The sequence below is a fragment of the Paramormyrops kingsleyae genome, chromosome 25 (assembly GCF_048594095.1).
Source record: "Paramormyrops kingsleyae isolate MSU_618 chromosome 25, PKINGS_0.4, whole genome shotgun sequence".
In the NCBI taxonomy this organism is placed as follows: Eukaryota; Metazoa; Chordata; class Actinopteri; order Osteoglossiformes; family Mormyridae; genus Paramormyrops; species Paramormyrops kingsleyae.
In genome coordinates, this window is record NC_132821.1 from 29538266 (window position 1) to 29796715 (window position 258450).

Consider the following 258450-nt stretch of genomic DNA (forward strand, 5'->3'; position numbering starts at 1 on the left):
ATATATAAAATCATGTATATATAATCATAGATATAGAGAATTATAGATATATGTATATATTGTATTCCAAAACTGATAAAACCATTGGATTTTATGAAATATCATACCACATTTTAAATAATAAAACTATTACAGGACTCAAATGAACCCGAAAGACCTGCTGGTGGGTTTTTGGAGCTGGGAGTAAATGCCAAGCGTGTGGATATAGGTGGATGCCCATCGGACTGAGAGGTGCATCCGAACCAGTCAAATACTAACGGAATGGCCAGTTTTACACCACTGTCCTGCAGGTTTCTTATCCAAGCAATGCAGGTGTTTTTTCTCCTTTTGACAGGTGTTGTCCTTTCACCAGCATTGTATATCAGTGGTGTCTTCCTACCTTTAGGAAGAGCGTGAGCTCCGACCTCGAGCATTAAACTCCTACACAGACTAGCGCTTTGGTTCTTCTGTCTGAATTTACTTCATAAAAACTCAAAAAGGCACCGTTTCAGCGGACAATTTTCAAATCAAGCCTGTTAAGCTTCACGTTTCACAGCTATGCCTCTCATGCGCACTGCCAAATGCACACAAAAAGCAGCCCGTTTAATTTGATTTTATCGGCCTGCGTGCTACTGTATAAGAGATACGTGAAACCATATCTCTCAGCGAGCGGGTAAACGATCAGGCAAGGCCCAACAAGTACAGAGCGACTTCACGATGCGCTTGCAAATCGAGGACAAGTGAAGGCAAGTCGCCAGTGCTCATGAATCACGTCGTTTTGGAAGCTGGTCACTGATAATGGCGGGGTTGCTTGAGACAGCAGCTGACGGGGCTTTTTCCAGAGGGGGCTCCCAGCTGTTAAATTCAGCGGGATCAGGTTGAGGGATGTCCCACAGGGTGTGGCCGTAAATCAGAAAATAATAATAACGATAATAATAAACAGACTTATGTTTGTGATATAGTATCTCACCGAGGTGAGGTGATTGCCTGGTCTAAGCTGCAGATACCATAATAATACTATTCTCTGACAAAGATGAAAGTCCACAGAGGTTAGATTATTAAGCAGTCTCTGGTTAGGACAGTGAGTGGGACCATGTGACTTGGATTTGTTTACATTGTAGAAACTGTGTCTGCTTTGGGGTAACGGGGCAGTGTTTCTCAACCCAGTCCAATGGACCCTCAGATCGACAGTCCACATTTTTGCTCCCTCTCAGCTGCCAACACAGGTACGCCAGATATTCTGTGTTCTTGATTGGCTGGGAGCTAGGTGGAAGCAAAAATGTGGACTGTCTGGTGATCCCTGGGTCAAGATACACTGTTATGTAGCTTGTGGAGGGGAAAAGAGCACTAGAGGAAACTGAACGTATCAGAAAGGGGCAACAACAGGAATGCAGAAGTGTGATATCTGCTTTTTTTAAGGGTTTGTAGTCAGAAAAACTAATTCATACTGATTACAGTGACCAGGGACAGGTGTAGCTAATTAAAATGCAAAACCCTGGTCTCTGCACTCTTAATCTCAAGAACGCCACATCCCACCCTCTCACAAAGACAATACGATTTAACATTCAATAAATTTTGTGGAATGCAATTAGTAAATATGTTGTGGTAGGTCCTTGGAATAATTTATTTACAGTTGGGATTTTCCTCATCTAAGAATTACATTTGAATTTATTGTGTCAGCAACCTGAACATCTGTAAGCCAAGTACACAATTAGTGTAGTTACTTATTCGTGTAAATAAATTTAAATCAGAATAGTTTTAAGGAAATTAATAAATCTAACTCTCACTGTGAAAAGATTTTAGAAAATTTGCACTGCACAGACATGCCACAAGATTAATTAAAAATCATGAGGGCAAAAGCACAACCATTATTTTCTGAAGGCCACTCTCTTTTATCCACCTAAAATAGTGAAACAAACATCAACGTGCTGTTTTCAGCTGAAACCTACTAGTAATATGAAGGAAAGAATGATACAAGTGCACATTTTTTTCAATAATATGTGAGATCTGTGCTCAAAATTTCCATCAACCGTCCACCATCTGTCAATCACTTTCCAAAACGGAAATATGTATAACTATCTTCTCTTATGGGAAACTCAATGTACACAGTAAATGGGAAATCAAATGAAAAAAATCTGCCCAACATTTTTACCACACTTAAAATATGATTATAAACATCATCCACCATTTATATCCAAAAATAATGTATAATATATACAAAGATGAATGTGTGTGTGTTTCTGTGTATATATATATATATGTGAAAGGATCAGAATCACTTAAAGGGGTTTGTATGTACAGTGGCTATAACATATAATAGGATGTTACTGTGAATGCTACGTGCAGGATGTTACTGTGAATGCTACGTGCAGGATGTTACTGTGAATGCTACGTGCAGGTTGTTACTGTGAATGCTACGTGCAGGGTGTTACTGTGAATGCTACGTGCAGGATGTTACTGTGAATGCTACGTGCAGGTTGTTACTGTGAATGCTACGTGCAGGATGTTACTGTGAATGCTCTTCAGGAGAGTACAGTTTAGGTGATGATTCCACTTGTCCTGTAGTGTTTCCCAATCCAGTCCCTGGGGACCCCCGGACCGTCCATGGACTGTCTGGCTGGGAGCTGGGAGAGAGTTAAACCGTGGACTGTCTGTAGGTGCCTGAGGACCAGTTTGGGATACACTACTCTGCAGTATCCACAGCAAGAGGCTCCCTTTGCACGAAGATTTACAGCCTGATCTCCACGCTTCAACCTTGTAGGTGACGCCCTGCACATGAAAATGGACACACATTATGGGATGGATGCCTTCCAAAGAAGTTCCCAAACAGCCTGGTCTCAGTGGAACACAAAGCACATTCAGAGACGAAGGAATCGCCACTGTATTCTAACTCGGCAAATTCATTTGCATTTATTTATTTATAAGATGCTTTTAATCCAAAGCGACACAGAACGGTGAAGTCAGGGGTCCCTGGAGCATCTGGAGTTAAGGGTCTCGCTCAAGGGCTCAAAACCAGTCTGCCAATCCTGAGATTTGAACCCAGGACCTTCCGATCACAGACATAGCGTGTTAGCCGTGAATTGAGAGGCATATCTACCCTTCCCTCTGGCGGCCTTTACCTCGCTGAACCCTGATTTCACGTTAACGGGGACACTGCTGAATATTCCGATGTCAGTCCAGCGTAGTCGTGGTCCTTCATCACAGTTTTGTGCTGGGGGGGGCTGTAACAGAGAGATTAAAGAGATCTTTGGGTGAGCATTTTCTGCGTCTGTTAGTAAACAAAGGCTTGTGCTATGTCTGATCCAGGACAAAAGGATCTGCTGGTGATCTGGGCTTGAAAGCATGGTCAGCTGGCTGGCGGATATGGGGTGTGTGTGAGAGCGCACCGGAGGTCATTCTGGAGAGCGCCCCCACTGTCTGGGAGGCCGGCCACTGCAGGCTCTGGTGGAGAACTCCCGGGGGCCACCTGCACAGGCCAAAAGGAAAAACACGATGCAGGAATACAGGAAGACAGGACACCGGCGAGCTCAGCAAGGCCTGAACACCGAATGTTGGTTATGCCTCTGAAAAACCAGCGTAACACGCCCTTAACGCACAGCCCCGAGTCTGTCATCCGTCACACCTCCCGTCATTTATTAGTGCCATAAATGCTACTCACATCACGCTTTAAGTGCCATTTATGTGCTGTGAGTGAGATTTACACGCACTGTAAGTGCTGTTTACGCGTGACGCGGGTGCAGTTTACGAACTTCCCTAAGTGCAGTTTAGCAAACGTGGCGGACTCTTCCGCTAAGTCAGCTGACCTCCAGCTCCACAACCCCCCCACCATGTGTCACTGTGAGGCTGACGGCCCCCCTGTGACTCGCACCCCCTCTACGTATCACGTCCCCGATCTGACATTCCGAACGCAGTGGATATCTGCCCAAAGTGAACTGCATCCTAGGCAACGTGTTTCTTCATTAGTATAATATGCATGATTGTTAAACGGCCTCAGAAGATGATCAAAATTGAAAATAATTACAATTGTAATAATGAATGCAAATAATCTGTTGAAAAATACCAAGAAACACGGAAAAATAATGTTAAATTTAAATACATTTCAGAAATGTAATCCATTTGCAGGGAATAATTCAAATTCAAATTACGCACAATGTCTTGAACTCATTCAGTGCTTAAGCTAGCTTGATCTTTTAAGACTGATGTAAAGTTCAGTTCGAAAGTTCACACCCAAGACTGCTGCTCTGTTTGAAAGATGCAAGGCAGTGAAATAATTTATTTATGGTCACAGATGGCTGCCTCTTTGTGGTCTCATTGTCCTCAACAGAACTCCCGTGGCAAGATGGGACAATGGTCATCTTGTGCTCCGTCAGGCCGCGAGTTGCGCTGGGTGGGTGGGGGTAGAATCAGGATCCAGCCGTTTGGCCCCCAGCAGTTTTCCGGAAGTCGATCACATGACAGCCTTCTGAGAGCTCTCTGTTTTCGATGCCCGGTGCTGTCAAACAGCTTGGTGTCAAGTTAGCGGACTCACTTTCAGTGCTGGTGACTCTGCCCCTGGGACAGCAGGACGCACCTCGGTGACAAAAGCGGGAATGTCCCCAAGAGGGCCCACTGCTACCCCTGCAGTTCCAACCCCCGGAGACTCTGTGCCTTCCTGGAAACAACCGGGGTGAAACACAGGAGAGATACACGGAATTCTGATCCAGGTGTTAAATTGCTGAACAAATTTCCAAAAGTCATTCAGTTAATTTCTTGCTTTTGAGATCTCAGTCCTCGTGGATTTACAAAGAACTTAAGTTTCCGAAACTCGAGTCCAGAGAAACAGTACTTACGAAACGATGCCGTCCACATATCCCGTGGCCTTGACTGAGTTTTGGAAATTTGCTCTCCAGTTATACTATTTGAAAAACATGTTTTTATTAGTTGGAGAAATTAGAACAAAAATGCCAACCTTGAAAACTGAAACGGTCTGGATCTCTAGATAGTCGTCTGATGCTGTGGGGAAAGTCAAATATAATAGTCAAAGATAATAGTCAAAGATAATACTCAAAGATAATACTCAAAGATAATAACAATATCTGCTTATGCAAGACCATACGCTATAGGGAGAGTTTAGCTATGGGGGGTAAATCGGGCTAAGGAGAGTTGCTCAGATTTTAGCCCCAGTTCCTTGGCTCAGCCTGGACCTGTTCGGTCTTTACAGCCCCTCAGAATTGGTTGGAAACAGGAGAGTCTCTTGCAATCATCACTTTCCCACCGGCTGTAGAGTTTTCCCTGGGAGTCAGATCGTCTGTGGATGGTATATCCAACAGTGTCTGACGCTCTGTTCTGTGAGGGATGAGGACATAGGGGAGGAGAAGTCAGCTGGTAAACGCTTTAGCAGGCAGAGCGAAAAGCAGATTATTTATATGCATATTAGATAGAATTGACCCAAATGGCAACGGAGTATCACTGGCCTTATGAAAAACTTCACAATTCAGGGTCGATTTCATGGGGGGGAGGGGGGAGTTGGAGGGCCATGCTGCCCCAAATAAGCCAGTGACTCCCCCCCCCCAAATGAACCACCCTGCCCCCCAAACACCAACGTCTTTCATTTGTTTATTTATTTTGAATTTATTTTCTAGTAAAAACAATTGAGCCCGGTCCCTCCCGGTGGCGCGCCTGTGGATCGTCTGAATATCCAAAATACACCCCCCAGGACTGACGACTGTTACCATCACCAATGCACACCCCCGTCTTATCTGTTCTGGCACCAGGACTACAGTATCTCAGCTAGAGCAGCTAAGGTATCAGCTTAAAATGCATGAACGCATATGCATTACACTACCTGGTTGCAGAGTGACTGTGACCCCACAGTGGGGATGTTCCTTACTTTAAAACGCGCCACTTGTAGACTTATCGGTCTTGAACAGCACTGCAAAAACAGGACAGCGTAAAAAAAATACCCCCCCCCCTGCTTGTATCCGGCATTGGTACAACCCATCAGAGGGCCCGCCCACAAACCCCACTGACCGTTAGCAGGGCAGTCACATACTGCTGCGATGCAGCCCGGACGTCTTCCCCATTCACAGACAGGATTCGGTCCCCCTCCGTCAGCCTGCCGTCGGCCTCAGTGGTGCCGCCCTGCAGGATTTCCGCGATAAATACACCTGGATCGTTCCTGTGGGCGTGGGGGAGCAAAATGAGTGACCGAGCACTGAAGGGGCGACTTTCCAGCAAGACACAAGGCCGCCACACCTTGAGAAAAATTAACAGGCACGCATTTTTGTCAATACGGAAAATGTGTCAAGTCTGAGAGACAACTAAGGAAGAGATAAATTAAAAAACATATTTTTATAGCTCACGGACCGACACCTCGGAAGGAAACGCTTTCAAGCAAAAGCTGGACATGCAGTGCTGTGTATTTCCTCGACAGGTCACATTGCCTCCTGAGGGCGGGTGACAAGTAGGCAGATTTCAGGACAGCCCCGGCGTACCTTTTCCCAAGAACTCTGAGGCCCAGTTCCTGGCCTGGCTCCCCCGCTAAGTCTAACATAAAGACGTCCCACGGGTCCTCCTCTCCACAGCTGGCCTTGTCACAGTGCGGGGTCCAACTCACGACGCTGACAACTTCGTCGCGAGTGACAGCTCTTGGGTCGATGCTATTCACCTGTTCGGGGGCAGAGGGCGCCATTGTGTCAATTTCATCCTTCTGGGGACGTGTGGACTCTCAATATGTCTGGAGCGGTGTAAGTTGCAGACATGCTGGGTATTTTTTGCTTTCACTGAGGTGTAATTGGTGAAAAGGGACTCATTATGCAGACATGATCATGTCACATCGCTGCCCTATGAGGAATGTGACTCCCTAAACGCTACTTACTCTAACATGCAAAGAGCAGCGAGAGTTCACCAATCTCCCACAAAAAGGGATGCGTGACGACAGGAAAACAAATCGCTAAACTCATTTCCACATATGAATGAATAATCGTCATGAGTGTGCCTTCATGCTCATTATTTCCAGCACTGCGGTAAAAATAACAAACAGTAAACAGGTTTTTGGGGAACCGTGAAATGCGAGGCACGTCTCCCGTTTCCCTGCCAGGAAGGACGACCGTTCGTGGCTGAGGGCCAGCCATGAATAGCGAGGGATAATTTACTTGGGTCATGGGGTACTATCCACTGGCAGGGCTAAGCTGCTCTAATTTCCCCTGCCTGGCTGCCCCCATTAGCCGCGAGCGGGTGAACGGTGGCCAGGGCACCTCCAGGATCTGGTCTCCGGGGCGGAGATGCCCGTCCTTGGTGGGGCGCCCCTCTTCAGAGAGCTCCTGAGAGACAATAACCCCCTGGAAAAGGAGACTGGAAGGCGAGGAATGATCTAACCATCTAATGATCTGGCCTATATTTCCCGCTACAGGATGGAGAACATTACGGAGGAGGTCAAGAAGTTTGCCTGGCAAATTGGATTACGGTTATCTGACATTGAAAACTTCAAGCGATTTGGTTAGTCATGTGGCATACAGCCTGCCGAACACTAACCGAAGGGGTGTCACACCCTCCCGAAATGCTGAGGTTGAGATCGGCGTGCCCCCTAGGGACGCCGATGGTGGCCTCACAGCCGGGGATGATGGGGCGGGGCCTTAGGTCAGAGGTCAGGGCCAGTGGCCTTCCGGAACCTGTGATAAATAGTAAATTATCACGCAGTTAGATTACTGAAAAACCTGAATGTTAGCCTAGCCTAATCGCTTACCAAAATGAAGCAGGGAGCAGAGAATGGTGCTGTTTATATAAAAAAGAAAACTAGGACAGATGTTTGGAAGATGGATGGATGGATGTTCCTATCTGGAGTGGTACCTGCATATATTATCATCCCATTTACATGTTTCTAAGAATATGCCGTGCTCCTGCACCACGGCGTGTGGCGCGACTCTACCTCCATTTACGCTTGAAGGTGTCGTTCTCACCTCGGTCTGGCGCCATGGAAACGAGGGCTTTCAGCCCATCGGAGACTCTCCTTCCTGGTTCAGCAGCTGAGGGCAGCAAGTCTGGGTCAGCCGCGGAGACACCCGGCTGTAGCAGACCGGCCACCATCCCCGGGAGATTTCCTGCCTGACAGCCGGCAAAAAAAAAACAAAAAAACACATAAAAACAGACATCGCCTCAAAGTCTCCCGTCTTCCCTCTAGACACCTATAGAATCTAATTCAGAGCTGGCCACAAGGACCATGACACTCTGAGGAAAGAACGCGATAAAAACCTTCGCAACAGGCAGTCTGACAAAACTTTCATCATGCAAAGCCTGGATCCAGTCCCTAAATTTATCCCGGCTGTCCTGCAAACAATGGCCAAGTAATTTATGCGTGTTTATTCAGAAAACTGGAAGAAACAGAAAAGAACATTGCTCCACTATTTGCAAAATGTAAGCAAGCAAAGACTCAATGTGGTCAATGTCTGGTCTCAGCTATGTCTGCACCAACTGTAGGTATGTGAGTAGAGACAACCAGAGACAAATTCCCTGTGCGTGTGATTATATCTGGCCAAATAACCAAAATTTCTACTCTGATTCTTCTTCCTAACCACTTCTGCATAGTGAAAAACATCACACCACCGCGGTCACCTTACATACTATTATTATTATTCTTATTAGTAGTAGTATTATTAGTATTATTGGTATTATTACTGCCTATACTGCTGGGTTTGTAAGGTGCCCATGACACAGTGAGCTCCACAGCCCTCTGCTTTGGTGACACCAGCGGTGGCAGTCAGACAGGAAGGACACAGGCCTTGTTTCCTGCCGTTACCGTGACTCGTTCCTCCCCGGGCAGACTTCCTTTAAGCACCCCGCTCGCATCATCCTCCTCACCAGCATCAGTCACTAGGCCACCAGGTTCCTGTGGCCAGAAACATAACAATAAAATTAAAGGGGGAATTCAGACGTGACAGACGCGGATCCTGCAGTTCTTCCTATAGACCAGGGTTATTCAAATCCCGGTCCTCGAGGTCCGAGCGCCGCTGGTTTTCCAGCCTTCCTTTACCTGTCAGTCAGGTGTGAAGCCTCTGACCAATCAGAATCAGGAATTATTAAACTAGCTACCCGGGAGAACTGAAAACACGGCCTGGATTTGGAATCGAGGTCCAGATTTGAAGAGCCCTGCTATAGACTGATTTCCAAATCTGACCAAAAACGAGAAACGGCGCTAAACTGGCTTCAGCAGGTGTCACGTTAGTAATTTATATTACAATGCATATTACATTCACTGTTACCTGACTCATGACCGCCACAACGGGAGGGAGAGTTGGGGTGATTCCAAGGACCCCTGAATGACAGGGACCCTCAAAAATTTGGAACATAATTGGATTGGTCTGGGTTTGAAGCCAGATACGCTTTCATGGGGGCTAGAATGTCTGTTAATAGGTTTGGAAAACAGAAACGAATCGTACTTACTGCCTACCCTGGACAGGCTCATGTGATGGACATTTTTACACATGTCAACATCTACTGCAGATGGAGACATTACAGGCTGGACAAATTCCAGCTACATACTTCAATACAACTAAAATAAGTCTCCTTCCTGTAAATAGTTCGCAAAGAGAGAATCACAGAAGAGTTTTGTTATATTTTAAGGTATGAATTAAGAACTGTGACCTAGGATGTAGTCTTACACAGAACTGGACAGAAGACTAGACATCACAGTTTGCTTTCTAGGTCATATACGTGAAGCAGTCCAAGAGCCGGTTGGCAGTAGTCACCTCTGGTTCATCGCCCAGCACGTCCCTGCATTTCTTCACAGCTTCCACGGCCATCTGGTCAAAGGCGTCCATGTTCCTGTTGAGGTGGCATCATCTACGTGAGTCGCGGCCAAACTTCTCTTAATTTGGGCTGCGTATAGGTTAGCAAACGAGAAAACACCGCTTTGTGGAACCCTACGTTGCCCAGGGTCGCGGCCGGGGTCAAGCTGAGCTTACGGACATTGCGGCAGGAGCACTGGGGCTGCGGTGTGGGTGTTAAAGACAGAGTGACACGCAGCACAAACTGATGGCAGCTTGATGGGAATGAAGCCCCACAGTGTGAAGGACACTACTGACCTCTGTTGGCAGGAAAGGGTAGTGCATTCTGTAATAATACAAACCAGTTTGTAGTGCACATACCTTATAAAAATGATGTTGACCCTTGACGGTGCACTTTCGATAGCGGTGGAGGCGTCCTTGTGACTGCAGCCATAAAGAATCTGGCCGTTTATCTAATCACGCCAAGAAAGAAGTGAGGCATGGCATTTAAGCAGAGAGAAACACACAAAGAGCAGCATTATTCGGCACTTGGAGTCCTGCCGGCTGAACTAGCCCCACCCACTTTTCAGCGAATGGCACGGATGGGACTGAGCACGCTCTGCTCTAACCATCTCCACTATCATTGGAATCCCACAAGTAAAGGACCCTAACCTCCAACAATTCGTCCCCTGCCAGGATGTGGCCGTCCTTGCCGGCAGCCCCATGAGGGTCAACACTTTCCACGAAGACTCCGGTAGTAGAGCAGCCCCTGCTGGGGGCCAGGGTGAGCCCCAGGCCCGCGGTGCCCAGCTCCAGCTCGACCATGTGCAGCGCCCCCAACAGGCCACCGTACCGCCGAGCGAGCGTCCCTAAAGCGGCACACAGAAGAGTCGGCTGCCTGTATATGACAAACTAACAGCAGACCCAACAGGGGCACCTGTGCAGGCCAAACGGGAGACTGACCAACTGCAAGAGTCCGGCTTCTGAAATCATTCACCCGACACATTCGGTTAACTGGTAGGAACACGACTACACAGAAAGCTAGCTGAGGAGAGGGAGATGATGAACTTTAATCTGCAGTTTAACAAACGCACAGCAGGTAGGTAATAATATGTTGTGTGTTTGCACCAGTTTGAGGCACACGGGGGTAGACATCTCAGGCAGGATGCCGCCTAGTGGAGCACTGAGTGACAGCTGGGAGAGAAAAGTGTAAACAGAGATGGGAGGGAAGTAATGATAGAGTCGTACCCCAGCTGTAGCCAAAGTCGTTCTCTTCCTCTTTCTCCAGAGAGCTGAACGGCAGCGGTGGTCTCTCTGGAACATCTTGCACCATGTCTGTGTCTGTCTCCCCAACGTGGGGCATCTGGGGCAGTTCCAGGAGTGGGTAAACAGGCAAGGGAGTCTTCACCACGTCCCTTTGTGCTGACAGCTGGTGCAGTAAGGAGAAACCAGCTATACTGGCAGACTAATTACGACTGATTGGCAAAATTGGACAAAATTTTGAACAATTCTACCTATCTGCTCCAGGGGGCGCTATCCTGGAACACATTTAGCCACCACATGGAGCTAGCAATACTGTATAATCACATAATTATATAATCATATAATGTTTGTTATTAATATATATTAAAGCTGTCATATCTTGTTCATTTAAAGTGCTATGAATGCAATGCTTTAAGACTTGTTAAGCCATACTTACATGCTGCTTATAAGTATTCTATGAATGCATTATGAATGCTCTACGAATGCATTATAAAGGCATTATAAAGGTGCAGTTAATGTAAAGCATTACCTAATGTTATATAATTCATAACAGGAAATACAAACATGCAGATCTGACACTGATGCCCCACGAACCTTAAATGGGGCAGGAGTGAAGGTCTTAGCTGGGGAGAGGCGAGAGAATGGCCTGCACTGAATGCTGGACTCCTACAGTAACAAAAAATAAAATCATCTAAGAGGATACTGTTTTTTAACAGTATTAATGCGGCACCACTAAACATCTGAGTAATGAACAGGAAGACATCCTGACACATGAGGAAGATGCATCTACGATCCTCACCGTGCGATTATAGCTTGGGTTTAATCCATCGGCTTCCTCCTCTTCACTGACATCTACAGCGGGTGGCTGTTTGAAGCATTTCAGCAAGTTACACAAGTATTTCATCTTATATGGAGCATATTTAAAGGGAATTAGCCGAATAAAAGACAACAGTAAAGATCAGATCATTTAGGTTTATGTATAATGACGTTATTTCTAAATATCAGTGTTTATCTTGGTATGACATGGCGCTGACATGATAATTGAGGACTTTACTTTCATTCACGCGCCACGTCTTCAGTGACAGACAAACAATCTTGAATTTCAGGATAGAGCGTGGATGTTTGTTGCCTTCATTTGACAATCGCGATTGGTGTCATTGTGAAGGGATCTGATTAACTAGAGGAGCCTTAAAGTGCCAGCGTCAATTTAACACTGCAAATGTTTGTACAGAGACCACAGCATGACTCTCAGTGCTAAACCAACACCCGCATTGTCGGGAGGAGGGGAAATGCACGGCGAGCGCCTGACCTCTGGAGGAGCAGGGGTACGGCCAGACGAGGGCGGGTCAGGGCCTGGACACGGGTTCGACTGCAAAAAGGGCAAAGGCGGCTTCTACGAGCAACACAGGGCATCCAATTTAGAGGATAACCAGTGCAATAGGATAGAAAGAGAATTCAATAAGGATCTGCTTGTGGAAACATCCATTACTCAATAAGCACAGTGCTGCATAGGTATGGAGCTGTTAACATCAGCTTAATGCTCAGGAGACAAACTGCTTCACGCAAACTCAAAGTTATATTATTTAATTCTTTATCTTTTCATTTGTACATGACAGTTTTTAGTTTTAAAAAAAGTTTAGAAAACTACAGTCATATTTATGCTTATTTTTTTAATTTTGGGTTAGATCATAAATGAATGTATTGATTCAGATTACATATTAAATTAACCTATTACTTCTGGCCGGGTCATTAAATTAAAGCATGTTAAAATATGCACAACTATACAAAATGTTTATACACGTGGATAAATGTGCAAAATACACCCATTTGTGCCTTTTTACACTGAATAAAAAGCGCTTGCAATTTCAAACATTTGACAGACTGCAGTGAAGATTTCGGTCTGACGGTGAAATTTAGCGCCCCAAACCATTATACATCCCAAAACATGAAAGAACACCTTTACAAAGGAGCCAGTGATCAGCGAATTAAGGCTAAGCATTAGATTATGCTGATGTTTACACATTTCAATGCCTAGTGGGTTTTGAAGGATCTTTATAATGTGGATCAGGGCTGGACAAATCATAATTGAATTTTACAGTTATTTATATACATAAAGAGCACGATTGTCCACTTGAATGTAAATGCCTGCTATCTGATTAACTCTAAACTGGGTGATAATAAGTCTGCTTAACACATACAGGATGTGTAAGGGATTAACACGCATGACTGATGAGCAGAGGATTTAACATTGTGGGGGTTTTGCACTCCGCTCCCTAACTGGGGGGAGGGGGGCTGAGGGACGAGACGATAGTGGACAGCATGAGCTATTATGCGAGCATAAAGAAAGGGGTCAGTAGAGAGTCATAATGTGTGTCATGTGACCCCGAGAGTGTCGATTATTACATCGTTAAACCTGAGAGCGGACCCACGCTCCCTTCACATCTGCCGCTTGCTTCATCTTTTTTACACTCCGGCAGAGTCCGAGGTGAGTTATTCCGCTCTTATCTTACGGCATTCATCAACATCCGACGGCAGTAAGGCGAAGGATCCGTGCTGCTAATTCCGATTAGCATCGCTAAGCTAAGGCAGCCGGCACCCGTCCAGGGCGGCCGACGGTAGGACCTACCGGAGCCCCCTGGGCCACGCTCTGTACCAGGAACACCACGGGGTCCCCGGCCTTGCGAATGGCCTCCACCGCCTCCTTGTGACTCGCGCCGCGCAGATCCCTCCCTCCCACCTGAAGCATAAACAGGAGAGCGCTCTTAAATACTTGAGTCTGTTGGCGCTATCAGGGACAGAACCAGCAGAGTGACAGAAACTCGCTATTGCACCCTGGGTAATATTTCAGCATTAGCTGGACGATAATTACATGGCAGGGCTAGAAAGCTTTACTCAAGCCCGTGACCCTCCCAGTAATTAGCTCAAGGTTGCTATAAGCGATGCTGGAAGGGTAATCAAAATAAACAAGGGGGAATTAGACTGCTGATTTAATTCGGCACCAGGGTTATTAAGTAAGGAATGGAGTGCAATAGGAATGAGTCGTCCCAGGCGGACAGCGGCCCCCCCCAGTGTTACCTCCAGGATCATATCCCCGGCCTTCAGGGTCCCACTTCTGCCCGCAGGACTGTCCCCCAGGACGTGCTTGATGAAGATTCCCCGCATGACCCCGCCATTACTGAGACGCCTGCCCATCCCACGGCCGCCCAAGATGCTGATGCCCAGGGACTCGCCCGCCTCCCTGCGCAGCTTCACCCTTGGGGAGGTTATCCGTCAGGTACCAGTGGTGTAAGCAAGGGGCGGGGTCTCTAACCCCAGCTGAAAGCTGATTGGCCCCCAGAGTGTTCCCTTCCCTGTCACTCATCGATTCATACCATTGGCTAATGATAAGGTTGGATCCTCTGTATGAATTATGGCCAGTCTTGAATATATGCCCCCTACCTTAAAAAAATGCTAGAATCACCCCTGCACTAGACTGAGTTGAAAAAAGACAGATCTTTAGTGATAGCAGCATATTTGGTGGATAATCGGTGAAGCATGGCTGGCTACGGCTGACTTAACGCGGCCCAGTTAGCCAGCGGATGTGCTTACGTCCTGGGTTGGTTCCAGTCGAGCTGGGCTGTGTCTGACTGATGGCTGTTCTCTCCCACGCCTTCTTCCTGCTCTGAAATCTCAAGGACATGCTCTCTGAGGAGGCAGAGCAGGAAGCAGACAGCTTTAGGTTGACCCAGCAGATACATCACAGTAAAACTACTTTCATCAGTACCTGTAAACCACTTATATATCACTACCACTCACTCTGGTGAACTGGTGAACTGAAACATTTGACATCATTACTTCCAGTTGTTCCCCACTTAAACCTAGTAAACGAAATTAGCATTTGATTTGTTGCTCGGTTAGTTATTAAGCAAATAACAAAGAGAGCTCTTTTACAGACTCATTTATCAATTTCTATCCACCGTATACACACCTTCAACTAAAAACAAATCATTACCTTGCAGATCTAAATGTGATACAAGCATACTTTTTTTTTCCATACACGTTAAAAAAAAATTGCTGACTTTACTGAAAGCAGTTTTCCACCCAAGCCAGCGGTTATACCAGGTCCAAGCCAAAAAAAAATGAATAATTAAATTTAAAAAGCAAGAAGAAAGTCACCCAAAACAGAGGAAGGAGAACAGCTAGATAGATATTTCTGATTGAGGGCCCAGTGGGGTGAGATGCGGTGCTGTAGATGCAGTGTGTACAAATTAAAATGCGAGTTGCATTTCACGGTAGCCATGTGGGGGGTTCTCATGGGGGGGGGGGGGGGGGGTCTCATGAATATATTTTGGCCCAAAAGATAATAATGGGCTATCATTTCGATGAGTGATTGTGGCAAGACATGGCAGGATTTTTAAGAAGCCTCTTTGTGTATGTGGAGCACCGATATTTACTATCAGAGGGATCAGGAACAGCTCATGTTTACAAGCCCACTGAGAAATGCTGAAACCCTGCAAATTATCAGATGAACACGGCAAAACAAGTGAAAGTCCTTCATGTTTTTTGGACTACAGCATTAAACCCTAACAGAAGCACTGCACTGAGTACATTCTGTTTTGATTGCAAGCAACACTGATTTGTAGCCTGTTAACCCTTTCCTTTCACTATCTCTGCGCCAATTCTATATGTAACCAGCTAAATCTGATATTTACGAATGAACTGCAAAGGAGTTTAACGTGAGGCTTCACTCTTTTGTGTAAGTTAGCATTTGAATTTTAAAATAATAATTAAATCAAAATTTTGTAAATAGAACAGAAAGTCATGGGAGGCTGGCTTAATACTGCAAATGCAAATAATGTTGCAAATGTATTAGGTTCACAACAAAAGTCAACTGACATGCGATGTTTAACATATCTGCGCATGTCTTCCATACAGACATTTCCAGTTTATTAATTGGTTTTTGACTCAATCAGTCCTGTTCTTGTTATGTTATTTTAAAGGTGTCTGGAAACACCCAATTAGACAGCTTGGCAATTGACTTTTTTCACTCAGAATAGGCTCTTTTGGGTTCGTATGTGTGTTTAAATTGTGTACCTGTGTTATCATATGTCCAGATGCGGAAAGACTCCACTGATCAAGGTCTGTGACGCCTTTCCTTCACCTCCCCTTTAACTGATCATGCACTGTTGTAGTGACTCACCGCGGCCAATCAGTCACCAGCCCTCCAGCAATCAGCCAGAGTTTTTAAAAGCACAACTATCTGCAGGTCCGGCTTTTTGAATAGAGGACAATCGCCACTGTGACCGTCGCTCACCGCGTGACAGGAGATGCGTCGTCCGTGGCGTCGCCCCCCCATCCCTGGGCGAGCCCGACTCTGTAAGCCTCCAGGAACTCCGCTGGTACGTAGGTTAAGCTGGGGACACAGGTGACACAGACCTCGCAGTGAGAGAACCAGCGGCCTGCCCGGGCTACACCGCCACGTGTCACCCTCTCCCTGAATCATGAGCAGAAGTTATGGAACTGGACTCTGGGGCATCCATAGCTACACAACACGGGCTGATTTCGGCAAGGAGCTTAATCAAACTTAACCATCTGGATTACCTGTTCCTCTTCTTAATAGGAGTAATTCTTTGGAGCTACGCAAACCCTTTTATATTCATAACAGGTCTGTGTCCCTATTTTACAGCCTAAGAATATTCAGAAAATGACCCTGCAGTTGGGTTGTTTCCTGCTTTGAACCCATAGCCCCTGGAATAGGACAAGCAGTTACAGAAAATGGATGGATGGATGTGGATGGATGGATAGGTGATGGATGGATGGATTTCTATTTAGATTGCAATGGGATGGCACCCCATCCTGGGGTATTGCTGGGATAGGCTCAGGACCCCCCCAACCCTGCTCAGGACAAGTGGGTATAGAAAATGAGTGAATGATAGAACTTAGGGATTAATCTTAAACCCAAATAGAAGAGAAATTGAAGTTTTTAATATTCCTATTGTTTTATTCCAGATGTTTCAGATGCAGTCTCTCCAGGATGACAGTCTCCAGGCCCCGTATGACCTTAACCAGAATAAGCCGTTAGAAGATGGATGGATGGACATTTTAGATGCAATTTATTTGAACAATACCATTGTCGGCCATGTAAAAAAATGACATTATTTATACTCAGTTCAGGCAGAAAATTTGAAAGTACATTTTGCTCAGTTTTTCCTTAATTTGTTGACAGTCGAACTAAACGGAATCTAGTGCTGCGAGCAGGAGTGGCGCATGACATATTGGACACGACGGTCGGAAAACGCGTATAGTATAAATCCTGAATTTCAACGTTCATATTCAATTTGGAAAATAGACTAGCAGTAACCGGCACACATATTCTTCTTTTTAAGGTCGAACATAGTTATGAAATATAGGCCTCTAGTCGCGATTTCCCTCCGTGTTTAAGACATTACAAGTTCTGCCAAACGGCAAAAGCACTTGATGTAGCCCTAATTTTCTACCATCTGGCCATCATTAGTTTTGAATGTTGCTGCTTATTTAAAATTTTTTTTTGTGGGGGGACGGGGGGGGGGCGGGTACAAAATTGTCTAGCAACCTCAATCGACCCCAATAGGCTTGAATCTCTCATGCGGGTGACAGCAGTTAAGTTTACATTGAAACGTTCTCAAAAATAAAATGCTAAGACGGCCTTTTTGTCAATACAAAACTGCCACCACTCATAATGCGAAACTAGAAAATTGCACAATTACCCAGAATATTACTGTTACCCGAAAAATGTCGGTAACAGTTCTGTTATTGCATTTCACTACGCACTTAAAAACAAAAGGAATATTTGAATGTACGGTCGATTTACATCGGTCACAGTCTTACAATGCGCTGTCAAAACCAATACATTTAACAACATTTTTTAAAGTGGGAATATTGAGATACGTCATTGTGTTGGCGAAGTTACAGAACCAGCTGGGTTTAAATCCTAAAATGGGGGCAATTTGAGGAATTCGCTGGAAGGTTTATGATGTCTGTGTTTTATTAGAATCTGATACCAATTCGGTATGAATCCGCATCCTGAACTCGGGTATATTGAATAGTGGTTTGCTGTTCATTCTCGCTGGACTCTGAGTCGGCCAAGGACAGCCACACATTGAAAAGAGAGTGACAGATACCGTATAAAGCAGACGCATAGGGTGCGAATGTCAAACTCAAACCCATATGTTGACCCTGAGCAGGAGCCTGATCTCACAGAACGGCGGAGCGGAATCAGACGGCCTGTAACGGGCACTGACTTCATCACCACTGGCCGACCAGAGACCCACCGTTCGATGAACAAAAGTCATAAAGACATGAGAAATGCTATTGAGTTTTTTCCTCCTCATTCCACATTTAAAGACACATTCATATATGTTAAGGCTATGGGCTTTAATCCATGCATCTTTTTAACCAATTCTGCAGCACAAGGTCCATCCATCCATCCATTTCCTGTACTTGCTTGTCTGATTCAGGATCCTGGAGCCTATCGTGGAGGCTATGGAACCAGGGCAGGGAACAATCCAGGATGGGGCACCAACCCAACACAGGGCACGCAAATACACAAATGGGCAATTTGATAGCTCCAGTTAGCATCAGTGTGTTTTCAGACTGGGGGGGGGGAGAACATGCAAACTCCACACACATGGAGCCATGGAGGAGACTCAAACCCTGGTCCCAGAGGTATGAGGCCACAATGCTAACCACTGCACCTCCAGTTCAGGGCTACAATACAAACCTCTAACAAGTTAAATATAAAAATAATTTTGAAAACTTGGTGTGACATTCTTTTTGTTTCACACGAGAGCAGTGATGAAGTTCTGTTGCATAAAAGATTGACTTGCATGTTAGAAAAAGCTTCAGCGGTTTCCCTTCGTAGGCAGTTCGCTGTACATGAGACTTGTGGGCCTTTAATCATTAGTCTGAAGCTAATCGCCACCTGCCTGGCTGTTCGATAAACAGCCGGCCAGATAGACACCCCATTCTGTTAGCACTTGGTCGTATGCGGAGGCCGATTTGCGGCCAGCCTGCGCGGCTGGAATCTAAAATAAAACCTCACACGGCTCCTGGGGCAGAATCAATCGCTTAACACCTGAGGGAAGTGCACAGAAACTGACGTCATTTGTGAGCGATTATTGTCAATTTTCGCCTTGAAGGCGATTGGTGAATCACGTACCATCTCGCTGTGAAGCCAGTTAAGTGGCGGGGATTATATTAAACCGATCTGATCCAATTAGTTTCATGTTTTGTGATAGGTGGGATATTTCTGATATGTTTACTCATTTATCTGATGCCTTGAAGCAGAGGGAAGTATTAAAATGTATGTGTGTTTCTTTGCATTTCAATCCACAAACTTCTTGCTCAGAGGCATAGGGACAGGAAAGGTAGGGCAGGCAATGTCCTGGGGCCCCAAGCTGGGGTGGGGGCGGAAGGCCCCGAGGGCAGCCGATTAAATAACACATTGCTACGACAAATCTGCTTTATTTGTATACTCTGCTTCTCAAGCAAAGTGAAAATGAAGGGTGTTTGTATTATTAATTCATGCTATTAGACTTCACGCTAAAATAATGGTCATAAATTTTACCATGACGTCTGGGGTGCATTTTTTTGCCTAGGGCCGCAGTGTCCCTAGAGTCACCCTGCTAGCACAACATGCTACTTATTTAGCCACAGAAGCGGCATGCAATCAGAGTGTGGTTGACACACAACATGCAGTAACATGCACACGTGTCTCCCCGATCCTTACCTGATATCCGGCCCGATGAGTGAGTGTTTCCTCAGCAATGCGCGGCCCTCCGCATTGCTCAGGCTACGCGTGCGCTCCTCGTTGATAGCTACAATGCAGTCGCCTACACCCAACCGTCCATCTTGGCTGACGGATCCTCCGTGAACGATGCTGCGAATTACCACCCCTGAGCCGTCCTTAAGCGCACTCACGGTCATCCCTGCCAAACACACACGTCTTGTCACCTGTGGCCTGTACTTCGAAGCGGGGTTATTGGTTTATCGGGGTAACTTGTCGGATTTAAGGTAGTCTGGGCAAAATGTAAGTGAACGAATATGAAGTCCATTTAAACTGTGGTACCTTAAATCCGACAAGTTATCCCGATAAGACAGTAACCCCGCTTCGTAGTACAGGCCACTGGCATTTGCGATACGCATGACTATCAACGTCATCACTGTCTTCTGCAATATGCATACGCTGATGTGCGTAAGATCTTACAGCTGGAGATGTTCAACTTGTGGTATGATAACAGTGTGAAAAAATAACCATAGATATACCATCTAAAGTACACAGAATCCCTCCTGAAGGTGTCAGGCTGCAGGCAGGGGTGCTACTAAAGATTTTGGCCCCCAACCCAGATCAATCGGATTATGTTCCAAATTTTTTAGCGCGGCAATCACTCAGGAGTCCCTTGAATCGTCCTAAAGTTCCCCCGGTTTACGGGGCCCCAGCTGCAGGAATTTCTCAAAACCGTATGTCTTTAAAGGAATAAGCCAATGACTGGAAGTAAACATCAAATTTAGACCAACTTTGCGTAAATTACATTTTTCGGCATATTGCTTTATACGCAACGTGTTAAAACTGCAGCGTCAGTGAATCTGGGAGGATTTCTGCGCTCAGCATTAGCGCAGCATAATATTCTGCATATTAATATACAGACTAATATCCTGAGATGCACCATGTGGAGTGTGGTCACGCTTAATTGACTGCACTTACCGCGGCGGATAGCATGTTTATAACCTCTGCCGTTTCGATCTGCCGCGCTCTCCGTCCTCATACCCTACCGACTCTGGGCTCGCCAAATAAATGTAAGCGTAAGCTAACAGCATATTAATCAGAAATGCGAGTAACGCAATTTAACACCTCAAGCCCTCACCCGATTATCCGAAGACATCTATATGCATGAGTTAGCCAGTTTTCAAAGACCCTTGTAAAATGACAAAATCCAGACCAGAAATACGCTGTTGCTTTTCGATCACTCAAAAATTGTGCGTGAGGAACAGGATGTAGTAATAATCTAAATGCAAAAAAGTTATTTTACATGCACATTTGTTCCAAAATGACTCTTTTTAGCTCTGTCTCCCTAGTATCTCTTTCCAAAGCATCAGCCTCTCTATAAGAGCACTTTTGAAGTTGATACATTGTTCACTGTTCCTTTCCAAAATCACGAACTAGCTTTAGGTTTAATTAAAAATAGGTCAAACTGATTACGGTCACATTTAAATATTAGCTTAATTCTGTTTGCGGGAAAATACAGCAAATGTGTTTGTACATAATTTATGTCAAACTCAATAGTATGTGTTCCTTAAATATTAATTGCCTGTATAAATTATAGGCAACTTAAATAATGCCTTTGCACGCATAATGACTCTTATTCAACGCAGATTTGTTTCGAGCATCTTAGTGACCCTCCTTGCGTCAGGCAAGAAATGTTCTCATTTTACTAAGCAAATGTTAATTAGTGATCACCTCCGATCATCCCAAGAAAGCCAGGCAATCTTATTTTCCCAGATTAAACATTACGGACACTTTTAAGAGCTTGAATGTTTTTAATGACACTGGGTCTGTATAATGAAATGAGATTTGTTGGTTGGTTAGATAGCTTAAATGGCCCTTATCTTCATTCACTTACATTTAGCCCAGTCTACCTTAAATCCGACAAGACATCCGTCTAGTTTAGCAAACCCTCATGATTTGTGGTCGTCATTGACTATTCAGTCACTATTCTGCTGTGTCTTGTAACTCAGAGATGTAGTTGCTTGTGTATTACACACATGGAACAAGAACACAAAGCTATAGCAAGCGAGAGAAGTTTGGTTTTAATAAACGCACAACATATTATGATACACTGAACTCTATGTAAATCATACAATGAGCAAATAGACGTTTGAATATTTCCTCATCATATACAGACCCACACATGTGGACACAGTTCATGTATATAATTTTAGAAAAATAAAAATGATCTAGCAATTTTATCTTTGCCAAACACCTTTCAAATAGTCATACTTTAAAAAAAATATGCTGTTTTTTATTTTAAATAGAACAGTAAACAAACAAGCAAAATGCATGAGCTATTACATTAACTGTACAGCATTTTATCAAAATTGTGAAAATATAATTTTCCACAAGTATCCACATGTTTGGTTGCAAATTTGTGATAACATGCTGTCGACACACATGTATAATCCATGAAAAACACATTACTGTTGTTAGTATATTTATTATTTGTAAATAGATATGCCTTGAGTTTACCGTAGCACGACATGGCTGAAGATATAGCTTTTTCCTTTATTAATTTAATTTCGATTCGCATCGTTGGCCGTGATGTAACGTCAGTACCAGATGCGCCACGGTAAACTCTCACACAGCGCTGAAGCAGAACCCCCATGCTTCCTGCACCCAGCCCGGGCCGTTAATGACAGCGTATAAATGGAGACGGATGCCATGCCGTTATTCAGAGATCGTGGAAAGATGCGGCCTTGCTAAGCATCGCCATGCCGACCAAATACACGCACAGTGAGAAAAGGATCATAAGGAAGAGCAATAACATACCAAGGCTAGAGTTGCCCCTGACAACTGTAATAGTCCTCTGAAAATCGCTTGTGGCGGAAACGTCTCGCTTCTCACTCGCCTCCATGTCGGCCGTTTCCGTGTGTCGCCCTTCTTCCTGTACGGGGACGACAATAAACGGAATGGACGTAATCTGTAAACCGCCGTTCATTTAATCCGGTATTGCGGGGTGAAACACAGGGGAAAGAGGCAGCGGTTTACACCGATGTTCCCTAATTCAGGTGAAGATTTCTCTCTGTGTGTGGGTTCTACGTGTTCTCCTGTGTGTTCACGGGGTTTCCTCCAGGTTCTCCAGTTTCCCTTCACAGTCCAAAAAGGTTCTAATTTGAACTGCATTTGGCAAATTGTCCGCAGCTGTAAAAGTATGTGTAAATGGTGGCCCGTCCTGGGTTATAACTTACTCTGTAGGCTGTGGATGATGGATAGATGGATGTAGCTTTCCCACCTCTGGGTGAGGTCTCGGTGCGTTGTACATACCAAACACCACACCTAGTAATCCATATCAGCTGTACTGCTGCTTATAAATGCTTCCAGCTAAAAGCACGATATGCTTCGGAACTATCGACCATGTGCTGATCTAAGACATCGCTGATCGGGACTATTTACATCAAACCGCCTGACTTTGATGACACGGCTCTCCATGCCACCCCACCTCTGTGACTGTGATGCCACCAGACACCGGCCTCCCCCAGCAAGGAGCCCGGGACGAGGCCTGTCCGGATCCACCAGGCCGTCTCCAACCCAGAAGAAGCTCTCCGAGTGAGCAAGGGCGCCCGCTGACTCAGGTCACTCCCCGCCCCTCCCCCATTTGCACCTAAACGCTGCTCAAGTGGCTAATTCAGAGCGACTTCTCAGAGTGCCGAGCCAAGACCCCAGGCCGACCTCCGAGGCACCGTAGTGAAGTAGGACTTCGCAAGCATGTTTACCAGAGCACTCTGCTAACGCGTACCGCCGCTGCTCTGTGGGGCTGTACTCCATTAGACCTGCTACCATCCCAGCTCGCCATTAATTCACAGCACTCGCGACTCTCTGCTCCTCAGAAGGACCGTTTTTCTAGGAATAACAGATGACCAGGGGGAAAGCAGGCAGTCATAATGGCAGCTCTGTTTCTGGGAACTGGTGGCAGCCGAGAGCTTGGTAATAATTTACTTTTTGGGAAATATATAAATTTTGGCTACGTTAGCTACTTCGGGGATTATTCTATAGCCATCAGAGTCACAATTAATCCTGATTTTTTAGCAAACAGAAAATAAAATGCTCTATATGAGGAGGACTGAGGGCTGATAAACTTTGACCTCCGGTTGATTAAAAAAAAAAACATTTGTTCTTTCTAAAATATATGTAAAAAGGATTATTGGAAGAGAGGTAAGGAGAGCGTGCTGATTACAGCACGTTGCCTCACCCACCACACGACAAATCACCTCAGGGATGAGACCCAAGGGCCGCCGTGCAGCAGGTGATACCTCAGCACCACAATAATCTGAATGGACCAGCGTGAAGTTTATCTGCCGGTGACTGGAATATCAATCCTGCCACCAGGCCCCAAATTATTCCCTGGAAGCTGACCTGCTTGCAGGGCCGGATGTAGATTAACATCACACCCAGGATGAAGCTATTGCAGGTTAAGGACCTTGCTCAAGGGCTCAATGGAGTAGGATCACTCCTGGCATTCACGGGACCTGAACCAGCAACCTTCCGATAGCTGGCAAAGAGCCCTAACCTCAGAGCCATCACTCGGCCCATTATTGGGATTGGACTATGAGAAGCCAGGGCTGATTATTACTAAAATGCCTATAAGGTTTGCTCTGTGCAGACAGTTACTCATCTATCCACCCATTACCTCTGTAAGCATGGATCCTATTCAGGGTCACACAGGGTCCAGAGCCTATGGGCACAACCCAGGATGAGGATGCCAAGCCATCTCAGAGCAGAATCACACACAGCTACGGGTGGCTTGGTAACTCCAATCAGCCTCATTTTGGACTGTGGGGGGGAAACTGGAGTACCCAGAGGAAACCCCACGACGACACGGGGAGAACATGCACATGGAACCCTGGCAGAGACTCAAACCCAGGTCCCAGAGGTGCAAGGTGACCGTGCCCCCCCCAGACACTTATCACTGCATTATATTTCTAATCAAACATATTTATCGTTTTCTTTTCATTTTAGGGACACAAAGACGCACGTTTGCAGAACCTAATTCACACATGCTTGCATTGCTGCATAGTTCAATTCATTTCCAGCATCTTAAATTTAATTTTTTTTACTATATTATCTCAATGTCAAGGTACCGGCAAGGTACCAAAGTGAAATTTATGGAAAGTCATTCACTGTCGCCACATTATTATGCATTAATCCTAATACCCTTGATAAAAGTACATTTTGGGTTCAGCCTGCGGTGTAATCAAAAATCTGGGCCTTCACAAATGATAAAAGACAGAGGAAACATCTCTGACTGTGCGCCTTCCCAAGATTAGACCAACATTTAAGTGTTTTGCTGTCCCTGTCCCTGCTTGGGGGCCTACCTCAGGCACAGACGTCCGCGTGGGCATCTGGCAGTCCAGACCGGCACGCCAGGTGCTGCCAGGCTCGGCCAGCGTGGCGGCTTGGAAGGAGCCCTCTTCCTTTGAGTAATGAGGATCAAATGTCTTCTCATTCATCAAATCTGCTTCATTTGAGTCCATCTGTAAAGTGTGGCAGGCTAAATCAGCAGAGGAAACATCAGCAATCTGCCCAAAGCGGGAAGAAAAGGCGCAGACTGAGGCCAAAATAAACACCTCTTAGAGAAAAAAAAAATCACTCGGACGCAATGTAATAAATTAAAAAAAATCAGAAGTATCATCCTTAATGTGACAGTCAAAGACTGAAGGAGGCTCTGTTGCTGCACAGATGGATTTAGAGGTGACGTACCACAGACGTACCTACGCAATGCAGTGAAAAATAAATCCCATGATACCACAACAGGCACGTTCTAGACACCTAGAGTAACCATATACACCGGCTCCGGGGGCCGGGGGGGTTTCCTGTTTTACCTCAGCTTCCTGACCATGGAGGCGATGACTTAAAATTGAACAAGGCGGCCTTACCTGATTCTCGGATGATGGAGAGTTTGTCGGAAGCAGACCCCCACCCTTCTCCTGGGGCTCCTCCTGTTCTGTCTCGCCGAATTACTCAGGTTAAACTCTGCAGTTTTACCTCACAGACTCCGCTAAATGCCCTCACAGCAGCGACTTTTCCATACCAGATAAAAAGCAGACAGCTCAAGCTCGCAGACCTTGCTATCTTGAGCGTTTCGCGTAAAGGACGATACGCGGCGGCGAGCGGCTCAGATGGCAGCTTTGAACGCGATACTCCACATTGTGTAAATTTCTCGCACATTAAATATTAACGGCGTGTAACTGGACGCTTCACTGCAGGCCCTTCAGCAGAATGAAAGCGCGGAATGAGTGTGCTGGCGAAAGCAGGCGACAGGGGGCGCTCTTACAAATCTCGGCTTAGTGATGCCAAGCCTCACGGCCCCGGCGGGCGCCCCCTTCAGCGCCCACACCGCCTCCTCCAGGCCAGCGTCTGCCAAGTCGGCGCCGTTCACCGAGACGAGCCGGTCCCCCGGGTAGAGGCGCCCGTCGAGGTCCGCCACCCCGTCGGGCACCAGTGAGCGGATGACTATCACTGTCTTTGCCAGGTCCGCGGGGTCCTGCGACAGATGCATGCTGTGATGACTAATTATCTCATGACACGGGACTGGAAACACGCAGCCTTAATGAAGCACTGCTTCACAGTCACATATGCTCTAAGAACAACGTTGAGCTTCATCTTCCCGGCCTGACTGCCGACTCTTACCCACAGATTTATCTCAGCCGGACTTTATGGGCTGAATTCCGTACAGAAAAGTAAACACGGCTTCTGAAAACACCGCCCATTACTAAGAGTTACGAGGTGAACTGGCTGAAATCGTTCCCAAGTCACACATCATATAGTGTGGCTCCTGCTTTATCTACTGTATGGCCCCACCACACTCCGAAGCACTTACCTGATAATCTAAAATGCTGAAACCAAGGCCGGAGTCCCCTCTCTCCAGGTCGATATACTGTATCTCAGTTTCCCACATGACCAGAGTAGAGTCCAGCGTCTCCACAGGAACTTCGGCCCCTGTGATGTCATCCATGTCGGGGCCCGTGTCCTTGTCTCTCTGGGATCCTTCCTGAAGCTTCAAAGGGTGGATTACGCACTTTGGCATATAGCTCACACCTTTGTCTTATAGTACTTTAAACCAGTGTTTCCCAATCCAGTCCTTGGGGACCCAGAGACAGTTTTTGCTCCTACTGGGAGATGGGAGGGAGCAAAAACCTGGACCGGCTGTGGGTCTCCGCGGACCGGATTGGGAAACACTGCTATAAACGCTCATCCAGATGCTGTCTGCCTCCATCTCGGTTTTGTTAATTTGCTCTTCTCAACAGAATAATGTTAATGTTGGGGGTGGTCATTGGGTCAAATCCCATAGTCAGCAGAGTGATGTCACCATTTGGCCCATGAGCAAGGCCCTTAACCCCCAACTGCACCAACAACCATCTGACCCTGCCTACACTACATTGGATGAAAAGTCTGTGCAAAATAAATGAAATGCAAATGTTTTTTGTTTTCATTTTTTCCCCTTACATTCCTTCTGCATTGTGTCGTGACAATGATTTTCGTATGCCTTCATATCAGAGTCGACTGTAAGGACATCACACACTGTCTGAAATGTGCACAGCATTAGTGGGAAATACAAATAGGAGCGCAATCTCTACTCTTCGCTGTGATGGATGGATGAACAAATGCTAAATGGCTATTTGTGGCACCTAAAAACATCTGTGAGACGATAAAAATATCCTATTATTCAATCAGAGTTCTGAGTATCGCAGTCATAATCTAGATATACACTGATTAAAAAAAATTATAATAAGCAAAATGCACAAACACAACTCAGACATGATCAGTTGACAAGGATGACTAAACCTTGTCAGGTTCTTCATCAGGGGACGGTTCCGCTGCAAGGCATTGGTCAGCACTGCTGTCACTCAGCCCAGATTTGGCGGGACTACTTGTCACCATGGACACACTTGCTGGCAGGCCCTTCAGGATGTCCCGCCCCTCTTCTGTGCTTTCACCAAAGAGGGGGACCCCGGTGACCTAACACAAGCGAAGCGGCACGAGAGCAGAGTGACCAGCACTTTCCACTGCAGCCTTCACGCTCATCTCTTTAAATCGCTTTCCCAGATGCATCCCATAACCGTATCCTAGAGCTAATCACTTGGATTGTCTCTCCCAGACTGCATCGCTGAATCCGCAGTTTCCTGTCATCCGACCCTCATGTGTCAAATAAAATGTAAACAGTAAAACCTTAAAACTAAAATACGACATGACACAAATATTTCTCATTTGATGTGAGTACATGGGTAAAACTGGCCTTTTCAATTTGCAAAACAAAGGCGGTAACTGAATACCCTTGATGGCGATCTGAACCTGTGCAGATGGTTCATGTGCGGTTCAGGAGCACTGACCTCCAGAGGCTTCTCCTCAGCACACGGCTCTCCAGTCAGCCCTACGGGGCCCTCTGACATGGCTGAGGCTCTGCAACGGCGCCGCCCTTCTGGCTGAAAACTGATGCTCTTCCTGCCACTCCCACAATGTGCCTCATCCTGACCCAGCTGGTGTCATAACACAAAAAAACTAGCTCTTTTTTCCGCTTTTTTAGCACATTATTTTATTCGTAAAATAAAATTATCCTAAAGCCGTTATAAAATATTACACTAGATTTCTGCTTGTAAACCCGCTTTACCAATCACACCCCTAGACCGGTAACAGCAGCATGACTGATTACGCAATAATGTAAGTGATGAGGGAGTGCTCTTCGACTTGACGTACGATAGCTTTCTGTTCAAGGACGCTTTCCAGATTTCCATCTTCTGCAGGCATGGTCAACGTCGCCCCTTGAAAGAAATGCATAAACATTCTGTCGTTATCTCCGTTCCGAGGCTTGCCTTTAATGAGGCAGAACGTGCGAACATGTGTGCGCATACATTTGCATGCATTTCGGCAAGACGTACATATGTAAACGCTCTTTGTCAGCAATCACATGGAATTAGTCATATGTAAATCCGGCAGTTTTCTGAAATCTTCCCGCTGGCTTCATTTGCATTCCTTGGGGAACTTATTATATAAAGTGTGTACGTATTCCATTTGCCTGTCTGTTTTCATTAACTGACCATTAGTCTAAGACGACGGTAACCGCATAACTTAATAAAAGGTGCACTACGACCTTGTGCATCTGGCTTTGCCTGGTCTTCAGCAAGGTTGGAGCTGGGAGCCGCAGTTTGGGATTGACGCAGTTTCTCGTCTGTGACAGGCAGAATCGCATACAATACAATGACATAAAACTCATATACATCAAAAATCGTTCAAATTCATAAGAACAAGAACATAAGAAATGTACAAACGAGAGGGGGCTATTCGGTTTTGTGTGACATGGGAAATTACATCCACCTGTCTCATTTTCACTCATCACACCTTTATCTAATGAAGACACTTTTGAAGTTAATTATACCTGATCAGCTGTTTTTTTGTTTTTTTTTTATGTTCATCTCACCTTCTCTAGGGGTTACTACTGGAGAGGCATAAACTCTCTCTGTGAAGTTTCAGGAAATACTTTCCACCGCAGCCATTTGCTGAAGCTGTACAATGTGAAGGGCTACCAAACACAAAACAAGGGCTATCTTTGGTAGCATCGACTTTAGCATTTAGTACCCAGTGCTCCGCCCAGGTCCACATCATGCACGCTGGGCTGGTTGCCGTTTGCCACCCTGGTCGATGGTCCGGGTTCTAGGGCTGGAGGGGCTGCTGGACCATCCTCTAGTCTGAGGGACTGCTTTAAGAGCTTCAAGACCACGGTCTGGCTCGTAGCCCTTAGGAGCTCGGTGACCTGCTGGTTACTGTAGCCCTGGATGTTTGTCCCATCCACCTGTGGGGGCAACCGCACATGAGCGCACAGCCTACAGAGTAAGTTATAAGAGTACCAGCCACAACCGGCCGCTCTACACAAAAACAAAAATGCACAGTGAACCGTCTTCAAAATGGCCGCCACGAACGACGGCTACCAGAACAGAACAGCTGGATAGCTGCCTCATGCTCTCACTTGTGGTTAGACTCTCAGCACTTGTTTTTTTGAACCCAGCTGTTTAATATTCAGAAACAGTAAGCAATTATACCACAGTCGACTGTGCAACATTTGAAAAAAAAAACAACAACACAAATGCTGATTATTGGAATACTTTGTATGTAATATGCATGGGGAAGCTGTAATTTTGACTGAAACGCAATCAACTTATTAATCAAGTCTGCAGTTACCTAATGATCTGCTGTCCATGCTCATTAAGCCTTTGTTTGGGTCACAAATTATTGATAGCGATTTGATCACTTAGAAGGCAAGAGGGGAATTAATTAAACCTCACATTGTCACACAAGCCAGTTAATGTATTCATATAAATCTAAAGTGGCTTTTAATTGAAAATCTGCATTTATTAAAAAGAAAAATAGATGATTAAGGGATTAAAATGATCCTGCAGAGACACTCACCGCTATGATTTGGTCGCCGACGTGGATCTGGCCATCTTGCTCGATCTTACTGTCTTTTGTTACACTCTTCACAAAGGTGCCAAGGGATCCTGTATCAAGGGATTTGCAAAAAAAGCATCTTTTTTTAATTTGTACATTAAAAAAACTAAGATTTACTATATTTTATCATTGCAGTATGAGCCATTCATTAAGACAAACAAACTATACTGATGGTCATAATTAAAAAGTCTTTGGACGTTACATAACAAATATAAAGCAAATAATTTATTTAAAATAAAATAATCAGTAGTATAAATATGGCTTATAAACTGTAGAAAAGATGAAGCATTATTACCAGTGCTCTCCTCTGTGACATAACCAGCGACTGTGATTCCTAATCCTTCAGCATTTTTAATGAGCTCCGCATCAAAGGTGTCCAGCTGCTCGCTGTCGTGAACCTGTTACGAGAATGAAGACACACGCCTGAAAGGCCCTGGAAGGGAACACACATCTGGAAGCAGCCGGAAACCCTCGCCTGCCGGGAGGGGCGATGCTGATCGCTGCGCCGAGTCCCTCACGCTGCTCGGATTCAAAATGACTCCTCTGACACTTCATGATTATGCGGTATGTCCCACTGCATTCTGAAAAGTCTCTGCATAAAAGCAGCAGAATATTCTAGAGGTCACATGACGTACCAGGACATCCCAGAGTCTCTGGTTGCTCAGCAATAAGAGGCAGTGCCATTGAAGGATGAGCAGTGCTACCGGTGGTCGCCTTTGTGGTCATATGGGTGCCACACTATGGTCACCTGTTTGGTGCTCATTCCTGCCCGGTGTCCCCAGACCCCCCCAAGCTTAAATACCAATCCTGATGAACAGTGGGTGTCATATCATTTAGTTCCCGCTAAAATGTACACGGAAGTTAGTCCAAACCTCTAGGTCAGTGTTTCCCAATCCGGCACTCAGAGACTCGCAGATGGTCTATGTTTTTGCGCTGGGAACTGGGAGGAAGCAAAAACCTGCACTGTCTGGCAGGGAGCAAAAACGTGGACCATCTGTGGCTCCCAGAAGACATGTTTTGGCAGCACTGCTCTAGGTAAACGGCTAAAGCATACAGCACTGTAAAAAGATGTCTTCCATTTTTCATGTTACCAAAACCCACTTACCAAAAGCTTTCAGATCTTTAACGGAAACTAAATAAATTAGCACAGAATTTTGATGTGTTTATGTAACACTCAGTGCCTTCGCATGTCCCCATACACTCTGAAGTTAGGTCTGGCTTAGGCACCATTAGCAGTGAGTTAACTGTAAGCGGACACCTCCTGCAGCGACCGATCAATCTCTCACAGCGCCAGGGAGGAAATCCGGCCCACCGCTCCACACTGCAGCGCTTCAGCTCAGCCCCATCTGTTAGTCTACAAGGCGTTAACATCTCAGTAGGCTTTCGCTCTGGGCTTTGACTAATTCATCCAATAAATCAATGAGTTTTTTTTGTATTGATCCAATCTGACATTGACCATCCACTTTGTTTCCAAGAAGTATCCCGTTGCATGACCCACCCATGCTGTAAGTTCAGCTCCCACCTGCACGGTCTAATGTTCTCACTTAGAGTTCTCTGGTACAGTTCAGACTGAGTGGTACCTTCAGCAAAGTTGAGCCATTCAGGTCCTGATTGAAGAGGTCAACATTAAACCATGACCCTACCATTATCATGCTAAGATTTGGTATGCGCTGCTTACTGAGGAATGCAACCATTGGGTTTTGCTGGATATGACTGGGTCCATTCCAGCCAAAAGGTCCATTTTTGACTAACTCTTCCACACAACATTCCTCCAGACGATTTCTGGCAAGTGGTGTTCACATTGTCTGCAGTGACCAGAGCCTACTGCCTTCCATGCCTGTCTTACATTTTATATAAAGTGTCCCAGGATATCTTCCTAGTATTATTTCTGACATCTTGGCTGCTTTTTATTTTGCTATTGGAGCAATTTTGTCAGGCCAGCTGTTCTTGAGGAAGATTCACTGCAGAGCTTTGCACAATGCTAAAACAAAACGTGTAGGTCCTTTTTTACTATTGACTTACACTTTTCAATAATTGATTTATTTAGCTGAATACTCTTTGGACAAATTCAGGGTTGGTGCCTTACCAAGGGGTACAAAACAAATCTGCTCCTGAAACCCGAACCATCCGTTTTCCTCCATGTGACCTGCCCAATTTATCAATTTAAGCTATCCTATTAAAATTTATGTTTTTAATGGTACAATTTCCGACACGGCTAAACAAGAACTCCAAGCCGAGAATTTATTATTCCGTTTCGTTTTGTGTTTTTGCACTGAATCATTCCAGACATAAATCACTAGTCCAGACCTCATCACATCTTCTGCGAATCGTCGCAGAAGTGCAGGAAAAACTTCACATGCAAACACAGCCGCTTGTGTTGGAGGCAGGCCTACTAAACCATTGCCTGCTTTTTACATGTTTATTCCGGCCCATCTGTGGTACCTGATCACCTGCTCCTCCGGGAAGGATGACTTTGACATTCATTGGCTCTGTCGTCTCTGCCTGTTCTGAGGCACTCTGTAGGGGGCACAAAAGGGCGGCAAGCAGCTCGTGGGACTTTAGCTTACACAAAAATGTCCTGAGAGCAGAATTCAAAAAACTTGGTTGAAAGGGATATCACTGTGGAGGAGGTAGGTACAAGCATCTAGGGCAGGTGGGACAACGTCAGATGTCTTGGTCCCGCCTCCTCTAGCTGCTTGGACGCACCTCCTCTACAATCTGATTGGTTGTTTCTCTGAACCAATCATTTTTCGTTCTGCCCTCGGAACATTTTTGCGCAAGTAAAATTCCCACAAGCCAGCAAGAAGTGCTACAGTAAAACACAGGAGGGCAGATCAGCCAAGAAAACACCTATTTTCAGAGTCTCATTTAACAGAAACCCACACTGCACTCCTGCCATATAAGAGTAACATTACTACAACCATTCAGTCCTTTACACTTATTGAAATGTGTTCTACATACACACACTCATTGGCCAGTCTATTAGGTATGCGGCTGAAAACACAGAGCACCCAGACAGGGAGAAGAAGTTAAGTTACAGTTTGGCTAAGCATTGAGATCGCTAAGGCGCAGGATCGAAGCGATTTCAGTGTGACTGTTGTTGTCTGACGAAGGCTGCCCCAGCATCTCGGAAACACTCATCCTCCTGGGATTTCCGCATCAGTGCTGGAGTCTAGCGTTTCGCAGATAAGGGGTGCGACGGAACAAATAATATCAGATCTGGGGCAGTTATGCGGCTGAGAACACCATGCTAATGAGGGAGTTCAGGGGAAGATGGCCAGACTCGTTAAAGCTAACAGGAAGGTCACTGGTGGGAAAATAACAGCTCAGTACAACAGTGGTGTGCAGGACGGCTCCTCTGAACGAACATCTCATCCACCCTTGAGGCAATCCTGGAGGCACAAGAGAGTCCTACCCAGTGATAGTTAGGTGTACGTAATAACGTATCTATCGGGTGTGTAATATTTGTCATCCAGTGTCAACACGAACAACTCCAAGGAATGTGTGTCAAATACACTCCTCACAAAACTCACTTTATCCTCTGTGTATATTTTCTTTGTACTGGTCCTCTGCTACTAGCAGCAAGTCTCCAGTTGTGGTTCTTGGTTCTAATGCTTTGAAATTACCACTAAGAGGAAAGCTGTCAAGTGCCTGCTGCCTCGGATGACTTTGTGTAAGTGCGTTCCCTGCTTGGCTGAACTCATTGCAACATTCAAATACAATAAATCTAATGGCAATCATCAAAGGTATAATTGACTTCAACACACACACATACACACACACATACACACATGGCGGGTAAACATATCTTTATGGGGACCGCTCATTGATTTCTATGGGAAAAATGCAAAGTACAAGAGTTTTTGCATTTTTAGTTTTTTCATTGCAGTCACAGATTTTTATAAAATAGAGGTTTCCCTTATGGAGACCAGTTTATTTATCACGTTGTGGGGACATTGTGTCCCCATTAGGTAAGGTATACCCGCTCACACACACACGTGCACACACATACACACACGTGTACCTATCTAAATGGGGACTGTCCATTAATTTCTTTGGGAAAAGCTCTAATCCAAACCATGACACGCTTATTCTCTACCCAGCCCTAACCTTAACCATATGTAACCAAAGAAAATGCAAGACTTCTGGTATTTTTAGTTTTTTGAGTGCAGTCACAGATTTTTATAAAATTGAGGTTATCCAAATGGAAACCTGAAAAAATGTCCCCAAAAGAAAAAAAGTTCAGGTTTTACTGCACTTTGGGGAAATTTTGGTCCCCATATGTGGTCTATGCACATCCCCCCCCCCCAACCCCCACCACACGCACACACACACACACACACACACACATGTGTGTGTGTTATTAAATCATATGTGTTAAACCATACTTATCTTACTATTAAAGATTTCTAAAGATCTTCCCAAAAATATAAGCCTACATATATTCCACCTTGTTAAATTATTAATCGTTTCAGTAAATAATTAATTGCTTTTAGTTCCTTAGTGATTACGGTAAATTACTCGCAATGTAAATTTATATGGATTTAATTCAGATTATAGTAAATTACCAATTTCTTTATTATTTTATTATTAATTTTAAATGTAAACATATTCCTCAAATTGCACAAGGTTTGTGTAACAAGGCCAAGGAATGCCATCCAGTCCTTAAATAACATGACTGATTTCGCTTAAAATATGCAAAGAACTTATCAAGCCTATTTAGTTAAGATACCAAATCCCAAGGAGCCTCTGGCTCGTGAGGTCCAGAAGTTTCTACCCTGTACTAATCCCTCCAGAAAAAGTGTGTGACACTCTGACTCAACAACTTCTTCCACGATATATTCCTTCACCAGTGAAGTAGACCAGTTTGATTAAAGGTACAACAAAGAATATATTCACATTTAATTCCGTTAGCAGCCTCATTAATCCTCGGTGACACGTGCGGTCACAGGGACGCGTGAGGTCACAACGCTCAAAAGCTAATGTTCACGGAGTGTCACGGAACAGCATGGAAGGCCGGCTCCGCCCACCCCCCACCTTCTCCAGGGCTCCCTCCACGCCACGGTGTCCTGACCCCTTGCGCAACACCGCTAGGCTGCCCAGGTATGGGACGGGACCTCGGGTGACCTTGAGAAGGACGTCGTCCGTGTGATCCTGCAGGAGCTCCACAGCCTTTTCCTGTGTTACTGGCTGGTCCATCAGATGCTCGTTGGTAGCTAGGATGTCCTCTTCCCTCAGCTTCCTGTAGGCATGGGAGGTGGACAATGGGCTCAAGAAATCGCAAAGCATCACGACAGCCTACAGTTTGCACTACGGAGTGAGAGATGCCACTCTGTGCCTGAAAAGTCATGGCGAACATGAACAATGTTTATATAACAGTGCAGATGAGGGGCCATAATTCATGCAGAGAGGCCAAACTTGTGTTTAGCCAATGATGTGTTTTTAATCAATGAGTGACAGGGGAGGGGCATTCTGGGGGCCAATCAGCTTACAGCTGGAGCCAGTGACCCTGTGGCCCCGCCCCATATATCAAAAGAGTGCTTATATACCTTAAAATAATTAAGAGTGCTTTCCCTATGAAAGAAAACAGATAGCTAACCCGTGATTTTGGCCCGAAACCTTTCTGCTTAAACGAGGGGTCTCAAACTCAAGTCCTGGGGGGCCGGAGCCTTGCACAGTTTTTTATTTACCTTCATTAAAAACACCTGATTCAACTACTTACCTAATTACCACACAGCCCTTGAGTTGAATCACTTCTGTTGGAACAGGGAAAAAAACTAAGCTAGACAGGGCTCCCTCTAGGACTGGAGTTTTAGAACCCTGGCTTAAACTGTGATGTTCCTCCACCGAACCGTGAGGGAATACCTGCTCTCAGCACTGCCCAGCTGAACATCCTGCAGAAGGACACCCGGATCCCCCGTGTCCTGGCTCCTCAGACTGACCACGGCAAAACCCGGCCCCTCAGACGGACTCCTCGCCAGCTCAACGCCCGTCACGTAGCGGCCCTGTCCGACAGATGTTTACGGCCCCTTAGCAACCATCATTCAATAACCATCCAGGGGGGGAACATTCAAGTGACACATGAATTACTTTAGGCAAAACCTTCTTTGGTACTGAATGCAATGCTGACACTTTCTGTTTGAAGTCAGCAAGAATGCGCAACGCAACAAAGAAAGTTTGAGAGCTCCATGAAAACCAGCTGTAACATAATGAACCAGGCCCGCTGTCTAGGGGGGACAACTGGGGAAATTTTCCAGGGCCCAGACCCAGGGGGGCCTAAGAGAGGGTCCTCACGGGAGGGGTTGCACATCAGGGGGGCTGGTTGAAGTAATTTTATCCTGGGCCCTGGAATTATACACGCCGACCCCACAACAGACCGTAAAGAGAACGTTGTGGGCCATGTACCTGAGTCATGCGGAGAAAGAGGGGCTTGGGAGGGGCCCCGCTCTGCGTGGGTGAGGGGGGTACTGACGCGTCCCCAGCAGCTGCGGGACAGCCGTCCTGGGGACCCGAATCGCTCCCGGCAGAGAACACCTGAGAGTCGCTGGTTTCGGGTTTCAACTCTGGACAGCCGCTTGATATGGCTAAAGCGACCTTCTGGATCCAGTGTGGCACAGACAATGATAAACAGGACATATAAATAACAAAGAAAACATATGAATACAACTTATATTTACATGATGGGGGTAATGTGTGGCTGGGTGGGTTAGTGCGCTGTGTCTGTGATCTGAAGGTCATTGGTTCGCATCCCACGGTCAACAGTGATGCAACCGATTGGCCCTTGAGCCGGGCCCTTAGCCCCTGATTGCGCCAGCGACTGGCTGATGGTGCACTCACCCCAATAAAATGCATGTCGCTTTGGATAAAAGTGACTACTAAATATGATAGCAGATGTGATATTTACGTCATATGTAATTAATTAATTCTTTCAGTGCCGCAAAGAACAAAACCGTGCATGTTGCCCTCGAAGCGTGGTTCTCGGTGCAGAACCTTTCGGAAATTGCATGCATTGCTGCCGCAGTCCCAGTCAGACCCTTAAGCAATTAAGGATTGATGAGCTGTCACAAAATATTTACGTAGTATTTCAATCTATCAGACGAATGGCAGATTGTTTAAGGAAATGTAAAAGGCGAAATGCGTTTCCGACATGAGAAATCTAAGAAAATTAGTCAACTAATCAGCAATGAAAAAAACACCGTTTTGGGATTTTCCTACCAAACTGACATCCAAAAATATTTCTCATGACCAAGAAATATCCAGCCCAGTGAAATAGGTCAAACTGCAGCGACAGCTGAATTATGTTTTCAGTAGCAATAATTTAGGCCGTCTATCTTCTGCTGAAATCTCTGTTCCTCATGTGACTTACTGACGCTTTCTGCTATTTTGACTCTCTTTTAATGTTTATGTTTATGCTGGAAGAAACAGAACAGACAGAACAGGAAAAAAAAAAACAAAATAATTCAGAGTCTGTCCGCCCAGCGGAGGCTAATGTGAAACGTAGCAGTGGATAGCTAACGCCACTACTGACCTTCGCTGCAATCCTGCTGCTGCACACTGCATATAATCTCCTGCTAAAGCGTGCAGCAAATAGATTCTGTTTATAGATTTTTCTGCAAATAGATTTTTTTAGTTCTGTTTTTCTCAGTCACCGTACACCGGCGACACGGGGGAGTCCAAAGCACGCCTTACAACCAGCTACCAGTCCCTCAGCGCACTGGGACACCGTTAGCCCTCGGGGCTGCGTTGGTCACCTTGGGTAAGTAGATTACAGTGCCAGTTTGGCTGCTGCACATTTAAAGAACCGGTTCTGCCCCGACAGGCTGTTGCCATGGCAACACCCTGCCTGAGTCTGAAGGCTCTTCCCTGTTCAGACTCCCGTCTTAAAGCTGGAAACCAGGCACAAATTGAATCTTTGCTTGCAGCATGTTTTTGCTTAAGATTCAGTCCGGGGTGTACTCCCCACCCGGTCTCCGGCCCTGCCTGGGACAGGCTCCCCCAGTTTCCCCCTCCTCCCCCTGCGTAACCCTGGCCAGGAAAATCGGACTAAAGATGGATGGGTGAATAGACGGATGTTTCGATTAAATTAACCAGCAAAGTAGTTTTGTGGAGTATAGCCTGTATCGTCATCGATGGCGGCGTGTCGCCATGCCCAAACGTGCAAGGGCAGAACTCATCTGCTAAAAAAGTCAGAATGTCACCACACTGAAAAAAAAACCCTATACTCATTCCGCTACCAAACATCTATAACCGAATCAAACTTAACAGTGTACAGCATAAATGCAAAAACCAATCTGACCTAAACACTAATTATTGTGGATGATTTTCATTTTAAATAAAATGGAAAAGACAGTAAAGAACAATGCAAATGACTAATTTTCAGACTGCAGATTATTCTTTTACCGTTAAATTACCGTTAAAACTCTCCTGAACCCACCTGGCTCTGGGCCTCTTCATGGGCAGATGTAGATTGTAGGGTGAGAATCTGGTGGAACAGAGGGCTCAGGAGAAGAGCCCTAAGTAGGCTGAGCTTCTCCTCCGTGGGACCATGCCCCCTGGCCTTCAACTTGGCCTGTAGGCGTTCCACGGCCTGCAAGGCACGCTGGGTATCTGTTGGGTCATGCGTTGCATTAATGTGATGCAAGTTTGAATAAAAAAAAAGAGCTCGTGGGAGTTTATTTGTTCTGAGGGCAGAAGGAAAAACCATTGGTTCAGAGAGATAACCAACCAATCAGACTGTAGAGGAGGTGGGTCCAAGCAACTTATTGATTAGTCCCACCTCCCCTGGTTGCTTGGACCCACCTCCTCTACAATCTGATTGGTTATCTCTCCAAACCAATCATTTTTCTTTCTGTCCTCAGAACATTTTTGTGTAAGTAAAACTCCCATGAGCTAAAAAAGATACCTTCCAGGTCAGGATGCTGTAAAGCTATTAGGGCTTTAGATCGAACAGGCCTCACCATTATTTACACCAAAGCAGCTGTCTGAGAGCCTGACGACTCTTCCCATAACAGCGGGATTTCCTCACGGCCTAATGAAATTGTCTGTGTGACGGTTCTGGGTCTTCCCTAGAATCTGCGAATATGTGAACTCAACCGGGCAGGACTGGGCCGCATTGTGGAAACCCTGATGGCTTATGAATGTCAAAATTACCGCAGCCAATAACGAATTGGGATTTAATGCTTAGAAAATGCTGGGACAGTCTCATAAGCTATTTCACAAGCGTCATAACAGCATGAACATAACCATGTATTTAGCTACAGTTGGCTAATATTGTGGATAGACCACCAAATGGCAGAGGACTATGGGTATGTAGACTGACAGGTTTTCCTCATCTGGTGACCATTATTATGTCCCCTGAATTTCATCATGGGAGTATTAAATCACTAATCTGCACGCAAACTAGACGTAAATTATGAGGATTTTTTTTTCTTAAAAAGCTACTATCATTCCAGCAGAAACCTTTTTTGGAAGCAATTGATAATGACATGTGATTATATTAATTTGAGAAATCAAAAAATAAATAAAAAAACTCTCCTTTCAACAGTACAATTTAAAAAAAAGGATTTTACTTCCTGACTTTCAGTATGCTGTTTGAAATTATTTATAACCCTAAAAATATTGTGCTAACATTAAAGTGAATTCTGGACTAATGCATTTGCATTCTGACACGACTGGAAAACTGGGAAATGAACACAAAACACAATTGTGAATGTTTACCACAGCATATAAATTACAAGAGTGCAACACAAGCTGAGCACAGAGAGATCGGTGGGGTGGCCAAATCTCAGCAGAGGGCAGAACATCACAATAATGTCGCTCTGTTCTCCTCTCCGGAAAATTCCATTCTTTCACTCCCAGAGGTTTGGTTACTTTTGTTCCGCAGAGACATTGGGGCGAGATATTCCACAATTTGCAAACACAACCCCATTTAACCTTCGCCGTTTAGTGTCTTGCCCTCTGAAGAATGCCTGGGCTAAACACGTACAGCTGCTATGTTGCTGTACTAAAGAATAAGCCGTATGACTAGCGTACCTGAAACTGATTAGATAAAGCAAGATGCCTCATCTTACAGAAACTTCCTTTTCAGTATGCATTTTATTTCGGCCATGAAGTTATTTAATTATCTGATAAGTTAATATTTTCAATTTACATAAACATTTCAATTATTTTACTTTATAAAAGAAGAGGAGGCTTATAATTATAATATGAAAAATTGGGAGATCGGGGTAACGTCATTGACATTTTTCTTTTCAGCATGATGCTGATAGCTGGCATCTGGCGTTCAGAAAAAAAAAATTAAATAAAAGAAGGAGCTTTAAGGAAGACTCACCAATTGCTTCAGTCATTCTATCTGAGCGTTACCAGAGCTAGTCAGAATAACGGCGGTTTTTCATCAAAACCTGCAAAGAGAGCAGATGGTGGGAGACGCGAACACGCGATCCGTGAATGAGCAGTGAACCAAAGGCACCTTCAACGAAAACAAATGCAAACATATGAAAATGTATATTATTTTATTTAAGGTGAATGCAGCATCGACTGCCACTCACTCTGGCTAAGTGTGAGGGGGAAAAGAAATGCCTAATATTTGTGAAGTTTACAAGCCTAACCAGAAATTGGCCGATTCATTCTATATCGGGAAGGACTTATCTATAGCTGACTGGTGTGTTTTGGTGTAATATTTCCATAACACGCAGAAATGCCTGCAAATTCCTATTAAGTCAAGATCTTAGAAAAGAATTCTGTTACCCACTGACCTGCAAGTCTTCAGATATACAACAAATCATATTTGATTTGATTTATTGCAGACACTGATTAATTAATTACTAGCAAGTGGTGCTGATCATTTATCTAAGTCTATTTAGAGTTGGTTATGTCGGTACACTTCAACAAGACTTACTGAACTATGACTGAGAAATACCTCTTACCTTTACATTTGACAGTTTGTAATCTAAATACGGTATACAACGTTGAGGCAGTATTACACGCAGGTACGGTCTACACACCAGAGTCTGCCTATACAGGCCTTGATTGTCATCTAATGCTCTTAACAAGGATTAACATCTGCAGATTGCCCTATAACCCACAGTTACATTAATTGACTTTGGCAGAAGGCTTCATCCGTTCGGTTCTCGTCTCTCCCAGACTGTATTCTGTAATAACATTTGTTCGGGCTTTTTGTTGATTTATCTAATCTAGTTTTTAATAAAACAGGAGAAAAGCACTTCTTTATTAAAGTCGTCTGTTTGTGATATATTTATGGCGCTTCAATGCATACAATTGAAAGTAACCTTACGCCAAAACATAAATTCTCCATTAATAATTCATGCTGATGCCTGTTTTATAGTCTAGGATACAGTTGTATACGAAATATATTGCACCTTGTATAGTATTTGTCCCCCTGTAAACAGAATGTCGGCATTTTATTCATTGTTCTTGGATTTGCATCCTTTTTCTGGGAGATGAAGAGGATTTAATACCGACACATCTCCTTTTATACGCACGTATTACTTTAATATGAAATAAGCAGATTTATATCGAAGGGCTGCAAGGCGACTATACAGGTACATTTAGAAAATGGCAACCCAATAAAGTTACGCTCATCATTTAAAGATGTTATTTTGAAATAAAAGGACGTATTAAAATGCCGCTGATCGTCTTTTAAAGGAGTAAGGGGGAGATGCCTTTGGAACTGGGGACAGTGGGGAGCTGCGCCCGTCCCAATGCAATCGGATCCACAGGCTGTCAGACTCAAACTTCAGCATTCATTGTAAAACTTGGAGACAATGCAGCAATACGCAAACTTAAAATAAATTAAGAGAAATAACGCAGCCTAAAGCATGAGTACCGTCCATAACGCCGTCACGAATTAACTTAACTAGTCTATTTCACTTGAACTGTTTTCACAAAGTATCCAGCTTATTTAAAGTAAAAGTAAAAGCAGCTAATTCTAAAGGGGGACTTACCTGTACACGAGCAGCTCCGCCTGGGATCTCCCGGGTTTCCCGCGGCTATCGGGGCCCGAAGCACGGTCTCGGGAGCGCAGCAGCGGCTCGGCAGCAGTCGCGTCGCGGCCGGAGCGCCGGTCACCGCGGGGCCGCAGAAGGTGTCAAGCGCCGCTCGGTGGCCGCTGCGACAACTGGGGCATTTCGCCCGCAGGCTATGGCCGATGCGTCTTCTGTTTACGGAATATTCATTTTTGCGCTTCAAATTAACAACACGCGTGTTTCCAGAGAACATGAGCGTTACAATTTACCTGCCACCAATATCGTTTAATAATATAGGGCTTATTATAATTAATAATTGAGGCCACCGTTTTACCCTAATTGCTTTAATAAGAAAACTGATTTGATTTTGTGCCTGAGTTCCAATAACATGCCAGGAATGTCATTTAATGAAGAAATATATTGCAGATTATCTTTTTCTCCGCATTAATAAATAGCATGCATGCTCTGTATGAGCATGGAAATTGATTGAGCGACTCAGAAACGCAAGCTGGCATTTTTGTTATTTTATAATTGGTTCCATTTGCCCTCAGACGCCAGTTCTTCTTTTCTCCACTTGATGGCATCGTGGCAGCCTGACCATAAAAACCCTTTTGGCATGAAGGGGAAATAAAGGCATTTAATGGGAAGAAGAAACCTCAGGCGGAGGCCCTTTACGGGAATAATTTTTATCGATCTCCTATTTCTTCCTCGTTTTGATTGAGCGGAGAACTTGTAGTACAAAATCATTTGTTAAAAGCATTTATTAAAACAGGGAGCAACTACGAATGTATGCTTTGAATATAGGTCATGGGAGTTTTACTTACACAAAAATATTCTGAGGGCAGAAGACAAAAAAAGATTGGTTCAGAAAGATAACCAATCAGATTGTAGAGGAGGTGGGTCCAAGCAATTATAGGAGGCGGGACCAACCAATTAGATTTCTTATCCCTGCCTCCTCTAGATGCTTGGACCCACCTTCTCTACAATCTGATTGGTCATCTCTCTGAACCAATCTTTTTTCCTTCTGCCCTCATAACATTTTTGCATAAGTGAAGCTCCCACAAGCTTGAAGCTACCATAGGAAGACAAATTAATTGAAGTGCAGTGAATAGGGACTGTGGGTAAACTTGAAAGCATACCTGGATGATGGTAACCTGGGCAAGTGGAGGTAGGAGGCACTTATGGTGAAAACCTTGCTAGCTTCTGTTGTATTGGATGGCTTAAGATGTGTGTAACTATCGCAGGTCTAGTGACACAAGTACTGGCGTTCCTTTATTTTTCTTAGCGAAACAGAAAAAGGCGGAGAAACGTTTCTTCTCTTTGTGAGCAGAAGATGAGATGCAGGTAACAAAAACACAGACAAGCCCATTGTCCCTTTGTCTGCGGCCTTCCTGTAGAGGCGTCGTGGGGTTCTTGGGAATCAAGAGGAGCTGCATTTTGCGCCACGGAAGGAAGGGTGCAGGAGTGAAATTTGTGGGAAAACCAAGACGACTAGGAGGGCCATCTAAGTGAAGGGCGGCATCTCCACCCTGATTGGCTAATTACCCTATTTGGTGCAGCTCTCATGGGTGGGAAGCTTTGTACCTGGGGAACAGAGATTGTGAGGCAATGAGCACATTAAGACCATAGATGGTTCTAGAACCCCTATTTTTTGTCTTGCCCCCCCAACCCCCCTGAAAAAATAGTATTTCTAAAACCATTTAGTGATCTGTCCTACTGTCCTGGACTTTCCCGTACATTTCATACCCGTCGCTTGGCAAACTTTGTTGTGGGGGACCCCCCTCCTCTCAGAAGATTTAACCACGTGTCAGACTCTAGAATTGCCTCTGATGAAGGCAGTATCTCAGGCTAAAATTCCCAACCTGAGCTTCCATGGGTGGCCTGGTGCCTTGCACTGAAGCATATGGGGGTGTTTGCTATCAGCTGGATGAGACTGGAAGGCCTTATGTAGTTTCTACAGTCAGAAGAGCGATTTTTGCTCTTATAACTGAAATCTTAGCACAGCTTTTGGGATGGAGCATTTCATTGTTTTATATGCCTTTTTATAACTGAAATCTTAGCACAGCTTTTGGGATGGAGCATTTCATTGTTTTATATGCCTTTTTATAACTGAAATCTTAGCACAGCTTTTGGGATGGAGCATTTCATTGTTTTATATGCCTTTTTATAACTGAAATCTTAGCACAGCTTTTGGGATGGAGCATTTCATTGTTTTATATGCCTTTTTATTATACAACCAGCATGTATGATCATGTTTCAGTACGAACTCGCCGATTAAACAAGAACAAAAAAAATAAAATAATTATTATTATCTGTCTTCCAGATAATAATAATCATGATAATAAAATTTAAAATGGGCCACAGACAGCAAAATCCTGGTTTTAATACATCCATTGCTGGCTGGTTAGAATTTCTATTATACATTCTGTCTGTATAGTCAACAAACCCTTAAGTTTCCTGTAAAAGATACTGTAACCTCAATAGAGCGTTTTTGGCTGTGCAGAATAATGGCCTGTGTTCCAATTGTTTCTAGATATGAATGTGCTGACAGATTAGGGCTGAAAATAAATGGCTAAATAGCAGAAACATCGGTGTGGCGTGTTGCCTGACAATGCACTGCACACAGCCAGTGATTACGCAGCTGTTTCATGCTATATTCTTCTGGAAGCGTTTATCACGCTAGAATCCATTTACCCATATGGCGCAAATGGCTTTTGTGGGGAAACACCCTCACGCTCACGCACAAACACACAAAAAAGCCATCCATTAGGACGATATCAGTTTAGCCGAGAGGGGAATCTTAACAAATAAGCTCTGGGACGTGTGGCACAGTGCTGGTACGCGACCAGCATCACCGCATCATGTGACCTGCGCCGGAGGCTGATTTATGAAGACGGCAGAAGCTATTCAACGTTAGAAAATAAGAACAATACGAAGCTGGCAATAAGTAAACATAGTGAAAAACGCACTGATGACAGCTGATGCGATATTCCACAAAAAAGAAGAATATTAAAGATACAATGCAGTTTTTTAAAATGGTTAAGACTCACTGTAGTGTTGGCTACAATTATCTAGAGCAAAATGGGCTTTGGGGGGGTAACGTTTAGCTTTGTTTCGTCGTCATGGTTTCACGAGACCCTCACACCGGGAACTTTTAGGAGGCTATAACAGTCATTTTACTCAAAAACAGTGGCAGACAAAGTTACACTCCTCAACAACACGGGCAGATGGTGCACAGTCCTGAAATAATACAATAAGAAAAAGCATCTTTCTGTAAGTGTAACGGAAGGGAAATGGGAAAGGACTGTAAGAATGGCCGGTTCATAAATCTTTGGAAGAAATGCAACCGAGAGTCATGGAAACAGCTACAGAGTAACTCTGTGCCTCTTTTTTTATACCAGGAAAAAAAATCATCTGCGGCCTCCTGTTCGGAGAACTCTAAGTAGGTCCTTCAAAATAGCCACAAAAATGTACGCTAATATGACGACGTGTCCTCCTAGCATCTGAAAGGAACTTCACCCCCTTTCCAAAACAGCACTTCACACTCCTGTTCAAAGTGCTGTAGAAAGTCACTGGACATTTCCGCATACTGAAACAATGTTCATCACCATTATTTTTATTCTTCCAAACAGTTATCTTGCAGAATGCACTACACTCACTTTACTGTGACCTCAGCTAGTCCAGAGGTTAAGCAATAGTTTTCACCAATTAAAAGGCATTGTGGTGTTTTCTGATTTACAAGCTCTTTATGTGTTCTGATAGAAATTTTGTCCATTGCTGAAGAACAAGTTACAAATGTCTGAAAAGATCGCAGAGGTCTTATTGCATTGTTACTGTAGTTCTTACTATGGTGCATATACACTACATTATGATCTCACCAACAAGCTACAGAAAGGTTTGATCTACATAAAACAAGTTTGACATTTAAGGCTGCACTGCCTTTATAACTCAATATAAACAGGTTCCATGTGTGTATGTCTGTGCATTTGCGTCAGTAGCTTCCTAAGACTCGGTGTAACTCCAGCATGAAATCCGTCTGAACACAACTAAGTACGCTGTAACTCTTGTGGCTGGGTTATCTGCTCTGGCCTCATAGGGGCAGATTTGCTATTTGGTATATTTTGGATCGGAGGATGCGTGGGAACAGCAATAAGCGTCAGGGGTGGGTGGGCTTCTCTTGAAGACGGAAACTTGAGCGGAAGATGGAGAGCCCGCGACTGTGAGCTTGACGCCGGGCGCCGGTGTCACTGGAATGCCGGTGGAAACATCTGACGGTTTGGGTGGTTTGCTCGTTCCAGCTCAGTCAACAGCCGGCGTCGTAAAATAGAGACAATATGGTCAAGGAAGAGGGGGCTGTAGGGATGCCAAGATGTGAGTCAGTCCACAACGTTCACATACTTACATGTTTACGTTTAAATAGTTACCCGTTGCTCAGCATGCAAGAGGCTGCTGGTTCTTACGTGGGGATGCACGTGAACGGCGCGCAAGTACGGAATGGCCGTGATATGCGCGGCAATTTCTTGTCGTCCTTATTTTACATGCATTTGTTCTGTTATGAAAGAAATTACAGTGTATTTTAACCCTTATACCGCCAAAGAAGTACGCATTAGTCGTATAAAAGGTTAAAATGCATGGTAATGTCTTGCCATAACAGCGCAAATTTATTAAAATGAGTACGCATCTGCGCTGTAACCACAAGAAATTACCGCGCGCATCGCATTATAGACGGCGAATGCGTATTTGCGCACCAGCTATGCGCGTACCTGTTCGCATGCTTAACAATGTCGCACAACCAACGTTTCACAATGGAGAAACATTAAAAACTATGTCAAAAAAGCTACCCCAATCAGCTATGCAAAATGCAGCCTATCATTTATGGGCATTGTCTCTCTGCTCCAAGAATTCCCTATATTTACCCTAAGTACTCTGATTTAGGCCTATGTTTTTCTTTCTGAACTGCTTTCCCAGTTGTTTCAAGATGTGGGTTGAGCGTCCAAATAGCTAAATAAATAAATAGACCCATGTCCACCGGAATGGGACCGAAACCACGGGCACACACACACAACAGCGCTCCCAAGAGCGGATGGTATAATTGGGTGAATGTCTTCTCACGGGGCTCCGACTGCTCCTAAGAGGATGGGAGAAAATAAGCAGGGAAGACAATATTGTAAAAACTCGCACAAAAATTCTGTCAGTATAAGCAGGCGTATGACACAAAACTGTAGAAACTACATAAGGCAACAAACGGTCAGTTTTTACCTTAAAAGATGTTATCAATTATCTTTGTTTGACTTTAAATAGAGGCAATTGCCGACATATTTCATCGCATTCTTGTAATTTTTTTATTGTACAACTTTATTGCAAATTGTAGCTCTAATTTAATCAACCTTTCAACAACTAAGGACATGTAACTTTGAGCCCCAGTCACCTACAAAGAGAATCCGTCACAATGGGTGTTGATGCGACATGTGTTCAGAATAAGGCTGAACGAGAGGGGATGTAGTTATACCTGGCAAAATGATTCCGACACATTTCCGAGGCTTAGGAATTTATGAATTTTACAGGCCTGAAAGCCTGTGAGACTCTGGATATCACTTAAAAAGCGATGCATCGCTTTAAAAACATCGCAATGCCTGACAGCCGATCGCTCCCAATGCAACTGAGTGCATTACCGCGTAGCCAAGGGGACGGGGAGCCCATTTAGGGTGGACAGTGGCTGCAGACTTACCGTCTGTTTTAACAGTTGTTTTCAGTTGCACAAGTGCCAGGGGCTGAAATAAATATGTTGCTGCAGCCTTCTTGATGACACCAAAGGGAATCTAAATATTTGGAAATGTATTGTTAGTAGTCTTGGTGTGAGATCCAAGTTAAAGGAGCGCTGCCAAACTCAGCGATGACAGGGATCATTACAATTTACAATCATTTCGGAAAAGTAGGGCACCTCGTGATGATCCGCCGCCTTCATTAGCGACGTGTAATTCGTGACGCGTGGCAAATGATTTTGAGCGTTTGTCTGTAAAAAAAGTTGATTTGTGAATTGTGTCAGTGAAGCTTATAGGTTTAAATCCCGGTCTTCGAATCGCATCAAAACGGACATGAACTCAGAAATCCTATGTGAAGACTCGGGCAGATCGCAGGCTGCCAAATATAGGTCCGCAGCTCAGCTTTTATTTATTCATGATAATGGGCTCCTTTTTTGTTTTGTGGCCCTCACAGACTTGGTGACAGTAAACAATAATATTCGCGTCTAGTCAGTGGATTTCAGCAAAAGCCTGGGACAGAATGTATCTATTTATTTCCCCCCTGAAACCAAGAGAGTGAGACTTATGTGCATTTAAAGACAGTCACTCAACTAAATATTCAAGTTTGGCTCTTTATGCTCTTTGAGCTGTATATATGGTTTTTCCTCCTTGCTAATGTGTTTCCCTTTCCCCTATAAAACTTTCAGGTCTTATTTAAATCGCTATCGTTTTTGCGATTAATTGAATTTAAAATCCGAAATTTCGCGTCCGAAATATGTAATTAAACATGAAATTTGTTGTAAGCTTTTTGAAGTCTGTGTCGTACAGGAGAGAAAAATATAGGCCTGTACTATATTAATGTGTGAATTATACGGTATTATATATGTAAACTTATAGGATACGTTGCTTATATTAAATTTGAGATAAAATTCTGCCACTTGTAGATGTCCTTAGCATTTATTAACGTGGCTGGGCTGCAGATGAAACCATTTTCCACAAACTGATTCTAACATTTCGTGTGTTATGTTAATGGTATGTAATAGTTTAATTATGTATACACTATAATTTGGCCGACATTTCGTTTGCTTGATGGCTGAATTGCTTTTTTGGCAACAAGCCACATATAAAAAGTATTTAGTTAATATAATGTAGAGGAAAAAGTATTTATTGTGCGGCGCGAGTCAATTTATCCTCCGATTGCGGCTAGATGGAGCCCGAGTCCGCCTGGTGACATGGGATCCTGCTCGGAAATTTTCCTCTCGCCATTCTCTGCCGTTCCCATCTCCAGTCTGCATCTCGAAATTAGTTTGTCATTTTCCTTCAGGGCTCTGTTCAGTAAGCAAGCCGTATCTGGAGTCCTTTACTGCGGGACTTTTCAACGAGGAGAAGGGGTCTGGATATTTATCTGGGTGCATCGTTTGTTTCCATTCCTCTCCTCAAACACGGGCAATATAGTGGAGAGAAGACGCGATTGCTTTTAAGGGTGGAGAGTGATCTGGATACAAAATAAGGAGCTTCTTTTCCCCGATATTTTCTCTCAAATGAGCGGATATTAGACTCTCTTTATCTGAGCATCTTTATGGAGAATACAAGTAGCTGTGATCCCAGCAATTACATGGAATCAAAGTCAATATTTCCTTGCAAGAGTATCTGCATGTAGAGTGTTTAGTAACCCAAGGACACAATATATATTTTTTCTTGTTAGGAAAAGACAGTTCTGTGACCAATAGCATATTTTATGTTTTCAATGGAAAGATCTGAAGCGGATCGCTGCCGCAAACTCGTCAAAAGCTGGACATGTGGTAAGGATGCTTTCTAAATTTGTTGCATCAGGGGTCCGTTTATGCGTATTTCCCAGCCCTGTACCTGCATACCATGAGAAAACGAGGATCTTAAATTCAAGCCGGTCGCTGTGTGCCAGCCGTGTTATTGTGTTCAAGAAATCAAACTGCACAGCAGGTTAAGTCGTGCAATGTTCGTGTAATGATTCGGATTTACCGATGCTGTCTGTTGTAGGTACCTGCGATCGATGTGCGTCGTTTAGAAAGATATAAGGATTACAATGTTGGGCTTTTTTTCTGTCGGAATGACGATTTACGCGAGAAACACTTGACTAAACGGTGACATTCGCATTGTCGCCGGTTTAAAAGACGCCCAGACGCGCCTTTGTACAGGCTCGTTGATTTCGAGATACTTGAGCTGCAGTTTTTATTTCATACTGTACTGGCTTTTAAAAATAGCGGATGCCCGAATGTTAACGCTCAACCCATTTAAGTCTAATTGCGGCGAGACTCACTGTAGCCTAATGACAGCTAAATGTACGGCCAATTGGTGGAATAAAATAGCGCTTGAGATAGTATCGGTACACACTTAAAAGAATTGTCAAAATGACCTTGAATCGTATCTCTGTCTATCTTTATATCTGTTTCATTCTTATAATGAGGAAAATGACTACAACAATAAATAACAATAACAGAATCATCATTATAATTAGTATTATTATTAGTCTAACGCACCGTTCGTAGTAGGTTGACCGTAGTTATATGTTTTTTTGGGGATATTCTTTAGCTAGTACGAAAATATGAACCACAGCATTCCGGTCATTTCGCCTGTCCTCTTATACCATCATTCATTAAAAGTGCTGTGGTGAACTTGTATTGCGAATTACGTCTAATTATAGAGCAGAATTACGTGTGACACAATTACTGTGCGCTAAATATATTCAGCGTGAGGTACGGTTTCCATGCATTTGCAGACAACCGTACACATTTATGAATGTGTATTTATATGCCTTTGTAATTTCGGTAAGATTCTGGCGACTGCTGCGCCATGGATGTGGAAGTTCATGATGGAGATGAATGAACTTGCGGTGATACACCCGGTTTTGCAGCCTCCAGGTACCTTCCCATACGCCGACTGACGCAGTCGCCGAAAGACTCCCGGCATAAATCGCCTTCTCGGTTCAGACATCTCCATGCGATGCATGCGATCATTTCTTAGCATCTCATTCCTTTTGGTTTTGAATGTTATGGCGTTTTTTTCCCCCATTTAACTTTCACACAAGAATACAATTTCATTTACCCATTTACATTTAAGTTTTGTAAAAATAGCTTTGACATCGTTATTTTGTAAAAAAAAAAAAAAAAAAATTGATTACAATTGTAATAATAATGCTTTAACTTTGCTTAGCAACTGACCACAGATGCCCGCGATGCTCCGAACAATTGTCCCCTTTTATCAGTTATTGCACCTGCAGTAGTAACGCGCATTTTGCCCTTAAAGGTGATATGCGGGCACTTCTCGGCTGCCAATAACTCATCCGCTATTCTTAGCGAGGCTTCACCTCAAAGTACACTTAGACTTCACTTCCAGGCCGCTGCTGATTGCACCGCCGCTCCGAGGGCACCCTCACCCCGCAACGTGTCGTTTGCTGCTCAGAGTGGGGCATTATTTTCTCTCTCTTGCTTTTACAACCCTATTTAAAATTACCTAGAGTGAGTCTGCGTCTTGAATACAAAGCATGCAAGGTGGCACTGAACCGTGTCGGTAAAATAAAAGGATAGCGTCAGGCTGATTCTTATAACTGTATCAACTGATCCGTGCTATAACTAGCAGTGTTTAATATGCTAGTCAATCGCAATGTTTTAGCGTTTATTAGAAGCAGTCAATATATACTGACAATTTTTATTATAATTTGAGTGCAATTCACATATTATGCACATCATGCATTTTAAACACACCCTGTTCCACTTTTAGGGTAACGTTCATAAAATAGATATTTATTATCACTAAACACGGAGCAGCGAAATGTCGTTCAGCAGTACTCCAGTTTGCAACAGGCCAAGAACATAGACTGTTTTATATGCATAAATGATAAATAGAGAAAAAATACAGATATATAAATACGCTATATAGAGTAGCTATACTCTCATCCGTTTTCCAATATCTTTTGGCTGTACTCGACAAATAGATTTTTGCACTGTTACATTGCGAGACTAACATGTTTACCCACAACTTTTCTTTGAAATAGGCTACCCGTGCAACTCTATTGCTGAAATCTGTCAAATTTAGAAATTCGTTTGGGTAGGCTTGAGAAGATTGTTCTGCTGGTATTGTGAACACTAAAGCTGATAAACAAAGATGTAGTGGGAATGAGTTTATATATAAGAAGCACTGTAATAAAAAATCCCAGCTCAAAGCTCATTTATTTATTTTACTTTATTTTTTCCCTTATACTTTGAAAAATGCAGCCAAAATGCAGCTGCTGGCATTCCATGTCTAGGGTAAAGCAGCCGAATTGGAATTCAAATGTATTAAAATGTTGATTACCAAACTTGATTCATAATTTTATACTTTGTAATTTAATATTTAACATTAATTATATGAATTTCTTTCAAGTTTCTCCTACATAAATCCCGCATTTCGGAAACTCAATTCAGATAATAAATAGCATGTGCACGCGCAAGACGTCCCTTAAAACGCCGTATCTGTTAATGTGTCGTGGTGAAGTTGAACCGGTTGGCGACTCAACAATTAGGAATATCCTGCGAGGCGGGTTACGCTCCAGGTTTAAAGTAATTGTCATTGATTGTACTGCTGCGAGCAGAGGTCTGATTAGCTCGACTCATCTTAATCAGGCAACGTTTGACCTCCAGCGCGACCTGTAGTGAGATACCTCGCCTGGGATCGCTCGTCAAGATGTTTCGCTGTGTATTAATCCATTAACATGTGGGGGGATTAAAGGTCCTCTGGACGGCATCACCCCTGCAGAACAATGTCCCCGCCATGGAGGGGCTGTTTGCAGACAGAGAAGCTTTCCGTTGACGCCGGTGTGCGCTTCTGTTTCCCTCGCGCGCGCCAGCGGCCCGCGCCGCTCAATGCCCCCTGCCCTCTAGGCGGCTCCCTGGCGCATGCGCGCAGCCTCCAGCACCGGAGCCGCGGTGCGAGCGGCAACCCTGTGATCTGAGGGCCGCCGTTTCATTCCCCAGCGAACTTCCCTAAATCTTTCCCGAATCCGCTTTCGGTAATGCCTGATTGCATCTTCAGCCTTAAACATATTTTCAGTGAGTGAAACCATCTGGAACTTAATGTGTGAAGACCTTGGTGCCAAAGGAATATATCAAGCTACATTGCACGGCCGATTTTTTTTATGTTAAACTTCTTCACCTGCCTATAAAAACAAATCTGCCTTCAATAAATGAGTACAGTAGTGGCCAACATTGAGGAAAAACAATTTTTAGGGATTGCAGAACTTTATTCAACTGTTGCTCCGATTACTTATTTAATCGTCCAATGTATTATATTTGTAACATTATTTGTTTATAAATATTACCGCCAATATTCGTGCATTGTTTTTTTTTTTAAAGCGTAATACCAAAAATGCTAGGTGTTTCCACAATTTTGGCCACTATAATAATAATGTAGGTTACATGAATGTTTGGTAACGTGTATGTAAAACATAGCATGCATGCCCTTTTCTATCCTGAGAGGGATGTAGTTTGCTGTAGCTCAGAAACTATTAAAAGGAATAACACGAAGCACATAAAAAAGAAATGAAAATGCTTTGTTTACAATACATTAGGCCCTGGGAATGAATAATTGATTAAATGTTAAATTAGCATGGGGATACGTGTTTGGGTTTAAAGCAGTCGGCGGACTGCTTTTCCGCCGTGTGGCCGCTGCCCCCTTTCGTACAATGTGGGCTGGGTCCCAGTCGACGGCGTCCCCATGGCTGTGCCTCATCTAACACGGCCGCAGCAAAGCCCGAACCTCCGGGGCGAGGCGGCTAGGCCGAGCGGTGACGTTGTTCCGGGTGAGGCGTAGTTGCCGGGGGGGATTCGCGCGTGACAAGGCTGTAGCGGGGCGGGGGGGCTCTGACACTGCCGCGAGCTGTGAAATGCAGGGCCCCCGCTCTGTAGCTTCGTGTCTGTCTGACAGGAAGTGGCCCCATCTGAGAGGCAGCGGACGGCAGAGCGCTTCGGAAAGGGAGCCTTTTTGGGCCCCGTTTGATATATGTGAAGAGTTTATAATACGTATTTGTGATGTTTTTGTTGTGGAAAATAATTGGATTGGTCTGCGTTGATGACTCACTAAAATGTGCTTTCCTGAATGTAAGTATCCTTATAAATAAATATATCTCTTAAGGTTCATTACCTTGTTGAGTACCCTATGTAATGCATCATTTCTCCTTGCTGTAAGTAAGTATACAGGAATTTATAGCCTTTCCTCAATAGTTTGGAGAATTTAGTCCTCATTCATTGTCTTTTAATATTTAAGGAAATACTTCAGTAATAATTCCCTGTTGCATCTGTTTCTGTCTTTTTAGAATTTTGCATGGGTGAGCCTAGCTGACAGGAGCGTACAGCCATAAACAACATGACCAGTATTCATTTTATGATTTCATTAATTACATTTTGACAGAAGCCTCCCTAAAGTGCATGTAAAATATGCACATAATCACCGCATCGCTCCTGCGATTCTAGGTGTGTGAAATTTCTGCTTTTGCGATGCTTATAAATTTGCGGCATGTTAACATTATGGGAATCTAGATTAATAAATATATTTAGCAAATAGACTATGTAAAGTAATTCAGTTATTGGTATGCAGGTGCTTCTGAACAGTCTGTTGTTTTTCCTATGATGCGATTCAGTATTAGTTTGATAATGATTGGCAGATCCACAGCAAAGGAATATCATTGGTGCTGGTCCATGGAGAGATTGCGAGGATCAGTGACAGTATCACACCTAGCTATCACATAAACGACCCCCCCCTCAAACCTGTCCTACACCTGCTAGTTGAAGGCCTGCCGTGGCTGTGGATTAGGGCTCCTGCCCTTCATATCGAGAGTGATGCGATTGGGAGAGACCGTAACGAAAGGGTATACATCATGCCGCTGAGGATTCTGGGTTGACTTGAGGCTACAAAACCGGAGAGGACGTTTGAACATCACATGACTGTTTCTACTGTATTTCTCTGCTACAGGCTTAGCATATAATGGTTGTGAAACGGTGGGGGGCTGCAGCCTTTTGGGAGAGAAGAGTGGCCCCTTCCAAGCCCGGCTGACGCTGCGCCCGTCCCGCAGACATGCGCCAGAATGCTGCTGCTATGTAGCTTCTATCGGCCGTTTCATCAGTCGACGCTTTTATTGCAAGCATCTTGCGTAGATTACGGTTGGGAATGTGTGCAGCGTTTGTGCAGATGGTAATTACGTCAAGGTTAAACGTGCTAAAGAGTTCAAAAGCAGCCCCGAGATTTGGACCGGCAGCCTTTTGATCCGAGGGTGGCGCTTCTTAAACGGGGGCCCAGCTGCGGCCCCCGTGGCTCCATCTGTGCTGACGGCTGGCCGTGACACTGATGTTCCCGGACAGCGGGAGCGCTTCGCTCTGTTGTGATGCCGGCTGAGTGTTGATCACTCGCAGGCCTTAAAGGAGCGGCGGCGCCTCGACCACACAGTGGTGCCCTTAGCCCCGGGCAAGGTGTCGTGCCCATGTACTGGCTGCTGGCAGTGCCCTGTTTCACCATTCCGCTGGCGGGCAAACCGAAGTATACAGTGCCGGTCGTTTCTAGTGCAAATCTGCGATTTAACCTGCAGCCAAGAATTTAATCAAGGGCATACAATATGGGAGCCAATATCATTCAAACAATTCAAAACAGGTTTAGTGACTATTTACTGGTTAAGGCTGCATGCTAGTTATGTCATGTGGTTATAGTTCTGTGTAAAAGTCTTCGGCAATCAGGTTAGCGATGTCAACAACCCTCCTAAAATCAGCCCAGTATCTACATCTGCAGCGACCAGGCAAAACACCAATGTTGTTTTTTGACTCAGCCGCTAACACACTTCGTATGACCAATCATTGACTTTTTAAAACTAATTTAATTAATCAAAACGTGAACATGGAGGGGCTGAGGTGCCCCTGAGGGGAGGTTTGGGAACTGAAGCGGTGTTCATCTATTCACCTAGCCACCAAAAAAGATATCAGTGACTTTTTGGAGAAGGCAAGAAATTCTTGTTAGTTTTTATTGTTACAATTAATTTGCATAAGATTAATTTATATTTTTTTCCCCTGTGCAAATGTACACTTGTTATCCAGATAGATATATTTAACAGTTTTTGACTGCCAAAGATTTTTACACAGGACCATGTTTATAGTGGCTCAGTAAGGTATTGCATTGTCTGGTTAGATCATGGTTAACCAGGGCTAAGTTTGGTTTTTGTTTGATTAGTCGTTTTCTTAATGCCAGTGGTGGGTTATCATTGGGTATTTTTCATGTCTTGCTACCATATACATGTTATACATGATACACTTTTCTAAAAATTCTTCGCAAGTGTAGCACTTCGGTAAAAGAGTAGTCTGGCTGACCCCCAGCAGTATGGCCACGTTCCGGGATTTTCCATCCTGGCTGCCGAATCGTCCTCTGATCATTACCGCTGACTTGAAGCACTCGTCTGTCCGCTGGCGTTGTTATGTTTCTGGGTCACGGTAACAGCGGCCACTTTAGTCACCTGCCCTGCGCACGCTTCTCCGTGACGGTGAAGAGCTTTAAACTCAAGCCGACGAGGGAAAACCACTTGCGCATTAGTCATCGTCACAGCTATCCCCCTGAACTGCGGACTGTCATAACGGTCGCTCTCACCGCATTGTAATGAGATACAGCTACGCTGGGCCAAGTTTTATTGTTGTTTATGCGTCGTGATTGAGTGAGAGGCATCTGGAGATGGCCGAGGCTTCCCCTTTCAGTTTTCTGTGTCATGTGATACACGTCTGATTAAAGGACTTAGTTAGTGACTTTGCGTGTAGAGTTAAGTGGGTTAGCAGGCTGTGGTTGTGATCAGAAGGTTGCTGGTTCAAATCCCAATTACTCCGTGGGTTGTCTGACCTTGCTTTCTTAACTGCATGTCACTTTTTTGAATAAAAGTGTCTGCAAAATAAGTGCCCCATTGAAAAGAAATAGAGACTTAAGCAGTGACGCTGGTATACTTGTGTGACGGCTAACTTTTGGTGTTTATTCGCTGGGTTGGTGCCTTGTGCGATATTCATGCACGCTATTGTTAAATGAGTAGTACACTGTGTTATGTGTATATGCACTTTAGTAACTGTTCTGCTCATTTTATTTAGTCTTCACCCTGTTCAGCGACCTCATGGTACCTCATAACTTGAGTCTCTTCTCTTTATGGCCTGCATGCCAGATGACTGTTAAGGATTCAGGCGTAATACCACGAGCTCATTGGTTCAAATGCCAGATTGAGCCCCACTGTGAGTGGCCTGTGAGTGAGGTAATTAGCCCAAACCGCTCTGGGATACATCCATTGCCACATTCGGTGGTCGTACATAAGGTGTGGCAGACCCCGCAGAGCAGGCTAGCCCAACACAAATGGTACAGACATTCACATAAATGTGTGCGGACACTTGGAGTACTAGTAGGAGGAAACACTGATAGAACAAGGAAAGAAATCGTGTGAAAAGGCAGAGATATAGGCTTTTAGGGAGGTCTGATGTGTGCGTCTGCGGAGAAACAGCAGTAATTGCCGTCTACACATCTAGCCTAGCGTGTGGTTAAGGGCAGTTTCAAGGAAGCTGCCTAGATTCGGATATGCGTTTAGTGATATAATAGCCTAATGCTATTTTAGAAATGAATAGAAATTATTTGACCATTCTGATTATATATACAATTCACCAAAAGGATCTCCGCTATTAAGATCTTGGTAGGAAACGGTTGACAGTCTGTTTTTCTCTCAGTATTGTCTGAATTGGTTCATTTCTGTCTTCAGGAAACAGCTATACCTTTTCTTTGACTCACAAACAACTCATTCATTGTTCATTAAAAGATTAATATACAATTCACCAGAGGAAGCATAGAGATGAACTGTAGCATTATGGAGGATGAGGTCATTATGATTTTTTTATACATAACTGAAGTGAATTATGTATTGGAGTGTAACAGGAAGTCAGAACAATTGTGATTGTGTGTGTGTGTGTGTTTTTTTTTTTTGAGGGAAAAATAACATGAACGGAATTAAAACTCAGGATTGATATCAGATTCAGATTGTACTGCAGCCTTGTGCTCCCTTTCGTACAATGCGGGCTGGGTCCCAGTCGACGGCCTTGTGCTCCCCGCATGCTGGGACAGGCCTCCAGGCCCCCGTCCCTGACAATCCTGTGCTGGGTAAGTGGATGGATGGATGGAAGGAAGGAAATTTGTTATTGCACACACATAAAATTATAAGGATAAATATTCTAACTATAATAAGAGGAAGCAGTTTGTTGTTAGCAAATGTTGTTTTTCTAAGTAATTATACACTGTCAGTTGAAATCAACAATTGTCCGATATGGAAGTTTTTTTGTTGTGGTTGCTTTCGTTTTTTTTGTTTGTTATATCGGGTAATTTGAGGGAATATGTAGCTAAAGCTGCTTTCTCCCATGTGTGACAGAGGCGTCCTTCACACTGCGATCACCTTTCATTCTGACGCCCAGAACGGGAATCGCATGGGATGAGAAATAATTAACTTCACAAATACAGAAATGCGTACAGTCCGGAAGATAGGATGCAGAGGAGTCAGGCGTATGGGGGGGGGGGGGATCGTGCCACTTCATTTTCACGTTTTCCGGCTTTTGGCCAACCTGCCAATGAAAAATAAATGCAAAAACAGGCACGCGGGACTTTTTGGAAATGTCTCGAGGGAGACACTTTTATGGGTGTCTGATTAGGCGATTTTTATTTATTTATTGGTCATTCATTCGTTTATTTGCTTGGAATGGACAACAACTTACAAATTCAATGCGCTGGAAAACCAACGTGCACATGACGAGGAGTGATAAACAAAACAAGGTATACACAGGATGGGTAAGTCAATAAGTAATTTCTGAGAGGACGTTTGAACACCACATCAGCAGTGGGCTGCCGGGCAGAGCTAACAATTACTCTGAAATACTCTCTACTGTGTTACTGATAGGAGTTTTCAGACATTAATTCAAAGAATTGTAATTGAACTGATAAAATCAAGAGCAGAGTTAATTGGTAGGCCTAATTACATGAATAACAAACATACCCCAGGTGAAGAAGTGAGTGTTTAACCACTCAATAGTTATTTTGAAATTATTATTATTATAATAAATGATGCCATTTAAGAGTATGATATAGTGCACTCATGGTGAGATATAAAATAATCAGTGAGTCCTTGCTATCTGTTACTTTAGCAGTACTGTGGTTCTCTATTTTTGCTACATACACAGCATTATAGAAACATGTAGGAGCAGTATTACATTAACACGGGATTTGAACCCGCCATCTCCCGATCACAGACATAGTCTCCTAACCGGCAAATATTTGGCAATATTTGCAATCTATTTCAAATTCTTAAGTGACGGCGTTAGAGAAATAGCGTGCGTTTTCCAATTTCCATTTTCTCCAGTTTTCTTTGAAATAAGAGCTGTTTCTGTTGTATTTTGCTGTTGCCTTTTGTATGTTCAAAATCTGTGCTATCTGAAAGCTGCATCATTACTTAGCTGAGTATCATCTTTGAGTATCATATACTCATCCTACATCCAAATTATTGTTGCAATTATTGCATCTAGGCAACCATTTAAAGGAGACGTGCTTAAGCAAGATGGAAATTATTATTATTACTATTATTATTATACTATTTATAATGAAGAGTCACTGAAACACATCTGTGCCTCATAGAAAAGAGTTGGTTCTTATCTGCGAAACGAATGAATATGCAGTTAGCAAAGAAAGTTCAATTCCTTGCTAAAGTGAATGGACAGGGTGGATATTAGAGCGATGTGAATTGCTAGCGTTGTGTTTTTTGAATTGCACACGACTAGACGGTCACCCGGGCCTCCCGTCGGACTCGGCCCCCGCTTGCCGAGTGCAGGTTGCATTTTTTCCCCCCTTGCAATTACTGGCATCGCATATCGACGGGCCTCTCCGGGTCGATGCGATCGAGCTGTCGCTTTTGCATCGGCATATCGATGGCGCGTTGATGCGTAAATGCGCGTTCGTGCTTATGAGTATTTCCGTTACGTTCTCTTGGCTGCAGTATATGCATAGTAGGCATTGACCTGTCCCCAAAGGATGTTGCTGTTTCGCCCTTTAGGTTCAGCTTCACTCTGTATGACATTTCCCGAGTTTCCCATTCCAAAGGACTCCTCTCATATGCGGCCATGGTGTTCAGCTGCCAAGAGACAGTGTGTTTGCCTTTTTCCAAGGGCTCTGCTCTTTCATGTCAGATTTATCCCTCTGCTCCTTCACTCCTACATCACCCTCTTGCCTCTTCAGTCCCCTTTTTCTCCGGAATCTTCTCTCCAGTTCTTAATTTTAACACGGTCGACAACACGTGATCAGTATTCTGTGAGAACATTAATTTTTTCCGTCCGTCTATTCTTATAAACATCTTGTAGCCGTTATTCGTTTTCTGTTCCATGTTAAGTGTCAGCTGATTTCCCAATCATTGGAAATTAGAAACACTGTAATTAATTGTTATTCCGGTTAAAAACAGGCATGTGGGAAATGTGTTTTATATATGTATTTATGTGATGCATACAAAAATACGAGTGAAAAGGCCCTAGTATCTTCTGAACAGCTGTGACACAATGTGGATTCTATAAGAGTTACACAGCTGGGTACCTCCTTACTGGGATGCCTTCAAAGACAAATTCATTTGACTGTAAATCTCTTCTGTCCTCCTTCTGCTTTGATTGCAATATATTCCATATGCATTGTTTTGGTTTTGCTTATGTCATGCGTTTTCTGGCCAAAATGTCACAATGGCAAAGGTTGTAAATACCCGGTAAATATTTTTAACTGCTGCTTTTGAGGAACGGATTCACGCATGCACAGACATTCATTCAGTGGCTGAGTGGGTTATTTTGCATATAGATAGATTGGCACTTTTATCTTAAAAGGCAAACAGTAGTTTTAGTTGTGGAAATCCGTGACTTGATGGGGAATGAAGTCCTATTTCCTTGTATGTTTATTGTAGTCTCGCCTCACTTGTGCTGCTCTGCATGCTCGGCACGTTATGGGATGCCAGAATTCCTCGCAAACGCTGAGTTCCTTTTTCTCCCGTGACTCGATTAAGCCAAACTCGGGATGAATGTGATTTATTTCCATCCCCTTCTAACGGAACCTTTCCCTCAGCTGGTTCGGACCGTCGCTGATAGACTTCAGCATATTTTTTGCGTGCCCTTGCGTCAGGCTGAATTGATTCCTCTAATCAATACCGTAGCATAGGAGCCAACAGGGAGGGATTCTGTGTGCTTGTAGGTTCTCTGTAGCTAGCAGTGCTGATGATTTACTAAAATATGTCTGAAAACAGTATGGTTCTTTGTTTAGTATAGAGCAAGACGGGCAATATGTATCACAATCGGTCTGATATATATAAAAAAAAGGATGACACTTGGGATATGACTTTTCACACATGTCTCACCATCATTGGAGTGGGTCGGGTGGGGTTGTCTCACCTTGAGGTAGACGGACCACCTTTGAGAGACTGAGTGCTTAGTGCTGACAAGGCTGTGTGAAAACGCGTCTCTCTTCTGGATGATATACAGTGTGTCATGTTTATCCAGTGCAGTGCAAATGTTTGTCAAGCCCACCCTTGTCGTTTTAAAAAAAAAGAAGTTCTCTAGCTAGATATTGCCAGTCAGACGTCCTGCCTCTATGTTGCTTGTGGCTCAGGGGGTAAGACTATTGCTTTGCTCGTTTTGGACTGGGGGGTTGAATCTCGCCATCTATGTGCATGTGCGTTTTGCACATTCTTCCTATATTTTTGCCAGCAGTCCGAAAACATAGCATCGGGTCAGTTGGTGACTCTAATCCGAACCCATTGTGTAATTCTGTGTGAGAATGTGTATGTGTGTGTGATATGATGGACTGGTATCCCATGCAGGGTGTGCTTTGATGAACTGGTATCCCATGCAGGGTGTGCTTTGATGGACTGGTATCCCATGCAGGGTGTGCTTTGATGGACTGGTATTCCATGCAGGGTGTACTTTGATGGACTGGTGTCCCATCCAGAGTGTGCTTTGATGGACTGGTATCCCATGCAGGGTGTGCTTTGATGGACTGGTATCCCATGCAGGGTGTGCTTTGATGGACTGGTATTCCATGCAGGGTGTACTTTGATGGACTGGTGTCCCATCCAGGGTGTGCTTTGATGGACTGGTATCCCATGCAGGGTGTGCTTTGATGGACTGGTATCCCATGCAGGGTGTGCTTTGATGGACTGGTATCCCATGCAGGGTGTGCTTTGATGGACTGGTATCCCATGCAGGGTGTGCTTTGATGGACTGGTATCCCATGCAGGGTGTGCTTTGATGGACTGGTATCCCATGCAGGGTGTGCTTTGATGGACAGGCTCACTGCAAATGAAAAGGGATGGTTGGGCCAGAGGAAAATGTGTAACACAGCAAAACAACTGTGATTCTTTGCTGTCTCCCCTGACTTCTTTTATATGATCTGAAAATTAGTCACAAGTTTACTTAGGGCTTTGTTATTCTAAAGACTATTTATTTGTTCACTGCTTTGAGGAACCCAAGTCCCAGTTGCTTTTACATGTTCGGCTACCTGAAATCTTGCGATACGCAACAAAAGCCACCCCTGCAGCACATTATACGCATGCAGTGCAAACATGCTGTTTTGAGTCCCACTTATCTGTGGAATTTTGAAACTCCTTCCCCTCCTTTTTTTTTTCCTTCTTGCCCGCAATCATGGTGCGAGGGGGGGGTTCCGTCTCCTGTCAGTACTCCCCAGGTCCGCTGTTAAAACGCTGCCCATTGTTCTCCCTCCCAGGTCTGCCGCGCAATCAGTCATTATGTCAGAGCTTGCCCAGGGAGCTCTGCTTCAACTCGTTCAGCCAAATAATAACCAGCTGATAAAGAGCCGGCCCAGAGAGGTCTGTGGGGTAGGCCGTGTGCAGCTCGGGGCCTGCAGAATGGGCCTTTTCACTCAGCGTGTACAGAGATATCATCTCCGCTCAAGGTCTGGTTCTGCCTGTCACCGAGCGTACCTCTACGGGAATAAGGCGCCCCCTCCTTCCCTCCCTCCCTCCCTCCGTCCGCTCTCTCTGAAGCATAAGGTCGCCTGCCTCCTTTTTTTTGCATGCCGAGGGGATACTTTCGAAGCGAGCGACTAAATGGACTTTTGAAAGAGCAGCACGCGGCCCCAGACTGTCGCCGCAGAGAGGTCGCGCTAGCTGTAAAATCTAACGTTTTTTCGGATGAGAACTATATTTTATTTGCCATTTGTATGAGCACTAGTATGGCTAGATAGGAATTCTTCGATTTTCCCATATCCCGTCTTAATCTCCTGTGACAGGTGAGAGGGAGGCTTGGGGTGAACGAAGGTGTTTTATATATAGGAAGGTGGAGCAGTCTTACATTTACGATATGTCGTGCAGATAAATAGTTAAACGCTCTAGCTAACAGCTGACGCAAATGTTTTCCTGAGGGCTCCTCAAGGATCATGGGTCAAGGATTTTTATTTGTCATTGTGCAAGTGGTTTACAGAAGCATAACGGAATTACGTTTGGGTGGTTAGGTGATGCGAGTTGTAGCCAGGCCATTCACGTGTAGCACTTTGAACGATGTTTCAATACACTGATAGCTTTGAGAACCACTGAAATTTGACATTCGATGCTATTTCATTAGCATGACGCTTCAATTTAATGCTTTTTACGAAGGTGTCAGATTATGCAGGTTGGACCAGACTCAGTTATAAATAGAAGGTCCTTTTAAAATCCCCTGCCCCGAATTAGGTCTAACCTGTGAGGATAAGGGAAGATTTTGGTGAAGCCTTGGAAGAAATGTCAGAAATGTCGTCATTGATCACTGTCGGCCATTAATTATTATGTTTTTCACGCATAAAATGTCATACGATACATGGAGACTTGCTACCTTTGAAAAGCCGTTCTGCAAGCAGTAGTGTGTCACATCAGGATGTAGAGAATGTGTCTTGGTATATCTGGAACAATCACGCGCACGCACAGCCGTGCACCCCCGCTGGCACCTGGTCACAGCCAGCGATTCACACGGGTGTCAGGGAGGGTCCTGTCGCGTCACCCCACAGGGACAAGGTGACAACGCCACCCGCTGATCTGCAGTGCCATTCCAGCTAAATTTTAACAAGAATGTTACTCGTTAACAAAAAGAAAATAAGCTGACTGTGGTTTTTAAAAAGTGAGCAAATGCTGGCATGCTGGGTCGGTATATTTCTTAGATGTTTAATTGCTAATACAGACCTCTGTACTTAACGTAACGTAAAACATTCCCCACCATGTGCATTAGCAGTGCAAGTAGGCAGCTGCATCTTCCCAGTTCTCTTGTATCTTGTGCCATGAACATGTATTCTAATTAGTGTAATGCTACATCATAAAGTAAAGAATTATTTTGTTTTTTACTAGACCTATGTCTTGTTATAGTATTTAATTTTTGACAATTACTAGAGAACTATATTAACTAACTTCTGTTATACCTGTGTTTGCAACCAGTGCCTAGGCTAGGCTATGTTAGGCTAATCTACATTAGGCTAGGCTAGGTTAGGCTATGTTAGGCTATGTTAGGCTAGGGTAGGTTAGGCTATGTTAGGCTAATTTACATTAGGCGTGGCTAGGTTACGCTATGTTAGGCTAATCTACAGTACGTTAGGCTAGGCTAGGTTAGGCTATGTTAGGCTAGGGTAGGTTAGGCTATGTTAGGCTAATCTACGTTAGGCTAAGCTAGGTTAGGCTATGTTAGGCTAGGCTAGATGGGGGAGGAGGCAGAATGCAACACATGTACATTTTAACTAGCTTACGGTATATTTGTGTAAGGAGAAGAGTATTGGTACCTGTTTACTTGAGAGGGAGCAAATAAGGGAGTCATGCACTCTTAATTAATGCAGTAATTAACCGGAAAGGTTGTGTTAGTTACGTACCGATCCCATGTTTGTTCATCATTAATAAATGTTTCATAATGCTTAGTGTATTTCATGCAGTTGCTATATTTGTTTATGATTTGTACTTGAGTTGTAACTGAGTTGCTAAGTTATTTGTGTCCCCTCAAGTACTGTGTTTCCGGAGTGTCTGTATTTTTACGTCTTGCTTTAGAAACTGTATTTCTGCTTTGGTCTTACTTAGCACTGTATTAAAACCACTGGATGTCCAGATGGGTTTGCTCCAGGTGTAGTTAAATGGTGTCTCTAAATTGACCTTACCGTGTGTGTGTGTGTGTGTGTTTGCATTTGTTTCGTCTGCACATATAATCCAGGGTGTACCCCAACCTTGTGTCGCATAAGCGGTTGGTAGATGGATGGATGGAAAAACGGGTACAATTGATGCAACGTGCAACCCCAACAGAATACCTAGTATCTGATTAAAGAGCCTCTTGCAGGATTGTTACACCGTGTCATTGCCAAGTTTGCCAGTCGTTGCTGCAGCAGGTCTTGACAATTATTCTTGGCTGGTGCCTCCCAAAGCTGGCGAGCTGCGCTGGGATCGCCTACGGACAGCGGTTTTCAGCTTTTTCAGAGGGTTCTCTGCGGGATCCGGAGAGTTTGTGGGACTCTGAAGGACACTGGCTTTTTTATTCTCTGGGCCCGTTATGCGGTGTTGCTTAGGCCTGGAGTAGGTCCTTCTCGGGCGCTACTCGGCGCGCTGACAATGCCGGTAGACGATATGCAGGCAGGCTGAGCCATTGCCAGAAGCCACACAATGGGGACACGATGACTATTCCCGGCGACACCTGCCCCAAAGTCGGCTGTATTGTTTTTACAGGGATGGTGTCAAAGGTCACACTCTGATCCTGTGTTTACTCACCTCCCCTGCTCTGAGAGAAGCTACAAGATGGATTTCTGGTACAGACACATTTCCTGTCACTAGAACACGGGTCAGGAATTGAGAGATGGGTTAAAACGGGACATTTTAACTATTCGGTTACTGTGTCGCAGTACCATGCAGCAGTATACGAGGTCGGTTTCTATGCAACGTAAAGTGTGTTTTTCATAGAAATAATCTTAAGTCCACTTGGAGAGTGACGCAAACCTTATTATGACCTGCTGGGGTTAAAGATTGATCTGATTTATGGCCTTCAGATGTCATACAATATTTAGAAGGCTTTTAAATTAATGATTATTTGAAGTAGTCCCTGTTGTGCACTCAAATATTATGCACCCCCCTCCCCCCCATGCAAGATTTAGTATATTTTGAAAAAATAACACGCACACACAAACACACACAGACCTGTATTCATATTTTTATGGGGACTCTCCCTTTATTTCTATTGGGAAAACCATAATCCCAACAATGACGACCTTAACGCCTACCCAGACCTAACCTTAACCGTAAGTAACCAAACAAAATACAAGACTTTTGGCATTTAGAGTTTTTTGATTACAGTCACACATTTTTATAAAATTAAGGTATCCTTGTTGGGATTGAAAAAAAAAGGCCCTCAAGGTAAAAGTTACAGGTTTTTATCACATTGAAGGGACATTGGGTCCCCACAATGTAATAATTACAAATTCACACATACACACACACACGCACGCATGCAGACACTAAAGTTTGAAATAGACAGCGTCCATCTTCCAGCACGTCTGGGGACTGTTAACTGGAATATATGTGGTTCGCCTATTGATCTGACCCACAACGCATGTATGGATTTAAACGTTTCTTACGGAATGCTTGAATTGGACCGCACTGGTTATAAGCCCAAGGTCAATAGCGGTCGATAACCCGGTCATCCGTTTACGCGACCGCGCCGGCACTGTGGAGACGTGGCCCGGAATCCGCATTCGTTTTATTTCATTTTATTATTTATTTTTCCTACTGATCAAGATTGAAATTGAGAAACCTGTACGGCAGAGTGAAATCTGGCCCCAAAAGTCGCTAGCAGGAGTTTTAATTGTGCTGGCAGCACAGGATGAAATTGAGCAGGCATAAAGTGCTTTTGTTCATTGATTTCTCTCTCTCTCTCTCTCTCTCTCTCTCTCCTCCATCCTCCTTTTCTTGCCCCTTCTGTGGCGGACACTGGCAGCCAGTGTAAGGCTGCACGTTTCGATGCTGCATATAAATGAAGCTGACCCCCAAACCCTTTGCCTCTAAATATGACAAAGCGGGGTGTTGCTTTAATAGACGTAAAGCGTTTATTATAGAATATAGCTTAGCTTAGCTTAGCTGACTCTGTGTTGCATCACCGTAAGTGATGGCAGGAGTGGGGGCAGGAGTCAGCGGCATTCTCAGTTCTCAGTGGGCACAGACCCCCCCCCCACACACACACACACACACACACACATACTGTACACACACACCCTTCCCGGTTTGAATGCACCTGCAGAGATTTCTTCGATATGGCGTAATAGCCAGAATTAACGTGAACGAGAGCCAGTGGAAACCCCTGGCATCCCTCTGCATCCTCTGTTTATTTTTCGTTCTGTAACTAGATCCAGACACGAGCTCAGCGTAGCTTAACTCTCACGCTGCCGCAGGTGTCATTTCCCATATTCACTTTGTCGATGCCGGCAGGCTTGTATTTCCTGCAGCGAGTCGCCAGTTTAGGCTGTTTTCAATCAGGTAGAGTGAAAATCCCAGCTTCAAATAAGGGCACCCTCTGCAAGTGTTATCTGCCCCGCCCTGGGGCAGAATGAAAGTGTGTTTGGGGGGGGGGGTGGTTATTGAACACCCCAGGGGAACACACATCATGGTGTCAGGTTACACCACTATTCAAACACGTCAGGGCGCAGTCACACACCTTTCGCCAAAGTTGAACAGCTTTCTGGCTGTTTCCAATACGGCTGTGGGATTTCACCCACTGTCCTGTTTTACTACCTGTAGTTGCTGGGGTTTAGGATCAGTGGGAAGTTAATTGGTTGCAATTCCGTATCCATAAACAATCCAATTAGGCACAGATAATCTAATTAGGATGTTTGGATGGCTCACTGTCAAATGATGAATAGTCTCTTCTCACTGATTTTTCACTGATTAAGCAAAGGCGGAGATGTGAAGCCACAAAGTGCTGTTTATCTATCTGGCATATAGTCGTGCTGTTTTATTTATAGATTTATTTATAGGGAAAAGGCGCTCACACTTTGTGCATGAGCTGAAGTTGGTGCCACCTTCCTTTTTAAAGCCCTTTGGCAGCTTTCACGCTCATTTACGCTCCTATTACTTCAGTTTCATCAAAGATTTTCCATGGATGGCTTCCGTAACCAACTCTGAGATGTATGCCTCGGCTGTGAGACGGCTGTGTAATTTTACGCACGGCTAGTCAGCGTTCACCATCGCTCCATTTCTCTTTCGGACGTTTATTAAACGTCCGTCGCGGTGCGCGCAAACAAATGTTCTCAGCGGAGGAAAACTTTGGGAATCTGTCCCGTCAAATCTACCGCATTGGTGAAAATCAACAACTTACTGTATATCTGTGTGATTCATCCCGTGCGCCTATCATCAAGGAAAAAAGGTATTTTCTGAAAGTTGCCTTTCATATAGAAATGTCAGAAAATAATCCTGGTGTATATCATAACTGGATAAATGTCACGGTTTATCCGTACATCGATGGAATCAAGAGAGGATTTAAAACCGAATAAATAACTGAAAAATTATGTGGAATATTACTAGCGAACAACACAGAATTTTATTAAGAATATCGGAATATGCTACATTCCGCTTCTTTAATATGATCATGTTTACTCTTCGAAATGAATATCGTAATGATATTATTGAATATTTCATCAAGACAATCTGGGAGCATGCATCTTTTATTGTATTATGGCCGGCCCTCAGACCCTTTGAATGGTTTCTCACATGCGGGCCGTGTCTAATTTCTGGACCGGTTTCTCCCCAAGGCTCTGTAAGATCCCGAAGATGAAGTCACCCTCGGACTCCCCTCGCCGCGTAATTGTGTGGGAGATGACTCTGACGGCAGCGGAGCTAAAGCGAATCCTCCATATTTTCAAATCTAATTTTGCCTCTCTCGACTCAGGTTCAGCCTTCTCCCTCCCCCCCCCCCCCCCCTACGTGGCCCCCAGTTCAGCCGCTGCTTGGTCACCCGCGTGTCCATTGGTCAAGGTGCCCATGCTCAGTAATAGGCCCAATTTCAGAGCAGGCTTTCCGCTGTGGGCAGATGAAACAGGCCCCCCCCCCGCAGGCATGTGTACACGGCCTTGCGCTCAAGGCCGAGGCTGTCTGTACGATGTAGGCCGCCCCCCTCCTCTCACACGCCATCTCAGGAACCCAAGCAGTCAGTTATCAGCTAGCGGGCTGATGTGTGTGTGTGTATGTGGGGGGGGGTCATATATATTACAGTGTCGGGACCAAGGACCAAATGTCCCCATGATGTGATAAAAACCTGTTATTTTGACCATTTTTTCAGGGTAAACTAAATTTTTAAAGCCTCTGCGACTGCAATCAAAAAACTAAAAATGCCAAAAGTCTGTATTTTGTTTGGCTACTTATGGTTAAGTAGGGCTGGGTGGGGGTTAAGGGTGTCAATGCAGGGATTAGGGTTTTGCCCATAGAAATGAACTATACTGCTGAAGCTTTTGTATGCAGAGATATAATGTAGATTCAGGCCCCCGTGTCTCTGCTTAGGACAAGCAGGTGTGGAAAATCCATGTACGGTAAACAGAGTGTGGTTTGTCAGTATGCCTCTCGCAGTGCAGCGGCTCGGAAAGATGATTCCGAGCCCGGTGACATCAGCAGGATTGGGTTACGTTGGCCTGCGCTTTGACCTTTGACCCCCCCCCCCCCCCCCCCCAGCTCTGTTTCCCAGGGTGAAGGGGAGTGGGAGTGTGGGAGGGGAATAGGCACGTGCTGTGAGAATGCATTAGGCCGGCCGTTTAAGTCTACAGCAGGCCAAATCACAAATTAATTGATTTTGAGGCAACACCATGAGGTAGTACAGGCTCATTACATCAGCCTGATGGATTTATTTTACTGTGTTTTTCTACATTAGCTGCTTGAAGTGGCTGGAGGCTGTAATGAATGTGCAGTATATAGATGTATTTGTGACCTTCGCTTAGAGTGGCAGCAGCCTGTACCACAGGGCTCTTCCTGGATTTTTTTTACTCTTTCCTTTATATTACAGGAACGTCTTGTTGTTTTCATGGTGATTTGAAGAGCCTCTCGAAGTAACCTGAGCAACATTGCAGGTGGTTTTCCAAAGGTCTTTGGAGACATCTAAAGGGTGAAATTTTGGAAATCACTTTTTTTTTCCGGTGGGGCCTGGATACTGAGTCAGGCTCACACAACATTCAAAACTGAGGAGACTGGCAGATTTCTAATGAGAAAACGAAATTGATCTTTTTGTTTTGGTTTGTTTTTTTTGTTTTTTCTTTCCATCCTCCTGTGCCTCTGGGACAAAACTTACTTTCGCTTGGCCAGTCTGGCATCCAGCAGATAAACAAAGCTGGGTGGGTGGGGGGTGGGGGGGGGGGGGGCAGCCTCATGGTGGTAGATCCAGGGGGTGGTCGGCGAGACCTTGCGGAGCAGGCCCACCCAGAAATGCCTCCCTATCTTGGTGTATTGCTATACCCACTGTCCGCTCGAACTTTTGACCCCAGACTGGCTTTCTGTTAAATATCACATGCCTTTATGTGCATGTTTGTGTATGCCTGTACATTGTGGTTACCAAGCTCCATGCTGTATAGATACTGGGGCCTGTGCTGTGTGGTTACCGGGCCCCGTGCTCTATAGGTATTGGGCCCCGTGCTGTGTGGTTACCGGGCCCCGTGCTCTATAGGTATTGGGCCCCGTGCTGTGTGGTTACCGGGCCCCGTGCTCTATAGGTATTGGGCCCTGTGCTGTGTGGTTACCGGGCCCCGTGCTCTATAGGTATTGGGCCCCGTGCTGTGTGGTTACCGGGCCCCGTGCTCTATAGGTATTGGGCCCTGTGCTGTGTGGTTACCGGGCCCCGTGTTCTATAGGTATTGGGCCCCGTGCTGTGTGGATACCGGGCTCCGTGCTCTATAGGTATTGGGCCCCGTGCTGTGTGGTTACCGGGCCCCGTGCTCTATAGGTATTGGGCCCCGTGCTGTGTGGTTACCGGGCCCTGTGCTCTATAGGTATTGGGCCCCTTGCTGTGTGGTTACCGGGCCCCGTGCTCTATAGGTATTGGGCCCCGTGCTGTGTGGTTACCGGGCCCCGTGCTCTATAGGTATTGGGCCCCGTGCTGTGTGGTTACCGGGCCCCGTGCTCTATAGGTATTGGGCCCCTTGCTGTGTGGTTACCGGGCCCCGTGCTCTATAGGTATTGGGCCCCTTGCTGTGTGGTTACCGGGCCCCGTGCTCTATAGGTATTGGGCCCTGTGCTGTGTGGTTACCGGGCCCCGTGTTCTATAGGTATTGGGCCCCGTGCTGTGTGGTTACCGGGCCCCGTGCTCTATAGTTATTGGGCCCTGTGCTGTGTGGTTACCGGGCCCCGTGCTCTATAGGTATTGGGCCCTGTGCTGTGTGGTTACCGGGCCCCGTGTTCTATAGGTATTGGGCCTATATATTCTGCAGTGGATGCTTCATTGGCAGGATTAGCTATGTAGATGGTGAATAGCTTTAATTGAATATGTGTTCTTTAAGCAGACAAAGCCATCGGGGGGGAGGGGGTGTGTGAACATGTTTTGAGGGTCTACCCGGACCTGTATTTCATAAAAATGACAAAAACTGAGAGCAATTTTGTATACCAGCACTGCTTGAACCATAAATGTATACATTTAGCTCTCTCTCTCTCCTCTCTCTCTCATATACATTTATTGTAGAAGAGGCTGGTTTGTGACTTCTTTTTTTCCTTCTTTTTCAGGACTGAAGAGTCCAGTGGGATGTGAAATGTGAAGCAGTGGGATTTTAAAATAGGTTTGACGGAGCGAGCGACATTTCCAGGTACCTGTCTCGGTCACCGCCTCGTTTGTCTTTTGCCGTCTCTCTCCCTCCTCCTTCACTTCCTACTCCCCTCTCCCCCCCCCCACATCTGTCGATCGAGCTCCGGATGAGGCTGATCCGCCGGAGTACGCCTGCACCTCGTTTTCCAATTAAGGCCCGTGTTTGCGGAAGCTCCAACTTTGACTGATGTCTGTCAGTGTCTGCAAATCTCCACTTAATTACTGATAAGCCTTTGATTTGGCACCCGGTGGATTATTTTCACCGCATGCCGACTTGTGCTGTGAACACTTTGACTCTCTGGCGTGCCAGCCCTGTGGTTACTGGGCCCCAGGCTGAGTAGTTCCTTCTCCTCATGCTCTGTGGTTCCCTCTCCGCATGCTCTGTGGTTCCCTCTCCCTGAGCTCTGTTGCTCCCTTTCCCCAAGCTCTTTCTTTGCTCTGTGGTTCCTTCTCTTTGTTCTGTATTCCCCTCCCCCGTGCTCTGTGGTTCCCTATTCCCATGATCTGTGGTTCCCTCTCCCTGTGCTCTGTGGTTCCCTCTCCTCATGCTCTGTGGTTCCCTCTCTGTGAGCTCTGTGGTTTGCTCTCCCCATGATCTGTGGTTCCCTCTCCCCGTGCTCTGTGGTTCCCTCACCATGTGTTCTGTTGTTCCCTCTCTGCATGCTCTGAGGTTCCCTTTCCCTCGGTTCTGTGATTCCCTCTCCCTGTGCTCTGTGGTTCCCTCACCATGTGTTCTGTTGTTCCCTCTCTGCGTGCTCTGAGGTTCCCTTTCCCTCGGTTCTGTGATTCCCTCTCCCTGTGCTCTGTGGTTCCCTCACCATGTGTTTTGTTGTTCCCTCTCCCAGTGCTCTGTGGTTCCCTCTCCCCATGCTTTGTGGTTCCCTTTCCCTCTGCTCTGTGGTTCCCTTTCTCTCTGCTCTGTGGTTCCCACTCCCTGCGCTGTCTGGTTACTGGCTCTGTGGTCCTCCTGTACTCGCGCAGTACCCACACGCTCCAGCTCTGCGGGCTGCGCATGGTGCTCCCCCCAGGGGTTGCGCAGTGCTGCTTTGCATGCAGAGCTGCACCTGTCCCCTCTCTGGAAGGACTCATTTTCTCTCGGGCGGTGCGCTGGCCTGGGCTCACCTGCCACTCGAGGCGCCGGCACACCGCAGAAGGGCTGCCCTACGTGAGCTGGCAAGGATTGCTGAACCGGGACGCAACTTTGACTTGGCAAGCTGGCATAAACCGGAGACGTGAAGGCACTGCCCAAGCACGGGCGGATCCAGCGTGTTGTTTAGTCGAACCCTGTCTCTGGAGGAGACTGAGAACATGGACAGTAGACTCTCCTTTTGTTAATCAAACATGGTGTTGGTGCTTTACCTGCTGTTGCATGTCCTGGGCAGTAGGTGGTGTATTAGTTAAGGGCTATGCAAATCCCTTCAGTGAAATGCATCTCTCTAAAAATGTGTATATCTCTATACCACTAAGCAGCACGGAGGAACACCAGGGGGCCATTACGGACATTTGTACCTGTTAGTATGTCTTGTTAAAAGTGCTTATATTCCCCAGAACCAGCAATCAAGATGCAAATATCATGTTGGATATTTTCTACAGTGACAGTGCTGCTCAGACATGTGCCTTTGTCCCACGCCGGCCCCGGGTCCGGGATCCCGCCTCACGCGTTACCTATTAAAAGCCAGCATGGCCTGGATAGCGCCTCATACATATGTGATGAGCTCGTTATATATTCTGCAGTGGATGCTTCATTGGCAGGATTAGCTTTGTAGGTGGTGAATAGCTTTAATTGAATATGTGTTCTTTAAGCAGACACACGGCGTGTGTGTGTGTGTATGTGTGTGTGTGTGTGTGTGTGTGTGGGGGGGGGGGTTAACGTGTTTTGGGGGTATTTCATAAAAATGGTAAAAACTGAGAGCAATTTTGTATACCAGCACTGCTTGAGCTGTAAATGTATAAATTTAGCTCTCTCTCCTCTCTCTCTCTCTCTCTCTCTCTCTCATATACATGTACTGCAGAAGAGGCTGGTTTGTGACTTACTTGTGTTTTCCTTCTTTTTCAGGACTGAAGAGTCCAGTGGGATGTGAAATGTGAAGCAGTGGGATTTTAAAATAGGTTTGACGGAGCGAGCGACATTTCCAGGTACCTGTCTCAGTCACCGCCTCGTTTGTCTTTTGCCGTCTCTTTCCCTCCTCCTCCACTTCTACTCCCCTCTACCCCCCATCCGTCGATCGAGCTCCGGATGAGGCTGATCCGCCGGCGTACGCCTGCACCTCGTTTTCCAATTAAGGCCCGTGTTTGCGGAAGCTCCGCTTTGACTGATGCCCGTCAGCGTCTGCAAATCTCCGCTTAATTACTGATAAGCCTTTGATTCGGCACCCGGTGGATTATTTTTGCCGCGCGTCGGCCTGTGCTGAGAACACTCCCGGTTCTCCTTTGGCGTGCCAGCCATGTTTTCCTAGCAATCATGCAAACTCGCAGCTGCCTGAAGGCTGCTTCTCCCCCTGCACTAATTAGTCATTGTTTGTGTTCGCACTCTTTCACTCAAAACCGGCACATCAAACCAGACTCAAAATTCATTCAGTGTTTGCAGGAAAAAGATTCCCGGCATAAAACATGCCGGCGATGGCCGTGAAGAGGACTTTTTTATTTTCGGTGCTAAAATCTGTCGGGCCGTGCAGTAAAATTACATTATTTCAAGTCATTACAGAATATTAATGTCCTTCATTAATGTTTAATGCGCTCGTTGTTGCCGCTGTAAGACTGAAGAAAGATTATTGCACATTCCAGCCCATAGCTTGTGTGTTCTTAAAGTACCCAGGTGACTACGACACAGACGATTGACCAACTTTACGATAACTGTTTATAAGCGAGACTCTAGGACCTTGCAGGACAAACCCTTTCTAAAGTCATCGCCAAGCCTTTTGCTGTTGACTTGTAGACAGTTACAGCTATTAGGGATTGTATCTCAAATCAAGGGCTCTATTAGTGTTGAAATGTGTCAACTTAATTCATGTCTGCGAGGTGCTCACATCATGAGAGTTTTAATGTGTGCTGACACTGAATTAAGGCCTATATTTGATGCACCTTCCTAGCCCTAAGCGAAGTCATTTTAGATCAGCCTTAATCGGAGAAATAAGTTTCTGCCTGCAGGCTATTTTCCCAATGAAACATGCAGCGTCCAATTATCGCTTATCGCTATTAATATGCATATATATATATAGTGTACACACAGTTTTTGTGTTTTTTTATGGTCTTAAAGAATCCATCTTGGTGTCAGTCATAGATTTAATCATTTATTAAGTTATATGACTCATAATAAAAATATGAATTAAATTGACATGTAAAATCTAAACGGGACATGTTTTCATTTCATGGTCCAGCGTTTGTTTCTTGTAAACAGTCCTTAGAAAACAAAACACATACGGCTATAATATTTGCTAAGATAACGGGTCTCGTAACTCATTTACAATGCGGTATGTGTTTTATGGTGCGGGTACGATATGTAACCACTTCATTTGCTGGTTAAAAACAGTAGTATTGATTAATAATATAACAAGCGAGAGTAGCAATCAGGATAATAAAAGCAGGAAGAGTGCTTATGAAGTTTATGGGCAGAGCGCGGAACAGATGGTATCTCTTATCACTGTATGAATGAAACTGACTGCATATGCTCATAGGCCTGCCTGCATTTCATTATGTTTTTGAAGGATATCGCTTTGAATATTGCCAAACTGTACATCATGGCCAGCTTGAAGATGCTCTTAGCCAATGCAGCGCACAGACTATTTTCAAGAGGCAGGTGATCAAATGGGGAGGGGTGTGGTTTAGCACATATTTAAACAACTGGGGGTGTGGCTTAGGGCAAATTTGCTGGCCAGGGGTGTGGATTGGGTATATTTTGCAGGCTGGGGGGTGTGGCAGAAGAGGGGCACTTTCTGTTTCTCGGATAAAATGAATAATAGTATTCATTTTATTATGAACAAACTTGTGATGAAGAGGCTGGCTGAGGTTTCTGGAGAACAAACGTCTGAACTGTAATTCAGTTAATGGCCAAACAGTAACCTGATTAAGCCGCAGTCTAGAGTCTTGGGTCGGCGTGTGGTCCGCTTAGCATGGAGATACGGATGCCCATCGCTCACTCGGTGCTGAGGGATGCTTGCTCCCTTCTCTCGACAGTTGGGAGGCCCCTGAAGTCCCGCCAGGAGATGAAGCAGGAGGATAGTTAGCTTGTTCAGCAAGACCCATCAAGTAACCTGGCATCCATCGGTCTCGGAGCGGTGCCTGGCTAATCCTTAGCAGCTTAGGACTTTGGATGAGAGTTGGTGTCTAACCTAAGGTGAACCTTGATCTTGCGGGGCCTAAAGGTGCTTCCACACCGCCGGAACCTTTTTCCAGAACCAGGGACTTTGGTCGTGTTCACACCGCAGGAACTCGGCCCGATTGTAGTTACTCACAGGCAGTACCGGAACCCTTTTTTCAGTACCTACTCCAGACTCGGTACTTTTTATTCAAACACATACTGGGGAGGTGCCTACAGCGATAGCTTGCTAACTGGTTGACCACAAACATCATTGCTAACTTTCAAGCAGAAGTGCAGAAAAACAGAGATATGGCGGAGCAAAAAATTAGCATATTGAATTATTTTTGTACCCCAGTTACATTTAATGCATCAATGTGCAATTAATTAATACATTTTTTGCTTGCGTCTCTGTATTTCTGCATTGGAAAATCAGATCGCTAACCAATATATTTTTGTCTAATATTGCTGGTGCAGCGGTGAAACCTTCCAGCGCTTAATAACGGAATAATGTGACATTGTTTTTTATTCAGTGGAAAATGAAAGATCAGTCTGACAGGCGGATTTAATAAGAACCACAGACATATGTCACAGGTCATATAAGCAAAATAACATATAAATAAAAGGCTGTGCCCCGTTTTGAACGCAATTGATCCCTCAATAACTAATAAATAGCCAACAAAATAATTTTTTTATTCTCCATTGTTTTGTCGCGGCGGTGTAGCTTCGTATGAAATTGTGTGAAGTTTAACCTACTAACTTTTTGCGTCTCCCGTGCTTATTTAGCATAAAGGTCCCAGTTCTGTTGTACGGTGTGAAAGCAACACAAATGTGGCCAAAAGCTACAAAAGTTCCAGCTCGAGGCAGCCTAGGGATTTGTAAACAGGGACCAGGTTCCTGAATTTTGGTGTGAAAGCGCCTTAAGAACCCATCGGATACATGGGGATTCACCTGGATGATTTTCTCCATTTTAATCCCATAATAAATCAGTTGCAATTACTTAACATGGCGTTGTAATGAATACAGTGATCTCATCGTTATCTGAAAGATTGCGCGGGATTTGCTCCCCCCTCTGACGATCACGATGCACGCAGCCCACTTTTCCACACTGATGTTAGCTTTGGGTTCCTCGCGCATCGCTCTGAAGCGACCCCGTTACCCTGACCTCACCACCTGGCCACGTAAATCACAGAGCCAACACTCACAAAAAGTAAGGATTAAAAAAGAACTGTATTTCTAAGCAGCTTGTGGCACAGCTGTGGCTATCAAGCAGCTTGAGGTGATGATTTTAACAACGGCTCCAAAGCAAATCTCACCGAGCGGATCGCTTACCCTTTGATTTCAGCTACATGATCCTTTATTTTTTATTTTTTTCTTTCCCCCCGTCTGTTGTGCAGAGCTGCTGGGCACATCGCGTTCCTTTGTGACCTGGGTCTTAATGCTGTCGGACAGTATAATCTTAATGGCCCCTACCTGTCCGGTTTGCGTGGGTCTTCCTCGAGGCCGCAGTGCTGGGGTGACCGGCCGCATTCGGCTCTCACGCGTGATTCGCGGTGTTCAAAGGGCCGTCCGGCAGGCTGTCTGATGTAAGGCTCACGCGCGTCAGGCAGGGGGCGCTAGCCTGACATCAGCATAGACATTCAGGTGTCACCCATATAACTGATTAACTTGCCGTCCCAGTTCTCCCAAGGCAGGACGAGGCCGTGATGCTTGTCGAGGCCCTAGGCCAGTGTTTCTCATACCATTCCTCGGGACCCCCCAGTTCACGTTTCTGCTGCCTCCCAGCTCTCAGGGAAGAGGATTTATTTATCCTCTTGTATTTTTGCCACCTGTATTTTACTTGTATACATATACGTGTGTGTATATATATAATGCATATATAAGCTGAATTGTGTATATGTGTGTATATATGTACAGCAAATAATTTTATATATATATATTTAAATATACACACATACACACACACACACATATACATACACATATAAATATGTGTGTGTGTGGATTAGGTTTGTATTACTTTGTGGGGACCACAAAGACACAGATCTGTGAATGCAATAAAAAAAAGAATGAAGCCAAAAGTCTCGTATTTTGTTCAGTTACTTATGGTTAAGGTTTGGGCTGCGTTAGGGTCGTCATGTTGGCATTAGAGTTTTCCCCATAAAAATGAATGGAGAGTCCCCACAAAGATATAATTACAAACCTGTGTGTGTGTTTGTGTGATAAACATATGCATTTTACTCTTTATGCCACTACTCTAGTTGACTAGACATGATCTCAGCCATGTCGCAGATGTATTTAACACTCTACCCTGGCAATGAAATGTGGAATTTATGGCTTACTTTTTAATTAGAAATAATGTCTTGTAGAGCTGAAGTGATGAATGGCTTCATCAATATATTGACTGCCATCCCCCAATGAGGAAGGCCCGTATTGACAATTTCCAGAGGTAGCCTAACTGAACGCTGCGTCTTTCCCGGGGATGTTCGTTTGAGTTGGACTCCATGTTTCCTGCTCGGCCAAAAACGATCAAATGTGCAGCGTCTTACGCACAGAATGCCTGGCAGTATCTTGTAGACAAGCACCTGTTTGGGGTTTCTGAGAATAGGCTCTAGAATCCACGCATGGCCCCTGTCTGCTTGTGGTTTGTATAATTAAAACACGGCTGTTAGGATGTTTTAAATGCCAGCTGATGAATATTTAATGAGGACATACTATTGCTTAAGTATCAGATTAAGTGTTCTAATAGGTGTCTTTTTTGTGTTATATTTTTTCATATTAGCAGTGATTTTGTTTTAAAAATACATCTACTGTTAATTGCAGATAGTTTAGCTCTGATTATTTTAATTAACATAAGATGTTTTGTTAGCAGTGATGATTTTCCAACGCATCACTTCATTGTTTGTGAAGAGGCCACGCTTGTCGCACTGGGAAATGTGTCTGCCGTTTCTGTCAGGTAACAATAAGATGCACATCAGCGTTTTAAGCAGCTGAGATCTGTCTAACAAGCTGGAACTTTCTGTGCCGCCATTTCCGCTTCAGCTACGAGCCCGATCTTGGTTTTCCCGTGTTTAATTTTTATGATACTTTTAAAATATAATATATGTTGCTTGCGGGTCACATATTGCATATTGGGAATTAATTGCTCAGGGATTTCAATAGTGTGTATTTTTGTTATTGAAATGCCTTCTAAAATGAACTGGGTAAATGGTGATGGTGGCTTATACAGGGATATTTATTTTGGGACTGAGGTGATTGGCTTGTGCCGTTGCATATCTGTTGCACGTTCTCCTTCTGCACCGGCATGTAGGAGTTTGCATGCTCTCACGGCGCTGGGCCGCCTTCCCCAGGTTCTTCTTTCTGAGTGGATCGTCAGCGTGCGATCAGGAAGACAAAAGACGTGGGCGATTTTCAAGCAATTACCATCTTCTAATGAGCGTATTGTAGATTCATTTCTCTTAATGGGGCGCTTTAAATTCACCGGCATGAATGTAATTCTGAGTGGTGAGCCCTGCGCTTCAGCGCCGGTGTGGACGCCGTCTCCCGGACAGCCGGTACCTGGCTCCGGCCCGCTCCGGCTGTCCGGCTACTGCAGTCACACTCAGCTGACGCGGAGCATGACCGACGGTGACCTTTCAACCCGCCTTCTAATTGGAAATCACAGCCGTGTGACATGGAATGCCTTCCGTCTGTCGGATAAGGGGCCTGCAGGTCTCGGGATGCTTTGGGGGGGGGGAGATCTTGGCGTGGGGGGCGGCTTTGTGTCCCACCCCACACAACGTCATGCTGAGGATATTATTTAATGTTGTTTATTATTATTGCTACTATTACCATCCTGTATTGAGAGTCTAGGTTCACAGAATTGCTTTACTGGATGAAAAGACATGCAGGATGGGTGCATTATTATTTTATATCATTTTTATCTGTCCACCTCATACTCTTGGTCGTGGGGGGGGAGGGGGGTCATACCTATTCCAGGTTGCATAGGGAACAGAGCTGGATGGGGTACCAGTCAATTACAGCACATAGATGCATCATTGTTATTATTATATAGTAATATAATGATATAATATGGTATAATTATATAATGATAATAATGGTTGTAATAATAATTGGACAAATAGCAGAAAGTGAGAAGATTTCCTCTGAGCCCTGTATGCAAGTCAGCGGCCTGCCGTACCTCTCGGCTAAGCGTAACAGTGCGGAAAATGCCGGTCACCATCATGTCGGGGCTTGGCAGACAGTGGGTCTGTCCCGGCCGTGACCATCGCGGCGCTTCACTCCGCCGAGCGGTGCGTCCAAACGCCGAGAGAGATGGCCTGGCAAGCAGGTGCGATCGGGCCGAGGTGGGGGTACCAAAGGCCCGGGCGGGGTGATGTCATGCAGTGGAACAAAGGGGCCGTGCGTCGGCCGTGCCTGTTTACACAGTGAAATCGGGCCTTTCTGAGCAAAGAAGGAGAGAAACAAGGAGAAAAAAGTGGGCGGAGCTTGCTCACTAAGCCGTCCGCACACGTGCCCGCTTGCAGTGAGCTCTTCTATTCACCCGGCCCTGTCTGCGGAGGAGCGCTGTCGAATTATCCGCCTCCACGTTCCTTCCCAGAGCCTCTGCTAATGTTTTCCCCCACCGACGTTTTTTTTTCTTCCCAGTACAAGAATAGGGGTTAAAAAAGACATGTTCTTTTGTCCTTTAGAAAAGGATTTGCGCTGCGATTTATGCTAACCGAGCACAGGCCGGGACCGGGAGGGATATCGGTGTTGCCGGGCTGTGCCCGCGGTTACGGGAGACGGATGGGGGGTGCTGGGGCCTAATTGTGCAGCACCATCTGCCGACACCAGGGAAAACGGCAGGCGTGTGACACCTCCCAGCTGCCGCTGCGCGCGAGGAGCAGATGTGACGAGGGGAAAACGTGGCGGGAGGCAGAGGTAGTGTCGTGGGGGGTGGGGGGGGGGGGGGGGCGTCGACTGAGACTGTTTGCCTCCTACTGGGAGACCGCAGGCGGTCCGAGTCAGTGTCGTCTGCTGGGGAAGGGGTGGGGGGGGGGGGGGGGGGTACTTCAGGGCGCTGTGCCTCTAGCGCAGATTGTATATGGAATACCAAACAAACAATAACGACAACAGATAGCTAAACGAAAACGAAGCAGAACATAACATAGCAGTAAGAGCGCAAAAAGCTGATCTGTGATTTCTCGATTTTCGTCCGTAGTCTTTCTTTTGCTGTGTAGCTATAAATTCTGAACGCGGGCATTCGCACCCGTCTGTTTTGGGGTCCATTAGCCATTTACCTGTATCAACTATGTTAGCAGTATCTGTAAGTTACAACCCAAGCATGTAACTGTGTATCTTTAAGAATTATTCACACAATAATTGTCATATGCATTTTAGCCATTGTGGTCATCGTACTCTGAACAATCACACAGGAACAAGTGCGTCATTAAATAAAGATCATTAACAGATATCGGTCAGCAGTTAAGTGTTTGCCACATTGCTTTTTTTTGTTTTAAGGCTGCGAATGGCCTTTTTAATTCCTTATGTCTGATGGGTCTCAGTTTCTTGCAGTGTGTTTATCTACCTGGATCATTCATTATGGTAAAAGCGTAGCCAGTGTGTTTGTTCTTTGGATGACTGCCATGGCGACTGTTACCGGGGAGCATTTTTCCCATTGGCTCACGGGATTCAGCCCCACAGGAACTGAGGGCACGGTGTGGACTCGCAAGATGCTGGGAGAGCTTCCTGGTTGGTTCTAAGCCCCATTTGGGGGGTAATGGCCAGTGTAAATGCTCCCTCTACATGCAAACCACAGGAGCTATTTGGTGATGTGGGGCTGTGGACTGACAGTAATTCTTGTTTTTGCAAAAAAGTCATTTTAATTTTAGAAATTAGTTCACCTTTGCTGAACTTTCGAGGAAGAAAAGAACTCACTTTACACTTGAGGAATTTACCTTATTACTCTCTGTTACGCAGTTCAAGTGTAAGGTTATGTAAGCCGAAATATATGTTTTTGAAACCACACTTAGGCATATAATCATTTTGCACCCCTGCCGTGTCGGAGGAGATACAAGGTGAGATGTTTTTAGCGTGTGCCGGGCTGTGGTTAAGCCACGGCGGCCTGGGGGCGGTATTTTCTCAAAAGACCCAGAAACCCAGAAGGAATTTTCCTTTGGGTTTTTTTTTTTTTAATCTGACCGGGAGGGGGTGGGGGGGTCTGACTATTTATATGAGGCCTCTGGACAGTCGTAAAAAAGAGTTGTGCTGATTATCGTCAACCTTTGGAGGAGCTCTGCGGCTGGTCCCCAGTGCCCACGTGAGTTCAGCGGCGTCTCCGAGCCTAATTAAGCATTCCTTTTACGGGGACTTATTATCGCTGTTACGGTTGTTGCTTGTTTGGCCACCGCGCTAAAATATCATCGGGCCCGCCGAGGATGCCCAAGTGGGCTGCGTCGAAAGGCCCGCCCACATCTCTGGGGATTGGTTGTTTGTAAAGCGCCATCTCCATCTTAAAGCAACAGCGTCCTTTTAATCGAAGCCCCGCCCCCTTCAATTTTTCCAAAGGTGTACCATTGCATACCAATGGACAAGGCTGTTGTCATCTGAGATGCTATGAGATTTTTCACGGGGATGTGCGGCTTAATATACATCAGCGGCGTTAATGCAGCCAAACATACATTCCCCATTATTACATTTGACCCAGTTGGCCCACGGTCCCTGGGAGAACCGCGAATTTCCTCAAGCTTGTTATTTCTGCATAATACCCATCTTGCCGTTTCGTGTGTGGAGCGGTAGGTGTGTTTAGTTTTATTATTTTTATGCATCCCGTGAAAAATCGGAACGTTTATTAAATCCTTCGCCTCCGCATTTTCCGTGTTGTTTAATATTGTATTCATTACAGAAGCGAAATGGGTTACAGCTACTGGCAACGTGAGCGTGTGTTATACTTAAGTTGCCGACTGATTGAGATGAATCTCGTTTTAATTGCACTTATTTTACCCTCATCTGTCCTCGCGATGAGTCATTCCCGCGTTCGGAGTCCGGCCCGGAGTGAGCCACAGTGTGGGAGATCGATACACAGTGTCTGGAAAACAGCTGACGCGCACATGCGGCGATTCTGTGCACGAGGAAGCGTGCGGCTTCGCACCCGAGATCATAGGCTCCAGAGGTGACCCATACGCACCCGCCGCTTCTGAGCTGCACGCACTCCTGTGTGTCCCCGACTGGGGGGAGCGGTACGGACAGGGGCCAGTGACAAAATCCATGCGATTTCTGCTGGAAGTGTGAGAACATTTACATCTGACGGCGCAGGTTCATAAATTGCAGTGCAGATAAATAGTCCTTCCTTCCCACAGCTGCAGCAGTGATAGCATTGTTTACTGTAGGTGTAAGACAATACTGGCATGTACTGTACAGTGCTGGTCTTAGAGAAAACAACATTCTTACAGACAATGACGGTATTATCACACGGGTAAACTTGCGTGACAGATGGCCCAAAAATAGACGGTTTCCCCGTGAGACCTTTTGGGGACACTCCACAACGTACAGGTGTCCCAGGAAAGGAAGGGAGGAGATGTCACGCTTCCTTAACCTTCGTCCACATGGTGTTCGGCGGGCCGTTTTCCGCTCAGCGAGACGATCCCCTGTGTTAAGTGCTCTCTTTTATGTTTATGCAGCTTTGGTGCCTATGTATTATTCATCGGGGACCTAAGTCCGGCTGGTGCTTTGGAAAGGCTCTCCGGATGAATATTTAATCACGTGATTACACGCCGTAATGCGGCTGGGTGCTCAGCGCTCCCAGGGAGGCGAAGCGGCTGAGGCCTCCCCAGGATGCTGGCTGCTCGGGGCTTTCTGGGAAGGGTGCGGCGGTAATGGTCCGGGAAGATGGGGCATTTTTAGCACCTGAGGGCCTCAGCTATGCCCAGATTGGAGGAAAGGGACTGAAAGAAGAGAAGGGTGGTGCTTCTGCAAGCCCTCTCATTATACTGACACATGGAGCATGAGATTAGATCCTAACAGATTCTGGTTTCTGAAGATGGAGGGTGGTGTTTCTTCAAGGCCTCCCGTAATACATGGAGTATGAGATCCTAACAGGTTCTGGTGTCTGATGATGGAGGGTGGTGTTTCTACAAGTCCTCCCATTATACATGGAGTGTGAGATCCTAACAGGTTCTGGTGTCTGATGATGGAGGGTGGTGTTTCTACAAGTCCTCCCATTATACATGGAGTGTGAGATCCTAACAGGTTCTGGTGTCTGAGGATGGAGGGAGGGTGGTGTTTCTGCATGGCCTCCCATTATACATGGAGTGTGAGATCCTAACAGGTTCTGGTGTCTGAGGATGGAGGGAGGGTGGTGTTTCTACAAATCCTCCCATTATACATGGAGTGTGAGATCCTAACAGGTTCTGGTGTCTGAGGATGGAGGGTGGTGTTTCTGCAAGGCCTCCCATTATACATGGAGTATGAGATCCTAACAGGTTCTGGTGTCTGAGGATGGAGGGAGGGTGGTGTTTCTGCATGGCCTCCCATTATACATGGAGTATGAGATCCTAACAGGTTCTGGTGTCTGAGGATGGAGGGAGGGTGGTGTTTTTGCAAGGCTTCCCATTATACTAACGTGAAGTGTGAGATTAAATCCTAAGAAGTTCTGGTGTCTGAGGATAGGGGCACGCTGAGTGTGGCACCCCCGCTACTAAGTGTTCCCAAGTCTTCTGTGGAGACCTGATTTTCCGGTAAATTCCACGGAGATGGACTGGGATACAACAGAGGATGAAACCAGGGCCCTGGGCTACAGTATAGGGACTTTGGGTGGGCCTCCAACATCAGCCATTGAAAACTTTGAAGAAACATTCATTAAGTGCATCTGAGGTAACATATTAATAATACGTACTATGCCATATGCATATTTATCTATGTTTATATATAGCTTTTAAGCTGGAAAATGTAAAATTTTGGGTCAGTGGACACGGAGACTGCAGATGAGCAACCTTCATAAGTGTGATTCCAGTCTCACACTAAGATAGTATTCTCCAACCCTAGAGGGTGTGTGTCATGCTTTGGGAAGATTGCCAGCAGAAAGCTTTCTTTTATATGGGGCGGAGAAGCTCCCGTGCAGAAACTATAACAGAGGTGTTTAATTTGAGAATCTGGCAGCCATGTTTCATTTCAGTCAGTTTGCCGCAGTAAGACTGTGCACACAGTAATATGCACAGGAAGATTTAAGAAATACTTCGGCGGATTGAGCTGAACAGGATATACAAACTCAGTTAACAATCCAAATAACTGAAGATTGTCCCTAAAAACATTTAAAAAGTCACTTTCTGCTGATTTTTGTTTTCCTCGTGCTGTGCTAGGAAGTGAGCAAAACAAAAGTGTTCATAATGAGCAGATGTGGATTTCTTGTTTAATAACGCTAAACGCTGCATGTGTAATGGACATGCCTGTGTCACGGAGTTTTACGCTGTTGTTTCAGGCCTGCAAGACACAAAATAATGAACTTTTAATGAACTTTTTGGGAAATGCAGTATATCGTAGACATATATTTTGTAAGAAGCTCATAATTATGTTCTCATGGAAATAAAATAAGTATTCTGTCAGCAGAAAGAAACGGCATCACTGGTTGCCAGTAGACACAGTTCGAGTTTAACTGGCAAATGCATGCCTGTTAAGGAATATGTTTACGTGTGGGTTGGGGGGAGGGTTCGCCGTAAAAGTCCTCCGATCGGAACGGTGGATGAGTTTGCGAGGCGAGGATGGCAGCAAAGAGCGGGGGCTTTATTTGGGAGCGTAGTTTACAAGAAGGGTTGAGATGAGAATGTTGGGGGCGGCAGAGGGATGCAGAGTGTGCTGAGTCTGGAGGCGTGAAAGGTCTGGCTGTGGAGAGAGAGAGAGAGAGGGAGAGAGAGAGAAGGAGAAAGAAACCTGAATTGGATTAGCGTAGGAACTGTCAACAAGTGAAAGAAATGGCTTGTCACCTGACTGCCCCCCCTCCCCCGGCACATTTATGCTGTTTTCAGCTGTGGAATACCTTTCGTCTGGACCGACTGATTAAGGCATCATGGAGGGGAACCCAACACATCAGCGTTTCTTTGGTTCTTTGGCATTAAGTCAAAACATAACCAATGCCAAGGATACTTCCTAAAGTATCCAGCCAGGAGGGGGTGGAGGGTGCGGGAGGTGAGAGAGAGAGAAAAAACACAGAGGGAGAGCTGAAGACAGACCGACGCCATCAATCATCGTGACAGTGTGTTTGCTCTGGAGCATAAAAGCATAAAATCCTTACTTCTAGACAAGGAGATCGTGCCATTATGCATTTAGAGGTGAAGATAGCATCGAAATGTCAGGCGGGAGGCGGGGCAGCTTGGCCAGCCGTGGGCGGGTCGGGGGCGTGCTTACCACCGGGGCTGGCTCAGGGCGCACGCGGACGTCTTTGCGGCATGGCCGTCGCTCTCCTCAGGACCCCGGCGCTGGTCGGGGCTGCCTCGCGGTGTTTTTTGTTTCGGCACAAAAGGGAAGCAGTCTCTTCAAGACCCGAGCGTTGGCACCTAAAATTCCAGCACTACAGCCTTTTATATGTATTTAATTTCCTTAATTCTCAACATCAGTACATTTGGACTCCATGAAACTGGGCCTCTCAGTATAATTCAGATTAACGTGCACAAATGCATCCAGACAAGCAGATCGTTCGTCTTCTTTCTGAGTTTGAGTGAAATATTATAAATGTATGAAATGGTCTAACGCATTTATACCATGGGTCAGAAACTATAATAGTTTATCTTTTTTATTGTCTATATATTAATATTAAGGAAAATATTACAGCATTTGCCTGATAACAATTCCTAATGTCCCAAATATCCTGTGAGTGTTTGGATATTAAAGAATGGACTTACCTATTTATGAATGAATTATAGATTTGAATATTCTTTATTGTCTACTGTATAATTTATGCTATCATTCTTTTTATTAAATTATGGGCAGTATTCGTGCATATTTAAACAAACAGTGCTGTCTGTCCATCCATCCATCCATCCATTCACCTTCCAAAACTTCATGTCCCATATAACCTCACGGCCTCTATGGTAATAGATAAAACATTCATTTAGAAGTTCAAGATGTATGTAGAGAAAAAAAAATCCCATATTCAGGTGAACTTTGTTGCTGTCTCGTGCATCACTTGACTTTATTTTGTTGACTTTTGGGTTCTAGAGGATGGCAATAAACGTGGAATCTTTCAGTAAAGTCTTGTGTAGCTGAAGGCCTAAAGGCTTGCCTTGCTGGAGCACCTAAAGAGCGAGACTGTAAGGACGCCCCTGTCCCTCCGGTGATCTCCTACCAAAGCCTGCGACAAAAGCAACTGGTCGACAACCAGCGAAACGTGGGCCGTGCTCTGGTCTGAGCTCCAGGCCAGGAAGCTGGCGTGCTCTGTGGTATCGCTGTGGACTGCGCCCAATCGATCATGCCAGCTCTGAAATGAATTTCTTTTTGGCCTTCGACACAAAAGGGAAATGAGAAATGCCTGTGTTTACTTTGAAGATTACACATTCCCGATGGCCTGTTGCAGAGGAGAAGTAATATACTCTGTCAGATTGATCTGGCAGAAATAGAAAAATGCCGCAATCCTCTGCACCGAGATCACGGAGACCATGACTGCCTATTGGGGAACTGCAGAGGGAAGAGTGTCTGTTTTTGCACTGAAGTGCCTGGTGGCTCGTGGGACATCAAGCGGATGCCCTCTTGGAATTAATGGGACGTCAAATTCCGAGAGCCTTTCAGGAAAACCGCGATTGGCGACTTGGTAAAAATCTGCCCTTAGTTAATTGTGTTTACAGCAGTGTTTCCCAATCTGGTCCGCAGGGACCCACAGACAATCCACGTTTTTGCTCCCTGCTGGGAGGGAGCAAAAATGTAGACTGTCAGGCAGGGAGCTCAGAGGGAACAAAAAACATGGACCGACTGTGCGTCCCTGAGGACCGGATTGGTTTACAGAGCCAGGTTTTTGTGTGTGTGTGGGTTCTGGTTCCTGGGCTGGGAATTCCACATTCTGGAGTGTGGAGGTGGTTGGTTCTGAAATTTCGTCTGTGAGGGGAAACTCATGAAGGCTCCTACTGGATCTTATTATTGTAAGGCACTGTTCACGCTTTAAATCGGCGATTCATCAATATGCATGTGCTCGACTATCAAAATATGGATCTTTCCTGAACACAGCCTCAAAAGGTATCAATTATTACCCTCGCCGGGAATGCAAAGGCTTCACGGTAGCTCAGAAATTGCTGAAGCTATCTGCCAAAATTAATTATTGAATGCTCTTTGATTCCACCTTATTATGTGCGGTATTGATTGTTTAAGCGATGGTATCCATTCGGTGACTTTTGCCACATTTCCTGCATATCAGCCGGGGTCTGCCTGATTGGGAATGGCACTTTTATCATCTCGAATCAGCCTGCTCTTTGGATGAATGCCCTTAGAAGGAAGTGTCGTTATTGCTCTGCTTAGCCCAGAGCCCTTCTGGGTGAATCTAAATAACAAAAACAAAGGAGCGAGTCCCCGGTATTGCTGCCCGGATATCACTGTGTGGATCCGGGCCTGAGATTATGGCGCTGAAGAGGGCATTTGGCACTGAATAAAGCGGGTGGTTCCAGCACTCAGGGTAGAGATTCTGTGTTGAGTTTGATTCTTTTTTTCCCATCCATCCATTTTCTGTAGTTGCTTGCCCTATCCAGGGTCCGGAGCCTATCTCAGACGCTACAGGCACAAGGCAGGGAACTACCCAGGACGGGGCGCCAACCCGTCGCAGGGCACGCTCACCCACACATGCATACCTACGGGCAATTCGGCAACTCCAATTAGCCTCAGCATGTGTTTGGACTGTGGGGGGGGGACCGGAATACCTGGTGGAAGCCCCACGATGACACGGGGAGGACATTCAAATTCCACACACGGAGCAATGGTGGAGACTCGAACCCGGGCCCCAGAGGTGTGAGGCAGCAGTGCTAACCACTGCCGCCTTTTTTCCTCCCAAATGTGGACCTGGCTGAGCCATGGATTGGTGATAGTTACTGCTCTCTCTCTTCATAATAAGAGAGAGTAACCATGAGGGATGGGTCTTTTACAGAGCCATGGATTGGTGATAGTTACTGCTCTCTCTCTTCATAATAAGAGAGAGTAACCATGAGGGATGGGTCTTTTACAGAGCCATGGATTGGTGATAGTTACTGCTCTCTCTCTTCATAATAAGAGAGAGTAACCATGAGGGATGGGTCTTTTACAGAGCCATGGATTGGTGATAGTTACTGCTCTCTCTCTTCATAATAAGAGAGAGTAACCATGAGGGATGGGTCTTTTACAGAGCCATGGATTGGTGATAGTTACTGCTCTCTCTCTTCATAATAAGAGAGAGTAACCATGAGGGATGGGTCTTTTACAGAGCCATGGATTGGTGATAGTTACTGCTCTCTCTCTTCATAATAAGAGAGAGTAACCATGAGGGATGGGTCTTTTACAGAGCCATGGATTGGTGATAGTTACTGCTCTCTCTCTTCATAATAAGAGAGAGTAACCATGAGGGATGGGTCTTTTACAGAGCCATGGATTGGTGATAGTTACTGCTCTCTCTCTTCATAATAAGAGAGAGTAACCATGAGGGATGGGTCTTTTACAGAGCCATGGATTGGTGATAGTTACTGCTCTCTCTCTTCATAATAAGAGAGAGTAACCATGAGGGATGGGTCTTTTACAGAGCCATGGATTGGTGATAGTTACTGCTCTCTCTCTTCATAATAAGAGAGAGTAACCATGAGGGATGGGTCTTTTACAGAGCCATGGATTGGTGATAGTTACTGCTCTCTCTCTTCATAATAAGAGAGAGTAACCATGAGGGATGGGTCTTTTACACATTATTGACTGTCCCTGACTTACAAACTAAATGCATGTAAAAATAATTTTTGAGCGGTCGTGCACCTGGCACTCTGCTACGTAGCTTATGCTGCGCTCAGTCAGTGCGATTATCCTATCCCGATATATGTCCATTTCGTCATATGACCTGTCTGTCGGTAGGGAACCTACAGTAGTCATAAATTGGAGATAATCTGTGTAACCATTTAATAATCAAATGACATCATCCATCCATCCATCCATCCATCTTATCACTGTTTATCCGGGTCAGAATTGCACGGGGGGGCGAGTCTATCCCACTCAAGCCAGAGGGACACCCTGAACAAGATGCCGTTCTGTCACAGAGAATAACTGAATATGATTGTTATGAAATGGTTGTTTGAGGATTTTTGTCCACAGTGACGCACCATGTTTACATCGTTTATGATGACACAATGGTTTATTTGCTGGGAGAATCGTAGTTAAAACCTCTCCTCGATGGTACAACGGCAGGGATCTGGGCTTTGGCTCTGCTTGGCGCCCCGCTGGTGCAGATGGGCTGCGGGAGTCTTTCCAATGTCCGGCACAGCCAGGCGTTATGACTTAGAAGCTGTCAGATCCCTGGTGGAGGGGGGTGGGGGGGGCTGTAATAACAGGAAGTGCTTCGCGGACCCCGGGCAGTCTTGGAGAAGCCCGGGTGTCTCTGAAAGACAGATTCCTGGCCGACCCGGAGCCTTTGTTTTTGGACTAAAAGAGGCTAAAATGCTTAAAGCTAAACAGACCGTTCAATTCGGTCAGGGACACAGTGCCGCTCTTATGGTCCGCGGCACGATCCGCATGGTTTCCACACAGAGCATGTGTAAATACACAGAGGTACTTACTTCAGGCGGGCTGGGCACATCTTCATTAAATCTACTTGTATATCCCCTGTTTTCTTTGCACATAAGCCAACCAGTCACCTGATTTCTGCTAAAGCTTTTCCTTAATGAACGCTCAGGGTAGATCTCCGCGTCAGCGCGGTAAGAGCGGGACGGCCGTGCCAGGTATCAGATTATCCGCTTCCACCTGGATTTATTTGGAGTGGCATTGTGCTTGTAATTGCTGTGTTTACGTCACCGTCCAATGGGGCAGCAGGTTAAGGAGCAGGGCGTCTTCCTCTGTCATACCCAGGGAATTCATTAAGAAGGGAGGGAATTCGAAGTCGGCTGATTTGCTGGAGCTTAATACCCACACGTCTATTTCCTATACCCGGTTTCTGCAGTGCACAAATATATGTGAGGTCCAGTGCATGCGACAGGGGATCCATCCATCCATCCATCCATCTTTTACTTGCTTATCCAGGTCCGGGTTGGGGGCGGGGTGGGTTGGCGTCCTTGAGCTTTAAAATTTAGCTTTTTCCCTTATTGCTCCGGTCGGCGTTCATTAAGTCGCGTGGAAATGCAGCAGCTGTATACCTCTCTCAGATCTGCACCGACTCGCACGCTACACTTCTGTTAGCGCCGCTCCATCGCAGCGCCACACCATCTGGAACATACCGGAATCTGTCTCCCCTTTAATCAGCAGAGGTCCGTCAGTCGTGTACGGATGCAACTTTGGAGAGAACCCCCCCCACCACCACTTGTACATCTACGTGCCCCCACTTCATATCCGAAGAGCAGAATTGTACCCAAGTATCCAATCGGGCCGCAGTTTATTCTCCCGATGGTCCTGAACGCAGTTCCCCTCACATAAACCCAACTGGATAGGGCCATATGAGTCAATTAACCCGGACAAGGCCAGACCATCATTGTGGACTGTGGGGGCGCCTCACTCCCGGCCCTGAGCGACTCTCCGCTCCAGGTCACCCCCCCGCTGTGCCTCCAGCCGCTCTGAGTCCAAATGGATCCACCAGCAGGCCGCCTTATTCAATTCGCTCTACATCAGCTTCAGGTGAATCGGACGTGAACCCTAGAGCAGCTTGAAGTCCCTCAGTGCTGTAACGGCAGGCCGAGGTCATTAGGCGGGAGAAGGCGGGCCCTGTTTTAAGGGGCAGGGCATGTTGAAATTTATTCTTCAGTCAGAAAGCGTGGGGGCCCGGAACACACACCGCGAGGGTTTATCCTGCGAACACAGCACCCCACAGCACCCCCGAAGGTGTATCGCAGTCTGATCCTAAAGTACTCATTAAAAATCGAGCATTAACATATTCCGCGTGGCCCATAGAAGGAGGGGGCCGGCAGCCCTGATGGTAATCCCTTTAAGAGGTGGCAATACGGGGGCACTGGATTATGCCCGTCCCGCCGTTAACGCAGGGAAGAAACCCTTGATAACCAATGCACTCGCAGCCAACTCAGCAGGGGAATGTGTTTACATTGGTTTGAGTTAGCAGGAGTTCAGCCCAGTGGGGGGTCGGGATGGGGGGGGGTGTGGGTGTATCATTAGCTTACAGACAGTGTGTCACCAAAACAAAATTACCATGCTTTTGATTTATTTACTACTGCGTGTCCATGTATCAGTATCTCACATAGCTGCTCGATATGCCAGATATGTGAGATATATTTATTAGGGCATCTGTTAGGGGGTCTTTTTGGCCACGACCTACGCTTCACTTTTCTTAAAGGGGATTTCTCTCCGTCCTTAAAGGGGTTTTGTCGCCGTCCTTAAAGGGGATTTCTCTCCGTCCTTAAAGGGGATTTCTCATCGACTGTAAGCATCCCGGCCCAGAACCGTATTCCAGTCACACGGAGGATGTCGCCTCCGTTCAGGGGGCACTGGTTTCCTGTATTTGCATTCAGACATGGCCTGCGGAAACACCGCAGTCTTCGGAGCGACCCAAACCGGGTCGGGTGTCGTCTGGTCAACTTGGCTCGGCCGGGGGCTCAGACCCCTCGGAAACCCGTAATATCACGTCACACGGGTGCATTATGTAGCCAGTGCTGTGACTCGTCTCTTTGTTTTCCATCTCAGCCCAGCTTATTCCAAAGAAGAGAGTGTATCAAACCAGTGTCCTTGGTAAAGTGTCGGCTGGTGAAGGGATCTAAGTGAATCTTATTGGGGACAAAAAGTGTTGGGGGTTCGAATGCTGCCCCAGCGTGTCTTTGCGTGTGTGGTCATATGTCCCCATGATGTGATAAAAATATGTTATTTTGACGTTGTGGTACCAATTTTTTCGGTCCTCACAAAGGGAAGCTCAGTTTTATAAAAATCTGTGACTGCAAAACTAACTGCTTGGTTACTTGTGGTTAAGGTTAGGGCTGGGTGGGGGTTAAGGGTGTCATGGTTGGGATTAGCGTTTTTCCCATGGAAAATGAAATGAAAGAACGGTCCCCACAAAGATATGAATACAAACGTGTATGTGTGTGTGAGTGAGTGTGTATTTCCTCTAGTTATTCCTGATTTTTCCCTCGGTCCAAAAATATGGCCTTACATGAACTGGTGCCTCATGATTGTGAATGTACCGTGTGATGGACTGGCATCCTGCCCAAGGTGTCCTGTAACTTGTGCCCCGTGATGGACTGGCATTCTATTAAGGGTGAGGATTAGTGACCCAAAGATAACCAGTTATTAGGAATGGAATGGAAACATGAAAAAGCATGTACTTGAGAAAATATTAAGCCTGCGGTGGATTCGATGCAACGCCAATAAGTGCGGTAGAGAACCAGCTGCAGTCATTTTCGGCGTGTCAACGGTCCTCTCTTACTGTTTGGTGTTCATCCATCATCCATCTTCTAAGTGCTTATGCTGGTCAGGGTCATAGGTACCTGGCAGCACCGGGAGCAAAGCTTGGCTACGTTTGTCTTGGAGAACATCTGGCATACATCGAGTTTGTAAGTAGCGCCTGACAGATGTCGGGGGGAGTGGAGAACGACAGAATGGGCTGCTTGAAGGAGGGAGATCGCTAGTCACCTTAATGATCCGTTATTTCGGGGAGCCAAATATTACGCCCGCAGAGATCAATACTCTCCATTACTGCCGATGGATTTTCCGTCCCTCCCGCCGCCGCACCCATGCAGCGGGGTCACCGCCTCCTGTGTGTCCTGCCGTTATTCGCCCGCTTCCTTTATCTCGGGGAAGCCCACCTCGTCCCAGTCCTCACGCCGCACCTCTTAACGGCACGGCGTCGCCTTTCTGCTAATAACCTCCTCTATTTTCCCAACAATTAATTGTTTTTACCAGATAGACCATGAAATGAGCAATTAATTTAAGCCATCAAGTCGCATTTCATGGCGCGGCTTTGACGGGAAGCGCTAAAAATAGCCGCGAAATCCCGCCAGCGACGGCAGCACACATGCTAATGAAATGCAATAATGCAATTGTTAAGCCGTATAGACGGAGATTCGGTGCCGCTTTTGGGTTTTCGCGCGATTGGACGCCATGTTTTGGGCTGGCTGCCCTTCATGTCGGCGAGCCATAGTGCTGGCTGCAGATTCGTTGAGTAGCAGGAGTCTTCATTGGCTTCTGCGTACCGATTCCCCGAAAAATTCTGCACTCAAGATGTTTTAGGGGAAGGAATACATTGAAATATAGATTTTTTTTTTTTTTTAAAGAAAAAATACCAGCAAGAAACTAACACTTATTACAGGGTAAAAGGTGCTAATTAGGGAAAATGAACAATTCATTGAGAAAAAAAGAAACATCTTAACGAGGTTGTTGTTCAGTATATGCGGAAGCTTTGTGAGTGCAGATGTTCGGGGTGTTCAAAGAGATTCGGAGAGTTTTAAATGGTAGATAGTGTGCTGCTGTAAAAATTCAAAGGAATCTATTCAGAGCAGCTGAATTGGAGTTTTCGTGTATCTGACGGAGCTGCGCTATTGATAAAATAGAAATTCATGCAGTCGCATGCTAACGTTAATGAAAAATTAAAAGCTCCGTTTAACTTTGATGCAAGGGGTGTTTGAAGCAGGACTCTGCGTCCCCGGGGGGACACCTGATAAGTGGTTGACAGAAAGTGATTTTTTTTTTTTTTTAGAACGTCAAACACAGATGGATTTTACGTTTACTTATTTATAACTGGTGATGGTGTAGAATTTACAGTATATGGGAGCCATTTTATTGTATAAATAATTACTGATGTTTCTGGAAGGGAAGGAATAAATAAATTAAGCTGTGAAAGAGAAAGGAAGTGCAGGTCTGCTCGCACCGCTGCTCTCTGCGTTTGGGTGTGTTCTCCCGCGTTCTCGCGCCTGCCGGCGTCACGGAGGTGCTGCGCCATAGCCGCGGCTCGCCACATTAACTGCAAATCACCCGGATTTCGGGCCAGAGGCTCCCCGACCGGAGAACAATGCAGACGGAAATCTCCAACTCAGCACAGCTGCGCCCGTGAATGGAAGACATCGAATCGACGTTAATTAGTCGTAGAACAGTAGCTAGGTTAATGACTTTGCAGATAAAGAATGCCCCCCTTCGCTAAAGTTCAATTATTTTGAACTAGATAAGACAACTATAATGTAGGGCGTTCTCAGATTGTGTGCATTCATGTAACTTCAGAATGATGTTGATGAGTCAAGCTATCTGATGAAATAAAGGGGAGGCTCCGGTAGTGAGTATTAAATTATAGATAGCTGCAGTATAGTAATACTCCTGGTTACAGAAGCATATTTTTTCACAAACCAACCCTGCATACTTTCATCGGGCTAACGTTTGAGACGCTTGAGTTAACTCATTGAGTTGGCGTCTCCTGTAGGCATCCGCCATCTCCCTGCCAATGTAGCAGATTCGCCACCACACTCCACCTTGTGCTACTTTGCGTCCACTTGGGTTTGAGTGCCCCTGGTGTTCAAAAAAGGGAATTGCTCCTATCGCCAGAGCAAACCTTTCACCAAGATGTCCACCACCATCGAGAGTCGGATGTCATTCTTCTGTATTTTGGATGCATTCCTACAAGAAGGGCGCATGCAGGCTCCCATGATCAGCTGTCCTGCCATCGCAGGGAGGGGGTGTGGATGCCTTGTGACTGTATGCTCTCCATATCTCCCCCCACCCAGGCCCACCGTGTTTCTGGTCTCTGCCGCTTTCCTTCCCGGGGACCACAGAGGCTGCGGAGACAGACAGCTGCACGGGGCCTCGACGGGGATGCTCGGACCAGGGTCGCCTCCGCTGCGGGGTGCCATGCGGGCCACACAGGTGCTGATCCTCGCCTCCCTCCTCGCCCCCGCGGCCCTTGGTAAGCCCCGCCTACTCCCCCCTGCCTGCATCGGCCTTCCAGACACACATACTCAAATGCACTAATGCACAGAATCAGAAAATTTAGGTTTCACTGGGTAAGAAACGGTGCTGTGGAAGAAAGGATCTAATCGTATATCTTTGGGCTGTGACCTTTAAATAAATACAAGAAAATAAACTTTTTTTTTCCAGATTTCAAATATATGTCATCAAGATCTTGCAAGAACTGCAGTGTTTGACAATCTGATTCAAGTTAACCTTACTAATGTATTCGGTATAACCTGCATGTGACCTGTAAACTAACTAATTTTCTCCCATCACCGTAGTTTAATCTCTTTTTTTTGACACCGACCTCTCTCAGTCTGATTCTGCAGTTTGCTCACTGCTTGCAGGATAAGATCGCACTTTTGTTGTTTTGCACTTGTGGTCAAGCTTTTGGTCTCAGTTTTCTGTTTTGTTTACGTGTCTAATTACGGTAACGGAGCGCCGTGCGAACGTATCTTATTTATAACATGGCAGTAACAGAGTGAAACGATATGTTCCTTAAAGTCGACATTACTGAGGCACGGAGCCCTGCCGACTGTTTCTCCGTACGCAGGAAGTGGAAAACAGCGGGTGTCTCAGCCTCAGGCGGCTCTACAATTTGTCGCCTTTGTTGCTGTGGTCCAGATGCGGCCCGGTCTGCCTTATTTATACAAATGCGTCCTGTCTCTCGCCTCCTTCGATAATGGCAATGATTCTCACTCATTCCCTGATGGTTGCATTTCAGCATCAAAAAAAAAATTATACATGATCAAAGACTGGGCTGCAATTATTATTTTTAAAGATCTACATTACTGAGAAAACATAACGAAGGGCGAAGGAATATATGGTCTTTGGCAGCGGATGGTGTCGAATCAAAACAGCGCGGACGGACGGAGAGAGCCGTCGGGGGAATGTGGAATATCTCCGCGCCGTTTCGTGTTCAGTTCCGCCGTGATGAGGAACCCCACACAGGAACAATGTGATGCATTCGCCATTCATTTTAGCACATTATTAGGCTCATTTTGATACATCGAGGAAGGTTTTAGGTGACCACAAGTCAAGAGGGCGGCAATTAGTTCAACGCGTTGGCATTGAACACGGCATGTGGCTCGGGTAGGTGGCTTAGGTTTACCGTGGTGACTGTATACTATGACACAGGTTTCATAAATCTAACAGTGCCAGGTCTGCCCGCCATTTTAGCCCGCTGCAAATGCCGTGGTCAGCTACTCCATCCAAGCTTGGTGTCGATGTGGACATTCCCGAGGGTCTAGAGCACCTTGGAAGGAGGGGAATTTGGGGGGCCCTTCTCCCTTCCAGCTTCAGCCAGGCGATCTCGGAGTACCGGAGGATTCCGACGTTTGCCTTCGTAGGCTTGGCGAGGTGAAGTTGGCCCTTATTATGTTTGTCTTGGGTTTAACTCGCGTTTCCCGCATCGGTATCAGGAGGAGCTGCCATTATCACGGGATAAGGCTTCGTATTTATTTTCGTACCGCTAATTATTTGCTTTCAGGCCAGGTTTTGTTTACCATTACCACATCCAGTGACACATCTGGGATATAAAATGCTCAGCCAAAGTCCACAATCGACCGCCAGGTCCGGCTTGTGTCTGTGTGGGCTCTGGGTGACACTGAGTCCACTATCCATTAGCGCCGCCGGCTAATAGGCTTCACCTCATGACATGCTTATCATCTAGTCACGACAGTTATTATTTATCTTATACACATGATTGATTACGCAAATTCTGCAATTCTCCCAAACCCAAGAGGATGCACCGGAACAAGGCGGCGAATGAGGCATAGCAGTTATGCAGATGCACCCCCATTTCCACCAAAATATTCTCAGATTCTGGGGATAAAAATGGAATTAGAAAGAGGATCTCTTCGCAAGTGCCGTAGACAAGGGCATGCCGTTGTCATTGAAATTTTTCCCAATGTGCATTGCTTTAGTTTATATTAACCCTGGCTGACCCCTCAACGACCAATCCGGTTAAGCGATTCGGTTCAGGACTTTAAGGTTGTGCAAGTGGTGCGGAGGTCAAAGGGTAATCGACGAACTATGACAGAAGAGTGATGTCACCTTCAGTCCCCTCACGGATGCTATATAGAGTTCGCCTTGGTGAAGAGGCCTTTGTATTGGGGAAACCTGTCTGGATTCTGAGAATGTTTGACCCCTAAGAGTGCATGACCAAAAGAATCATTTAAATCTACAGATAGCAAGCCCGTACTTTGTTGTTCTTTAGTTGACCAAAGCTTTGACTGGAGGATGATAAGCCATTCTGTCTTTCCTGGGGGGGCGGGGTCACATCATGGAGGTGACCCCCGCATCGGTATCAGGTGGTCACTGATGGTGGAGTAAATTACCCTGCTCTGAGCCACCCACCTTCCCAACCTCGTTTGTCTTAAAGGTAATGCGAGTTTTTGTCAGCTCATAAAAGCACTGCCTTTAAGATATACGCGCGGCACCAGACGGCAAAACTGAAGGGATGACGTCTTCGCGTTCTTTTTTTCCCATCAGATATGCTGGAAAGGATAATATTGATCTTTTTTCTTTTGAGTTTCTAGTTTCAGCCAACAAACGCGGACTATTCCTGGAATTGGGCGATTCTTTCGCGGTTACCCGCGAACAGGTGCGAGCCGTTCGGCACCGCCCTAACCAGCGCATGCGGGGATAAGTTTCACACTTTCGCCCGTCGTTTCTGCGTCTCGCCACAAGAAGGCAAGCAAACAAGTATCAGCTCTTCCTTTGTGTGGGTTTTAATTGAATTGCATCTTTGCCTACAGGACTAAATTTAGCTTTGACTTTCTTTAAAGAAGTTTTTTCATTAATAGAACAATGTTCTCCAAATACCCTGTTGTGTGATTTTATATATATATATATATATATTTGCTTGTGTCTTTCTGGGCATTAGAACAATAGAAAGCAGGTACAGTGTTAAATCTATGCTGAGGGAACAGAGAGGAACCATCTGCTTAGGACTGTTAAAATTCTGACTCAGTGGGATTAGGAAGAATGAATAAATTATGCAGACAATGTGAAAAAGCAAAGTAAATGGTGGCTTTGGGGCACAGGCACCAAAGTTAGATCTGGCTTTGAACAAGGCTTTTTCCAGGGTGACACACAGGCCCTGGGTGGGCGGTTTAGAATGTGAATGCGTGGGGGGTGGGGGGGTGGGGGTCTTCGCTAAACCACTTAAAATGAGCGCTTGGCATCAGATGGCTCTTTGACCTCTGCATGTGACAGATTTCTCTGTTTATCTGCAGTATCATGGCAGATTAAGACGATAGGCAGGGATTTCAGCTCCACAACCAGCCGCGACTTAATCTCAGTATGGCACACAATAATTGCCTCGGATTCGGGACGTCGCTTTTTTATGAGAAACGGCAGCGAGGCTATTTTGAGGCCATCCCTCTCCACCGTTTACGCGCGTACGCAACGAAGTGCGTCTTGTCTAAGAGCGTAAACTATGCGGCAGCCCCTCACCGGAAGCACATGTGCCCTCAAACACGAGAGGCACCTTTGAGATGCAGATTCATCCAGACGCGGTGGAGGACACCCACACGGACGCAGGGAGAACCTTCAAGACCGGGAATGGGATTTGAACCGAAGAGCCGCGACGTGTGTGGGGAGCACCACCCACGGAGCCACAGTGCCAGCCAAAAAAGTGACATCAGCGAATTCAAAAGAAGTTCTACCAGGCGTGTTGCTCTGTGGAGACCCACCAACAACAAGGCTGATGTCATGGTGCTAATGATAGTTCTAAATGAATCCAGACACTCACGAGCTGGAAAATAAACAAATAAATGAAAGGCCCCTGCTGATTGGTCACCTGAGGAACACTGGCATGAAGGTACAGAAATACTGATTGGCTATTGTGTAAATACTGCTCATTCTGGGTTGGGTTGGGCATCCATTTTTTATAAGGGGGGAAGCGTGTCTACCTCAGGTGTCGGGGTAACATGTGTAATGACGATGTATCAGGCAGATCCCGTGTGATTCCTTAGGTATATTACGGCTTCATTAAACAGCACCCATGACCAGAAACATAAGGAAAACAGAAAAGATGGGCAAACTGAGCATTTTTTCTGCGCGTAGAATAATATACACATCTTTGTCGCGTGTAGGTTTTTTTTTTTTTCCCCACCAATTGAGGAGGAAAAGAAAAATCAATATTTCATTTGCAAGCTGAAAGTGGCTTTCAAGGCCAAGCTGCTGTATCTTACGCTGCCAAAGTGCTGTCAAACCGTCTGAAACATATGACAGCAGCATTAGCCGCGCAGGCTTTTTGGAAACAGGTTAAACACTCCCAAGTTTTATAGTTGTTCTGAAGGGCATGAATATCTTATAAATTAGACCCCGATCCTCGATTGCTCCATTTCAAGTGTCGAAAGATGCAATTTAAAGTTGCTTATTGAAGCAGAGTGCTGTTTAATGAGAATGGATATTGACAGAGGGGTCGCGGGAATCTGGATGTTAGTTTACACGAGGTGGCAGGATACACACAACGGCCCAGAGGCCAGCAGTGATATCATAAATATTACAGTCTCCTAACCTGTAAAGGCGCTCACTGTTAACCTTCATTAAAATGCAGTTATATACATATATAGCTTATAATATAATTACCATGAGCCTGTTCTCAGTGATATATCATTGTAATAAAAAAATAACTAAACATGATCAGCACCCTGAATCCGAAGAAATACTGCTTCAGTAATAGGTAAAACTGTCAAATGTGTTCTAACACTGGCTTAGTTTCCGACTTGCTAATTAGCCTTAGTTAATGTGTTTATTCAGTTTTATAATTTTCGGTTTATACAAACTATAATTTTCCTGTTTATACAACCGGGTGCTCTCTGAAGTAAGTAATTCATCAAACTCTTTTCATCGTTCGCATTTGGGGAGTGGGTTTTGTTGCGGTCTTTGCCGTAAAACCATTCTGAAGAGGAACCCATCTGCTTCAGCCATTGTTATAGGCATCCCGAGTGAGCGCTCCGAAACTCCTAAGTTAAAAAAAGAATGTGAATATTGGTAGGTTTAAGCGTTGAGCTCGTTTGATGGAGAAGGGATTAACACGATGGGTAGAAAGAGGGCTGGTAAATGGAGTAGCTTGTGGGTATTCCGATTGACGGGCTCTTTCCTTACTGAGCATGTGGGGACACCTACTCGTATACACCATTGAGGTGCATTTGTACCTCTGTGAATTTACGTGTCCGAGCTCTTTGCAGTAGACTGCATGATGTCCATGATTCAGATTCAAGACTCAGGAGTTTCTTATTATAGGCAGAGTAAGCAGTCAGTTAAACTACACGAAGAAAATCTTATTTTGCACGTGCTGACCACCGGCAAACGCAAGTTAAACACGAGACGCAAATACAAACTGGGGTGCTTCGACAATACAATGAATACAAGTACAATTCTGACAATATGTACAGCAGTGCGATGTGAACACAGAGCGAGACATAAACATATAATGTAAATAGAGTGAGTATTGCGAAGGAGTGGGTAAGTACTGTATGAGGCAACAGTCCTAGGGTGCAGCACGTGCCCAATGCCTTATGATCCCTGAGATCCGAGTTAGCGAAGTAGCTGTCGTACCGGCAGTCACCAGCTTACGAACGAGATGCATTCCAGAAGTCTGTCTTTAAGCAGGATTTGTAGGTAGGTCAAAACAGATACATTTGGTTCTAATTTAGCATCAGTTAGTCTTAATATGTGGTACATGTATGTATTTTAGTTTTCTATGCATATAAAACATTTGCAAATACACTAAAGCATCTTATATATAATAATATAGTACATAATAATAATAATAAAAGTAACTACATATGGTACTGTATTGTACCTCGAGCCGACGAACTGCTGGATGAGTTCTTAACGTGGGTCTGCCTGTAAATAGATGGGTGCATAATCCTTGTAATCCCCGCAAAAGCTGGGTCACCGATTGTTTGACGGACATAGACCTACTCCACCCTTCATTCTGTCAAGAGGCACCTTCATACCAACTAGTGGGTCATGAAATGGCTGCAGGCAGGATTCAGGTATTAAGAGGGACCCCGTGTTGAGCAGAGCCAGCAGAGACACTTGCGAGTGAGTCCAAAGAACCGTTTGGCCTGCGCTCTCTGCCCCGTTCAGTCCTACGTTCCCCGTCTTTGTCTTCCCCTTGGCTCCCCGCATGGGGATAGGGGATGGGTAGCAAGTAAAATAGCTGCCTACGTTTTGTTAATAAGTTTTCAGTCATTTCCGACTCATTTTTTGCAGATTACCACCCAGTGTGGTCCCACAATCAGCACGATGCACGTGTCATTTTTATTAATGAAACTGAGCACAAGTAAATAAGGTTAACTCTAATGTTCCCAAAGTTTGTTCTCTCGTGAGGAAATTTCATTATATTCTGTGGATAAATGAGCCACTATCCAGATAGATTGGTCGAAGGCAAGTGCATTTTCCATACAAACAAGCTGAACTTTATCATCTTTTGCACTGATTACGGTAGTTTTCGTTGTGGCACTCCAGTCTCTTCGGGCTGGTCACCCCACAGGTTTTAAAAGTACCATGTGTTATTTTATGCGGTACATACTTCACCTGCTGCATAAAAATGTAAGTAGTGAACATTAACATAAGGGCACTTTGGTGGCTTGGGAGTTAGTGGTGTAGCCCCCCCCCCCCCTCCCCCCGGGCCTGCAGTTTACATGTTCTTCCCTTGAGCGGCTCTCCTCTGCCGAGTCTGACTTCCTCCCAGAGTTCAGACACTCGTGTCGGTGAATTGATGAGTCTAAATTGCTCATAGTGTGTCAGTAATGGACTGGCATACCGTCGCGGGTGTTCATTGCCCAGAGATGGATAGTTCAAGTCCAGGAAGTAAAGATCCAGCAACAGATTTTGTTCCAAGCAGCTAGTTGATTGTAAAGAGTCACAGTCACAACCTGTTGGTTGAAACCCCTAGACAATCATTCCACTTTTTTTTTTGCAAAAATACAAAAACTATTTGGCAGGGAGCTGGGAGGGAGCAAAAACATGGACCGGATTGGGAAGCACTTCTCTTATACTTTATGCTTCCCAGGACGAGCTCCAGACTTGGTGTGACTCTGATAAGTGGTTATGTAATATGGATGCATATTAACTTATCATGCGGGGATTTCATTCTAAGTGCTATAATGGAAATGCCAGGCAAACGAAGCCTATAATGTTGGCTGAATAAGCTGCTCAATATATGCGGGTGTTTCCAAGATTTTAAATGGCAAATCATAGGGACCATATGCATGCAGACGGCCCACTATACCATGCAGCTAGCACAGATAATAATGACGTCATAAACTAATAATTCAGTCTGTCATAAATTTAAGCATTTTCCTCCTAACAAAACTGATGCAGGCTGATGTATTAGCCGCATGTAATACAGCAATCCCTCACTATTCCGACAGTACTCTCTCTGCTGTTTCAATTACAGTGAAATTAAAATACAGTTGCAGTGACATTAAGTATGTTTGGGTCAAGATGAAGTATTTCAAGACAGATGTGGGGTTGTTAGGTACTTTCAGTCCTGTTTCTGTTTATCTTCATGGGGCCGCGCTCAGGAGCCCACAGACGACGAGTCCCAAACCACAGGAAGGTTGTCCTTTCCAAACCAAACCACCAGCGGGGGTTTCTCTCCCGCTCCCTCCTATTGCTGGAGAAACATCTCCTTTTGTCTCAGTTTTTTCTTTTCCTTTAATTATTATTTTGCATAAACTTTCTATTAGTGAAATTAACAGCATAAAAAACACTCAGAAATTAGATATTAGTGAGGAATATGAAAAAATAGATAAGATTAATTGAGGTCATTTTACGATGTTCTGCGATAATTGGAATGGAGATAAAGTGAGACTTCTTAAAGACCTTGGACAGATTTATTTTTTCTGTCCGCATGTCCGTATCCCATGACGCTCTTAAAGAAGACTCATTTTCATGTTGTGCTGTTTTTTATCGCGGAGAAAAGGAGATCTCATTTTCCCGTCTTCTCCTGGGAAGTGCTAAGCTTCAGACCAGCTGATTTCCCCCTATTTTTAGTGATAGCGTCGCTGGGTTGGATCAGGAAGACGCAACTTTTACAGATAGGATGGAGATGCACCGTGGATGGTCCCACAGCCAATCATGGCGTAGCATGTCCCCTGTGCTGTAATGTACACAGCCAATAACGGCGTAGCATGTCCCCTGTGCTGTAATGTTCAGAGCCAATCACAGCATAGCATGTCCCCTGTGCTGTAATGTTCACAGCCAATCACGGCGTACCATGTCCCATGTACGGTAACATTGTTGTCATTACTCTTCACCACGATGTCTAGAAACCCCTTGCTGTTTCATTCTTTACTGCTCTGATCTAAATATAACATTGTTCTGTTCAATGGTCAGGGATGCACTGCATTATTTATTTATTACTGCGACTGGTATTGCAACTGTAGCTACTGTAATTAATTGTACACTTTTTATACAGTCTTTTTATATTTGTGTTTCAGTCTAATTTATTGAAATGCGACAGAACGTGATGCAAAAGAAAATACCTGTGATTTTCCCATAACGATACTGAGCTGTGACTCACTGGCTGTGGCTCCCTGACTGTGACTCACCTTGACATCCTGCGTTGACCTTCCTTAGTCACCTAGCCGTAGCATTTCTGCAAATTCACATATGGTATCAGGTATCCCATGTCCACGTGTGCCCAGAGACTCACAGGAAAAGCTTTGTGTTGTCGGACGACCTCCGCGGAATGTTACACCCGGAATTCGATGTCGGGATTTGCGATACAAAGGAACCCAGTGTGAATCTGCACATGCCGTATGCTAATCCTGAGGAGCATCCACTGGAGTGATCACCCATCAAAAGCTTCTGGATTTAACGTAGGACAAATGTGCGATTATTTTGGCACTATTTAGAAATATACTTCATCAGTTTCCTATATATGCGCACACTATGGTTTGGCTGTTGGATGACACAGGAATTCTTCAGTGTATCTGATACGGACCTTGCATACCCCTTGTGCTAAGGGTCTGGCCTCTCGAGTGAGATGTCATGTGGGTGTGTTTAGGGCGAAAGTGGTGAAGGTGACAGCTTGGCCTCTTGGACCTTGACGATAGAGGCCGATGAGGATACTTGAAGTGGATTTGAAAGCAGTTCAGTGTGGGGGACGAATTCAACACAGCCATCAGTAAGGGAAGGGATCCATCGTAAGAACTTCCTTTAAGGAGAGAGACTCATCTCCATATTAACCATGCTTTGAAGAAACAAGAGCCTGGCAAAAAGAAGGACCTTTAATCTCGCTTCTAGATACGTCTCTCTCTGGAAATATTGCTTTAATGTTTCACATGCACACTTACTGAACGCCGTCACCGTCACCGTGTCACGCGGCACTGCACTCCAGCAAAAACATGGCCTGGACATCATTTGTTTTCCTAAAACAGATGGTCTCACTTAAAAGAAAAAAAAAATACTAATGGAAAGTTTTTGCCTGCATCCTTCACAACTTCATCAACTTTTTTTGTGCTTTGAACCTTCAGACCTTGAAATATACATTACAGAAATATGCAGCTTAGCAATGTATCTTTTGTAATGTATTTTTCTTTTCAATATTCCAGCCAAACGGTCCCTCTTTTTGTGTCTTCTGAGGAACTGGCCGCTCCCTCATCTTTGCTGCATGCTGCAATCCTGACCTTGATGCCGACGATGTCAAATCTTTTTTTTTGAGAGGGGGGCTGACTGCCAAGTGGGATGGAGGAGGCGAAGTGTCCCAGGCCCCCCCCCCCCCGCTATAGCCGCTGAGCTTCAGGGAGGATTCCCTTGTACGGACACAGTATCTTGGGCACAAGGATGAAAGCAGGCACTGCCCTTTGCCTGCACCTGGTCCCTGGCATTGTAATTTCTCACCATCACAATGCATGAATACTTTGCTATTTTGCCGCATAAAATTGAAAAAAAAAAACAAAATGGTGCTTGGAGATTCATACAAAAGCTAAATAAAATCCACCCAACTATTTTCCATAGCCAATTATCCAGCATAGTGCTGTAGTGAATGTATACTGGAGAGCTGAGGGCACGAGGCAGGGGTACAACCTGGACAGGAATCCAGCACAAATTATGCAAGCAAATAAATAAACTAATAGCTAGATGCACACGCGTGATATAGTATCTCTGGTGCAATTGAGGTGCCCGGCGTATATTTTGGCTGCGCTGAGTCGCATGCTCTACCTGTCATCTCCATTTTCTGCCCGCAAATTTGACTCAGATAATTGGATAATCTATCCAGCAGTACGTGCTGCATGATTGGCTACCGTTGACCTGCCCGGATTGAGTGTGGCATGCGGCTGTGGCATGTGGCCGTGGCATGCTGCAAAAGCGGGAATGAGACGGCGTTCGGGCGAGCCCTCCTGCTTTTGGGTATCATTTGCCGCTGCAGCAATATGACCTTCGAGACTTCTAAATGTCAAGGAAAACGATCGTATGTCCAGCACTAGCGATACTATTTGTCATATTATGTATAAGCTATGTCAAGTAAAAATAAAGTTATTTGCTGCTTATAATAATCAGTTATTGCACCGTTGCCTGACACCTCCAGAGATGTGAGTGTGACCCCCCCCACTAGCATACTGTCCCACTTGTCCCTGGAATAAGTTCCAGGCTGACGGCAATCCTGTACCGGGTAAACGGTTATGGATGGATGGACGTGTTTATGTTTCACAGCTTTTTTTGGAAGCACTCGTTTTGTCATTGCTTATGAATGTTTTTGTCAGTTTTTTTTTTTCCCCATGTATAATGATGTATAGGCAATTTGGCCTGGACATCATTTGTTTTCCTAAAACAGATGGTCTTACTTAAAAGGAAACAAAAAATACTAATGAAAATGGGGGATGTGTACAACTACAGGCGTGTTGTGAGACAAATTCTTTGATTCTCCGTGTCTTCTTTGACTCCCCTGCTGCTACTTATGCATTTGAGGCCCGCGATACAGGGTGACGGTAAGTGTCGATTCTCAAAACCGCCGCAGTGAGGTCAAGGTGGATGAAGTGCTTTGATCGGAAAGTGTGTCGCCCGCGGTAATCGAAGCGGCCAGGAAGAGTTACATTCGGCTCAAAGAGGACACACTCTCTCTGGCGATGAGGTTTCCGAAGGAGGACCGCGACATTTCCCGTGTTGCTGATGTTAGGATTCTGTCTTATTTTATCGTAAACGGGAAGAGAGCAGTTTTCATGGCAGATTAAGCTTCCACGTGGCTCTGCCTTAATGGTGAAGGGCTATCAGACTGAACTGGTACACAGTGAGTCTCACACTGGCTTCCTCTGCTGACTTGATGAACCATCTCATGCATTCTGACACGGACGGTTGAACAAAAGCAGGAGCTAAATAAACGTAAAATCCCGCGCCTTCCGTGTCACTTCACTGGTGTGGCTTTGCTTTAAGAGTTTGCGCTCCGGGGGCCATATTTTACGCGTCGTCTCTGTGTTTATACAGATTTTCGGTGAACCGGTGACTTTAAATTGCCAGGGAGGAATGCCTGTGTGGATGAGTACGGCTATCCTGTCTGGGTTTGTACCCAGGCCTTGATCCTCGCGCTCCCCTGGATTTCATCGGGATGAATATTGGATACGGGGCGTGTTAAAAATGTATGGGAGCGTAATGGATTCATGAATTATATCAGTGCCAACTGAAATGTCTGCGGCGAAATGGGCGCCGGAAGAGCACAGCATTCAGATGCGTCCCCGTCAAACGCAGACGGCCCCAAATAGCCGCATCCATCATCCGGAATTTATCGGAGACCCTGACGTTAATGTTGTGACCGCCGCACGTTTCGGTCCATTGTCCCATTTTCCCGGGGCGTTGCTGGCGAGGGCGATTGACAGCTACGTGCCACATGCTCACACGCCGGCGTCCTCGTCATCGGGATGCCACCAGCATCTCTAAACGTGCCCATTAAGGTCTGCCGTGCCCCGCAAAAATACAGCGTGCGACATTTCCGCGCTTAGTGGGCGATTTGAACTCCTTTATTGAACAAGGTGTCATTCGCTCAGATTTATTGCCTCTAACAAACGTATCCTCTGACATCTGTAACCGAAAATGGATTTTATTTTTTAAAAATATATAATAAATGGCCAAACGTTTTGCTGATTCCTGACCCACTGATGAAGTTGGCCAAGGACGACCACACGACCCAGGACAGGTCCAGGGATGGAAGTGTTTCATGTTTTATTGGCACGACAGCTAGTCGATGAAAACGGGAAGTGGAGAGCCTTATTCTGAATGGATGCAGTTTTCCTACCTGCTTCTCGCTTATCGGCCTTTAGGATTCCCCTCCCAGAGCTATTATTAGGCAGAGAAGAACGTGCCAGAGATAATATTTCATTGTACGTGTTATTTTTTTACCTTGTTTTTATGCCGAAATGAAGCAATCTTGCTGCAGTGTAACAGTAGTGCAGTGTGACAGTAGTGCAGTGTGACAGTAGTGCAGTGTAACAGTAGTGCAGTGTGCTGTACAGTGTAGCAAATCTCTCATTTTAAAGACTTGTGCATTTTTGAGAGAAAAAAGTAATCTGAAAAGGTGTTTTTTAATGTTCTAATTATGGTTGTTTTAGTTAAAATCACTATTTGATTTTTTTTTAGCTTGTATTTCAACATGCAATAACCCTATTTACATTTTTGGTTGTCTGTTATAGTGTGGAGCTTTCAGCATGAGTCAATCCTTCACCCCCTCAGCCACAAATAAACTCCTAATTTTTCTCTGACCGGTCACAAAAATCAACAGGCTACTCAGATTTATTACTTTTTCAATAAATCTGATTGGCAGTCATGTATATTGGCACTTTAATTTTCCTGTTAGGTGCAGGATTTAATTACCAGGAAAGGAAAAATTGCCTTATTAATGGAATTGTTAATCTCTTGTGAAAATACAAATCTAGTCTTAACAATCGGAAGAGCAGAGTGCACATAGATAGCTTATTGTCCCTCTCCCACTGAAATGTTTTGTGCTTGCATACATTACTATGTTCTGTTTAAATTATTCATGGGAAATATGGTTTTATGTAGGGTGATTGCCATTCTGGCCTCCCACCAGCAGGGTGTACTATTCAGTGCATGCATGTAGAATTTGTGTGCTCTTCCTTTGTATGTGTCATACTCTGCTTTCTTTCTGCAGTCCAAACAAACGCAGTTAGATGAACTGGTGGCAGTGGCAGATTATCTGTACAAATGGACCATGCCTCCCTTTCCAAATTCACACCTAGTGCCTAGCTATGCCAGTAACAGCAGCTGCAGATGATGAAATTTAAGTAGCTTCCAAATATCATACCCATCATGCACTGCAGTTGTTAGCGAATTCCACAAACATGCTTTATTCGTTAAATACACGCCTCGACAACGTAGTTTGACTACAAAAACTTACAAACTACTACATTTCAAAAAAAAAATAATTTAAGTATTGTGTCAATTTTTTTTGTGTTGACTTCCACCATAATGAGATTTTATACATACAAATGGGAGATATAAATATAGCGTGTCACAAGTTCATATAATACTGTATGCATGATGTCAGCACCCTAATCTTTACTAATGTTTCCCATATATGTGAGATTCTGCAAGCGGAGGGGGGCCCGGCTGCATTGCCTATCAGTCTACCCCTGATCCTAGGGTCGGCTCCTGAGTCCCCACAGCCTTGTACTGGATAAGTGGTTATGCACAATGGCATGTGTATCCTCGGGTTGATGAATACGGTTTGAAATGATACTTCCTGACTATCCTGTCACTGCCTTTCTTGTTGCGTATTCATTCTGGAGGCTTAAATGGCATGTATTTTATGGGTTGTACATTTCTGGCTAAGCATTAGTAAACAGTTGAGAAAATATTGACAAAGAGAATGGTTATTGACTCTCCAATGTCCAAAGGTCTCCATCAAAGGCCACAAGAATATGACCCATCTGTCTGCTCAGAGCCCTGCCGTTTTTTTTACATTAATGATAACTCTTAAATGTCATTGTATATCAGCTTTATCTCAGACAGATGACAGGGTAGAATTAAAACGTCTCGCTCTTGATCGACTAGTGCAGCAATTTGGCGAACCCTGTTTGGTTTCTGCTCCAGCTTGCAATCTAAGTCACATGTCAGAGGCTCCGGAGCTCCCACCATTACCCAGGAATGTCTGTCTGCGTGATTCATCTCGCACAATTTGGCACAGTCCTTGAGAGAGATAGGGCTGAGCAGCGAGTTATGTCGGATTTCTACCCTCGACTTTACATCTCCAGTAATGCAGTCTATAGGACTGTAATACTGAGGGATGGGGTTGATGTTACCATGGTTACTATTTCATAGAATAAAGCTTTTGCAGTCCAGTGCCACAGTCATGGGCACATAGACTCGCAATGTTGTGTTTTCATGACAATACTCGACATGCTTTTAAACGCAGTGATCCTTCAGTCAATTCATACCAGCACGCCCAACGTCTGAAATGTCAGTGTCAATGTCCTGTAATCTCAGTGTGCCTTTCTTTGAAGTATCACTGTTATTATAAAAAAGGACAAAGGCATTTTAAAATATACAGTGGGTCGTAAAAGCCCTTGGAAAGACTTAAAGAAGTGCATGCATACTGACCCTTCTGTTTTGACATCGTACCCATTCCGTCAGCCTGACACAGGTGCCTTACAACTGACTCTTTGTCCCTTCATGTACCTGGAAATATGATACGTGATGCGGCTCAGGTGAGGATTACCTCAAGGGCTCTCCTTAGACTGGCACAATGGCCAGTGATCCAAATCTTAAATCTTTACACCTTGGCCTTACCGAGTACCTGCTATTCTGTACCTTATGTCAATGTTGAAACAAGTGGTAGCTTAACTAAGTATTTACCAAGTGTTAATAACAAATTTTGGTTACTTAAATGCAGAGCGTACAAATGCAGGTCCAGAGAGTACAAATCCAGACCAGGATTTTGTTTCAACCAACCAGTTGAGTACTCTGTGACTGAGACTCTTTATACTCTACTGGTTGGTTGAAACAAAATCCTGGTCTGGATTTGTACTCTCTGGACCTGAAATCTCCACCTCTACTTAAATGTTGGAATGCAGTTTCACAAGTGTGTCAAAGTGGGAGGAGCATGTAGTGAATGGGCGCTGTTACTGCCACCTGGTGGCAGAGCAAAGTCATTGACAATGTGTGTACCTCTGGCCCGTAGCCTTCAGCCGAGCACCCATCCCCATGGCCGTGGTGCGGAGGGAGCTGTCCTGCGAGAGCTACCCCATCGAGCTACGCTGCCCGGGCACCGATGTCATCATGATCGAGAGCGCCAACTACGGGCGGACGGACGACAAAATCTGCGACGCCGACCCGGTCCAGATGGAGAACACGCGGTGCTATCTGCCTGACGCGTATAAGATCATGTCCCAGCGGTAAGAAAATTCAGTCGCTAAATCTTTATCGACATATTTTTTCCGAATAGCATCGCTACAGTTAATTCGTATTAAAACAAACAAAAAAATAAGGAAGCTTTATGAACAACTCCCAGAATCCCAAGTGTATTTAAAGGCACAGATCACAGATTACATTTGCAAATGGAATTATGGGGGTCAATGATGTAGGTGGGGGCTGGAGACTATGGTAGAGTGATCGCATCATTGGACACAGGACAGTGGGCTAACACTGACCTTTTACATTTCATTCGCATGGATAACAGTCCTATCTGGAGTGCCTCATTTGGCCTGCCTGAGCAAATGCAGAAAACTAGAACTGACATTAAATTGTCCATTAGTCTAGCTGGTGGTGGAAATAGAAGAGCAGTCCTACTTCAAGTGACAGGTTGTCAGAATTTTGGACGGCCATATGACACGACGCTGTATTTAAAATGGATATTCTGAAGCAAAGAACAATCGAGAGAGAGAGAGTGTTAGCTACAACTGTAAATGGAATGCATTTATGAAGGTCTTCACCTATTACAATTAAGTGAAAGCTGTGAAGAATTATTTATTGATTTTATTCCTGAGAAATTACAAAACGTTGCTTGCAGGTTTAATACCTCTGGGTGTCACACGTGTAAATAAATATTAACAAGAGTCTGTCATGTATTATGTATTTTATTTTTTTTTTACCTCGCGGATAGCTTCGATACAGCATAGCTATTTACTTTAAGGAAGCCATAGTTCCGTAGCTCCTTGGGTCTGGTTTTTTACAGGGCAGTGGTTATGCAGTCAGACCAGCAGGGGTTTCTTATGATGAGTCACTCGCTATATGTTTAAAATACGGACACCCCGTTGTGTACGCCTGCGACTTTACAAAGGATTACACAACTATTCTGCTCATTCTCAAAGGATGACAGTTAATTAGTTCAACTGAATTATTAAGACCAGTCAGGTCATTATTTAAGGTGCCTTTAATAGCCATGATAAAATTGCCTTTTTAAACCCAGAATGCTGTAATTATACCAAAATCAATTAAAGGGCAGAATATAAATGCTTTTATTTTACAGCCATTCTTTGAAATTATAGATTCTTTTATTAATATTTTTATGTGTGCAATATCAGTACTATGTTTCCTTATTTGACTCAAATCATATAAAGATGAAGGAATATATTACCTATTAAACATATTTTATTAACAAATTTTAAAGTTTAAGTGGCCTGCAGAATCTTTCAGTTTATAAAATGCTGTGCATATTTGAATCAGGCATTTAATATTTAATATGTGAGCATTTGGTTCTCACCAGTTTATCATCAGTAAATTATAAATGTGTCCAATGCAATCCATGGGGAGTATGAATGCATTTGTCACGCAACATAACTCTCACAATATTCGTGCGGTGATTTTTATCACACACCACCGTCATTGTCCGATCTTTTGCCCCTTTTCTACGGTGGCCCCTAGAGACAAAACACACACAAAAGAAAAAGCAGAAACAAAATGAAAATGCGCAGCAAATTAAAAAAACACACGCAAAAGAAAAAGCAGAAACAAAATGAAAATGCGCTGCAAATTAAAAAACACACACAAAAGAAAAAGCAGAAACAAAATGAAAATGCGCAGCAAATTAAAAAAACACACGCAAAAGAAAAAGCAGAAACAAAATGAAAATGCGCAGCAAGTTAAAAAAACACACGCAAAAGAAAAAGCAGAAACAAAATTAAAATGCGCAGCAAGTTAAAAAAACACACGCAAAAGAAAAAGCAGAAACAAAATGAAAATGCGCTGCAAATTAAAAAAACACACACAAAAGAAAAAGCAGAAATAAAATGAAAATGCGCAGCAAATTAAAAAAACACACGCAAAAGAAAAAGCAGAAACAAAATGAAAATGCGCAGCAAGTTAAAAAAACACACGCCAAAGAAAAAGCAGAAACAAAATGAAAATGCGCAGCAAGTTAAAAAAACACACGCAAAAGAAAAAGCAGAAACAAAATGAAAATGCGCAGCAAGTTAAAAAAACACACGCAAAAGAAAAAGCAGAAACAAAATGAAAATGCGCAGCAAGTTAAAAAAACACACGCAAAAGAAAAAGCAGAAACAAAATGAAAATGCGCAGCAAGTAGACAATCCCAAACCGGAAGTGCTCCACCACGCTAGGGGGCGCGGTGAGCTCATGTGGCACAGTCGCTACACAGTAGTGATGGGAAGTTCGACTGAATTAACTGGATTTGATTCTTTCGAGCTGTCCGTTGTAATGAATCGATTCTAAAATCGATTCTGTGATTCACTTTTTTTTCCGTCTTTTTTGCGCCTGACCGTATGAGTCAACGAATCATGGGATCGGATAATAAATCAAACGGTGTCTCAAGGTTACGTTATTTGACTGAAAGATGGGGCTGGTGTTCAACAAAAATGTTTAGCTTGACTATTCACAATAAAAAAAACAATATATAAAAAGCAGAAAGGGTGTCGATGCTGAATAAACACGCGTGTATATATAGTTCTTATTTTCTTGACTTTAGCCAAATTCATGTGCATGAGTATCAAGGACTACAGTTAACAACTGCAATATTACCAATACAATCACACACACATACAATGAGCATGAGTAAACTTGCATACGTTGTTGTGTAAACGTCAAAGTTAATAAATATCTTTGGTTTTTGATGAAAGACATATGGTTTTATTATGCAGAAATGCAATAATTTACTGTTGTGAACGCCGCAATGGCTCTTGGGATCGGTTCGCAAACCATCCGTTTGAGTCGCCGACGGAGTGTCCGAGAGTCCGTTCGATGAACAAATCGAACTTACGGTTTTCGGACACTCGGTCGGTGACTAAAACGAATGGTTTGCGAACCGATCCCAAGAGCCCTCGCCGCCTCGCGGCATTTGCTGCGGAAATGCAGTTACGCTGTTGAAAGGAATAAAATTAACGCAGCTGTTCACAGGGCTGTCAACTTTGGTCAGCCGGTTGGCCAGAGATTTTCCATTTCAGACAAGTCCGCACACGCATTTACACCTTTGTGACAGTTTTATTCCCTTGTAAATGGTCTGTAGGGTTTGCAAACTACCCCAACGCTTTTGCTGCAGCTAATTTTAGGTTTATAATGTAATAATATAAATTTGCAGTAAGATTTCTTGCACGAGCGTGAGAATCCGAAAGCGTGAGTGTCACGCCAGATGCGTGAGAGTTGGCAGCCCTGTGTTCATTTATCACAACAGTAAATTATTGCATTTCTGCATAATAAAACCATATGTCTTTCATCAAAAACCAAAGATATTTATTAACTTTGACGTTTACACAACAACGTATGCAAGTTTACTCATGCTTATTGTATGTGTGTGTGATTGTATTGGTAATATTGCAGTTGTTAACTGTGATGTAGTCCTTGATACTCATGCACATGAATTTGGCTAAAGTCAAGAAAATAAGAACTATATATACACGCGTGTTTATTCAGCATCGACACCCTTTCTGCTTTTTATATATTGTTTTTTTTATTGTGAATAGTCAAGCTAAACATTTTTGTTGAACACCAGCCCCATCTTTCAGTCAAATAACGTAACCTTGAGACACCGTTTGATTTATTATCCGATCCCATGATTCGTTGACTCATACGGTCAGGCGCAAAAAAGACGGAAAAAAAAGTGAATCACAGAATCGATTTTAGAATCGATTCATTACAACGGACAGCTCGAAAGAATCAAATCAGTTAATTCAGTCGAACTTCCCATCACTACTGTGTAGCGACTGTGCCACATGAGCTCACCGCGCCCCCTAGCGTGGTGGAGCACTTCCGGTTTGGGATTGTCTACTTGCTGCGCATTTTCATTTTGTTTCTGCTTTTTCTTTTGCGTGTGTTTTTTTAACTTGCTGCGCATTTTCATTTTGTTTCTGCTTTTTCTTTTGCGTGTGTTTTTTTAACTTGCTGCGCATTTTCATTTTGTTTCTGCTTTTTCTTTTGCGTGTGTTTTTTTAACTTGCTGCGCATTTTCATTTTGTTTCTGCTTTTTCTTTTGCGTGTGTTTTTTTAACTTGCTGCGCATTTTCATTTTGTTTCTGCTTTTTCTTTTGCGTGTGTTTTTTTAACTTGCTGCGCATTTTCATTTTGTTTCTGCTTTTTCTTTTGCGTGTGTTTTTTTAACTTGCTGCGCATTTTCATTTTGTTTCTGCTTTTTCTTTTGTGTGTGTTTTTTAATTTGCAGCGCATTTTCATTTTGTTTCTGCTTTTTCTTTTGCGTGTGTTTTTTTAATTTGCTGCGCATTTTCATTTTGTTTCTGCTTTTTCTTTTGTGTGTGTTTTGTCTCTAGGGGCCACCGTACTTTTCCATTTGCAGCACCTCCCGCGCTGATATAGTATAGTATACCTATACGTACCCAGATAAATCAAAGTCACAATGTGGTTATGCAGTCAGACGTCCGTATTTACCCCATCGGTGCCCGGACAGGGGATCCTGGCACCAATCGTAATTGAGCGGGGCGGAAAACCAGCACGTCTTTGTGCCGGGGTTAAATCTCTGCGGACGAAAACTTGATGCTGCAGCAGCCTGAGCCGCCGCTCGAGCGGCTCCTTCTCTCGGCGGCGCGCCGCAAGACAAACAGGCGGAGTTTTCCAGCGGGCGGAACGGGCACGCGCAGGACAGCGCGGTCAGTCTGTAACGGGCATGCGCTGGACAGCGCGGTCAGTCTGTAATGGGCACGCGCAGGACAGCGCGGTCAGTCTGTAACGGGCACGCGCAGGACAACGCAGCCGGCGGCTTTATGTGACGAGCACGCGCAGGAACCTGCCAGGTACCCCCCCCCCCCCCGTGCTTTGGGTGTTGGTGTGACAAACAACACCGCGGATGATAAAGCTGATACGAGGCCTTCCCTGACTTACCTCGTTTGCCTGTTTTAAACCTGGTTACGTCTTAAATTCTGGGCCAAATGTTGTTTAATGTATTAATGTTGCCGTAATATATTCTTAAAATAACAGCAAAAAATACCATAGTAGCTCATGAAAAATAAATACTGGTTTCTGAGTAAATGGAGTTTTATGTTGCGTGGTCCCGTTTTAGCTGTGGCGTTGGCCCGGCTGTTGTGCTATATCGACTGAAGTGCAGAATCCCAACCAAAATCCCAAAAGTTGAAATAAAGCCAGGAGCCCCATCGCTCAGCGTGGCTATAATGTATCATGTGCTAGAGCAGGCATAAAATACATTCCCAGATTTGTATGAAAAATCTAATAAAGCGTAATATACAGTAGATATAATGGACTGACTTTTATTCAGAATTAATTCTTCCATAATTCCACCACAGTGCAATCAATGTGAGCATTTCAGATGACTGATTATCATTCATTAAGGGGACCAGTGACTGGAGAGGATGGCATTCCATCGCGTTAATGTCACTCTTGCATTCTGCTCTCCGTCCCGGCCTGTCCCTGAACGTGGCAGCGTCAGACAACGGTTGCTGTGACGTCATCCCCCCCCCCCCCATGTTAGCATTTGCTGGGGCCGAGTCCTTAGGCCCTTAATCGCTGCACATTGCGTTAGATATCATAGATGCAGATCGTCAGGGTTCTGATAAGACCCCTCAGACTGCGTACAGTTGAGCTGGTAGTACGGATGCGGCTGCCCCTGGCATTCCTGGCACACTGCCCACGAAAGAGCAATGAAGTAATGTTTTGTCATTCAAGATCCATCACAACTTTTTGTTTCTCTAACCCATTATTTTTTTTTGTTGTCCAAAATAACTTTTTTTTTTTCCTTTTTTAAGAAAACAGAGTCAGCCAGTCCCTGGAGAAACTGGGGGTCAGGGGCCCCGCTCAGGGGCCCAGCAGTGACATCACGTTGCCTGCCTCAGGAATCTTGAATCTTGATTTGAACCGGCGAACTTTTGATCACAGGCGCAGAGTCGCAATTCGCTGATCAAACACCCCAAGTTTTCTTTTCTGTTTCCTCGGATTCTACACGCATTCTAAATATCAATGGGTGTGCAAGTCAGCCATTAAAGAATGCATGACACGGCACACAGACAGATAAAGTGATTCAGGTATCTCATATCATTATGCCTGGAATCCTTCTGATCTGTATGACTCTTGAATATAGAATGTATTTTTCTAGCCCTCATCCATCAGAAAGCAGTTGTAAGTATAAAGTTCTCGGTAATGTTGAACATCCTGAAAAGTTTACTGACAGCTCGTTCCATTCAGCGGACCAAGAGCTTTCGGGGAGGACATTTGAACTAAATCAGCCTGACACAGAGAGAGTAGCGCAAGATCTAAGCGAGTGGACCCCGCATTTTTCATTAGATAGCAGAGGGATCAACGATGTTCGCGGATTTCGGAAAACGTTACTTGATCGCCTGACCAAATAAACATTTTGAAGATGGTAAAAAATATCATGGTTTTAATCATTTGCTGGCGATATGTATTATTTGTGCTAACTATTTTTTTCTTTTTAGATATAAGATAAATGGTGAGCTTTAGTTACAGAGGCGGCTTTTATTGAGAAATGTTAGCGGTGGCAATACTGGAGAGTTTGTGAATTGTGCTAAGGGTTAAGTGCCATGCAGACGTCTTCCTTCAGCTCCGGGACGGGAGATTATTCCGCTGCTAGGCTGATCGTGTCACCGGGGCTGAGGTTTTGTGATGAACAACTCCGAAAAAAGAGGAAAACAAAAAAGGACGAGACCATGGAAGGATGATCAGAGAGGTTCAGAGGGAGGGAAGGAATGAAAGATGAACTGAGTAGAAATGAGGAGGTCAGATTTGGATGGCCATTTGGGGGGGGGAGGGTTGCAGTAAGCTAATAATGACAAGGCCCACTCGCACGCCAGCAGGCAGAGAGAGAAAATCCTTTGTTTTGCACCCAGAACTAAGCCGGTGTGTCCGTTTTTGGTCAGACGCCATGCCGGGCGATAACCCTCTCCAGAAGACCAGATAAGTGAGATCAGCTCCGGCCCTGCCGGAGATGCTCAGGGCTGGATGGAGGACCTGGCTCTGCTCCCAAGCTTTCTCCTCTGATTACTCTGTCCTGTTATCTCGCCCGTCTCCCTCTGCCGCCTTTATAAAACTTTAAGCCTCCGCAATTAAACTTTCGGGGCTTGCTAGGTCACGTAACAAATTTTAAATAAAAAATATGCACGTCTAAGACTGAGAGAGACTTAAATATTGCCTCTGCTTTCTGTCTCGACTGTTCATGTGCTCTCTAACATAAACAGTTATTTTTTATTAGCATTATCTTTATCTTATTTATCTTTTTCGAAGACACATGAAAGGACGCTTAAAATTTCTCCACAGGATACAGGCCTGACATACTGTACCTCTGCCCTGCTAATTGCTGAGGATGGCTACCTCAGTCTATTAGGCTTCACAGCTATGGGCCATTTCTGGGTTTTTTGTTGACATTCTGTACTTCAGAGGCTGACCAAACAAAGCTTTGATTTACTATAAAGAGGGGGGGGGAAAAAACACCGGACCGCACACGGACCCGTTTCAAAACGCTGCTCTGTGATGTCCGCTAAATGAATCGATGGATATGTCGTGTCAAACTGTGATGATTAGCGGCTGGAAATGGACCATGTCCAGGCATCGAGTCATGATGCCTAAATGAGAAATTATTGTCGGGGAAGGGTAGGCCGGGCTTTCGCTGTCATAACCGGCCAAGTTTCACCCCTTTATTGCGATGACGACAGGCAGAAAGTCTTCTGGGCAAAAAGCTCATATTTTTGCATGATGTGTTCAATTTTGATGTTATACTTAAGCTGTGGTGCTCATGAGATTTATCTGTTGCCATACAAAAGAAACCACATGCTCTTTTTGCGTGTCTACAAGAGTAAAAATAATGAAATAAAAACTTATACCAGGTGCAAGGATAAACTGGCATATGAGTGGATTGTTTAAAGGATTTGCTTTTCGGGCGAAAACCTACTAATGTGTACAGTCTTCGTTGTGTGTGTCATAGAACAGTTCTGAAAAATCTTGGAGCGTTTACACCGAGAGGAAGGGCTAAATAGGAATGAGTGACATCACTGGGAATTACCCCCCCCTGCCCCATTCTGCTTTATTTCTTTTTTTTCACTCCCAGTCACTTCTTGACAGGGACTCACTGCATTTCAATTTGGCCAATTAGCTGCTGATAATGTACAGTGTCCAGGCACTGCCATATTGTAGTACTCAGGAAGCCCAGACAGGATGCAGTGCACCTCTGCAGTGATTAATAATATGCCCAGTGCCCCCCCCCCCCCCCCCTTTAAGCAGTTCTATTGCTGTTTTGGTTCATCGGTTCAGTCGCACAACATCACAATGACAGTTCAGCAGGACAGGAGTTTTATGCAGTGGCAGGACTGTTTACATGTGTATGTAAGTAAATGCATACAAAGCGAGTATGAGGCAGACTCATTTTGTCTTCGGAAATGGGGGTGCGAGATTCATTGTGTGATTCATCCGTTTGAGCTTAATCAGTCAGCATTAACACTGCCTTGACTCGCGATCCATGCTGACCTCCTGCGCTGCCTTTTTGAAAAATTGGCGGGCGGGGGGGGTTCTCACCCGGTTCACATCCGCTACATCGCTTGCCGCTCATGTTCATGTGTGGGAGCATCACCCCACGATGACAGGCCCACCAGTTTACTGAAGTTCAGCTTCGGCGTCATGTTAGCTTCTGTTACCATTTTGCCGATCATTCAAGTACAAAATTAAATAGCAAGGATAAGTGTGTTAAAACTCGGGGAAAGTTCGCTAGCTGCTTTGATTGTATGTACACTGGCCTGCTGAGTGTATGGCGGGAAGCTGCCTCGAGATAGTATACGTCTGTCTACATATAATCACGTAAACTCTTTAGCTGTTTTGAGGTATAATTGTAATGTATAATTTAGGGCTCGGATCGCTGTTGTAGGAACGCCATGTGGTGGTACGTGTATAAATCCGAAGGCTCTCTCTTCCCTGGGCGCTCATCATTTATTCACGAGTCCACGCCATGTTCCCTGGCGCCGGGACGAGCAGATGCGCATCACCGCCGCGTGTTTTGAAGTGTTGTCGTTCCTCGCCGTGGCCCATGTTGTGCGCGCAGAGGAGATCTCCTCCTGGAGGAGGAGACCCAACTCGCCGCCCTCGTCCCAGTCCAACGGAGACTCAAGCTGTTCGTCTGGGAAGGCTTCCAGCGAGGGCCTGAGTCAGCCATTCAAAGATCGTCACTCCTTCTCTCTCTCTCTCTCTCTCCCTCTCTCCCTCCCTTCCCCGCTCCGACTTTTCTCTCCCTGACCCCCTTATTTTTTATCAATGGCCTAAATGGAACATGAATGCAGGGCTCTGGGCCAGCCTATCCCAGCCCCCCCTTTCCTCCCTGTTGGCGCAGTGACTTCCACTGGCCACCGGCACCCTTGCCAGCACCACCTGTCCCCGAGACTGAGAAGGATGGCGGAACCGGTACATCCCCGGCAGCCACGGCGCCCCCTAGGGGCCGGAATCAGACTGCCAGGGTCCTGCCGGGGGGGGACCTGTCCGCTCACCTGTGAGCACCACACTTTGGCAGCTGCTCTCTCTGACTCGCCGTCTCCGGTTTCAGTGTCGCCCGAGTCTCCCCCGAGCTGACAGTGATGGAGGAGAGGCTGACGGGCATCGCGTTTGAGGGTGTGAAGTGGCTCACCGCCATCTCACACGCCGCCGGTTGAAACCAGGGTCGCTGTGTTTTCTCTGAGTTGCGCTTGTTTTTTTTGCGCTTGGCAAAAAAAAATGAAAGATCCTACTGCTAACATATGTGTATAATTTTGTGTTTGATTGTAAATCTATGAATTTTCAATTTCCTAATAGGATTCGTTTAGTACTGATGAACCAAAACTATATTCCCTCGTAATGATTAACAAAGCTATCATTTTTAATTTTTTTTTTAGCTATTTCTGACTTTGGTATTTCCCCTGTGTTTTTCTTCGTACACTGCTAAGGAGTCGTACGGTGTTTCACCGTGGATCGCTAATCCGCCACGTCGAAGTTGGGTTCTGATTTATGATGCTGAAGATTCCCCATAGCGTGAGGTGGAGATCACCTTGCTTTCAGAACTGCTTTTGTACCTGTAGACTTGGTTTCAATCCCTTTGAAAATCTGTACCATGGTTTTTGTGGATTTTAGACTTCTGTCATGTCTGTCACATTCCTGAACCATGGAGGTCAAAAACAATTAACGACCTCTAGCAGAAATTTAAATAACAGCATCCAGAAGAAGCCCAATTAACGACCTTCAGTAAAAAAAAGTTGCTTTATCCTCAAGTCTCTTCATTAATATTACTTGTTTATTCCTAACTTTCTTTCTAGGGGTTAACCAATATTTGCTGAATGTTTTATCTTAAGTTGTCTAATCTTTACTAAGGAAAAATTTACTGACTGGAATGAAATCATTTTGTCAGGTTACTAATTGTCTCCCCTGTGTGGCAATTTCCCCTTATTGAAAAAGAGAAATTAAGTTTTTTCTAATTGATAAAATGCATTTTTTTTTTTATTATCCTTTGAAACTTTTGGATTTATGTAAAAAATGCCACCGGTAGATGCGTGCAGTAACATGTTAACGTGCCTGAAATTAAGGCCTGGTTTCTGTCGAAATGTCATGGCATTTGTCCGCAATATGAGTAACAAATGTAATCAAATAACATTACAAATGCCATTAAGTACGCTCAGAGCGGCCCCCACCCCTCTGCATAAATGCCACCTCACGCCATTTTGAAGTTTCCCTAAAAATGGTTTTTCTTTGTTTTTTTCCCAAGTGATAAGCGTCGTCACACAGCTGTCCCCAGTTTTGTACATCTTTGTGAAAAAGAGACTTAGGGCCCTCCGGAGACTGTCACTGTCTGGAAAAAATTTATTAAAAATAAAATTGAACAGCAAATTTCCAATACTCACATAGTCCTTGTGTTGTTGTATTTGAGGTCAGACCACCAGTGACCTAAAGTCAGGCTCATCATCCTATGTTGCAGTATTGGGGACGGCGACTTATCCGGTCGTCACGTAACCCAACCAAGAACTTTCGTTAAATTTCCGAAATTTACTAAAACCACAGAAATCTTCTCAAAAACACATCCCTCTGGCTGAGTGAGTTTTGGAAATTCTGCTCTTTGGTTACATAATATATTTTTACCACATAATGAATAGATTAATGACAATGAAACTGTCATTGAAAATGTGGATATCGCAGGGAAGATTACTGGTTACATTTTTTTAGTGAATCTGCTATAGTACGAGGGAAGTTTGTGGCAGAACTCCTGTATTTAACAGACATCCTCACTTAAAGCAGTAACCTGCTCTGTATCTTATCAATACTCACACCTATGCTAGTATTCCTGTGTACCTTACAATACTCCCTGCAGCGTAGGATGACAATGTGCCTGGGCCCCGTCGCAGGGCGCGCCCTGAAGGAGCTGCCAGCACATCACAGGGCACGTACCCTCACCAAGGTCAGCTCAGAGACCTCGATTCACAGCTCTGGACTGTGAGGAGAAGCCGGGGGAGCTGGGGGAAGCTTCACACGGATGTGTGAATCGCACTCAAGCAGATGGGCAGGAGAGGAACGGAACCCAGGATCTCTCATTAAGCCACCGTGCTGCTCATATAACAATAGCAGAACTGAAAAGAATTTGTAGGATGATGTGTGATCCCAAGTTAAATATGGACTTTGCCCAGGCAAGCATTACCTACTTTAAAGGATAACAAGAATGATTAATGCAAAAGATAAACAATGGTACACTGATGCTTTACTAGGATGCTGGTGTGTTTTCATCTATAGGTAACAAACTGAATGGATGAATCGTTTATTTATTTTAGATTTTAATTTTTTATTTTTTTTTATTTCACGCCAGTGGGCGTCTGATCGATTTTAATATTTTTTTTATCTTCAAATGGTCATGACAATTTTCTGGTCTGCTTGGCGCGGGATGATTGGCGTGCAAAATGACTAAATGACAGGTTTGCGCGCACGGACGCGCGGTGACACCATACAGGAGGTTAGTTGCTAGCACAAGCTAATTGCCTCACTTCCGCGCGCCCGAGACTCTAACACATTATTTTCATTTTTAAATCCCTAGTTTTGAGACGAAATGACATAATCGGTATTTAATCTGGCATCCTTATCGAAAAATAATCATCCGTAGGCTGCCAAGCTGTGCAGTTTGCAGAGTCAACTATTTAATGTGGGTCTGCTGTTGAGGACATTTATGTTTCATGCAAGATAAATATTATAAACTACAGAAGATGCAATGCACTTGAAAAACAGAACAACTTCAAAGCGGCAGATGTTTTCTTTGTTGTTTCTGTCGCTCACCAAGTCTTCTGGAGGTCAGTGAAAATCTGCCTAACCCTATGATTTACTCATTCTAAGCGATTCCTCACTACTCTGTACAACTCATGGTAAAAAGCCCAACCAGCTAATAAAACGATGTAATTATCATCTTTCCATCTTCCAAGCATGGAACCTGGGCATTGTCACACGGTGGTACAGATCCTACCCCAACCAGCCGAGAGGACAGGCAGCGATAAACCCCGCATGCGTATTCATGTCTTTGTGGGGGCCGTGCCTTCATTTCTAACCCCTACCCAGCCCTAACCATAACCATAATTAACCAAACAAAAATACAAAACTTTTAAGTTAAAATTTGAGTGCTGTCTTGTGGGGACCGAAAAAATGGTCCCCACAATGTAAAAATAAAAAAGTTTTTTTCTTCATTGTGAGGACATTTTGTCCCCACAATGTAATATATACATGACACACACACATCGACAAACAGAGGGATTCGAACCCCCAACTCTGGAGTTTTGAGGTCATCATGCCATCTTTAATCATGATGATTATGAAGCTGATGATGACACCAACAACAATAACGACAATAATAACAACAACCTGTATTATTATAATTATTTTTATTATTATAGTAACAATGATGTTTTTGCCTTGTTATATACCTTCTGTATTGTAATTCTAATAATGTAATATTTTGGAATTTGATAAAAAGTTACTACCTTCAGTTCAGCCGAAGTACAGACAGAACCCTGGGAACGTTTCACACGGCCCATAAATATAACGACTGAAATGTATAAATATCCCTGGCAGCTGGGGGCGGGCTGGACGAGGCAGCGCGTCACATGCGGGCATGAGTAGGCTGCTCCGCTTCGCTGTGCCCACACTCGGGGCCGGCTCTCACGCCACACATGCGGCCGATGATGCCTTTCTTGTAACGCCTTGGTGTGCCATGCTCTCAGATCGGAGCGTTTATTTTTGAAGCAGTATATCGATGTGGTGCTCTGTTGCCTGAGTGGCTGGGGGAGATGGATAAATGGTATAAGGTTTTATTTTAGACTGTTTTTTCACTGCCAGTAACGCGCGCGGTATGTTGTGGGGGAGACACGGGGGCCGGCGACTCGGAGGGAGCCGTTAGCCTCTCAGGATGTATCTTATAACTTATCTTATAACCAGCAGCCATACCAAGCGATTCCGCTTTTCCACGCCGAGCTCCCTGCGCAGAACGCAAAGAGTGTCAGTTCTGCTCTCCCCCGGCGCCGAATTAGGCCAAACATGGCGCTGGCCTACATAGAGCTGCAGCGATCCTGGGAAGCCGGTACCACCGGGGGAAGTCGCCCCGCTGAGCCCGGCGGGCCTCCCTGTCGGTTCGGCTCGGCGCCGTAATTAGGGCCATGCAGGAAACTGTCAATAAAAATAGCCACTTGCGCCTGTGTGTGAGCCAGGTCACGCCTCAGCCCCCCCCCCAGGCCACCTTCAAGATACCCAAAGACATTGTGGCTATCGTGTGTTAGCGAGTTCCAAAGATCTCGATATTGTGACAGGGCTGTGGATTTCAGTGCCGGGTTCGGTTCTGGCCCAGATCTGCTGGGGGTTCGTTGTGTGGCTAAGCAGGTTAGGATCGGATCGGAAGGTTACTGGCTCAGATCCCCAGGTCGGCAGAGTCATTTCTTCATTGAATAAGGTCCTTAACCCCCAACAGCTCTAGGGACTGTCTGATCCTGCTTTCGATTCTCCGTCACACAAAAATTATAATCAAATGATCTTGTTCCAGTACTGTAAAGCAAACCTTAGAGCAAATCTGTTTACTGCATCCCAAAAGGATGCGCTTACAAGGACACACACAGATTTTGCTTTTATTACGTCCTGTAGGCAGAGCTATTGTCATGGATGTCATGCAAGGCTTTAAATCTGCCAATTAATTAGTAGCAATGATCTGTTGATCTCTTGCCAAACAGAGCTCTGCAGTAATTGTGCTTTTGTTCCTTTTGTTCTGATTTTCAACCTTATGACAACTGGATTTGATTGGCTATCGTTTTTATGCAGGTGTTCATTAACCTTAATTTCATGTCTTTTTTTTTTAGGATTTGCATAAATCGGTTCTCTTTAGAGCGGTCCCTGAAATGTGTTGAGCCTCGATGGCGGGCGTGTGGTGACGGTGGTGACAGGGGCAGGAGGAGCGTGCGGCTGTGTGGGGCTCGATGTCACACTCATTCTGTCACTTGCCGTAGCAGTGCCGGGCGGCGCCGTGCCCCTCGTCCTGGCCCTCGGCTGGAAGGAGCCTCCCGATAGTCTGCTCCCATCTTTTTTTCCGTGTCCTCCAGACTGTCTCGCTTGCATTTCCTCTGCCTCGTTTGCATAAATTTGCGTTGCCGAAACTTCAAGCGCGCGACCGCCGGCGCACTGGGAGACGGTGATCTTAAACGGGAACGCTGTTTTGAGAGTGCCCCGCTCCAGCCTGCGCTCAGTAATTTCATCATCTTTTTAAAAAGCGGGGACTTAATGACTGCTCTGTGGCCCCTAAACAATAATCTCACATCGTTAGCGCTTATGAAGAAAGCTAGCCACACAGCACACAGCTGTCCTACAGGCACCATAAAGCTCCGTGCTGATGTCATACGTATGCATATGGCTTCACATCGCCTCACAGACCCGCATCCTTCAATTAATTTAAATTCTATTTAGCTTCTTTGATGTGTCAATGTAAATCATTGCGATTTTACTGATGTATTTGCGGATGCAGTTTCCGTAACTAGATGAATATCCCACGTGCTATTAAGTGCAGTTATTGTCTTTGATGTATTTTTGCATGTACAGGAATGTGAGTTAAAGGGCTAATAGATCTCTGTCAACATGGAGCAGGTCTAGAAAGGCTCATGCTGAGGCCAGTTAGGCCATAACAGGATCAAACAGATAATTTATTCATAGGGAGCAGAATAAATGACAATAGGGTTGAATGGGTCAATACAGGACAGACATGTGCTTGTTTACTGTGTCTGCGTATGCACTGCTGTCCCCCAGATAAGTGTCTTTTTTCATCTTAACATGTACGTGTTTTCAGCTACTATTTGCTCATCTGCAAGTGCAGTTAACCCCCCCCCCCCCACCACACACACACACACAATTATTAGTTAACGGGCTAAAATTGGCAGAGTTTTCTGATGTCGCGTATGTTGGGATGTGAGGCTAATAGGCCATTACTGCTTCCAGAGACAGCAAAGGAATGTGCAAGGAATCAGGAAGGGTTCTTCCCCGGAATTGGACATTTCTATGGGGTTTCTATGGTTACCTAGAAGGGAAGTAAAATATGTGCGTAAGGTCTCACCGGATTGTGTGTGTCTGGTATCAAGTATATTAGGATTTATTGTGTGTTCCTTTCAAGATTTCCAAGCTCTGACGCGATGAAAAGGGGCCGCCTTAGAGCCGAGAATGTTATTTTTATTTTTATTTGTGACTCCGCGTGCACTTTTTAAGAAATAAGCTGTATGGCTTCACAGGGCTCTCGGTTATTGTGTGGAACAAACAGGTCTTTTTTCAGCAGAAAAGGCTGAAGCAATTTTATTCCCCCCCCCCCCCCTCCATCAGCGTTCATGCCGCCATTTTATCAGCAAGAGGATGAAATTCATGAGCTTGCCGGGCACGGCGGGCGGAGAGTGGAGTTTGGCGCAGCGGCTCTGATTTTGAGAAGGTCTCTTGAGAAGGTCACCGCAATCAGTGAAATATATCGGGGCTAATTTTAGCCGCTAAATTCTTACAGGGGGGAGCGAGAATGGGAACAGTGTCCCTGACACACACACACACAGGCAGACATGCTGGTACACAGGTGCAAACACAGTCACAGACAGGCAGACATGCCGGTACACACGTGCAAACACAGTCACAGACAGGCAGACATGCCGGTACACACGTGCAAACACAGTCACAGACAGGCAGACATGCCGGTACACACGTGCAGACACAGTCACAGACAGGCAGACATGCCGGTATACACGTGCAAACACAGTCACAGACAGGCAGACATGCTGGTACACACGTGCAAACACAGTCACAGACAGGCAGACATGCTGGTACACACGTGCAAACACAGTCACAGACAGGCAGACATGCTGGTACACACGTGCAAACACAGTCACAGACAGGCAGACATGCTGGTACACACGTGCAAACACAGTCACAGACAGGCAGACATGCTGGTACACACGTGCAAACACAGTCACAGACAGGCAGACATGCTGGTACACACGTGCAAACACAGTCACAGACAGGCAGACATGCTGGTACACACGTGAAAACACAGTCACAGACAGGCAGACATGCTGGTACACACGTGCAAACACAGTCACAGACAGGCAGACATGCTGGTACACACGTGCAAACACAGTCACAGACAGGCAGACATGCTGGTACACACGTGAAAACACAGTCACAGGCAGGCAGACATGCTGGTACACACGTGAAAACACAGTCACAGACAGGCAGACATGCTGGTACACACGTGCAAACACAGTCACAGACAGGCAGACATGCTGGTACACACGTGCAAACACAGTCACAGACAGGCAGACATGCTGGTACACACGTGCAAACACTGACACACACACACACATACATACAGTACACACACGAACAGGCAGACTCGCTCATACATACACACAGGCTGACACGCTCGTGCACGCACACACACGCACATAGGCAGACACGGTTGTACACACACGCCTGTGTTTTGAAAGGCAGCTACTGCGATGAAGTGTGTGAAGGGGGGGGGCAGCTCTGTCTCCCAGACGCATCGCGCCCCCACCCTGTGACGACCTTCCTATTTACCACCATCAGCGCGAGACGAGTTTTACTCATATCTCATTCTCTCAACTACCCATAATGCTTTCCAGTGGGTAGCCCTCTCTGTCAGTAATTTATCATTTTTTTGTTTCCCTCTAATTGCAAATCTAATTAATTAGTCCCTGGAATCTAGCATCGCTCCGTGCCACACTGGCTGCCCCCACTAGTCCTGACTAATTTACCAGGTCACCCGGCCCCCACTCAGAGTAATGGCCGTATAGGGTGAAGCGCGGAGTTTCTTTATTACCGAATACAAGCCCCACCTCTGCAGTTGCGGCATTAGGCGCCTTTATCTCCAGCTGATCTTATGTGGATTTATATGAGCCTAGCTGGACCTCTGAAGAGGGGGTCTTTCATTTCAACGTCGACCGCATCATCTCCTCCCCCGTGGAATGCGATGTGGGAGTCGAGTTTTTTTTTTTTTCCTCCTCCTGTCTTTTTGAACTTACATAAAAGTGCCTCTTAATCTTTTCAAGAGCTCTAAATTAGCGAAAGGGTCATTGACTGCTGGTCGTCCGGTTTAGTTTCCAGCGTGGTATTTATATTATGTTATTGGATGAACATGATTCATTTGCTTTAAATGTTAAACTTCGGGTGAGTAATTAAGATTTGACAGTGCAGAGAAAACTGGCTTTAAATCTTCTGAACCAGAAGTGGAGTGTTTGGAAAGCGCACATCACCTACACAGCGGAGCTCGACGTACATTGTGTCCTTGTGCTTGATACGCAAAACTCATGCGACTGTAATCTAACAGATCTGTAGAGGAAAATCTATTTTGTTCATTTTCACAAGATTAGATTAGATTAGATTAGATTAGATTAGACTTTATTAATCCCACAATGGGGAAATTCTTTGAGAAAGTAAATATGTAAATATATGTAAAGTAAATATGAAATTGATCTATTTTATTTACAAGATTGCAGAAAACTTTATGATTGTGCAGAATTTAAACAAAATGCATTTTAAACCTCCACGAAAACTTGAATGGTGAGTGGACCGTGAGATCAGGTAGTCAAATATGTGGCATTCAGCTATTTTTTGCTTACATTTTATTTGATGTTAATTATAATAGTTGACTCAGGCCAGTTAGAAATCAATCTCTTTTTTGAGGTTTACCTCGACAACAAAGTACAACAGAATGCTGTATTCCAACAATGATATCAGTCACTTCATCTGTCTTCGAAAGCAAAAGAATGATCAATATTTGTTTGTATAATCATGCATATGGTCTAGCTTCCAAAATATGGCTTGTAATTAAAAAAAAAAAAAAAAAACAGGCCTTCAAATCAATGTAAATTGTGGGCCTCTAAAATTGCACACAAGTACAAAAATACCCTATTTAGACTTTGTAATATTTTAATATAGACTTGCATGTCACTCTTTTTGCACTTTTGGAAAAGGCAAGGGGTCCCATTTATTAATAAGTGTTATATACTCACCAAACCTCCTATGCAGTTTTCGAACCGCACACCTTGAACACACACGGACTCGTCAATCCACAGCCAATAGACCCCGCCGGTAATCACACCTGTCTGCAGGTGCAAATGAACTACAGTGGTAACAACCTCTTTTCCGGCAATTAAAACAAAACAGTTTTGAGGTGCCGGTGACACCTTTGTCACCTCTTCACTGTACTCCGCACGTCATCCATCATCAATTTAGTGTCCTGTTCTTTGTTTTTTGGTTCAACGACGCAAGTCCAGGCTCGGGGAGTTGAAGTATTTTTAAAAAGGCTGAGCTGTTTAGAGTGCGAATGCCAAATAAGTTTCACTTCTGATTATGTACAAGCCAAGCAGTAAACATATTCTTGTGGAACATCTTGTGGAACATATAAACACAGAACAAGCTGATCTATAACTGAGAAGCCATTTTAAACCATTTTAGGTCAGTATGTAATAGGCAATGGAAGTGTGGATAGATTCTGTAACTGCCGGTCACTGACTAGTGCCTAAAACGCATTCCATATTTCCGGGGCAGGACGTAAGGGATGGTGTATTGGGCTTCATGTTTGCCTTATTCTTGTTTACTCTGTTGCTCATTCCTGACATTTCAGCTGTTTATCTACAGTCAGAGTATTAGTTGAAAGATACCAGAGCACTCGCATACTTTGCTGCAAGTCCACGAGAAAGCTTTACGGACCGAGTAATGGCGGAGTATACTGTGGAGATGCCTGTAGTCATGTGATCAGAAGGCTTTGGGCCGGAGAGGGCATCGGATTTGCCAGATACGCAGTCCGGTCAAGCACCTAATCTTTGAGAAGGCACCTAAAAGAAGTGCAGCACACTGGCTCTCTGACACGACCAACCGCTCAGAGGGAAGGAAGAGCGATGAAACATCCGGAAGGGTTTTCTTTCTTTCCCCCTGATGCTGCTCCGTGTTGTGGAAAAGTCACGCATTAGTTACACTCCAGATCCTCAGCTAGGCTGCGTAGCTCCTCGGGGCTCTGCCTTCATCCCTTTGTCTTCTGCTGGACGCGTCTTTGTGAAAATCACACTGTCTTGGGCTTCTCGTATCTCCAGCCTCAAAAAAAAAATCGGATAAGGGGCAACTCGATCACGCAAAGAAAGCGATCATCTCCACCCCGGCTGGGGAATCGGTGGAGATCTCTCCCTTTTGTTATAGCTTCAGACAAGCTTAAAGATGTCGGCTAATGGAGGAAGGGTAATCATATCTCTTTTGTTGTGGTTCAGGCAACATCAGGCACAGTAATTCTGTTTGTATCTCCATTGTGGTCATGGTTGACGTACGTCCTCCAGGGCAGGTAAAACGCCCACAAGGAAATCAGAGGCTGCACAATTTTTAAACCATCTTCCTTCTTCCCACTAAACTAGTGCACTGTTGCAGCTTAAGGGAAGTAAACTTTTCTTTTTTTCCTTTTTCTGCGCCTGTGTGTGAATGGGGAGGGTTAGCAAAGTGGGTCCCAAAGATGCCACAAAAGGTATAGAGAAATGGAAAAGGGAGAGATGAAAGAGATGGTCTGGCGGTGCTCGGTGATTGTGAGGGACAAGGAGGGGTACAGGACAGACAGAAAGAAAACAGCAATGAAGGATGAAGCGGAATGGTCTGCACGGCTCTGGGACAGAACCAGCTTCTGCTCTCCATATGACATATACACACACACACACACACACACACACACACACACACTCATTCATTTCTATGGGAAAATGCTAATGCTAACTATGACAACCTTAACCCCTACCCAGCCCTAACCATAACCATAAGTAACCAAGCAAAATACGAGAGTTTTTGCATTTTTAGTTTTTTCATTTTTCATTAACCCTAATTCAATTTTTATTTAATTGAGCTAGGGTTAGGGTTAGGAAACTGGTCCCCATAAGGGAAAAAAACGGGTATTCATCACGTTGTGAGTGAACAACTATAAATGAAAATATAAGTCAAATAATACAAGTTTCCTTTATATCATGGAAAAAAGTATGTAACAGTGCATGCCCGACATGCTATTAACTGGTTGTGTGGTGATGGTATAGTCTAGGCTGTCCTTTAACTTTAAATGCACTCATTAACTTTTTCATCCCATGAAACAGAGCAGTATTTAAAGTCCCTCAGAATGCCTCAATTTTTTTCTACTGTTATAACTGCTAGAGGAGGTTACTTTGATGAATCAATGATATGACATTTTCTTGCTAATGAAGGTACTCAAATGGTGAACATACTGTACATTTATTTGTTAGCAAAGAAAAATGAGTGTATTTTTAGCAAATGTTAAGTGAGCAGCATGCAAATGTGTAAAATGTTAGTGTATGTAAACACCTTTGACTGGTACTGTTTTTATATATATCCTCCTGAGACCCAAGGAAAAAAAGTGTCCTTCAATTTTAAGTTTTTTGTCTTTGGAGGAAATAAAACATCTTACAATTTAGATTTTTTCAAATTTATTTTTATTTTTAATTTCACAGCATGTCCTCTTTAGTGTACAACAGGAATAAATATGTTTCCTTACATCAGTGAAAAGATAGATGCAAAAACAAATTGTCCACTACAATGGATATAAATGAATGGGTGGGGTCTCAGGAGGATATGGCTGTTTCTGTGTGTATGTGTGTCTGTGTGTCTGTGTGTGTGTGTGTGTGTGCATGTGTGTGTGTGTGCATGTGTGCATGTGTGTCTGTGTGTGTGTGTGTGCATGTGTGTGTGTGTGTGTGTGTGTGCATGTGTGTCTGTGTGTGTGTGTGTGTGTGCATGTGTCTCTGTGTGTCTGTGTGTGTGAGTGAGTGTCTGTGTCTGTATGTGTGTCTGTGTGTGTGTGTGCGTGTGTCTGTGTGTCTGTGTGTGTGAGTGAGTGTCTGTGTCTGTATGTGTGTCTGTGTGTGTGTGTGCGTGTTTCTGTGTGTGTGTGTGAGTGAGTGTCTGTATGTGTGTCTGTGTCTGTGTTAGTGTGTGTGTGTCTGCATGTGTGTGTGTGTGTGTTTCTGTGTGTGTGTGTGTGAGTGAGTGTCTGTATGTGTGTCTGTGTTAGTGTGTGTGTGTGTCTGCATGTGTGTGTCTGTGTGTGTGTGTGTGTGTGTGTGTGTTTGTACATATATACATATACACACACATTGCAGTGAATGTAGCAGCGTTTTCAAGCATGTTTATTAATTACAGGGGCAGAAAGGGGGATGTTGTTGGAGAAATGAGGGTGTGAACTGAGGAATTAGGCAAAGAGCATGTGGGGAATTAAAATGAAAACTTTTCTTGTTCCTGTAGCGGGGATCTATACTCTGTTAGCATCTCCCAAGGCACAAAATGCCCTTTGCTGGTCAGTGTTTGTTTTAAAATGCCTTGATACGGGTAGGAAGTTATTCTTAAACACCGCCTTGTTTAAGCTGTGATTTGAGCAGATTTTTTTTTTTTTTTAAATTTCCCAGTGACTTGTGTCTTTGTCTTTCCATGGAATAACTCATCCTTACCATGCTGTCTGTACCATGGATGCTCTTTGATGTTCTTCAAAGCCCAGACACAGGACCGCTATGTATTCCTTCCCCTGTAATTTCTTCCCAACACATTTGTTTAATCAGTCAGCGCAACCCAGAGGACCCAATGAGTGCAATCTCTTTCAGAATACTGCCTACATTCATCAGTGCACAAAGTGCCCCATTATTCCCAAACATACCATACTAGGAAACGTGTATGTTTATGCCTCTAATTGACTGCAGTGCTCTGGAATCGCGCCATGTCCTATGACGTTCCGATGGAGTACGTTTCATATAGGCCGTCTCCCTTTCTGCGGGCGGCTATGACTCCCCATTTTAAGCATACAAATGAGTAAATTTTAATGGGAAAACGACCCTATTTGTATCTGTACAGAGGGAGTAGATATGGAACCGCTGTATAAGCAAACACTGCATATCTTTTGTTGACTTGCTCCGCCACACAATGTATTATTGTTTTTACTTGCGCCGCTGTGATTATTGACAGACTAATTATTAGTTTTATAAATTTTCCCTTTGTTTGCAGTGTTTTTGGGCTGTGTCTTCTGGTAAAATCATATAGTCACATTGGGAAAAAATAGCATTGCTAAACTTGTTTGCGCGTTTCTTTTTACCCTTTGGGCAGTCATATAATTATGTCTATCATCTTAATTTAACCTAAATAGCCGTGGTTTAATTCTTAAACTAACGTAAATTCTGGGCTGCGTCTAATCCTGAGAAATCGGGTCTTTGTGTTTAGATGTCAGACTGGAGAACTCAGGGGAGTGAACGCTTCTCTTTCACCTTGGGGAAGCTTTAAAACGGAAAGCTGTCACGGTGATGTTCAGCCGTAATTGAAGACGGGGACCCACAAATGTATAGGGACTGTGTTGTTTATTTGTTTGTTTATCTATTTATTCGTTTGTTCGTCAATTTTTGTATTTATCTGTCTATTTCTTTATTCGTTCATGCATCATTTTTATTTATCTATTTGTTTTTCAAAGTGTCTGCATGCACATTTTAAAACCACCAAAAAGACGGGCTTTCTGAACTGCGGTTATTACTGACAGAGACTGAAATCCCTTCCCTTCCGTAAGGGGACGAAATGCAGCCCCTGGAGAAGTATCAAGATCCCAAACCTTCTGCCGATCAGCCGGTGTTTCTCTAACGTCTTGGGGCGCCTCTCCGCCTCCGCCATCAGCACGTGAGAGACGGCTGAAATCAGAAGGAGGGGGCTCGCTTCCGTGACTCTATGCCCACAAGCGATCGGATTCCTCACCGGAATGCGTGTTTAGTTAAATACAGCGCAGGCTATCGATATCTCCCGCTGAATGAGGCGCTATAGGCCGGGGAGGTTGGTGCAGGATGGCCCCTCTGTGAAATGCACACGCAGGGAGCAGCGGGCGCAGTAATTAGCGCACGGCACAGATAGCTGGCCAGATAAATCTCTCTCATTAACAGGCGGATCCGGTGTCTGCAAAAGCCGCTCCCCGTCCGGACCCTGCGATTCTCCTTTTTCTTTTTTTTTTTTTGGACAAGCAGTGATTGCATTTTGTGCTTACAGATGTCTTGCTCATTGTGCCACATCTGACGTCTGCTGTTCTTTATCTGACAGGGACGGGGGCGGGAGGGGGAGCGTGGAAGGCAGAATGAAACTGGAAGGGGGAAAAAAAACGCTGAGCATAAATGCTTCAAAGGAAATAGATGAATATTAGCGTTAGAATAATCTGACATTTGATGGAGGCACCTGTTTAACATTAACACTGGAGTTTAAAAAAAAAAAAAAAAAACACGATGCGCGTACATAGAAGAAACGTTTTAAAGTTCAGCTCTGCCTCTTTCAATAGCTACGCTAAGTAGCCCATAGTGAAGTGTAATCTCCCTGATGCCCGTCTTTTTAGGGCGACGGAAAAATGCTGAAATAAAATGGGCTATTATCGGCCAACCACTAGAAAACTTTTTAGCACATATATTTTAACTTTTCTGAAAATGACCTGGTTTTTTGAAAATTAGTAACTGTCTTGTTTAAACTCTAATGATAATTGTTAATTAATCAGGCTTGTCTTTTGGGACTATAAAAATCGCAATGCACTTTGTCTAATTTATCCTGACGCGTGTACGCAGTTCTTAATTAGCGACGTAGAACAAAACTTCTTTATTGCCAGCATAGTGTTTAACCTGCCCTGTGATTGTATTAATGTATCAGAAGATAAAATGGTTTTATTAAAGGCTGGTGCTTTGACGGCCTTATTGTATTCAATATCACTTGACATCCTGACAATAAGCAAATTCGTGTCTCAGGAAATCCAAGATAGTAGCAGAATTTAGTCTGCCTCTTGTTCTCTTATTACAATATTTAGTGGGGACATGCTTGACATTATTATTTTTTTTTTAAATAACGGAAGGTGGGGTAATGATTCTCCTAGAAATTAGTCAACCTAATTTTTTCTTATCTGGGTGGTAAGGAGAGACGCCGACCGAATAGGGCATATAGCTGGGGAATGCCCAGGACAGGATGCACACAAACACACAGGCAAACAAACAAGCAGACATGTTGATGCGCACACACACTAACACACACACACACACACACCAATGGCATGAGCAGACCATGCACCAAATGCATACAGAAAGCAAAGGGAGGTATTTGACCCCCCCCTTGCCCCCCAGCCTCATTAACCTCCCAGTCATGTCTATGAAAAACACAAATCATATCTTCACTACTTTGCAAGCCATTGCTACTCAGAAAATGGAAATAATTCTCCTTCAAATGTAGCTGTTTTCCGCTTGACCCTGACTGGGATTTGCAGTTGGGAGATGGATGACAGATACTGTCCTTCCTGGTTTTTTATTTTTTGTCTATTCTGGACCTGACTTGTACCTGCTTGTAAATAACCTTGTTCTTTTTCCTCTTGATTTCAGATGCAATAACCGGACGCAGTGCGCCGTAGTCGCTGGACCCGACGTGTTTCCGGATCCTTGCCCTGGAACATACAAGTACCTGGAGGTCCAGTACGAATGTGTCCCTTACAGTACGTATCGTTTTCTTTATTTCCGTTATACGTCGATAGCTAAAGCGGCTGCTGAGAGGAAACATGCTCTTTGGTTTCAGCTTATGTTTGGTACCTTAAATGCTGTAAATTGAGCATACGACATACGGATCAAATAATTTTCATAATTTTATATTGCATCATATTAAATATGCAGAAAATGTCCACATTTTTATTACTGTTCCTGCCACGCATGGCGATATGCATATTTTCTTTGGATTCAAGGCCTTTTATTTCGTCTGCTCAACATGTGTTTGTGTGAGAAACGGAACTAAGGAATTGGACACTCGGTTTGTTTGTACAGAATTCTGTCGGAATGCCTGCAATTTTGTACTGTGCCTCCATCATATGACTTTAATAAAAGAACATAAATATACAGCCACAAAGACAAGCCGGCATGGTCTGACGTACTGAGCCGATTGGTGCTCTCACAGAAGCGGTGTCACACTGCTCCGAAAACCGTGAACGAGGGTAGCTGATTCCGGGCGGATTCGGTTATTGACTGAGATCGCAGAAGACATGCAATGGCAGTGGAATTTTGGACATTTTATGAGCAAATCGGGTCTTATAGAAGATGCAGGGAAGCTGGAAGACAGGCAGAGAATGAGTGTAGGGGGGAAATCCTATCCGCAGAGGGCCGGTGTGTATGCAGGTTTTTGGGATAACCTTTAGGTCAGCTGTTCAAACCCAGGTGTGAGGACTATTCAGCCAATCAGTCCTCTAATTAGTAATCTAATTAGGGAGTTGCAGCAAAAACCCGCACACACAGCGGCCCTTTCTGTATGGGACCAGCCACGCCTGCAGTAGATACTAGCCATAATTTGTGCATCGTGCCCAGAAAGCTTGGTAGAAGGCAGATCGTCCACGGACGGATCGAGCGAACAGAACCTCACCCTCCCACTTTAAGAGTTTCCAGAAAAAAAAGAGTAAATGGACCTCTCTAGGGTCAGACCTGGAGCTGATTTAAAACCGCACAGTTTATTTGACAGTTATTGGCTGGCGCAGGATATGTTTCATCATGCCGGACTTGTTTGTTTGCTTTGCGTATCCTGGCGCTCTTCATTTAGCTGACTTTATAGCAAGCGCTACATGAAATCGTAACTCTGTTGCATGAGGCCTCATATATACCATATTGTGTTGAGACATGCAGCACAACCCCGGCCCAGTAAGAGGACATGGACTTCCTGTAGCTAAAGTCAGAGTCAGCTTTGGTTGCCAAGTGCATTATTGTGTATGTGAAATGGCGCATTTGGTCTCGCTCAGCATGGAGCGCGATGCAGTCGTCAGTGAAGCAGCCCACTGCAAGAATGTACATGACGTAAAGGTATAGAACAGAGCCAGTCTACATAGAGGGGTGCTGTGTGACTCAGGGGGTTATGGTGCCGTGCCTGTGATCAGATGGTTGTCAGATCAAATCCCTAGGTCTACAGAGTGATGTCACCATTGGGCTCTTGAGCAAAGCCCTTAACCACCCAGTGATCCAGGGACCGTTTGAAGAAGAAGAAAAAAAAAAAGAAACAATAAAAAAATTGTACATTGTTTTGGATAAAAATGTTCGCTCTGTAAATGACTGTGTGGTTCTCGGGAATGACATGACTTTCTAATGTTTCTAATGTTTGTTTGCTCATTTGCACTTTCGTTCATTTCCTGCATGTGAAAAGGCAAAACATCTGGCTTGCTTTCCCTCCTCAACCAGGACAAACTACTAAAAAGTAACAAGGAGACACATTTAGTATTTAGTTGATACTAATAGTGAAATATGATTATGACTATAAAAAGAATCGCTTTGGTCTTTAAATATATAAAGGATTTGTGGTAGACAGAATTAAGACTTAGTTGTCACTGGCTTTGCCCCCCCCTAAGGACCGAAAGTTGAATGGAACTAATTTGTATTTGATACAATTAGTCAGCTGGGACAAATGACTTAATAAAAAGGCTAATAAATGTGATATGAAATATGTAATATGTGCAGCCCAATAAAAATGTGCAGCCTAATAAAAACAATTCATACTGTCTGCCAACAAATCTGAGGGTTTATGAATAAAAAATTCAGCCGGATAGGTAAATTAGCAGCCTTTGCAGTATTTATGGTCTCTTGAAGTGAAGAATGCCTCGTTCAGAATGCTGTTCTGAGTGTTACACGCGGGCTTAGCTTAAGGAGGAGACGGAACAGGCCGGCCGGGGGACATCACAGCACCCCACTGACCACTGACATCCTGCCCGTCTTTCTCATGCGGACCTTCATTAGGATTCCGGTCAGTAACATGCAGCCCCAGAAAAAAGGAAACTGCTTTTCTTTTAATCACCAAAGCAAGGTCTCCACGGTAGCCAAGCCGCCGGAGTCTGCAGTGACGATGCAGTGCGCTGTCAGCGTGCCGGCTGCTCTCTGTACAGTGACGATGCAGTGCGCTGGCAGCGTGCCGGCTGCTCTCTGTACAGTGACGATGCAGTGCGCTGGCAGCGTGCCGGCTGCTCTCTGTACAGTGACGATGCAGTGCGCTGGCAGCGTGCCGGCTGCTCTCTGTACAGTGACGATGCAGTGCGCTGGCAGCGTGTCGGCTGCTCTCTGACAGCATGAAATAAGATCCTCTTAATGCGAATCATATTCATCTAATTATATGGCAGGACCCTTACAATAGCGCGCATAGCAATGCATGCAGTTGTTATCCCGTACATTTCTGATTTCCTTCATCATTTATGAATAAAAACTAATAATAATCATGTCACACAATTTTTATCTATCCTCTGGCTGTATAAGGAGCAAGGCTGGGATCCTAGATGGTCAACATATTATTATTATCATTATTATTATTATTATTATTATTATTATTATTATGATGCAGTGCTCCAGCCCCCGCCCGGTACCCCCCACCAACAAAAATAAACAATACCTGGATAAAAATCATGCCAGGAGAACAAGGATGGACGGATGGATGAATGGATGGATGGATATCTATACTATGACTGAACATGAGTTCCCCGAGCGTGATCGGAATATCAGCTCACCGCGGGCAGCGGTGCCCCGGCAGATACGGCACGGCAGATGGTGACCAACGTAACTGCTAATTCAATGTGATTCATCTGTCCTCCTAACCTCCCTACGTATGTATGCCAGTTATCTCCACAGAAACAGATAGATATGCCGAACTGATTAGACATTCAATTATGGCACCGTAAATTACCTTTAAGGACACATTTATTAAATATTCTGTCGTTCGAATTAATATGGACCGTAGCCATGGACACATGCAGAGAATTGATAAGTGGATGGAGGAGGGCGTGATGAGCGCCAAGCGGCTAGTGGCTGGCAGCTAAGTCTGAAGATTCCCTCCAGCAGAATTCATGGCTTTCTTATCAGATTGTTCTGTGACATTCAGTCCTACAAGGTGTCAAATGGACTTTTGGAGATAAGTTTTGCATCTGTGAAGTGTCTTTATAATTTATGCCTCTGTGTATTAAATATTTTGTATTTCTAAGTCGAAAATCCATGGCCTCTGTTATAAAATTTTGCGTGGTGATGAAAATATACCGATTCAATCGTCGCATTTAATTATTTATATATTGTTACATTTTCACAAACGTTTTTTTTGCCTCAAAACCCATAAATGTTTGGTGCAGGCAAACAGCAGCGCAGATATGCAGAATTTCTTCCGGTTTGAAATGGAAGTTTGCTCAAAAATGACATTAATTTAATTTTGTTGATCTCTGCACAATGTCAGTGTATCAAACAGAAGCCCAGGATGTTACTGATCTTATCTGTGTCACTTCCTGAAGTATAATGTAGTTTTCTGATGTCAGTAAAGACACCCAGCACCATTCCTTCTAGTAACTCATGTGACTTCTGCAGTTCAAGGCATGACTCTTACCTTCCATTTTCCATACTCATTTTCCCATGAACCCTCGGTGCTACAGAACTGTAAAGAATACCGTATATGATGGCAAAAATGCTCACTGGGAATTGTAGAGGGCTGCCTGCGATTCTCACAGTGGGAAAGGAAAAACAAATGCTGGGTCGATCATGTAGAATCATTACAGCTCGGTGTAGGTTGCTGCCGTGATGTTTCATTGCCTCTGCATTGATCCATAGAAACCTTCATTGCTTTGAATAAAAACTGACATTTCAGTTTAGGTCAATGGTTCCCAAAGCTCTCCTCAAGGACTCCCTGCCTGATCACTACATCCTTCATCCTGGCCGTGCGTGTGAGTGTTTCAGGGTGTCCCCATGTCTCCGAGTTTCCCAGGGTGTCACTGTGTGCCCAGCAATCAATTGCCATCCTGAGCAGTGTCCCCTCTCTTGTGCCTTTCTGATTCCTGGCTCTAGGGTCTTCGTGACGCTGTACTGGATACATTTTATAGATGGATGGACGAACCTAATTTTTCACCTTAAGCGCTCCTGCTTCCACTCCGTATTGACTTTAAGATCAGTTGACTAATCAACTTTTTTCTGCCACAGAAGGATCTGAAAGTGACGGGAACAGAGGTTTGGGACTGCTGGTGCGGGGCAACGGATGTGCACCGCAGAGGAGGATGACCTGAACCAGTTTGATAGCTACAGGGGTAGATTACTGCGCATGCTACCGTAGGCTATAGGCTAGGGCCTCATTAAACATCAGAGCCCCGCCCCACTTGGGGAAAATGTAGCCGTTAGTAAAATCAGAGGCACCTGAGTGTCGCCCTAGGGATCCCGAAATAAATTAGCCCGCCCCTAGTTACCTGCCCCCAGATTGGTAAAGCATCTCAAAAACTTCAGTAGTTATCATTTGGCGTATACCAAGCAACCTCTAGTTGAAGAAATTAAGCTTAAATTACGATTTGGTGATATGACAGTGCTGAATAATGTTACAAAATACGTGCCAGCAGGGTCTGTTCGGAATGCAGACGGTCAGCTGTTGTTCGTATTTTGTCGTGTTTGCAGCCGCCCTTGTTTCTGAAGTGGCGCGTTAGATAGCTGGGTCCGCTTTGTACTTCAGCCGACTTCCAGCTTATTCAGGCACGGCGATACGTATCGGATCTTGTCGGTTTGCTTGACGCTGACATCGTGGCGTCCGGCAGCATCCATATTTATCTGTAAGGCGATGCCTGTGGATATTAAGGTGCAATTAGAGAATGCAGCTACATTATTAATGCTCCATGGCTCCGCTGGCCATCTTGCATGAAATGGGCCTTATTTATCTATTTTAGCTCATTTGGCCGGTGTCCTGATGTCCCTCGTGTTTTGCTGGCTGCAGTCCAAACCGGTGTACCTCTCACTCGGTCCCTTCCCTGAATAATCAGCGCCTCTGAGCGTTAGCAATCGCTCCATTGACAGAAATTGCAGTTATAACCCCTCATACCCCTGGGCTTATGCTATTAAACCTTCTGATTTGGGTAATTAAGTAATTAATTTAGGATAGGAAATCTATTCACAATTTCCTCACAGATTCAGATAAATATGTTCCCCAATTAGCCGTGATTAGATAATGTGCTCCGGCGATGACATCACCGCGGTCGCCGGGCAGATGCGGCCGAATGCAGGACCGCACCTATGGGAAGAGGCAGGGGCGGTCATGTGATGGAAACTCACTGGCTGTGGGAGTGGCTTTCACTGACCACTTTGGGAAAGGTGATTGGTTAACAGAACAGCTGTGTAGGTGCTTTCAAGAAAAATGTCTGCTAAGCATCTGCTAATAATAATAATAATAATAATGTGCAGTGCAGTGCCTCAGTGGTTAGCATTGTATCTCTACATTGTTAATCCATGAACTGCTGTTTCCTTCCATTGTGCCTTTAAATTGCTCGTGATCATGTGTGTCCGAGTCCTGTGATTGACTGGCAAATCTTCCCGGGTGTCTCCTGTCTTATGACCTGCATCCAACCCCCCCCCCCGGTTATGTTAGCTGGAGGGACACAAATCACTTCAAACTGACTGGGGAATGTAAATTTGACCCCAGCTGTGGATGACTGATTTGATTGAGAGAAATATTAAAAATTAGGTTAGAACGGCAGGCAATTGTAGCTTATTGCAGCGTGCCAGCAAGACAAGGAATAAAACCATTTAGACGCCGTCACCCATTGTATTTGAGGATTTGCCTATAGATTGTTGCATTATTATGTTGATGTGAATCACGTACAGAGGAAGGGAAACGGAACGGAATGTCTGGGACACTCTTTTATGAGTGACAATGCCCCTGCCTGGAATTACCGTGCCCCATTGTTCCATTACGGTGTATTTTATATGATCACTGAGGTCCAATTTAGGGATGTTAAGGAGGGGAAGCTTCAATGAATGTCTCTCCAAACAGTAGTTAATGCCTCTCTGCCATCATGAAAGGTCCCGTTCGAAGTGATAAATCGCTCCAATCTGAAATCTCCGGCTGCAGCCGGTATAGCGACGAGGGAGATTATCGAAAGTTCAGCCTTCCGATCGCTGTAATTTATTTTTGGCCGCCTTAAAAAGCCAAGTACATGACGTAATGTGCGTCAGTTTACTCGACGACGTAGCTTGGGTCTTTTCAAAAGGGAGATAAAATAATTACGAGCCCATTAATCGCCATGGAATGAAATGGATTATTTAAGAAAAACAATATCTATCCTGGTGTTTCCCCATGACCTCTCTGCAAAAGGATTAATCAAGCCGTTTCATTTTTCTAGGGAACGTGTGTGTGTTGAACGTGTCTTGTATTTCTTCTTAAACAGCTACGCGGAATACAAATGTTTGGAGAACTTAAGGTCAGAACTTCATGTTCAGTCATCTGTAATCAGAATGGGCAAAGGTCCAAATTTATTATGAAGAATGTAAAAATTAGGCTGGATTATTATCTGTTTTTGACACTGGTATGCGGTGTGTAAACTTGCAAGGGCCGCTGGGCAATGGGGGCCCTTTGACGGGTCACAGCCCAACTTTTCCGGACTCCAGTGTTTTCACAAAACATCATCGCTCAAATTAAACGTTTTTTCACCTGACAGTTCAGGCCAGCTACGTTCACACGCGCACATGTGTGGTGCTGACTATGCAAACATACAGAGATTGGTATCGGCAAACACGCACTGCATCTCTCCATGAAATACATCTACGCCGTTCTAAGAAAACAGAACTGTCGTATGCTGTGTGTTGATGTTAAAAAGGTGCATATGAAGCTGTTCATATGTGTAACTGTTTAAAACTTAGATTTGGATGGCTGCCTCTTTGTCTGCATGCCTCATGCCCCAAAGGTCATCAGAGGTCGATTTGTTACTTTTTACATTGTTATACATATTTTCTTAAGATGGATAAAGAAGTCGTATTGAATAAATCCTAAACACACACATTAAACAATGATGATATTCAATGAGGGATGCTAATTCTAATCTACTTTCCTTGGGCCATCTTGGATGTTTACAAACACACACACACACCTGTACTCATATCATTGTGGGGACTCGCATCGTGGGGATTCATTTCTATGAGGAAAGCCCTAATCCCAACAGACCCTACCCAGCCCTAACCTTAACCACAAGTAAACAAACAAAATATGAGACTTTTGGCATTGTTACTTTTTTCATCGCAGTCACTGATTTTTATAAAATTAAGTATCTCCATGTGGAGACCGAAAAAGTAGCCCTGCCAGGTAAAAGGTTGCAGGTTTTTATCACATTGTGGGGACATTTGGTCCCAACAATGTACCATATACAGTACATGACACCCCCCCCCCCCCCCATACGGTTCTCAGATCTCCTTTAAATGAGATTCATTGTATTCAGTGAAGAATATTGCATATTATACAGTGTATTTCATTTCAATTAGCCAGAGACTACAAACAACTTTAAATTTCCCCACCCTGATGACGTATGAAACCATGACACAGATCATAAGACGTGTAGAGTGTTGATGACGTTCCTGAGGTATCAATGAGACTGATGACGGTTTGTCAGCTGGGTCTTTTGAATCATGGGGGAAAAAAAGCTGGTTAACTTATTTTCTTTTGGCTGGCTTGCAAAAAAATAAAATAAATAAATATGCAATAATTGTAATAAATTTAGCGTGCTGCAGCAAGGTGTGTGTTTGAGGACTCGAGAGGAACCATTTGCAATGGAAATTCCTTCTTCTAGCAGACATGCTCAGAATGGAACTCGGAATTGAATTGCAGTTACCTCCAGCATCTGAATGGGACACCGCTGGCCTCGTGGAAGTATGGGTGCATTTCCCTGTTGTCATTACTGACCCTTAAATTCCAGCTATGCTCCGTGTCTGGACGCTGCATCCCTTTGATTTACAGTGCTGCTTCACTGAGCAGGTCGGGAATCGCATATAAACAGCCTCTCATTATCTCATCCTTATTTATTCCTCGTGTTTTATCACAGTTTTCTCCACAGTTTATATAATTACATCATCTATTGCTCCAAAGGATCGTCTGACCATTTTCTCAAGGTTGTGGGTAAAATATGATACATATTATTTTGACCTGAAAGGGTACCGTTGTCGCATCATTAATCTATTCTTTCTTCTCTCTCTTCCTCTTGTCTCCCCAATGCCTAACATAGAAGTGGAACAAAAAGGTAATTCAATGCCTTTCCAATTATACGCTCCTCCGCATATATATATATGATTCAGACATTAAATGTTTTATGACACATAGTATGGAATTCCAATTAGCTCTGTCACTCCTTGTGGTTCAGTGTTTTTTTTTCCCCCTATTTGCACTGCTGAGGTTCACAGTTAATTATTCTCAGCTATGGCCAGCTGTCTCACCATGGCGGCCACGCTGATAATATTTTCTGGCCGCGTTGGCTTAATTGAATGGTAGCGGAACGTTCGAGAAGAGACGAAAACCGTATATACAGCTATACACTTTATTTTGAGGTCTGATCTCCGGATTGCCTTGAACTCATCGCCCATGTTTTAATCACCTGACTCTTTGTGTACATTTAAGCGTCTCAGGCGAGGTACCGTGTGTACTGTATGTCTGTGTGTACGTGTGTGTTTGTTTTTTAATTTACTTACTTACTTATTTATTTAATGAAAACGCTTAGCGCGCTGTCCTAAATAATCAATCGCGCAGCCCGAAAAGCCGCCGTCTCTGTAATTGTGCTCCGGGAGCCATGCAGCCCAGACAGTAATGATCTCCGAGATAGTCGTAACCTCCAGACAATCCCGGCTGGGGGCAGATAGCGAGAGAGCCCCCCTGCCATCCATGCGGTATTGACAAGTGCTTATCACACGCACTGCGAACCGCTAATGCACTCAGGGGGCTGCGCTTTCGTGCTGCCGCGTCCCGATCCCATATCCCATCACCATCCCGTCGCATAACACGCGCCCAGTGCTACTGACCACGCTCATTTCGCCGCTGTACGGTGCCACGTGGGCTCGGCTCTCACGTTGCAGCGATGTCTCGACCCTGGTTTTCCGTAATTGTGACTCGTCTGTCTGGTGCCACTCGATGCGTGTCCGCAGAGCCCCCGTCTGTGTGGCGTTGCTGTTTCACTCTGTCTTTATAGATTTACAGAAGTGCTGCATTAATGGAGTATGCCTATGCTTTCTGAACTTACAGGTTCAAGTCTCTCGTGTTAAACCCAGGAGCGATGTGCCAGGATCGGATCACTTCACCAAATAGCCAACTGCATAAAATATGATTTTAGTCTGTCTGTCTATCTGTTTACTTAACTATTTTTCGATAAATAATCACCTGCCAGTGGCCTTTCAGAAAATTATTTCTTTGACTTTTTTTTTGTATTACTGAGCATTAAAATACTTTTGTCCCCAGGAGCGAATAAAACCTGGCCAAGTGTTCAATCTCCGTACCTGGAAGTGATGGCTACAGTGCGATTGCCTGGAAACATCTCGCATGTCCCCCAAACCAAGCATGTCCACTTTCCCCATCATTCACATCCAACCCGGGAGACACGCTCCGTGTATTATAGGCGTGATGTCATGATCTCAAGCCTTCATTTTCACACTATGTCATTTGCTGTCATGCTGAGTGTACATATGTTTTTTTTTTTTTTTTTGCAATGTGGCCTGACTCATTTAACACAAAAGAATGATGTCTGTATGCTTCTAGTAATACCGTTAATGAGGTATGTCTTGAACGCAATCCACTTGATAGACTGATGTCATTCAGGGTGAGGTATTATATAGTAATGCCTTTCAAATTTAAATCCATTATTTATTTACACACCCCCCCCCCACCCAAAAGGGAAGGTTTTAAGTCTCATGCAAGGGAATAATTTCCCAACATGTACGGTAAAGGCCGCCAGATTATGGGAAGGAACGTAAAAGAACGAGAGCTAATTGGTTTGGTTTGTGATGGATTTATTTTGTAACACAATACTTTTTTTTCAGATAATGTAGCAGCCATTAAATGGAAAGAGGACTTTTTATGGTCTGGTAGGGCCTTTGTTTTCCATAATCAGCAATCAGTCACCTCTATGTGCGCAGAAAAGACTGTGCGGATTCAAAGTATGCTAAAACGCACTATATGTCTGTGCATAAATCAGCCGTGTTCAGGTTCACAAGTGGGTGTCACCATCAGCCGTGACAGAAATGAAAAGCGTGCTATTCCGGAAAGAGGAAAATAAATTCAGAAATTGCAACTGAAACGATTAGTAACATGTCACTGTCTAAGGATATCCCATACTGTATATCAAGTTATTTATTGTGTTTTATTTTCTTGTTTCCCTATTGTCTCTCGTTAATCTTGACTCTTCAGTTTTCCTGTGTCCGGGCCTGTTGAGGGGAGTGTACCAGAGCGAGCACCTGTTCGAGTCTGACCATCAATCTGGAGCTTGGTGCAAAGACCCACTGCAAGCATCGGACAAGATCTACTACATGCCGTGGACCCCCTACAGGACGGACACGCTGACGGAGTACTCGTCCAAGGAGGACTTCATCGCTGGCAGACCCACCACCACGTACAAACTGCCCCACCGCGTGGACGGGACGGGCTTCGTGGTGTACGATGGGGCGCTGTTCTTCAACAAGGAGCGCACGCGCAACATCGTCAAGTACGACCTCCGCACACGTATCAAGAGCGGCGAGGCCATCATTGCCAGCGCCAACTACCACGACACCTCGCCCTACCGCTGGGGGGGTAAATCGGATATCGACCTCGCGGTGGACGAGAATGGACTGTGGGTGATCTATGCCACGGAACAGAATAATGGCAAGATCGTTATTAGCCAGTTAAATCCGTACACCCTACGCATCGAAGGCACCTGGGAGACATCGTATGACAAGCGATCTGCCTCCAACGCCTTCATGATATGCGGAAACCTCTACGTGGTGAAGACGGTCTACGAAGATGATGACAACGAAGCCACGGGGAATAAGATTGATTACATCTACAGCACGGAGCACAGCAAGGAGGGTTACCTCGACATTCCCTTCCCAAACTCCTACCAGTATATCGCAGCTGTGGATTACAATCCAAGAGACAATTTGCTGTATGTGTGGAACAACTATCACGTTGTGAAATACTCGCTGGATTTTGGGATATTGGATAACCGACTGGGTGAGTTCTTTTGTTGTTTTATGTAAACAAGGCGTCCTGATGTCATGTACAGCACAAACACAAGCATAGGCATTCCTATCTCAGGAACAGAAATAAGATTTAAAATTCACACCAATACGCCCCTGAGGTGAAATCGACCAACCACACCCCAGTTGTAACAGAATCGCTAATAATCACATTAGATCTTGGATAACTGCTTATTGATAAAGTACATCCATATATATCCAGTCTTAGGCTTTGTATCAGCTTCTTGGATAAACATTGGTATTTCTGTTAGCGAGGAGTATTGATACAAAATAAAGGAACCAGTTATACAAAAAAGAAGATTTTGACAAGCTCAGTGTTTTCAGAAGTTATAGTCATCTCCAATTCTGCCTGAATGACAAACAATCTGTTATTCAGAGCAAGTGAGGCGGTGGGATAAATTGCATAAAAGAGGAAACTGGGCACATTTCAAATGGTAAACTATCAAACCTGCCTTCCAGAAAGGAAATGTTTCGAATTTGAGTTACTGTGTATCATACATCAGCAGGTCACCCTTTGAAGAGGAAATGAAATGTGCAAATGCTTCAGTTAGACCAGTGTTTCCCAACCGGGTCCTCGGGGACCCACAGTCGGTCCACGTTTTTGCTCCCTCACAGCTCCCTGCCAGTCAGTCCACATTTTTGCTCCCTCCCAGTTCCCTGCCAGTCAGTCCACATTTTTGCTCCTTCCCAGCTCCCTGTCAGTCAGTCCACATTTTTGCTCCCTCCCAGTTCCCTGCCAGTCAGTCCACATTTTTGCTCCCTCCCAACTCCCTGCCAGACAGTCCACATTTTTGCTCCCTCCCAGCTCCTTGCCGGACAGTCCACATTTTTTTTTGCTCTCAGAGGTGGGTGGGAGCAAAATCATGGACTGACAGTGGGTTCCCGAGGACCGCAACGGGACACCCCGAGATGGACAGAGAAGGTGAAAATCAACATAAAGAAAATTTGTTATCCCAGACCAGAATGCTATGGTTCCTCAGTTCACTTAAGGAGCTAGATGATGGTTTTATATTTTAGATATGCAAGTTTGCCGGTGGAATATGAAAGCCATGCACTGCTGATAAACTAATAGAGAGAAAGTTATATAAATACCTAGGTGATAGTACAAATAAGCATGAAAGAGGCAAAGTTGTGCTTCAAAGTATGGAGTGCTCACCTACTACTCCAACGTGAGGATGAATTGATACAGTGATACAGTGTAGATACAGTGTAGTGGGCAGGGTCTGCAGCTGTAGATGTTTTAGAATATTTTGATTGGTAAAAGTCCTGATTTCAGGGTGCTACCTTCTTACTAAATGAATTACACGCAGTGCAACAAATTTGCTGAAATGAATTGTGGGTATCTAAGGTGGAGACACACAACTGAGATAAATGCCGCCGTGTTGCCATCGATATGCTTTGTCCTGTTTTACTGGCAAATTTACTCTGTAATTTATTTCCTCTCACTTACAAGAGACAAACGGTTGTTTTTATGCCAAACGATATCTTTAGAGGGGAAACGACGGCGCGATGCGGTGATCCATTGTCCGCGGATGCAGACACAGGCGCTTGGCTCAGTATTATTTTGTCCGCCTGCTGAATCTTGGGTATCGATCGTGATAATTAACCGAGGTTAAGATATATATCGGTGCAAAGGGATCTCATGATTCATGCAGGTGTGATAGGAATTTAATCTGCCTTCCCCAGGATGAATGCGAGAATTCCCGTGAGGGGGGAGCTATTTGTTGAGTGTAATTGCTTTTCTGTGCCTTTTAAGAATGAGCGCGGGTGAGTCCAGACTTTATTAAATGACGGTGTATTAAAGCGTGCCTTTACATGTATTCAGCAGTTGAACTACAAGCAATTATCTGAAAGGTATTATGGAAACTTTGTTTTTACCGATCATCTGCCTTAATGGACCTTTTCTTTTAAACCCGGGGGATTTTCGGCAGAGATCCATTGATATTCAATGGACTGACCTGCAGAGTGCTGTTAAAGATGGACCGCTGACACGGGAAGGATAGATAAAAAAAATAAAATCGATCAATGAAAATGCATGATGGATTAATCGATGGAAGATTCCCTAGATCCGCGCATCGGCCCGATTCAGCTCATGGGTGTTTTCTCGGCGCGCCTCGGCACGCCTGCAGAATATGAATGCGGTCGGGCGTCCTCAGCATCAAATAGAAGCTCTTCTGATGTGAAAAAATAACGATGAAGGAGAACTGGGGGGGGGGGGGAGTAGAAAGAGCAGCCTGGAGACGGTCCTGCTGCATGTCCTTTGCATCTCCTTCCCTGAACGGCTCAGACATGACTTCACGCGTCTTGCTAGTTTAGCGTTTCCTGAAAGCTGCGCCGGAAGAGAGTCGATCCCACCTGTGGCCTCTGAGGCACCCTGCCGCTCGAACTGCCTCTACGGCAGGGGATGCTGAAAGGGCAGTGGAGCAACGGGCCGCCGTGGCCTTAACAGATGGGTCTGCCCTCTCAGTGTGAGGCAGAGCCGCTATTACGCTGCAGTGCATACAGAAGAGCGTACACACAAAGCCGTATTAAATCTGCCTGGCAGTCCGGTTACTCTAATGCGAGGGTCTCCGACTCCGGTCCTGGAGAGCTACTGACCGGTACGTTTTCTATCCTACCTGGTTTCACTTAAGCCACAGCTGTTCCTGGTCATTACATGAGATCAGGTGTGGTTCATCAGAAGCCATGGAGGACAGAAAACCTACCGGACAGTAGCTCTGCAGGACCGGAGTCGGGAGACCCCATGATAGCAATATGTAAACATTATTGTAATATATATACACTAGTGGCCAAAATTGTGGAAACATTTCCAATTTCTAGAGATTACAGAACTTTATTCCATGCAATTACTCCAGTTATCCGTTTAACTGTCCAGTGTTTGATATTTGAAAACATTTTTGATTGTTTATAGACATTACCGCCAATATTTGTGTAGTCATTTTTAAAGCATAATGCCAAAAATACTAGGTGTTTCCACAATTTTGGCCACTAGTGTACACACACACACACACACACACACTCTTACTTTATAACAGTATAGCTTTGTCTACTTCAGTATTATATATTTCATTTAATTTATCAGATGCGTTTATCCAAAGAGACCCTGTAGCTGGTCCCTCTAGTAACTGAGAGTCTTCCTCAAGGGACCAACGGTGACATCACCCTGCCGACCATGGGATTTAAAGCAGCGACTATCCAGTCATTCGAGTTCTACGCTGCCGAGTCACACACTGGCTTTAGCGTGTCTCAGTAATGCTGCACAAAGGCTCTTACTGCAGCTCCGCTTCCCCATATTTTGTTTTTAGTGGAAGTGAGACCAACAGAGTCCCTCAGTAGGACTGGAGACATTAAGAATACCTGGCTGGTTCTGCCTCCCCTGCCTCACAATATGTTTTGTGATAATGGAGAGCGGCTGTCGTCCTTGGGATGTCACACTTTATGGAAAAATCTGTTCTCATTTTACAACCTCGGTGGAAGAAGTGAAAACTGTTTTGGCCTCATCTGAAGAGTAGAATATCTTAGATAATCTGAAGCGGAGACGCGTGGTACCAGAGGTTGAAGGCTGAAGCTGTATCTATTGGTAACCAGATCACCATAGCAATAATGCTGCCGTCCTATTTATGAAATTAGAAAATAAAGGATTCCTGTTTTTCACATTTATTTTTCAGGCAAGTGAAGATTAATTCACTCATTATTGCCATGAACCTCACATCTGGTTGGCATTATCGTTCAGCATTTGGTGGCACAAGCAATCCTGTTCGTTTTTTCAATTTAATTTCTTAATAGCTGGGTTTTTGTGCTTGGAAAACTTAAAACATTAAAATACATGAGAGAGAGAACTAAAGAAATATGCTCTGAAAATAATTATTATTGGGTATGCCTATTATTTGAGGCAGGCTAATTAATTTAGGGTGATCTAATTACTCATGCAATCACATGGCGAAATGGATAAGTTTGTATTAAAATGTTGTACTTTAGATTGGATGCAACATTTTTAAATGCCAACCTCTTCTCATTTCAGTGTTTTTTTTTTTTTTTTTACCTGAATCTCAGTTAAAGCCTTTACCCAAATCCGAAAATACACCTTTAACATCAGCTAGCACTGCTTCCCTCGTTTGTCTGAGTTAGTCCTGCAGAGAGTACTTTATTTTGTGGTTAATGATTGTGCTATTCTTAGATTTCAAGAGTGAATTGACAAGCGAAGGACGTTTGACTGAAGAAAATTTGAGCCAATGTTCTGTTAAACCAATTAAATGACCAATCAAGCTAACAAACTCCTGAAACAGCTTAAATGACTCGTCGGGAGGAAAGTGGAAACTTGTAAAAAAAAAAAAAATTCTCAGAAAGGAAAAAGAATTAATGGCCTGTGCTTGTTTCTACTCGCCCGCCTGTGCTTCTGGAATCCACCGTAGAGACCTTTGATCTCCAATCATCAAACTTCATTTCCTTGAGAAGTCAAGCATGTAACCTCTATTTTCTTGATGCCCTGTAAGTTAGTGATTGCGGCGGAGGGATGGTGACAAACGGCGAAGGAAATAAGGGGGAAGATTGAGGAGATTAACTGAAAGATTGTCAGCTAATGGTTCAGGCAGTGACAGTACTCTGGTGAGTTCCTGCTGATTAGCTGAATACTCTTTTGCCTTGCGGTACCTGGAGGGGCCGTGCAGTGGTAGAATGAAATTAACTACTCCGTGTAAGAAAGCATGGCTAAGGCTAGCAGTAAACTGTGCCAAATACATACAAAGCTACTACCACTGATCCTCCTACTACTACTAATATTATGAATAATAATAATAATAATAATAACATGCATTTTTCCACATCATTGGAAGAAAACTGATACGTAAAAACAAAGTTGTATATTTACATATTTAAATTTCATAGCCGGTAAAAACACTAGGTACACGCAGTCCCCAAATCAGATGTTCTTAAGCCGAGGACTGCCTCTATTTCATAAAAGATTACTAAAAAATGATTTTTCTCAGGACTGGGCTGCCATTGTGACTTTAGTTGCTGTACTCCTCACTGCCGGTGACAAACCTGACATTTTGCATGGGGGACAAAAACAAAACAACAATCAGGAAGGAGACGTTACCCTCAGCGGATGAACGCGGCCGCGTGCATCTTTTGTAGAGTGACGGCCGCGTGAGTGATTTTCAACACTGAGCACGGCTGAGTAATTTTGAGGTAATAGTCCACATTAAGACCAGGAAGAACTGAAATCGTTAACCATTAACCAGGCCTGAATTCTGATAAAAAGGTAGTCAAAGTGTGAAAAGGAAAAAGTACATTTTTGCCTTATTGTCAGCGTAAATATAATTGTAATGAACAATTCATCCCTACACTGGAACGGGTAGATTTAATTGTGGAATAAGGCAAATCAGACCTTCAGTTTTTCTGTATGATTTGGCTTCATGTGTAATTGTTGACAGTGTTTGTAGATCACATTTGTGCACAATATACATGTTCCTATGTTTAAGATTTTGCAAGAGTGTTTTCCCTGAAACCTTTTTGAAACCTTTCTTTCTTGTGTATTATAGGGAGTTTACTTGATCTTTTTTTTTTTTTTCCCAGGAAACACTGTTTCAGACATGATGTCATAACATGACTCCCTCTTTTGCTCGTACGTATTAATTCCATATCCATGCTGTGGCATTATGGGAGCCTGAACTGCAGCGAGGGTGTGAGCTGCTCTCAGGCCTGCTACAGTGACCTCATCCAGCATTTTGAGCGAACACGCGGTTTTCCCAGTCTGAAGGACCATCATGCATTTCACCTCCGTGCAGAGATTCGGAATGTCACAGTCGTGTTACAAGCGTGCTCTTGGTTTGGTACATCATGTCCACTTTCCTCCCATGTTTAATCACTGTACTCACGTTAAAAGCGCAGATTCAGTCCCACTGTGGAGAGCTCTCAAGTGTCATTTCCGACTGGCGCGTAGATATTCAGGTGAAGCTATGTACATTTAAAAGACCAAATGTTGACAGGATGGTGAGAGAGTATATGCAGGAAGCGGCGATGCAGGTCAGAAGACCCCCATTGAGTCATTTGAGGCGCCTGGTTAATATCCACAGCACGGGCCTGTGAAATCGGATTGTTGGTCGCTCAACAATTTCTCATGTGCAATTATCGCTGAAATGGCCGTAATGTGTCCTCCAGTTGTAATCACAACTCCCCCTGGTAGCTCAAGATAGGTTAGCTGAGAAATCTGTCTTGATAACAAGTATTCTTTTTCTGAGTTTTATGTGGCCATGCACGGCTGGAATGTAAATACTATCCGCAACTCAGGCGGAAGCGCTAGAAAACTTCACCGGCAGAAAATCCCATCGTCGTGCACTTTTGAGGCACTAACTCGCCCTTATCTGCACCACCGGAGTTCTCGCCACCAGCTGGGCATTACGGCACCTCGTCGCCCCCCTGGGCACCCCCATCCATCTCCACCCACTTTTCAGGTGATAGATAGATCAGCCCTACAGAGAAATACAGATACAGATTTCTGTTTCCAACAAACCTACTCTTTATGAAATTTAATCTGGTTTCTCTGTGTGTCCCCCCCCACCCCCCCCCCCCACCCCCTTTCCACACAAGTTGGCGCTACCACAAAAAGAAGCAATTAATTGCCAAACAATGCATAAACTTTTCATTAGAAGTTCATTATATCAGAATGGTTCGCCACAAAACGGATTCATGATTTGTGTCTGCCTGCTCCGGCAGATTGGGGGCGCTGAATACTCCATTAAACCATGGGGGCTCCTCCAGTAGTACATCTACTGCAGAATCTCAATCATCTCTGAGGAGCTTTACCACCAACAAACACTCGTCATCAAAGCCATACCTGGAAGGCACCATAAACAGGCTGAAGAGGCCTTTTGTTTTCACTCACAATTGCACATCGCTGAGTAAGAAGCAGGTGGATTTTCTCGAACCAAGACCATGACTTTGCTCCAAGATTATAACTGATGCCCTTGCTTACAGCATAAGAATGTTCACCTGCCAGCGATTTCATCTGAATCGAGCTGGGATTGAGTTCCTGACACGAAAAAAAACAACCAGTAATGGCTGCAGCAGTAACTGTATGAGAAACTCCTAATACACAATGCGATACATATTTTATTTTCCTTCTGAAAAGTTAGATTGTGAATAGTAGCTATTCAGGGAACATTTTCGGCACAAGTGCGCATTGATGTTTGATGTGATAAAAGCCGTTTATAAACAGTCAAAAACTAGTAACGCTTTTAACCCGAAATGTGGCGCTTGTGTCAGCCCTGAAGTGGCTGACTTTAATGAGAAGCCTAAATGATATAAAGCATGGTTTGAACAGCTATACGGCTTTGGTTTGAGCAGCGGATTTAAACGGAGGGATTCGAAAACTGCTGACGGTTTAGACTGATCCGCTCATTCGGTGACATTTGGAAAATGTGGCACTGGAGGCCTTTGGATGACTTTTTCTTTTTGGTTCTTTGGCCGTGATTCAGTGTGGCGCATTGAGGGGGCCCCTAGCGGCCCGAGGTCCGCTGGCAGCCTGCCTATACCGCCTAGGGCTGGACCCAAACCGGCCCCTACAGGAATAGTGTGTTTTACCCTCATATTAAGTTTGACCTTTAGGTTTGAATCACTCAGAGGTATTAGATTTTCTGTGTTCATTCATTTATTCATTCGTTCGTTCATTTATTTATCCATCCATCCATCCATTTTCCAACCCGCTTATCCTACTGGGTCGCGGGGGGTCCGGAGCCTATCCCGGAAGCAATGGGCACAAGGCAGGGAACAACCCTGGATGGGAGCCAGCCCATCATTTATTTATATAAGAACATAAATTTACAAATGAGAGGAAGCCATTCGGCCCATCAAGCTCATTTGGGGAGAACTCAACTAATAGCTTAATCAATCAATCAATCAATCAATCAATCAATCAATCAGTCTGATTGTCTATCTGTCTGTCTGTATGCCTGCCTGTATCTGGTGTTTTCACTATACATTTGTACATATTTCATGATCACTGTTTAACTCAGTAGTGATTCCCAATGGCAACAAAATTCTATCCAGAGCGACCGTCCGATATCGTCGCAATGACCGATTTTAAATTTAAGCTCGAAGACATAGGTCTGCATCTGCAAATTGAGTAGGAGTTGGATTATGGTCTGGCAGGCTTTAGTGTGTTTAGTTTATAATCGACCACAATAGACGCAGAATCTCCAAATGATGAATCATCCCTGCAGGTAATTATGTGCAGTGTCTGTCATTTTCCTGGTCTCTGTTCCATCACAGGGTTGCATGTTAAATTTCTGCCTCATCCTGATTGGATAGTAGAAGAATGCTTGCTTGTGGCTGTGTTCCCGGGGCCATTATGGTTGGAAAGAGTTTTTACTACTTATGCTGTTATACACTTTAGGTATGTGTTTATGTTGAGTGTTTGTGTAGAGCCATTCCCTCAGTAACGATCTCTGAAATGTAAAATGCACCGCAGTGTTGCATTGTAATTCCCTTAGCTACCCTCTCCCTCAAGCACAGAGGCGAGATTGCAAGGACCTCTAGAAATGACACGACACACTTGTACGCACACGTTCAGTCGTTACAGTGTGCAGTTCACGCACTTACAAACGCCCAGTGATTTTACAGTCTAGTGCAGGTAACACCATGGCAAAGTCTTGACTTTTTTTTTTTTTGGATTTATTTCTTTGCGAGAATTCGCCTTTGAACATTTTATGAATGGTGGATCTAAAAAAATTATCCCTGCAGGGCCTTGTTTTATAAAGCAGCTATAAGATATTACCTTTCCCCTGACTTCCTGACACTGGTCTTATTTAATTATGTATTACAAAGTATTATACTTGCCTGGCCTGTTGAACATTCCCTACCCTTAATCGTGGCCTCCGAAGTCATGCTCTGAGACATGTGAAACCATGGAGGAGTTTTCTTTAATTTCCTTCCTGGAGAAAGTATAAATTTGTCAACACTGTCAAACTCTGTCAACTCTAACACAGTAAAAATGCTTTTCATGGAGACTCTTGAATTAGAATATGGCAACTTAACTAAATTGCCAGTATTAATATCTGTGTGCTATTATATTTAGTATTCACTTATGTGTTAAATACCAGCCAGTGTAAACTTTGTTTTTTTTCCCCACAGATATACATTTAGCATTTGCTGTACTATGACGTATATGTTATCTTGACCTTAGGATTGTTTCTCAAGATCACCTTCAGTAACCTCCAATTTCCTGTTGGCATTATATGGGGGTCAGGAATGTACGTCTTTCTTTGGCAGGGATTAATATATTAATTTGTTCCCCATTTGTAAAGGGATACCATGAAACCTCATCTCGCTGACCATCATTTATAATGTGCTCTGTTGACTTCTGGTGGAACATTCCATGCGGAAATTCGGCGTTCCATATGAGGGCAATTTTTTTTTTAGGACTAAACAGAATATGTAAATATTGTCTTAATAAACTTTCTTTTGTGTATTTCGGGACAGGAAATATGGCTGTTTCCAATTGGTCTTTAGCTGCTATGCGTACATCCACGCATCCATCTTTTTCGAGATAAGGGAGACATCACATGGCAGTTTAAGTGTATTAAGTGGAACACCTCGACTTTCTACTCCACAGAAATATGGGGTTTTATGACTTTTTCCGTAAACCCCAAGCAGACCATATCTGCAGCAGCGACACCACATTACGGCCGAGATTGTGGACCCTGCGTTTAAATTTACTTCTCCTCCTAGATCTGTGTGTGTATGTATTTTTTCGTTGTTTTGTGTACTTCCCCTGTCCCGATCCATCTCCCGTTTGCCGGTTACCGTTGTCAGCTGACATCTGCTCTCAGGCCCAATGTTTTGGCCAAATGTCGCCTTATGGTATCATGTGATGTCCTTGGGGGGGGAAGAAAACTGATTGGGGTCCTTATTTCCAATCAGGAACGCAGGGTGGCTGATGCTCTGGTTGAGATGATTGATGATGATAGGTTGCAGGGCGTGGGGTGTGTTTGTGGGGGGGGGGCACTGGTGGGGCATTCTGTGCATCTGGAGTAGCTGCGCGGATAAACATCCACGCAGAGTACTCTCCATGCCCTTCGCCCGGGAGCGGCGAGTGCCGCGGTCGCTGGGGTCTCACGAAGACGACGACCATCAAGTGTTTACTCTGGACAAAAATTCTCGATAAGAACCGCCGTCGTGGGAGGTACACAGCTGAGAGGGAGAGAGTGCCACAACTTTATTTAAAAATGAGGCTTTGGGTTCAGGCAAGCCAAGATGCAATGTGGAACAAAAATAAGATCAGATTTCACATAAGATGACAATGAGGACAACCAATGAGATAAAAGCAAAGGAATTCACATTCATTTCTATGGGCATGACCCTAATTCCAGCAATGACAACCTTAACCCCTACCCAGCCCTAACCTTAACCATAAGTAACCAAACAAAATACAAGACTTTTGGCATTTTTAGTTTTTTGATTGCAGTCGCACATTTTATAAAACTGAATTTCCCCCTGTGGAAACCGAAAAAATAGTCCCACAATGTCAAAATAACAGGTTTTTATTACATTGTGGGGACCAAATGTAGTGTATACCTGGACAACACATACATAACCATATATATATAAAATATATAAGGCAGTGAAGAAGAAGAAGAAGAAGAGTAATACTCTGTGATATATTTTCATTCAGCATGACATTCTGCTGTTGCTCTACTTCGTAGAATAACACTGACTGTCTGCTTTTCCCCTCAGAGTCGTCCTCCTCAGTGCTGGTGTACATGGACACGACCACAACAAGAACAACCACCCGGCCGACTCCTCTCGTCACCATCACCAGGACGTTCACCACGTCCACGGCCAACCCACGCGGCAGGAGCACCACCACTGTGTCGCCAGCAGAGGGCAACAGACTGGAGCTCACCACGCGGCCGCCGTTCGTTTCGCAGCTGCCCAACATAGCCGTGGACTACTGCAGCCCGGTGGAGGAGGCTGACGTTTCCTGGCCAAAAACGCACCAGGGACAGGTTGCTAAGCAGCCATGCCCTGCCGGAACAATAGGTGATACTTTATGACATCATAACTGGCTGACATCATCAGGGATCAGGGGTAGCAATAATGTTTGCCAGACCATAAAGTTAATTTTACACAGCGGCTTTCATGGAATTTTAATAAATTTGTTTTGTGGAAAGTATTTATTTGTTGCTGAATGTTCCTAAAATGTCACCAGACATTAAAGTTTAATTACCACTGAATATGACCTAATCTATTTTAGTTTTACATCATTTGTATATCCCCAGTTTCTATTAGTTTTTGGCAGGTATAGAACACCCAGTGTAATATGACTGGAACAGTAATCTTGTAATTGAGACTCAATAATTTGTTTTCATCGAGGACAAGCAACCAAATTAGATTAACAATGTGGTGTTTGGTTGTGCGACTCAAGCCAGCACCTCTGATCGGTCGCATCAAGCGTGTGATGTTCTTTACCGAGGCCTAGACTGTCTGAGCCGTTATCGGCACCAAACCAGAAATGTTACACATACAAGTAAATTAAGTGCACCTGTGTTATTAAATGCACATGTATACAATTTTTGGGATATAACATAATGCAGAAAAATAGACATAATGTACTGTAATTACGTTTTGTGCCTTGGTACAAATCAAAGCCACTGTCAGAACATATACTGTATTTATACAGTAGCATATTTACATGTAAATTCATGCAAGAAAATTTGCAAGCCAGCCTCAGACATTATGTGAGATGGACGTCGGAGAATCTGGCTGACTCGAGATGAAACTAAGTGGGTCACATGAAGTTCATAGAGACTGCATCAAGCAAATGAATGTTATTAGGCTAAGGAGCCTTTCCTCGAGGCAATCCATTGACCTTTGAAAACAAACTCACCTTCTAAACCCCGAAACTTAGTTTCATGCATATTAGCCACAGATTGAATTGTACAGTATATTAATCTGCTGTATCTAATTGCGTTTAGTTATCATAATGCGCTTTGTTGCATAATGACTGCACATCTAAGACAATGGAAACCCGATATAAATGCAATATAAATATAAATGCGAGCACACGCAAATAAAGCCGGCAGTTAAAAATGCGAAGAAAGTGAAAGATGTGATTTAGATTCACATTAGGGATCCTGTCGGAACTTCCCCTTGGGCCCTAAATAACTGGAGCGTGATCCTTGTGTTCATAGTCGCACATGTAAAATTGCACGCTCCGTTTCTGCATGCTCAGACTCACCAGCGAGAGCGAATTTGGGCCATTTTGAGATCAGAATGCTCAGCAACCTGGACTTCTGTCTGTCTGCATCCCAGGGGTTGCTACCTACACATGCCTGCCGCACGATGGGTACTGGGATCCTCAAGGGCCGGACCTCAGCAACTGCACCTCGCCTTGGGTCAGCCACATAACGCAAAAGGTGAGAACCGCACGAGCAAGACGCCCAACCGGTCAGCTGGAGAACCTCCTTGGTTTGCCCTCTGCTGTGCCTTTATGATGTTCATGATAATAATGGTGGTGGTATTGGTAGGGATGGTGTACGTCATCTTATTAATTTGCGTTGTTAGCTGCGCAAACTAGGGGGTGGCGCAGTGGTGCAGTGATTAGCACTGTCGCCTCACGCCTCTGGGATCAAGGTTTGAGTCTCTGCCAGGGTTGTGGAGTTTGCATGTTCTCTCTGTGTCCTCATGGGATTTCCTCCATGCACTCCAGTTTTTCCCCACTCAGTCCAGAAACACGCTGAGGTTAATGGGAGTTACTAAATTGCCCCTAGGTGTGCCTGTGTGTGTGAATGGCGTGTGTGTGTGCCCTGTGATGGGCTGGCGCCCCATCCTGGGTTGTTCCCTGCCTTGCGCCCGTAGCCTCCGGGATAGGGGGTCCCCTGCAACTCTGAATAGGATAAGCGGTTACAGAACATGGATGAAAGGATGGGCCTGCTCAACCCAATGTCAGCTCTTTTACAAAAAAAAAGTTTGAAAGTAAAAAAAATCATGGGAAACGGTCTCTGCCAACGACAAAGAGCAAATCCATCATTCACTTTCTTTCTGGTTTGATCCCGTCTCTGGGAAAAACATTGAATCATTCTGTTGTGAACTGAGTAATATTTTACTCATAGACTAGTGAAATGTTCATTAGTGTTCATTATTCAAGCAACGCTCTTGAACTTCTTTTGTTTAGGAATCACACACAATGCATTACATACTCTTATTGTAATAGGATTACATTATGAGGCATATGATGCAGTAAAGTTTACCCTTTCAGAAAGAAAAGCATCGTAACCAGCAAACAGTTTTAGTAGTCTTATATTCATATTCTTATATTCATAATAGCTGTAGTAGTGTTTTTTTGATACTTTATTGATCCCCGTGTGGAAATTGTTTTTACGCCTCCCTCAACTTGCTCTTTGTAGAGTAAGTTGTCCGCGAAGGGCAGCCACCCGCTGGGGCGCCCAGGGAGCTGGGGGTTAAGGGCCTTGCTCAAGGACCCACAGACGTGCTGAGGCTGGGTTTGAACCGGCGACCTTGTGATTACAGGTACACAGGCTGCACCCCATGCCCCCCCCCCCCCTAGTTGTAGTTGGTCTTTCCATTTCATGATTTATTGTTAATCAGTATTATTTATGTATTTATTTTTTACGAAAGGACTATTAAGGATCTTTTATGGTCTGAAAATACAGTGAATGAAAGTGACAGGCACATTAGTCAAATTAAATGTGCTTTCTAATTAAAATGACTGTCAGTGGTATTTGTGAGGTCAGCGTACTCATTTTCACAGGACCCAATTACAGTCCTTAACGGGAAAATGGTAACAAACCCAAACTTAAGTAAGTTGAATTAAGCTGGTGCTTATCTTGCTATTGCAATGAAGGGGCAGCTTAACCCTGGCCTCTGACTAATCAGTACAAGTGCTTACTCAGTAATTATGCTTTCACCGAGTGTCAAAGGTATTTGAGAATCACTCCATTCAGCAGTTTTCACAAACATTACATCACATGGCATTATGACACAAAATGATTCCAATGTAACAAATTTAACCCTTTGGAGCTGGCGAGCCTGTGGGACCAAACAGAAATCTCGCCAAACCGTTTAAAAATATTTTAAAAACACTTTTAAAACACCCACAGAAACCTTGAACGTCTACTTTTGAAATATATTCAGGTAGAAACAAAACATATTTTTAGAGCTTTATAAGGAGAATAAAAACTACAAGAGCGACTGACCCAAGTGTCAGAGTCTCAAAACAGCGCTGATCGCCCACCCATTAGCAAATTGGTTTATTCATATGATAACGATACGATAATCCCACGGTTGTTACTGGGTCAAGAAAACGCATGAAAATTCCCATAAAGAAGAGCACATGTCTGGGTTTGGTTTATACTGATTGAGGAGCTGCAAATTTTTATTTTGTGATGTGAGAGTTTTCACTGAGAAAATGCGGTAAAAATACCGTAAAACCTCGGATTGCGAGCATAATTCGTTCCGGAAACGTGCTCATAATCCAAAGCACTGGTATATCAAAGCGAATTTTCCCATTAGAAATAATGGAAACTCAGATGATTCGCTCCACAACCCAAACATATTCATATAAAAGTGATTAATACAAAATATAAAGTAAAAATACATAAAACAAATTAACCTGCACTTTACCTTTGAATAGAATGGTGGATGGTGTGAGGGAGACGAGAGAGAGGAGAAGAGGAGGGTTATTTTGAAGGACGACTTTCGCTATAACTAACAGAATCACTGCTATCTGAGTCTTTTTCTTTTTCTTCGACTTTAACTTTCCAACTTATCAAATGATTCAGGTGGTGCTTTTCTACTAAATTTTGACTATACGAGTGAGGCACGTCGACTAGGACCGAACATGGGAGACGATTACCCACAATCCCACAGCGAGAGAGAGAAGAACCATCGGCTCAGTTGTGATCACGTGACACTCGGCAGACAAAGCGTATACGTAATACTCGTATCGCAAGACTATCAAGTTAAAATTTATTTAAAAATCTTGCTCGTCTTGCAAAACACTCGCAAACCAAGTTACTTGCAATCCGAGGTTTGACTGTACATAGTTTCAATTCATAGATAACTGTGAATTCAGACAAGCAGTGATTGTGTAAATTACAAAATGTCACTTGTTTTCTAATTTTGATGGCTACTGTAAAAAAATATCGTTATAAAAATATATGCAAACTCATGTTGTTAATTTAGTGTTTTTCACTACCTGTAGGAGACTTTTTCGCATGCCCCGAGTTATTGGAAATTCTGTTTGGCAGATAAATGCATTGCAGTTTAAAACAACAAATAACATAAAAATCTATGAAAAAGGCAATCAAGGACAATTGACTAATTAAAAAAAGAAAATAATAGCTGTGAACTTTAAGAATGCATTATATCCCTTGATTTGTTTGCATAAAATTCCAGGAATCTGCTACAGTAGGTGTGGGCAAAAGGCATCCATCCATTTTCAGTACCTGCTTGTTCCGTTCAGGGTCACGGGGGGTATGGAGCCTATGGGCATATGGCAGGAAATAACCCAGGATGGGGTACCAACCCATCACCGGGCACGCTATAGGCAATTTGGTAACTCCAATTAACCTCAGCATGTTTTTGGACTATGGGGGGAAACTAGAGTATCTGGAGGAAACTCCGCAGTGACACAGTGAGAACATGCTAACTCCATGGCAGAGACTCAAACTCAGGTCCCAGAGGTGTGAGGCAACAGTGATAACCACTGCGCCACCATTTGCACAAATTATAAATGGAAAAAAATGCATAAAACTTGTTTTGGCTCGGGACCTATTTTATAGACCTATTTTTTATGACAAGGAAGTTCAGACCCATTTGACTCTAAAATTAGTCCAGCATAATTCATGCTTTATCTTCATGTATCCAGTCTGTTGCTGTCTAACATTCTGACAGTCCCAGAAAAAAAAAATCGCAGCTGTGTCTGGGCCGATTCGATCTGAAAGTGTGGCCGCTTCTCACGGGGCTTAACACGCCTTTGTGTCTCCTGTCACTGGAAAGATGAGGATAGGGGAGACGGCGGCCATCATCGCCCGGGAGCTCTCAGAGCAGACCAAGAGCCACATCCACCCGGGGGACATCTTATATGTGGTGAAGGCCATGGGCCAGCTGGTGGACCTGCTGGACGTCCAGCTCCGTAACCTCACCCCCGGGGGAAAGGACAGTGCGGCTCGCAGCCTGAACAAGGTAGGGGCCACTGGCACCTGGAGACACCTGCCTGCAGCCTAGCCTTGCTCGTCCAGTCTAGAGGTCTTTATACACACACACATATATAATGTGTGTGTATGTGTATGCATACGTGTGGGTGGTGTATGTGTGTTTGCGTGTTTTATATATATATGTATATATAGCTAATTTCACACAAAAGAAACATTGGCAATCATTTCCCCTTATTTAATGTTTTGAAAATTACTCTGCAGATAAAAAAAAAGAAACATGCAATTCCTGACTAAAAGTAATCTGGAAATCTAGCTTCAGGTGGGATAGTAATGAGCTCATCTGTTTATCTGATTATTTGGCTGGATGTTAATGCTCGGTGGGTCATGTGACACCCCAAAGTTTAATCATTTGTACACATTAAGAAAATGGCCCTGACCTGCCTAATATCAGTCGGTGTTTATCGTAGGAGTTTCAGACCAAGACCGATCATTTTTAGGCCAGAAGCAGATCCTTGACCAGTCACCCTCAAAAGTTAATCTGTAAATAAATTGTGCGTGACACAGATCTCTTGAAGTACCTCAGAGAAGCCGGGGGTTCTTCAGACGTCGTGGGTATCGTTAGAACCCGTAGCGCTCGGATTGTGTGTGAGGATTATCCTGTCGCCAGGGAAACAAGTGTATTTGTTTAAATCCCGCACTACAAGATGAAAGAACACTGCTTGTCAGGTTTATGAGCAACAAAGGGCTCGATTTGCTTCATGACAGCCTCTCCCAAAAATACGTTGGAGAATCAAAAATGAGAAAGACGTACAATGTCTCCTTCAGGCCTGACCTTAACTCCGCTGCCATCTGCAATGCGAAGCATCTCGTTCAGATTTGCAGAGGACTGTCAGTTACGTTTTTATTTTCGATTCCAGCTTTTTCCTATATTTACACATGATAGTGGCAAGTGCTCAGAAATGCGAGATACAGTAGTGCAGTCATTAGTGCAAAGCAAATTGCTCAGAGTCCGCTGCTGGCCGCATGCAGGGCACCCAGGCAGTGAAGTTAACGTAACGCATTCATTTCACGGCACCGCTGATGAGAAGCAAACGTCAGTGAAATCCAAAATGTCAGCCATTAATACGTTTCGACGGCTTCACTTGTACTGGAACGCGGACACCTGTTTTTAAAATGGCTTTTCAAACTTCATTTTATTCCCGTAACCAGATGCTCCCTTTGAGATTTAATGTCAATTCTTCAGAGCGGATGTGAGCATATTGCAGAACGAACGATTACACGGCATGGTGAAAATCTGATCTCAGTCCCCTGTCCCTCTGTATCCATCAAATGCGGTGATTAATAGATATTAATTTCCAGCCTCGCGGCATTAGAGGGACGTCACTGTTACCGAGGTGGCAACTGCTGGATCTCATCTTGGTTCTGAGAGTCAGATGAAGAGTCCGGCAAATGTCTCTTCAAGAATGGAATCCCTACCTGACGCCACCCCTCCCTGTGTTTAAGGCCATTTTCCCCCAGGACTGTAAACACTAAATTGCCAGCGAGAGCACAGGGCCGTGAGAATCGGAGACACGCGTCAGTGAGCCGGGGCCGGCGTTGACGTCGCTGTGTACTGGACTCTGAATGAGAAGCCCTGCTTTTCTCACCCATAAGCTCAATGCGCCCTTAGTGCCACTCAGTGAGCTTCAGTCAGCGGCTAAAAATAAACATTGATTTTATGCCAGAATACTATATGATAGCTTAATGGGATATCTTATAAGATTCCTGAATGACACAAACTGTCATACAAATAATGTATACATGACTGTTACATACATGCTGCCAATGTAATAATAATTATTATTAAAGATACACGTTATTCTTGAAGTCCTGTAATACACAGCATATACAAATGGTTTTATAAAAGACTATGGAAGTACCAGGAGCTGTTTTGTGTAAGCACATTATGAACAGTGTTCATCTTCCATGAAAAGTCACATGGTATTCTTTGAGATTATCTCTTACTGGGATTTGGTTAGCCCCTGCCGGATTCTGCCACAGGACTCATTTCAGCATTAAAATGATTCACTGTGAGCGATTTCTTTTCCTGCTTCCTGTTTTTTTTTTTAATTCTTCATATCCTGTTTGGCATCGAGTCCCTGTAAGCCGCATTACGTTTGAGCTCGATTATTTCAATACCCTCTGCTAAGAGGCAGCTGAATTAAAGATTCCTTTGATAATGTGCACAGTACACTGCGCTTTCAGACAAAGCCCAGATTGAGACTGCCAGTGACGAGATCTGTACCACTTTCATGATCAAAGGCCCGGCAACGTTAATGGTGCAGCTTCCTGAGCAGTTGAATGCAACTTGAAATGAGTGCATGTGTATCAGGATGGGGACACATTAAGGCAAATCGAGAGTATGGAGGATTAATGACGAGATCCTCACGAGGCTGACAAATCGCTGTTTATTTTTTCATTTGAGTCTCCAGAATAAACACAGGTACTTACCTATTCATATCAGAACAGAACGTCTGCATGTCTCTGTGCGCCTGTGTCTAGCTATCCCATCAACAAAACAACAAATTAAAGAACCTGCTATGTTCTCAGATCACATGCAAACACGGAGCACGTTAGCGAACGACCGAAGCCGCCGATGTCCGCCGTCCGCCCCCGCGGCGTCGCCTCTCATGGTGCTAATGAATTGTTTTCGGTTTCAGCTGCAGAAACGGGAACGCTCCTGCCGATTTTTCGTACAGGTACCCCCGCTGAAATTTTCGATTTGTGAATGTTGGTGTAGCCCAGTGGTTGTGAAAGCATGCTTTGTGTGTCCCCCGCCATCATCATCTCAGTCAAAAAAAGGATCTGTTGGAATTGCTCCTTAAAGCTGTTATTGCTCTGCTATTTTATATTTATATCTACGTTATTTATTTATAATGTTCAATGTATGAGTTTTTTTCATTAGATCTAGACCACTAAATAATCACTATTTATTGACGTCATATGTAGATTAATTGTTCCACGCATGCCTTGTGATTTTTGTTTTGCACCTGATATGATTATGAGTGTGGTAATGGTCCTGTTTACTATGGTCAGACAGGGCCATGTACCGAAGGTACTGTATAGTTTTTGCTTGATGCTAACCCATTTCAGCTAGCTTCACGTGTCGTGCTGAATACTGCTGCCAAACATATTATCTTCCAATGAGTTCGGACATGGCTATTCATCATATTTATTTATCAATTGAAGATGAAAAAACACATCACACGTAAGCCTTAATAATGATTATACATGAGAAATAAATCATAAATAAATCATACTGTTGCTATTCCCCATTACACAAGTAATCCATATTTTGTCAGTATTGTTATTAAACACAATATTCAATGACCCAATTAACGATCCGTGTGTTAATATCCTACAAGCTGGTACAATGTTACACCGACAGTAATATGAGCATATTAGAGTCAAGATGAGGCTTTTTGATGGATTACGTGCCACAATGTTAGCGACATTATTTACACTTATTTATTTATTTGAACGTTATCTATGCATTTGTGCGCGGTTACTTCTTTCTGGTCGTTGTTAGGTGTTCTTTAAAGGTTCATTCACAGCCTGGGTCTCTCTTCCTGGGAGGTCCTTTTGTAGTAGCCTAATACAGTCTTAATGAAGGATTTCCCCGAAGCCTCAGTGAAACTCAGTGACGCTCAATTTACTTTCCTGTTTGGCACCCTCCTGGGTGACCCCATATGAGCTCACCCACGCGGCCTCCCCGTCTCTCACAGCCTCCCCTTTGAAGAACTAAAGCCGTCCTCTCCCTCTTGTTTTCTGCATCCACAAACCGGGTTGAGCTGGTCAGCCGGGTGCCCACGTTTACCTCCGGCCAGCTCGGCGTCGCAATTAATATGATCGTTATCGTGGCGAACAGAGCCGGCGGCCAGCGGATCCATGCGGTTTGCAGTCCCCGCTCTTCCTCCCGGCGCAATTGGGGCAGAATGATTGATCGCGGTGTGCAAGCCGCCCTCCTCAGCCCCCTGAGTCAGACGGAAAAACGGCTTTCATATCACTCAGATCCCGCTACGAAGAGCAAGGGGAGGACTTCAGAAGGTGTCTCTGCTCGCCAAAAGCTGGATCCATTAGCCAAAAGGGGGCGTATCAACATAGGAGAGTATTTTGGGTCAAGTTAATGGTTAGGTGTGGAATCGCATCCGGATGTACTGTCCGGGCCACGACCAGCCACGATGGGAAGTGATAACTTTTTATGACGAGTCAAGTCGAGGTGAGTTAGGAAAGGCCATAAGGACTCATGAAGATCTGACTGCTTGAGAGTTCCAGTTGGATTTCACCATTAAAATGCACCTTGATGTCAGAAGTTCAAACTAAAGTACGGTCATGATGCTGTTTTATTGACCAAGACCAGTACCAGCTCCAGCTTTGAAATGGGTGGACCACAGGATTATCTATGGGCGAGGGGGTGTTGACTTAGCTTATAACTGGGGGAGCACAGCTTATGATTGAGTCGGCCAGCCCCGCCCACAGCGGAACTGTGCCAGAACAGGAGTATAATATTGACTTGCCTTTCCTGTCTTTCATCTAAATATAATTTACACATTTAAAAAACATCAGAAGTTCTTAGAGTAGGACAACGCGCTATACCGTTTCAGCGTCATCGTCACGCTATCTGTCGGCCCTGCTTTGCGTCATGGCAACACCCACCAACTTATTTGACACCCTAATACCGGGTTCTATTTGACTATAGTTTATTTTGGGTAAACTTCACCTCCATTTTTTTGTTTTATAAACATTGCAGTATTAAGTGCAAATATTTCAAATATTGCGACATGATATCGCAATGTGATGTCGTGGAGCCCAAACTTAGAGGCAAAGTATTACATTTTAAACATGACATGCACAGGCTGTGAGTTTACCTTAGGTGGTCTGACACCTCCGTGGTCTTCATAACCTAGGATAATTCTGCATAGGCGAGTAAATCGTTTCTGAGTCAACATGATTGATTGTTCACCCGTTTCCTTTTGAGACAAACAAACTCTCTGTACGTGTCTGTTTATGTTGTACCAGGCCGGCCTGATGTTTTCAAGAAATAAGTCAGCTTGTATGGGAATTTGCTTCCACCCCTAAAATGCGTGAACCGCTGTTTACCATTTTGCAGCCGTGGTGATTGGGTGCGATCTGACATCGGTTTCTACATCGGAGGTTATTTGTCTGGTCCACAAGCATTTACTTTCATGTTGGGCTGATTACTGATCACAACAAATTCCAATCTGTCTGTTTTCCATAACCTCTAATCCAGTGGAGGGTTGTTGCAAGGCTGGAGCAAAAGCCTGAAATGGCACACACACTAAGGGCAAGTTAGAGAAATCTGTCCACAGCTTTCGGATGCTTGGGCTACTCAGAAAAACTGTCGCAGTCTCAAAGGGAGAATGGACAGCATCCATGTCGACAGACCCAGAACAGCAATAAAGCCAATAATCCTGCAGCCCAGGATGTTCCACAGTGAGCCCCAAAACCACCCAGTCAAGTTAAGTAACAAAAATGAGTAAAACGAGTAACATTATTCATTTTGAACCTCCTAATTATGTCCTTTGAATAGCTACACATGGATTTCCTTACTCTTATAAGATGAAGCGAGGACATTACATGGGATTAGAGTGAGAAAACCATTCAAGTAAAAGATAAAAACAGGATGGGTATATTTTCAGATACTTTTGAAGTGTATTTTTTTTCTAATCTTCTAAGCCGTGATTATTACTATATCGTTTTCTTTTTTCTTCCCCTGAAAGGGACTTGTACACATCATAGCTTTAAACTCATGGGTTTTAAACCCATTTATACAGTTGGCTGCAGTTTATAGTTGGTGTGAAGGACCGTTTTGGTAACCATTTTACGCTATCCATTGTTCCGATTTAATATTTCATGTATATTGTTTGTTAGTGAAAAAGTTCCACGCACAGAAGTTATGGCTTTGGCTCTTTGTGGCATCACAGACCTCGTCTGATTGATATTTTTTCTACGCGAAATCCACCCAGGATTGATTGTTATGAACACCAACTCCACCCCTGTAGTTGTTTAAATGGATCATCTCGTGCACAGGCCCAGCAGTGCATAGGAGTCTGTTTCCTTTCTTCTAGATCTTTCCCTGTAGACGTGTCTTTTTGCAAGCCTTAGTTAGCGGCAGCCGCTGTTTACCATACCGCCAACGGCCACCGCGAATCCTCCGCCATGCCCTGCGAAGCGCACACGTCTCATTTGCAAGTCAAGCACATTTTCGCGGTTCAAGTCGACCAGTTCCTGCCTTACCGACTGTTCTGTTTACATGTCGGGATTAGAGTTTAACGGAGTCTTTACGCACTTAACCCAATTTAAGGCATTAAGAGGCACACACTTACCACGGCATATGAAATGTTGTGGAAACTTTGCATTCTATCATTTCTGTTTCTTCCTCTTGCAATTAATCTTGAGAAATGATTATACTTGCTAATATCGTACATATTGAAACATTTCCCTTTTTCGCGTTTCTCTTTTCACGTATTCCTGTGGGCCACACCACAGAACAGTGCCTGCATTCATTTAATTGTGTGATATTCCGGGGAATATTTTGCTTTTCCTTTGCCATCTGCCACTGTATATATATATATTTTCAACTTATGTAATATAAATCGATATATGCTTTGGAGATATGTACAGCTACTATGATATGCATTGCATCAGCTATAGTTATTCGAAATATTCATGAGAGGTCCACCTACGTTTCTGTTACATTCGACTTGCTATTTTGTCAGCCAAGCTAAGCATCATGCCTGGATCAAAGACCTCACCATAAATGATTAGATATAATAATGTTATAATGTTTAATAAAACAGGTAAAACATCAACAATAGTGATTGTTTCCGGATAGTAAAACAGATGGTTACTGATTCCTACTGAAAAAGGAAGAACTGCTGTATAAGTGAAGAAGAAAAAAACACACATGCATGGAACGGTTAGAATTAGGTCACCCGGTGCAATTTGATCTACCCTCTGGCTTTGGGGTGGGGGGTGGGGGTTGCATCTCCTCTGCCGTCCTCACTGACCTTCAGCCGAAGATCTAGGAACTAAAACAGAAGGCATATTAATCACCTACTAACCACTCTGGGCTGGTCTTATCAGAGCCACACTTAACATCAACTGCTGTCAGCAGCTGTCTTTCCTGTAGTCCACCGGTGGTGAGATATGTACGGTAAATCAAAAGTAAACAAATGACAGAGGTGCTGCTTGAAGGCAGAGCTGTGATGCACAGGCCGCAGGTTCTTCTGAAGCCTCTGAGCTTCTCCAGAATCACGATTCATGTGATATTTACATTAGGGCAGAGATCACGCTGATGTAAATATAGCTGCCCCCCCCCCCCCCCCGATACTTCCCTGAGTTTAATTAAGAACAAAATTCATCACCCCGGGCTCCTCATACGAATGCGTCTGTAAGTAATTATATTTTTAGTAGAAGCAATTTATTAATGTTTTTCTAAGTGTTATAACACTGGATTTAATATCTCAATTTGTACCACGGGGACACTGGGGTATTTAGCTGATATTTACTCAGGCAAAATCAATTTCTAGGCAAGTCCTGTGATGCAAGCTATTTCTGTACCTTTCTTTAATTTGATCCACATTATGTGCTGCACTGTGCCATAGGAGGTCAGTTTGCGTGGACCATATTGATTCCTGAAAATACAGGTAGACCTCCAACACGCAGTGGTAAATTGCCTGAAAAGTGTATCGTATGGATCTGTAAGGTTGCCTTCGGTTTACGGGTTGTGGGAATTTGTCTCCGAGTTAGCCGTTGTCAACTTGCATCCAATACTGTGTCTTAATGAATAACTGATCTGACATACTGGTATACACGGAGGGTATTTTCGACGGATATGGGATATACCCTGGACACACATACTCGCATACATTCATGCAGTCACACACAGTTTCTGTAAATTGTGAATGCTGGATATATACAAGCTTATATTTAAGAATCGCAGAAAGATCTCTTTAAAAAGACATCAGTGTAAATCTGCTTTTAATGCCCAATACTTGATTGTGAATTTATGCAGAGACCTTTGAGGGTCACAGCTACAAATGTCACATGCCATTCCTTTGGAGTCTAAATTAGTTTGATTTTTATGAATGGGCTCTAACAGCAGGCACTGCACGTTCTGGAGCTCAACCCCATTTAGAATTCACTGATCAAGACAGAATGTAACTATAGTGTTAATCCCTCAGGCATTTCAATAAAGTGCAATATTAGAGGCTTTGCGCTGGGATGGCCCATGGCTTGTTTTTGGTCTCAGATAATTTTGCTTTCGTAGAGCTAAACTTTCTGGATGCTATGTGATAGCCTACCATTTGAAAATGTACTCTGGGCCCTTTTGAACAAAAATGACAAAAATTATACATTTCATAAACCTACATATTGTACTCAGTTTTTGTGTAATTCGTAAAGTAAACAGACTTATGTCAGTATAATCAAATTTATCGCAAAATGAAAAAGGCCCTCCATTTTCGGTCAGCGAATGCCAATTACCCTGTCTGGCTTCATGACGTTAAAGGGCCCGGCTTTGGTGTTCCTTCCTGGTTTTGAAAGGGGATTGAACTGGCGTGACAATGAGTTGCATTTACAGGCTGCAGGACAATGAACACAAGGGAATTCTTAGTATCCACTGTAGCGTGCTTTGTTCTAATGAGTTTGTGAAGGCTCATCTTGGAATTGTACTATCTTATCAGGCTTCTGACTCATTTTCGTTTCAAGCATGGGAACAGAAACGAGTTTCTCGGCAGCTGTTCAGAAGTATCGGATTTGTGGTCTGATTACGGACTGTATAAGAACATGGCCATCGAGAAGTTTTTCGGAATTTTCTCCACAAGTCCGAGCGTCGGCCTACAGCTTTCCCTGCATCATGCCATTGCTGCACATTCTATATTAACAAAATCATCAAGGCAGAGGGGGAGAAATGTATCACTTGTATTTGTTTAGTCGACATCACAGAAATCAAAACAAACAAAAGAGCTTCATAAATCATTCAAATCAAACATTCTAACTTGTAGAACTGAAATACATATGCCGAACGAAGGAATTCAGTTTGAAATTAGAGATCTGCAACTCCTCAGATAAATCTGAAACCAAACATCAAGCAAGCAGCATCATTCAGCACACTTTAGTGCCGTTTGTGTAATTTAGGAAATTGCACGTTCCTAGTCCTTCCATTCGGCCTGAGTGAGTGCACCAGCTAAACTTCTCCCTTTCACGCAGGCCATGGTGGAGACGGTTAATAATCTGCTGCAACCCCAGGCCCAGGCGGCCTGGAGGGAGCTCTCCGCCATCGATCAGCTGAGAGCCGCCACCATGCTCCTCGACACGGTGGAAGAGGGGGCCTTCATGCTGGCAGACAACCTGCTCAAGACAGACATTGTGCAGGAGAGCACAGAGAACATCCGTAAGTAGAGACAGATAACCTTCTCACGGAACAGTCAGTAGTCGTGGATAAACAGAGTGCTCTGCGACAAGGCGATGGGTTTGCCATTTCTGGAAATGCTCGTTTTTGATTAAAGCCAGTCTGCGCCTGTATCTGTTCAGCTGAATGAGCGAGTGGTTTTAATTGGCACTGTTGATTATCACCAGCAGTTATATAATCATCATCATAAACTTTTATTGAAACACAATTAGCACACAGGATGTAATGTTTGGTATAGTCACATAGTCACACTTTCCTTTGATTATGCACTGATTTACTTTTAAATGATGGAAGTGCCCTTTGTAAAACAAGAATGCACAAATTACTTTCACTGTGTGACACTAAAATGCTAAAAAGCAAATGAATATTTTTATTTACGTTTTTTTTTGTTGCTCCAAATGCCCAAAGTGATGCCCTGTAAACTCCACAACTATCTTATATTTTTATTTATTTATTTATTTCTATTTCATTTATTATTGTTTAGCAGTTTAAATGAAATCATTTATTGCAGTGAGATCCTGTGAGGGGCTATCTTTTGTTTTCTGCTCTAATAAAACTCTTTTTGTAACACTTTGTAACTTAGCAACTCAGTTACTACTCAAATACAAATCATACACAAATAGTAACTACATGAAATACATGAACTTTTGTGATTGATTACTGATGAACAAACATGGGATCAGTACGTAACTGACACTTAGTTACAGGTTAATTAATACATTAAGTAATAGTGTATTGCTACCTTATTTGTGCCCCCTTAAGTTAAGTGTTACCGCTATTTTTTTAGGTATAAGTTACAAGTCAGTTAATTACAAAAGAGAAATGCTAATTTGCTCTCTGTCATCCTTCAGTTTTTCAGATTTGCATTACATACTGTACCAAATGTGTGCATAACTACAGACAATTTCAAGAGATGTTTTTATTTTTAATATACTCAGAACATATAACCATAAAAGTATCAGACCCTCAACCTGTTCTCTTATTTTACTGAACTAGAAGTACTACTTTGAATTGTAGTTCAATGTAGAATTTTTAGTTCAAATATTTTTATTTCAAAGCACTGAAAATCAGCATTAATTATTTTTATATGACAATTGTGTTACTGTTTAAGAACATATTCTTTGGGAAAAAAAGAAAATATGCTGTGTTGTGGAAGCTTTGAGTTGGCACTGGTGTAAAGGGATTTTTTCTGACAAGGACACAATTGCTTAGCCTAATTGGCCTTCACCTAAAAATCATTAAAAAGCCACATTTTCTGGATGAGAAGTCCACAGTTAGGGGGCAGTTTTTAGGCTGTGATTCTGAAGGGTAGTAGTGAATCTTAAAACTAAATGGCGATCCAGAAAAGTTCGAGCCAAAGTATCTTAAATGCAATAATTAGGGGAAAGGGCAATAGAGCAACAGTCAAAGATTTAGATGTTGGCCCAGTAGTGGGGTGATCAGATAATCCATGTCAGTCAGGACACTTCGAGCTACTTCAGGTTTTACAAACTACTTTCAAACCGAAAGGCTCCTGTGCTTGGCTAAGTAGCTCAGTTCTTCTTCTGTTTTGACTGGTTTGTTTCCTTGATTGAAAGACTCATCCAGCTGTTTCACATTAACATTACTGGCACATGCATGATTAAAGGAGACTGACCAATCAGCACAAAGCAAGAACTCAGTGCTTAAGTGAAATCCAGATCGTTTTAATTGAAATGATAGTTTACGAATCCTGTCCTAGCTCAACGTGTCCTCTCTGACATGGATGATCTGGTCACCCTACCCAGTAGTCACTGTTGGTTCCGTTGTCAGGAACTTGATGTTAGATCAAACGACCTATCTGCTGCCTAGAAAAGGTCGTCTCTTGAAACGCTCAGCAAGAATTAGCCTTAGACTTGTGAGGAAAGCCATAGAGAGGTCAGTGATACCTTTGAAGGAGCTGGGGTTCAGTAGCCGAGAACAAAGGTTCTCCAGTCAACCTTATCAAGACTTCTATATAACACTGATCCATATGCTAGTGTTGTACAAGAGAAGCTATGTAAACTCATATGTATAATTTGCCAAAATGCATATTGGTGACCCATTTGCTATTTGTGAAAAGATTTTGTGGTCAAGTGAAACCAAGACAGAGCTTTTAAACCAAAATTTAAAGCAATACATGGGACACAAATCTGACACTCTCCCCATTTCAGAAATGCCAACAGTGATGTATGACAGTGATATAAATCTCAGGGCCCTGATGGCATCTTACCTATAGTTTTAAAAGAGATGAGGCATATTATTAGCCAACCTTTAACTTTAATATTCCAGAAATCGTTATCTGCGGGTGTGGTACCTTCTGATTGGAAGCATGCTAATATAACACCCATATTCAAAAAAGGGGATAGAAGTAATCCAGCAAACTATAGGCCAATCAGTTTAACTAGCATTACTGGAAAAATAATGGAAACTATAATCCAAGTGAAAATGGTAGATTACCTGGATGCAAATAACATTCTGAGGGATAGCCAACATGGATTTAGGAGAGGTAGATCCTGTTTAACGAATCTACTTGAGTTCAAGTGAAATTGATCACAAAAAGGCCTACGATGTAATCTACTTAGATTTCCGGAAGGCCTTTGATGTTGTCCCCCACAAACAGCTCTTGCTAAAGCTCAAAGCTGCAGGGATTTTAGGAACTGTGGCAGCTTGGATCGAAAACTGGTTAACAGACAGGAAGCAGCGAGTAGTTATTAGAGGCACAATGTCACAGTGGGCCTGCGTTCATAGTGGGGTACCGCAGGGTTCAATTTTAGGACCACTATTGTTCCTAATTTACATTAATGATATTGACACCAATACATTCAGTAAACTGGTTAAATTTGCAGACGACACCAAGGTGGGTGGTGTAGCAGATACTGATCTAGCAGCAGAGAGGCTACAATGGGATCTGGATTTAATTAGCGACTGGGCTGATACCTGGCAGATGAAGTTTAACATAGATAAATGTAAGGTAATCCATGCAGGGAGCAGAAATATAAAGTACAGATATTTTATGGGTTCCACTGAAATAAAGGTAGCTGATTACGAGAAAGATCTCGGTGTGTATGTTGATGCTTCCATGTCCCACTCTCGCCAGTGTGGGGAAGCAATAAAAAAGGCCAATAGAATTTTGGGTTACAGTATATCTCTAGGTGTGTGGAGTTTAAGTCAAGGGAGGTGAAGTTACATTTATATAATTCCTTGGTAAGACCACACCTAGAATATTGTGTGCAGGTTTGGTCACTATACCTGAAGAAGGACATTGCTGCCTTAGAAAAGGTGCAACGGAGGGCTACGAGAATGATTCCTGGTCTTAGAGGAATGTCTTATGAGGAGAGGTTAGCTGAGCTGAATCTGTTTAGCCTTGAGCAAAGGAGACTAAGGGGGGATACGATTCAGGTCTATAAGATTCTAACGGGTCTGGATGCTGTTCAGCCAAATGGCTACTTCAATATTAGTTCAAATACTAGAACTCGTGGCCATAAGTGGAAATTATCGGGAGAACATTTTAAAACAAATTTGAGGAAGCACTTCTTTACACAGCGTGTAGTTAGAGTATGGAATAGTCTTCCTGCTAGTGTAGCGCAAGCTAAAACCCTGGGTTCCTTTAAATCAGAGCTAGATAAGATTTTAACAACTCTGAGCTATTAGTTAAGTTCTCCCCAAACGAGCTTGATGGGCCGAATGGCCCCCTCCCGTTTGTAAATTTCTTATGTTCTTATGTATTGGGGGGGGGAGGTATTGTGCTTTGGGGGCAGCTTATTTATTAGCATGGATTGAAATAGTGCAGTAAGATTTCTTTCAGTATGCTGGTATGCCAGAAAACGAAACCTTAGCAACGTAAGTGCATCTTTCACCAGCCCAGGGTTCCCAAACACAAGGCCTGAGTTATATTGGAATGGTTTGAAAACATAAAATTGAAAGTCTTAGAATGGCTGAGTCAAAGCCCTGTGGTGCAGAGGCATGATCTTCACAACCGGAACAACCTGGAGCAATTCTGAGGAGACGATGACTCCGGAATAGTTTGCAAAGTTTGCTTCATACTCACTTTCCAAAAGAATAGCTGTTATATAGCTGCAAAAGGAGGCTCTGCAGATAATTAAGATGTGGGCACAGAATGCCACAAAAAACAAATAGAACAAACAACTTTTTTTAAGTAATGCCGCATTAATTTTCGGTTTCGCTGCTTTGAAATAAAAATATGAACTAAATTTCAATGTAGGATTTACAATTCTGCGAAGCGGGTTAAGGAATCGAATACTTTTACAAGCCACTGCATATAACAAGAACTGGGCGTGTGATACGGTAACGTCTATTCTCAGAATGATCTGTGAGCCAGTGTGTTGCTAAGTTTATGCATGTTTAAAATTTCTTTCTGGATTGTTTTTATTTAAAACTATTTAGGGCACTGAACCTCTACCTTGGGAAAAGTGTGTCCTAAATACAATGTTTATGCACTTTTATGTAGTTTTTTCCAGTGTACAGAGCACTGCAGATGGAGAGACTGAGCATTATTTTACTTAATATTCGTGTGTGTGTGCACATGTGTGCATGCATGCGTTTTCCTGCCAGTTTGAAAGTATTCTCAGTTTTATCTGTGCTGATATTCGAGAGCCTTTTTCCCCTCATTCCGCATGTTAATGATGCACCTTAGTTTTTAGCAGGGCTGACTGTCATGGACGGCTCCACACCCTTATTCCTCCACTGAGGATAATAAGCTATTGCTAATGTTTTGTGCCAAACCTCCCTACACTCCTTCTATTCTGCACTGCTTTGGAACCTGTTTCTGGAACACTAAGTTCCCCAGAGACACTCTGCGATTCTCTCTCTCTGTCCCTCTTTCTCTCTCTCTCTCTCTCTTTCTCTCTCTCGCTCTCTCTCTCTCTTTTTGCAGTTTCCTAAAGCAAGTATATCCAAAACTATCAACGATGAAACATGGGGTTTCAACAGCAGACTTATGTAATGTCGAAACCTGCTAAGTATGATAAATATGGAATGAATATTTAATAAACTTGAGACTATGTTGTTGTATCTATAAACAGATCTTGAGTTGCTGCTAGTATCTCAGAATTCTGCAGCAACTTATGGATTCCTTAGTGGCTACTCTGTTTTTTCAGCCCGCTTCCAAACTTGGATAAAATCTAACACATAATTCTATGAAGCTCAGTTCCTTACCTTTGGATCTTTATCCTGTCTGTCTAAATACCACTATAATTTTTTTTATGGTATAAATCAGCTATGAAACGCACTCAAAGTCTAATTGATGCGATGACTCGAGCATTCATCTTGTGAGAATTGTGTCTCCCATCAGTAGCTATAAAGGCCTCTTTATAACATATTGACTCTCTCCTTCATGGGCAACACAATGGATTTAACTTTTCAGAGGTATCTAAACTGCATCAATGTTTACTTATCCTACTGAATTGCCAAACCAGGTCTTCATGGTGTCTGAGTCATGCCTCAAAAGCTATCAGGTAGTGCAGATGTTAACAAAGCAGACTTCTACCTAAAAGGTTGTTTGTTCTCGATGTACCCAGCTGAGATTGAGTTGCTCCTGTAGGTGTCAGATTGAATGAATGTGTAAAATGAAAAGCGTCCCATCTTGACAGGCAGTTAGCGCAGATGTAGGGGGGGTGGTTTATGGGTACCTGGGAATCACTTGGGGAAGTAGAAACACTAGAGGTGGGTAGGTTTGTGGGAATATTTTAAAAACTGAGCAGTAACGTCTTCTGAACTCTTATGTAGAGCTGGAAGTGGCAAGATTGAGCACAGACGGACACTTGATGGACCTGAGATTCCCTCAGTCTGAAGGACATGGGAACTCGATTCGATTGTCTGCGAGCACCTTAAAGCAACATGGAAAAAATGGTAAGTTTTAGTAAATGTCTCGGGCTTTCAGCTGTTCCTGAGAATCAACTTAATTATCACCCTGTCTGGGAAAAACAGCTGTAACTGCCAATATCAAACACAAACGTTTCGGGGGGTAAGTGTATACCGACGATTAAGTATCTTTTCATTTTGTTTTGTTTATCCTGTCGATACAGTATGTGCCTGTCTGAGCGAGTGGGTTTCACACCACTGCGAAATGGAAATTGAATGGGTTTGGGGAGCGCTCTATTCCCAGCCAGTTTGAGGCTTTTCTGTATGAACAGAAGCCGCTTCACCGCCCCCTGACGGCCTGCCCTGGGCCCCAGCGTGAGGCCTCGTTCAGAGCCCCACTGAAGGCATCATTTACATGACAATCAAGAGCAAATATTGCTTTTTTTTTTTAATCCAACAGGAAGCCACCATGTCATTTTGCAGAAGTTAAACATAGAAATATTAAATTGCTCAGGCTTGAAACATATACTTTTAACAAAAAACATTTGGCTCTGGGGAAGCATAGGGCACGAGTGCATGGGCAATTCGGCAATTAAATGGCACCTAGCATCAAGAGTCTCACTGATAAGAGAACGAGCAATTCGTTTGATAAATTTCCCAAGCTAGCAACATTCTGAAGCATTCAGCACGCTTTAGTTGTGTGTGTGTGTGTGTGTGTGTGTGTATACTGTATATATTATGTGTATCTATATATGTATATACGCGTGTGTGTGTGTGTATATATATATGTATATAGACAGAATACTGCCATCTTGGTAATTGTTTTTTTTTTGTGACAAATATCCTAGCAGGGCTGCAGATCAGCAGATGTTACATTGCAGCCTGTGTACTAACATTCACGACGGGCTGTGTGGCCTCAGCACATAATTCAATCCAGTTTTTTTTTTTTATATATATATTTATAGTGTCTACAAAAAATTACATAATTACATACAGATACCCCGTTGTGAAACATAATTTGCAAATGTGTAATGGTAGCACTAAACATAATTTAAACAATTATATGATAATACTCGATGTTATCAGAACAGACTTATAGAATTTGTCTTGCTAACGAATGTCTTATTGATTTTTTACATTATTATTATTATTATTATTTTAGTGTAATTAATCGATGCTGTCCTTATGGCATCTTTTTTCAGAATCATTGTGTTAATCCAGTGTATTTGGCATGATAACTTTTCACAGTGGGTTCATTTTGGGACTGAACACCACAATAAAAAATAAAAAAAATATATATATGTACCATGCACTGGTTTAAGGTTGGATTGGTGATCCGTTACCCCAGACCGTGTCGCTTTTTGTTTCTCTATCCTCAGGAGAGATTCGGATGGCCTTCGTTTTATACAAGAACCTGGGAGCTTATCTGTCGACGGAGAATGCTAGCATGAAACTGGGAGGTGAGGCCATGGCCGCCAACTACTCTGTCATCGTCAACTCTCCGGTCATCACTGCAGCCATTAACAAGGAGAGCAACAGAGTGTATCTGACAGAGCCTGTTGTCTTCACCGTGAAGCACCTGCAGGTATTGGTAATGTTGTCTTCCTCCGTAAACAATAACTTCCAAGCCTCTTTGTCTAAATATAGCAAATGGATATGTGGACAGAAAGAAAATGGTTCAGATCTGTGTTTCTCAACTCTTACTGCTGTCTGAGTCGTCTTCTAAACCAGTGTCTCTCAGCCCGGTTCTCAGTACACATTTTTGCTCCCTCCCAGCTCCCTGTCAGAGTCCACATTTTTGCTCCCTCCCAGTTCCCTGTCGGACAGTCCGCATTTTTGCTCCCTCCCAGTTCCCTGTCAGACAGTCCGCATTTTTGCTCCCTCCCAGCTCCCTGTCAGACAGTCCGCATTTTTGCTCCCTCCCAGCTCCCTGTCAGACAGTCCACATTTTTGCTCCCTCCCAGCTCCCTACGGAAGCAAAAACGTGGACTGTCTTGGAATCCCCGGGGACTGGATAGAGAAATACTGGTTTAGAAGATGACTCAGCCAGTAGTAAGAGTTCGTCATAAATAATTGTGTCATGCTGCAGTAATAGTTTTACTAGAAGAAGATTTTAAAACAAGTTATTGTAGTTGAGCTTGCCCAACACAATTGTGTTAAGTAATATTCTTTTTAAAGTGATTACTTACGTATTTTTTAATGAAAGGAAACATTTCAAAATAAAATGCACAAACACATAGATAATGGATTAATGGATTTGATGTATTTTTACAATTTCAGTGTAAAAAATATGCGTAAAAACTGAATAATATATATATATAGCCAAACTAGGGTGTGATGATCAGTGATTAAACTGAGAAATAGTGTCAGTCCAAATATAGCTGAAAGACCCAGGAAAGCCAGCAATCCCTGCTTTGTTTTCTAATTCTTATTAAAGAGGTGAGTCATGAAGAGGTTATGCACCTCCAACTGTAGTATAATTTCAGTAATGTGGAAAAAAGTGGTTAGACTGAGTACATCTGAATCACTGGGCCAAAAGATCAAGACTAAAGTCGCGGAACACATGGCGAGATTGCCGCGGTTCAGGAAGGGGGGGTGGCTGTGAAACACCATGGTCACGAAATGAAACAGGAGCCACTGAGCGCAAGGTCAGGAATATTAATATCACCTTGGGGATCGCCTGTACTTCGTCCAGTTTCTGTGGCTTGTACATTGGCGGTCCTTTTCGTTATCTTTAACAGACCGCCGTCTTCGGGAGACCGCCACCTTCCCGGTGTAGTCCCCTCACAAGCCCTTTAGGTTATACCATGTGGCATGTGATCGCTGTGCGGGAAGGACGTCTGCGCAGACACGCCTGCGACGTCAACGTTTATCAGTTGCTGGTAGAACTGGGCTGTAAATTTTGCAAATCTTCTGCCTGTAAATCTTGCTATTTGACTGCCTGATAATCCGAAGAAATAAAAATAGCCAGGGCCTATTCCGCAGGTAAAAAATGGCTGTCATTACAGCAGCGATATCCCTTTCAAAGAAGGACGCCATTGTATTTCAAGGGGGCAACTAGCACCAGTGGAGGATATAATGAAAGGTCAAAATTACCTTTAAATAAATGCCTATGGACCCTCTCATAGCACAAAAGAGCTCTGGAGGTACACGTGCTGAGGGTGAACGCGGTATATTGTCATATTGATATAGCCTAACTGGTTCCTACAGTATTATGATTTAACTGCTGCTTCTACCATGGGTACCACAGAGTATTTGGTGGATTTTTTTTTTAACGTTACTTCTGTTTTTTTTTCCGTTAATTATTCATGAATTGCTTCGGTCACAGCATTCTGAGGAGAACTTCAACCCAAACTGCTCGTTCTGGAGTTACTCGAAGCGGACGATGATAGGATACTGGTCGACGCAAGGCTGCCGGTTACTGGGCACCAACAGAACACATACTACCTGCTCCTGTACCCACCTCACCAACTTCGCCGTCCTGATGGCCCACGTTGAGGTTAAGGTAGCCTTCCACTTCTCTATTCGCCATTAATATTTGTCACACTTCATTGATATCCTTCCTTAGACTGGCATGGTATGCAAATATCAGTCACTTTGTTTGACCAAGACATTTTGAATGGCACCTTCTTTAGTGTTTTTTTCTATTATTATTTTATTGTGATGAGAGCTTTCTAAAGATGTAGCATAAATGAATAGCAGCAGCTTTGAGCGGCAATGAGGAATTCTCGCAGACTGTGGTCACAAAGAAGAGGATTTACTTTGAATTGTTGGTGTCCCGCCCCCCCCCCCCCCCCTCCCCCCCTAGAGATGGATGGATGGATGAAATGGGACCCTCTCTCCCTGGCTCTTAACAAAACGTGCTTCATTCTGCAAAACTAAACTGGTATGAATTCCTAGCCCCCAAAAAGGGCAAATAACGATTGGGAGAAACCAAGCATTACCAGTGACTGGACGGGTCAGAACAGCAGGACTTTGGCCTGTAAGAATGTTTCCTTTGAGAGTGTTGAAAATAAAGGATTGATTCAAGATTCTTCTTTTAAATTACATTTGCGTATTAGGAATCATGTTCTGCTTGGTCTATTGGTGCATAATTTAGCTTAAATTTTAAATGCTGCAATTGATATGTTACGTGACGTTATTAAGGTGACAGTGCTGTTTTTTTTTTTTGGTGCTCGTTCATGCAGGGCTTGCGTTTCTTCCTTGCAGTAGGATATGTTAATATTTCTGTTATCGGTGAGAAAAGCTGGTAAAACAAGGTGTGAATTCCCAGAATCCCCCCCCCCCCTTTCAGCTAGCCTATGTGGAAAGTACGTTTATCACCGCGAGCTCCCCGAGGAGTGCTACAACCCAGGCTTCTCCCCCACGACAGCCGTATATGTCGCTCTACCACAGACATGTCATGGTCTCCGTCATTACGACATCACGGCTCCCGTCCCGATTGGCTCACGTTCCACGTGACCCTTGCCCCCAGGTTTGTCGAGGCGGCCGGCCCAGGTCGACAGGGTCAGCCGGCCTGAGCCTGAGCGGCCCTCGGATGAGCAGCGCCTTGCGGAGAGGGTGGGGGGCGGGGGTTGGAGAGCTTTATGGGAGGTCTCCGTGGGGACGCCACATTTCTGCAGCCGAAAGCAGCTGCTATTCCACTCAGGAAAATTGATCATAAAACTCCTCCAAACCGCCGTTCTGATCATTTTTCTTCAGGGAGCCAACAAAAAAAGTTCTGTACTCTCTCTTAAGTACCGAACGCTGACTTTATTTTCAGAAGCATTTATTGTATGAACGTCTTGCAGCAGAAATTAAAAATGGATGGGTGCGTGGATAGATGATCACCTTTTTTTTGACAGGATAAGAAACTCTGATGCATCTATATGTTCACCGATATACACACATGTGAAATTGCATAACTAAACAAGTTCCAGGACGAAATAAACTTGTTTTATGGAACGTGTTGGCATTCCATGCTGTTTGATTAAGTGATCCTCAGTGTTGTCATAAATGTTAAATAAATATGAAAAAATAAATATATTAAAGGAGAACATTACAATAAATTATTTACATAGCACAATGATATATTGCAGAGAACAGATGGGGCAATTTAGTGATTTATGAATAGGAATTAAATATTTTTCTCTGTGGGAAAATGAAGTTTTGGTTTTTATCATTTTCCATGATGCATGTATGGATTTGGGGGAAGGTCAAATGTGGCAAGAATTAATATTGTTTATAGTTCTATAAACATACACACACACACACACACACACATATACGCACACACACATGCAAACACACACACATACATATACACACACACACACACACACACACATATACGCACACACACATGCAAACACACACACACATACATATACACACACACACACACACCCACAGTAGTGTAATCATATCTTTTCGGGAAAAAAATGCTAATGCTAACTATGACAACCTTAACCCCTACCCTGCCCTAACCTTAACCATAAGTAACCAAACAAAATACAAGAGTTTTTGCATTTTTAGTTTTTTCATTGCAGTCATGGATTTTTATAAAATAGAATTTTCCCATATGGAGACCAGGAAACACACACACACACACACACACATACATACACATATACTGTATATGTATAAGCAGAGCAATTAACGCTTTAATTAGTTGTAGCAGTCAGAAATGGTAAATTTTGCAAATGAGATGGGAGAAGTTTAATCTCATTTTTGGACAATGCGCTGGAGTGATTGCACTCTCTGTCCACGGGAGCTTTTTGTCTCGTAGGAATTAATTAGACTTCTGCTCAATTCCCAGCTCATTTTATTCATTTCTGAAATGAACTCCTCGCTTTCATCTCCGCCAAAGATGACGCGCTGCATCCTGAGGAATCTGACATCGGTGAAATAAAACAAAATAGTGGCTCAGTGATTAAAGGTCAGACGCTGTGCTGCTGCTGTTTATCTGATTTTTGTATTGTTCGGAAAGTCCAAAGTCCCTGGTGGATATCGCATGATTATCTTATAACGCTTTTGCGAATCTTTCAATATATTCAGTGTGAGATGGACATACTGGCAGTTTGGCAATTAAGCTGTAACCAATGCAAGATTCATCTTTATTATTTCTAAATAGCTCATAAATGAATTCTTGAAATAATTTCCTCTGCAGCTCTGCTAATGTAGCCTAATGAAATTCGCTACCATATAAATAAGCTGAACTTCCTTAGCTTGGAAAAGATTTGCGAAGTTAACCTTTTTGATTGATTGATTGATTGAATGATTGATTAATATATTAAGTGATATGTTAATATATTCCATTGAGGTTGAAATTTTTAAACAAATTTATTTAGTTTTGGAACTTGCTGTGTAATTTAAAATTGTCCATGTGGGATAAAAGGATTGAACGGTGGTCATATGGGCCATCTTCCTTCTGGACCTGTTGCGTTTTCTGGATCGTGGTTAAGTTCACTCTCACTTAATTGGATAGCTTTGGCTGGATTTTGTCAGTTCTTGTGTTCAACATCTTTTAACCATATTGACCCCAGATGAATGAATTAAACATTATTGTGCCATTGCAGTCTGAACTCAGGACTCTCTGCTTAAGTATCACGGCTACACTCTGTTGTAGGTACTTAATTAATGCAAACACAAGTCTAGCTGTTCCTTGTTGGTGGGTGTGCACACAGGTCCTAGTACCGTATGTCACAAGGCAATCAAAAGAGGGCGAGAATCAGAGTGTTACATACAGTACCACTGAATAGCTTGGACACGTCAAGCCGCGTACAAAGGAGAGTGATAGTGTCACATCACATGATCAGGTCACCTGACCTAAACTCAGCAGAAATGGTTTTAGAGGAGTTTGAATAGAGACTGAAGGAAAAGTGGCCAATGAGGGCTCAGCATATGTGTGGGACCTCCTGCAGGACAGCTGGAAAAGCATCCCAGTCCCTGGGGTAATTGGGGTTAAGGGCCTTGCTCAAGGGCCCAATGGTGGCATCACTCTGCTGAACCATGGGATTTGAACCAACAACCTTCTGAGTCCCAACCCACATTGCTGCCCCTCCTCCCCAGCAAATTATTTTTTTAGTTTAATATTTTATTAATATTTTATTTATTAGTCGGGGCGTAACGCCAAATACGTTATTTTATAGTTTTGATAACTTTATTCTAAAATGTAGAGATTAGTACAAATCCAGGAGTGGGTGTATCCAAAGTTTTGACTAGCTCTGTATATATGTTCAGAGCAGATCCAGCTGCTGACGGGTCTCTGTCGCACGATCATGAGATGCTATAATCTAGGGCTGGGGGACATGGGCGATAACAGCACAGTAGTAATAGGAGAAGTCGGGTGTGATGATGATGGCTTGGATGAGGCTGTAGTGTGAAAGTAGAAGAGAAAATGTCTGGACTATAATCTCTTAGACCTCTGAGAGCCGGACGAGATAATGAGACAGTTCCAGCAAGTTATCTGTTAGGAACTATTAAAGAGGTTAAGAGCTGTATAGAGGTGAGACCATTTGCGCTTCAAATGCAAAGTCAGGTTTTTAAGGTCCTACCTTTAATCAGCACAAGGTTCATCTTTGGCTCTATTCTGTTGACATAATCACATTTGAAACATGTGCAGTTAATTTTACTGTTATTACTGTACCATAAACTGTAGGTTTGTATGAAGCAGAGTGTACGGCTCAGATATGGATTCCAACCAGTCTATCTGGCCTATACACAAGGCAACGACGGCAGAGCGTTTTATGTAAAAGAAAGGAGTATGTATATGACCTCACTTTGATTTAATTTTCCGGTTCATGCACATACACGGGCACGGCTGCACCTTACTTAATCTGCACTGCTTTTTAGTGAATTGATTCAAGTCATGAATGAACTAAATTGCTAAGGAAAAGCATGCAATTTATAAATTATTTTTTACATTTTAATTGAATATAATTAAATATTATTTAAATGCTAACTGATATTAAATTATTTTTTTTTACTCTGAACACTGATTAAATGGAGCAAATGGAACATAAACCATTGTAACAGTAATTACAGAAAATCAATACGGTATTCTCAGTGTCTGGCTAAAATACCTCTGCACTAAATAGGCCTGAAACTAAAATATGTGTTTCAAGGGACAGGCGATTGATTATGATACCTTGGAAAATCTGCCGCTGTCTCAATACCCATTTCAAACCAATCAATGCACAGACACATTCACTCAAACTTAAATAAAATGTGTAACTTCAAGAAAGTCTATAAGGAATTCACAACACTGGCAGTGGTTTTTATACATCGATTTGTTTGATGGTTGGCTTTTGTGTCATCTGTCCTTGTGGCATTCCAGAACCATTTGCCCAAAAGTTTCAGAATCGGAAACGGTATGACTCGTGGTGCCCTGCGATGTCCCGCGATGCCCCTCGATGCCCCTCGTGCTTGGGACAGTGGGTCCCTCTATTCTACAAGGCACCAGATTTCGGTTTTGATGGGAAAGTATGATAAAAGTGGACTGGATGATGTTCTGAATGCCTTCAAAAATCCTCTTGCCAGATGAGTAGCTCAAACAGGCTTCCTTACACAGGCAGGAGATCAAGAGAGTTGGTCTATCAGATGTCTTTTGAAGTGCAGCATCCCAGTGACAAGTCCAGCCAGCCAGTGTGCTCACGTCTCGGGAATCCATTGGTCAGGTCTGATTTACCATTTGCGATCTGCTGGGACATCAGTGTTTAGACGCATTCAGATCCAGATCTTAAATGGGACCAATTTTAAATTCAACTGGTGAAATAAAAAAAGTATGCTTTTCATCACACTTAAAGTGAAGAAAAAGAGAAGTATGCTCATTGTTTCAGTGACAGGCGAAATCCAGTGCTAAATAAAGAGACAAGAGCAACGGGTGAAGCCAAGACTGATTGCTCAATTCTACCCAGAGAAGATGGTTGTTGTTTTTTTCCCTGACTGGAGGCCTGTCTTCTGGGGAAGGCCGGGGTGGTATCGAACATTCAGTAAGCAGCCACGCTCGCCCCAAACCAGAGCGCATAAATCGATGCCCCTCTCAGCATGATATAGGAGGATAAGCTTTCCAATACATCAATGTCCCGTGGAGTCATTAAGATTTCCAATGCAAGTCTTCGGAAGCGTTTTTTCAGCTACCGCTAATGTCAGTCAACAGCGGGCCTTGTGTCTTGTGAACTGGATATAGGCTTTCACTGGATAATAACTGTACAGCATCACACTGGATAACAGCCCACTTAACTTCACTGTTTCTTCAGGTGGCCCAGTAAACAGGGTAGTGATCATCTAGCATGTTTTGGGTGTTTTTTCCCTGTCAAACCTAGCTGATACGGTGAATAAAACTGATTATTTTAATGCAAGCAAAAAACTAAAAATGCCAAAAGAATTTTATTTTGTTTGGTTACTTATGGTTAAGGTTTGGACTGGGTAGAACGTTAAGGTTGTCATTGCTGGGATTAGAGTTTTTTCCCATGGAAATTAAAGGACGGTCCCCACAAAGATATGGATTCATTGTGTGTGTGTGTGTGTGTGTATGTGCATGTGCATGCGTGTCTGCAGTCTATATCAGCGATTGCCGAAGGCTCGAAAGGTGAATTTTTAAGCCAATTCTGTTACTATCTTTATGAGTCATAACAAGGGTACATTCATTAAACCCGAAATCTCTTCGGTCCATGGTTGTTATTCCTCTGGGCAAGAATTTATGTGGCTGCAAAGAGGTCATGGTTGGTTGTGCCGTGTCTGTCCCCACCGCCGAGAGCCCAGAGAGGGCCTGGAGGTCAATCCATCACTGGGATGAAAATGCAAAACTGGTCAGTGGCCCAGCTGCGAAATAAATCAGGACAACAAGAATGGGCAATGTACCACAGCGCTCCAGCAAGCAGACCACGCCGGCCTAAAATTTAGAAGCCTTCAGATTGAAGTGATTTCATAAGGATGGTTACGCTATTCACTGGAGTATTTTGCACATAGCCAGGCCCCATCAGCCTGAAAAATTTGAGGGATATGAAAAGTTAACTAACCGCAGAGGTGCGTAGGGACTGCTGGGAATGTACCTTGAAGCAATTTGTTCTGTCTTCTCCGTTTTCATTTTTTTTTGCTGCCTGGCAACATTATTGCGTTGAAAAGTGAGGACCACCGCATCTCGCATCACATTCAGACTCATTTCCTCGAGATGCTTGTGATCGGAATCCAGTCATAAGCCCCCCTGGGTCACACATGCGTCCACCATGGTCTGCATTTCTGTGAGGATTTATAACATGCGATCAGTTTTTTTTTATTAAAAATTATTAAATTATTATTATTATTTAATTCTGGGATATCTCCTATGTCGAGCAAAGGCCAGGACACCAGGACAGGTTTTTAATTGTGAAATTAATTTCATGACCATGTGTCATGCGTTTAGTACTGTTGCTTTTTGTAGTGTAATGTATGTGTTTGGGTGTAAATGTAATATTTGTAGGCTTTTGTGTTGTGCGTTTGGGGTGCCACTTGTGCAAGAAAGAACAATGGGGACAATGACCTATTATTATTATTATTATTATTATTTCTAGTTGTAGTAGTAGTATTGTTATTTGTGGTAGTAGTAGAAGTATTAGTGCTTGTTTCCTTTCTTTCTTTCTTTTTCTTTCTTGTGCCCTGTGACCCTGTGACCCTGACCAGGATAGCAGTTTGAAGATGGATGGATGTAATATTCACTATTACAGATGATGCACCAAACCAGATTTTCTCATCTTCAAAAGCACCTATGGTTTCTGTTTTTCTGGTCGTGTGACACACTCGAAGGGAGTGTCTGTCACAGACGCTTCTGCCTCAATGGTTTTGAAGCCCACTCGTGATCCCATTTAGCAGGCGGATCATTGGTCTAAAATTGAATAGGGGGGAGGAAACGGAATCTTAGCTGGCGCAATAATCGGAGCCTAGAGAGGCCTGGAACATTTTATGAAAGTAATTATCCTACATTAATAAATAATTAAGTCCGATTCTAATGTTTGTGATTCAGGTTGGAAGACTGGCATTTGCTGAAATATGTAAACTTTAATGCGTAATCCAGGAAAGATGCCCACATACCAAAACACTCACCAGCTTTATACCCCCGAATGATATGAATGGAAACTCAACTGGCTGTCTGATGTCTGTATTTACAGAATGTGGACCCTGTTCACGAGCTCCTGCTGGACGTCATTACCTGGGTGGGAATCCTGCTGTCCCTTGTCTGCCTGCTCATCTGCATCTTTACCTTCTGCTTCTTCCGGGGCCTTCAAAGCGATCGCAACACCATCCATAAGAATCTCTGCATTAGCCTCTTCGTCGCCGAGTCGCTGTTCCTCGTCGGGATCAATAGAGCTGATCAGCCAGTAAGATTAGCTCACTCGACAAGTGTTTTCTCAACCCACATTTTTGCTACAGTGCTGTCTGTCCCGTCTCAGTCATGTCTAACAGAGAAATTATAATGCATTTTGAATCTATTATTTGCAAAATAATAAAACACAGCTTGCTATTTAATGGGCAAACCCCATAAGTTCAATGTATGCTGAAATAGAGGCCAAATGTTTTTATACAAGCAATGATGAAAAAGAAGCATTAATATGTTAATCAAATAAATACAAACATGGGTCAATTAAAACCACGTCTACAATTATAGGAGTCGGGGTGTTTTGTGACCCTAAGCTTTTTGCATTTTTTTGGGAAGTCAGTATTTTGCATTTACATTACATTGCATTTCCTGTCGCGTATCTATTTGCAAGAGCAGTCAGCGTATTATGTTTGAAATATCGGTGTCATTTCGTGCAACAGAGTGCAACAATCAGAAGTACAGGGGTAGCTAGCCAAATCATATCGTTAATAACCAGACCTAGGGTGAGCCTAGGGTTATTATGAATCGACTGAGATCCGTTGCGCGGGCTAATTTCGTAAACGTGGCTGGACTGTCGGTGCTTTCCCGTGCAATTCACGTTTGTTCTCCCCTTCAGTGTCTGGCCATCTGGGCTCACTGGAGCTGCAGGGTGAGTGCTTTTTAAAAGCCCCCCTCTGTCCGCCCCCCCCCCCCCCCTTAGTGGAGACGTGAGTCCAAGCAGCTGGAAGTTTAAAGCTGCTACTGCGGCTCCCTAAATTCCGGGGATGATCTTGCATCACGGATCACTGTGGACCATTTATCGCTTTGCCTCGGGGTATTGTCACCTCGGCAGAACAGCGGAGTCGTTGTGAGCTTAGAGGCGTCCTCCATGGTAACGTTTCCTACACCTGCCTTGTGGGCGTGAAAACGATAGCTATGTACAAAGCCTGACTGCTGTTAATTACAGTCGCGCTGTATGAATTTGACCCCCTCATTAATGGAATGTGTTTCACTGTATCTACATGCACGGTGAATAATAAGTATTTTATTTGAATATCGCATTACCTACACTAGTGCCAGATATAGAGAGTATAGAATTTCAAGACACGAAACAGAAAGTACTTTCCTCACTTCTCTAACACGAGCCAAGCAGCAGATACGTATCATGTGACCATATTGTTGATTTAAATACAATATGGCTTTCTGTTTCTGGGTCGCATGCACTGCCGCGTATTCCTGACTTTATATGCCGTCCTGTGAAGATGTATTTCCAGTCTGCATGTCGGCATAATTTTAACGCTGAATTTTATCAGATTTTCATCCAACTCAGATTAAATATTTGATAAAAATGCGAAAAACACAAAAGACTCATATTTTTTTATTTGATACAGAAACTTACATAACAGTTCATTCTCCCATGTGAAAACACCCCCCTGCACTTAGTAACTACTTTTGGAACATTTATCTGCAAACACCTCCTGTAATAATTGCAAGAACAATCCTGGCTCACTCTTGCATACCAAACTTACCAAGTTGATGACATCTGTAGGTTTATGAACTCAGACTGTTTCTTTGGGGTCTCACTGGGGTTTAGATGAGGCGTAGACCAGTTTCTTGCTTTTCTGCTGTTCTAAAGTAGACTGTCTTTTGTTTGAAATCACTTTCTCACTGCGTGACTCACTGACACTTAACGTTGAGCTCCCAAAAGAATGACTCAACTTTCTCCTGTAGAATTCTCTTGTTAAAAGGAGAAATGCAGATCCTTCCATGATGCCAAGTCAGGCAGGAGGTGATGCAGAGAATCTTACTGATGTCATAAAAGCACCACGATCATTTATGATGTTGGAATGGCATTCAGACTGTAGAAGGCTTTTGGTCGCCTCCAGACACAACAGGACCCATGTTGGCCAAACTTATTTCTGACTTACATTTGTCTTCCAGTTGGGTTTTGGCAGTGAGATGTCCTTAGTCAGTAGTGCTTTCTGCCTTTCCATTTAACACTATCATATATCCAAGCATCTTTCTGACAATGGAATCAGCGACACTGACATAAGTCAAGGCAAGAAAGGTCTGTGGATCCCTGGATGTTGTTGTAAGGTTTTTTTTTGTGTGAAAATTTAATGCCTTGTTCTTTGAAAGATTTTGGCAGGACAGCAACTCCAGGGACAACTCAACGCTGGTCCAAACATTCCCCTTTTGGACAGCATATCTCTGATTGTGGTTCAGTCGAGCAGCAGAGCCTTAAAAACAGTAACCCTTTTCAGACTGATTCGTACCACGAGGTTACCACAAAACTCTAACTACTGTACCTTATTATACCTTAATTTAATTAGCAAGACAATAACTGCACACTTGAGAACAACATTACTTAAAATAAGCATGTGGGTTTTTGTTTCATACTCTCACTTAAGTGATACTATAACTTAAAAAGACATGGCCGAATGCACCAATATAATCCTGCAGAAGAATCACTAGAGACAAACAGGGTTTGGTGCCAATCGAAGCATGAAGATTACAGTGTAGACCTTGTATACTTTTTGTTACAGCTGAGATAATCTGGATTGATGTAGGATCCACTCAATAAAATTTGCTGTTTGGTGTTTATTTGTGAAGACAGCACCCTTGTGCATTTCTGATATTTGTAGTAAAACAGCATACTCATCATTTGGAGTTGAGTGCATTGTTTTGATGGAAGTTATTTGAATTAATTTAATGGAACTATAGGATGTTTTCCAAGTATCAAACCTGGAATATAAGTAGTCTTCTGCCATTTACAACTATCATTTACTTTTATGGTCCTTTCGCTGGATTATAGTTGTGCTTTGGGCACCTGTCATATACTATAAACTCTTCATTTACCTTCCATCATACAGCAGACACACACACACACACACACACGCATATGTTCCTTAAAACACTAGTCTGCTGCAGTAATAGAGCCATCATCTGAATTATTGATACGAAAAAAGGGCCGGGCTACTTCTCGTTCATGGCATGTTCCCTTTGTGTCTCAATCCGTGCAGCGACCTAAAAGACATGCGTGGAATGAACGTTGCGGTAACCTCAGAGCCGAAAATCCAAACCCGCTACTCCTGTCATACCCACACAGCCTGACCCGAAACTCCGAACCCGCTACTCCTGTCATACCCACACAGCCTGACCCAAAACTCCGAACCCGCTACTCCCGTCATACCCACACACCCTGACCCGAAACTCCGAACCCGCTACTCCCGTCATACCCACACACCCTGACCCGAAACTCCGAACCCGCTACTCCCGTCATACCCACACAGCCTGACCCGAAACTCCGAACCCGCTACTCCCGTCATACCCACACAGCCTGACCCGAAACTCCGACCCCGCTACTCCCGTCATACCCACACAGCCTGACCCGAAACTCCGAACCCGCTACTCCCGTCATACCCACACAGCCTGACCCGAAACTCCGACCCCGCTACTCCCGTCATACCCACACTGCCTGACCCGAAAATCCGAACCCGCTATTCCTGTCATACCCACACACCCTGACCCGAAACTCCGAACCCGCTACTCCCGTCATACCCACACACCCTGACCCGAAACTCCGAACCCGCTATTCCTGTCATACCCACACACCCTGACCCGAAACTCCGAACCCGCTACTCGTGTCATACCCGCACAGCCTGACCCGAAACTCCGAACCCGCTACTCCTGTCATACCCACACAGCCTGACCCGAAACTCCGAACCCGCTACTCCTGTCATACCCACACAGCCTGACCCGAAACTCCAAACCCGCTACTCCTGTCATACCCACACACCCTGACCCGAAACTCCGAACCCGCTACTCCTGTCATACCCGCACAGCCTGACCCGAAACTCCGAACCCGCTACTCCTGTCATACCCGCACAGCCTGATTTATTATACAAGCTGCCTTATTCATTGATCAGTGTTATTGCCTCTCTAACTGCGTGACATGCATGCAGATGTGGGAAGCCAGTGGCACACGGCACTCTTATTACACTACATTAAACACGACTCTCCCTGTTCTGTAAAAAATGATGTCGGTTCCTCCTCTCGCACCTCCCATTTCATCCCACAAGAACAAAACAAAATGCTCAATCTTCGGCATGAAGGCATCACTTTGGTTGTGTCACTTTCATGCTTGCGGTATAATGAATCATCACGATGCCACGTTGATCATCTCATTTGGCCGTGGAATTCTCAACTGCTACAGAAATTGTGACCATTTTGGCTGTTTTTCACGTTCGTTAAAGTGAAGTACTACTGGTTTATGCCATGAGAGTATAAAGTTCTTACGCTTTAAAAAACTTAAAAGATGTATAGCCAAATGTATTAGATATGTCAAGATTTGACCAAGTTAAAAAAAACTTATTTGGGAGCTGTATAGTCGTTTGTTTGCAGTGTATTTTGATTTGTTTGTTCAATCTCATATGTTTCTGCCCATAAGAATGAGTCTAAGGTCAAAGGCTCAGCGCATGTTTAACGCTTCTTCATTGACAATAATCTTAAAGCATCTCTCAGATTCCTCCACAGTTGGGGGAGAGCAGTGAGTATTTCCACTTGAACACGACGGCCCTCTCCCTCCCCCGACAGATCGCCTGTGCCGTCTTCGCCGCCCTCCTGCACTTCTTCTTCCTGGCTGCTTTCACCTGGATGTTCTTGGAGGGCGTGCAGCTCTACATCATGCTGGTGGAGGTGTTCGAGAGTGAGCATTCCCGCAGGAGGTACTTCTATCTGGTGGGCTACGGCGTCCCGGCCTTGATCGTGGCCGTGTCCGCCGCCGTGGATTACCGCAGCTACGGGACAGACCGAGTGTGAGTACCCACCCCCCCCCCCCCCGACCATTCCCGGGCCCGCTTCCAACACACTGGGGCTCTGTGATAGATGGCGAGACCTGATGAGGGAAGAGGGAGTTTCCCACGAATGTTTGGTGCTAGGAAAGAGAAATGAGTAATCTATCCCATGGAGCTACAGGAGCCTGAGAACCGCGGGATGCCGCGCCTCATGGCGGGAAAGAAAGAGTGACCGCGACATAAAATACGGCTTGCATAGATGATTTAGCTACCATGGTAAACAACAGGGAAAAAATGAACTGAATCAGATGGAGGTGGGTTTTCTCTTTTAATGTGGAAACCCAGCTTACGTCTTCCATTTTAAAACAATTTATCGGTGCCGTACCTTTAAGAGACGGGGGATTGTTTTGGTGTGGATGTTTACATTAGATGCCTCTGGGCCAATGAATTGCTTTCTGGGGCAAATGACAACGTTACCAAGGTTCGATGCAAGGTTCTAGCAAACAAGTATGTAAACAGAACGGAATAAATGAAATCAGTGATACAGGATTTGGGCATTAACTTAGAACATTTCAGGTGGAGCAAAAACAATCACAGTCACAGGGAAAAAAAATCATAGAAAGAAATTTGCAGTGTATTATTGACTCTATTAACCTTTGAGAAGATAACGTTAAGTCATGGTATATTAAGTTTACATTTGTAAGTCTCACAGTTCTGTTTTCTCTTTCATGCTTAAGGGCTGTTCAGAGAGATTGGTTTGCTTTCTTATGAATTTAAGCCCTTTATGAATATAAATGCCTTTAGATGACTAGATAAAGACATTGGGGATGTATTTGCTGTTAGTGGACAGAAAACACAGATCATTTCATCAAACTTTTGATGAAGCTCCTTGTTTGAATGGATGCAGATTATCTGAAGGTTAGTATTATAATATTGTCATAAAAGAATTGATCTGCTATCTAAGAATGTTACACATAAATATTTCATGTCAGACAAGAGAAACTTAGATCTCGAAACATCGTCATCTCCATGTAGGTACTCTGTGTGTCACTGTTTGTGCTGATTTTTGTTAGTTCTGCCACATTCTCTTTTGGAACCATTTGAATTAAAAGCATTGAGACTGTAGGAAAACTGTAGTAATCTGAGTCTCTGAGCAATATTTGAAGTGTTATTATTGCTATAGTCCCCAACATCACTTCAGCGCATTTAGGAAATTTTGTCCTCTGCTATGAAGTCAGTTTTTATGTCATCTCATTTGATCCCATGGTTTTTAACCATTTTTTTTTATTCAACTATATGTAACGTGACCCAGTCCTTGTGTCTTTGTATCCTCCATTTTTACTAGTACTGGAAAGCAGATTATTTCCGTTCTTTCTGGCAGAGACCGTGGATGCTTCTTAGAGTCACCGGAAAACAAATCCCCCGAGGAAAAACTTGCGCAGACTGTCGAGGACAAAGAATTTTCTAGATGACTCTACCTTCAGCTGCTCTGCAGCCGTTTTTAAAGATAACCAGTGTAGCGGCCTTTCCGATGTGAATTAAAATGGACACACAGTGACACCTGAACAAAGTGTTTTATTCAAACGTGTGACGGCGATAGATCTTAGGCTATGATTCAGCTACACAGGGTTTTGCAGGTCAGTTGGAGGACAGCTCTCCCCCAGTGGGAAAAACAGGCCATTTCTCAGATCAAACCGGATTGCACTTCGAAGGATGCAAATTACACTGTATAATAATGTGACAGTTTCCTCAACACTGGATTGATAAACTCAGACTCAAAGAAGTCGGCATATTCCAGATAAAATACATATACTCAGAAAATGAAGGTTGCTTATTGTTTTGCTGTGCATAACCTTTGAATGAAACATATTAGTAAACTATGCAAGGTGTGTGTTAAAACCTGTATTCTGTCTTTACTATTGTTGGAAACTTTTGATCTTAATATCTAATCCTAAGGCACCTTAATCATCATGATTTGTCTTCAGAAGTCATAACTAGGAGATCAGTTACTTAATGCATGCTGTGGGTTATAGCAGGTAAAAGCCTAAGTACTCTTCCCTTAGAAATGGCACAGGATAAGTGTACCATCTTCCTGTATGTAATTTCCGCGTGCTTTTATATTCTTATATTACTCTGAATGTCTTACATTCAAATATGTTTAACTTGCTTTCTATTTTGCTTAAAATGTTAGACTTTAAATCCATCCCTCTTGTACCTATTTCAGAGTCCAGGTTCGTCTTTAAAAAAAACAGTGAACAGTGATTAGCAGTGATTAGTGTAATACTAAGTTTTATGTTTTAAAAGTCATGGATAAAATGAAACGTTGTTTGGTTGCCCCAGTTTTCTCTCGCCCGTCACCTTAAACGGCAACAGAGCAGGATAATGCTATTCTGGAGGCAAAGCATGGAGGTCTAGCTTAATGTGCTGGAAATTAAATGATTAATAATTTAGCCGCAGGTCATGAATTAACTTCCGCTTTGCCATCTTGATGCATGCGAGGCTCCACATAGACCTGAGAACGAAGGTGATTCTATGAGTTACGTAAGTCTCAGGTATTAATTTTTCATTTAGCCAAACATTAAAGTGATGAGAGCTGAATTAAAGGAACCTAGGTTACTCAATCGCTGCATTTATGATGGCGGGTATATGTAAATAACAGGTGCTATGTGTAAGCAGGTGTGTGCGCGTGTGTTTGTGCCCTTGTGTCTCCTCGCACATGCCCAGAATCGGGGAGGAATCCTGGCCGGGCATCTCATCTTTTAGCCCGTCGCCTCCCAGAGATAATTAGCTCGCTTAATCAATAATGCTGTCACGGCTCGCGCCTGTAATTTAGCATTTAAATGAACAAGCGGTGTCATATTTCCCAGCTCCTGCAGAAAGGCTCTGGGGCCGCCATTGCTCTCTGTCACATTCTCGGCGCTGATGCCTGCGCCGTTTCCCGGGCCCCTGAACAGCCGCTCTCCCTTGTGTATGATTGCAGGTGCTGGCTCCGACTCGACACCTACTTCATCTGGAGTTTCATAGGTCCGGCTACGTTGATAATTATGGTAAGCAGGCCCGCATTAACCCGCTCCCCCCCCTCTCCCCCTCTCCGCTCCTCATTGGGCTCGGCGTACGATCCGTCGAGCATCCTGGCACCGGAATTGCCTCGGGTCCGTGTGGATCCCTGCTCGTTTATCACCGCGGCCGCCGTGCGCCTCGGTGCTCCAGTCCCGGGGCTAGCTGGTGGGCGGCAGACGGATCTTCCTCATTTGTGCTGCAGGGGGGGGCGTCGCGACCGGGATTAGCTTGGAAAGCGATATGCTTCAAAGGCTCCGCCTGCGGGACGGACCTCCCTTGACCGGGTCTGGCCTTCCGAGTCGCACCGAGGACCATCCCCCCCCCCCCCTCCTGAAAGAGGATCTCAGTTCCCTCCCCAGAATTTCCTTCGCCGTACCCAATCCCCATCGGAGCTGGAGATCCTCTCTCGTTATCCCATTACCGGCTGCTTTATTGAATAAAAAAAAAAAAAGCAAGATATTTAAAACCTGTAAAAGAAACAAAAATTAATTAAAAATCCACAAATTTTACAATGTTTATAATGAATGACGGCGTGTGTGCAGGAACCAGCAGTCCGGTCCCCTGAGCTCCAGTTCTAGTTGAGATAATTGGTTGCGGGGGACATTTAATCAATTAGCTGAATGTCACAATGCCTATGCATGGTACAGTACATAGTCGGGACGGAATGTCAGAAATGTCATCCGCCGCCGGTCAGGCCACAAGGATCCAGGACCATGAGATCCTCCCAAGATAACCAAACCGAACAACTAAAGCTGGTTTAATGCATGTGAGGGTGCCACTCATGCAGTCACGCTATTGGACGACTGTGGCCTTTGGTACGGAGCTGATGTCATCAGACGGTGCCCAATCTTCACTGGGTGTTTCGACCCTTAACCGCGACACCCTTCCAGGTGGCAAGCAGCAGAATCTTACTGTGTTCATTTATTCTTGAGGGCTAATGGTTAAAAACAACAGCTCAAGAAAATAGCAAAACTGCAGTATTCGTGAAAACATTTATCTGATTTGATCCCTTGTTCATTTTTTTCCTACTCACAAAGACAGAATGGTGTTTGGTATCTAGCATTACTTTTAAAATTAGTAGAACACTGATGCATTTGGTTTACTGACCCTATTTTTTTGTTTTCCAGCTCAACGTGATCTTCCTTGGGGTGGCCCTGTACAAAATGTTCCATCATACAGCCATTTTAAAGCCAGACTCTGGCTGCTTGGACAACATAAAGTAAGCATCCCAGCTTTTCATGCTCACCTGATATCTCTCATTTCTTACAGGAAAATACACAGAACACACAGTAAGAATAAAATTTGGGCTATGGATATCGGTGCCTGTCCTTAGTTATTTCCAGCTTTGCGCTTTTAGCTTGTGGGGCTATCTCTACACCCCTGAGACCCTGTGTGGATGGATGGATGGATGTTTTTCAGTCAAAAACCTACTTTTAATATTTAGTCTTAAAGGAATGAAACAAAATTTGTGCAATATCTCAGAAAGAAAAGTGTTTCTATATTTTGTCACTGTTTTGGTGCATGTAAATCATATAAATTTTCCTCACTGAACAACAAAAGAGGAACAGGACCTTCAGTGGCGTAACTCCAGCATTTAATTAGTTTCCATGTCATTGTGTAAGATTTGCGTGCACTAGGCCTGAGCATCCCGGCTGTCTCTCGACTAGCCCCCACCACTGGCAAAGACTAAAAGCCTCCACTTTGTCTACATTGTGCCGTGCGTCGTCCTGGTCCTTTTAATTACATTCAACGCAAGCACTATCATGGGGGGGGGCTGCTATTCATGAGCAAAGCAGGCTTTGGTTGCCAGAAAGGTGCTGAACATCGCTTTCCAAAATGCCGCTTTCATTTAATTCTGGGGTTTCATAGCTGTAAAGCCACACGTGCCATATGTGATTATCATGTTTTTTTTGTGTCAGACCTTATCTTTGAACTTTTATTTTCATCCAAGCATTCTGAGCAAGAAAATAGCACACCGCAATCTAAAATAGACACAGGGCGATGTGTTAAATGAATTGTCCTTTTTAGCAAAAAATAAATAAATAAAAATGTACGGAATGGATATCAAATAGATTAAAAACCACAAGACAAGATCCCCAGCTTCTGCTGTAAGTGTGCTGTGAGTGGGAGGGAAACGTTCACGTTTCCACCGGGTTTTTGGTCCACATCTTGAAATTATTGGTTAAACGTGCCTCACTTGTCTGATCTCAAGCATTTTCTATTTAAATTCTGAGCAGGCAGCTTGAATGTTTGCAGAGCTGGGAGGGCAGAGAAAATCGAAGAAAACGACAACATTAGCCTTGCACTGAAACACATTTAACATCGCGTGTACTTGAAGATGCACAGAATCCAGGAGACGCTGCGGTCCCTTTTAACATGGCTGCATGCAGCGAATCGCAGGCAGCTGTGAGTTTGCACACTGTGCCGAATTCACATGCCGATTTTCTGCAGTGAGCGCGAAAGAGGGCAAAAGACATAAGATATATGAAGGTATTTCTAAACTTTCCATAATGCTTAGTAAACAAAAGGAAACAAAACAAACTAATACCGACAGGCGGCGCGCCGAGAACATCCGACATACGGTTAACTCGTACTTACGAACGGATTGCCATAATGCCTATTATTTAAAAATTCTGATTAAATACAATTGTTCGTAATAACGAACACACCCGCTACTTTGTGACACTTGGTTTCCAGTGCAGCAGGTATTTACTTTTATTCGTACTGCATTGTTATTGTTATTATTATTTCCTGTATTATTATTACTCTGACTTACGTAGAAATTACGTAAGTTAGAGTAGTGTTACGTAGAAATTGGATCTTGTTCGTGTCCTGCCTTCTAGCTGTGTAGTGCATACGCATTAGCAGCATTCACACCTGAAAGAGTTGCATCCATGCAGCCTAATCACAGGAAACATTAATCGGTATGGCTTGTAGCATCTTGTCATGTCGCACTTATTTCCATGTGCATTCATCTATTCTAGAATCAACGGCATCTATTACGCCGTCATTTTTACCCTTCACTTAAAACGTAAATGACAGCATGATGATTATAAAGGTTTCTGTTTTACAGGTATTAATGGTTTTCTTGTGGTTTTCATCAATCAGTCCAAGCCTGAAAAATGAGGACAGTCCCCCAGTCTGTGGTGTGATGTAATATCTATGCCAGTCTCACTGTTTTGCCCTCCTACCTTTCTGCTAATGTAGGACTAGCATGAGACCCTTGGAAATGGTGGATATCTGGATTAATTATTTCCCCATGCAGAAGTGCCAGATTGGCACTGGAGAGTCACAGCGCGTTAGAAGCCCTGGCTGCTCACACTGTACTGCTCGCAGACCTGCACGTCAAATAATGCGATGCAAAAAATATGCATCGCGGTAATCGTTTATTGGCCTCCAAATGAAGGGAGTTTATTGATAACTATGCATCTGTGTCATTAAAGGCATAGTAAGTTTTTTTTTTAAGTATTTCAACCCTACAAATACTGTATATGTACAGTGTCATAGAAAGTACAACGAAAAGAGGTTTTATATGGAGGTGTTTCACCATTGTGTAATGCCAATTTATCTTTTTAGTCATCATGTATTGGGACAAATATCTTTACCAGTTTTAGTAACTGCCTGGGTGCTACGAGTCTGAATTATCACCCTGCCAAACTTTACAAACTAACTTGCTGTTTCTCTGCAGTTTCCAAACTACATCTTCTGTACTGGCGCTCCTCCTTATAGCTCACAGACTCCCCCCCAAAAAAAAAAAAAGCCAAAGTAATGGCACTTAGGAAAATCAGGTCAGTTCAGTAAGTAAGACGTCTTCATAATACGCCCAAGCCAGCAGCCGAGAAGGTCATTAATTTCTTAGGAAAACTATCCGTTTGAGAAATATAGAGGCACACAGACCATCTGAAATCGATTGGCCTGGATTCTCCCACCAAGATGTTTCAGCCTTAATCTCGATTTACATGACTCTTTATTTGCCCTGGTGTTTAAGACCAATAACCCTCGGCGTAATTACAGACTTCCTTCCATCTAAGAAATGATGACTCGGCTATAGTATTTTTATAGATGGGTGTCCACTGTATGGATGTATATGCCCTCCAAGTGGTGTACTTCTGGTATAGCAGACAGCCAAAAATATCACACCGTCTTTTGTCTTCACATCAGATGTTCTGAAGTTCTAATTACAGGGCCATGTGTATCAGCGCTGATATTTCTGACCCTAACTGGCGGCTAGCATTCCCACCCATACTATTCCTACCATTCTGGGATCACACTTTCTTTTGCTTCACAGCTATTGCCAGATTTATTTCATATTTCCAGAAGGTCATACTGCTGTTTATGTTTCTGGATCCAGCGTCCATTAAAGGTATATTGGTAACACTTTAAAGCAGTAATCATAATGCATTTTAGATACCTTCATAATTCATAAAGTATGGTGAACATGGCTATAACTACAGTGGTACCTTAGAACTCGAACTTAATCCATTCAGAACTCCAGATCAAATCCTAAAAAGTTTGAGTTCTGATCGAATTTTCCCCATAAGAAATAATGGAAAACCAATGAATTGGTTCCCGGCCCCAAAAAATTACACCTACAGTAAATATGTTTTTTTTTTGCATTTAAACACAAAATCAACGGGATAAAACAAGAAGAGCATATACTGTACTAAACACATCTAAGCACATTTATCAAAACAGTAGTTTGTAAAGTAAGAAAATAAATGTATCCATGTGTAAACTTAAAAAAACAATGTGTCCTGCCCCGATCGTCCGCTCCTTCCGTGTGCCACGCCCCCTCGTTAACCCCGTGTGGAATCCCCATGTGATCAGTTTGTTGTCATTAGTCCTCTTTTCAGTTTGTTTCCCCAGTCCGGTCATTGTATTGTCAGTCTGCGTTTTGCCTGCCTTTCCTGTAATTAAACCCCGTATTCCCCGATACCCTGATGTCTGTGACTTTGTCTCAGTTCCGTCTCCGCTCATCACGACAATATTATTATAATTAAATGTATTAATGGTTTATTATTAATATTAAAATAATGAATAAGAAATCTTTATTTTAAAATGTATTTTATTATATAATAATAATTACTGTTACTGTCTATCATTGTCTAAATGTATTTTTACTGTCTAAATATATGTACTCAGGTACTGTAAACATGCACGATGCTATCACAGCGCATGCGAGGCTGAGACTGAAGCGTTACCCTTTGTTTCCGCTGAGAGACGTGCCGTGTGACTCATTTCCCCGCGCGTACAAGTTATCTTAGGTCGGTGTTCACAGTTCGACTTCTGAGATTCAGATCGAGTTCTAGGTATTTTTTTTCCGAACTGGTTGGTTTTAAGAAATTCGAGTTCTAATGAGTTCGAGAACCGAGGTACCACTGTATTTATAAAAAGGCATAACACTTTATAGTCATGCTTAATATGCATTATGACTCTCATCTATAATGCACTGTAGATACCTTCAGAATGCATTATAATAGTCACTATAAGCCATTATGAAGGTATTTCTAGTGCATTATAGATAAGAGCTTCATAGATAATTCATAATGCATAATACACATGACTATAATGTGCTATGTCTTTTTATAAAAATAGTTATAGCCGTGTGTATAATACTTTATGAATGCATTATAATGAATTATGAAGGTATCTATAATGTATTATAAAAAAAGTGTTACTGGTACATTTTATTCTGAGTAATAGCAAGAGCTATTCCTGCTAAGCAGCCTGGATCATGCTTGCAACTCTACTTGCATTAACAGAGTTTATAAATAAACGACAAAGATGTGGATCACGCAAATAACCCGTGCATCTTCCCAGTCAGCCATTTCCTGCTTTTATCATTGGAATCCATTTACTTTCATCATGAAATCAGCGTGGTCCCTGTTTGAGAAACATCTATGATGAGGGTCTCTATGACAACGTGGCATGGGGTCTAAAAACATAAAATAATAATTGATATCATAATGGGAAGTTGGTAATAGAAGATAATAATTCGACATCAAATTATGTCGTATGAATAACTGTCAGTAAATACACGGTTATTTGCGCCACGGTTATTAGAAGGATTATATTTTTGTGGTTTTGTTTGGCTGCTCGACAGTGTGGTTATGCAACAGATTAATTAGCAAATTAACTGGTATTATGAATTTAGAATAAGTTTGGGAGTGACAGTTGTGGCGTTGAAAAGCAATTATTAAAACTCTTTGAAAGATGGCAAATAAAAAAGTGCAGTTGTAGATTGTGTATATACACCGTCTGTTGTAGAATTACAGATAGCCTATATGTATGATTTGTGTTCTTAAATTGTGCTTGATTTTTGTACGTTTGTAAAATTATAAGTCTTTCTTTGCTTTTTGTATTGTGTTAATTCTCCTTGTATGTCTGCAGATATTTATTAGTCACACTATAGTTTGTGGTTGGGAGTACCCTTCAGCTTTTCAAATCCAAAGAACCCTGCACATGTACCTTGTTTCCATTACGTGTACCACTATCTGAGCTTTCAAGCCCGGCGTTATTTTTCCAGTGTCCTGGCTGGAGCTAAGGGGGGGCACTTTTCCTGTCAAAGCAAATCATATTCACTTCAATAGAAGTTCACTTTTACTTCATCCTGGGCACTTTTTCAGTCATTTACTCACACCGACATACAGATAGACACATTTATTTTGGGATTGTCTCTCCTCTAAACCACCCTGAATGACCATACACAACTGGAGAATGAATATCTATCTATCTATCTATCCATCCATCCATCCATCCATCCATCCATCTGTTTATAACTGTTGATGTTCAAGTTCAGTGCCACAGGGACCCCCTCCCAAGAGGACATTTTGGACATGAAATATGACCATAAAGCACTATCAATATGCATCTTTAATTAAGATGATATATTTCTGATTAATCCCTATGGAGTTCTGATCAAAATTCTGCATAATAAAGAATGCTTCATAATTCTCCTCAGTCACTTTTCTAAAACAGCAACAAAGTCGTTAAGTGTTACAGCTACTGTATCTCTGCCTAATCACCGAGGATGGAACGTGCGGTGCTCTTACTGTAAGTGATAGAGTTTCAGCAATAAGCAGTGCGGTGGCATTAATTCATTCATGATTTTTTGTAGCATTAATTACTGCAAGTAATATAAGTAAATAAATAAAAAAGCTCATAAAATTCCGTAAGTTGTCTTATATTGAATTATTGTACATAGTAATAAATTTTATTATGAGGCTTAACTAGCCCATTGTGCAATTTGTTTAAAAGCCTAGACTGAAAAAAGCACATTTAAGTATTTATTTGTTTGATTTTGTGTAGTAAAATACCCAGTAGTAATTAGCGTAATTGTTTTATTTTTATTTTTTTTTGTTTTAAAAATACAAGAAATGCATTTTTTAATGCATAGCTAAAGAATTCTTTTCCTGTGTAAAATTCAGTTAGTCACGCATTAGAGAGATGGTAAGATCACAGTGGCTTCACCACAGTGATTTTGAAGTTTTAAAATTTTTAATCCTCCTGCACGTGTCCAATAAACTTTGTTTCCTTAGATTATTTTGTACCTGCCCCCCCCCCCCCACCCCGGTTGCCAGTCTAAATACCTATAATTTCAGTTGACTGATGTCACAAAATGCTTTATAGTTGGTTTTGTGGCTTAATGTATGATTCATGCTACTGCAGAAGGCATAGGACACATATTGCTTTGATTTTTATTTATTTGGTGATTGGGGGGGGGGGAGGGGGAGGGGTATAAGGACTCAGTGGAACATTAAGATGTGAGGTTTGAAGCTGTAAGCCACCCCATGTCTTACATGGTGATGTGTGTAAATGCTTTATGGATTCCTTTAGTGTTGTGGAATGTCTTATTTTTGATATCTACAGCTACCGCTTACAATATATGGAGTGAATGAGTATTCTGTTATAGGTGCTGTGAAAGTACTTGGTTTAAACGTTACACTCCGGATCTTTTTTCTCTTCCTCATCTTTTTCTTGACCTACATCTAGTTTATTTTATTTTTGGTCCGCAGAACTTTCCCAGAACATCTCTGCATCCATAACCAGGTTATGAAATATTAAGATCCCCCCACCACCTTGGCCTAGTGAAACAGACCTCTGAACATTTTATGAGACTCAGTATCACTTAGTAGTGTTTTGTTAGTTTAATGACTTTTAAGTACGTTTAGAGATTCTTTGCATCAAGCTGAAGCATCAAACTATACAAACTGTGTTTACGTTACAGTTGTAACTATGGAAACTCAATAATTTCAACTGATACTCAAATTAGTATGAAACCTCCATTAGTGAATGTAAATATGAAAGGTTTTTTTTATGATTTTATACTTTAAGAGAGAAATCTGTTTGTAGGCACAATCTAAAAACATCCCAATTTTGTCTCTCATTAATAGATTAAAGCAATACGAGTCAGTTAAATTTACCTTTTTACCTTATTTTTTAAATTGTAATTCTGCCTTTACTAAGGATGGAAAACTTACCAGAAGTAGCCTACCCTTGCACTCAATAAAAAATTATCTTTTCCTGTAATATTCTAATATTAATAAAAAATAAATCCTTTTACACGTGTAATTCTACTAATTTTATTTCAGATACATGTGGATTGTTGCTCTTCTGTGTTTTGCAAATATTTCAGGGACACTCAAAGGATACAGTTTACTAAACATCCTAATAACCAAGATAACATAGATAATGAACATGTTCAGACAGAAATGACCTTGCAATACTGAAGTGTTCTGTCAAAAACTCAGCATTGCATTCCATTACCTAACATCATAGCTGACTTGTCTAAATGTTTGGGACATAGCTAGATATTGAATGAATTTCCTTTCATCCTAAATATTGAGAGAGCTGATGTTGGCAAATTGAAATTTCTATTCATGTTACTGGAAATTACAGCAGTTAACACAAATGCTATTTTTTTTGTCATAATAAAAATAATTTCAGTAACACATTGTGATTCTGTAAATGATCCCTTTCTCAAAACAATATACTACATTGTATCATATGAATCCCCATTTGGTGCAATTTATTACCGTTAAACTAAATATTAATTTATTTTTCAAGAATTGAATTCTTTCTTTTGCTTTGAAAGTAAACACATTTCATGTTGCAGCTAATTTGTTTGTCATTGTTGGTTTGATTTTGCTTTTTTTGCTTTGTTTCCATAGCTACAGCAAAATGATTTTAAAAAGTTTTTCTTTCTGAGTGTGGTGTTGGAAACTACATGACCAATTCACAGAAATATTGAGAAGGAACTAATAATAATATTTTTACATGAAAAACCAAGCCTTTGTTTTATATAATCACCTAAAATGTAACTGAGAGCATTGTTTTTCATTGTGAACGAGCCTAATTGTTGAAGTATTTTAAAAGAAAATGACTAAATGTACAAATTGTCTTTATGGAAACTTTTGGAGGTAAAATTCATTTATAGGCTTTGTCTCCTTTGGCCTCAGTCCTGGCATCAGTTTACATTTAATTCTCCATCCATCAACATGCATGGGTACAACGGTGCAGCCTGTTGTTTTAATAACTGTGGTAAGCACTCTAAAGCCAAATGTAATTTTAAACTCAAAGCATTTTCAAATGGGATCCATTATTTTTCATCATAAATCTGTATGTGAGTTTTCTGATGATCTATATGATGTCAAACACGAGTGTTTTATTTCTCATTTTAAAGTATCCCGATGTTCTCAATGATAAATTGAATGCCTGTCTTCGTGATAAAGACACTTTTGGAAAGGAAACTGTTAAGTGTGCACGGGAAGTCGTCTTTAACCCACTCCCCATTTTAATAAGAATGCTATTCAGTTTGCCAAGCTTAAATCCAATCAATCTATTCTTTTTCCCTTTTTGTCTTCAGTCTCCCCCCCCCCCCCTTCAACTCTGGCATAACAATAATTATTGGGAAGTTGGTTAATCAAATAAATTACCATCTGAGTAAACGAGAAGGGAATCTTAAGAGCCAAATGGCACTTTAATGGACAGTTTCCCTGTATTCATAAAAGTTGCATTTATAGTGACACTGAAGTTTTTAAATGAGCAGATCATAATAATAAAAATATTTATTAAAAATACCTATTAATTCTTTATGGTGACACTTTCTATCAATGCCATGTTTATTTGCATCAATGAACACATTCCTAACACATAATGCATTAATAATGCATTATAAACATGCCTATAAATATTTATAAAAATGGATAACACATTGTAGCCATGTTTATTATGCATTATGAATTCTTTATGTAGCTCTCATCTATAATGCACTATAGATACCTTCATCCTTAATTCTGACCAGATACCGGCCATCATAATGCATTATGATGGTATCTATAGTGCATTACTGTATACATGAGAGCTTCATTGGAGCTTATGAAGTATTGTAATCAGCACTATAATGCCTTATGACCGTCAATAGAAGATACTATTGTGCTTTATTAATTCTTATACCGACCATTATAATGCATTATGAAGGTATCTATAATGCACTATAAATGACAGCTGTTACCATATTGATTGCACAGAATATTGTTATGTAATGAAACTGTAAAATGAAATGCACACATCAGTTTGTAAACAGTACTGAATTGATACAATGGTGATCCTTTTCTAATCATTTTGTCTTTGCAGGTCCTGGGTAATAGGTGCCATTGCTCTTCTCTGTCTTCTGGGATTGACCTGGGCGTTTGGACTGATGTACATCAATGAGAGCACAGTCATTATGGCCTACCTCTTCACCATATTCAACTCCCTGCAAGGGATGTTCATCTTCATTTTTCATTGTATTCTGCAAAAAAAGGTAATGCCCGAAATGTGTATTTCTGCTTGGCTGAGATACAATAATGCCGCAGCTATGATTCATAACGTAACATTTTTGTGTGGCACAATTAACAGTTGAGTGTCATTGTATCATTAAATGATTCCAGCATGATGTACATTTTGCACATACAAGTGTTACAGAAGTAATTAATGAAACTAGTGATTATAAAACATCCACCGTCATCATTTTCTTTTGAAGACTAGTTAATTACCTTAGCATGGAAGCTTTGATCATTGAGAAACTGAAGCTTGGCCATTGAGACAGACAGGTGTTCTCCATGGCTCACTGACGTGTACATCTCCAAGGTCAACAGCTGGTGGATTGTTAGAGACTTGGGCAAAACAGAAGAAAAAGTGGAAAGTACAGAAGACGTATATTCAGATGGCCTGTGAAGCATCAGTGAAAGTTTATTAGCATATTGTTTATTAATATTTCTTAACGAGATTAGTTTCCTACTACTAGCCAACTGGGCTCGTTCAGTCTAAAAAGTAGTCTAACATGCCTTTTTCAGTCAGCGGGCTGGTATTCAGTTTTTTTGGACTCGCCCTTTGTCTACATTACTTGCCTTAGGCAAGTGGGTGAACTTAATTTCCAGCCCTGAGAGCAGCAACGGTTTCGTCAGGATATATCCAGAAATGTGTATCCTCTTTGAGTATCTTATGCTGTTGTCGGCATATCCAGAGTCACGACGCTGTTAATAATGCATGCAAATCTGTGAGAGGAGGATTGCCCTGAATTGCGCCTGCCACCTCACAGGTCCGAAAGGAATATGGCAAGTGTCTGCGCACTCATTGCTGTAGCGGCAAGAGCGTGGAGACTTCTATCGCCTCCGGGAAAAGCACGGCTTCCCGGACCCCCGGCCGCTACTCGACAGGATCACAGGTGAGGTGGCTCTCTGTGAGCTTTCTGTAGTGCTAGTTTATTGTGCTTTATGTCACACATAATTAGGCCGATTAGCTCACTAATAGATAATGGTGAGAGTACACTCCAGATGCCTATTGTTTCAGTGCTTAGAAAGACCAATAAAATCTTTAAGAACTGGCCACTCTGGGAAGTAGTATGACTAGCCCTACCGTTGATTAAGGTGCCATGAGTTTCTGTCTCAGTTACAGTCAAAATCTTAAGAGACATGTCTTTATTGTGAGTTTATTGTTGAGCGTTACAGTTTATTGCCGCGCTCCAACATCAAAGCCACTGTAATATCCGAGTTTAATCCCCATAATCTCGTTTTCCACAGAAGTACTGTCAAACAGTTTTGTGTAACGCAAATTCAAAGCTACATTTTCCCGATACACAAACTGGCACGCCACACCCTCGCCTCTGTCCCTAATTAATGTTTACTGGATTGCAGCGCCTGTCGACATTAATTACATAAGCTGGGAATGTTAAGTGCTGGCTGTTAAAAAGGTGGTAATTGATGGTCAGACCTAAGGGTTTAAATGAACATCTAATCAACGAAGTAGGCTGTAAACAACTGACCTGAAATGGAGGTTTTAGTATGTGCTTTCTGTCGAAAAATTCATGCTAGCTGTATTTAAAGGGGCCATTTTTTTATTGAACAACTTTATGTAGAACGTGTGGACACAAAGCATGACAAAGGTCCAATAGCAATATTAAGGTATTGGTGATTATGTTGTGGGATAATGATGCCTTCAACAATATGGGTCAGTATTCATTTGGCAGATGGATGAGTCTCAGTGGATATCATTAGTTTCTTCGCTTCCCTGATGCTATGACATCTAACGAAAAGTCTTGCACATGTCCGAGCACATCTTGCTTGCTCCCTGAGGCATGTCGTTAGTGATTCTCCTCTTCCGTGCTGTGTTGATTTAGAAAGGTATACAGAAAATTGGTCCTGAGTCGTACTTTTTACATGTCATATCCCTCACACCATGGCTGTGAGACAATTACGGGGCAGAGTAAGTTTTACACAAAATATCGTCATATCGTCAGTGGTGTTACACACCGTGTTCTTACATGATTTTGTTTATATCGCGTCTTTGTGGAAACGAAACGGAAAGGGAACTTTCTGGAGCGATCAGATAGTGTCTTGCCAGAAAGGCAGGTTGATTTATAGGCTGCCAGTGCAAATTGTGGGCCATGGGTTCCAAAACCCTATAGGTAAGCTGTGGGTTATTAGCTAGCATTTTGTTTTCTGCCAGAGAAGCGGATACCGTCGACCTGTCAGCTTGACCGCTGGGTTTCTCTCCTCGGCCTTTTATCTTTCCCTTCTGCAGAGTCGAATCCGCCGGATGTGGAACGACACTGTCAGGAAGCAGTCCGAGTCCTCTTTCATTACCGGCGACATAAACAACTCGGCCACACTCAACCGAGGTAATCATGAAATTAACCAGTCTGCTCTCGGCGGTGGAATGCAACTACTGCCGTCCTTTAAAAAGTGGCACGTTTTGGTTAGGGTTCAGTGTTTTGTTGCCTCTCTGTTTTGCATGATTCTGACAGCTGACAGATACCTCTGGAACATGGATTATACCGTTGTATAATAAATATGTGCCAGTATTGTGTTTTTAGGCTAATTCTTCAGCACCCAGTGATATCTAAATAAGTATGGCAGTGAATACATACTAAATACTAATTTGGAATCCATGACTTATTCAGGAATTGTCCTTTTTGTCACTATGTGTTTTAACTGATTTACTGCAAAATATGTCATAGCTTTCAGCTGCTATTGCGACAAAAGAAAAAAGAAAACTAATTTAATCGCAACAACAGATAAAGAGATTGGGATGTACTCTATTAGGCCTATCTGTTGAAGTTACTGCAAAATTTGCCTCTCATTAATTGTAAAAATTAGTCATTTATATAAAGCAAAGAAAAATACTCATGTTTTTTGAAAAACATATACTCCACTGTATTTCTGAAATAAATTCTAATATTTCTTCAGTAGCACTTTGAAGGCACAAATAATGTAGTAATACATTCTTACTTAATGCATTAATTTATCGGCAACTAAGTGTTAATTACGTACTGATCCCATGTTCGTTCATCATTAATCAGTCATAATAGCTGATGTATTTTTATTAATATATTTATTCATGATTTGTACTTCAGTATTAACTGAGTTACTAACTTACTTGTGCCTGCAACAAATTAAATGTTACCAGTTCTTCGATAAATGCTAAATCTTCAAAAAAACGAAAGAAAAAAAAAACATGCAGGCATATTCAATTCAGTAGTTCAATGGGCTTTAAGATTCCCATCTTCAGAGAGTTCAGCTCTTACCCAGATCAGGCTCACCATGTTAGCCTGGAACCTATCCCATGAGTCAGAGGGCAGACAGTACAGGAGATAGCCTGGGTTAGATTCCAGTCCATCACTGGGACATACATTAGGGACAAGAACTTTCAATTATAGATGGAAACATAGTTTTAAGACTTGAACTCTGGTCTTGATGAGTGAGGCTATAGTGCTTGTTTGAGAAAATTACCTATTGTATAAAAAAGCTACAGTAGTCTTTTGTTTTTTTTTTCTTACAAACACACCAATCAGAACATGTTATTTATGGACAACTCAGGTTTAAACTGAGATTTGCTCAGACACTAATAAGCTGGGAGTGAGCGGCGAGATCTCACCACCTTCACTCACAACCAATTTTCTCTCTGACAGAAAACCTAGTGACAGGAAATAGAGTAAGTGGCCTAATTGTCACCGTATTGGTGGTGAACCAGGTGTCTTTGGGCATCTTGTAGACTGTGAGCTCCCCGCTTCCTGTTACAGTATGTGTGCTTTTTCATTTCCAAATCCTCTCGCTTATTGGGCACACAATAAGCAGCTTAACAAATATTAGTTTAAGCCTGATATTTTGGGGATATGGGCTAATCACACCATCATACCACTAAGCTTATTTTGTTTGAAAACACTGGGTGTTTATCAGTTATCAGAGATACATTTATAAGATAGTTATTTCCCCCCCCGGTTATTCTGTGATTTCCCACATTTTGGAGGGAGTTACTAAGAATGTGAAAAACGAATAGCCTAAAACCTATTAAAGATTCAGGTCTTCAGAGGTCTATCTGCTGTTACACATTGATGTGCTAAAATATGCTAACTTGCATTTTCATATAAAGTACATTTCGTTATTATTTCTGGCTTGTTAAAAGAAACAACTTGAATAGGCATTGCAAAATGTGTCATGGATTACTAACTTAATAACCTAATTTTCGAATCCTTGTAATGATCTGCATAGAACAAGCACACTTTCAATTCATTTTGTAATTTTGGTCTTGTGTGAGCTTTGACTTTTAGCGTTATAACGTTATTGAGTAAACGTCTCAAAAGCGAAATATTTCCTCATGTTTTCTAAACTCTTTCACGCCTTAATTGGTGACAAGAGAGTCCTGCGTCTCTCTGCGGGTCCCTAGTGCGACATACATAATAATCGTTTGTTGCTTATTAAGTCGCAGTTCCTCTAGGCAAGTTGCACTCGCTTTTGTTAAAAGGAGACTTACTCACCTGCTTCCTGACAGGGTTTGGTGAGCATTGCACATGCTGAGCTCAGTCAACTGCACCATCGTTATGCTTAATTAGCATCGTTAGGCAGCCCAGACACTACATCTCATTTACTGACAGTAGGCAGACGTATTATAAAATAATTCAAAACAGATTGATGCAAAGGAAAAAAATAAATTTATAAAAATGATTAGTTAAACAAACATAATTATACCTAGTGCTGTTAATCAAGATGATAGTGCTTGATTTTTATTTTTTCTATAATATACCGATTATGTTTTTGATAAACTTTGTGCAAGAATTTTAAAACTTTTGCTGCAGGAGTATGTAAACATTTCCTCATAGATAAAGTTTCTCTAAAGAATTTCTGTGTCTTGAATGGCATGGGAATCTATTTTATGAAATTATACAGGTCAACCATAATGCAATTTGGCCTCGGCGTTCAACAATGTCTTGCTTATATGAAAAGGGTTTTGTTTATTTAAGAACAAAATAAGGCTTAACATCCCCTACCCTAATTTCAACTTAATGAGGCAAATATCTGATTGTAATTACAGTTATAATAATTTAGAGTCCGTTTAACAAAATTTCAGATGTGAAATAATAGCTTTGATTTACTGGCAGGCATGCAAAATAGCTCTCAAGAACGCTCAAAAGTTATACATCCCAGTATTTTTCCTGGAACGATTTAGCAATCTATGTTTTGCAGTAAACAGTAACGCAGACAAACTGAAGGCCAAGAGCCTGTAGCGATTCACCGGTCTGCTGTGTTCATATGGTCAGATCTGCCATCCAGTGTCGATTAAAGGAACATTGAAGAAACACTGGGTGAAAGATAGCAGTGCAAGGTGGCTCATTGAATGTACAAATGGTTCATGTCTGATTTGCATTAAGGCTTCACATTTCTATATGTACCCACCATTCAGCTGGCTTTTGTTATTTGTCTAAATGTGTAAGCATTTTCCATGAAAGGGGAAGGGGGTCCAGTGGAAAACACCGTGTCCACACTTTCCCCTTTGATCACATAAATCTCAGTCTTGAGCTTGCCGCTGCTACTGGTCAAACTTTTGGCTGTGACGAAAGAGAAAGGGATTGATTGCTTGTTTTTTTTGTCATTTTACTTTATCTTTACTTTCAGCTGAACTGCATTTGCCTGACTGATATTTATGTTTTTTTTTTCTCTGTGTTCCTATCTGGCTGGCAGGCGCCATGGCTAACCAACTTATAACTAATGCCCTGCTACGACCCCATGGCACTAATAATCCCTATAACACTTTGCTTGGGGAATCAGCCGTCTATAACAACCCATCTGTGAGCATGTACAACACGCAAGGTGTGCTGGGCCTGTTTTTTTACCCCTTGATCCTGGTAAACATGTTTCACCTGGCTTATACAGCCACTGATTCCGGACAGCTGCTCTTCATGGAGTGAACGAAATTGAGGCATATCCTGGCGGGCTATTTCGGATTAATTACCCAAAAAGGAATCGGATGGCAGCTTCCGTTAGGTGGTTCCTGCCCATATTCTCTTGCCTAAAATATATGGTTTGCAAAAGTGGACTGAAGCATTTGCTTAACGTTGAAATGTAGACCTACTGGGAGCCAGATATGTCACAATTTCTTATGCACTTGCTGCTGCAATATTCTGTCTTTGAAAGCTTGTCTTTGTGCTTCATGTCAACCTGTTTGTATGTCCTTAGTATTCATTTTGTCATGAATTTTTGAATGCACGCATTTTTGGTAAGTGTCCCCAGATTTGTTACCAGTTGCTCTGCCGTGTATGGATGGTTGTAACATTTTTAGAACTTTGGATTCTTATAATTGCTCTTCACACGTTTGGAAACGCGCGTGTGTGTGTGTGTGTTTTTTTTAGTTAACAATTCTCAAAAATACTATACACATGTGCATCTGGGTCAATTGTATAATCCAGACTTTTCGGGAAAAAAAAAACAACTTTGCATTATGTTTCCTGATATATGACTAAGCAAGAAATAATTTTCTCTTCGCTTATGAAACATAAGTGAGTCACTAGGCAGCATGAGAATATTGGGTAAGTAGCAAAATGTATTTAAGTAAGTAAGCAAATAAATAAATAGACTTTTCTTTAGAATCTATGCGCTGACTGGGATGAACAGCAAGACACATTCTGAAAACAACATTGTAGATGTAAAAAAGAAAAACAGCAATGTTGTTCGAATGAGGTGTAGGAGTCGATTGATTTTATGACCAGAAAAACTACAAGATCGGTTTGTACACTTAGAAGTGCATTCAAACGCCCCTACAAAAATGAGTCAACGGCACAAGAATGTCAAATAAGCCATCATGTTATTTTCGGGAAAGAGAGTAACTTACGTAGTTACGCAATTTTAGAACCAGCATGTTTGCAACTCTTAGCTAGTAATAAGATAAGATTCGATGTGTGACGTGTATTTGGTACGTACTAGCAGAACTATAGGATTGAAAATACTGGGAGTCTGTCCGCTACATGCCATCTTTTGTTCACGTGTTCTCTATTTGTGACTGTTGGCTTACGTGTCTGTTCTTCTTTCCTTTCCTTCATGCTGTCGTTTAGCCCCCTACAGAGAGACAAGTATGGGAGTAAAGCTAAACGTTGCATATCAAATGTAATTGACCTCAGTTTACTTTCTTTTCACTCTATGCTGACAAAAGACAGACACAAATGATCGGCTATTCTGCAGCTATTGTCATTTTCCCACTTCGGTTCGTTTAAACGCAAAGAACAAAAAGTAAACTAGAGAAGATGCTCATAGCATGACACCATCTCTTAAACTTGCCATTTGATTGGTTTGACACTTAACACTTAACGCAATATACATCCATCGTATTCTATAAACCATTCTTAAAAGAAGCCAGTCAACATTTTAATCTCATATCATCGATATAACATGACAATTACTGTGTTTGTAATTATAAACCTCAATGCAAAAGTTAATCATGTGTCCTGGTTGGGCATTTATATTCTAGTCTTTACACTCTCTAAATTATATTCATTTGTAATCATTGTATGTAAATGAATAATTACGGTAAATTTGTTGAACTTGGAAAGAAGCTGCAGCGTGTTGTATGGTGGTGACTCTGTCCCATGGAGACACCAAACAAACGTCTTGGTTTGCTAAATATGGTTGAAATATGTTGCTAAATTCTTTTTAAAGGCAAGCACATATTTCAGATTTTTGCAGTGTGGTGATTAATTACTGAGAACTATGTACCCTTATAGATTTTATTGATAGAGGGTAGGCTGATATGTCAAACCCAGTTCTCCATATTCAAAATAACATTCACTACCCTGTAAAATGTTGCCAGTTTGTCCAAATATTTTTCTTCATAGGTAATATAATACTTTTGGTAATTTCTTTTAAATTGCCAATTTTAGCTGTGTTGCCCAAACAGGAACAGATTTGACTTTGCACTGAGATATAATTTAAATGCCGTACAATTTATCACACCATTGAAATTCTACAATTTCTCTGCATGGGAGAGAACAGAAAGTCTCTTAATAATTTTTGTTTTGAAACAAAACTTTTTTTATTTAAATGATGGCCCATATTTATCACGGCAAAGACTGGAATAACTAATTCCACTTGTGATTAACAGTCAATGAATACTTTTATTTTATAAAATAATTAGAAATTTATCCTGATATATCATACAGCTTTGTTAAATAGGGGCCAGCCTGACTGAGGTCAACAATTATAATATTATATGCTAAAACTAAGCAATAGCATGGTTTTGGTTTTTAGTTTTATATGTTTGTGAGTGAATCGTTTTTTGTGTTATCCGTTGTCCACCTTTTTTGCCTTAATTCAGTTCAGCATATAATTATATTATATTGCTGGATTGATTGAGGGCGTTCATCTGTGATGCTGTATCAGTTGTTATTGCTATTGCATTGACTTTATCTTGTGTTTATTTTTTAAATCACAATAAGGAAACAGTTATAGATTCAAATACATAAAATTGCTTTAAAATGACAAACGTAAATATACACATCAAAACAACATTAAATATATAAGTATTTTGTACATTTACTTAGGAGTAAAGGCTGACAATGTATACACCAATAAAAGTTATAAATGAATGAAAGTAGCTATATAAAGGAAGACATGACAATAAAAATGAGAAAATGAAAAGTCACTAGCATTCTGACACTTAAATATTGTGTGGAAAAACACCAGATAAAATGAAAATCTTCATCAGTTCTTACCCACCTACTTCCAGCTATGTTTCATTTTATTGGTACGCTAACCCGGTCCAGAATGCATAAAGCAAATTTCACCAGCACCAGATAGGAGCCATTGCAGGAGGCTGTTTTGAAGCTTCATCACCTGCTTTGAGAAGACAATTTACCCTAATTTCCAACAGTTTGTGCACCTCTTAGTTGTTTTTCTTACACATGAGGTGAAGACGCAGTCTGCCTCCTTGTTATATAATCCAAATGGTGCTTTGGCCTTTTGGATCGCTGTCGAAAGGAAGGAAGAAATTAATTAAAATGCATTACTTTACCGCCGTGGCCATATGGCTGGGCCGATGTTGCCGTGAGCGGCATGTTCTGAAAAGCAAATTTCTTAAGACTAAAATGAACAAAACAAGGTATATTTACCCTGTAACACAGAATTTAAAACTGAAAAATACCATGAAAATAAATTGTAAAATGAAGGTAACCTGAAAAAAAAAACTTTTGCAGAATGTACTAATTTGGACTTTATTTCGCTACTACTTAAATAGCTTTGATAAGCTAAAACTGATTTTGAGATTTGCCAATTTCTGCACATTTGGCTATGAGCAACGTAATTATAAATATCTCCTGGTGGACCAATAATAATAATAATAACAGGGACTAAATTCACATCCTTAGGCACGTCATGAGTACCAGCCCTGATTTTGTTATTACTTGATTTATTTGATAGCAAAGTACATACTGAATGCTTTTGATTCTAGTTACACATTATTAGTACACCGTAAGTTAGACATCACATAAGTACAATATGAACACAGACATAAATGTTTTAAGGAATCTATATATACATGAAATATCTCTGTAAATGATCTTTTAAATGTCTGTGTATGTGTGGAATTGCATCGGATCTAGTGCAAAAAGTAATAACACAATTGCCTACTCTTCCAGAGGGAATCCTGAACAATGCCAGGGATACAAGTGTCATGGATACTCTACCACTGAATGGTAACCATGGCAACAGCTACAACATGGCCGGTGGTGAATACATGAGCGACTGCGTTCAAATCATCGACCGCAGCTATAACCACAAGGAGACGACGCTAGAGAAAAAGATCCTGAAGGAACTCACCTCCAACTACATCCCCTCCTATCTGAACAACCACGAGCGACCCAGCGAGCAGAACCGGAACCACGTCAACAAGCTAGTTAACAACCTTAGCAACGGTAGTAAGGATGACCCCGTTGTCCGGGACAACCCCGTCACCTTCAACCATGAGGAGGCCCTAGGTCTGGAGCTCATCCGGGAGGAGTCCAATGCACCCCTGCTCCCACAGCGGGTCCAGTCCGCTGGGCCCCACCAGCCCCATTTCCCTAGGAGGAGGGTCCCACAGGAGAACAGTGACAGTTTTTTCCCCCTGCTCACCAGCGAGCACACCGAGGAATCCCAGTCGCCAAACAGGGACTCGCTGTACGCCAGCATGCCGGTGCTCACTGACCTACCTGATGGAGAAGCGGGTGACGGTAAGGACCAGGAGGAGCTCTCCACTTGTCAAGGCACTGACGCGGAAGACGTGTACTATAAAAGCATGCCGAACTTGGGCTCCCGAGACCATGTTAACCAGCTGCATAATTACTACCAAATGGGAAGAGGCGGCAGTGATGGGTTTATAGCTCCTACTAACAAGGAAGATTCATCTCCTGAAGAACCCAGCCAGGAGCCCTCGCATCTAGTCACTAGCCTATAGATGGCAGTCCCTTCCAGTCGTTTCCTGTTCCGAATCAACTGTCTGCAATTGTAGATTTTTTTATTCTTTTTTTTTTTGTTCCTTTCCCGGAAATTCTGCAAACGTTAATGCAATCGAAGTACTGATAAACACGGCGACTTACAGATTTGTCAGTCGGTGTAAGACTTGAAGCCTTTCGGTCGTGAAGAAAACGGTTTGCTGAATGAACAGACGATATGAATCCTACTCGTTACTTTTATGTCTGCATCCAGCCGTCGTTTTTGCCAAGCCGTACAAGGGCACGATATCCGAACTATAAAGAACCCTGGAGCCGTCTGCTCACCTGGATATTTCTCACTTCACTTTTCTGTCATTTTCTTGGTTGCCCCAAGGACTCCTTTGAAGGGGTCAGACAAGGAACAACTTTATTATTCTTTCATCTCTGCTAAGCGTCTACGACATCCCAAAGGAGTTACAGACAACAACCCAAACTGTTTGCTGTTAGCTGAGTGTGTAGATGAAACAAAAACAAAGTTAAAACTATTTTATTATACTTCTGTATCCATGGCTTTTTAAAATTTCTTCCTATCTGGTGATTTATAGGAAATTTTGCTGTGGCGTTCCTGCAAGTTTAGCAAAACTGATCTTTTGGGGAAAAAAAAAAAAACATGAAGGGACTCTGTTGTACTGTATATGCTAAAACAGCATATTTTATGTTTTTGCTGTAATAATTCCAATTATAAATGGATTAAAAACTAATTACAGAGAATTATAATGAATTTCTATGTAAATATACAGATACTAGCATTGCACATTATAGTATGCTTTTTATTTTCCTCTGGAGCCTTTGTCCCTGTAAATGTATTAATAGACTATTAATTTTCTATTGTGCTGGTATTTGGACATTATTTCTCCCAGTAGGAGCATTTTTTTTCTCTTCTTCCTATTGTTATTTTTCCTACAAACAAACAAACAAACAAACAAAAAAGACTCACTGAATAAACACTTTATGATGATCCTTTTCTATCATTGTAACCACTGATGTTTTCAAAATTGTTTTCGGTTTTTTTCGTTATGATTATTTTTTTCACCGCGTTGATTTAAACGAAACACTTTCACGGCAAATCCAACAACACTGCGCGACAGGTATTATCAGGCACGGTACAAGATTCACGGTTCTCTGGAGGGAGGTCGCAGATTGTTCAAGTAAGCTACATGCTGCAACACAGACTGTAAAAGGATAAACGTGAAAAGAATAAAAACAAAGGCAAGTACATTCATGAGGGATTCATTGCATTATTTATTTGTTCAAAAGAAACAAAGTTTTAAACAAAATGTTGAATTTCAAATGGTGAAAGAACAGCACATAGTTTTTTTCATTGTTAATAATATGATTGACTATTATTTATTCATTTTGTATTGGTTCCAAGCTGAATGACCTCATAGCTAATATTTGTTGTAAAAGTGGAATTTGTTTGCCGAAGAATAAATTACTGGATAAGACTTACAACATAATATTCATAACGGTTTGTGTTTTTTTTTTTTTTTTCCTGTGAGCCTCACCAAATGTGGATGGTGGATGAGAACAACCAGGATGTTAAGAGAGCTTTCAACAGTTAAATAAAGCAGAGATGGAATAAACAACTGTTCTATCTGCCATTAATTTGACCGTCTTCCTTTAGCACTATGTGTTTGTTTTCTAATCCTGAAGCCCCTGGGGACAGACCGATGTCCAAGTGATGCATGGCAAATTTTTTCTCATTAAAACCTTCATTGACAAAACTATTAATAGAGAATATGTGGGCAAGATGAGGAAAATGGCCTCCGCTTTCTATTAACTTGCATTTCCCAACATATCTTTCGATTTTTTAAATTCAAAATAACATTTGTAATAACTTGACTTTGAATGTTATTGTCTATTGAAAATAAACACTTACATTATTGTGAGTTGTTTAAATAGTGTTGCTAATTTTAAATTAAATCTTTTATAGTTTTATTTTTCCAATTCTTAATTGACATTATGACATGAAAAAATGCTGTTGTGTTTCCTCAATGGTTTTACTTTCAAATTACACAATTGGGGAACATGTCTTTTTTTATTATTATTTCAGCTGTTATTTGTGCACCATGTAATGTGTATCAATACAACAATATGCCTTCTCAGCTAATTCATAGCGTGATAATTCAAATATTCCATGAATAATTGAATCATATTCAATGACAGTTTGTATAGATACACTTTCTTGCAAAAAAAGTGAAAGAATTTGTGACATACAAATCCAATCAGAACTGACCTTGTCATTCTCATTGTTGCATTACAAAAAGTCATGGTTTAATTCATTTATTTTTTCAGTTTTGTCACATTAGACGTAGAATACATGCCTAAAAAATGGAAATGTGTACATATTTCAGTTTTACACTACCCAATCTGTAATCACCAAATAAAGTAGATTTATGTCAAGCATTAATCACGATGCTAATGTACGACAATCAGTTTTAATTATAAACAAGCAAATATATAAAGCAACCCAGATGGCTCACCAGAAAACGTATTGACTGGATATCAGGTAAAAGTGAGAGCGTAACATCAATGGATTTGGGCACATTACCGTCATGACAGGATCACAATCTCAGGCAGACTCATTTCCACCTATTTTTGTAATATAATTAAAAAACACAATGATAATGTGTAAAGATAAAATCAAATGAGCTGAAAAGCTATTATACATTCATCCACTTTCCAAGTGCTTATCTTGGACAGCAGCACCGGGAGCGTGGGACCCGTTCCTGCTAGCAGAGGGTAAAAGGCGGGGTACACTCAGGACGGGATACCCGTTAGCCTCTGATCACGTCTATGGAGGGTGACCCACACAACGCAAGCAGAACAAGCAAACTACACACATACAGAGGCAGGAATCAACCCCCCCCCCACACTGAGAGGTAAGAGAGCTTCCCACTGAGGCTCCATGCTTCCTAACCATTATATGATGAATAAATTATAACAGGTGCAAATTTAACTGGCACAAAAGCGTGATAAATACAGGCTCCGGCGTGTCATATGATGCAGTGCAGCATGGCAGATCTACAGCATAGTGATCAATCAATTGTCTGAGGCATACTTCCCAGAATGCACTGCTGCCCTGTCAGAAGTTCTGATGCCATATGTGTCACTTTGACTTGTGCAAGTAAAGTGAAGGAGTGAATAAGAATCTGCAGAAAAATGACTCCTGCTGCCCACATTATTAATGACTCATTGCGGGAGCCTGACAGGTTTCAGATCAGTGCTTCATGCTCACAAATCCAAACCAGCAAACAGGACTAGTTATGTCAATTCAGCTAGCGACCGATAGTGATCTCTCTGAGACAAAGATGGGATAAATTGTTATCCTTCATCTGTGGCTTGATGAAAAGGTTCTTTCAAGAAGAATTTTATACAATCAGCTGTCTTTGCCTTCTACTGTATGTTCCAGTGAAGTAAGCAGAATAACTGATGAGCTTCATGCCAAAACTCCGTAGTATGTTTTGGAAATTCCTTCTGCAAAGCATCTATTCCGGGGCAATTAAACGTTTGTAAACATGACATGGAGGATTCCTCTTGAACAGAGGATTCATTCATCTCCAAGCTGAGCATGCTGAGAGCAAATAATTAAAGACACACTTTAAAGATGTATTTCACATATTCGAGTTCAATGTCTTCGCCTTGCGTCACATGAAATGAAAAATAATAAAATGCATTCATGCATTTCATGCAATGCTGAAATTCCAAACGTTGAAATATACAAAATTATACCACAGCTGTGAGCATTTTCCAAAATATTTTTTCTTCTACAGGATGTAATTTATGCACCCACATTGGCTGTGTGATTAAAACACAAACAAGGTGAATATGTCTCAGTGATTCGACATGCAACACAGTCTAGACAGGCATGTCTCCTTGACCCTTCTGGAATCTGCAGATTTCCTCTCTGATTCTTCTGCTAAGCACCAAATCCTTTTCCATCTCTTTTCCCTGCCAATATCTCATCTATAAGTGTCTATATCGTGCATTGAATGCATGGAGATATCGTGGTTAGCTTCTCTAGTTTGCTGATTCCCCCGAAACATATTTTCACAGATGTTGAGCATTTCTGATCTATTGAAGTCTTGCAAGCTCGATGGGCCGAATGGCCTCCTCTCGTTTGTATAGTTCTTATGTTCTTATGTTCTTAAGTTAAACTGGCAGGACTGGACAACCAGAAAAATCCAGAAAAAAACACAGGATTGAATAGAAATGGAAGGTTTGATTCCACAATATTGATTGTGGTCTTCTTTGTTGTTTGAACGCCAATTGTTATTGGATTATTCACCTTTAACATGTGGGTTCATTTGTTACAAAGTTATAGATAAAGTGATACAGTATATACCATGATGTCTGCCACCTCGCCCCCCTCATCCCCCCCGTCCCCCACCTAAAACTAATCCATTTCATGCCCCACACAACACTGCAACAAATAAAAATATATATTTCTGGAAAGCTTGTTGTCAGTGAAAGAGTATTCCAAATTTTGAACATAGATGGATGTGGCTTTCAGCAGAGTACAGAGAGAGAGATCTATCCGAGATTTGTTTTCATCTGGCCTTTTTAAACACTGACAAGACAAGATGGTACAGTACATGCAGCTCTGTTTAAGCTCAGTTACAGTCTCTGCGCTTTCAATCTCAAGCATTTAACCGAAGCAGGGTCACATAAATGAAATGTTACTTATATCTGGCCTGGAAATAGTGCAGTCTTATGTAGTTCGAACTTCGCAATTTCAAAATAAAATGGAAAACAGAAGCAAACACCCACTGCTTCGTCTGAAATACATTCAGGGAAGAAAGATTATTTTGAAGCAGACAAGAAACGCTACTGTCTTACGTAAGTTCTGTCTGAGGCAGAGAGCAACATTTTAATTAGCGGTTAGAAATTTAGCGTGTTGTTTTATGGATTCCATGGCTGAAATAATAGGTCATCTGTGTGAAAAGTGAATCTGATGACCCTCAGGCTGTTCTTCTTTGCAGTCGGGCATATTGTTTTCTCATTATCTCCATGGAAACATCAGCATGCACCACTGCGTATGTGTGTGTAAACAACTGGCAACCACAATGTGAATTTTATATAGGTGGACTCATGTACTTACCTGTAGAAATATTGCTGAGGTCACCATCGGTTGGCTCCATTTTACAAGACTTGCACGCTGCTGATCCCAAACTCCTGTAACACACAGGCTCAGCTCTGAGTCACCAGTGACACCTCATCACGGTCAGAGTCGGAACGATGCGAACAAAAGACTCCATCACACAGTCCAGTTACTTTACAGGGTTAATGAATGGCTCCATGAACAGTTCTGCTCTCTGTTGAAGCAAGGACAGGCATTTAAAGCAGAGTTCTGCTAGCTACAATCGTCTATTCAGCTTGGGCACAATGAGATGGAAAACGCGACACTTACGGTTTTACAACCTAATAAAATATATACATGTAAGGGAAATACTTCATTTTATTACTCAGTCTAAAACGCCAATCAAAACCATCTTAAAATGAAAAAAGGACTGAGGAATATGCAGTAAGTGCCTTGTTGGATTGAAATGCCATTTTATTTTAATATATAAACATAGCGCTGACCCAGATAGTGAAGTCTAAACAGAAGATAGTATCTAATGAATAGACCGCAGAAGTGGTTCAAGGGCAAAATTATGTTGCGTTATGAATTTTCTGTGGGATTTAGCCAGCTACGTATTTATTATAATATAATCAGTGGATTCTTTGACTGAATTCTCAGATAATGTTCTTGAATGATAGGTAGAATAATCAAAATTTGCAGTCCGCATCCGAAGACCTTGGAACTGGCTTGTTGATATATACAGATGCATTCTTCAAGACGGATGTCTGTAACATTTTGACTTTATTTGATATTTTAACCCTCAGCCCTGCTGTCTGACATGAAGTGCCGATTAAAAACATGCATAAATGTATAAAGCAGACTGTTATGGCAACAAAGTTCCTTTCCACCAGAAGCCGTCTGTGATGTCACCATACTGACAATGCCTCTGTATCTTAGTTACCTGGAACATGTTAGGATGCTCTCAAACAGTCCTCATGGCCGTCTGACTGTCTGCCTCTCAGCATTTATTACTGCTGCCTCAGTTTATCTCTGCGGGAGACACAGTCAATTGCACTTTTCCATTATTTTTTGTATTTATGTTTTTTGTGTCACTCAGCCTGCCACTCGCTTCCCTGGTCTGGGGAGCACCCCTGTAGTACAGAGGTCACGCTACGGAATCGGGACGCAGAGTCAGGTGCCAGCTCTCACCGGGACTCGTGTGACTCATCTCATTCCCACCAGCAGAAAATAGTGCTTTTTCCACTTTCCCGGATGATATTAGCAGAGGAGGCTCTTTTTCTTATCAAGTACAGACCCAGGACATGGCCGATTTCTTAAGAGACCTTTCAAGTACAAATCTACACATAGACGAACACTACGATTACTTGATATTGTCTTTTCAGCAGAGCCAAGATTTAGTATGGTATATGGATACCTTTGTGGCACTTGTCACATGACCAGAGACTTTCCTTTTTAACTTCTGGGTCAGAAGTTTGGGTCCTGACATTAGGTGGTCAGGGAGACTGCCTGAGAAAAAAAAAAACTAAAGTAAAGGGTAGATTGAAGTACTTTTATTGTGCTCTGAATCTCCAGTCGATTTGCATTTCCTTTTTTTGTCCATGTAACATACTTTATGCATGGGCTGAACATTCTTCATTCCCAAAGTGAATTCATATTTTCTGTCCTTGAGACAAAATTTGGTATTGCCTGGCCACAGCAATAACTGAGGCAGCGGTTATCCTAAACCAGTCTAGACCTCATCCCTTTGACGGATGGAATTTATAACGGAGCAGAAAAGTACATATTCTTAAATACATTATTTTCTTTAATATTATATCGCATAATAACAATTGCATGATACAATATGTACCGTAGAACCATTGATAGGGTTTGTGGTAATGGAAGATAGATAAATGGATTGTGTAACAGTTATATTGCAGTGCAGAGAGAATGCATCAGCCGTGTGCCCTGGGTTCGAATGTGGGCTTCTCAGGTGATTTTCCATTTGCTCTAGACATGACTAATCACGTCTGCTTCAGTCCAGAATCAATGTCTTTTTTCCTGCTTATTGCATGTCCGAAATCACAAAATCCATTTGGTATCGTCTAGGTGTGAACATACAGCGTCACCCAGCAGGTTTTGATGTAGCGTAAAACTTTATTTCCTTAATTGTACTGAATTTGTTTTTATTGGTTAACAGTGGGAATATGACAAGGTTTTTTATTAATGGCTTGAAATCCTTACGTAATTGTGCAGTAAGGTGATTCCAATAATAAAACTGAACAAAAATAAAATATATAGCTTTTTTGTACCTTTTTTCTGAGCAAAACGTAACAAGAACAGTTCAAAGTCAACATTAAATATTTGCCGGTTCTGTCTTATCTTTTCCTATGCATTTATACAAATGCATTTTAAGTATATAATGAAAATAGACTCCAAAAAACAAGGCATCCACACATAACTGAAATGTTGTATAAACATACTGTTTGTTCTCTTAGACTTTTGGTGCATAACAAACAATTGCAAACTTAGTGCTTTGGTCAATTTAATTTATTTATGTATACAGTGGATGCAGGACTTGGAATCAAGTTAAGCGCTTGGAGAACTTCCACCCACCTGGAAAATATCAAAGAAATTAAAAACACAGGACTGGCCAGGTCAACAGAAACTATATCTGACAAGAAAAATTCTTTGAAGCTCAGATCATCATGTGGAAGTGATTTTCTGACTTTTAGGTGCAGTTGACAACTTGCAAATCTCTCAAGGGGTACTTGGAGGGAAAATGTCCGCATTAATATGTGGTTTAATCCTTATATGTTTTATGTCTTTTCATTTTTTATGGTTTGAGCATCAATCCATCATCCATCCATCAGTTCATCATCCATCCATCCATCCATTAGTCTATCAGTTCATCATCCATCCATCCATTCTGGAGCTTAGGGAAGAAGTACAGAAAATAAAGCAGGGGGCGCTCTACTTGGGGAGTCAGCTCATCGTGGCAATAATATAGCAAAGGGCAACACGGAAGCAACGATTCACATGAAAAGAATGCCTTTGTTCTGCAGCCGGAAACACGTAGGAAATTTGAGGAGAACACGCACAATCCACATGCACGGAACGCGCTGCGCTCGAGGCAGGGGGAATCAATCCCACCTGCTCACTCACACTGCTGTCATCTTTAACAAATTATGTTAGATAACACCTTTTTCATCAGGCAAAGAAATAAGCTGTCAGCTATTTTTGATATAGATTTAAGGCAATTACTTGATGACAGACCTGGCTCTTAAGCCATTCTATACAATCCAAAATCCTATGCGACTGTCCTCCAAATCAGACAAAACAGACACACTAATTTCCTTCTATTCATCAATCTTACAGCCTCTTATCCAGCCGAAGGCTGTGGGAGAGGCCTGAGTCCCAATCCAGCAGGGGGCCGACGGCATGGAACACTCCGGATACAATGGAAACATGTAAACGCTGCACAGATTGAGAGTCTTCACTTCAGTGACTTTCCTCTTAAAATAAACACCAAAACAGAACAGTATCACTTAGGGCAGAAAGGTTAACATTTTACAGGTGTGTTTTGACACGTTACATTGTGTTTCTGTAGTCCTGAGCGACATGGCAGTTAGTGTCTGCTGTCGACCTGGGCAGCTGTGCATTATGGGTGATTGAACTCACATCGGGGCGCTTTTCATTAAGTCCATTTATGTCTAAGCATGGCACTCTGTCACTTACGCGCAATTTGAGCATGCAAACCAAGTAAAACAGCACAAATAACACGCTTAAAAACTGTCACAGAGACCGGCTATACCCCAGACACTGAACCCGATGAAAACCTCAAAACTGAAATGACATCGTCAAGTATTTCACTGAAAAAATTGGCCTTCCCACACTTATTAAACCACGCAATAGTTTGACAAGCTTTAGCAAAAAAGATCTTAACTGACCGGAGCCATGTTTCGACACTCTTAGGTTTTTTTGATGTTTTAAGAGAATATTTTAAGGTTAGAGTTTTAGGTCTGATGAAATAGACCTCTTCAGCAGTTCAGAAAGATCATATCATATCATATATCAAATACGTCCTTGTAATCCTGGACATTCTCATAGTTCTTGTTGAAAGTTTCACCGCTTTGTCCTACACACATGGAGAGACACGTGTGTAACCTTGCGTGCTGGTTGTTGGGCGGCGCTGATTGTGTCCTCTTGGGCAAGAAACTGAACTTGAATCGATCCTGTGAAATATCCAGCTGTATAAACACATGGAGTCTTAGCGCTATGAATAAACGCGTTTAAAAATGGCCCCTTGCAACCAAATTTGTAATTTGTAATTTGCAAACAACTAGAAGATCAGATGGGCCCATTTGCTTTCATTATGTTCAAAGGCAAATCCTTTGCCACTAATGTGTGGCCTGGAACAAAGTTTGTGAAGGGCTGTGAATCTTCTGATATAGCATGGCTCTTTGGGGCTGCAGTGACTCATGCTGACTCATCAACGGGGGGGGGGGGGGGGGCGCCCTGCTTCATGACAGTGGGCCCGTGCCTGTGTAATAGCACCCACAAAATAGCAGAGCACCTCTGCTCAGATTATTTCTGGAGAGAATTGGGTGGCTGGGTGTATTATATTCTTTGAGTGTTTACCGAGCATTGCCATATATTGTTTTTCCTCAGAACGAATTTTATTTTAGTGAGTTCAAGTAAGGTGACCATATTATGCTTTGCAAAAAAGAGAACAACCAGGGCATGATGCAAAGAGAGGTGACAAACAGAGGTGGGTTGTTCAGGTTCCGAAAGTAAAAATCCAGACCACGATTTTGTTTCAACCAACCAGCTGAGTACTCTGTGACTGTGACTCTTTATACTCATCTGTTTTGGTTGAAACAAAATCTTGGTCTGGATTTTTACTTTCTGGACCTGAACTAACTATTCGTCTCTGGTGCCAAAGCAACACAAATATGTATTTCTTCAGTATTCTGACTGTAGAAAGCAAATGTCAAACATTTCAGGCATTTTTAGGTCCTGAAAAAGAGGGTGAGAACGAGCAGATACAGCGACCCCTCGCACTGGAATGTCTCAGGCCCTTTCCGAAATTCAGTTGGTGTTCTCGAATTAGAGATGCTTTCTGGTCCATACTTGGCCCAGAATCCCGCTCCCCACCCCTGCTAGACGAAGAGGGCCGCTCATCCACAGCACCACAGCTTGTTGTGATTTTCCATTGGCACCGAAGCCCGGACCATTAGTACATTAAGCCGCACTTTTATCCAGAGTGACTGCCATAGCTTGCAGATTTACACTTTGCTCGTTTAGAGAGTTAGATATTTTTTACAAAGCAATCCAGGTTAAGTACCTTAGAGAATTACAACTTGCGGGGCGTTACAAGTAGTTATGTTCATATGGACAGTCAGTAACCTTTTCAGCTTTAAAATGACTTTATTACAGCCTCCTAATGCATTGGTGAATAGCCTATCACAGCGCCTTTTGGTGAATAGCCTATCACAGCTCGTATTTGTTTATAGTCTATCACAGCGCATATTGGTGAATAGCCTATCACAGCGCATATTGGTGAATAGCCTGTCACAGTGCGTATTGGTGAATAGCCTATCACAGCACGTATTGGTGCAGGTATTTTCAGTAGTTTTAAATTTTCACTACAATATTTTGACCGGCAAAGGGTTTTCCATTCTTTTTATTAAATGTCTTTAAATTTAACTTACTTGAGCTTCTATGCTTTTGTTACCTAGTTTTTGGAACAATGGTTCATTGGGTCATTAAAGAATGATTAATGAAACAATCATAGTCACATTGTGCATCTCTCTAAACATAACTGTTTTTATTATGCTTTTGTTTACTGAATTTTTCAGTTTTTGTTGGGCTCTACCACTGATTATTTTCACATGTGTAGCATTTTAAAATGAGTCATATTCTGGAAATCGTTGTCCAAAAGTAAAAAATTGAAACAAAGATGTCCCCTTAACCTACGTGTCTCCAGGGTGGTTAAAGAAGTAAGTGGTTTCCCCACAGTTTAGGTCAGCTGAAAACGGTGACCTAGACCAGCAGGAGGGCAAAACTGACACTGTCCAACCCTGGGTGCCCACTGTTTTGTCAATAGTGAGAAAGAAACTCAAAATGTTACATTCCCTGCGATGACTGTTCCATTGTTTATGTGCAATGGTCAGAATAAACAGAAGCAGAGAACAGAGAACATACAGATTCGTTCAGTCTCTAGGCTGTTCCTCCATCACCGTCGTATCACAGTCATTTAACCCGACCAAGCTGTTGCACTTCATTGTTTTCAGATTTCTGTGGAACATGTGTAGGGAGCTTTCAATAAAGCAAACAAAACTGTGTGAGCGTGAGATGGAAGGAAGACCGACCTATAGGAATAGAGATGGACCTAATGACCTAACGGGAGAAACGAAACACAAGGGATCATGTGACCTTAGAAGGCTGTGAGTTCGTGTTCTGAGAGAGAAGCAGCGGGCAAGTCCTCAATGACCTGTAATAAGATGAAGTGAACGAATGGGCTTGTCATCTGACTTCGGCCCCTCGCAAAGTCCACGCTCCCTGTCCCTCACGGTGTCATTACCCCCAAAAAGATCGGTGACAAACCATAACTCAGGAGCAGATGAGGTGAGCGACAGAAACCAGGCTCACATTTAAGGAAAATGCTTTCGTGACACCCAGACTTGTCTTTATTAGAAAAGCCTGAAAATCGCACGACGTATCTATCGCTCACCTGGGCATGTAGTCTTTTAACAGATGAGTTTGGGGCTTTACACTGGGATTAGGGTGCGTGCAATGCTCAAAGCAACATCACTCTGGTTTATAAAGGTGTCACAGCTTGTTATGCACAGCAGTGCCTCATAACTGGCCCTCTGCCCTTTTCAGCGCTTATAGAAAATTATGAAAAAGCAAAATTAGCAAAACAGCACTCTTAGTCTGATTCAACAGATGCTACATCAACAGTACTATTACGGACAAACACACTCTGCAGCACCCAGAGAAAGATTTTCCACATTGACTGGACGCAGTATGAGTGGTCGCTCTTACAACTCCCGAGGACTTAATAATACCTTTAAAAGAAACTGCTGTTCACTTACATTCAATGCCAGCACTTGCGGTTACTTAACCTTATAACAATGATAATACATACACTGAGAATGAAGTACAAAACGGGCGATAAAAGTCTTTGTAGTCAAATAAAGTTACACATAAAAATACAAGACTGACAAAGAGTGATCATAAAAATATAGCCGTAAACTGGAGCAACCGAAGAAAATAGTAGTAATGCCGTAGCTTAAAAACCACTACGCTAATTAAAAAATAAACTCCAAAAGTTTTTTTTTAACGCAATAAATTTTCGCTGAAGCTGAGTACAAAGCAGAATGGCAAATCGACTGCTTTCTTGGATTATCTCGTTTTTGGCAGTGGTTGGGGTTTATTTTGTCAGCGTCATTCTGCCACTGGATAAGGATTACCGGGCGACGCTTTGTCCTTTGCGATATTTATGTGGTGGAAGATATAGCCGCGGTGTTTGTGGGGAAGATGCGACTGTCAATAACTGCTGATTGAGGGTTGAGTTTGAAATGTGGAGGCAGGAGGTCGGCGTGCTAAGCAGGAAGAAGTACCGCAAGCAGCCAGAATGATTTTTTAAAATCAATTTGCATCTTTGCTGGAAGTCCAGCGAATGACAGAAAGTGTGGGGTGCCATATGTTTCATTCAATTAACAGTACAGAGGATTCTGCCAATTTGATTTAAAACAACATCCAGACCCAGACAGCTAAGCCTCTGTAGTTAATTCCAAGATTAATAAGAAGAAAAAAGAAAGGCAGTCGGGCTTTGTGTGATTCTATTTAAATTGTTTAAATCCTAATTAATTAACATATTTTTTTTTACATTGCAAGGATACAGTTCTGTGTGTTTTACATAATTCATGGAGCAGTGGTATGGGTATATGAACAAGACTTCACTTTATATGGAAATACTCTCTTTTTGCAAGGAGGTCAGAGATGTAGGTACACTGAAATTTCCCTATTGATCCATCCATCTATCTTCTAATCACGTCAGGGCTGCGGTGTTCGAATTATGCTCCGTTTATATAATGATCCCTGGTATTTTAGCCTTGCCATAACACCGGCATTTGAATACGTGTGGTTGTTTTGTTCGAGCTTGCAATTCCACACAGCAGCACTGGTAGCATTACTGGTCAAATGAAGATATATGAAAAATTATATACTTTACAAAAACCGACACAACAATGCACATATTATATGTTAATGAGTTTGTAACAGTGTATATACTGTATAAATTAATTACAAGTACATTAATTACCGATACTTTCTATATCATAACACCTAAATCTGATTCCCTGCGAAGTTTAGATTTCGATTAATTAAAAAAAAAAATCACCCCCCCTTAAAAGTAAAGACTAAACAGATCTAGTAGTGTGTAAATGTTTTGTTGCATACATGCACCTTTTGCCCTAAAGCGCACATACTGTAGGCGTTTCACCTTTCTTTTCCTCGGTAAACCTGTGATTTACCCCTTCACCAAACTCTTTTGCTGACTCCAACAGCACAGAGCTCACAGCTGACACGTTAAATTACAAAAAAAAAATACGAGTGGATCCGCCCCAGAGCTGTTTGAGCTTCAGCGGCTCCTAATACCCAGCAGAGATGTGTTTGAGTGGGTGGCTGTTATCGCGGGCAGACAGAGCGTGTCCTGAGTCAGCGCCCTGAATCACAGAAACAGTCCTAAATTGGCCAAAGATATAAACATACAAGCAATCGAACAAACGTTCGGTTTTATTGACTTACGAGAAGTAAAAGATTAGTAGAAGTGCTTAAAAAGGAATTTGGGGGGGGGGGGGATAATATCATTATTATTCAATTTCCCACGAGCGACTAAACAATCAAGAACAATTTTGGGCCATCATTAAAGTTAATCATGCACCCTGCATTAAACCAAGAAACAAAACCAGACGACAACCTACAGTACTCTACTGATACTGAAAGTACGAACCTTTTGCAAAAAATACATTTTACTGCATGTTTTTGTGGGCGAGTGTATCGTATTGATGCATTCTGAGAGAACATTGACTCATTTGGTGTGATAATTAATCAAACATGCCACCTTCGGGTGTGAAAAACATATCATCCTCCCTAGTTAACTCAGCCCAAATAAAAGCTAATTAGGTTTCACTGTCTGAATTCTATGGTAATGGTTCTACGAAGACTGGCCCTTGCTGTCAGAGTACAGTTGTCAGCACACAGGTACTAATGGCATATCATGCCATTATAAAAATAAATTCCGGAAGGGCTCTGGGGGAAGAAAAAAAAAAATATATATATATTTTTCTGTCAATGTTACAGAGCCTTTTTCCTAAGCTCTAAGGCTCCTCTGAGCCATACTCAGAACCATTATGTCCAAATAAAGGATTCTCCAAGAGCAGGATGTAAAACTGTACAAAAAAATCGCGAAAAACTTGAGAACAATATGTGAGGATGTGCAGGCCTCACTTACAGTGGCTGAAGTCAGCGTTCAGGACTCCGTCATCAGACCGAAAGCAGCCAAATATGGATATACGGCAAAACAGCAATCTGGAAAGCGGCTGTCACTGAGAACGTGAGCCATCATCTCCTTCCATCTCAGAACTAGTCCTCTAGAAAGGAAGTGAACTTGCCATGTGACATTTCCTGCAAACTTTGCTTTGGATTCTTTCTGGGGATGAATTGGCTTTAGAAGGGAAATTAAAAACTTGTAAAGGAAGTTGCTGCCGTTGGCGTTTGGGGCAAACAGACAGGCTTGGTTCTGGGTTACTGTCAAAACGACAGTTGTGTACACGGATCTATGGGCACTCGGGATGGTCGGGAGGTGAAATGAATCCACGCAAACCATTATGGCTTGAAATCTGCCATGAAATCTGAGTCTCCCTCTCGACTGTCACAGATGAATTCTGCTCCGCGCTGCAGAATCCTACAGGAGAGCGTCGGACCATCTGGCCGTATGGCTGATGCATGTCGGTCGGGCGATGAGTCAAGACCATATTGTGAAGCATTATCGTAAGACTACATGAAAACGATGGCGGAACAAGATAAGCGCTCGTACCGAGAGGGCCCAGCGAGGCCAGATCTAAGCAAGACGTCGTGGCAGGACCTGAAATGAACAGTTGGTGTCATTAAACCAGCGAATGTCACAAGGTTCTGCACGGTGGACCTCCTCTGCAGCCGTGTGAGAGGCTGATCTATAACTACAGAAAGATACTGGGTGCAGTCATTGCTGCTGCCGGGATTCCAGGGATATTGAAGGTAACTGGGCATTTTTCCACACAATTGCATGTACATGGGGTGGAAGGAAAAGGGAAACACCACGTGAAAGAGGATTTTAAGCTGCAAAGGTGAGTCACACCAGGTGGACTGGCAGTTAGCAGCGTGTGTCAGCTATAACAGCGCCCTGACCGTCGGCACTTTGATATGTGGAAAACAGTGATTGCAAGTCAAAGCTCGCCGACAGAAAGGGCTCAACAGACACTTTATAGGACGGCTGCAAAACGGCAGCCTCAGAGGTGAACGCAGGACTGAATCAGCACCTGAGACACAGTCGCAACAGAAACTGCATGCAAGCTTCACGTTGCCGCATTCTCTGCCACGGCTGTCATTCAGCAACTACTGGTGTTCAAGACCAATGCATGCAGACACCTATCCTAGTATATGGTGCGCAAAACCAGGATCAGTGACACATCTGTCCATTTTCTGTAACCGCTTGTCCTATTCAGGGTCACAAGGTGTCTGGAACCTATGGACACAAGGCAGGGAACAACCCAGGATGGGGGCTCAACCCACTGCAGGACACAACCCAGGATGGGGCCTCAACCCACTGCAGGGCACACTCATATGTACATGCACACCAACAGGCAATTTGGTAACTCCAACTAGCCTCAGCATGTTTTGGAGCTGTGGGTGGAAACCGGAGTACCTGGAGGAAACTCCACGATGAACCATGCAAGCTCCACACACAAGGAACCCTGGCGGAGACTCAAACCCAGGTCTCAGGGGTGTGAAGCAACACTGCAAATCACTGCGCCACTGTGCCTCCCCATCAGGGACATATGAAACACTACTGCTTATTCTTCCATTTTTTTTTTCCTTCATCAGAACAGGTTCAGACTCACATCCTTCCAGGTTGGACTTCTGGACGACTGATTCTCCTGAATTGAGTGAAAGGTCATGTACTCATTATGCATCTCTGTGAACAGAATATGTTACAAAATGCCCCATCATCAGGCAACCGACTCTTTTCTGTTATAAAATCCTAGGGCAATACGAGCTCAGCACCTTTTGTTTGAACATATTACAGGCCACTGAGGAGTCTAATTGCCCCTCTCATCTTTTTTTTTGTATCGCTCGGATATTCATAATCTCAATTATACCCAAAGGTATCTCAGCAATCGTTATGGGGAACATAAATAAAACTGTGGGGCTCTTATTGAGTTTAGCAGGTGGTGTCTTCACACGAGTCAGCTGTACGTCGGGCCGAGAGCTGGAGAGTCGTCGCGGATGGCTTTTTATCGCAGTGTGCATGAGACGGATCTGTTTGCTGCTTGAAAAAGAGCAGATGGCGGAACAGGCCGTGTGTCAGTTTATAATTATTACCAGCTAGGCCGCGGGCAACATCTATGTGCCTACATCTTGGGAAAATGCAGGACCTCATCTCAAAGGTTATGTCAGGTCACTCAAGAGTCTTTTGATTCTGTTTATTTTAAATGAATACATTTTATTATTAATTGTGTTTGTTTGTTTGCTTATTTGTTCGTTCGCCCATTCATTTTTTGTCTTGTTTTTCTTATTTTTTCATTTGTTTGTTTGTTTATTTATTTGACCTATATTTTAGCTAACCTAATTTTTTTCTAATTGTTTCTTTTTTTCTAAGTCCTGTAAGGACTGGGATTTTGCAGTCATTGCTAATATTCCCGCTCCGGTTCTTAAATGATACAAATGCCATGTGATTTGAAAGAGGGCAATAAGACCTCCCATTATCAGCCAATCACTTGACAGCTCTTAGAGTCGCTACATAGATCTGAAAACGGAAAAGGGGGACTATCCCACAAATCTGGCAACTTGAGCACTCAAATCAAGTCACAAGTGTCTGCAGCTGATAAAAGATGGAGCGAGCCACATTTTAAGTGCTCAGGCCTGGCATGATTTATTAGGTGGAAAAGTGGGCTTGAGCACTGAGGTCAGCTGTCTCCTTTTGGCTTTTAATTACAGCCTAACATTCTCGGTTACACTCCTACTGCACCTCAGAGATGTGCACATTTCACTAAAAACAAATGTCATGTTCCTTAGCCTACACCGAGATATTTGAGTACCGAATAAAGAACCAGTTCATGGCTCTGTAATGGAATTCAAGAAAATAAGATTTGTATCGTTACAATGATTACAGTAAAAATATTGCATATATTAAGGAGTTTGATGTTTGAGCTTGGAGGGTGCAAAAACACTGCATCATGCTTACCTGATGTGTTAACGCAGGTATCTGATGCGCACGTAACCTATTATTTTGTCTACCTACAGTATAGCGTGCCAACGAAGCGTTTACACAAAGTGCCTGTGCAGATTATGTGAAATGCTGGTCTTGCCAATTGATTGCAATTTTGACTCAGAACATCCAAACTCCACCCATGAATCAACAGCATGAAATAGCATAGCCCAAAATAGTTTTCTACAAATAATACTGCAATACGCAAGTTGCAAATAAAAAGTGGGTTTAAACAACGCAGAAGCCATGTCAGCTACAGATCTAAAATTTAATCTCCACTGACAGCAGCTGTTTAAGGGGAATAAACTTCTCCTTTTAGTCATCACCATGCTTGTGTTTATAAATTTTTAATTCTCGTTCCGGCGCAGAAGCAAGTTCTGGGATAAAGAAGGGCCCGGTGTCACCAGCGCTGTTACTGACCGTCACTCTGATTTTTTAAGTGCTATCGGGGGCGATACCTTCATAGCACAAGGCATAGCTGCGGTCGTATACAATCACACCAGAAACATCATCGCATCGGGGTTTAATGGAGCAACACAATGGATGGCTTTGTCAGTGCAGAAATTCATTGCTGGTGACTAATGCAAATGAAACCGATCGTAGAATCAAAAGTTGCCCATCAATGCTTTACTCCATTGCTAACTTCATTGACAGCACAACACAGGTTTACTGTATAAATTGCCTCAAAGCTGGTAAAATATACTTGGCCGATTGCCCAAATTTTTATGCACACCTTCTTACAAATTGTGTTTTCTTTGTCAGGGAGATAGAATCCGATTCTTTAAAATGCAATTTGCTGAGAACGCTACATGCGGCTACTTCACAGAGAATGATGACAATAAAATTCACTGTGCAAGTCCTGGACCTAATTAAAATGATACATTTCAGTCCCCCTGATTATTGAGTATCATAATTACCCAATTTATCATTAAGGCCTGATCTCCACCTTGTGATCATAACTACTCTGTCTTTTCCAAAGTTTGCATGATGAGCTTAACAAACAACTTTTTAACATTTGGTCATTGCTATACAATGTAATACTGACACATTAAATGTGTACAAATGAAGACATTAACAGCTAAAAGCAGAATAATGAACCAAAAACACCACCCCATTGCTAGATCCCCCATAACATAATTTTGCGTAGGCAAAATAAACCAGTCCCAGTGCCTGACATCTTTATTAAAAGAAATTTGTCTTACCAACTGTGATGTACTGCAGTTTTATTTTTCAGCAACAGAGATGTAAATGACAGAGCGAACGAATATACATGTTTTTCTATTCCGAAAACAGTAAGCAGTTGTAGCCAATGTGATGTGAGAACAGGCAGAGGACAGAGATGTGACCTTCAGTTATTTGGACGGGAATGTGTCAGAAACTGTCGCGCTGACATTATTGTCTTCGGAGTTTCGGTTTAGGAGCTCTGCCGTTATTGCTGATCCGGACACACTCACAGTAATGCAATTTTCTGTCAGGCACCAGATGAAAGGAAACACTAACTGGCAGTCAATGTGTTATTTGTTCAATTACAGCTACCAGGAAGAGCTACACGATATCTGCCTGCATTGTTGAAAACAAACAAAAAAAGCCCTTAAAAATTTAACTTTAAACAAACTTAGACAGAAGTATTAATGTTCCAAGGCAAATAACATTCATTTGTAAAATCTGCAGCTTATATGAATTTCATTAAACGGTGGTTGTCATAGATTTTTACGATTTATTTTTAGCGAGCCATTGATACTTCTAAGAAGTCAAAAATATGTGCTATGCACAAAATAGGCAAAGCATGAAGCTGGAAAATTTTCAAGTTGTTGCATGTAAGAAACAAGCTTCCATTTTTATGTAGGCCTATACAGTATATTGCTTTTTGTGTGCATACTGTCACACTGTACACTGGGAACACCAGTACTGTCACACTGTACACTGGGAACACCAATACTGTCACACTGTACAATGGGAACACCAATACTGTGACACTGTACACTGGGAACACCAATACTGTCACACTGTACAATGGGAACACCAATACTGTCACACTGTACACTGGGAACACCAATACTGTCACACTGTACACTGGGAACACCAATACTGTCACACTGTACACTGGGAACACCAATACTGTCACACTGTACAATGGGAACACCAATACTGTCACACTGTACACTGGGAACACCAGTACTGTCACACTGTACAATGGGAACACCAATACTGTCACACTGTACAATGGGAACACCAATACTGTCACACTGTACACTGGGAACACCAATACTGTCACACTGTACAATGGGAACACCAATACTGTCACACTGTACACTGGGAACACCAATACTGTCACACTGTACAATGGGAACACCAATACTGTCTTACTGTACACTGGGAACACCAATACTGTCACACTGTACAATGGGAACACCAAAACTGTGACAATGTACACTGGGAACACCAATACTGTCACACTGTACACTGGGAACACCAATACTGTCACAATGTACAATGGGAACACCAATACTGTCACACTGTACACTGGGAACACCAATACTGTCACACTGTACACTGGGAACACCAATACTGTCACACTGTACACTGGGAACACCAATACTGTCACACTGTACAATGGGAACACCAATACTGTCACACTGTACACTGGGAACACCAGTACTGTCACACTGTACAATGGGAACACCAATACTGTCACACTGTACAATGGGAACACCAATACTGTCACACTGTACACTGGGAACACCAATACTGTCACACTGTACAATGGGAACACCAATACTGTCACACTGTACACTGGGAACACCAATACTGTCACACTGTACAATGGGAACACCAATACTGTCTTACTGTACACTGGGAACACCAATACTGTCACACTGTACAATGGGAACACCAAAACTGTGACAATGTACACTGGGAACACCAATACTGTCACACTGTACACTGGGAACACCAATACTGTCACAATGTACAATGGGAACACCAATACTGTCACACTGTACAATGGGAACACCAATACTGTCACACTGTACACTGGGAACACCAATACTGTCACACTGTACACTTGGAACACCAATACTGTCACACTGTACACTGGGAACACCAATGCTGTCAAAAAAGCAGTATACAGTATAAGTCCTGCTTTTTTCAAAATCACTTTTTCCACTATGTTGAAGAGGTCAGCCATTTAATAGACTTTTCCCCGAATGAAACTTAATAAGGGTAATTAACCCTGAAATGACTACGGGCATTTGCTCACCTGGGGGAGTGGTTACATTTTCTACTTAAAATAAGAATGGCAAAGTATCTGATCCGACTAGCCAGCTAATCACGCCACTCGTGAAACTCGAGTGCAAAAATGAATGCTTCTTATGGCTAATCACTGTGTAGCGGAAGCAGGAGAGATCCCAGAACATCAGAGAGAGATGCAGATTTCCACCTCTTGGTTTAGGGCTCTCTGAGGCTCCGCCTCCTCTGACCTCATGTCGGAACCTCAACCAATTGCCACTTGAGGATGAGAGGAAGCGCGCACATGCACCCTTTTCATGGATCAGACCGGCATGTGAGAAGTACTGCTACCTGTTCTTTTGGAGCTGAATGCCTGCCTCTATGAAAACATTCTAAAAATACATTTTCATAAACATACTGCAGAGGACCAGCTGCATAGACCTTAAAATATTCCCCAAAACCCTTATATGACACAATAACAAAAATGTCAAGCAATGTATTTCTGAATAAAACAAAGACAATACTCCATTTTTCGCTGTGCCGTTTTCCGCTTTTTGAATAATGCATTTAAAATAAATTAGGCACCTGAATAATACAAAATGTCCTTGTGTTGCATCTGTGTATGAGGGGAAATAAAGTCTAAAGGACAAAAAACTTATATCCAGTGAATGCAAATTGCAGACATCTGTTGCTGCGGGGGATAAGCAGGGCAGACCAAGGACGTTGGTGGGCTTGTGCAGTGAGCAGTTTGCAGTGGGGGCTGAGGGTTATTAACGTCTGTCCCCACCCGGGTCCCTCGCTCCGCTCTCTCTCTTCCATCACACATCTTTCTCGAAGCTAAAGGCTTCAGACTCTCAGATGACCTATCGTGGGTGAACGGGCTCCTCTGCTCTCAGAGTCGTCCATGGTATCGCCCTTTCCCACCCACGGTATCCCAATGTACGCAAACGTCGCTGTCGTCGGCGATCTACCAGCAGGATTTCCACAGATTTTTTCCCTGCTTCATGCAGCGTTTTGTATAAATGATATAATAATGGATTGCTTATACCTACCGTTATACTGCATTATAAAGGTATCTATAGTGCATTATAGATGAGAGTTTCATGAAGCATTGATAATGCATAATGAACATGGCTATAATGTGTCATGCTTTTTAATAAATATTCATAGCCGTGTTTATGATGCTTTATAAATGCATTGTTATTTGTTCATAAATTACTGAAAACATGGCCTTAAGTGCTACCAATTCTTATATACTGTATGTATAATACAAAAACCTTTAGAATCAAAATCACGAGAAAATGTAAATCTCCCATCATGCACCTGCATTTAGTCAAAGTGCTTTTTACAATCAGGCAGCACAGCAAGTCATTTGCACCCAAAATAATTGATCAATTATTAAAATATGAATTTAATGAAAAGTCATGAAATTCATATTCTTCTGAAGTTAAAGTGTGAGTTGTAAGCACACAAATTTTCAACAATTTAGTTCAATTTCTATAAATAGCAATAATAAGTGTGAGTATCTGGTTATGTAACCAGAACAACCGTCCAGTGAGAAATGTATCTGGACAGCCACAGTGTACATAGTGAGATTCAGCAATGTGACCCTTGCTACTGTGTCAGTTATTATGTGATCAACAGTACAAAATACTGCAAGTATTGCTTGCATAACACAGAAGTTGAATGTACTGTCCAATTAATGTATCCTAAATAATGTATGTATTATAAAGTGTAAAACTCATAGCATCTCTGAAACCCTAACCAACAATTTTTTTATGTATCACATATCAAATAACTGTCTGTGAAGAACTCCTCAAGCAATGAACTCTGTCTCATACAGTTTTTCATTATTATTGCCTTATATTATAATTTAGGTAAGGTAATATTCTCTATACCAGGGGTGTCTAAAAGAACCAAAAGGGCCACCGTGTGTGTGGGTTTTCACTGCAACTCCATAATTAGATTACTAATTAGAGGACTGATTGGCTGAATGGTTCTCACACCAGGGTTTGAACAGCTGACCTACAGGTTATCCCAAAAACCTGCATACACACCGACCCTCTGCGGATAAGATTGTCCACCCCTGGTCTGCAGCATATTAAGACCTGTAAGAGAGCAGAATAATCGGAGGACATGTTAAATGGTGCGGCAGAGTGTGAACAGGAATATCCATTTAGGCCGTGAAAGTTATGTGTTACTTAAAAGATTTTTTGAATTTGCTGTAATTTCGATCTGACCGAAGAACCCAACGGACACCTCTGCAAAACGTTAACACTGTCAGCAGTCTGGAAACACAGAGTTTTGAATACAGTCCTCTTTAAAGGTGCCCAGTACATGCTTGAGGTCGGAATGTTCTTCACCGTTGGCAGGAGGCAAGTTGCCAAATAACCGGACATGATCCAAGCGGTTTGGCTTCATATCCCGAAAGCGAATTGATTTGGTAAAATATGTATGTGTTGGGCTTGGCTTCCTGTCCAGGGTAATTTTCCTACCTTGCACCAATAGCTTCTAAGCCTCATTCCCCCATGACCCTGCACAGGACCGGCGGGTATAGAAAATGTATGTATGTATGTATGTATGAACACCAAGAACACACCTGGTCGTAGTTTAATAATTATGCTTGGTAATCTGATTGTCACTACTTATATGTGAAAGAATGAACGAAAGAACGAACGAACGGACAAACTATTACATTTTTTGTGCATGGAAACATTCTGTAAGTAGCCAGACCAGACGAATGTATGAAAGTATCAATAAATAATTACAAAAATCACTGTAATGTGAACTTGCCAAAGTATTTTGTGAACGGTAATTGAAAAAGACAAATAGACAGTGTTGCCCAATAATTTCTGAAGAAATTCCTTTCGATAAATGGAAAAAATCAAAAGCAAGTAAACCAACGCATAATGTGTCGCACAGTTTTTGACCTTGTCAGCTAGTTTCTTTTTGTAAGTTAAGCAGAGATATATTTTGGAAAGCCAATCAGTTAGCAGTGGCAAATCAGGCCTTACTTTGGGAAACTTGGCCTTGTTATTTCATTTAAACTACAAAGAACCTTCCATATACTGGAGTCAAAGTCTGAGCTTTAATTTCAATTTTCAGGAGAAATTAGACGGAACCTTGCTGTTTGGTGCTTTTGATGTTACTAGCAGTGCTTTGGAAAAAAAGAAAAACTGGCTTCACCCAACAGATCAAAAACTCATCAGAAAATAAAATAAAGCATGATTTAGCTTTAAAGTTTAATACATTTATGATTTATTATTGAATTGCAACTAGCACAGTAGAAAATGTAGTGAGAAAGTTTCAGGTTGATGTGGCAATCAGTGTTCTCCTGGACAGATTACCGTTTTATAGGAAGGACTTCCTCGTTCGTTACAGTAATGACAAGGCCTTAACAGCTCCTTAATTAGCCTGGCATTACAATGACATCATGGCATTAGTGCATATTGGTCTCAATTAATTTGTACTGCACAACCTGAACCACAAAGTCTCAAAATGGCAACGCAGGGCGATGAACTATGCTGCATATCAGGCTAGCTGAGTCCCAGTGCACACCTGTCACCTAATTAGCAGGCATCCTACTTAAGAGGTTAGGTAAGGTCAAATAGACATGGAGTCGGGAGAGTACGCTGGCTAGAGGAAGTGTGGTATCGCTTTCTGTGAGATACAGACCTGAATAATTGACTACCGAAAAATAAAGCACGCACACACACACACAGAGAGAGAGAGATTAGGTATCTATATCTTTATGGGGACTCTCCATTAACTTCTATGGACATAACCCTAATTTTAACTACTATAACATACTTCTCTCATACCCATTTCAATCCTTAACTATCTGTTACCGTAAGTTAAGTATTTTGATTGCAGTCACAGATTTTTATACAATTAAGTTTCTTCATGTGAGGACCAAAAAAAAAGTCCCCATAAGGCCAAAATAACAGGTTTTTATCATGTTGTGGGGACATTTGATCCCCACAATATAATACATACATGCCCAGACACACACACAGACATTAGCATTTACAACATGTTAATAAGTAGTTACGCAGCAGAACAACACATAAAACATTAGTACACCTCGTAAAACATGTAAATCACAGCCGTTTCAAGGGTCTGCATGTGACTTTGAAATGTTGTGCACTGTATTTAGTAGACAGAGGCAGAAAGAAAACATAATTTGCTCTTAAATGGCCTGATATTGCACTTCATAATAGTGCATAACTCGCTCAAAAGCCATTAGAATCTAACAGTTACTCTCCCCAGGCCAAAGTGCTTTTCTCGTCTGGACCATATGGACAGGAAAAAGCACTTTGCGAGTGTCTTTGTAGTAACTTTCTGGTTCATATCCTTCACCACAGGCTAGTCGCTGGCAGAGAAGCCCATTAAAACTTGCCGTTCATCTGTCTCAAGTATGATTAAGTAAGTAGTTTCTTCAATCTCCAGCTCAAAGTGCTTCTTTACCATTTAATGTGCCATTTTACATTGCGTCCTAGAAAGTCTCTCAGTTGGAAACCACCAGGTGAACTTCATTACATGACTGAAGTGGCATACTGGCCATTTGACGAGAATTGGGTTTAAGGTAAAGGTTAACTGTGCATTTCTGGTTTAGCTCAAGAAATTTGCCTCGGCTTTACGTGTTGAGGTTTAGTCTACACGAGCTCCTAACATGCACTTAACATTGCTACTGTTTGCCATGTGTTTAAACTATTGCATACATTTTCACGTACATGCTAACTACATCGCAGTTACGTGGTCGTTTGATTGATATTGCTATCACAAGAAATGAACTTTTAGTTTCAATTTGTTCCTTTCGAAGAGGATTGATTTTTTGCAGTGTTACAATCTGAGCTTCATTTGGCTATCTGCCAATATATATAAAATAAAATATTCAAGGATAACTTCATCTTTACCTCATTTTACTGATGAGCCGCACCAGCAAAAAAGAAACAGTAAAAGTCAATTTTAAAAGTACAGTAACACAAAACATTTATTCATTTTTTTTTTTGTTTAAGTACATTAAATATTTACAGGGATCACAAGCATGAAGCAGGGATGATTATTATTGTGGTTTTAGTAAGCTGGACTCATTTCAGATTTTAATTGTTTTATCAGGACTCAAAGCTGCCTAAAACAAAGTCAAACTAGTGTGACGTTGAGGCATAATCGACGTCCATGCGGTGGCATTCGGGACACAGGGACCTTTATTAGAAATGGAAGTCAAAAGAACAGGAAACAAAAGGGAGCAGGATAGGGTCTAAACAAAGGTAGGGCTTCAGTGAAAGTGAGGAAACAGAGCGTGATCTAACAGACCCGGAGCACGGTGTGCAGCGAGGGGCATCCAACACAAAACATAGGCAAGTACATTCAAACAAATACAATAGCCAGAAGAAGATAACAGAGAACAGGCAGGGATTTGTATACACATGTAATGAGGTCTAAACAAGGGACAGGTGTGGGACACTTAACCAAGAACCAAGAACTATGACACTAGGTTATCTAGGGAAAACAGGCCATGCATATAAACTAGACACAGGACTAAATACTCTTTCAAAACACGGACAGGGAGGGTATACCAAGCACAGAGACATTAAGGGTAAGGACCTAACCAAAGTGCAGAATCATTGGGAACGTAATATACATATAAGGTCACACAAAACAGAGTCCTGGAGCATAAACAACCCAAGAGTTTATTGTTGTTGAGGTTGGCCTCCAGCCAGCCTGAAAGCCCTGATGGTCTGGGTTTAGTGACAATCAGCCACATGCTCAGCCTCAGGAACTGAGAGTACTATGGAGAATTTGAATATAGGACAAACCTAAGGAACAGAAGGGATACAACTGGATGACCAGTGACACCTGCTGGCCAAACAGGGAACATAGGGAGAAGAGAGACTGAACAGGACAAGACAGGAAGCAAACCTGACCCCGGAGCCATTGGCATTATATATAATATATGCCATTTTAAAAATAATTATTAATTATTCATACACTGATGCATAGTACAAGAAAGGAACATAATATGGCCTGCAATAGCTATAATTTGCAGTGGCTGCCATGCTATTATCTGGTTGACATGTGGTAATTAAAGGACTCTTATCTCAACCCAAATAAAATCATTAAAAACCCTATTGCATCTATTTGAAGCCTACTGTTATTATCTGAATGTAATAACCAATAAAGTAAAATTACTAAATGTGTCCCTGGATTGATGGAAAAAGCTTCATTTTGCATAAATGGGCCATTTTTGTATTTATAAGGAATTATCAACATGATTTATGAGCATACTTTCATGCCATTTGGAATACAATCTGAACTCCCTGGGTACACTTTTGTCTGTTTGGTATTTGTAGTAAGAGTTCCCCAGATTTATCTAAACAGAACCTAAGGTTTATAACTTTGCAAATGTCTTAACTATACACAAACACTCTCTTAGGGCCCATACCTACAATTCCGGCATCTCCGGTTGCATCTCTTTATTTCTCGGTCTCTTTTATTCTCTTATTTTTTTTGTGAGCTAAAGGGCTTCTGGGTAGTTATTTCTCAATTTGGACACTTTTCTCCATTCTTCCACTTGTGATTGTGATTCAATTTCATCCTTGAGCACTCCACTTTTTTTATATGTGCCTGGGTACCTTTAGCCGTCTTCATCTCCCATCTTGGTTTTTTCCCAGCGAATTCATTGTCCCCAGAATGTTCTCTGCCTGCTTTCAGAGACGACACCATGTTACTGAATGTTTACAATAACCGTCCTTCAAAATACCAATGTCAAGCAAGGATCATGATAGGAGATATGACTGGATTTAAGCTTTTACTCGCAATGCTATGCTAATTTACAATTTATTAATGCAGTTTAAACATTCCTCAGAAAATTTTGCCTTGAATGAGAAGTGCATCAATTGCTATAAAACCTGTTTTTTCAAAAGATAAATACATGCTGCTTCTTTTCTAAATAATGATGCTTTTTCACAAACAGCAAGTTTTAAAAAAGAATGGAAAATTTCCATCCATCCATACATCCATTTTTTTTTTTTACCTGCGTGTCTATGTATTGTTAATCTGAGATGCTTTATCCAGGTCTTTAAGTTTGATTCCAGTCAGTAGCATACAACAGCTTCACCGGTAACTAGTACAGACTAAACATAGCATGACAGCCAGCTTTCAATAGACCATTGTTTGTTTGTGTATTACACAGTTCACAACAGTCAACCATGTGGGAACCATCTGAACTGCTTCAGAACAATCTACAGCTTAGATAAAGCATTCATCTTTCAGCCTGAGGTACACAGAGTCCTTTCTGGAAATCGGCTGCCAGAGCAATGCTGCGTATTTCCTGGAATCATCACTATCTGGAGATGAAGAGCACTGATAATGAATGATAACAGAACCTGTAAAGATTAATGTGTGATTTCCCTTACTGCTGGAAGCCAATGATTTTATACTTATAGAGATCGAGTTCTAAGCCGGAATTATGTATCTCTATCTCACAATTTGCAGTTTTTCTCTACGAACATATTCGCAAAAGGAAAAGAAGATTTTTTTGCTTTCCTTGTTATGCATTATACCTTTAAACACCAGTGGATAAATATGCCCAAAATCTTTTCTAAGGGGGGATAATATATAAGATAAACAATGAAGTCAGTTAAATGTAAAATGGTAATTTTGTTTTACAGACTTTGTGGCTGTAAATATAGCATTTATCTTTGAAAACACACTTTCGTTAGATTATTATCAACACTCGCTTTCACATAGTGCTGCTACTCTATTAAACATAAAAAAATTCCATATCTGATACTGACCAGTTTCAGTGCAGCTATCAGATAATAGATACCCAAAACTACCCTGACATCAGACATCTGTGTCACACCGTTTGTAAGTACGCAGATAAACTCCAAAAGCACAATGCATCCCTTGACATTTGCAATTGGTAATCCACACAAATGGGCCTGCCGCTGTAAGGCCTGCCGCTGTAAGGCCTGCCGCTGTAAGTTCCAGGCCAAAGACCCGTCATTAGCATGCAGTGCTGCAGTCCAGGCAGCGGCGAATGAACCGCACTTTCACAGACACATCCTGCTCTGGCCTCGGACAGCAGCAATGAGGAGAGGGAAAATTTCAATGCAGTATCTGATATTAAAGGCTATGCGGGGGGGGGGGGGGGGGGGTGTCTTCCCGATTGAGTCACTTCATATGAGCAACACAAGATAGAGTAATTTTCACGCTGAAATTTGTAGCACATTTATAAGCAAACTAATAGCTCTAGTGTTTTACCTGCTTTGTGAGTGAAGTCATTTACAGCGAAGCGCTGCCAATGTCACTCCCTGTGTGGCACAAGCTCATTTGACAGGCCCCCTTTCACCCCCCGGAGTGTCATTGGCAGAATCAGACACTGTCACATCTGGGTCGATCCTTCACAATCTCACAGGCCCGGCTGTCGACATCAATTTCCCCTCGCCGTTCCCCCCGAGTGCCTCAAACACATCCATTTGTAGGTATCAGAGTTTATGGCAAAATTCTTAGGCAGCGAAATAACATGATTTTTAAATAATCTTCAGGTTAACCATTTCAAAACATCTCCTGAAGTCGCAGTATTTGCAGCGACCATCCAATATGTAGTTTTTTGACTGAACACACCTCTTATGGCTAATCAATGTACCATTGACTTTTTAAACTAATTTAATTAATTCATTAAAACATATAAATGGAATGGCTAGACTGCCCACGAGGAGAGGTTTGGGAACTGAAGCGATGTTCATCTAGCCATCCAACAAGATATCCGTAACTTTTTGGAAAACAGAAGAACTTCTTGTTAGTTTTCATTGTGTTATTTGTGTTATTTGCACATGTTCTAATGTTAAAATGCATATTTTTTCGGAACAATGTATACTTACTGCCCAGGTTAATGGCCTTAAACATCTTCTTTGGCTTTTAGACTTTTTCACAGTACTATATATATGACACTGATGTAATAGTAAATCACATCCATCCATCCATCCATCCATCCATTCATCCACATTTTATGTCTTTCTCTAATACCTAAGGGAACTAGGAAATATTTGGTTTGGTATTATTTATTTATATATATACACCTTGAGAGTATTTCCACACAAGTATCCATCCATCCATCTACAATCCATCCATCCATCCATCCACATTTTATGTCTTTCTCTAATACCAAAGGGAACCATGAAATATTTGTTTTTTTTTTATTATTTATTTACATATATATTCACACAAGCATCCATTCATCCATCCATCCATCCATCCTACAATGGCTTATCCAATCAAATCAAATGGATGTTGGGATATTTAAATAAGATTGAAATAAATTTAGATCAAATTTTGTGTAAATGATGTTCCTTTGGACCTCTCTCGCTTCACAAATGCATGACAGGAGCACAGGCTGGGCGGAGCAGAGGGATCGATGGGGATCAGTGCGTCTGGCTGTACCCTCCTCACCATGAGACCCCGAGCCAGCCTCAGCACCGCGGACAGCCCCCCCGCTCTGCCCCGCCGGCGTCTGACCTGGGGGGCAAACAGGAGACTCTGCTCATCTGTTTCCTCTCATTTCCTCATCAGCCTCGGGACCTCATGAGAGGCTGAGGCAGGCTGTGTCACCCGCGGGGCATACCGCCGCGCATCCGGCCTCTTCCGCTCTTTGATAAACATAAAAGCATCCTATCTCCGCGTACATGAAAAGGAAAGGGACGAACGACCTCCACCTGTTTTATGTCGGGAGAGTTTTGGGACATTTTTGGTGTCACCTTTTTAGCTATATGATTAGGGTGACATCATGATTAACCATAGTGTGAACCAGTGTAAACCTTGCTTTCACTTCTTCATGTATATCCTTATATGTATAAGTCTTAGGCACTCTAAAAAACATATACTGTAGATGATCTTTATGCTGGTGTAAAGCTATGATATTACATCTATCAAAGTGTGTCAGTTTAGCCATTTCAAAACCTCTTCTAAAATCACCCCAGTTTGTGCAGCAGACATACCAGTGCATTTGCTGATTCGACTACCAGCATAACGTGCCTGGCTAATCAATTATTCATAATAATTACAGTAATCCCTGCCTCGTGCCAATTGCTTCCGGGATGGGCTCCGGACCCCCCGCGACCCAGTAGGATAAGCGGGTTGGACAATGTATGGATGGATGGATGGATGGATAATTACCGTAATTAATTGATCTGGTAGTGAAATGTAACAAACTCATGGAATGGCTGAGGTGCCCCGGGGCGAAGTTTGGGTTCTGAAGCTCTGATCATCCAGCCATCCAGTAAGATATCAGTAACTGCAGAACAGAAGAAAATCTGTAAGTTCTTATTTTTCTTTTACTGTTCATTTGCATATATTCTAATGTTATTGTGCTTTTTTTTCTGAGTAAATATGCACTTACTACCCAGATAAATAGCCTTAAATATTTTCTTTGGCTGCCTAATAGTTTTGCACTGTGTTGTACGTTACATCTCAGAGCAGCGATTTGTAGACTTAGTTACCAGATTATTCGCTTAAGGATGATATAGAAACAGTACCGCTGCCTGCAGGCCGGCGCAGGAAGCCTGCGGTGGAGCTTCATCCCCAGCCAGCACGGAACCTTAATGAGGACCCATGCATGGCCAGTGTTCCACCACAGCCCAGCACATACACGTGCATCCCCACATGCACCCCCATGTTCATCCCCACGTGCACGCCCACGTGCATCCCCATGTGCACGCCCACGTGCATCCCCACGTGCACCTCCACGTTCATCCCCACGTGCATCCCCACGTGCACCTCCACGTTCATCCCCACGTGCACGCCCACGTGCATCCCCACGTGCACGCCCACGTGCATCCCCACGTGCACCTCCACGTTCATCCCCACGTGCACCTCCACGTGCATCCCCACGTGCACCTCCACGTTCATCCCCACGTGCACGCCCACGTGCATCCCCACGTGCACGGCCACTCTGCAGCTTAAAGCCGTAAACTCTGACTTACTCTTTATTTGACAGTTTACACCAGGCACATGAAGCGAGCTGAGGAACCATTGAGCCGCCCCCGTCAGAGAAATTGAACCTAAGCCACACCCCAATCGACTAAACATACCCTATGGCACCCCCCCCCCCCATCCCCCCGTTCCGGCACTTGCTACAGTATGCAGGCAATTGAACATTATTCATATTTATTTATGGATGTTGTTTATTTCAAATGTTTGACGTTTTATCTCTCTGATACTCACGTTTTGCGTTTACGCCAAGCTAGGCACGCGAGCATTTCACTACACATTGTACTGAGCACAACCAAGCATGTGACAAATAAAACTTCAATTTGATCTGAATCATTAGTCACATCACAGCACACTGGTAGATGTGTTCATCCAAATAAAACTCAAAATAATGAGAAAATAAAAGTTATCACAGAATTATACGTATTAGTAGGAATTTGACACTGTTGTACTTTTCTTCTTGTGGTAACAGCTTTTGAGATCAGTTCACTTTTTCCTTCTGGTCCTTGTACTTTTACTGCTAGACCAAAACTCGTATTAATTAGAGAAGCAATTACAGGGCTAATTATTGCACTCTCCATAAATGCCGTTCGGTGCCAAGAAAATGCAGAGTAATTTTTGCCTGTATTATACCTGCGATAGTTATTGTGTTCTTTGTCTCCATAGCAGCCCCTGAAAAGGCCAATTTGCATATAGAATAATATCAGGTGGCAAGGACAGCGTGAGATTTTTTTTTTCTCCTTGGGGGAAAAACACTGAAGTCAGATATCAGATTTGTTTTTTTTTTTTTCATTTTTTTCCACTGGTAACACTTAATTAGTTGAGAGTTTTGGCAGCAATCATTTATTTAATAAGTGCATGTCTCTGGCAAAAAAAAAACTTTTCCATCCTATAAATGAGGGTTTGTGTAGCTGGTTTATAAAGACCACATGAGCACTTGGATAATATTACTAGGACAGTTTCTAAGAGAGAGAACTTGACAATGATCCTGCCACGGCTTAATCAGGATGTGGTTACTGGGAACAGGGACACCCTACACAGGATGACAGTCCTTCACAAGGCACAGACACCATGACACATGACACAGTCAGACACCATGCAGAAACACCAGTCTGTGCAACACAGAGGAAACATGCAAACACACGGAGCAGTGGCCTGGATCTGAACCCTCATCTCTGGAGGTGTGAAGTAAAGTTACATGAGGTTACTTGGGTGATTCTAGGATTTAAGGTGAGGGACGTAAGAGGGGCCATAATTCATAGAGGAACAAACCGTATCATCAGCCATGTTTTCAATGGGTGAGTGATGGGGGGGGTTACTTTGGGGGCCAATCAGCTTTCAGCTGGGACCTTGTGGCCCCCACCCCTGGACTGTTATAGTACGTTGGTATACTGTAGCATAGGAATTGTATCATTAACATTTTTCTTTTGAAGGGAAAAAAAGAACATTTCTACTCATGATCATGATCTTGCAGCAAAACCAAAATGCTCCTTTTAGTTAGAAATCATAGTACAAAGGAATCTTCTGGAGATAATTTACCACGCGAGACTTTCTTTCTTTACAGCCTTACTCAGACCGACTCCATAGGTGGCAGTATTTCAGGACGCTGAAACTTCACACGTGTGTTTATATGAGTTCTATCCATCCATCTTACATAACAACCTATCCTGTAGAGCAGTGTTTCCCAACCCCATCCTCGGGGACCCACAGACCACCCACATTTTTGCTCCCTCCCAGCTCCCTGCCAGACAGTCCACATTTTTGCTCCCTCCCAGCTCCCTGCCAGACAGTCCACATTTTTGCTCCCTCCCAGTTCCCTGTCAGACAGTCTACATTTTTGCTCCCTCTCAGCTCCCTGCCAGACAGTCCACATTTTTGCTCCCTCCCTGCTCCCTGCCAGACAGTCCACGTTTTTGTCTATTGGACCTCAAGGACCAGATTGGGAAACACTGCTGTAGAGGGACCTGAACCCACAGTCCTGCAGATGTGAGGCTACAAAGCAGACTGCCAAGCCACTGAGCTGTCATTTTTAATTACATCTGCAGACTAACACTAATGCTTCAAAAAGACTGTTTGTTTTGTTCGGAAAGCGCTGTTAGTCAGCACATAGGATGCCTGATTCAGAAGCTTGTGTATATATCGTGTATAATTCTGTGAGTTGTGTATCTTTCTGGAAGTCATGGTCAAAATATGACCTGTTCTGAGTGACAAGCACTGCTCGTTAGGGCAGCCCTAGGGAAGCAGTGATTAACTCAGGTAAAACAAAGAGACGGGAGACCTTTTATCTTCATACAGCCTGCATATTCTCTTGTCCCAAAACTGTCAAATGACAGATTACACAGACATTGCATATAGTAACAGCAGACTCTCAGCACAGAAGCAGTTCTTTCCTGTCCATTAGTAAATGTGATTTTCGACCTAATACTGCTAAATGCAAAACACCTTCTGAAAACACATTCCCTATTAGGTGTGATATTAGATACCAGATGGACTTGGTTTTGTATGTACATGCATAATGTTTTTAGGCTTTCTGGGCGCCCTTTAAATGATGCATATTACTGTCCACATTTACGTCCGTAGCGGCACTCATTTTGCTTTCATATGGTATCTGAAGACTTGTGATTTGTGGCGACCGAAAGGCGAAAGGGGAACGGTCTTTAAGTAAATGTGTGGCATTCAGGCATCGTGTCACAGTGTGGAGAGTAAGTTTGGGTGCAGCCAGCCCTGTCTGTCCTCAGCAGGCTCAGGTGTTATCAGGCTATTTCAGGTGGCCTGTCTGGGGATTCAGACTCGGGTCCATGCACAACATGGACACGGCGGGAGAACCGTGAAATTTAACGATGGATTTACATAGCCAGTCATTCCAGAGACTAGAAGCATCTTTCATGTCTACGCAGTCACCACTTCCAATGGGCGAGGGTTACGGGCAGGAGATCTCTGCCAATGTGACAATTTGCAAATAATACTTGGGTCCCTCAACCTCAACCCATAACCCCTACTGCAGATGTTCCAATACAAAGAATATCTAGAAATTTCTTCTAGACTGTGATGACTCCTTCTATGTGAGAAACGTGAGATTGCATGGTCACAAGGACCGCTAACATGTGTGATAGGCTACTGGCTACGACCTCAGAGGGACCCAGAACCCAAACCTATATCTCACTGTTAGGCCATGGACAATGTGGAGGGGGTCGCTGCTTTGGGTGTCGGACACCAGGATATGGCTCTCAATGCAGGCTGCTCTATATACAGAGGTGGAGATTTCAGGTCCAGTGAGTACAAATCCAGACCAGGATTTTGTTTCAACCAAGCAGTTGAGTACTATGTGACTGTGACTCTTTATACTCAACTGGTTGGTTGAAACAAAATCTTGGTCTGGATTTGTACTCTCTGGACCTGGAACCTCTGTCTATATATGATTTAAAAGTGACCCTCAGGGATTGACCTGACAACATCTCTTCATTCACTCCAGTCTTGCTTTTTTATGACAAATTCTTGGCTGACTGTCTTTAATTACATGATTTGAGCACATTCATAATTCATAATTGGCCACACTATTCCAGCAAACTTTCCGCTTTTATAATCAGACATTAGATAGATAGATAGATAGATAGATAGATAGATAGATAGATAGATAGATAGATAGATAGATAGATAGATAGATATTTCACAATGTTTATTAATATCCTTCCTTAAAGCATTTTGCCTGAATGGACCCACCATTGACTCACAAGACATGACACTGTTATTGTCATTGTGAAAACATACAATGAAATTATGTGTGCTAATTCTCATGTAGAAAAGCAGCAGTCTGGGCATGGACACTACACTGCAGAGATAATTATCAAAAAAAGTGAGAGAATACATAAATAAAAGGGATAATCTGGTGATAGTAATGTTGACCCTCTCGATCTTATATGATGCACATAAGCATTGTAAAATCTTAGACCATCCATACATGCCCTTGAAACACCTACTGTGCGTGCACAGGGTGGAGTTCAGATTATTATTATTAGACACAAAGACAGTGATTATTGTTCAATTAAGTACTATTATAATACTTCGATGCAAACACTAGTTAATGCTATATTATTGAATCACATCAATGCACAATTGTTCCTGTCTTATTACAATAAATGTTATAATTACTGCATTTTTACAGGAGCTATTTATTTTTGCTACTGATAGCTCTCTAATAGAGGTTATCCTCAGACATACAGCCGTTTGTCAACACCTGCATATCTAAATGTAGCCGAGATGCCCCATTACACATCTCAGGAGATCAGACGTATTTATAGGACATACATGCAAATTACCCTCTCTGACAGTACGATTCCTGCGGCAAAGGGCTCACGTTGTCCCGAGGTTCTGAATAATTTGCTGGCCAAATTCAAAAATGATCTTCTTGGCCTTAGCATGTTCTTCTGTACTCCTGTGTTTTGTTGTTGGGAAAATTCGGTTCATGTGTTTTAAAGCCTCGTAGTATCTTCTAATGACGTTTATTTCAAAGGTTGTTTCAAAGACCCAGACTTGAAAGCTGTGAGAGTAGAACCATTAAATTATACAAGAACTTGAGTGTTTACATTGCTTTCATGTAAAGAGAATAATCATATATAGCAGCAGAGTTCTTCTTTGAATTCTGTCTTTGTCTTTTGGCAGTGTGTCACAAGAAAGGAATGCACATATATGGATAAAACAAATGGGAGCAGAATATACTTTATTCTTTTTTTTTTTCAAAAACAAGCGACTGCTGAAGTGCAAAAAAATGCCTTATTTAACTAAAATAAAAGTAAGCGTACGCGAATCGTCTTCTGAGGCTTCTGAAATTGGATACTGGCCATTAGTAACACTGATGCTTTTATCAAAAGATTAAAGGTGAAGGAACTGAGTAACCACGATCTCAGTCAAAAATCCTCAAAAAAGGTGAAAATTCCTTTACTTGTCAAGAACCACACCAAGAAAAAAATTGCCATCTGCAAGACTTTTGTAGTTTTTCCAGTATTCCAAACTAAAATCTCATTTTTTGAGGCTGTGCCACATTAAAGAAATAAAACTGACAATATTGTACCTTAAAGTAATTATTTTTCAGAGTGGTGATGAGATTCCTGTGCTTGGGAGAGTTTCCGTGGTGAATATTAATATCTACAGGTTGAATCTATCATTTTGTTATATTTGGATGTTATTGCATGTTGCTTCTGTCTTGTTTAAAGTTTCCTTCATGAAAATTCAATAGGAAAAAAAAATACTGTTGTTAATTCAATCAGTCATTGAAACTGCAATCAATATACTGCTTTTATGTATGCAAGCTGTCACAAAATACATTAGAGTAAATTTTCTAGAAGAATTTTAAAACAAAAAAAAAAAGATGGATGACTTTAACTCACCGACCTCATTAGAGAAAATCGATTGAGTAATAATTCAAGAGAACACTACCTTTAAATTTAGAAATGCCGTATCATGCCAGTCATAAAATGCATTGCAAATGATGGTATGTGGAACAGTGCCTAAGTCATTTTACCTGAGAGGGTTCATGGTGCATTGACCCAGAACTCAGAGGCAGCGTGAATAGATATTTGATGCAGAATGACAGGTCATCGTCAGGCTGATGAATTAGCAACGTACCTCTGGATACAGCCACAGGTCAATTTCATAGAGAAAACTGAACTGTATGATAAAATTCCCATTGTTAGCATGACAGGCATTTGGCTATACCCGAGCTCAGTGTGGAATAACCGCAGTCTGCTAGAATAAATAAATATGAGCATGCATGTAACTGCAGTGACAGACCCAAACCAGCCGGCACTAAATAATGACAAACAAGAGGCAGCAGGTTATTCTAGAAAAAGCGTGAGAACTAGAGCTCCATAAAAAAGTTATAATGAAAGAGTGCATTGAAGGGGAAAATCAGTGAGAAATGTCAGGGCTGGTCTGTTTACTCAGAAACATTCTATACTCAGCCTTTAAACTTAGGAACAGCGACGTGACAGAATGTTACGCACATCTTCTCAGAAAGGTTTAGGCGACCACGTCGTATTAATGCATGGACTGCTTTGCTACATCACGCAGAGACAGGACTTTCATGACTTAATTCCATATGTTAACGGGAAGAAAATGATTCCAAGCACATCAGTAATGTGGGAGTGAAATGTTGTTAGTTGTATAATGAGGCCCTATTATGGCAAAACCAGCAGAAACCAGTGGCACGAAAATAGGCAGCAGCCATCCAGTGAACGAAATGCCAATGATCTGAAACTTTCATCACCAGCCTCAAGCGGAGAGATGTCACAGACCCGCCTGTTTGTTTTAAAGCCTGGTGATCTTCTTTGGGTCTTGGCTCCGAACGTACAAAGGTTGGGGTTAAAGGACTGTCACAAAGTCAACACAATTTTTTTTTTACTAGGTGGGCTAATTTTTAGAAAGTTTGGCAATGTTATTGAAGAAGAAATTGCACATGTTTTTACTCTTTTCAGAGTTGAGGAGTTCATTCCTTTGCATTCTTATGATGATAAACTTTTGAAGTCTTACCAGACAAGATAAAATCATCCCCATTCCTCGTAAGGGGCTGCACTGCACACAGTGATGGCATATCCATCCATGCTTGTCAGTATCAGCTGTATTTGATGAGACATTATTAAATAGAAAGCTTTTTTTATTTAAGACATGGCACCTGGGATC

At 43.0% G+C, this 258450-nt stretch overlaps 2 protein-coding genes across 16 annotated transcripts; one reads left to right on the forward strand and one right to left on the reverse strand.

Moving 5' to 3' along the window:
* Positions 1-1585: 1585 nt before the first annotated feature.
* On the reverse strand, positions 1586-42903 carry LOC111853118 (multiple PDZ domain protein-like). Of its 4 annotated transcripts, none has more exons than XM_023829717.2 (43): positions 42174-42903; positions 40541-40610; positions 38645-38817; positions 36616-36804; positions 36076-36215; positions 35248-35452; positions 32653-32727; positions 30506-30608; positions 30172-30260; positions 29344-29557; positions 28859-28936; positions 28465-28529; positions 28101-28247; positions 27556-27729; positions 26591-26767; positions 26045-26254; positions 25086-25244; positions 22543-22657; positions 19729-19927; positions 16276-16374; positions 14571-14666; positions 14058-14235; positions 13609-13719; positions 12292-12375; positions 11782-11847; positions 11577-11648; positions 10968-11148; positions 10392-10588; positions 10101-10192; positions 9702-9777; positions 8753-8842; positions 7917-8061; positions 7492-7628; positions 7215-7298; positions 6453-6625; positions 5989-6136; positions 5804-5890; positions 5163-5304; positions 4928-4971; positions 4508-4630; positions 3366-3445; positions 3099-3200; positions 1586-2748 (listed from the first exon to the last, which is right to left on the reverse strand). In XM_023829717.2, exons 2-42 carry the CDS (start codon positions 40554-40556, stop codon positions 3116-3118), a joined length of 5118 nt encoding a protein of 1705 aa, XP_023685485.2. In that variant the 5' UTR covers positions 40557-40610; positions 42174-42903; the 3' UTR covers positions 1586-2748; positions 3099-3115. The 4 variants fall into 4 exon arrangements, with proteins under 4 accessions (XP_023685485.2, XP_023685484.2, XP_023685483.2 ...); XM_023829716.2 differs by having other exon boundaries at positions 36616-36807; XM_023829715.2 differs by lacking the exons at positions 38645-38817; positions 40541-40610; positions 42174-42903 and having other exon boundaries at positions 36616-37781.
* A 6282-nt stretch (positions 42904-49185) lies between these two features.
* adgrl3.1 (adhesion G protein-coupled receptor L3.1) lies at positions 49186-221556 on the forward strand. 12 transcript variants are annotated; one of them, XM_072707684.1, is made up of 26 exons: positions 49187-49737; positions 71700-71779; positions 73835-73914; positions 75952-76111; positions 95890-96068; positions 111273-111486; positions 136426-136535; positions 147218-148018; positions 158776-159081; positions 160354-160457; positions 164062-164247; positions 166919-166957; positions 173493-173676; positions 179440-179562; positions 180894-181099; positions 182843-183019; positions 190641-190850; positions 195425-195645; positions 198605-198671; positions 199812-199903; positions 209320-209488; positions 210266-210391; positions 211747-211843; positions 215181-215309; positions 216548-216565; positions 219122-221556. In XM_072707684.1, exons 5-26 carry the CDS (start codon positions 95978-95980, stop codon positions 219916-219918), a joined length of 4467 nt encoding a protein of 1488 aa, XP_072563785.1. In that variant the 5' UTR covers positions 49187-49737; positions 71700-71779; positions 73835-73914; positions 75952-76111; positions 95890-95977; the 3' UTR covers positions 219919-221556. The 12 variants fall into 12 exon arrangements, with proteins under 12 accessions (XP_072563794.1, XP_072563785.1, XP_072563784.1 ...); XM_072707693.1 differs by lacking the exon at positions 75952-76111 and having other exon boundaries at positions 49186-49737; positions 216548-216599; positions 219122-219315; XM_072707683.1 differs by lacking the exon at positions 75952-76111.
* The last annotated feature ends 36894 nt before the right edge of the window (positions 221557-258450 follow it).

What these genes read in the sequence shown, in the direction of transcription:
- LOC111853118 (XM_023829715.2), bottom strand. Translation starts at nt 37,062, where the DNA reads ATGCATTTTATTGGGGTGAGTGCACCATCAGCCAGTCGCTGGCGCAAT. An exon ending in CGACTTTGGCTACAGCTGGG is followed by an intron (nt 10,589 to 10,967) that starts GTACGACTCTAT and finishes GTGCCGCTTTAG; the next exon opens with GGACGCTCGCTCGGCGGTAC. An exon ending in CAGGGGACGAATTGTTGGAG is followed by an intron (nt 10,193 to 10,391) that starts GTTAGGGTCCTT and finishes TGGCGTGATTAG; the next exon opens with ATAAACGGCCAGATTCTTTA.
- adgrl3.1 (XM_072707684.1), top strand. Translation starts at nt 95,978, where the DNA reads ATGCTCGGACCAGGGTCGCCTCCGCTGCGGGGTGCCATGCGGGCCACA. An exon ending in GTACGAATGTGTCCCTTACA is followed by an intron (nt 136,536 to 147,217) that starts GTACGTATCGTT and finishes TTGACTCTTCAG; the next exon opens with TTTTCCTGTGTCCGGGCCTG. An exon ending in GGCTGCTTGGACAACATAAA is followed by an intron (nt 199,904 to 209,319) that starts GTAAGCATCCCA and finishes TTGTCTTTGCAG; the next exon opens with GTCCTGGGTAATAGGTGCCA.